The following is a 226,595-nucleotide window of genomic DNA, read 5'->3' on the forward strand; positions in this document are numbered from 1 at the left end:
GATGTCAACAAGTTAAACACAGATACTGTATCAACACATGACGCTTATGAATTCCATAAAGCTATAACCGGGGGTTGTGCGCCATTCAGAAATGAATTATAAAATGGACTCCAATCCACTTTCTCAATTTGAATTGAGGCTGCGATTAAAAATGCAATTGTGAGGAAATCGAATTGAAATGTATTGAAATGCATTTCTTTCACTTAAAGTTACAGATATTTCGACCTTTAGAAATGTGAATCTATTTGTATTATGTATTTCATCCATAATAATATGCATTTCATTTTCATAATAACAAACTTTTGTGGACTACTTCTTTTCTCAGAATACATCAATTTTTATATTTTTAAAACAGATCAGTAAATTCGTCTTCCTGTCATTCAATTTTGCAATTCAACTTTTTGTGGGGTGTTCAATTCAAATTCAGATTAAGTAATTGAAGACAATTATTAATTTCATAACAACATCCTCTAGCCTTAACTATCCAATATTTAGCACAATCTCTTGAATGTTATTGCAATTTAATGACATCTTTTAACAGTTTTGTCTATGTCTAATTTAATAGTAATTATTCAATGCACAGGTTTTAGAACAGGTGTGATATGCTCTGATATGGTCTTTATGATGTTTTGGCACCTTGTATTTTCTGTACTAATTGTAAATGAGTTTTTGAGGGTGGACGAGACAAATAAATTATGGATGTTAATTATTTAATGCTAAATGTATTTTCTGTCCAGAAAAAAATGGAGTGGGGCATTAAAATGATTACTTGAAAGCCTTGATGATACTGTATGCATATTAGAAATATAATCACAATTTACTGTGAATTTAGTTTTTTTTTTTTGACAGAGCTGTTACTGTGAAGAGCGGCGTATGGAGAGAGTTAGTTTGTTTTGTCTGCAGATTTATATCAGTCCTGTTTCTTAGTGAATGTGCTTTGACAGATTGCTACTGATAAAAATCTTTGTATGGACTCAGTAGATGACAGCAAGAATTATGTGTCCTTGTGTGAATGTGTGGTACACCTCCCAGTGGTTTTAAAAACACTTCATACTGTCAATTATCCAGTTTGGTGCTTATGAAATGACTGTTGCAGGCGCAGTGTGGGAAATCTTTCCCGTTTAACAAAAAAAATGACACCCTGTCATTGCAATGTTATTGTGACTAATTATTTTTCTTAAACTTCTTTTGTTAATACGCTATTACATGTTGCTCATCATCGCTGACATTTAAATTACTTTAGACACTAGCTATTTCATAAAAATATTTTCATTATTGACTTTTTTCAGTCAGTTGCACGTTTGAAGGTCAAAGGAAAGACTTTCACAACACTGCATAAAAAAAGATCGTTCAATAAAGTAAGATATTTTGCCATCTTTCATGCCACATAAATGATTCCAAATGACCTACTTTTCAAAGAATTGCTTGTTAAGTTTAGAATCGCAGGGGAGAATCACACTCAAAAATGACAATATTCTGTTAATATTTTTTAAAATATTTGTATTTATTACCCTCATACCATTCCAAACTTGTAGGCATTGCTTTATTCTGTAACACACACACACACGCACACACAATATACTTTGAAAAACATTTATGTTCATTGTTTAGCAAAAATCATCTTCTTTTGTGTCACATGGAATTTTGTATTACAGTGATACAAAACCAGTCCCAAGTGGATTGACCCTGTGGTCTGTTTTATTCACTTATTGAATAGGCATAAATAGAGCAGGTCTTCTTTACACACTTTATCAAAATAAATCAGATTTACACAAAACCATGAGGACATCTCCCAAGGCAGAACATATAGAGCACACAATAATGGGAGCTACTCTTGGAGGTCAAATAAACAATGGCTGTGTGTGCAGCTCCTCACCTGAGCCAACATAGAAACCATGATACTTTTGTTAGTCAGGCTGAAATAAAGACTAAAGCCTCTAGTGATGAAAGCTCAAGGCTGGTTTGATGTTGTAATGACCTTGTCACAGATTGAAAAAAAAAATACACACGAGAAAGGCTTGATTAGTGTTTATGAAATGGAGCATTGTACCTCTGGACATGTAGTGAACTACGGCCATAACTTAGTAATTATATGAACCATTTAATCTGTTTGCTGATGCGAAAAAATTACTGTGGGTTGTAGCCTATTTATGTAGTTCTGCATTAAAAGCCAGGAGATAATCAAATAAGTTATAGCATGTGCTTGCCATGTTTACTGATATAAAGTGTTCAAGTGTATCTACACTCACACTTTATTAGGCACACCTGTTCAACTGCTCTGTAATCCAAATATCTAATCAGCCAATCACATGGCAGCAGCTCAAGGCGGTCTGTTGAAGTTCAAACTGACCATCAGAACTGGGAGATGTGACTTTGAATGTGGCGTGGTTGTTTGTGCCAGACGGGTGGTCTGAGTATTTCAGAAACTGCTGATCTACTGAGATTTTCACGCACAACCATCTAGGGTTTACAGAGAATGGTCAGAAAAAGAGAAAGTGTCCAGTGAGCGGCAGTTGTGGGTGAAAATGCTTTGTTGATGCCAGAGAATAATGTCCAGACTGGTTTGAGCTGATAGAAAGGCAACAGTAACTCAAATAACCTCTCGTTACAACCGAGATCTGCAGAAGAGCATTTCTGAATGCATCGAACGGTCCAAACTGGTATCAAGGTGTACCTAATAAAGTGACCGGTAAGTGTATATCATAATTCTTTGACACACGACTGAAAACTTTGGAAATCTCTGTAGCCTGATGTATAATATTATGGTACTAAAAACCCCTGCCAGATCTTTACTGTAAACACTATAGTGAATAGTTGTAAGCATTATGGGAACTGGCGCCATCTGGCATCTCAGTTATCGATTGTAGTGAAAATAACTTAGAGTCAGTAGGCCTATTTCTGTACAGTACAGTAATATTAGGCAACTGTAATATTACCAGTAGTTCATCTGAGAGACCTCCGTCCGTCTCCAACGCTTCTATCTACATACTGTACATGTAGGGTAGCCTACAACAGGGCTAAAGGCACACCTTAAGAAAAATGTGCTTTTCACTAGCCCCATGATTGCAGAAAAAAATCTGTTTGTATTACACATTCCATTCATGAAGCAACAGATTTTGTGTGAAAATAAAACATAAAAGTGGTTTGTTTGTTTAAAAATATGATAAATGTACGTGGTGGCATTAAGGTGGGCCTTTTACTTCACACACGGGGCAAAAGGCACAAAGTATTGATACAAATACTTTAGCTAAAGTTGATACTTTTACAAAACAATTACTTTAGCAAAGTTTGCATTATTTTTTTGTTTATTTTGATAAATAAAAGAAATATTTTTTGTTTAAAAAATATACTGTCATTAAAATGTTAATATAACAAAATATTTTAAAAAGTAAAGATTCTGAAAGCTTTGAAGGAGATCCCATCATAATTTTTTTTTAATATTTTACAGTAGTAACAATAAATAATATTTTTAATTATGATTAATATGATATATATATATATATATATATTAAATATGATGCTTTGTTTCATTATAGCCTACATATGGTGATTATCTCTGAGGTGGACACCCAACTCAATAAATCATATTTAGCAACTGAATATACTATGTCAACAAATGGAAAAGTCAGCCAGCTGTTTATTATCATGTTAGTTATTGTGCCTTTAGCCCCGACAGCAGGGGGCCTTTAACCCCATACCATACTTTTAAATATTCTTCCGTTGTTGGAAAAACTGTTGCTTTAATTAGCTTTCAACTGAAAATCATTAAAGGGGTGGTATAATGACCTTTTCACAAGATGTAAAATAAGTCTCTGATGTCCCCAGAGTGTGTATGTGAAGTTTTAGCTCAAAATACCCCACAGATATTTTTATATTGCAAGTTAAAATTGTCACTTTTTCAGGGTGACCAAAAACGCACCGTCTTGTGTTTGTTCCTTTAAATGCAAATGAGCTGTTTCTCGCAGCACAGCGGGCGGAGCTTCTGAGACATGCACTGACATTTTCAAAAACTTTTAGCCTTTTATGTTCAAACCGGATTCAGACAATGACAGAGAGACTCATGAAGAAGTGACAACGTGTAGAATGCAAGAGGACATTTCTGAATGGTTAGTTGGTGAATTTATGTAGCTTATGTGCAGTGTTGGGAGTATAGGCTAGGCCTAATGTGTTACAAAAGTAGCTAATGCATTAGTAGCCTATTATTACTTTTTGCTGTAACGCAGTAGTCTGTTCTGAAGGCATTACTAATCAATTTTCAGTATTATTTTACTCGTTACATGTTCAGTATCGCTTGCGTTACAACCAGGTTACAACAGACATTTAGTTTTAATTGTAAAAAAACAAAAAAACAAAACACACAACAAGACCGCGAGAGACATTAGGCTAACGATGGCATGAAGAAGACTGTAGCCTACATTCGCGAGATTGACTTATGCGCATTAGGCTACTCTATTTGTTCTATTTTCTTTCTAAGCAGTTAGGCTATGTTTTTTGGTGGTATTTTTCATGTTTTTCATCATGTTTTCATCTCGCAATTATGTTTTTGATGCGGTGGTGGCTCGTTCATGTAACATGTAGGCTAAGGGTGGCGGCGGCGCTTTTAAATTTTTTTTATTAATAAAGATGAAGTTGACGATGCTGTCTCGATCTTCGCAGTAGGATATGCGCCAGAGAGAAATACACATTTCATACGGATTGCATAAGCGAGCAGTCTGTTTTCTTTCGTTTTGAATTGTTCTGTTTAAAAGTAGCCTAGACATTTCAATATAGATATATTTTTCAGGTCTGTGAAGTACCTTATACGCTGAGTTTCGGATAATTTATGAGACGCGCTCAAGTTCACGCGCAGGCGCCTCCGTGTCGTGATTAGGCTATATATTGTCTGCTATTTACTTCTTATTTATTAAATACAGACAATTGGTTGATGAAACATTGATTAAAATTAAGATACAATTAATACAAAACGAAATTCACTTTAAAGAAAGGCTTTGTGTCTTCTGTTTGAGGTCTCTCTGAAAGTTTTCGCGTCCATAACGGAGAACTGTCACGTCATTATTGTTTTTTCTTCATAAATGCGAACACGAAAAATAAAATAGAATGAATATGTTATGTTCTGTGGAGAGCCAACCCTTCTTCATCCGGTGGGTAGTATAAGTAGGCTACTTTTGAATTGCGCAGTGTAATTCACAGAATTACTAAAAAATATTTTGCCTCGTAAAAGTTTTTTTTTTTTGTCACGCATGTCTATTTCCCTCATATTAAATATAAAACACGTGTCTAGACTGATATTTTTTTATTATTTTTATAAAATGTTTTATTTTTTATTTTTTTCATTTAAGGGAGTAGCCTATGGATAAACAGACGTTTCAATATATTGGTATTAAATGCATTTTCTGAGAATTTATATTGCAAGTTTTGACTGCAATGTCACGTCCATAACGCTGTAATTCCCCAATTTTAAATAATTTATCCTCAACCAGTTTTGTGGTGTAGGTCTACGTATTGTATAACTTCAAATAATACTAATAGTAATTTAAAGATGTAGTAGCATTGGATCTGGACGGGAAGGATAACTCTGGGAGTTTGTTAAGTTCTACTTCTGTATAGTTATGGTGAAAGTAACTCAAAAGTAATAGGCTACATGATGAGTAATGTAACGCATTACAATTCTGAGACAGTAATATTGTAATGAATTACTTTTAAATAACAGTAACAAGTAATATATAATGTATTACAGTTTGGAAGTAGGCTAACTTGCACAACACTGCAATGTCATTGATTAGCATATTCTGTCTTGATCATCTATAAATCGTGTTCAGGGGGCGGGGTTTATGATAATTCTATGTCACTAATCCTGCAGGAATGTCTCTTAATAATTAGCACTTAATTAACTTAATGCTGCTTTATATATAGCATATATATATATATATATATATATATATATATATATATATATATATATATATATATTAATTAACTTATCAACTTCACCCAAAAGCTGTTTGCTTTTTCCACAAATCGAAATCTCCCAGGAATAAAAAGTATTGTTTTCCATCCAAATGTTTAGTTTCCAATGTGTTTTTCAAACGTTAGCCTACAAGTCATTCAAAGTGTGTATATTAGCACTTGTCGCTAAATATTACAATTTATCAATAATATCTAGGCCTAAATATATAAATATCAATAAGCTATTAAAAAAACTCGTGCCCTAGTTAGAGAATCAGACTGCGGGGAAGGTTGCAGGTTCGATTCTCAACACCGGTTGCAGGTTCAATTCTCAACACCGGCAGGAATTAACTGAGGACAGATGCCCTTGAGCAAGACACTAACCCCCGGGCGCCAAAGCTAAAAAAAACCTTTGTAAATATTTATACATTTTTCATATCATAAATATTTGTTTTAAAAGTCTTTTAGATGATTGACGTTTAGTCTTTAGTCATAATTATTAAATCGTAATTTGCGCTGATTATAACCTTTTAAAACATCAGAAATTCCATCATTATAACTTGAAAGCATTTAATCTAAAGTTTTACCATGTGGTTTTAGAAGTCTATCGAGAGTCTCTGTATATATTTGACTTAGATAACCCTCGTACATAGCCTATCATAATATTCTGTTATTGTCACAACCTTCTTCAGAACATCTGTCATTTTATTATTAATTTTTATAACAAAAGCTGGTATCGCATTATATTGTATGAAAAATATGAACTGTACCTGTGATATTTTGCTGGAAACTGTACCTGTGATATTTTGCTCCATTGTGAATTCAGCCACAGATAGCTGCAAATACAAACCCAAAAACGAATGAAATTATCTTAATATCTAAATCAACATCAACGAAAAACAAAAAACACCAGTTTCAATTCAGTCCCGTCAGAATTCGATCCCAAAAGTCATTATGCGTCGATACATCTCAAGTTTAGTTTAGTTGTAGAAAAATTAATATTTTTCTCAGTAACTTTTCCATAAACACAAATAAAATCAGAGGCTACAGTATTTTTTTCTCGGTTCCAAAAATCTAATTCTTTATGATGATGCGATAAGGAGAAGATGAAGCAACTTCGCGAGTTCCTGTACACATCTCTCGAAATCTCACGCAAAAACATAATTCCCAAGGAAACAAGCCGATTAGGAATTATTATTCCATTGGATTCGGATAAAACAGTCCGTGCCGTCGCAGAAAAGAAACCGTGTCGTTAGTTCCAGTCCGAGGGACATTCCTCTGCCTTGATTTCAAATAAGAAAAGAGTTTCTATGTTATCCAGGGGAAGGGGGGTGAGATGGTGAGAGACGCAGCTCGAGACGTCCATACGTGCCTTATCTTAGTGGCAGTGACGTGATATTGCAGCTCCAGTCCTGAGGCTCGGCGAGAAAGCGCTTTCCATCTCACTCTACAGCGAGTCAGCAGCATCCTCCATCCGTCAGGGACTGCGCTCTACCTGCTACCGACCTGGGCATCTCTTGAGGGACGGGCAGACAACGACTAATGATCAGTCGAGATTCACAGCATTTTTCGCCCTCGTTCTAGTGTCTGCTCACTTCTGTTGCGCTCTCATCACTTGGTTGCGTTGAGGTGGGAAAATAGGAACGAGATGATGATGATGATGATGATGATGATCCAGCCTGGAGTCTAATGCATTTTTGCTCATTGACCGTCTTGTTGCTCTAGACTTCATAGGCAATGGGAGATATCGATTCGCAGGGGAGCGACACGTTTCATTTCTAAAGGATGTTTCCAAGTATGTGGGAAAAATAGCCATAGCTTTCAGAGTGCAAGGTAAGACCTGTTTATTATTAGGCTGTTATTGTTATACACAAGTAGATGGATAAATAGGTGGGTTTGTGCGATGATGAGATGGTCCTCGCCCAAGTTTATCCCTCTTCAATGCATAAACGAGTTCAAGATCCCATAGTTTATTCTGGTTAATGCAACACAAACTACGTCAATATTTCAGAGGACTCGAACGTTACACCAGGGCCAGCGCGAAGTTAAACGATGATCGACGAGTTTCGCAGGGAAAAAGACATAGAATGGAGTTTGGCGCCGACTGTATAGTAAAATCCGTCTTGGTGACCACATTCACGTTTGTATTTCCAAAAAAAACGGACGATTGACAATCCCGCTAGACTTATTGGGCTTCGTAAGAGATGAATATAAATACGTCGCTGCAGTTTTTATTATTTATTTATTTTGATTTTTCTGTCGCTACATTTCCCCCCTAATTCGTTTATATTAGGCTACTGATCGTGACGCGGCGCGACAAACTGGATCGCTTCTGTCATAGTCAACGAAAAGTGCAAGCGCGCGACGCGACAGTAGATTGTCAAGTAAAGGAAAAGTAGCGCACTATGTTTGCAATATGCGCCAATACTGTCCTATATAGTCGTGCATAACCTCTCTGTATATTGCATCGTACGCGTTTTGCTATGCCGTACAAATAGTGGCGCATTTAAGGCGATTAAATAATAAAAAATAAAGGCTCGGTTTGGTAATGCTGTGACACTGCACACAGCTGCAATGCCTGCAGGATTCATGCAAACAAGACATCGAATAGCTTTTCTCTCCTACTGGATCTCCCTTCTCTCTCTCTCTCTCTCTCTCTCTCTCTCTCTCTCTCTCTCTCTCTCTCTCTCTCTTTCTCTCCACCGCCTTTCTTTCAGACTTCTAGAAAATGTAGGAATTCAACACATTATGTTGAAATGCGAATAGCAGATCGTCGCGGAGAGAGAAGCATCACATCAAAATCTAAGTTTGTTTGCCTCATGGAAAGCATAGATTGCATTCAATAAGGGAATTAGATGTTGAATGCAAGGCTGCTTTAATCCTTACATAGATCACGACATCCAGACAACCGGATATGATCTCCCTATATTATATAAATAGTACATTTATGTTTTTTTTTTTTTTTTTAGACTAAGTTGAATAGAAATCACAACTGTGTCTGAGCAGACTGATATAGGCAATGTAGATGATTATTATGCGGTCAGACATGTAGATCACTGCAGAATTGCGACACATTACTCTCAACTGAATAAAACGCGTTTTATGGTGTCAAATGTTTGTTTGGTTATTGGTGACATGTAATGCCAGCCTTTTTTATTCTTCCGAATGAACGCGTCTCGAATTAATATAACGACCATAAAGCTATTGAATGGCATTGATCACTGTGTCTGACACTGTCACTCATTCAAAGACGGTAAAGATCATTCAGCGTGTAATGATCATATTAAATGGTTATTAAATCGCAAAATATTATGTTGTTTTATCCTGCCACCGCAGATGCTCAAAGTTATTACCCCCCATTTATTAAACGCCACAAGGTGGCAATGTTTATCCGAAATGTGTTAGATTCCCATGGAAAGAATCATTTGAATCTCTATAAAATCGAGATGGCTGTTTATGATCGAAATTAGGCTGTTCAAACGAACAATGTAGGTAAGTATGTGTTTAACACAAAGCTTAATTGATAGTTAGGAGATCTTAGGCTGAAACTCGTTGACAAAGCATAGGCTGACAATAAATGTAGTGCATCTCTGTTTCTCTTGCAGGCCAAATGACATAGGATGAAGGCTGTTCGTAATCTGTTGATTTATATATTTTCCACCTATCTCCTGGTTATGTTTGGATATACTGGTGCCCAAGATTTCTGGTGTTCCACGCTAGTGAAAGGAGTTATCTATGGATCTTACTCGATAAATGAAATGTTTCCCAAGAACTTCACGAACTGCACTTGGACGTTGGAGAACCCAGATCCTACCAAATACAGCATCTACCTAAAACTTTACAAACGAGAAATTAGCTGTTCTGAATTCTCTCTGCTGGCTTACCAGTTCGATCACTTCTCCCACGAGAAGATCAACGAGCTGCTGAGGATCAACGAGTCCATTGTGCACCTCTGTGATGACGCCAAGAATATTTATGTCTTTTTGCATTACGACAAAAATTTCGTGCAGCTCCGGCGAGTGTTTCCCTACGACTACAACGGATTGACGACAAAGAAGACGGATGAGGAGGAAAGGTCTGTGGTGGAGTTTGTGGTTTTAAACAAGGCGAGCCCGAGTCAGTTTGGATGTCAGGTGTTATGCACGTGGTTGGAAAACTGCTTGAAAGGAGAGAAAGCTGAATCCTGTGGAATAGTCTATGCTAAATGCACCTGCCCGCAACATTTAGGAGATGGGGAATCTGAGAGCGTGCTGATGCTCAGTAACGTGGTGTTGCCTTTAAACCCCCAAACCGAAGGATGCCTGACTCCTCACGTGCGCTCGGCGCAGGTGTGCAATCTGAGCGCGGAGGTGCGACGACCATCCAAGGAGGGTGAGTATGAACCAGACAGCTGCAGGCCTTTAATGCTGGAGATCATTTCACAGCTTAATTATACCGTGTCTTTATGATGCCCCCTTGTATTCCTCCACCCTCCCACATAAAAGAACACTAAAAACAGCTCACTGTGCTCTGCTACTGATGTCTATGACTTTTTTTTGTTTAGTTTTACAATTTCTGGGTGTACCGAATAGGAATGTTCTTTCTTGATGTGTTATGTTCTTTCTTTCACGTTATGTCAGAAGTGTAACACAACCTGGATGGGGATTTATTAATTAACTAATTCATTTTTTTTAAATGTTTTTTTTTGGGGGGGGAACAGGGGTACTAAGTCTAATGTATGTTTACATCATGCCATCTCTTCTATCTTCTAATATTGTAAACACATTTTTCAGTCTTTTTGGAATTCAATTGTGAATCCAAACGGCAATAAAACGCATTCCCAAATACTCTCTTTGGGAAAGCTTTGGCAGTGAAGAGGGTCAATAGAACTTGCTTTAGGCACCTGACACCATACTTAGCCTTTTGGCCTAAATGTAATTGTTATGCTGCTGTCAGCCTCCATCAATGACAAACGTCTTCTTTTCTTGTCAGTCGTCCCTCTGCTGTCCACGGACGCTGGCAGCAACAGATTGCCACACATGCCTTTGAAGGAATTTGCTAGCAACTAACATTTCTGATGATGCATAATGGACTTGCATCGGGGTCACAGATATTACAGCTAATTAGCATCTGTAACATTTCACAACTGGCACAAGATAGAGATCAACTGGAGGCAGGAATGACCCAGCATACTGTGAAAGGACAACAGCTCACAGAGATTGTTGGCTGAGAATGGATGCTGACAATCTCACTTCAATTCCAGCACAGTGATTCAAAAATAATGAATAATGAGGTGGCGATAGAGAGCGAGAGAGAGAGAAAGAAAGAAAGGGAGGGAGTAACCGTCCTATGGCATTTCGGTTTCACTTGCTGAAAATAATAACCCCATAGGGAGAAGGTGGCAGCTTTCCCGATCAAGCGGAACATGGTGCTTTGGAATTATCAAGGTTCAGTAGAGTTAAGTAGGCCCCCAATTTCATTTTTCATCCCCCTTTCCAAATGAGCTTTATATTCCATTCCAAACTGTGTCATATTCCATTTATGATCTTGTAGCTGAGAGTGATTTTCATTTTATAATGTTTTAAATATGAATCAAGCTTGAAATGAAGATTAAGCCATTGATTATTTTGTTCCCCAGTTATTGTGTGAGCGTTTTTATTACGGCACAGACTCTATAATTAATATAACTCCTTCTGCGTCTATGAATTCTTAAACAGAACTCCCATCTTAAAGCATTTCTGTATCAAGTTGTCATTATAGGCACTGGAAATATAGCTTTACTATTAAAAAGTGATGTTTCACTTACTTTCAGCTATCTGCATGTTTAGAGAAGCTTATATGCACTAGTGTTTTTTTTCCCCAAAGATTAGACTGAAAGCTTCTATTTATAGAGTAGAGGCTTTAGTGGATTGCTATCACAGGTTTAAAAGAGCACACAAGCCCCGCTGTAGTGTCAGAATGAAGCTTCTGCCCTCCCGGATGAGCGTCCAATGGGCGTACGGCCTTCAAACAGCCACAACAAAAAAAAAAAAACGAAACAAAAAAAGATCTGTAAAGAGTGGGTCCAAAATAAATGGTTGTCTTTGATATCCCTCACGCCTGGTTGTGTGCATGGTAACAAAGTGTGGCCTTTGAATGGGACGATGAGAGGATCACTAAAACTGGTTTTCTGGTCCATTGCACTCTGCAGGATGATATCCAGCAGGCCAGTAAAACATGAGCTTGATTATACTTTATGATAACATCGGTGTTTGAAATGCTGCCTTGCTGAGGATGAAAGTAAAGTGTTTTGAAATGTAAAAACATATTAGACTTGCATAATGGATAATTATGATGCTGGTGCACATTAAATGCACTTGAGCAGGCATTAGCTGATTGCGGTAATATTGCAGTAACGGATTTATGGCGGTATTGCTGTATTAACACGTTAGGTTTGTTAAACATGGCCTCAAACAGGTTGATATATTTGACTATAACCAACTGTAATTTCAATACACCGATCTGAAAACAGCCAAATAGTCATTTGTTTGAGGACGCATCTTTGATGTAACCGGGAAAGATTTTATATTCTTTTGGAATGTTTGAAACTTTCAAATGTAGAGTTGGAAGCCAAATGTGGCATTTTTTGACAAAAGTTTGACAAGAACGTCACTGACATATAAACAGCAGTGAAATCCATCTCATCAGCCTTCATACATTCTAACTAGTGATTTCTGTAGAAATGTCAACCTTGGCCGTGAAGCCTCGGCTAGGAAAATGGGATGCCAAGGCTAGTTTTGCACCGCAAGGTAGACTATAAAATAGGCTGCCACAATTTATTCACAGCTCCAGCATAACTCGATATGACATGGTTGTCTGATATGACATAAAGGACTTGGGAGTGAAAAAAATAGCATTTAATGGCTTTGGACTAAGTTGCGCTGAAATGTTGACCATTGGGGTGAAGTTTTTAAGACATTCAAAGGGGTCATGACATGGACCCCTTTTTTTATTATTTTAATGTTCACTGAGGTTCTCTTATAATGTGAATAAAGCTTTTTTGCACCAAAAAAAAATAGCACAGTCCTATAGCTCGTCCTGGGTCGTCATTTCATTCAGTAAAATTAGGCAGTTTTGATTCATATGCGGTTTAATGTTGGTGATTTTACATATGCATACGATTAGATTCAATGGAAAATAATCACACCCTGCAGCTAATTTCATTGGTTAAGGTTACAGTGCCGGGGAGGTTTAGGGATCAGTGTTTGGTGTAGGAAATCAGTAAAGTGATTGACATGACCAATGACATCTTTAGAGTTGGCTGCAGGGCGGATTTTCTGCAGACCTGGTTTGGGAAAAAATTATATGCTATCGCTTGTTTCTCCTTCTTCTTAGCTTGTGTTTTGATCAGAAGATTCAGTTCTCTTTCAGAAGATGCCTTATAGCGCCCCTACCGTATAACAGTGAAAACACGGAAAGCCGGAAAATTCTATCAACGGTGGGGAAGCGTTGTCTCACAAATTATGCAAATCACTCATGTCATAACCCTTTTAATTAATTATTTTCTATTTTTTTTCCTCACTCCCAAGTCCTTTATATTGTTGATTGGCCTGTGTGACTCATATTTTTCGTGGCATGGAGTTATTTTTGTACCACAGTCTTGTTATGGATGATCTTTTTAGCAGTGGTCCCCATAGGGCTCCTTGCTTTTGTGTGGTGGCCATATATGGGACATGCGGGCTATCCCACATTCTTATTATCAGCAAGTGGTGTTTCTTCTTTTTATCTCTGCATCATCTCCTCTCCAGGCACTGTGACACTTGATGTGATGGCTCAAAGTCAGACGCTCCGAATTGTGTCGCCTAAATTAGTCACAAATGAAGCCCTGCCGAAGAAGATGAGCAACATCTCGAGGCTGTTTCTCATTACTCTCTGTCTTTCTCTCCACCGCTGGTCTGCCCTCAGACAGCAGTGGCCGTTTGCTCTTTTTGCCTGACCATTTCTGGAGAAGAAACTTGCCTGACTGCACTGCAGGGCCCGGGCCCCTTGCACTCCGATCTGTGGGGGAACTGAACTGTCACTTTGTGCAAACGACCCTTGTCAGGCTCAGGGCTCCAGAGCGTGTTGCGGAGCAGGAAAGGGGGATTCGGCTGATGCTAATGAAGTGCACGTCCACAGTGTGTCAGTTTGTGCTGAGTCATGCACAAGTGATAATATACACCCACCGGAATTTAAAATGTCAGATTTCAGAGAAACGTGAATGGTTACAAATGAGAATGAAGAGCGGGATGATTTATTTAGGATTCTCTGACCTCAGAGTGTTGGGTGGATTGCATCATTGAGCTGATTAATTATTTGCAGACTTTCTTATCGGTGCAAAATGGTCTTAAAACCTTTGGGGTTATTGTTACAATAAAATGAATAATTGAGATATTGGCGACAACACTGCTTGCTAGTTTAGAAGAGCAAGGCCCCTTTTATTGATGCCAGGGGCCATGGGAAGGCTCTGCATAGTGCAGCCTTTTATTCACTTTGGATCAGTAGTCACAGCGCATCATGTTCATCAACATTGTTCCTTCAACTTGGGGGCCATCTTGAATTCTAGTCATTTCTTGAGGGGAGAATGGGTTCATCCATCTTTAATCACATTTTTTTTCCTTAAAAAAAAAAAAGTCAAATGTAATTGTTTTTGAAGTGTCTTTTGCTTTATGAAAAAAAAGTATATACTCAGTTCACAACTTTGCAACCTTTACCTTTGCAATAGGATATTTCTAAATGAAACACGCTACTGTTTCAGTGTTCAACTTGTTGCTAGGCTAGTAGTTTTGTACATTGTGATGACTTTGTTTAGTTGAAACTCTAAATAATATACAGGTCACACTTTAGATTAGGGTCCAATCCTCACTATTAACTAACTATCAAATATGACTTTTACCTCAATATACTTGTAATTATTGCTTATTAATAGTTAGTGAGATAGTTAGGTAGTTGTTAAGTCTATGTATTGGGTAGGATTAAGGGTTGCAGAATAAGGCATTAAGATGTGCTTTAGAAGTGCTAATAAACAGCCAATATCCTAGCAATATGCATGGTAATAAGCATCGAGTAAATAGTGAGAATTGGACCCTAAAGTTACCAATATACAACATAACATTAAACTTAAAATTGGGAATGCCTGTTTAAAAAGGGAATGCTAGTTATGCATGATTTAACAATTAACATTATGCGCCATTAGACTGAACACATAATATGCACGCGCATTACGTCACTGTTTTTACAAATGTGCATTTTTGTAGTTTACACAGAGACGATAATGGTATCGGTTTAAAAAAACGTGCATTTTGAAACCTGTTTTCTAAAGTTTGCATTTTCAGTCCCCTAAAACATTGTAGTTGTGTAAATGAAAGGCCAAAACACATAAAGAGAGAGGTTTTGTTATGCTGTCAATACTTAGGGAATAATACTATCAACCGTGGGAATTATTTGGACTATGAAAAGTGGGTGTAACATACCTATGAGTAAAGGAGGAAAAAGGTTGGCAAAAAAAGTAATAGGGGATAGTGATATCAGCTGAAAAGGAATGTTGTTTCAGAGGCTGAGTAAGTTGTATTTTTATACAAGATTATGAAGGCACAAGGAATGTGCATTTAAATAGTAAACAGGAACCATTTGATTTATGTACTGACTTTAAGATTAAGACTCTGATATAGGTAGGAGGAAGTGTTTAGCATACATCCATGGAAATAGCATTTACCAATAGCCTTCAAACCCTCTGTGGTGCAGGGATTATATGTTAAGCTCATATCAATCAAACTCATATAAGTACAACTACGTCTTAAGCCTTTTATAATGATGCCTGTGTTAGTTTTTGCAAAGCCAGCAAGAAGAAAAAAGTAATAGGAACTGCTAACTCTCCAGTGTGTTCAACCTTTAAATGTGATGAATTTGTTCAATTTCTGGATATCACAGGTATGCGACATCAGACAATGGCAAGAACACAAACAAATTAAACCGCTTTATTCATAGATGGATTTGCACTTTTGTGCTTGGGAGGAAGTTGGGGAACACTACTATATCACAAAAATGCAGCATGAATGATTTCATACAGTAAGGAATCACAGTCTAATCTCATTGGTATTTGTAGGTATTAATATGTTACTATTCATTTTTGGATTTACCCATACAATACGGAAATGCTGACAGCATCAAAAAGTTAGAAGTATTGACAAACGCTCAGTTTTAGTATCGTAATATATATTCAGAGAATTTGTAAAGATTGTTTTAACATGTTTAAATATGTTACATAGTTTACTATTAAATAGGAATTTGAGGGACCGTTTACATGACACAAAGTTTTTCCGCAAAAAACTTTAGAACTTTTTGGATGTTCATTTACACGACAATGATGTTTTGGAATGAGAACTTGTGAAAACGGTGACATCTTGCGCATGCGTATTACGTGTTCAGTCTATAAGCACGTAGTGTTTATTTACAAAGTGACATCGCCAACTACTGCCCTGACATGCGTAATACAGTGTTTTTAGTCGTTTTCGTAGATGCGTGTGAATGGGGATCGTTTTGACAACGTTGTCGTGAAAAACAAAAGTTGAACTTTTCGGTTTTTAGTCCACCGTTGTCATCCAAACAAACACACACAAAAATCTGTAAAATACTGGCAGCAGAGATGGTAACAATTTACTGTAATTATACAGTATGAACACTCTTATTACTTTATATTACTTTATAATGTTTTACCGTAAAACAAAATATTTTTTTATTTATTTTACCGTAAAAGCCATGTACGGTACATGCAGTACATTTCTGTGATTATTTCAATTCACAATACACTCTAATAATGGCGGGTTAAAAACATCCCAATTTGGGTCATTTTGGCAACACTGCTCTGGGTCAAAAAGGAAACCACAAAATAGGTTGAAAATCAAAATCACACAGGACATTACTACAGTAAAATCAACAGTAAGGGAGTAATACAAAGGTGAACATTTATTTATAAGCAAGAACACCCAAAAGGACAACAATATATGAGTAAAAGCAAAAAAGGGCAGAAAAGAATACAAACTCACACTCGGTTATATAGCTTAGTTATACAGTTAAACGAATTTGCGTTTAATGATAAATAATGCTTAAAAGATTTGTTTAAAAAAATAAAAATTTGCTGAAAATTTACTCATCCCGATGTCATCAAGATATCCATGTCTTTCTTTCATCAGTTGAAAATAAATTAAGGTTTTTGAGGAAAACATTCCAGTTTTTCTTTTACACAGAATGAACTTCAATGGCAACCATCTATCCCGATGTTCAAAAGAAGGTTCAAATGAAGAAATAAGGGTCTTATCTATAGAAAATGACCGATCGTTTAATTTTTTTTAAAAATTTATATACTTCTTAACCACAATTGTTCGTCTCGTGCTGGTCTGCGACGCGCCACGCATTACGTCATCACATTGGAAAGGTCACGAAAAAAATAATAATAATAATACAAATAAATTAAAACAAAGATGTCGGACGATTTTGAAGTTGGAGGAGAAAATGAGATGAAGTTTTTCGCCCTTCCCTACTTTTTTGAACCGGAGTACACAGACAAATAACTTAGATAGTAGATGACGTGAACGTGACCTTTCCAACGTGATGACGTAATGCGTGGCGCGTCGCAGACCAGCACAAGATGAACAATGGTGGTTAAAAAGTATATAAATAATTTTTTTTTAGAAAATGACCCATCGTTTCACTAGATAAGATGTCAATTTGACCAGTTATTTCTTACATTTTTTCTCCCAGCAACGAGCACTAGATGTCCAAAACCATCAGAAATGAAACGCATAGATTGAAAGCCTGTAATAAACACTGAAATTTGAAAATAAATTATGTATTACAGTGAATCGACATAATTTTTATCCTCTCCATTTAATGTATATATAATCACTCACTTCACTCTCAAGGATTTTTCCGGCTTGTTCAGTTCCAGCTCATCAGTCACCGTTTGAGTGATTAGTATGCGAGAGAAATTACTCCGACAAAATCCGCCAATTTTAAATGAACGGGCTCCCCGCTACAGTCGGTATCAATGTTTTCTCTTAAGGGGATTCAAAGTGTCACACAATGGTCATGAGTTTCAGGTGCCTCTTTCTCAGTTTCAGTTCTTCCCGCTCTACACATTCACTAAAGAACGCGCTCCTCGCTGCAGTCAGTTACAAAGTTCCCTCTCCTCTCCGTTTCGATTAGATTTCTTCTGTTTTCCACATATATTCCTGTCATGACTGCCCCGAACATGGATAGACGAAGACTCGTACTCAACTGTGAAACACCAGTGAAACACAGCGCCATTGTGCTATTGCTTCAAAGGCACTAGTCCACAATGCATTGCATAGTTCAGTACAAAACTTTAATACATAAATACAGTAGATTGGTGTTGAAAATGGGCTGTAAATTAACAATTGCTTACCGTGCAAAAAATATATCCCAGAATGCAATGTTTTCTACAGTACATTCTGCTTTAATGGAAATGGTTTCCATTCTGAATTTGGCCGAATTTGGCCTTTTTTTTACAGTGTACCTACCTAAGTCATAGTGAAGATTTTATTTGCAGTATAGTTTTGAAAAAAAAAATTATAAATCAAATTTCATGAATTCAAGCATTCATAACCATTTGTACCTCTGAATTTATTCATATGTACAGATCTTCTGTTTTAGCTGCTGTGAAGAATGAAAATGTTAGTGAACCAGAACCAACTTTTCATATGAATACATATGATTGCTAATTAAATCATGATGGATTGTCTCTTTACACACTTTTAAGGTGTCATAATTCATAAACTTGTTGGGAATCATGATGTATGCAGTTTTACAGTACTGCAAAAGGCACTCACGCACGTATACACGCATACAATATTGAGTCATCCTTTTCTTAAAACAAAATTAAAGTTATGGTCAGGCAATTAAAGTGGAAGGTATTGGGGACATAATTTTTTAGGAATTTAAAGCAGAAATATGAATCTTATCTTATAAAGCAATAATATTCATTAATTCTGTATTTACGATGTAAAGCTGTTTAAATATTATATAAATAAGTAATTTTTAGATTTAGCTTAAATTTACACAGAAAAGGTAAGACACAATATGCATGGTATTATGATTTTTATATAAAAAATGCTTCTCTTGTGGTAATCAACATTGTCAATTTAGCTTTACCCGTCCTTAATCCAGAATATCCCTTATAGTTTTGTACAATTTAAAATATCAACTGCACATCTGACTATTTCAGAGTAGTTACTTCATTTGACTATATTTAGTACTCAAGTCCATAAACGTTTCCAGCTATGCAGCTGCCATCTCATTCAAACAATAAAACGCTCCATATATTGTCAGATTGCCTTGATCTCTCTTGCATATTTTTTCTTCTTCTGCTGGATAGAACAGCTGTAAATGGCTGCATATTGAATTCAATTTTAATCTACCGAATTGGGCTACTCTGTGTCACGTTGGAAAACAAGTTAGCCCTGAGCAAAACTGTTTTGTAATTATTGAGGTTGTACAATCCGCTGTGTTTATAAAGTCAAATCAGGTGGATAGCTATAATTGATCACGTGGACAAACAAGAAATCCCAAGGCACTTGTGATCTCAAATGTGTATATAAACAAGTGAGCACAGAAATGCACATTTGCATATTCAGAACGCTGGGAGGCCGGTTTGGCCTGTATAACACGGTTCAGATTAATTATGTGATTTGAGAATATTGAAAAATGTTCAGAATAGCTGCAGACAAATCAAATGGATTTTAATTCTAACTGCATCTTCTCCTTCATCGCCGTTTTTAGTTCATATTGATTGGCATGTTTATTCAAATAACCAGATTTGCATTTCCCAAACCATTTCTTTCTCAGTTACACCATCTTCTTTGGTAGGCTTGATTCCTTTCTCTGCCAGTCAGTTACATCCCACAAATGTTTGGCAAGTGCATAGTTGCTGAGATTTCCTGGGAGGTCCCTGACTGCTGAATGACCATATGGTCCTGTTACTAGCATCATCATCAAAAATGATGCTCTCATGCTGCATAGGAAAATCGCTGGCTTCTGATTGGAGGATTACACTTTGAAAGGGTCATCCAGTCAGCTTTCGAGCACAGTGACTGGGGCATCAAAAACGCTGAGAACTGCAAGTGTTAAGAAGAACATTTGCGCCGTTTATGATCATTTGTTCACTGTGTTTACATACGGCACTATTTTACCATTAATTTTGATCTTTCAGACATATCTTTCCAAGAGCATTTGTAATCCTATCATGGCCTCCAAAATATTTAGGCTTTCCTGATTATTCGAAAGTAGTTCAGATCGGAACGATGTCAGATTTTCTCCAGTTGTAGCCTAGGAAGATTATGCTGGTTGTCAACATTGATATAAGATTAAAGTTAGGCATGATTCCGCAGTGACTTTTATATCTCAGGATTATTTTACTCTGAATTGATTGTCTAGTGTAAATTACTATACAAATGGGCTCCAAAAGTATGATACCACATTGAAAACATTTAAAACTGAAAGTTTGTTATCTGGGATTACCGGTATTTAACTTTTCCCTTATTTTGTTGTAATAACTATAAATAACTATTATAACTATATGTAATATAATAACTAGTTGAAATAACTATATCATTTTTAAACTCTTTCCCCACCAGCGTTTTTTTTTTTTTTTTTTTAAGTTGCCAGCCACCGCCAGCAATTTTTAGCGTCTGAAAAATGTCATGGTTCAGAATTTCATTTCATGACCCCCATGCATTCTTGACACTTGAATGTGGGTAAGTTTCATTAAAAAAAAAGAAAAGCTGAGAAAATCGCATTTTCGTCAAAGATTACATCTGGATCGGATTCAGAATGATGATCAAAACATTAGATGGAGTAGATCGAGTCCATCAACATCCCCCCAAAGCTTCACAGTCCTACAGCTCGTCCTGGGTTAACATTTAATTCAGTAACATTCGGCAGTTTTGATTTATATGCTGTTTAATGTTGGTGATTTCGATATTTTACATATGCATATATCAGAATATGCATAATAGCACCCTCTACCATATAACAGTGATAACACAGAAAGATGAAAAATGGCGGAAATTTCCGTCAATGGCGGGGGAAAAAGTTAATTCAACAGCACAATAAAAAAGCAAAAAAAAAAAAAAGCAAAATAGAAGCATTTCCACTAGCGCTCTCAGACTTTTGGACCACTGTACTTGTAATAACTGTACAGTGAATGAAATTAACATTAACCGCTAATTTTCACATCAATATTCAGCCAGAATGGCTCTCTGTGGAGTCTTTGTGAGGAGACTTTCTCCTGTGACACTGACATGTTTTCAAACACTCATTGATTCATTATGCTTTGGACTGACCCTGTTCAGTGGCCATGTTGACCTCGCGTTCGTCACTGTCTGATTAGAAGGGAATGCAGATAACGACGAGCACTGAACCTGCAGAAATAAACATTGCATAAATGTTCTTAATTAAAGCATTCCCTGATTGGAACCTGTGAGGTCATATCCTTTGTATCCTGGTGAAACAATTACCACAGCACTGCATTTAATGTCTGCACTACTAGTGGCAGAAAACTGAATTGCAATTGCTGTTGCACTGTCTACCGTCATGATTGTGAGGAGAACGTGAACGTGGTGTTACGCATGTCTTCCATCACATCTCACGTTACGTCTTCTCGGCCAATCATCATGGAGAATGACTCTCACAAGGACAAGTTAACATTCCTGCCGCGGGGCTTAGATCAGTTGTTTCCAATCTAAGGCCGATTGTTTAGCAATAAAGTAATTTGCAGGTCGTGTCAAAAAATTGTTGGTCTAGAGATAAATGGCTGTATTCTGTACGTTTAACTAGTGTACGATCATGTTCTTCCAAATACGATCATTTTGAGCTTCTGGTACTATACTTGGACATTTCCAATCTGGCAACACTGCTCCTCACGGTGTGCTATTAGTCAGACAAATAGCACCCTCACCAAAACTTACACTATTGATTGAGACAGTGTTGTAATGATATGAGGTTGCAGTTTTTGCAAATGCATTGTAAGGAATTGAGATAGTGTGTGTTGGTAGCCTGGGAAAACCCTGACGAACTTCCGGCAAATTAGAGATTTGCTCTGCAAGTCCGCCTGGCCAAGAGCCCATTCAAGCCCATTTCCAATTTTTTCAAATCGAGGCACCAATCACAAACGTTGAGGCGGGCTTTACACGATGACGATCGCTCTGATTGGTTTTAGGTCTATTTTGCGCCCAGAGGCATTTGAGCGACGTCCGTTGGTGCAACCCCTTTGGAAATGGACTGTGAATGAACCTTCTCCAGACCCCGGTCTAGTGTGTTGGTGCAGTTGAAGTGAGAGAACTTATTTTAAATGGCAGGCACGTGTGAAATTACTCATTTGTTACAAATGACTATTTTGTCACAGAAATGATGATGATGGTCGATTGAGCTTTATAAACTGTCGCGGGTTGTTTTGGTTTGTGTCATGTTCTTGTCTCATGACTTTCATGTTTCCTGTTGTCATGTGATTCCCTGTTATAGTCATGTGATCCAGCAATGTGTTTCCCATGTGATTGTGTCATGTTGTCATTGGTTCATTGTTTCATTGTGCACAGGTGTCCCTTGTCTTGTCATTAGTCCTTGTATATTTAAGCCCTCATGTTCACATTATTACTTGGTCAAGTATTGTTTTCTATAACCACTGTTGGAAAGTTTGTTCATTTATGTTCAAGTCTTGAGGTTCATGCCATGCCTTTGCAGTTTATTCACACAAATGAAGATAAAACACTTGGGTTCTACAAACTTGCCTTCAGTGGACTCCCTGTTACACAAACACAATGGTCAGTGATATTTCTAGTCTTCCTATCCTCATAAAAATTATTTGTTATTTCTGTGTGGAAAAACTGCTTTGGTAGTTAGTTTATTGACATCTGATCTGAAAGTGGGTGGAGCAAAGTTACAGACAATAATTGCTCTGAGTTTTGTGTTATTTCAATTATTTAAACTTTTAAGGGCTTCTCAGCATGGCAGAAATTAAGCCCATATTTTTAAAGGCTGATGATAAATCCTCCATTAATATTCATTTACCTCTATTTATCTCAAACAGAAATAATGAGCACATCCTCCATTTCACATTACTGGGGTTTTTTGTTCTTTGGCATCTCTTGGGAAACCGCTCTGCATCTATTTGGCACAGTTACAGCAAGTCATTCTCGTAGAGAAGCTCAAATGTGTCTTTGTGGCTAACAATGGACTGCTCAAGGCACTGATTCTGTTCATGCTCTTTTAAAGTGTAATACAGTGCAAGGTTATTTAGCTGATCAAAATATATTTGGTCGCTCGAGCCAGTCCAACATGCATTTGATTCCGATTTTATGTGAATGGCTTACAATAAGTCGTTCCGAGTGTGAAATGAGCTGAACTGATTTGTACGGACAGTGGATGGGTTTGAGCCTTTAGCTGGATAATTCATGGCTGCCTCAGACACTTTGTAATGATAATAGTGACATCCGCCGGGTGCTGATATCATTCTGAAGGAAAGTTTTTGTCATGCACAGAGAAAATAACTCGAACAAGAGGATTTATGGAATGCGGCTATGCTTCCTGTTGAAAATTTAAGACATTTTCTCAGTAGAAATACGATTACTAAACAAGCATTGTTTTTCTCTCTTCAAAGCAGAAATTCATTGTCTGTGCATGTGTGTGTGTGTTTCTTTGTGGATGAATTTACTGGGCAATCAGTATGGCTCATTTAATTATCATTCAACTTAATTATGAGCTGCTCATATTATATTACATTATTTACTATACATTTACTGAAAAATGCATTTAGCAAATTCTAATGTGACATAGCAGGCCCTATATAGTCACTACTACGACTACTATGGAGGAACATATTTTTTCCCCCTCAAAATCACCCGTATAGTTCAATATATATAAAAGAAGCAAAATATAACACTAAAACCATTCATTAATCTTTTGTGTTTTTGACTAATGTTCTAGTGTTATTGAATGCAGATACTGAATCAATCAAAAGGTCTGAATCGACACACAAAAAAAATGTGTTCATGTTTAGTTGTTGCATCTGGTTGTATTATAATTTTTTTTCTTCAGGACGAGGTGATGAGTTAATACACTACATCAAAGCAAGAGCCAAATGTGGTTGTGTTCACGTTGTCCTTCATACATCAAACACGGTGTCACATGAATATGTGCTGCCAGTAATGTGTCTGTGAAGATACAGTGGCTTGTTTGTAGCAAATGCAATCCTCAAGCACTTGCATTTACTGTTATTTTAACACCTGTGCCATTTCCGAGAGAAATTAACTAAAATACTCGCAGCATGCCTTGGAAATCCACGTTTTCTGCCTTGGTTAAAACGTTTTTTATACAGTTTTCTTCAGTCTCACCCATGTACATTGTCATTCATCCAAAACACTATGCACATTCAAACATTGTAACTTTTCTTTGCAGATATTATACTTTCAGATCACTATCTTGTTCCACTGTCACAATTGCACATCATAGGATTGCAATTACAGTGAGCATAAAAGTGGCTTTTCCATTAACATCTAACCTGTATTCAAACCAAATGAGACTGTCAGTCACAAAAGTTGTTCTCCTCTGTAATATCCCGACAGGGCAGAAGTAAGCAATCCATTCTGTAATAATTTAGCATTGGCAAAGAAGTCATTGTCGGTTAGCAAAAGTGGTGAACGAAGTAAAAAAAAAAAAAAAAAAATCAAATATTTGAGTAATAGTACAGATACTATAATAAAATATTACTCCAGTAAAATAATTAAGTACTCATTTTCAATTTCACTTGAGTAAGAGTGTAAAAACAGACATCACATAAGAACACATAAGTGCTAACATTTTAATAAGAACGCTCTGAAAACACAATTATTTATATAATCAGTTTTTACCAAAATCTAAGACATGTTCACGTTCAAGCATTTCATTCAATGGGTTTAAACAGCTCAGCATTTTACAGCAATTATAGTTCACAAACAACTGACAGTCGTAACCCAATTATGATTTTCATTTGAGATGAAAATGAAGTGAAATATAGCGCTTGTTACTATACGGTTATCCGGACCACACGTGTGTCTTTTAGTCCCGTCTAGTCCGTATAGTCATCCCTGATTGGTCTTAACCCCAGTGACGGGTAGGTTTAGGGGCGGGGTTAGGGGTAGGCCATCGTATGATTAATCTTAACCCCAGTGATGGGTAGGTTTAGGGGCGGGGTTAGGGGTAGGCCATCGTATGATTGGTCTTAACCCCAGTGATGGGTAGGTTTAGGGGCGGGGTTAGGGGTAGGCCATCGTATGATTGGTCTTAACCCCAGTGATGGGTAGGTTTAGGGGCGGGGTTAGGGGTAGGCCATCGTATGATTGGTCTTAACCCCAGTGACGAGTAGGTTTAGGGGCGGGGTTAGGGGTAGGCCATCGTGTGGTCCGGATAACCGTATAGTACCTAGCGCTTTACTATGTAATACTGTTCACCCAAAGTGCTTTACAATCATATACCTCCTCAACCACCACCAGTGTGCAGCATCCACTTGGATGATATACGATAATAAATCCTAAAATTCGGCATTAGTAACTTTTCCCACGTGCACTCAAGCTCAGAGGATCTCTCGTTCTTGGCTCATTTTGAGTCAGGCTTGTGAATTCAGTGAATTGTTAACTGGAGACTCACTCTGACTGGATCATTTGAATCAGTGAGTTGTTGTCTCGAGAACAGATGCCAATTCCCAAATGAAACATTCAGAGTGATTTGAGAAGCACTTTAACAGGTTCATTGAAAAGAATCGGCTCGTTCACGAATCCGACAGCGCTGTCTCGTCTCGGAGCGGGTGGCGATTTCTTCAGTTCAAAATAACGAGGAACGACATGTTTTTTATGAAATGTAGTGGAGTAAAAAGACATTATGCTTTTGGATAAAGTGAAAAATTTACACAAGTACAGTAACAAAGTAAGACTATGTTAGTTGACGGATATTCCTCAGAGATCAGCCACATGTTTCCCAGATGAATACAAGTTTTTATATCTATGCACTATTTTTGTATCACACTTCCACCACTTCTGATAGTAAATTGATGAAATGCTAGTGAAGATGACTCAAAATCATTTTAAGGATAATAACAGATCAAAATGAAGTAAACTTGTGTTGCTTTTGTTGAAGTATACTTTGGATACAACAGGGACATGAATAATTAACTTTTGAAAATCCACAGTATGCAACCACACACTGTTATAAAACACCCCAAATAAACAAGTTAAAAAGATTCCATTAGTCTAATAAAGCATTAGAATATAAACTAGGCTTGTTTTCTTGTTTTCTCCCTCATTATAATGTAGGAAGCATGCGCAAATTAAACGCAGTCACCAAGAGACAGAACTTTCAGAAATGGGCAATGAGATTAACTGACCTATTATTAATGTTACAGCCATAAAACAGTGATGTGATAGGACAAACCGCAGAGATGAGAGTGCTTCTCAAGGACGAGTCGACGGAGGGTTGGCGCGTCCGGGGAGAGTTGACGAACACGCAGACTGACACAACCTTAGTCGAGCAAGGCTGCACTTTAAAGTCACCCTGGGCCGCCTCGTGTAAGACTCCGATTAGTCGACGGGGGTCAAGAAGCATGTTTCAAAAGTGATTGTTTTTTTCTCCGCTGGGTTATTTGAGGGCAGGGTTTGTTCAGCAGCTGTGTAATGTAATGAGAACAGAGATAATGTGCGTTTCCTTTCATGCTACGCACAATGTCGTTCTGAAATTGAAGATGCGTTTCACTTGAAAATCGAAATTGAAATCGCTGTTGCATCTGTCATATGCTGATAGTGAAATTGAAAAAGCAATTATAGGTTAGCGACAGTCGCTGCAAGTTTAGTACAACTCTCTGTAAGTTAGAATAAAAGAACGCAGCAATTAAAATGTCACTTTTAAATCTACATGTCACACAAGCTGTTATCAAACCATATACATTTTATAACAGGGTGTTGCACAGTTAGAAACCAAGTGTACTTGTATTGATGCTTTAAAAAAAATAGATTTAATTGGGGTGTGTGTGTGTCCTGGCCTAGTAAACCCTACGTTATGGGGAAAAAGATGGCAATATCCAAAATCCCTGTCCTTGTGGGTCATTTTTCTTGGTCCTCCTCATGAGGAAAACAGCTTATAAATCATACTAAGTGATGTTTTTTGAAAATGTAAAAATGCAGAAAGTGTTGTGTGATGGGTAGGTTTAGTGTAGGGGGACAGAATACAGTTTGTACAATATTAAAATCATTATGTCTATGGAATGTCCCCATAAAACATTTTTTAATACAGACTTAGCTCTGTATTGTTTGCCTCTTTTGACACATTTGTATTTATTTATTTTTCTTAAAAGAGCTAATCAAAATGTCAGATAAGCTTTTCACAACACTTTTATGTACAGACGTTTTGCAAATGTCCTTTAAGGTCAGTACTCACTGCAGTTTCCGACATCTTTTTGCCCTGAATACATTTTAATTATTTAGTTTTAATTGACTTCCTAAAAGTCTGTCTCATTTCGCTCTATCTGTTAAAACAGAACATGCAGGGCAGAAGCTCAGTCAGATGTTGTGACTTTTTTTTTTTTTGTGAAGTATGGAAGCTGGATCATTTTGTATGAGTTTCAAAATGCGGAGAGGGAATTCGCTAGGAAAGAATTGAGTCCAATGATAGCACCATTTTTCATACGCTGTCCGTTGTTTTCAGGTTCACTGAACGAGTTATGCAAATCAGGTAATGGCGCAAACGTACCCACGAAATCTGAAGGCAATTTGCACGGCATAATTTCAGTTCTTGCGGGTTGGTTCTGAGTGCTATTGTGGAAGGATGTAGCAGACTGCTGCAGTCTGACTCCATAAATATAAAGGCACACGATATAATGAGCTTAATTTGCATAGAAAGAAGGCGTGTTTGTGCTACAAAAAATGCTGATGACAATTTAAATGAAGTGCAATGCTTTGTCAATGCATTTAACTCCTTGTTAAACTGGGTTGCAGGTGGTTTGTGAATAAGATGCAGATTTCAGTGCTGAAGAAAAGCTTCTTCCCCCCCAGAATTTGAACTGGATGTTGTAACTCTTTTCCCCCACTTGGGAGATAAGAGATATACACAATTAGAGTGGAGATGATTTTACTTTCAAAAAAAAAAAAAAAGAGGGAAAAAATGCAGTACACACTGACCTTGGTCTGAGTTATTTTTGAGGTAGTTTCTCAAGGCGTTATTCTCTGACGCATCACCCTTAAAGGAAACGATGATTTCTCTTTGTTCCCATGTGATTATGCTAATGAATGCTAATTTCATTTCCACCCAATGCATAAGCAGTCTCTGCTCGCTTTTACAATTACAATTCCTTTGATTACTATCACAAATAACCTTGGCATTATCTATTAGGATCATCTTTGATGCAATGGAAAGTGGGACATGAAAGAAATGTCATCAATGTTTATGAAAAGTATCCTCATTCGGTGGTGTTCTCCTGTGAAATGCTAATGTTGCAATGACACTATTGCAGGAAGTTGTCAACTTTGTTTAATCCTTTTATTTTTCCAAATGCCTTGGATAAATGCTCAACTGTGGATGTTTCAAGGCTGATCACATTCAATTACAGGACGAGAACAGGGAATCACCTGCAGTCCTGTGTTACATTGTGGCGTAAGCAAGAGGGTTGAGATATCTCAGCAAAAGTCTAGATAATTTGATTTGCCTGGTGGGCTCAGTAAGCAGATTGAATTGAATGTGTCAAAGGGTTTCTTACGCAGCAGAAAAGGTGGCAGGTGTCATTTAAGGGAGCTGGTTTCTTTAATAAAATAAAGACTTTCTCTGTGGTTCAGGATCCTTGCTTTATTTTTTTACTATTTTATTTTATTATTAAAAAAAAGTCCTCCAAGGAACTCATATCTTAAATTCTACTGTAAAGGTGCCATAACAGTCCTGATCTATACTTTTTTTAATATTTGTTTTAATTTATATATATAATTTTTACATTTTATATAATTTTATATATATTTTTTTTTCTTCTTCTCAATGCAGTCTTAGGGCCAGATTTACTAAACAGGGCAAATTATCATGTGAGCGCAATTCCAAAGAATGTGCAGATGGAAGTGGACAGTCCTGACCAGTGTGATCTGATGATGCATTACATTACGGTACATTTACATTTAGTCCTTTAGCAGATGCCTTTAATGTTCAAGGCGACTTGCAAATGAAGACTAAAGCAAGCGAGTCAACGTGAAGAGGCAAAACAATGCAAGAAGTGCTCAAAATACAAAGTTCAGGCATTTCTCAGAGTAGCATAAATCAGACAAGGGAGGATTAAAGAAAAAAAAATTATGGGAGGAGAGTTTGATGCGCAAATTAAAGAACACAAACATAGTCGGATAATTTCCATAATGACCAACGCAATCTTCCAAGAGACGCGCAGTTTAGCTTCTGGTTTAAGACATGCTTTTTTGGAGCATTAAATAATTGAGCATAAAAAAAACGTAACATGAAAAGCACAAACCTTAGTTTGCGCCTTGCGTGATTCATCTAATACTCTCCTCACATACATTTTGGCTCTGAAAGGGAAGCTCCTACAAACGCGTATGCAATAAGGTCAGCCTAAAAAATTACCCTGCCCACGACTTTTCAGCGCTAATTTTTCACTGCGTGTGTTTGGTAAATCCTGACAGCAGTTTTTTACGCCAAAAGAGGGGTTGCTGTTAGTAAATCTGGCCCTTAGTATTTCTATACTTAAATATTTTATTAGACCAAATCGTTTAATATACAATAAACACCTATAATAATCATGTAACTAAATCTTCACAAATCTTAGCATGTGCTTCTGCTTTAGTCTCTATCTGTACCTCTGCATTCTGCTGTATCCAACCAAAAAATAAACTCATACATTCAGTGTTCCACTTTGTTTGTGTTATGAATTATAGATATCCATCTTGGCATGATCAATGTTTCTATACAGAGACATTAGGCAACATCCTTTACCTCCATAGCAGTGAGACTTATTGGATCTACACATACATTGAAGTCTTTAAAAAAGGCGATGAGAGAATTTCTATTGGATAGATACAGTATTTCATACATGACAGTTCCTTATTGTGACTGCCAGCACTTCCAGACCAAGGCACAGCGAGGTGTCCAAAGCCAGACATGCCCCCACCAACCGTGCCCACACATCGACGGAAACACTTTTACAATGGGTAACTTGATTACAGCATTTCAGTATTGCTTTCTGAAATTCGCCCTGATGGGTAAATCAAGTTCGCGGACAATAATAACCAAACTGCTGAGAATTCAATACATTCCCCCCAATACTGGTGGCACATAAAAAGCTGTGACACATCATGCAGTAACACAGAGGAAAGTGGAACTCAAAGCACACAAGTCATAATGGGATGTGACAGACAAATCAGAGGCACTCAGGAAATTGTCCCCACGTAAGGAATCAATAGCAACACCCCACCTGAGCAGCTCTACTCTTCCCCTGCCCTCTATCGCAGTACCTCATTCTTTTAGACGACAGGAAGCTGGAGACAATTTCCCAAAAATCATTTTTTTAAACAAAAATCAGGATTGAGGCGAATAGGTGACTGCACATCTCCAAGGATACTTTAAGGAAGAAGAAAAAAATCCACCCAGGCATTGTTAGACAAAGCATCCACCAAAATGGTTTCTATTAGAAATGGCTATTGTGTGGGCTTATTAATTGGCAATTATGAGCATGTTTCTCAGTGTATTTCATGCTGAGTGGTTTTTGTAGTATAGGATTTGCTGTGAATTTTGGACCACAGCCTGAGCTCATTTTCTTGAGGGGTGGTTGAGAAAATGGGTTTTACTCCTTATAGCAGTTGAGTGTGAGATCAAAAGAAAAGTCTTTAATTGGTATCATGTTCTTTGTGATGTGATGAGTGAAATGTAATTCCTCTTTTCATGCATATCTGAGGACAAAACACAGTGCAGGTCGAGGTCTTTCATGTAAGACGGTTTATAGCATTTGTAGTCTCGGATTCGTTTAGTCTGGTGTCTCTGAGACGTAAATATTTAATGTAAGGAGTTGTGTTCTGTTCATCATTTGCCGGTTTGTGTTGATTGTGTTGCAAGAGATCCCCCATTACATTCCTGTGTGATGTTCTATGCAGAGGCTTGCTCAAAGATATACTTTGAGCAAGATATACTGTATATACTGAAATACTGTACAGTTCTTAAATATTTTATATATATATATATATATATATATATATATATATATATATATATATATATATATATATATATATACACACACACACATATATACATGATATATATGTGTATATATGAAGACTTCAGATGCAAAAGCCTCTAAGATCCATCTGAAATTTTCTTCTAAAATTAGCATTTTTATCAAATGCTCGTATATCCAAGTATATTTAAGTTCAGTAATTTCACTCTAATGACAATTAATAGGTAATTTTTACTGCCATTAAAGTGAAATAACTGAACAAACATACAAGCTTGATAAAAATGATAATTCTAGAAGAAAGTTTCAGATGGCATTTAGAGGCTTTTGCATCTGAAGTGACGTCATCACATATATACAAAGTGACATCGCCAACTACTGGCCTTGCATGAATAATACATCATTTTAGTCATTTTCGTGGATTCCTGTGAACAGGAATCGTTTTGACAACGTTGTCGTCTGTATGTAAAAAACGCAAAGGAAAAACGTTTACGTTTGTAGTACATCGTTATCGTGTAAATCTACCGGATTTTACTTTTTATATAAAGTGTTTCAAAATATACTTTTTTTTACATTTCATTTCAGATGTTTCCTTAGAAGGCAGCTGCCTATGTTGACCACAGCCAGTATATAGTTTTGGAACAGAGCTAAACCTATATAGTCTATATACATCGCCAAATCGGGCATGACCATGAACGTCATCCCGGGCTGTCTGTAAGATGTCCACTAAGGTCTTCTGTGGAATAGCCTACTCATTGGGCCCGGGGGGAGGGGTTGCTCACGCTCTGTGAATTTAAGTGACGGCGCTGATATCTAGTTTAGCAATTTTCTCAAGGGGACGAGTGTGTGAGAGAAAGACTGTGATCTTGGTAATCAGCGCATTTACTTGTGATTGAATCTGCCTGTTACCCTATGAGCTGGTCTCTTGCAAAAATCACTCTGTCACACACACACACACACACACACACACACACACACACACACACACACACACACACACACACACACACACACACACACACACACACACACACACACACACACACACACACACACACACACACACACACACACACACACACTGCACTCAGTTAGGTTGAATGTTGGTATGCACTGGAGACAATTTAACTTTTAACAGGTGCGTGTCATGCCTCATTCAGACACTAATTTGTATTGTACTGTGAGTTGTCCAATGCGTCTGTGTGTGAACAAATGAACAGAAATCCCATTTTTTATTTCCACTGTCAAAATAAATATTTCTGCCTCAGAGTAAAACAAATGAAAAGGTAAACCACATTTATCTCTCACAATTGCAACTTTATATCTCTTAGTGGAGGTCTTATAAATGCAACTTTATTTCTCTAATTGTGACTATATATGTGACGAATGCAACTCTATTTTACAATGTGACTTTATACGCCACACTATAACTATTTCTTATTTGAAGCTTTATCTTACGATTTCCTGTTGCATTTTTGACTCTGCGGCAAATTGGTTTTCCACAACCATACTGTATTTCTTTATTTTAGCCGTATTAACAGTCAGACATAAGTCAGAATGTTGGAATGTCATTCATTTTGAATGTACTTCAAATAAAAGATGTCAGCCTGGAACAAATAAATGGCATGAAATGTAATAGCTTTCATTATTGCATTCGAGCTCTGGAATGTTCGGGTTGAACACAAACAGAGCAGCCAGTCTTTCGATGCTCCTATATATCTCTGATCGGTACAAACATGTTTTCATCTTGATTATTAAAGTGGTCCGTTTCTTGCTTTTACCATGCCTTCACAGCCATTTCATTTCTCCCAGCCTTGAACCAAATCAAACACGGTCTTGTTTACACAGTGGTGGCAGAGTTTGTTTCCTCTTTATGCAGAATTGGATGGAGGCATTTGTGATGAACGCTTTCTGCCGCTACTTGTTAAATAACTTGTAGTTCTGTTAGCTCATCATTGGCACTTATTTATTTTCTTTTTGGATCCATATCGCCATGGCAACCATTCTGAACCTGAACGGAACTGGGTTGGGGGGAAAAGACTGAATAGTAGAATCTGCATTTTAATTTTAACATTTATCTTATTATGGTGAAAGGGCAGTTTGATAATTAAGGTGTTTAATTGCATGGCTACAGCTCTCTGTGGCTGCACTGGGGACAGTAAGGAAATCCATAGAGTGTACGGGCATATGGTACTTCATAATTTAAATGGTTATTTTTGTCTGTGGCTGTCGGGTTGCTGGAGAAAATATGCAGAGATGTTGAAAACAGCCATGGTGCATAAATTCAACTTATTAGTTCGACACTGTTCTCCATTTTTGGGATTGATGCATTGCATTCAGTGTTTATATGATGCAAATAACCTCTATACTATGTTGTTTTGGTCATGGAAATAAGTACTATTCATTTTGTTTGCAGTGGAAAAACATTTATTATGCTGGCGTGACTTGCGATTATTGGGTGAAGTCACACAATTTCATATATGGTCAGGCATAGATAAACTATGAATTAAATAAAATAAATACAATATTAAAATAAATATAAAATACTAGTCACATTTTAAAAGATGGTAATATATTAGTTGATTGTCTTTTATAAGGGTATTACAAATTAAGTGATTGTATGTAATAATGTCAATACATTGATTTAAGAAGGTGAAAACAAAAATAAAAAAGGTCAATTTATTAAAAATAAAAATATTTCTGGTATATTTTTTTAAATCAAAATATTTCAAACAAAACCTGAGAATATTGTTTAATTGGTATTCAGTTTATAGGGTTTTCCTGTGTCCACTTTTAGTGTTTATATTTTTTTATGTGCTTTTAAGTAACATTCCTTTGATGACATCATCCTCCTGGAAGTGACATAATTTTTTTTAGTACAACAGAAACACAAATATCAGTACATTTTAGCAATGGATTTGATTAAATTAATGTTGTATGATGTTTTGTAATCAATAGTTGGTTTCTCAATATTACAGCAGAAAGAGGTTTGATGTTATTAAAAGAACAAAACAAAAGTTTTGTTTTGGCCAATAATTTACACTACAGCAGCGTTTTGTTGGTCTGAAAACGCAAACTTTTGAAAACAGGTTTCAAAGCGCAAGTTTTTGAAACCAATACCATTATCATCTCTGTGTGAACTACAAAATTGCAAATTTGTGAAAGCGGTGATGTCACGCGCAAGTGGGTTACGTGTTCAGTCCAACGCTATCTCACGACCAATTCGTGCGAATTCGTACGAGTGAGTAAAAGGTGGCTAATTCTTTTATGTTTATGGGCGGGGTCAGGTGTAGGTCAATCGTACAAATTCCTACGAATTGGGCAACTCGTAAAATATGTACGATTTAGCAAAAAACGCACAAATTCGTACGAGTGAGGTCGTACAAATTAGCCACCTCGTAAAATGTTTATAAATTGCCGTGAGATCGGGTTGGTTCAGTCTATAGGTGTGTAGTGTTTGTAGTGTGTGCTACAGCGTTGCCGTCTGTAAGTAAAAAGCCAGACAATGTGGCGTCAGACTTTTGGACCCTATCAAAAACACACTGGTTAGTAGTGCAAATACTTTTACCATTTACTACACTTCTTCCAGTTATATACGTATAGCCCTTAAAGGGATAGTTCACCATAAAATTAAAATGAAGTCATAATTGACCCTTCGAAGGGAGCTTGATTGACAGGTGATCTGACCAATCATACATAAAAAAATTACCAAATTTGAAAGGTGAGACTTTGTGTAATATGTGTATGTGTAATATCAAAAGTAACCGAAAAGTAACCTGGTCTGTCCTGTCTGTCAGCGCGTTGTCAGTGTGCTCTCTGCTCCGCGGTGCATTTTTCACTGCATGAGAACATGGTGTGGCGTGAGAGCGGCGTAGCTTGTCGGACATGGCGACAGTAACTAAGGGGGGCGGGTCTTTGCGAACGGTCAATTTACTCACCCTGTCATTGTGTTTTTATTAATCTTGATTTCTCATAACTTGTGTGCTTTTACTGGGCGAATCGGAGTGAATCAGAAGTCTCGACACATTCAAAGAAAATAGCTAACTTTTGTATTACAAAATAAGGGGGATATATTTCCCTCCAATCAAAATGAATGGGTTTTTGGGTATGGTTAAAGGTCCATCTACATAACATGCATGACTGCAATGATCATACATATCACATATCATATATATATATATATATAGTCTTTTATTAAATTCTAAATCATAGTAGTACAGCTCTAGAGCAAATTTTGTGATTATACTTGGGCATTTCTTGATGCAGCTCTTGATGTGAACAGATGCTTGTCTCAATATGGGAATACAAGTCCTCAAGTCCACAAGTGTACTTCACTGCATCTCATGCTCATCAGATCAGTGAAGAAGACTTTGGCTGTCATCAGCATGTTGCTTCAACACCGAGGTGCAATGATTGCAGCTTTCTTCTCTGATTAGCAGTGACAAATTAGAGAAAGAAAACAGATAGTGAGAAGGATCAGCATTCTGTGTTTTGTGTGTGAGAGAATATCTTATCAGTTAGCTAAACGCAAAATTAGTTGAACAAGACTCTGTTCTCAAGAAGTCTGAGACTACTACTGAAAAATGCTTCAATTTTGTTTTTGTACTCGAATGCATATTTTTTTCATTATAAATTATATTAGCAGACTGACAGTTTGAATTAAATGTTTAGTTGAAAAATGCTCTTCAGAATTTAATTTTATTAAATTTTTTTCTAAATCCCAAAACTTGTTTATTTGCAGGCTTTAATTGGATTTTGGACCCCATTGTATCCACCTTATTTTTAATGTAAGCGCACAGAAACCGTCTGTCATGCTGTTTAATTTTGCATGGTATTTGTTATCATATGAGTTTATTATCAGAATCATAGACACTGTTAGTAGCACAAATAGTTTTACCGTTCACTGCACTTTATGTTTCTAGTTATTTACCTATAGTAGCTAATGAATCGGAAGTCTTGTCACATTCAACGTAAATAGCTTCTGCATTGCAAAATAAAGTGGATATTTCCCATTTGAATCTTTTTTTTTTTTTTTGTAACAATGAGAGATTTGTTTCATTAGCATAAAAAAATGTTTTGTTAAAGCGTGTGCGTAATTGCGCTAATGTTGCGGTGAATGTCCCGTGTGGTCAAGTGTACAAGCTAATCAGTGTTTTCACTCCGGTGGAGTGTTGCTCACAGCTGTTCCTGAATCAGCCCCCTATGGCTGCGTATGGATCACACCTTTGACCCCCACTGAAAAATTCCCAAGCGCAGGAGCCCCACCAGCTGAGAGCTATTTTGTTCATGATCAGATATCTGCTGCAGTCTCTAACCCAGGGGTCAAGGCTGCGGGTGGGTGCTGGCGTGGGCTAAATCACCGATTTAATCAGTGATTGCTCACTCTCCTGTCCAGGCTTATCCCAGCAGGGCATGCGAGAGGGCTGCATGCTCGCACAGACCTTTTATCCAGAGTGGCAGTATATGTGGGATCTCTTTTGCATCCTTGAGGTGAATTTCACCCTCCATTTCCCGTCCACGCTGCAGACCCCATCCAGTGCACGTTCAACCTTCTATAATTTGCATAGCTTATGGATGCTGGACGGGGCGAACCTTCGTTGGAGCTGGATTGGTCCTGACATATGTTGCTGGCACAGCAGTAATGTGTTAGAGATAGAGGTTAATGAATTACAGCTTATTGCCGCATTTATCCCAGACTACAGCAGGGCGCTGGATGACCCACGCGGAGAGCGCTGCATAGACAGAATCGATCGTTTTTAACAAACGCTTTGCTTTGAAGTTATACGGTCATACCTGGTTTGTTTTATATACAGCTTGGGGCCAATTGTTTCAAACTAACAGAATGAAATCTTTTTACAACATGGCCAGCAAACATCAGTGAGGAGTTTGCTGTGATTCTGCCTCTTGTTTAATGGTTACTAGCACCAACAATTAATATATTGATTCATTTCTGCATGTTTTTCTTACATAAAAGAAGCATGCAACTTTATATCAACTTTATCATGCAAAAAAAAAAAAAAGATATATTATGAAAACACTCTAACCTTTAAATGTTTTTGAAAGAAGGCTATTATGCTCATCAATGCTGCAATTAATTGATAAACAAATAAATAAGTAAAACTGCAATATTATGAAACTTAATCATAATTTAAAATGACCGTTTTAAATTTTTTATATATTTTAATGCCATCCTGTGATAGCACAGCTGAATTTTCAGCATCATTACTCAAGTCTTCAGTGTCGCATGACATGGAAATCATTCTAATATTCTGATTTGCATATATGCTGATATGCTGCTCAAGTAACGTTTCTCGTTATTATCAATGTTGAAAACAGTTGTGCTGCTTAATATATTTTTGTGGAATCCTTGATACTTTGATGAACAGAAAGTTCTAAAGAACAGCATTTATTTATAATATATTATTTTTAATATTCTTATTTTAACAATGTAAAAGTTTCACTATTTTTTTTCAATGTAATGCACCCTTGAGCAAAAGTATTTAAAGACACTTACTAACCCGCAAACATTTTTCAATGGTAGTGTGCTGTCAAACCGATTGTTACATAAAAGTTAGTTTATATAATAGGCTATATGCCTGTATATATATAATATTTATATATAAATGATGTGTGTGTGTGTATATATATATATATATATATATATATATATATATATATATATATATATATATATATATATATATATATATATATATATATATATATATATATATATGTATTCAGATATATATATATAGCTAGATAGTTCTCATTCAGGAAACCTGTTTGCAAATGGTAATTATTTCTCTAGTCCTGTTGATGCCACAGAAATGTGTGTACACATACAGCAGCTGTTATATACGTGTGTGTGTGTGTGTGTGTGTGTATACACGTATACATACGGAAGCAATTTTTTGGCAAAATTAGTTTGACAGCACTTGGATTTATTCTCAGTTTAACAGCAATTCTTACATTGTTAAAATTGTTCCATCTGATCTTTTGTAATGTATTTTTAATAAGTGTTTAAACAAAATTACTATATCTAGACTATCATTCCTTAAGCTTCTCAAACACTGATAATTGCAATGGGTACATCATACGCTCAGTGTGCCAGTACTTCACATCCAGATTGCTCCAGCTCTACTCTGATTAGACATATTTTATATACATTAACAATTAGCACAAATAACAGTTGGCCATGATAGTGATGCATCGATATGGTTGTTAAAAAAATATAGGACAGCATCTCTTGTCTGCTTTTCCTAGAACAGTTTTGATTGCAGTTCCTGGCATATGCTTGTGGTCTGAATAGTTCCCTTCATTATCATTTGCCCATTAGAGCTTATGGCTTCTATATTTCCAGGGTACTCAGAATCGTTGCTAATTGTACTCTATAGCTTTGTTTTAAAGAAGTAGACAGGCATCATAGGCTTGATTATTCTGCATCCCAAGATGGCTCATATTGGCAAAATCTTAAGCAATAATCTCAAAGTGCATTGCAACGAGTACAAAAATGCATCGAAGATAGTGGATGATGTCAGACAAATGTTTACACCCACATACATTATATATACTGTGTGTGTGTGTGTGTGTGTATGTATGTATATATATATATATATATATACACACGTGTTAAATTATTATACTGTAAATGCTATGTATATTTATTGAACTATTATATTGTTTATGAAATAAATTGTGATTATACTTGTATGCTTGTGTAGGATTTCTCTTTTTCTCTTTTTCTTATAGCTACATTTTAGTAGTACAAGTTGGCTTTTAAGTCATCTCATAAGGTTTGTAGACAAGAATCAAAATGATTTTTTTTTTTTATCTTTTCACTTTCTTTGTTGTGACCATTAACTTTTACTTATGTAAGTGCTTTCTAGGGCGTTCTCAGAAAATGTTTTAGGAATATAGTTTTTATGCTGGTTTTTAATGTCAGCTTCTAACAGAACGAAGAATGGGCATCTATTAGTGCTTTTTCAAAAAGCTTTTGCTCTTTCTCCATATTTAATTTAAGGCTGTGCAATCTTTGGACCAATATTCAACAATCACCCACATAACTGTGTGACTGACTTGCATTATAGAAGAAAAGAGTAATGATGCTTAATGCTCTACAACCTGATGCTCTGCAAAACTTTGTAACTATCATTTTGTGCAATTAGAGTAATGTAGGCTTTCTGTGAGTGAATGGAGAGTGTCGACCGAGGAAAAGCCAGTCTTCGGATGTTGTCTGTCTGCTCCAAAGAGGACAAAAAGGTTTCCATTGAATTATTGAACAACTCAGGTCTTGCATTTGCTGTCAGCATTTGCAGTGGCCAAATTGAAAGTTATTTTAGTTTTGAAATTCTGCAGGGACAAGGGACATTGACATTCTATCATTCTATCATCTCATCATTATTCTATCCATGTAGATTCACTGCAAAATAACTGCTGAATTTCGCATAACAAAGACAATGTAGGACATATTCCTGGACCAGAATCCTTTGTTGTTCTCGGAGAAACAGTTCTTTTAACCAATCACTGCCTTCCGATCTGCCCGAGTTGGTTTGTTGTTTAGTCGTTTTCTGAAATGAGGGAGAGGAAGTCCAATATCTACATTTATTGTAGTCCAATATAAATGTACATTCCATTTCTGTTTGGGGTTTAAATGATTTCTTGGTCAATGACCTTTAAAAAAAAAAAAAACAGTTAATCGGTTCTGGCAATTCACCAGTATGAGAATTTGTAACATTACAGTAAATTACCGGTATCATGCTGTGTTTGAACAAAGAATGAATATTACCGGTAGCACATACAGTACGAGGTCCGATCACACTGACGTAAGAAGTTTGCTTTGGGCCAATCATAAAGACCCCGATATTCACCCGGAAAATTTATTTTTTGTTTTTCGTTTAGGGGTAAAACAAAGTTTGAAATAAGTGATATTTAAATATCGTTTAAGTAATAAGTGGCAATATGATGTTAGCGAACATCTGACAACGCCCACTCTGCTGAGAGCGAAATTTAGACGAATATGTAAATATATGCTGCGTGCTTTCCTCTCAATAACAAAATAATCACAACAAAATTGAGAAAACGGCAAGCATGTTTTAAATAAAGCATAAGAAACACCTTTTTCAAATAAAAAAATAGAAAATTTGTATGCGTTTTGGACGGTAATTTACATGATGACAGCGTTTTGGGGGCCTAAAAACGCAAACTTTTAAAAACTGGTTTCAAAGTGCAAGTTTTTGAAAACTATACCGTTATCATCTCTGTGTGAACTGCAAAAACCCGAATTTGTGAAAACAGTGACTTCATGCACATGCATATTACGTGTCCAGTCTATTAGGTGTGTAGTGTTTCTTTACAAAATGACATTGCTAACTACTGGTCTGGCAGCATAAAACAGTATTTTTAGTCGTTTTCGCAGATCCGTGTGAACGGGGAGCGGTTTGACAACGTTGCCGTCCGTACTCAAAAAAGTGCATTGTTGGCGTGTAAATGTACCCTTAATTGTTTTTCTATGTAAACGGGCGCTAGACGGACGTCTGACTGTCGCACCGCGTCTCGCGCTCGAGATCCTTTTAAGAGCAAAACCGCAGTCTGTGTGATCATCCCCTTATTCTACCTTAGTGCAAAAAAAATAAAAATAAATAAAATGAAGCTAAATCGCTTCTCATCCATGTGATTGACATACTGGTAGGCTATTTTGATAGTGATGTGTGAACAGCACATTTGTGCATTTATACCGAGAATGCTGTGTTAAAGGGGCTATTGTCAATATCAATTGCGCAAAGTCTATCTGGGAATTTAAATGAAATTGGTGAAATTTCACTTTTTAACATTTCAGCACTGAAAGTTTCCTATAAAGCAGGATATCAATGTTTGAAGGCACGTTTTCCATTATTGCTGGTGAGCAATGAAGCGCATTAAAAAATATGGCGTGATCCCCGAATGCTTTTTTTCAGGCCTTAATCGTGTATTCACAAAATTCAAGTATTTCTATGAGTTTCCGAGTTATCAATTATGTTTTCGTGTTTACTAGGCCTAAAGAAAAGCTTGCGCACAATGAGCTCTCCCTCCCCCTTTTTGCTTAATGCACAAGACCTTAATGTTTAGTTGCTTTTTATGCCTAGATGAATTGCACAGCTGAGATAACTTGTTGGGTTTTTTTTTCTCTCATTCATTCTTACAAATAATGAATTATGAATCATGGTGCATGCAGAGATGAAAGCGATGTGAGGGCACGTTTCCGCCCTGCCAGACGAGCGATATTGGCAGTGCCTTCTGCTTTTGTGTGCCCCTATTTATGATGATGCATTAACAGTAATTGATCCAGCCATGTGAAATGGTCTGGATCAGAATAGTATCTTATCCGTGGAGAAGAGCTATGAGACAATAATGTGTAAAAAAAGGATACTTGCATACTCTTGCAGTGTGATCATGTGACCTGTGGAAATCTCTGTGCTGTGGGTTGGATTGCATCAGCAAGCTATTGCATTGGTTTATGCTCTGAGATTGGAGTGAAAAATCCTGTCCTCACTGTGTGTTACACTAATGGACACGGGGAGGAAGCCCAAACCGAGCGCTTTCTTTGTTTGCACGTGTCGGTGGGTGGGTTTCCTTTGCTTTTTATTATTTATCATTTTCAAAAAAAAAAGTGGAGATTGATTTTCTTCTTGCCTTTGACCTTGCCAAGAACCGTTATAAAAAGCATTTCTCCTTCCTTTTAAAAGTTGCAACGCCTACACTGTAATAAAATATTTATAAAAAAATGGTAACTTTTGTCAAATCAACTTAGATAATTAATGTGGTTCAGAAAACACAATATTTTGAGTTTCTATCTTTTCAAACCCATCTCCTTCATTGTATTAACTAAAAATGTGTGTTGAGTTCAATGCAATTAAAAATGTAAGGCAACCAGGTAACTCACTTTTTTAAGTTAAACCAACAATACTTTTTTACAGTGTATTAATAATATTAATGTTATTCATATTAATTAATATTATTCATATTATATATACTACACAATGATTTCAATTTACTTCTTGTCTGGTCAAAAATGTGTCATTAGACTAGTTTAACATACCGGTACTTCATTTTTGTCTCATGACTCGTATAACATTTGATTCACTATTTTTTCTAGAAATGTTTGATTCATTTGCATGAGACAGTTCAATATGTCAGTGTTTCAGTGAATCGATTCAGAACTTTTCATTATATGTTTTCGCCATATCTCAAAAATGTCCATAAAACCCTTCTTGTAGCATTGTATATATATTAAATGAAACGTATATAGGTAAATATTGTTTATTGGTATGACTGTTTAGTTGAAATAGTCCTTTTTTAGGAGATCAATTTTAAGTATCTCATCTCATCACAGTATATTCTGTGGAATATAGAATATATTTTTATCAATTAATTCAATGGATAGCTTTTACACGTGAATTAATCAAATTTACCTTGTGATTCACTATACTTTTTTTCCTATCGTATATACCATTTATTTATGTACTGTCCCCCCATGTTGTCCGTAATCATAATACAAAACTGACCTGCAGCGCATTTATAGGCATCGAAAACCACTGTATTGTAACATGTACCTACAACCTAGCAATTTCATCACATTATTCAGATTGCGCCAAAGTAATACACTCAGATAGTTCAGTCTAGTGGTCTTCATCTGTTTGTTTGTGGCTAGGTTTTAACCTAGTCGTTCATAATGGATGAGTTGTCAATCATTTAGTATGTACTAGAAACTATTCTTCACTGAGATGCATCAGAACTCCTTAATAAAGCTAAACTAATATCACAGTGCAGGAGAATTAATGACCACATTTTAAAATAGGAGTACTTCCCTTAAGGCAGTTCTGAATATGAAAACAATCATGTCTACAGAGTCTGTCATCTTAGGTTTTGCTCATCATTGTCTAATATCTCACGATTGCGTTTGCCTCTGAATGTTATATCTAGACCTAACACACTTAAGTGACTTTTTATAGTATATTAGATTTTTATTAAGTGATTTTTTTTTGGTACATATTCATTACTCAGAAATGAAACTGATATATCTTGACCTAGATTTAGATGTAATAAATTCTGTTCTAAAAATGAATTTGCATCTGTGAGTGAATGTCTTGATAAATGTTCAGAACTGCATTGGACGCTGTCTCTTGTTTCTGCGCAGAGAGATACAAATAGCACGTCAATCTGCTTCATGTAAATTGTGCATGCCGTAGTTGCCAACAGTCTAAGCTGATGCATGCATACTAACTTGCACACTTGATTAGAGCGGATGCCATATGTTGCCCATTATAACATCAAACAAAGGTTGCCACTGGTTATGGCAGACCGTATGTAAACATGACCTCTGCTAACCAAAGCAAATTAAAGTGTTACATGTATTTTAACGGTTATAATTTTCATATCATATGCACTATATCCTCTCATTTTATGGTAAGAATTTTAAATCTCAGATTTAATTTTTATTGTATGCAACATTTATTGTCCATTGTTGTACATGTCCTATATATATTTTTGGGGGGTGATTTCAGTAGTTTTCTTGCATATACTTCGTGCATATACAGTCCCCTTACAAAAAATAAGTACTTATAATTAGATTTTGTATGTAGTAAGTATACCAATATCAATGTACTAGTAGTATACTTGTAATTTTACTATATACTATACTAGATTACAATACGTTTTTCATTTGTACTGCAACTATACACGTTAACTTATAGGTAGGTATAGTTTACTCCTATAATTGTAGCACATTTTTTAGTTTATGAAAGTAAACTTAGCATTCTTTAGTAATGGTATTCATTTTATACTTGAAATATGCCTTTAACTGTACTTTAACTCTTTCCCTACCAGAATGTTTTATCATTTTCACAACATTTTTATGGCCCCCAGAATATTTTGTTGTATGAATATCTGAACATGTACTTAGACTTTTCTGTCAGTATAAGTAAAGTATACTTAAGTGTGATTTTAATTATATGTCTGAGTGCATAAAGTATATCGAAAAAGGTTGACTACATAAAAAGTAGACTGAAAGTATATATTTTTTTTTTCATTTAGAAGAAGTATACTAATAGCACACTTGAATTAACTTATTTTTGTAAGGGTCACTATACGACTATCGGATATATAACCGCTTTTACAAATCATCTGTTCTGTCAATGAAATGCTGGTGGGAACTGAATTACTGAACATTCAAAGGTAACATACAGGTCACTGAGTTCAGCATTCAGAAATAGTCCCAGAGCAGGATTCTCGTTTATCATACAACTTTGAATAATACATTTTTTTAATGCCTAATTTATTTATAAGTCAAGATGGGACTTGTAAAAAAAAGTAAACTCATTTGCATTCTTTATGTGGTGAAATGTACTTATCAAAGCTTAGTATAAAATGTATGTGTGCTCACAAATGATGATTTAAGAGCTTTATAACATAGACCAGAAATTTAATCTGTTACATTACCTTTGCAAATCTTTATAATTCAGGCAATTACAGTTCCTACCAGCTCTTCGTTGACGGGACAGAGGATCTAAAACATTTGTACATTTCTAAAGTTGCACACACTCACTGTATGTAAAAGTGTTTACATTTCAGAATCTGTCAATTCATTTACATTGTTCCTCTATATCCAAACTTTAAAAAAGTCTGTTAGAAAGTTTATATAAAAAAAGAAAAAAAGAATACTAATAAGTTCATCTTGGTATTGCTGAAGCTCTGAATTTTAAGAGGTAAAATAAAAAAATAATCCTAATAGGAACACAATTGCCTGAAATTGCTTCTACCTGTGAATCATTAAAATAAGTGCTGCAATTTTTGGATAAAACCTTCATGAATCTGGATGACTGCTGTGAAAATTAAGACTAAGGAATTTTCCAAAGAACCTAAAACAAAACAAATAAATTAGGCAAAGGGTGTTTGGATGTCCTGGTGTGAAGTGTTGGTTCAGTTATCAGGAAGTTAAAGCTATATTAAAGCACAGAGACCGTGTCTAAGAAAGGTCGTCTCTCAAAACTCTCTCCTTGAACATGATGGAGAGTTGGGAGAGAAGTCTCGGCGAGCTCAACAATCACTTTGAAGGGGCTACAGAGTTCAGTAACTGAGAACAGAGTAAAAGTGTCAGCTGAATCTAGAGCTCTACATAACACTGGCTTGTATGAGAGGGTGGCACAAAAGAAGCCATTACTCAAAAAGATCCATGTGAAAGCACGTCTGGAGCTCTGCAAAAAGCATAAAAATGACCCAGTCGGAATGTGGGAAGTGATTTTGTGGTCATGATGAGAGCAGGATGAAACCTTTCTGGCAATATTTTCAAAAGTCATGTGAGTCAAACACCATTTCTACAGTCAGTAATGGTGATGATAAGATCATGCTGCTTTTTATTAGGGAATAGGCATCTTGTTAAAATCAAAAGAAGAATGGATGGTGAAAATGAACTGCTTCAGTCTGCTGAAAAACTAGAGGCCGGGAGAAAGTCTTTCGGCATGATGAACACAAGAACAAATTGTTATTGCCGTGGCTCAGATATGAAAGATAAATATCCCGCCTTTTAGGATCAAATTCAGTCTAATTAAGAGTGTGTGGTTTGAAAACTGTTACTGATCAGTAAAAAATGTCACTCACATGAAAAATCTGTATCGAGCCAAACAGGCCAAAATAACACCAAAAACATTACATAATGCTGATACATATCACATCTTAGGAAATTAGTAGGCTTCTTAAACAGTATATTTAATTTTGTATGTTCTATCTACTGTTGTGTTGATTTTTACAGTTGTATTTCATTCATATTAGTTCATACATGCATTTTTGTATGTTTCGATAGACCGTAAAACATGCAATATCCATTTATTGGCCATTTTCTTATTGAAACTCTTCTATGAATAAAGACTTGCTGAAAACTTACTGGTTTGTATGTCAAAATTATAACGACCAGTCTTTATAAATAACATAGAACATAATGAAACCGGATAATGTCAAGCATCAACTGCTTTAAATGGGATTAATTTAAATCGATGCAATGTATAAGTACACAATCTAAAATATATTTATAGAAATGCAAGAAAATCAACCAATGAGTCACATGATTCCGGAACCTTAAAGACTTCATAAAGATCTGCACATCTCTAAAGTTATTTACATTTTAAAAACTGGCCATATTTAGATATTTTACGCGTCAGTGTCTATCCAAACATTAAAAAGTTCTCTAAAACCACAGTTCACAAATAAATACGTACAGATTGGTGTGGAATATTTTCATGCAATGTATTTGATCTAATGTAATCGGATGTATGCATATCATATCTGATCAAGAGGTTGAATTGAGTCATGTAGACCCATCATAAAGCATTTGGAACAGACACATGATTGTTCTTAATTATGGAATGAGGAGGACTGAAAATACTTATGATGTGTGAAAATGGAAGTAATCAACCGTACTGGCTTATTTTTGAGCAGACGCTCATTTGTTTCTGAAGGATGAGGTTGGATGCAGTGAGGTGGGAATGAAACAGTTGGGCGCAGCTTGTATGATTTATTATTAGTTATGCAGAGCCTCGACATGGAGTTAAAGATTCTCTTGCTGACTGATTGGAAGGATGTGCAAATATCAGTAGTTGATATCCTGACATTTAAGTTGCAGCGTTTGAGAACAGCGGGACTCTGGAGGATGGGCTGGAGGAAATGTTGGTTTAAGCCAATGAGCAATTAAAATCATGGACAACGAATGACCTTCAGGAAGAGATTTTCAAGACCTTTAAAGTATAAGGGGGAAAATTACTTAAACCAATAATAATCATTAGTTACTATTAGCCCCGGGCCATATGAAAAAAAAAGTGCCTTTTACTATTTAATACAGTGATTTTAAACATTCTTTCAGACAAATACCGGTAATATGGTTATACTGTAAGTGTTACTTTTATTATGATAGTTGTAATAATTGTAATTATTTTTGGAGTTAGTTATGACTCAAACTGTTTTACGTACTTTGTCTACTACTAAGTAATATTGTATCTATATATATATATATATATATATATATATATATATATATATATATATATATATATATATATATATACTAGGGGTGTAACGATACCTTCATTTCACGATTCGATATATATCACGATACTGAACTCACGATACGATATTATTGCGATACTCCCAAGACATATGATAAAAGGTTAACAAAAAATGTACTGTTGATTAAAATGCTAACTTTGATATTACATTGTGGGTTTAAATGAACAGGTTTGGACTTGGTGCTTGTAATTCAAGGACAATGGTGACACCAGAATAAAAATATTCATGATTCTGAAGCTGACCATTGCATTATTATACATTATAATCAACATTATATAGTAGTTTAATGTAGTACTGACACTAAAACTCTGAAAACATGATTTTTTTCTTATACAGTAATTTCTATTTTGGGTGAACTATCCACGATACATATTGTCACTATCCACGATACGTATTGTTGCATTTTTGTATTGCGATATATTGTGGCATGATATATTGTTACACCCCTAATATATACACACAAGTACTTTAAGCACCTTGTACGAACCCTGTGTGTTATTATATTATACACACAGACTGATATATTTCAAATGTTTATTTCTTTTAATTTTGATGATTATAACAACTAATGAAAATCCCAAATTCAGTATCTCAGAAAATTAGAATATTACTTAAGACCAATACAAAAAAAGGATTTTTAGAAATGCTGGCCAACTGAAAAGTATGAACATGAAAAGTATGAGCATGTACAGCACTCACTACTTAGTTGCGGCTCCTTGTTCCTGAATTACTGCAGCAATGCGGCATGGCATGGAGTCGGTCAGTCTGTGGAACTGCTCAGGTGTTATGAGAACACAGGTTGCTCTGATAGTGGCCTTCAGCTCTTCTGCATTGTTGGGTTTGGCGTATCACATCTTCCTCTTCACAATACCCCATAGATTTTCTATAGGGTTAAGGTCAGGCGAGTTTGCTGGCCAATTAAGAACAGGGATACCATGGTCCTTAAACCAGGTACTGGTAGCTTTGGCACTGTGTGCAGGTGCCAAGTCCTGTTGGAAAATGAAATCTGCATCTCCATAAAGTTGGTCAGCAGCAGGAAGCATGAAGTGCTCTAAAACTTCCTGGTAGACGGCTGCGTTGAGCTTGGACCTCAGAAAACACAGTGGACCAACACCAGCCGATGACATGGCACCCCAAACCATCACTGACGGTGGTTCTGTGCCTCTCCGCTCTTCCTCCAGACTCTGGGACCGCGATTTCCAAATGAGATGCAAAATTTGCTCTCATCAGAAAAGAGGACTTTGGTCCACTGTGCTTTATTAAATCCAGAGTCAACGCAGCCGTCCACCAGGACATTTTCAGAGCACTTCATGCTTCCTTCATTTTCCAACAGGATTTGCACCTGCCCACACTGCCAACATAACCAAAACCTGGTTCAATGACCATGGTATTACTGTGTAATTACTGTGTGATTTCGGTAATATTCAAATTTTCTGGGATTTTGATTTCGTGGGTTTCATAAGCTGTAAGGCATAATCATCAAAATTATAACAAATAAAGGCTTGACATATCTTACTTTGCATGTAATGATAATAAAAGTTGATAAAAGTTGAATTCTTGAAATAAATCAACTTTTTGATGATATTCTAATTATATGACCAGCACCTGTGTGTGTGTGTGTATATATATAATATGTTGTAAGTTGTATTTTTGATACCTTATATCTGAGTTTATAATTTGAGTTTAAAAAATCCTCAAGATATTGTTTGATAAGTGCGATCTCTGATTCCTTGAAAACCAAAAAAACTAGTGCTTGAAAAGTCCTTGAAAGTCCTGGAAATTCTTTTTACAGTATCTGTACGAACCCTGTATCCATTCATCTATCCATTCATCCATCTATCCACAATGCTTTTATTTATATACTTGTGTTATATACAGTATTTCATCAATATGTGCATATTTGCTAATGCCAAAAAGACATACACTGATGAAAGATAATGAAAATATACACAACATATACAAACTTTAATTTACTCTATTTTTGTTGATGTGTTTAGAAAAATATATTTTTTAAACATTTACATGTTAGACTCAAACGGCACCCATTTTGTAAAATGCTAGTCCGGTTGCTTTAACATTGCTTCATTGTGCAACACAGAAAGCGAAACAACGGTTTTCTTTACCTTCATTGTTGGATCTTACATCCCAGTCCTTCCCTGATACTCCAGTCTGCATCTGATCTCGCATTCCCCTCCCAAATTTCCATCTTGCAGAGCCCCGGACGATAATTCATCAACATTTCCTGCTTTACTTCCATATGCTATAATTAGCATGTCCCCTGGCGTGTCGTTGAAGTCATCCTGACATCTCAGAGCCTTAATTTTGCTTCTCTGACTCGTTCATACCCACACCTGAGTCACCGACATGCTCTGACTCCCCATTGGCTGGACAGTCGCACGGCTTCCGCCTCATTACCATAGATATTTGAAGAGGATGATGCCTCCAGCTCAGCCAAGAGGTGCCACCTGGTCGCGCAGGACAGTGACCTTGTGTCACTCCACGGGGAGGCACAGTGCACCACAGACTTTTATACAAGATGGAAAAGCAATTTGTGGTCATGGGGTGTTTATTTATAGCAAGAAAGGAGAGTAGTGAATTGGAAATGAAGCATTTATGTCATACGAGGTGTGGGCCGCGCCAGCGCCGTTTATGTGCAAAGGCTCTGTTCGGCACGATGCAAGCGTATGCAAGAAGTAATTAGATAGATTAGTTTAGCTTTGAGGCCTGTTAGCACCAGTGATGTGTGAGAAACAATATTAGAACCTCTATTTAACAGAAGGAAAAACACCCTTTAAAACCACTTTTAAAACTGGTTTTAAACCTTAATGTGTCCAAACCACACATTTTGTATTGAGTAATAATGATTATTTTTGGTGAGGAGGTGAATGTTCTTCAGGATTACGGATAAATATCCATCTAATTTTATTTTATTTTTGATAGAACTTTACAATAAGGTTCATTAGTTAACATTAGTTGATGTATTAACTAATTTGAACTTACCATGAGCAATACATTTGTTACTGTGTTTGTTAATATTTGTTAATGTTAGTTAATACAAATAAAGCTGTTAATTGTTTGTTCATGTTAGTTCACAGTACATTAACTGATGTTAACACGATTTTAATAAAGTATTAGTACATGTTGAAATTAACATTAACACAGACTAATAAATGCTGTATACGTGCAGTTTATTATTAGCTAATGCTAACTAATGTACTTAACTAATGAACCGTATTGTAAAGTGTTACCGCATTTTTAATGTTTTTGTTTTGTTTCCATAGTAGAGCCTTTTCAATAGTTTATTTTCCAAAAATCTCCCAGTTTCCGTTGCATTCCGTTGCTCCCAAGTTGCATTACTCTCTATGTAGCTCCCTAAAACCAAGTCTGCAAACAAAAGAAGAAATATTGCAGCTTTTCCCTGCTGTGGAGGATTTTATAGACTGTTCACATGGTCACATTTGATACGTACACACCACATAACGATTGGACATAACTTCAATGCTTTGAATAAACAGAAAAGCATGTTCCAATTCATCATTTTTTAATGCTGTTTTAGATTTAACACCACCCATGGCTCCGGTTTTTCTTTCACACCTATCTTTAATGATATAAAGTTTGGTTGCATGCGCATATGATAGATAAATAAATAAATATAGCTTAGCTTCGTTCTTTGAAGTATGTATCATTTTGCTGAAACATCTAGGTTACCAAGAGCCAACTGAATTGATTTTACTCAGAGGACACGCATAGATAGCGGTGCAGTTAAACACAATAGGTTTATAATTGTGTTAGCCCATTTTTTGTGTGTTATTTTTGCTTGATGTTCGTAACTGCAGATGTTTTTTTGTTTTTTTCTCTCACTCTTCTTTTGGGAAATATAGTTGAAGGAGGAAGCAAATCTGCCCATACATCTCTAGATGTGTAAAATACCTTGATGGAGTTGTTTTTACTTCCCTTTTTAGGTCAGATATTCAAAGGTAAAAAATAAGGATAAACACAAGATGCCGTGTTGCTCAGCATAACATTGCAGTATTTTTCCAGGAATTGAAAGGTTTTGTGATTAATAGTTATGCTAAAAAAAAACATTTATTTATGTTATGTTTTGTATCATTTGAATGAAAGCTAAGCATACATGTATTCTGCTTTAATGTGTCCACTATGTTTTGATATTGTATTTCTTAACTCTTATTTGCTTCCTATTTTTCATATTAACCGCGTTTATTATATTGTGTGTGCATGTTTACTAAGAATGGTTGGAGTCAATTGCAACACAAGTCAAAATTATTAGTATTGCTCATTCTAATCCAATGTTTTGGAAGGGTAATGATAGTAAGGAAGGATTATTTTATCCAAAATCATCCATCCATCCATCCATCCATCCATCCATCCATCCATCCATCCATCCATCCATCCATCCATCCATCCATCCATCCATCCATCCATCCATCCATCCATAATTGGGTCAGGAGCTGTCCAGTTAAGACGTATTATAGACTACCATTATTTACCTGAAATCCTCCTCAATCACATTTTTTCTAGGTTGTGCTCATTAAAGTTCACGAGAAAAGCAGCAATGTTTCCAAATATTTGAATCCACTTCACATAACTGAATATGACTTTCTCACACAAAGCTTCAGAAGAATAGCACAAAAGGCAGGACTGTATTTATAATACTTTTATGATGTTGTCGCAGACTGCAGTCTCTGTTCATTGTGTTTGCATGTAAAAGAGCAGCGGCGGTTGTGTGCAGTTATTGAGCACAAAGATGTTAGACATATTATCAATTTCGCTGAATTTTGCTTATCAGCTCTTTGAATCAATAGCGGTTTATTGAAACCTGCCGCCTGACATTCCCACCTACTGGCTGGAACGGTAATGAGGGCTTTAAAACTGCTGTGAGCTAAATGAACAAACAGTTCACACAGAATGCCTTTGTGCTTTTAAATATGCAATCAAAATGGAAAAGAGAGCAGGGTCTCAAGACGTTTTTTTTTTACTTGACAGTGTTTTAAAAACATGTCACAAGAAGCTGAAAAGGCAGACGCACAACTTGTTTAACTCAATGTTTAGATCGAAAAGCACCTTTTCTCTTTTTCCATCACCACCAGACTAAAAATGTATATTAAAATCTATATGATTTGACGTTATACGAGTCTTCAAAAAGATCAGGGGCTTTGGATAATGCATCGAGGGCTTAAGCCTCCGAAGTAGCTACTCACCAATGGCAGATTACAAGAGGATAATATGCGTGTTGTTATCTTCTGAGCTATTCTGAGATGAATCTGAAGTCCTCTCCCTTTTGTTCGATATGAAATGGCGCTCCATAATGGAGGCTGTTAATGATGAACTGAGCATGGCCTAATTGACTCCTCCCCCATCAAGACAATAGAGTGCAACAGTTGGGTTCCAGAACTAAAAACTCAATTCATTTTCTCCATAGGGAAACAGATTTTTAGCGTTATAACTTACAAACCTTTTAAAGACAGCCGTACTGTGAGCTACGAGGTTGTTAATTCATTGTATTTGCTTCTGCTGAAGCCGTCAGCCCCCGTTGTATGCTTCAAATCAAAGTTTGTAGCATTGTGATTCACGTTGTATGTAGTTGAATGGCTTGGTTCATGGCTTATAACTCTTTAAAGACTTTTTTAAAAATCCACTTATTTGTTATTTGAATTTTGTTATTTTTAATGAAAGTGCGACAAACCAAATCTGCAGAATTACTGCTTTTGTGTCTCCCAGAAGAAAGATAGTCGTACGGGTTTGAATGACAGAATTTTAATTTTAGAGAGAACTATTCCTTTAAACTCGCTTCTTATCAGGACAGCACTAGAATTAGCTCCTTTTTGTTATCTGTGACTTTGCGAACGCACAAGTTGTAATTATTTTTTATTAATACAGTTTGAAAGTGAAGCACTCCTGTCATTCCTCATGGGGAGTGTTTGAGATCTCAAGGGCTTGATCAACAACTGTGCCGCTTCATGAAAATTGCCCCTAGTCCCATTCCAACCAATTTCTAGGATTTTTCCTGCAATCATTTTGATTATCCTTTGTACTTTTACGCATTTACACACGTCAATGTCATGAGATGGGTGAAAATGGATGGGGTCCTCTGGAGCATACATCACATTTGAGCTTCAATGTTTTGACACTTTGTCAGAGCACTAATTTAGATTAATGGTTTGAAGAGGGGCTGCAGGCGATCTGCAGGCTGACGTTGACAGGCCGTCACAGTAGAGTAGTGAGCGCCTCCAAAAGGAGACAAAGCCCTGTGAAAACTCGTGAAACAGGAGGCATGCCAAAAGTTCCTGCTTGAGCCTGTTCATCGAGAAGTTTACCCGGTGGTAGGATGGCGAGCCTTGGGGAAGAGCAGTGCTTGGCGACTGCATAATTTAGATGCGTTTCATGTCTAGGTGATCTGTCTTGCTGAGGAATATCCTTGCTTATATGTGCATGCACATATTTGTACACACACGACCGTTCAAGGGGATAGTTCACCCAAAAACTATGTCATTAATTACTCACCCTCATGTCGTTCCAAACCCGTAAGACTTCCGTTCATCTTCGAAACACGAAGTTATTTTTTTATAAAGGTTCGGTTGAGCTTCTGTTTATGATCAATGTTTATATCTGAATAAAAGACTAAATTCAATCTGCTCAACATATAAAGTGTCTCTTCAGAATTGTTTTAAAAAAAACGCTCAATTCATATGAATTAGTTTTACGATCTCTTTATGAACTTTTTGAAGCATCAAAGTGGTAGTTGCGTAGCTGTCGATGGAGGGACAGAAATCTGTCAGATTTCATCCAAAAGATCTTCATTTGTGTTCCGAAGATGAACAAAAGTCTTACGGGCTTGGAACGACATGAGGATGAGTAATTAATGACAGAATTATAATTTTTGGGTGAACTATCCCTTTAATATCGATGCATCAGTAGTTGGACGTTTCATGTAAAGGAACCAGACTGAAAAAAAGCTTTCAGAGATTTGTGTTCCTTGTTTTAGTTGAGTTTAATATACATTAATCTGTTCAAGTTGAAGACTTGTCAAGATTAATTCCTTCAAAACCCCCATTGATTTTGAGCCAGATAAATACTGATCTGATTAAATCAGATTTGTTATAATTCACTTTAACTCTTTACTGTAGATGACTTCATTTAGTTAGTAGCTTTTAGTGTACCTGAGTCATTTTTCAAAAATCTAGTTTGACAGTAGTTCAACCATTTTATCTTGTGGCTTGACAAGTTCCCTTTTAAACGGGCTTCTCCAGGACTGGCAGCGGTGGGAGTTTAAAACTCAGTCAATAACTGCTCAGTTCAGGCAACTACGCAGTGACTCAATGCTCTGTCACACCGTTGTAGTAAACTCTGCAGGTCGGCTTTGTCTCCTTTTCAGCCCTCAACCCAGTCACATCGCATTCTCTCGCCTTTCATTATTTTTCCCCTCTCTCTGTCTCTTTCTGTGGCTTCTCCTTCTCTCCCAAAAGCATTTATGGCCCGGTCCATTCAATTCAGCTACTCTCCATTCTGGTCACAACCCCTCCTCCTGTGGTAGGATGTCGCCTCTTAGACGAATAAGCTCTCTCTTCCAAAAAAAAAAAAAAAGAGAGAGAGAGAGGGGAAAAAACAGGTCTCTTTCACGCTCTGATCTGCAGCTTCGGTTCCCACTCGACTGCCCTTCATATACAGGCTTTTTTTTGGTGCAAAATTGACAAGGAATCTCCTTTCTTTTAAGAGCAGCCTTTCATGCCATTGGGTCGAAATTCTCTATTTCTGGTTGCCTAGTAACGATAAAATATGGGGAGATGGTGAAAAAAGTCCATCTTTGTTTTATGAATTTGCTTTGCATTTGAAACTCTGTGTTTCTGTATGTTCAATAAATAGTGTTTGTGTATGTGATAGTATAAATCGCTATTTTTTTTCATCTGTTAATGAGGTCTAGTCTTGTCATATTTTCCCGACACTACTGTCACAAATATTTAAACTGTTCTGTACTCTATGTACCAGCATGAAGAAAAAAAGCTCTTAATTCATGGTGTCATACCTTTTTTTCTCTTTTAAATGACAGGGTTTTCTCAATAAATAGACTCATAGACACTCAATAGACACAATAAATGAGAACATTAAATGAACAATCACGCTCAGTCAGTAGTCCGGAAGATTAATTATTCTGCATTATTCAAGCTTCAGAGTACTTTATTTTTAATGTGTTCTGAAATAATGTCAACATGTAGAATATATTAGTTGTTGATGATATGGATTTTACGACTGCAGATATAATGCCTACAGTATATTTTTATAATATAATTGAAAAAAGTGCATGAAGCAAAAGCATGTTTTACATGATATTTACTTCTGCCTGTCCATCCCGTCCCGTATTCCACTATGAGAAATCTGGTCACCCTATACCCTTAAAACTGTTTTAATGCATTGGATAACAAAATATCAAAGCAAGGGTCATATTTAATTACAGTTTGCGCACGTATTTACTTAATAACTGGTAGATTGCGTTGGTCATTATGGAAATTATCTGATCTGATCTGACTGTGTCTGTGTTCTTTAATTTGCGTCCGTATATCATTTGGTTTTGCTCCCATTTGCACTTTTTTGGAATTGCGCTCTCACGGTAAACTGCCCTGTTTAGTAAATCTGGCCCCAAGTGTCTTCTGCAAATGTAAGAGCTTTTCTCAGTGCCACTTTTGTAATGATATTTGTAGTGGATGTAAAAACCACAGGTGCACTCTTAAAAAGAAAGGTTCTTTATTGGCATTGATGGTTTCATGAAGTACTTGTAACATCCACATTGCACAAAATGTTCTTTATAGTGAAAACAAAAGATTCTTGGGATTGTTTTTAATTGTTTTTTTTTTTGCAGTTAGAAAAAAAGGTTATTTTAAAGGGCTTTGGGGAACCAGAAAATCGCTGTGAAGAAAACATTTTTGTGTGTGCATGTTCATCATCATATTGAATACATGAAGATGGCTTTCTTTTTACAGCACTTGTATTTTTGCCACTTAACAACTTACAAATTGGTTTGACATTTTTATGTCCAAATACATTTTAGATCCCCTGTTTGTGTAATTACGGCAATGCAGTCTGTTTGTACGGTATGCATGCTGTACTTTGAGTTGAAAGCACATAATATCATCCCAGCTACAAAGCTGTGGACACATTATAGAGTAAACACCTGCATATTATGATCACTAAAACCAAGCACATGGGGATTGTAAATGGAATTATGAAAATAGTATAGCCAGATTTCTGGGATGCTCATTTTTGGAAAATGCTCCAGAATGGACCGCACTTCTGCTCTTTTTCCCATTAGAACTTTAATTTCAGATTTTAAGGCATAACAGATGCGACTTGATCCTTGCTCCCAGCTGCTTATTAATCTTTCAAACCACTAAACCGGCGTGGAAATGGAAGAGAGGGAGAGGAACTGGGCAACGGGGAGTTGGTAAAGTACTGAAGAGAAGTGAGAAGGAAGTACCAAGAGCAGAAAGACAGGAGAGAGATAGAGAGAGAGTGAGACAGAAACCGTTTAAGGAGAGAACAAAATAACAGCAACTTTGATTGATACCTCTTCAGCTCCCCGAGGAAATGTTTAATGTGTCTTGTGTGTTGATGTTGATGAGATCGAAAGCTGTTCTGGGTGTTCTGTGGATGTATGAAGGATGGTTGACGTGATCGTTGAGTGAGTCTTTGAGTGTCTCGTTGCGAGCGTGGCTGTGGAAAACGAAGGGAGGGCAGTCTTTTTAAGATCTGGGAGGGTCAAAGATGTGCAAGATGAATTATTAATAAGATGTATGATGAATTTTTCCTCAGTGAGATGCCTGGAGTCTGAAGAAATGCTGACCACGCCAACTTGGAATGAATGTACGAGATTTTGCATTAACTTGAATTAAATGCCACGCGAGTGTGTCTTGGCTCTGTTAGCATTTCTAAATCTCTTTTTTAATATTTCAAAGGTTGCTGTCCTTATGCAATTCATTTTTACTCCATCTTGGAAGGTTTTTCATTCAGTGTTTGTTTTTAAATGGCTCCCTTTTCTGTTTGTAAATGATTTCCACATTCCACATCCTTTTTACGTTTATTGAGGTGAATCTATCAGGTTTATGCGGCATTACTCATATCCGTTCATCTGGCTGTATCGAGAACTGTCTAATGACTTCACCTAATTGCATTTAGCGGATCTCCTCTGTCAGGGGACCTACTTAAACCAGTTGATGTGTTTAGATGTGACTGAATTATAAAACTAGTCGACTACGGGACTCATTCCCTCTTCCTGCTTGACCTACTTACTTAAAATAGGTCTGCTGTCGACTTCGAGAACTAGCAACAGAGTGTGTAGTCGCTGTTGTTGCTGCAAGATTTCCTCTTATTTGATGATGACACTAAAGACAAGCGTCATGTTGCTTTTGGTTTGATGTGTCAGGCCTCACTAACTTGCGAAGACCCGTTTGATTTCTTAAAATCCTTTTAAATGTTGTGGGTTATTCGGTCGCTTACTTGTTGCATTTGTTTGATCTTCTAACCCGTTTTAATGAGGTAAATACTGCTGTACAGGCTTAAATGTTCATAAGAAACATGTGCATCAAAGTGTACGACATTGAATTGTAATACACTTGATATGTCAGGGGCAGATTATGTACAGTAGGTTGAGCACTTTCCAGGAAGAACTGAATGTAAGATTCATGGCATTAGTTCTTTGCAAGATGTTAAAGGGTTTGGTTTAAGTAAGTAAACAGGAAATCCTGAAGCCCGACTGAATATTTCAATGCAGAGTTACTTTTGGAGTCTACACACTATTTTTAGTTTTGGCTTTGGCTTTATGATCACTTGTGGAGACAATTTCCCAATTTTTTGAACAAATCAGTTCATTGTATATGGTGGTGAATTACATTTATGTGCCCCTAAATGTCTAAAAATGCTAACTGTGGTTGGTCATTTTACATTTCTACATGTCTACCTATCTAAGTGGGTGTTTTTTGGCCAGAAAAAGCTCCAAAGTGGACTCGGATATATGTCTGTAGTCAAGAGTCTAGCAGTGCAAGACTGAGATCTCACAATCCACATGTTGGAAACCGTTTGTATGCTACAGATGGAGTGAAAGCTGTCGGGCCTATGGTGTATTTTTTTTTTTTTTTTTGCATCTTGAAGTATGCATGTCGAAACAAAAGCCTCAGAATAGTGGTGTTAGATTTTGGCCCGTCCTCTTGGGATCTTGCAGCAATTGTCTGCTGCACAAATATACTGCTGAAAATCATTTGTCTTCCATAAATTATGCAGTTTTACTAATGTAATGCTTTTCTTTTGATTCTGAGAAAGCTGGTACTGGGAAATACTGTTGAACTATTCTGTCTTTTCAACACTTTAAATACCAGGTATAAAGACAAATTAAAGCTCATCAATAATGAAACCGTATACTTGCACTCATGAATTCTTCTGTGAAAATGGGTTGAATTTCATTGACTTAAGTGGCAGAAATGCACTAAGTGAAACTGAAACGTTCACACAGTGACTTACAGCAGTGTCTTGAATACTGTCTGTGTGAACGTGCAATGGGAGTCAATTATAGCCTCAAAAACAGAATTGACAACAGTATTCTGTTGCTGTGTGAACCTGGCCTAAGTAACATGATTATTTAAAGACAATTTATTTGAGACAGAGGCTTAAATGATATCAGTGACCTAGCAAAAGCTCTTTTATTCTATGCAATGTATCTGTATAAAGGTGACTAATATGTTAAGATCACATAAAGAGCAAAATACTACAACTATTAATTATGGGTGACACATAATGAGTGTGTTTTATGTGTGTGTGTTATATACTATATGCTAGTATTATAGAAATATAATTGTATTTATTTATTAAATACTAATCTAACCATGCTGGCAGCTACAAATAGTGTAATACTCTCAGCTTCATTTAGCATATTTGCAATATAATTCCACAGAAGTGGCTGCAGATTCTGTCTTGGAATTGTAAATGAGTCAAATTATTTGGTTCCATTGAAGCATGAATCAGAATTCATCTTGACAGCACATGATGTGATTAAAAATGACCTACTTACATCAACAAAAACAAAGAGCGTTTAATTCTATTCACAGGTGATCACATTCATTTATTTAGAAATCAATGATTGTGACAGTGTATCTTGAGAGGCTATTTGACTTCTCAGGACCCGCAGAAAGAAGACAGTATTGCCCTCGTTTTATGTCCTTCAACTTGTGAAGGGTTTAATAAATTCTAATTAGATTAAGACAGGCCGTCTTCCAAGGACACAGCCTTCTTGCATTTTACCGATTAGTACACTGCCAAAAATGATTTTCTTATTCATTGGTTTTAATGTTTTACAGTAAAGAAATATATAAAGAAAATGTCTTAAAAACAAGGAAAAATTACTTTAGATGCAAAATTATAAAATAGTCAATCTTGTTGTCAGAGAATATTAAATTAAGTTTATTTTTTTTACCCCACTGGCAAATGTTTAATGCATACATCTAATAAAAGTTTACCAGTTGGGTATGAAAAATAAATTTAATTCAAGACATATTCTCTGAATCCAGGTCTTATCTTATGCAATTTTGTCTCTCAAGTCAGTTTATCTTGTTTAAGAATGTTTAATATTTTACGAGATATTTTACTGGACAACGAGAGCCGCATACTGAAAATCTTCGCGCTCATCCCCTTCATAGTGCAACAGTGCCCGCCCACTTCTTCAGCGGTGTTGGTTCCAGAAGTATTTCTTCCGTTCATTTTTCCATAGGCGTTATACGGACAAAGCCAACTAGCCATTAGATGAATCATAACATTACAAACTTTGATTTAAAGCAAAATGTATACGAAAATCGGACAAAAAGACAAAGGTACTTCAGCTTTAGTGAGGATGTAGAAAAATAAAACTACAAAAATGTGTTTTTATATCTATAGATATACATTTTAAATGTATTGCAAAATATGCATATGCATACACATTTGTACGTTGTTTGAGAGCATAGGGAGATCGACTCGATTACGTTGTTCACATTGCTTCAAGTAGGCGGAGCTAAAGAGCTCTTTTGGCGCAGTTTGCTTGTTTCGACTCTCTGATTGGTGGATTTTCTGTGCAGCATAATGGGTAGTGTAGTTTTTCCCCATACATTTCACTAATAACTGTTATTTGAAAAATATGTTGAAATAATGGGGGATCACGGCTTCAACAGAATCATATACCATCGATTACCAACCTCGTAGCTCACAGTAGGGCTGTTTATAAAGAATTTTTTTTATCATTTTTTTTTTTTTTTACTTCCGGATCCCGTCGTTGAACTTTATAAAACTGTATCTGTTAGAGACGCACGTCTTGAGCCCATGCTGTTTAAGATGAAACAAATGGCCATATCCAGTCATGCAAAACAAATGCATTGATTGTGTAATGATCTTCTGAGGGGAAAATAGAGGGTGTGCACAAAAAGCAGATTCTCTGATTTGTAAGCCGTATGCAAACAATCAATCCTTTGGCTTAATACCACCTTGTCTTAGGTAAAGATAGCCATCAGTGATGCTAGAGATACAGGAGGCAATTATGCGTGACACATTCACACGATTAGCAGTCCTGTTGTTTTCAGACGCTTGCTTTAAGCGCCCGCGCCCCTAATACAGACCCACTGGTATTGCTGTTGGACAGTGTTATAGTTGTAGATACATGAGCCATTTTTGCGATTATTTTATTAATCCAACTTTTTTAGGAGGCTCCTTTCTGACTTGTCTGTCTTTTTGTAGCAAACATCCTCGCCACACACACATACAGGGCTGTTGTTGTCTGTGACATTCTCCAAGGAGAGAAAGCATACAGTATAGGTTTGGCTGCATCCTATTTAAAAACACTTTTCTTTAGCCTATTGAGTGGGAGACATGGGGGATTTGAGAGAATGTGTCGGACAGGGTCTTTGGGAGTAAGGCAGCCCAGCTGACAGGAGGTCAGTCAGGCTATTCAAGAACGGTTATTGAAGATCTTTGGGAGTCAACGGGTCTAAAAGGCCCTTCCACTTTTCACTCTCTGCGGTGTCTCTCTCACTCGGCGGCTCAGCAGCGCTCCGGCATCGCTCGCTGCCTGGGAGAACAGCGCACATTGTGCAGGCAGATAATGCATTTCAATCTTCCTGAATGTCACAGCGGATGGCAGCGCTTTGAAACTGAGCAAAGGGGACTTTTTCTGATGCTCCCTGACTTTAATAATTCACTTTAATAAAAAATGTGAACATTATCAATGAAAGATGTTTAAATTACTGTATGTATTTGAGTATGTTTTATAAGACTGAACAGTTAAAAAAAGAATTATTGTGGCATGATAACAAGGCAAATCAATTGCTGAATTTGAATTGAATTGAGATGAGATGGCAAACAGGATGTTTATTTTTTTTTTGTAATTAGAAGTTTCTGTTTCAAAAGATAGAAAAAAATCTCACCAATTTGAACTGGAAGGCCGCCGGAACTCCGCCCCCAAGCGTTACCCACCATTTCCAGCATTATATACAAACAGTGTTGGGCTAACACATTAAAAGTTTACTTGAGTTCCGTAATATGTAATCAGATTACTTTTTTCAAGTAACTAGTAACTTGAGTTGCGTAAAATGTAATCAGATTACTTTTTTCAAGTAACTATTAAAGTAACGCATTACTTTTAAATTTACAACAAACTATCCGAGTTACTTTTTCAAATAAGCAACACAAGTTACTTTGTTTTCCCACTTATTGACAGACACCCCTCCTGTCCCTTAAGAGAAATCAGGAGTAAGATGCAGAGGCGTTGTGTGCGCTGTGTAAACATGATGATTATTGTAGTGACCATGCATTTACTCACTCACTTACTTAGACAAATTTTGTCTAATTTGCACAAAAACATACTTGGTATTCCTCAAAATGAATGAAACCAATGAAATGCAAACTCAGAATATTATGCAAACCTGCAATAATTAAATACAGCATGTTAAATAACACAAATATACTCCATGTATTTCATTTGACTTATTAACCAATGTCTTTGCTGCTGACTTTCGATGAGACAATTCAACCATAATAGGCAAACACGACTTTAGATAAGCATCACATTTGCTTTTTGTTTTTTGTTTTTTATTGCTGACGTAAGAGTGTTAAAGGGGTGTTTGAGCATAAACAACATCTGCAAAGTTACAATGCTTAAAATTCAAAGCAAAGGGAGATCTTTGCTATTAAAGAAATCTTTTTTTTAGGACTACAACAAATGGCTGGTAGGGACTACACGACATTCCTCATGGGTTAGTGACATCACCAACCCTAAAATTTACATAAACCCCGCTCCCGGGAACACGCAGTCCGTGTTGAGAAGAGGGAGTCTTGCATGTAGTCTTTTCACATGCAGAACTGTTTCTGTCATTTTAGTGTGTGTCTGCATGAGGTATTCGGAGCTGCTAACACAGGAGCTCTTGAAACCCCGCCCTCTGTGTCGGGAGCAGCAGCTAATTTGCATTTAAAGGGCCAGACACAAAACGGTGCGTTTTTGCTAACCCTCAAACATTGTCAACTTTAACATGCTATATAAAAATGTCTGTGAGGTATTTTAAACTGAAACTTCACACACACACACTCTGAGATTTATTTTACATCTTGTGAAAAGGGCATTTTACCACCCCTTTAAACTTTCTTCTGCAATCCAGAATGGCAGCACAACTGAAAGGTTTGTTTGAGCTGCGCCCTCTACTGTACAGGCCTGATTTTGCATTTCTTTCAGCCTGCATTTCTTTCATTTCACTTTTTGGTGTTTGCCATATATATATATTTTTGTTTAGTTCTTAAAAAACAAACTAGCAAGCCCAGCCCAGGTGATAAAAAGTTATGCAAAAGTAATGTAACACAATTAGTTATTCATTTTTGGGGAGTAACGCAATACTGAAATGCATTATTTTTCAAAGTAATTTCCCCCAACGTTGAATATGATAGAATAAAGCCTTATTTCCTTGAAGACTATAGTTTAACAAACATCAATACAATAATAAAGTAATTTGTTGTGCTTTGTTAAAATAAAAAAACTCTTTTGATGGCTGTTAATTGTTTTGACACAGAACTGTTTGAATTGTCTAATCTAATCAACATATCAGGCAATAAATGAGCATAATTACTCAAAATGAATGAATGAAATTCCTGTGTGGCTGTATAATTGAACTTCCTCTCGTGCCATTTCACTTCCCTTTGGGTCATAGCCAATTCAATTCAAATTCACACATGAATTGCAAAAGATTCTCCAATTCGGAATTTCACCCAACCCTGGTACTCCATATTTGCTCTGTTTCTCATCCCGTGTCAAAACACTGCAGGATGAAGTGTGTGGAATGATAAGCAGTTCAATACATCCCAGTAACCGCCTGTGACCAGCAGAGAATGTCGGACGGTTAATTGCACACATTAACGAGGCTTAACTTTGCGACGGTGGGCGTCGGCGACGGTACGCATTAAGAAACAATTAATTTCCAATAGCGCCGTTATTCTTGGCTGCCTCCGTGGCTATTTAGAACAAGAAGTCCATCATTGATAAGCTATTTCATGCTTCATTTACGCAAGCCACGCTAAAAGCATCCCTGGACCACGTGCCATGAGGAATGCTCAGAAAAGGCTGAAAAGCATTGTTGTTTTTTTCCCCAGTTACTCTGAATGCATCACTGGACTGTCATATCCATTTTGTAATGCAGACTTTAGGAGATTATGTAGGTCCACGGATCTCGGTAAACCCTGTAACTTATCTGATGGCCATGTGTGCTTCGACATGGTCAGGAAGATTATAAGTGTCATGGAATGACCGCCTGGAGGGGGGTATGGCGGAATATTCCTCATCAAGGATGACCTATTTAAGGAAACGGACAGCATTGTGAACCGTCTGTCCTACACTGCCAGCCGTCTGTGTGCTTTCTTAGCAGGATGTTCAGCTCCCGGTGCGTCTGGGAGACGTTACGAGCATCAGATCCTTATTCGGATACATAAATACATCTGATGCTTGCAGTGATGCTAATTCACAGGTACGTTTCTGTAAGGACGCCGCAACCTGAGCAATTGTTGTTATCTTGAAATTCACGTGTCGATCTCAGTCGGGTGTTCAAAAGCAAGATGATACAAACTCATTTAACCCTGTGAATTTATTCAGGATGGAATTGCCATAGGTATTAAAACAAGTCATCTCTTGCATGGGACCTTATTTGTACATCATAGAGATATGTCCTAGAAAGCCACGTAGTGAATATTTCATGTCCTGCTGATCCGTGTAAGGTGTGTGTGTCTGACTGTGTGTGTGTTTGGGGTGGGAGTGAAAGCAGCACTGATAGAATTTTAATAACTCTAGAGTATTGCTGTTTTCAGCTGGAGCTGCATAGCTCATAGTGGCTACATGAGTCACTTTGTGTTTGTCCAGAAAGCCTATGGACACACACACACCACTGAAATATCTGCACTGTTAACATGGAAATGGCAAATCTAAATAATCCCCTCCAGGAAAACAGACCTATATGTTATGCTACTTCTGCATGTGCTCAAAAATATTAGTTTTCAGCTTCAGTTGCAATTATCTACATAAGTCTGAATTCATGTACGGATTTGGATGAGATTGAAATATATACATTTATATTAGGGGTGGGAGAAAAAAATGATGCACACACACACACACATATATACTGCTGTGCAGCAGGCAGCGTAACAGCAGATTTACCCTTAGTTATGGTATTCGGTGAAGGTCAAAATAAATTAGAGCTATTTTGAAAAAAATAATACACTGCAATCACAGACATTCCTCTCAGGTAGGATTCAATTTATCAGAGGGTGACATCGGTGAACACTTACACAGGCTGGTATTTTACAATTGAGCACTTTCTGAAAGTTCACATCACAGACAATTTACATCAACCTTGTATTTATCGGTCTTTCTTCCAGATGTTATAGATTGTGCATTGACAATAACACCATTAACACTAATAACACCATGGTTCATTTAAAAAATTTAAATGGTGGCTTCTGTATTTTCACCCATTCCTGTTCTGATTTGACGTTTGAAGTTGTTTATTTATTTTCTAATGAAAGTAATGATCTGGATAACATGCTGTGAAGCGTGCTGTTTTTACTGTTGCTTTTTTAATTGGCACAAGTATTAAATATGATTCCATTGTTTCCAGAGGTAATAATCTTAATAGCTCTAATGAAAAACTCGCCAGTAGTTTCTTTCAGACAAATAAGTATGAACCGAAACATGGCACAGACAATCAGGGGTGCGTTTCCCAAAAGCATTGTTAGCCAACTACGGTCGCAAGTTCCGTCGTTATCGGCTCCTAACGAACATTCGCAAACAGCGTCGCAAACTTGTGTGGTTGGAACGACAGCTCTCGACCTGTGGTTAGAAGCCTAGTTTCTTGTTTGCATGACACGTGGACTCAATAAATCCGTATCTTGAGCAAAATAAGCAAGCTGATATTCAGTACAATCTATATTTTTTTATTTAGAATACATACAAGTGTCATTTACGTCTTTTAGTTTGTCAAGAGATTTAAAGCGTGTTTTTTTTAGAGTGCGCATGTGCGAACGTGCTCTACTACGTAAAAACGAGCCTGAAAAAATAACTGCAAAAAATTTGTAATAGTTCTCAAGATGCCATGTTCGTAGTTTATAGCAAAACATCTAGCATTAATTCGATCTCAAACAGTTTTTACTCCACCACCTGCGTGACATTATTAACCAACGTGGTTGAATTACCAATTTGCGACAATACAGCGTTTTGTCGTTGTAAGCGAAACGCACTCCAGAATGGAATATAATCTGCAAATAATAGAGAAAATTTTTTTTTTTGTTGCCAGAATAATGAGCTCTGCATTGCGAGTTTATTAAAATTCATGATTTTTAAAAAATGCAAGATATAATTTCATCCTAACGCGCAATTAAAAAGCATTGCAACGTATATCAGTCATAAAGCAAACCATTTTAGTGACCTTTTTATATCCTTAAGTGTGATATTGTCGGCTCTAATGAATTTGCATCTGCACATTATGTCCAGGGAGGCTCTTGCGGCTGTCTTCCCAATGTTCTTTGCCCTTGTCTCTTGCGTCTCTTTGAATTATGGATTGAGTAAAGCGTATTTGCCTTAACATGAGCTTTATCAATGAGCCAAGGCGAGTCTGGCACTGGACATCTTCCTCATGGCTGCCTTGCGCACATGACAGAATGTGCTCGGTTGTCTGCTAGATCAAGAACGGTGGTCAGCGATTGTTGAATCTGCCGGTGTAATGCAGGTGACAGGAGCAGCACTGCAGTAGGAATATGAGTTATGGGTGTTCCATCAGTCAGGGTACTTTAGGAATTGTGCTCTTATAATAGTGTGTGGCCATTACAGAGGCCTTTATTCTGAGTGCACTAGCCGGGAACATTAAATGGGGGCTTTCTGTCTGTCCACTCTGTTGGCGCTCTTTTAACGGCTGCTTTTTAAGATCTGGACATCCATGCTCATAACTCAAAGCCACATGAGACGTTTCTTATTTTTAAAGTCTACATTAAAGGTGAAAAAAAAGAAGAAAAGTGGCATGTTTTTCACACGACAGACGCAGCTCTTGGCATGGACTCCTTGGTCTTGGCAGTGGCCATTAAGGAATATTAAGGGCTTGAAATGGTTCATTTGCTGGTGGCTTATGCCAAATTCCTTCAGCGTTTCCTTTGAACTCCAAGAGAAGACAGTGCACATTCCTTGATGTGTCAATCACAGTATCTGTTCTGTGCTGGAAAATCAAGAGCTCATTATTAATTCCCTTGTGGTCACCAAAGCATTTAATTGTTTAACCTCACATGAACCTCACTACAATTTGTTAGATTTATTCATTTTGCCAATGGGGTGAAAAAAAATCAATTCACTATTTGTTCTCTGGAAACAATATAATATGCTTTTGAAATGGTTTAAATATGTCTTGTTTCAAGGACATTTATATATTTTTTAATTTCTACACTAAATATATACCTTTCAAAAGTTTGGGGTGAGTAAGGCTTTTCTTTTTTTGAATACTTTACTTGAATAGGCAATGATTCATTAAATTGTTCAAAGGTGTCAGTAAAGACATTTATAATGTTACAAAAGATTTCTGTTTCAAACTAATTCCTGTACTTTTCATCAAAGAATCCTGAAAAAAAGTATATATATATATATATATTTTTTTTTTCTTTTCTTTTTAAAGCAGCAGCAGCACAACAGTGTTTCCATCCAACAGTTTTCAACAGTGATATAATAAGAAATGTTTCTTGAGCAGCAAATCAGCATATTATTATTATGATTTCTGAAGGATCGTGTCACACTGAAGACTGGAGTAATCATGCTGAAAATTCAACTTTGCTATCACATGAATAAATTACCATATTAAAATAGATAACAGGTATTTTAAATGACAATAATATTTCACAATATTACTGTTTTTTTTTACTGAATCTTAATCAAATAAATGCAACTTTTTAAATTTTATTTCAAAAACATTTTAAAAACAGACTTGAAACTTTTAAACGTTGGTGTGTATATATGTATTTCCCAATAAATATAATAAAATAAGTTAATTAATTAAATAAATAACTGGCATCAGACAGATATTATGTGTTCAATGTAAACAGTATTACTTTATTTATCATGTTATGTACAGTATATTACTGGGGGTTTTTCTATTACTAGCAAAATATTTTATTCATCAGACAAAATGGGGCGATTTAAGACCCACTTTCTCCCATTTCCAAAGATGCAAAGTATACAAAACAAATGATAGTGAAAGCATACCAGCCATGGTGTATTACACATCAATGTTATTGATAAGTTCCAAGTCTGTTTTATAGTATGACCCCGTAATTATGTCAAGGTAATTGAGTCACCAGTGCTCACACCTTAAATTTGGGTGCACAATAAACTTACTCAAGTATTAAGGGATCTAATGAGTGGAATGAGACAAAGCCAAAAATGACCTCTCGTATGAGTTATGCAGGGTGGGCAGCCGACCAGCAATTATGCATGGACTATTTGCTATAGGCTATCGATTGTAAATTAAGTAGTAATCAGCTTGTACTGTACATTAAATGTTTCATGCATGCTTAACTCTTGTTAAAGAGCTGTGCATATACAAGTTAACCTAACATATATATATATATATATATATATATACATCTTGTCCTTTTCATTCAGACAATATCTTCATCCAATGATTTCGCATGCTGTAAACATACCACTCAACTTTGATATATTATCTGTGGTATATTGTTGGAGAATTTCCTACATTTCAGTCTTTTCAGAGCATTCAGTATGCATTCAGAATCACATAAAGCCTTCATATGCTGTGCAAAATAGTCACTCGCAGCTGATCAGAGTCTGTGGGAGGTTCAGGTACAGCAGGTCGCATCTGTGGGTGCCCTCGCAAACTGTTACCCACAATGCATCATTTTGCGTCTCAGTGGCTAACCGAGAAAATATATTGTACAACATGTGAACCGATGAGGATAACAAGTGTACAAAGCAGTGAATCATGAGTTTGCATAGCGCAAACATCTGTGAAAAAGTTAAATATAGCTGTTGTCTGGATAAATATTCCAACAGGAACTGACATGATAGCGTAGCATATCTTCTGAGGTGTTCAATGCATATCTTGCAGATAATGCAAAGTTGTGGTTTGATTTTCCTGGGAGCAACATATAATGTCTTCCTTGAATGCATTGTGTAATGTCTGCTAAATTAATAAATGTTAATGCTAAAGAAAACATAACTTTGTTGACTTTACATCGAAGTGGTGTTTATGGATTTATGGATGCGAAGAATCCACTGAAAGGTACCTCTTTTAGACTTGAAGTGAAATCGTATTTGACGAATGCTAAGTGAAATGAACCTATTATGAATTTCTTGTTACATAAGATATAATTTCTGCTTCTCTCACACATAATCTTCTTAACATTCATGCTCTTTGCGATCACTACCATTAGCGAGCGGATGTTGCATGCTCAGCCATTGCTCAACATCAATACACTCCATGAGCACAATGCATGCAACCTATCACAAACAGAAAAACAGGTAAATACGACCCAGTGTCAACAGATCTGATTTTTTATCTAGAAAACTGAAGCTTGAATCGTGGAAAACTATGAATGGAAGGAGATATGTGACTGCAGTTACTGTATGAGAAGCGCACAGGTCTGTTGTTAAAGCTGATGCGTTGTAATGCTTTTTGGTCAACATCTCAAAGATGTCCCTTTATCCTTTTTATATTGAATGAAAGTGCATTTGTTAACGTGATTTGATGGCACAGATTAATATTCCGATGAAAACTAGTCTCTGAGAATTCACAGGCTGCATAATGGTATCATGACATTTAAACGTAATCCCAAGCAGTTTCCAGGGCTGCGGATATATTCCGCTGCTTTAATGCTTCCATTGCGCTTTCATGAGCTCCGTCTATAATAAATCTGGCTGATTTATTTTGTGTGAATGTTTTAGGCACCTAAGTGAAGAGAAATGAAAATACTGAAAGCCACATATTTGCGCTGCAGCTTATTGCCTCATTGACGTGCATTAGGCTGTAAGTACTGGTGGGCTGAATTCAAATGCACTTGTTTATTTTGTCGGAAAAACAGAATCGGGCCACGGCTCTCCCAGGCAGTCCATGACGGAACTGGCATTGGGCGGTCTAAACTATGTGGAGGTGTGTATATATTCCAGATCATGTGTGTGTCTCTCTCAGCAACAGGGCTCCCTTTGCAGCACAGCATAGACAACATGAGAGTGCCATCTAGGTGCCCTGTGTGGTACTACCGGATGAGATCATTGTGAATTTTTAAGCAGGAACTCTGAATGGACCCCAAACTTAACTTTTTTTTCCCATCTTTTTATTATTATTTATTGCTAGTTTTTTTCTCTGTTTTACTCATTGCTAGCCTCGTCTTATTATTATTATTATTATTATTGCTGTTTTTAATTTCTGTCCACCCCAAACTAGACATAAAAAAAAAATATATATATATTTATTTATTTATTTTCCCATGTAGCCTATTGCTGTCTGCCAGTTAACAGTCTGTGGTTTTACATACAATATGGTGTTATTTTGTGTTCAGGCAAATATTTTGATTAGCTTTTATGAATACATAATTGCTCTAATAAATATATGTATAATATATTTGATCAAATTGATGTATCTTTTATATTTACATTTCTTACATTCAAAAAGGACAAGCTCTGTTTTGGTGAGATTTAGTCCGGGGTACCTGTAAAAATAATTTTTATGATTTGTTATAAAAAAAAATTCTTAGATAATTAATGTTGTTCAGATAACATATTATTTTGAGTTTATGTTGATTAAACCAATTTCTAACTTTGTATTAAACAGGTTACTTACCTTTTTTAAGTTAAACCAACAATACTTGTTTAAAGTATTCTTACACCGATATATTCACACTGATCCAACTTGCATTGCTTTAGTAAAGTGCTGTTAACTACAGAAGCACAGATGGGTGAGTTTGGGGCATGTTTTTCTGCCTCGCTCGCTGCTGAGATTGAGTGTGTGTGTGTGTGTGACTTGTTGGTCATGAGTGATATAAAATGATTTTGCTGTAAGCTGAGCATGGGACATATACTCAGACCTGATATTGGAAATGTAAAGTCATTGAGCCATGAAACAGGGCCTATCTTTTACGTCACTCCGGCCAAAATCATTATAATGCCCAGTGTGCTGTATAAAATCGGAGTTAAGGGGGATGCGGCATTCTGTAAAAAGAGACTTTAACAATTACATGCTTGATGCACCAGATTTTGCTGATAATACACTCCTCCGAAATTGACGGTACCAGTAACACGGCTTTCATCATCCAAACAAAACAACATTTTGGTACGGCTTGCGCTCTTTGCAATCAACTCCAACCCTTTCTCTGTGAAGCCTGAAAACACATCTCACATTCCGTGCTTCAAAGCGCATCCCAGAATGCATCCAGCTTGCACAGAAAAGTCGAGATGTGGCTTTTCATTGCTTTAAAGTGGGGAACTTTTTTTTTTTGCTCTTACGAGCCGCATGCTGGACAGAGTTATGTGATGAGATGACTAGCTCAGATCAGGGTTGTCGGAGACTCGGGGTGGGCAAGAAAGAGGAGACTCATTTCATGCAAGGTTACACACATCAGTCAGTCAGACAGTCCGCTTCCTTGAGTATCAGAGCACTCAAGCAGTGTGTTTCACTCCTGGAGATAGTCAAATAAAGTTCTGCTTAAAGTGTCCACTGTGTGAGAAGTGGGTTAGAGGATTTGCTGGACACTTCACTTAAAGGGATAGTTCACCTAAAAATGAAAATTGAAATTTACTCACCCCCTGTATCATGTGAAATAAATGGGGAAATTGGTCAAGCTCTGAAATTGTATCATAAAAGTAGTCCATACAACTCATGCCCTATATTCCAAGTCTTTTGATGCCATATGATAATTTAATCATAAAAGTTATTCCCTGAAAATCTTCCCCTGTCATGCAATTTTTAGTCCACACAGTTTTGTAGAGCTTCGGCGGAGGAGAACATCTTATTGTATGAAAACAATAATGGCTAGAATATTCATCAAACTCACCTTTTGCATCTTATATTTAAACAGGTCTCAGTGACATTAGGAGGAGTAAAGTATGATGCAATTTTTTTTTAAAAATTTTGGGGGGTGAACTATCGCTTTAAAAAATAGCAGAATCATTGGTCACATTAAACCAACTATGGCGACTGGTATGTCCAGCATTCTCCAAAGTCAAGGGGAGATATTATACAGCAAATGCTAAACATGTCATCAAAATAAGAGGTATTTGCTAGTGCCTATTCTCATTTCTGTTTTAAATAAGTTACATAATCTAGCCAGAGGTCCTGAGCTTGGTGCGGTTTGGGGTCTAAATCAGTAGGGTGTAAAGACAGAAAGACTACAAAAAGTAATTATGCTGCCTTTAAAGTAAAAACGGTAATATTGTGAAATGTTATTACAATACCAAATAATTGTTTTTTATTTTAAAGTGCTCCTATTATGCTATTTTAAAGGTTTCTAATTTTGTTTAGAGATCTTCTACAACAGGTTTACATGCATCAAAGGTCAAAGAAACTCTTTCATTTTCTCATAATATACATTGCACCACCACATCCGAAGATTCAGGAGCCTATCTTGCACTCACCGCAAATTACTTTGTACGCCGGCGCATGTATCATTCCTATTTTGCACCCGACGCACAGCGGACTTTTCCCTCCACAGACGCACGTTGGTAAATTAGGGAATGGCGATAAATTGCGTTCCCGGGGCGGTTCAGCGAAAAAAGGAAGTGTGTTCCGGCGCAAATGTTCCCTGGTGCTATTTTACAGTTTCACAAAACAATTCCGCCACAGACCAGGAAAAACCTAGTCTAAAGTCAGTGGCGCATTATTCAGATTTCACTTTGCTTCTCTCATCTACACAGATGCAGCAGTTAAAATTTTTGCAAACCATACATAATTACAAGGAAAAATATTACCACACGAGGGAAGATGAAGATGTGAAAAAATAGGCATAAATCTAGCTTACACATTTACACAAATTATTCCGGCTAATTGTAGTAATGACGGATCAAACCTGTTTGATCAATAGTGGCAAGACACATAGGTATATAAGGACATCTGACAAAGTGGGTTGTCCATCAAGAACCAGGAAACAAAATTCTGAAGACTGTGAAAGACCTTTACCATCATGTAAGTTGCTTGAGCCCGGCAAATCCGCCGTTATAATAGCAATCCGCCATGGAACAAGCGCGCCTGCTCTTAAAGGGAATGTGAGAGGACGCTCTGATTGGTTTATTGCGCGTTACGCCCAAACCACACCTATGAGTAATGTAGCTACTTCAAACCAACCCATTTTAGATTTGCGTCGGGCGCAAGAGTAATTTATCCCGCCGGTAAAATAGCAACCGAGATCCGCCCACAAAGTTACTTGGGTTTCGCATTTGATACTTGCGTTTCGCATTTGATACTTGCGTTTCAGATCGTTAAAATAGGGCCCTCAGTCTTCTCTAAATCCCTCCTTCCCACAAGCTACTCTGCTCTGATTGGCCAGATGGCCCAGTCTGGCCAATTACAGCGTGTGTCGGAAACATAACGACCATTACCATAATTGAATTTCAGCTCTGGAGGCTTCCTAAAGCTCAGTGATACACTGTAAAGACAGCAACGATGGCGTTTATTTTACCATATCAATCTGAGCGCGAGTCCGATGATGAAACATTGGAATAACTAGTTATTCAACCCGAACCTCAATCACAAGGACGACTTGAGCAGGACATTTCTCAGTGATACGCTACTCAGTTTGACGTACATTATGAGATGTTGCAACTGTAATTAAAAAGTATGTCTATCATCAAACCGATGTTTTCTTATTTATTGTGCATTCCATCCCAAGCACTAACATGAACGACTGATGTAACATTAAAGTTTAAAAAATCTTGCTCCATCTTTTATCTTTACTCAAAGTAGTTAAAACAACAGACAATCTGCATTAAAAGACACAGTTTTAGGTAATGAAATTACCTAGGTAATGACACCGTATTAGCTGATTTGTAGAAGTATTTCAGTAAAACAGTAATAACGTGAGTTAGCCGGTTAGCCGGAAATCTACACAATATAAAACATAAAACTACGTGTACACACTCGGTAGAAAATATATACGATAAACAATTAATCATACTCAAGGTTGTGATTCTGAGGAGCAAGTTGGTCCAAATAAAGTGGGTACTGTCCCATCTCTAATTAATTAGTGTTTTGTAAATCCCATTTAGACCTCACAGAGATTTCAGAAGCAATCGTCAGGTTATACTGTTGTATCGCTGTGGTAATTCTAACCACTGACTTCACATCTTCATCCTTTGGAAGTGTTTACAAAGAGAATTTGCTTTTGCAGAGCAGAAAACAACATCTTCTCAGCATGTACACAACACAGCTACAGCGTTTGAGGGCGGGTCAAAGTAGACTTTTTTCGTGGGCAACTATAGGTGGGAATTATGCTAATGTGTTACCCAGTTACTGTACGTGTAGCCATTGAGATTTTGGGATTTTAATTACTGACTCGATTAGCCGGTTCAGAGTCGATTCTTTCATTTGGGAGACAATAACTTGTCGACATTAATTTATCGAGCACTTTCGGCTTCACAACTTTGTAGAGTGTTTACATCCACAGACAGCTATATTACACACTGCATAATATTTAAAGAAAGCATATTAGGGGCACTTTAGTATATTTTAAAATGTCTGTTATGTCAAAGCTGAATTTTCAGCATCATTACTCCAGTCTTCAGTGTCACATGATCCGTCAGAAATCATTATTATATGCTGATTTGGTGCTCAAGAAACATTTATTATTATTATCAATGTTTAAAACTGTTGTGCTGCTCTTGTGGAAACTGTGAAACTGTTTTGTTTTTGTTGTTTTTCAGTATTCTTTGACAAATAGACAGTTTCAAAGAACAGCATTTATATGAAGTGAATGTCTGTACTGTCACTTTTTATCAATTTAACACTTCCTTGCTGCATAAAAATATTAATAAAAAAACACACACTGTCATTTAAATGGTACTTTGCAAAGAAGACCATTCCGTTATGCTGTGACAAGCTCAAAAAATAGAGTGGATGCAAGTGAAATTCTGTCAATACAAAAAGTTATGTATTAAAGCATGTTAAATCTAATTAAACGCTGCATATTTTACACAATATTTCTGTGCGGTATGTATTTTCATGCTTTTTTGAATATCACTCAATTATCTGAGCAACATGCTCAATTGGAATCAATTCAAGTCGAGTCTCCTGAGAGCTTTGCACTACTGCATGTGTTACAGTATATTTTTATTATGACCCACATAGTTCTCTATATAGAGCATTATATTTCATTTAGGATGTTGTCTTACAAGGCAGCAGCCTATGTGTGTGTGGATGTGTCCTTTAAAAGAGTGTTTCAAAGGTCTGTGTGCTTGGAGGAAACTGCGTGTCAGTGTTATATTGAAACAATATGAGTACGGAGGGTTTGTTGACTGGCAGGCCATTTGTCATTTGAACCTCATGATTTCTCTCACCTCCCTCCTCGACAGAAGGTCTGCGATCTGTGCCCATATGCTTTATTACTGTTATTATCATTGGGTGAATGAAATATTCACATGGCAAGCTGAACGTAATGGATTATTGCGTGACACTCCTTTAGATTCCAATTAATACTGCTCGTTTTGCTGCTTTTTTTTTTTTTTTGTAATTGGCCTGTACTGAAATATACGCGATATTGACGCCTTGAGAAATCTTTCGAGCAACCATGAATCTCATCTCCTCTCCACAGCAGTTTTGTAACGATTGTATTTCAGCTTGCTTATTTGGCTTAAATCCCCGTGTCCCCAGCGTGGAGCATCAGCTCTATACAGCAAGCATTTAGGCTGAATTGAATGTGATTGCCAACAGCGAGAGCAGTGGGCGGACAGATCCAGTCGAAAAAAAAAAAAAAGTCCTCCCACCTTATGCTGTAACCCCTTCGAAAAGAATCGCTGAGTTATTTTGAAAAAGCTTTTCCACTTAAATCAAGGCCGAGCATAATTGTTCACCGCAGAAGCGGCCTGAAACACACAAAACTTTGAGACACGTGAATGTACAGTATAACACACAATGACAAGTGAAGGAAAAAGGTGCAGACCGGTTTTTAAAAGAGCCGTTCTCGCAATGATTCATTGACCGTTAAATAATTTCATGTGCTTTTCTGGGTTAACCAGTCAGAAGTGTGCCCTGAAAATGAGGTTTGTTTCTGTCTGAGGTGGTGGTTCCACGGTGCGAGATTTGTGACGGGGTGGGAGGGTAAATTGCTTGTCTTGAAAGAACGGAAAGTGATGTACGAGGCACAGCTTTGAAAGGTTCTTTAAAGCGTTGATAAATCTCTGTCTTCCCATCTGGCTGCTTTTAATCTGAGTTAGATGCCGGAGCACGAACGTTTCCCTTTTCTCTTCCTTTCATTGACAGGCCGGTTTACGTGAGAGTCGGTGAGTACTGCCTCACATATTCTCTGCGGTAGACAAAATGGTTGCTTTAGAGAAAGGTTTATTTTTGCGGTAGAAAAATCCATTAAAAATGGATAAACCTATAAGCAAGACCTACAACCCAGACAGTGGGCTATCAGTTGTACTTTGTGATGGGGAGAAGGTTTGATTATGCACAAGGCTGCTGGCACAAGCTGATTATTCATTTCAGCAAAATTAAGGCATTTATCAGCACTTTTTGAAATGCTGAAACTTGTAGGGAAATCCCTTCTAGTACAAAACAGCAAAGTTCACTTCACCAAAATTATTTTTTCTTTCAAATACCCTAGAAAGAAGCTACAACTTCTATGGCTATCTCGCACTCTTCCCTCAAACGCCAACGTCTAACGGTTGTTGGGTTTTGTTGGATCGGCATGTGGTAAACAAATCCTGTTTTCACCAACCGAACGGATTTGATCTGCATTTTTCAGGTCTCGTTTAAGCATTCTGGTTATAAACCTAGATGTAAACAGACAAATTGAATACATGTAACTAAATGAATCGCATGTATAAGCTCTCACAGTGTCTTAAAGGAACACTCCTCTAGAGTTAAACAGTTGAGTTTTACCGTTTTCTAATCCATTCAGCCGATCTCCGGGTCTGGCGTTAGCACTTTTAGCATAGCTTAGCATACAGTAGATAATTGAATCTGATTAGACCGTTAGCATCTCTCTAAAAAAATTACCAAAGAATTTCGATATTTTTCCTATTTAAAACTTGACTCTTCTGTAGTTACATCGTGTACTAAGATCGACAGAAAATGTAAAGTTGCGATTTTCTAGGCCAATATGACAAGGAACTATACTCTCATTCATGCGTAATAATCAAGCAACTCTAGGGGAGTTGGATAATGAGCCTATTTCCAAAAAAAGTGTTCCTTTAACCTTCGGCTATATCTGTAGAGGCATTTGAAATGTTGGTTTGAAAGTTTTGTCAGGCGGTGTGAGCTGACGCTTATCTTTTTAGCAGTTTATCGATGTAAAAAATGCTTTTTGAATGGAAACTTAGATGACATTGGCCATGTCTCACACCTCCCCCTCAAGCCTGACAACAGAGTGTTTCTCTTTGGGAAACGCCTACTATGAGAGCTGTGTGTTTGTGTTGTAGCTGTAGCGTTGATGTTGCCCACTGGTTTTGCTCATTTATGTTGGCATTTACTCTTGCACTATTAAATATTGTCCTAGTAGGCCTACTTAAGAAGGAAAATCTGATCATATTTTCCCTAACCACCTCTCTACATTAATTGTAATGTGTGCAATAACAACTGTGCCACTGTACATCTCCATTCAATAATAATTGTATTTAATTTGATTACATTTTTCATTTTCGAACTCCCTGAAACACCTCAATTGTAATCTTGAGTTTCCTCCTGGGAACAAACATGTCATAAAATCCTTAATTTAAATAATTCCCGCCCAAGTCGTACGCAAATAAATAGGCAAGGCCTGGTAGAGTTGGTTTAGTTGTGTGTTAAAACTCGCGGTTATGGTAAGTGGCGAGACATTTCTGAAACACTCTCAAAGTGGCTGACCAATCACAACACACTGGTACAGCTGCCCAATCAGAGCACACTGCGCTTTTTGGAAGGAAGGGTTTCATAGAGACAGGAACTAAACAGAGCGTTACTGACAGACTGAGAAGAGAGATGCTGCAACAATGTAAAATTTGTGAAAAAATAATGTGTGTTTTGAAAATTGAAGCATGAAAACAGATTCTACTGGACCAAAAAAATAATAATCAAGACTTTGTAAAAGGGCATAATATGGCCTTATGATATTTTGAACTCAATCTTCAGACTCTGTCAATTATTATTATTTTTTTATTTTTTTATATAATTTGCAACTTTTTGTGTGTGTACCTGATAGGAGTTCACTATGGTGTTGAGCTGCCTTTAATTTTATGTTCCCCAAAAAAAAAAAAAAAAAAAAATCTGTCACAGCGCTAGAGATTCCAATTGTTTTGGTTTGTAATTTATTCAGACGAATAAAATCTGGAGCAAATGAGTACAGGAGGCCATAGAGCAAAGTTTGATATCTCTCACTTTTGATATATATTTTAGCATCAAAATTGGCTCTCAGTTTAATCTCATTGTTGCCTAGAATAAACAATTAACATATTCAAGAGATTTTTTTTTTTTCATGTAAAATTTTGCACCCAATGGTGCAAATTAATTGCACTGTGTTTGTTTTGCGAATTTTGACATTTTTCTGCGGCTGAACTCTTCTCCCAGAAAATCAACATAACAGCTGTGAGGCAAAATCATAATTGTAAAAAGGACACAGAGCTGCAGAGTCCAAGATCAAATTCAGAGGTCTGTGTTGCTGTCAAGTGTATTATGCATAAATTTGTCTAGTACAAGAACAAGTCATGTAGCCACGTCTGCGCTGTCACTGTTTGTAACTGTAACCATATTGTCAGTAAATATTTTATAAAATAATGGACTTCGTTGAATTTCACAAGGCCCTGTTTATGCCTCTGGTCTGCTGTTTAGCACCTCTCGCCCCAGGAAAACCATTCACAGTGTGTATTCAGAATAGCAAGAGCCTTCGGTGTGTTTTGCAAGATTACAGAGTGCAGAAGCAACCTTTTAAAACATCCAAACGATACTCTCCTCTCCCTGGATCATTATCTTGTGTGAACATTCATCACTTCCCTCATTTTATGCACGATTTCAACATCATCATAATTTAAAAGGCTCTCTGTGCTTTGAATATGTATGTTTCTCCTTCATGTATGACACTGGGAATGGATCTCAAGGCCTTTATGCATGTATCTTTTTTAATGTTTTTTTGGGGGGGTTTGTTTTTGTGCTCTATTTTATGGAAGCTTCTGAGATGGAATAAAATGGGCAATGATGAGTTTATATCTCGCAATTCTTTTTCTCTCTAAGAATTGTAAAATATATAACACAATTGTGAGTTATAATGTCCAAATTGTGAGATATATACGTGCAAATTGTGAGTTTAAATCTCGCAATTCTGACTTTATAACTCACAATTGCTAGTTTATATCCTACAATTCTCTCTTGATTACATGCAATTCTGAGTATACTGTATAACTCAGAATTCTGACTTTAAAACTTGTGAGTTAATATCTCACAATTCTTTCTGACTTCATAACTTGAAATTCCCAGTTTATAACTCAGAATTCTGACGTTAAAACTCCCAATTCTGACTTTATAACTTGCACTTGCGAGTTGAGAACTCACAATTCTGACTTTTAAACTTGCAGTTGCCAGTTAATATCTCACAATTCTGACTTTACATCTTGCAATTCCGTTTATTACTCAGAATTCTGACTTTAAATCTCGCAATTCTGACTTTAAAATTCGCAATTCTGACTTTATAACTTGCAATTGCGAGTTAATATCTCACAATTCTGACTTTACAACTTGCAATTCTGTTTATAAATCAGAATTCTGACTTTAAATCTCGCAATTCTGACTTTATAACTTCCAATTGCGTCTCTCCCAATTCAGATTTTTTTCTCAGAATTGAGATATAAACTCACAATCATGAGTTTTAAAATCTTAAATGTGAGATATAAAATGTGCAATTTTGAGAAAAAAATATTTTTTCTTGCAATTGCTAGTTTATATGCTACAATATTGACGTTGTAACTCGAGATTCGAGACATAAACTCGCATTTGTCAAAAAGTCAGAATTTACCCCAAAAAGTCGCAATTACCTTTTTTTTTTTTTTTTTTACTTTGGAGGAAACAAGCTTTCATTCTCTTCTCTCTACTCCCCTCATCCACTTTCTCTTATTCTGGGTGGAGGAAACAAGCTTTCATTCTCTTCTCTCTACTCCCCTCATCCACTTTCTCTCATTCTGTGTGTTTGGACAGAACAGCATCTCTCTTTTTTTTGTCAGAAGAAGCCCACATGCTTTAGCTGCTCTTTAGCCACGGCACAGAAAAGCGAGCTGGAGTCTGAACCGCGCGGGGTGAATCCCTTTAGACAGCATGTCCCCTATTTTTCAAGTTATTGTCAGAGTAAAGAGCAGGGCTATCCATTCCCATCTAGTGTGGGTAGAGAGCCACCACATAGATAGCTGTCTGCTTGGACTGTAATATAGATAGCTTGGACGCAATCTATCACGGGTAGCTTCTTTGGAGGACTGCACAAAATTCTTGCTGTTCCAGCATCAGAAGCTGAACATTTGGGCTGAGCTTCGTGCCTCTGGTTCATGTTTGATCACCACAGCCGCTGTGGGCCACTGACTTTGTTCTGACGGCACCCGTACCGAACCTCCCATGGAACAGAGGATTGCGATAGTGATAGCTGAGTTTTCTTGAACCATAAATCAAGCGAGAACTGTTTCTTTTTTGTGGCCCTGCATCATCTCACAGGATGTTTTCTCTTTGTAGTTCAAGACCTCAAGAGCTTTGTACTACTGTATATCAATGACATAAGGTTGCACCAAACAAGCATAACAATAAATAAAGAGCCATGCTATATTCACAGTGCTAAGGGTGTTATAGTCTCAGTGTAGATTTATACGAAGGCCAAGTGTCTTGGACATTTTTTTATCACGCCTTTATTTAGTTCTGCTTCTTTCCAGATCGTTGTACCCCTGACTTCCAATTTTTTTGAATATAACAATATATTGATTAAAAGTTAAAGGTTGGTAAGATTCTTGAAAATGTTTTTGAAAGAATTATCTTTTGCTCACCAAGGCTGTATTTATACAGCAACAAACAGTATTATTGTGAAATAATATTACAATTTAAAATAACTGTTTTCTCAGTTAATACATTTCAAAATGTCATTTTTTTCTGTGATGTCAAAGCTGAATTTTTCAGCATCATTACTCCAGCCTTCAGGGTCACATGATCCTTCAGAAATCATATATATTGGAACAAGGATAAAACAATAATTATTTTTATAATTAAAGTATTATAATTTTTTTTTTTTTTTTAAGTAGAATAATCTGCACAAGCCACACACACACACACACACACACACACACACACACACACACACTATAATCCCTTTTTTGGGGATATTATCAATAATTGCCTGTCCCTTCTCAATCCATGGATTTTATATATAAAAAAAAGTTATGCTTGGTTACCAAGGAGACAGCAGTGTCACTGAAGAACATTTTGAGATTAAATATGATAAATGTGAGGTGTGAAGACAACAAAGGAAAAACAAGCTAAATATCAATTGTGAACATAATATTTTTTTACAATGTCATTTTTAATCAAGCTGTAATTTTGACAAAGTGTGAAAAGTTTTTTTTTTTCTTATGACACAATAGAACATTTGCTATGAAATGCATCTTGGCAAGACAAATATGTCATTTCCACCACAAAATGAATGGTGACTTTGTGGAAAGGAAAAAGACAGAACTCTTCTCTGATACGTGTTTGTCTTCTGTTAGGCAATGTTAGTGAGAATGTGAAAAGTATGTTTTTAGGAAGTCATTCTCACAGCCTGGAAATATCCCCGTTGTTGAAGAAACACCCTTACACGCTATTTTGTAGTGAACAGTTCTGGAACAGATGGACTGTCTCGGAGCAAAGGTCTCATCATGTGCGATCACGTTGACCAAAGAGCTCTGTGTTCTTCAGAGTACTCTTCACACTTCACACATCGCAGCCGCCTTGATCACAGCTTTCACCAGCGCCTCTTGTTCAGTGATGTTGTGGACGTGTTTGATGAGCTCTTCGTCAGCCGGGTGACGTTTGTGGATCGAGCTCCGTGATTTCCACCCCTGACCTCAGCTGTGCTCACGATAAACTCACAAACAGATCTGTATCACAAACCTTTTCAATCTTTAAAATGTATGCTAAGGCTCATGGATGATGCATAAAGACATGTGTCCCTGTAGACGGTCTGGAAAAGTCAATCAAAACTCAACATTTTGAATATAACTGCAACTCAGCTCTCAATCCTAATTCTTAATAATGCATGTTGGCCTTTACTTGTTTGTGCATGTGATTTAAATGTTAGGGAAAGAGTGTTAAAATAAAATAACAAGCTCTATTAAAGTAGTTCTAATCATCAGCTATATGTGAATGACTATTCACATCATTTCACTTACTTAGTCTGTTTACTGATGGAAGACAAAATACCATGAATCTCACACTGATGCATCCCTATTTGAATAGTTATTTTAGATTTTTAAAAATCTTCTCCCCCTCTCTTTCTCTGACTCACGGTTGCTGTGGAAACATGCTGTTACAGAAGTGATGCTAAAGGATTCATTAGGTCTGCAGAGAGTTTGTGATTCTTCTATTGAACAATTGAGACTCAATCAGTGTAGCCTGATATAGTTCACTGTCTCTAATGGGAACGTCTCTCTCTGACAACATAGACGTGTTCTCTCCGATGCCGACGTATATTGCTCGTTTCCCTAAAGATATTTTGTCATCTCTGCTGAAAAGGGCAGTATTAACCATTCCTTGTGGTTAGTGCTGTGTCGATACTGCTCGAGTTGGTTAACTTGTGGAAGTTGCTGACATAACGGGGGAACCAGCGATCCCACAATATATGCTAGTGACCATACGGGTCTTTTCAGCTGGGAAAATTATGATTACAGCTTTTTGTGCTCAAAGGTACAAAGGTATCTTCCTGGTGGTAAAGGGACAGTTCAATCAAAAATGTAATAATTTACCCACCCTCATGTTGTTCCAAACCTGTATGACTTTCTTTCTTCCATGAAAATAAATAATTTTGGAACCCATTGATTTTCATTGTATGGCAAAAACTGAGATATATTTAAAAGAATATATTTGAATCAAATTAAAAAATGTAAATACATCACTGCAAATGTGCTACTTGCATTGTTAAGCATTGAAATAGCCTTTATTTATTTGTGCATGTGATTTAAAATTTAGTGAAAGAGTGTTAAAGTCCCCCTGTGGTGAAAATCAAGCTTTTAATGTTGTTTATATGTCTATGTGGTGTTTTTAATATGCTTTAATTCATAAGTCAACACCATTGCTCCTTAAAACTACAGTGAACCGAAGACAGTCTCAAAAACTCGGTTTGAAATCGTTGGTGTTTCTGACGTCACAAACGAGTGGATCCCTGAGCTGGTGTGAGTGAGTGGAGGCGGGGCTAATTAGCAAATTCATAGAACCGCATATACAACATGAGGCAAATGTGTAGAGTTACATTCAAGCTACATTCTAGAGAGTATTTGATTGGACAGAAAATCAGATGAGAAGCTGAAGTGCGATGTTATCAAAATCATTAATCCATATTAGAGGAAGTGAGAGACTGTACGTTTTTGAATGCTTTTCTTCTAAATTTGAATGTTGGAGCACACTAGCTTACAGATAACCTTAAGGCTAACATATTAATACTAAAATCACGGGAACTTTAATTTGTATGCTTGCTTGTTTTTTAATGAACTAATTTCTAGATAAAATAATGATTGAGAAACTCTCATACTGTTCTCATATTAAAGTAAAGGAATACTTCACCCATAAATGAAAATGCTCTAATCTTTTACCCATGCGCTCCTCTTGTTGCTCTCACGTCATTTTTTCATGACCCTGTGTCTAAATGTATTATATTTGTTTAGAGAACTATGAGAGGTTATGATTTTCAGCGAGCAATGTTTCAAATTCCAGTCCGAGCTTCACACAAAGCTATCAAAACACTTCAGAAGACTTAGAATATATAGCGCATGACGTATGGACTACTTTTATGCTGCTTTTTCTTTTTCTTTTTAGAGATTTACAGCACCGTAGTCGTAATTATATGGCTAAAAACAAAAACGCTGGTATTCTTCAAAAACATTTTCACCTTTTCTGTTCCACAGAAGAAGAAAAGTCAAATGGGTTTGGAACTACATGATAAAAACAATGATTTATTTTACAATCGCTTGGAACTTCCATGCAAGGACTGAAGTTGAGCATTTAGATAATTCCGTATGTATTATCCCTACACACATTCCCACTTCAAATGCGGTTCCAGTGTGGCATTGTGTCAGAGAAATAAAAACGTGTTGCTCGAGGACAAGCCCTTGCCACCCACACTAACAATGTTTTTGTGACTTATGTTGTAGTGTGACATTGCTATAATTTATACAGTATGAATTGTGGGCATGGGCGAGGCAGTGCTTTGAATGTTTTGGGGGGCGTTCTTTTAAGTTGTACTGTAGAATGCAGAATGGGAGTGGGGGAAATGCTCTAGGCCCACCTGGGTCAAGGGCAGAGCCATAAACATATGTATGAACAAATATGGCTCTTGCAGCCACAGGCTTGAATTCTTCCACAACTGCATTATATTCAGTGTAGCTCTTAAACGCACAGCCAGTGACCGTTCACCCTCAAACCTTTGCTTCTCACTGTTGTAACATCCGGGTTTCTGTTCCTACAGTGAATTAGAAGTTGTGCTGTCTTTTTCCACTCACATCAATCAAGTAATTCCCAATTAGCAATGGAAGCATGGCTGTGTCTTATTGCTTGTACTATGAAACATGTATTGAAAACAAGACTGCAACTAAACGTAAAAGATTGAGACAAAGCTAAAACAGTTTTTTTTAAAAAGCAACCGGGGTAATGATTAGGCTCATGGTGAGGCTTTTCGAATCAGGACACTTTGTTTGTTTCTGACGAAGCACTTTTAATGAATTAATTGATTATGATAAGAGCAAAGACAAATTAACCATATTGTTGTGCCGAAAAGAGTGCAATTAATCCAAAACCAGCTTAGCATACAATTGCGAGATAATTCATCTTTTGATATTCTGCAAGATGTAACAGCACATAATTCCTTTACTAATTCTGGTTCTTAACTAACTAATTATTCCAAAAGCCTGGATCTGTTGCAGGCACTGTGGATCAATCTAGCATGTCCATGACACCCCCCCCTTCCCTCGCCACCCCCCTCCCCCTTCCTTCCTCTGTGGCTTTCCAATGGCTTACACATTTTCCTTTCTCTTTTGTTTATCCTTTCTTTTTTGTTCGTTTTCGGGAAGGGTTGGGAGGGGAGGGGTGGAGGTTTAATTCAACGTCTTGTTAAAAATCCAATGTAAGTTGATTTTGCATGTGTTTCTCTGTGTCATAGCTGTGCTTGTAAGCTCAATTAATACTCCCAGCTCACCACTGATAAACCGTTCTGTGCACTGTTCTCTGTTTTTCTCGAAAGGCTAAAGATAAACGAGAAGTATGACGAGTTAAATAAAGTTGTCCATGTGTGATATACTTTTATTTTGTTTTAAAGCCATGTACTTGCGAGCCACCTCTACTGTGACAAGCTCTTTTTTCCCCCCTTTTCTCTCTCTCTTTCTGAAGATTTGTATCAAAGCCTAGTTTTCATGAACCTCTATTCTGTCCCTAGAATATGGAATGATCGGAGAACATACTGTAAAAAGTCAGCGGCCAAGATCAGTACATGACACAAAGGGCCTACAGGAGCGAGATGAATCTGCTAAATTTATGGCACAAACTGGTAATACAATAGTTATGCTTCTTTCCTTTCCTATGTAAACTAAACTTAATTTTCATCTTAAGTCACTTGCATGCTATCTTCTGTACTGCACCTTTAAGTGACAATGTTTATTTATCATATTTATTTTCTGTCCCTCTTCCACATTGAGAAAAACAGAATTGGCCATTTTTGCATACTGACGAAGATGCCCAATTGGAATTTCTGGTTTCTATTTGTTTTCAGTTTTGACTTTAACCACTAAAATCAGTAAAGATAACCCAGAATTGTTTAAACAGAGATTAATTAAATGATGGTTAACATTTAACTGTAAACATATGTGGTTATACAGCTGTCTAGAGCCGAGATAACCCGTATATATTACCTTTTAAAGTGCCAAAAAAAAAAACAATACTTGTAGAAACTTGAAAATGTTTCTCTTTCTTTCCTTTGCTTTAATTTCCCTGATTTTCTTTGAATTTTTTTTCCTGCATGTTCCCTAGACGATAATGGGGAGGGACGTTAAGCAGCCATCTTATTTTGTTTTGCACCTTTTTGTATATTTGTGACATTTGTGTAGCACTTAATATCATTTAAGTTGCAAATCATTGTGCATACTAAACCTTAACAACCTTGTTTCCATTCCAATCCAGTCTTTTCATTTGTTTGTTGATTTATTTCCATTTATAAATGAAAATCTGAACAGAATGACATTCATCCTACATTTAGTTTCTCATTTCCAGACTGTCTGAGTTGTTGTACCACTTCATCCAGAGTTGATCCACCTTTCAATCTAATCTAATCTCTGAGAATGGCAGAGGAAATTGCCCATATGTGCCCAAGGGCATGCCAGGAGATTCTCTGGAAGTTAGAACAAACAAACCGATCTTGAGTGTACAAGCAACTAAAAAAAAAAGTTGCTTACATTTTGAGCATATGATCTTAAATTATGTATGGTCAATATGCTCGTTAGACTTGAACTGTTCATCGTTTCTTAAAACAATAAAATAGTTGTTTAAATAAAATGGATGATGACAGGCAAAATTAAACTTTAAATGTTTAAGTTCAAGATTTTCCTTCTCATGCTATCCCTTTATTCAGCATTACATGGCAATTTAATCATTATCTTGTGGATATTGATAACATGTGCTTTCAGAGAGACAATTTTATTGCTTATTAAATGTTTGGCAGTGTCAAAATTTCTCTGGAAATCAAATGTCTTATTGGTGTTTGGTCTGGCCATGCAATTGCTCATTGGGAATTACAGCCGATCCAGAGTGCAGTATTTAGTGAACACATATAAAGCACAAAGCTAATCTCTATGTGTTTGCCAGAAAGCAGGCTATGCTTTTAAACCAAGAATTATGTAAACTTTATTTCGCAATCATGCATTCTAATGCCAGCAAACAATGCCAATGATTGAATTGACATTACAGTTGATAAATCATAATGTTTTCCAGCTCAGGACCGTAATCAAACGGAACTTCTAACAGCCTTGATTGTTTGGATTCGACATGGAAAGTTCTTCCATCAAGTGAATCTCAAATGTGACCAACGCTACTGAAAATTGCTGTGATCTGCTGAATATGCTGAGGGGAAATGAACCCCGTGCCCTTCTTTCTCGACAATCTCCAATTCTAATTGATTTCGCTTCAAAGAGACAAGAAGCTTTAGCAAAAATCCAGAAGATCTGAGATCTAAAAAAAAAGAAAAGAAGTGAACTGCAGTCTAGACTGAGGGCCAGAGGTCTGTTCTTCTGTGCAACCGTAGTTAGTGGGAAACTAACTCTCATCAAAGATCATTCTCTAACTTTTAGAAGCCATGTTGCATGCATTCTGCATAGTTTATCATATTTTATATATTTCATCTATTAGTTTCGTTTGCCTTTTTCCTTTCAGTTTATTTCATCTAATTGGTTGCATGCATGATTTTAAAATATAAATGACGTTAGTATTTTTGAGGATGCTAATATATAAAAGCTCCTTTTATGATATTTATCTTGTGGCCACACAGTAAATTAAATATGATCCTGCTTTGAAAATGCATAGATGTATGAGTTAATCATAAATGCTTACAATTAGGATTTTAAAGGTTTTGTCATTGTCAACTGTCAATGTAATATTTGAATATATTTGTAAATTGTATTATGTTTAATGCCGTTATCATTAATGGGCCATTCTTATAACCACCAGGACAAGTTTGCTCACTTGTGTTCCTGGAAATCTTCCTTCCTGCAGAGTTTAGCTGTGTCCGAAACCAAAGGCAGATGTCTTGCTTCCCGGTCAGTCAATGATTTAACAGACTGTCTGAAGGTTTTTTTCCTAAGGAAACCGGTTTAGGACTGAGCCGTAATGTCATGCCTAATGATCTAGAACAAATTCAAGTGAGCTTAGAGATAAACTAATGAATATTTAATGCTTATTTCTGAAAGTTTTAAACTATATCATAAGTTATAAATTATATTTATAAGCTAAATTTCAATTGATCTGTCTGGTACCATGTGTATTATATTAACCAACCGCGCACAGAGGAGTGTAAGAAATAATTAAAGAGATAGTTCTCCCAAAAATTCCAAACCTGAATGACTTTCTTCTATGGAACACAAAAGAAGAAATGTTACGAAATGTCTGTTTTTTGTCCATACAGTGAAAGTCATTTTCATTTAATGGACTGAAACATTCTTAAAAACACTAGCAAATCATACAAGTTTGGAATGAACGTAAAGGTGTGTAAAAAGTGATGACAGAATTAATATTTTTGGGTGACCTATCAATCCCTTTAAGATCTGGTCAAAATAAGACCAAGTGTAGTTTTCTTAGTAGACAGAATAGGTTTTGGACGGAATAGTTGCAACTCGAATCAAACATACCCTGAGCAACGTATCAAGGTCTACAGGATCTAAATAGAGACCGGTATGTGTGTTTGAGCTAAACTCTGCAGAAAAGTAGATCTCTAGTAGCAAAACCCGGGCGTCTCTGCTGCGGATCAACTGAGCCCTGAAAGTCATTCAGGCAGGATCATATCAAATATAGAGAAATTATGCTCCTTTTGAGCTCATTCCACTTTCCCTTAGAGCCTTTTAAGATGTACTGTGGCTTCTTAGTGTGTAACTTAGTGAGGCCCCTCCTGCTCCTACTGGCTCCACCCCCTCGGGGTGTCACATGACCATTTTACTGCTTTTAACTGGTGTCACCCTTCTCCTACAGGTGACCCTGGTGCTGAGGAGTGGTCCCAGTGGAGCTCTTGCTCAGTTACATGCGGTCAAGGGTCGCAGGTGCGAACAAGATCATGTGTCTCACCTTACGGATCACACTGCAGCGGCCCTTTAAGAGAATCCAGGGTGTGCAATAACACTGCCCCCTGCCCAGGTAGTGCTAGTCACAGACACCGGACTGTCCTTCAGAATCTATATCTTTCATCTTCAGGGCAGAAAATTGTTTTTAAATTCATTTATTTCATTATTTGCTGTCATTGCTTCACGTTATGTTTTATATCCATTGTATTATTATTATTTTCATAATTAGTAGTTATTGTTCTTGTGTCTGCTATGATTTTTCCCCCCACTTCAATGATTCATCTTGTCCTTTGTTTTGTTTTATGTTGCTTTATCTCATTCATTTGTCACTCTTTTTATGTTTCTCTTCTCATTGTATGACTTAGCCAAGCTTTTTATATAATTCCAGCACCAACCTTGTTCAAACACAAAGTGAAACTTGTCAGAAGAGTGTTTGTTGGTGCACGCAGATGAAAAATGTCGAAAGAAAGGGGGAAAGGACTAATCTATCCCCCTGTGGCCAGAAAAAGCGATCTGAATTACCCTCTTGTTTTAAAATCTTTAATTACTGGAGGTATCGACCTTTAATTTATCATTTTCGGAGGTGCCATCTTAATGGAGTTAGGCTCAACGATACTACAGCACCATTGAACAGGCTGTCAGCAGCTAACTGGCTTTTTATTTCGAGGAAAAGTGCGTGAAAAGAGGCTTTTTTTTCCTCCAAGCTCCAAAAATGCAGTTCAGCTCTTTTAGGACTTTTGGTATTGGTAAATTAATGCTGTTTACACGTTACCTCAGGAGCATTGAACTTATGTCACAAGCTAACTGGATTTTTATTTTAAGTAAAATGGCATGAAAAGAGACTTGTTTTGTTTACACCATTAGCTCTAAAAATGGCAATTCAGCTCTTTTAAGGCTTTTATTTTGGCTAAATCAATATGGTTTACACCGTATTATTGTTATGCAGCTTTAACCCTATACGTTGCGGGGACCAAATGTCCCCAAAATAATTTTTTTGACCTTGGTCCTCATGGAGAAAACAACTTATAAGACACACTTGTAAGTTGGTGTCTTATAAGGGTTAGGTGATCGAATATACAGTTTGTACAGTATAAAAATCATTATGTCCCCATAAAACATGCGAACCCGACATTTGTGTGTGCGTGCGTGCGTGCGTGCGTGCGTGCGTGTGTGTGTGTGTGTGTGTGTGTGTGTGTGTGTGTGTGTGTGTGTGTGTGTGTGTGTGTGTGTGTGTGTGTGTGTGTAAATTGTTACTGATAGTGAAATCATCTTCAGCTTTGATAATTTGTTTTTTAAGATAAACAGCAATATTTGACCATAGTATATTTAACTAAAGCACTAAAACAAATGATGAAGTTTCACTTTATGCTCACGGTCAAGGGGAGGATTTATTAATGCTGCTAATTCATAATTTTAATTTAAGCATCATTAATGGAGCTGCTTCGCATCCAAGATTAAAGATGATTCTTACACTTGCTGTTGAGTGCAGAATTTCTCAAACCATCGAACATTTATTTTAAAACATCTCAGATAAGTCTGGTGTTGGAAAAGGCTCGAAGGCACATATAAATGGCATAAGGCCTTTATATTGGAAATAAGACTAACATGTCTCTTGAATGCTCAAATAAATTAATTTATTCTCCCTTTGGAATAGCTTGGACAGCAGCCAAATTGAGCACAACATTGCTTTTCTTTTGAGGTCAACCCTTTTTTCACATCGTACTGTGTTATGCGGCAAAATAAAAGCATTTATGCAATAAGTTATGCACTAGCACACTATGCTTTCATACAGCATGTGCTTCAAAGTTTGAGAAAGTTACCTAAAACCTAAAAGACATAGAACTGAACGAAATGTCCGTAAAAAATTAGTTTTATATATGAATATATAACAACTTATATAGGATATATAGAACAATTGGCTACATTTAATCTTTTGTTTTTATTTTATGATAAGAGGATGTCAGATAAGTTAATAACTTACACTATGGGTCAGTAAACAAAAAAAAATTAACGTTTTTAAAGATGTCTTTTATCCTCAGCAAGGCTGTATTTATTAATTAAAACACAGTAAAAACAGGATTGTTGTGAAATAATGTTACTTCATCAAATCTGATTTTGTTTTTTCATCAGTTACTCCATTACGTCATTGTTCAGAAAATATTATAATATGCTGATTTGGTGCTCATATAACATATTGAGTATTATCAATTTTAAAAAAGAAACTTGTTCAATGTTCAAAAGAACAAAGTTTATTTCAAATGGATTTTTTTGTTTGTTTGTAACAATGTAAAACGTTTTACTGTCACTTTCGATCGTCAAATAAAAATCCAACTGACCCCAAACTTTTGAACGGTAGTGTAGCAAGCTTCAAAATTATTTGCATAGAAATAATTTAGAATTGGACAACAAAACAAAAACTTTTTATTTGCTGTTCCAACTATGCACAATTTAAGGGATAGTTGCATTTAATAATTTCTATTATTTGCATTGATTTAACCAATTTTTTTTGGTTCACAACCCATCAGCTTAAAACAACTTGAGTCCATCTGTATACCTTTAAATACAAGTCAAAAGAACAACATAGACATTATTTTGTGACATCACCAATCTCCTTATAGATGGCAGCCCAAGCAAATAAAAAAAAAATGGTTCTGTTAATGGCAAAGTCATTGAGCTGGGTTTTTGCGAAGGCCGGCTTTCCATGAGAGCTTCAACGAGGGTTTGTTTTTAATTAATGCTCTTTGAGTGGGACTGGAGTTTTCATTATACAGTAAGAGCATTAAAGAGGGGGATTTGACGTTTGGAGGGGAAATGGTGCCCAGCGGTCTTGACACTGATGACTGGATTAAGCCCCAGTAAGTGCACGAGCAGAACGCACACCTGGGACTTTGATAAGTACGCTAACAGAACTGAGACGAATGCAGCACGGCTGCGGCAGCCCTCCCGGCGCGTCTTTCATCACGCAAAAGACAAAAGAATGTCATCAGCCACGGTGCTCGGGATGGGGGTAGAGTGGTTTGGGATTGGGAAAGGTAAATTGTAAAGAAAAGGGGAAATGATGCAGTTGTTTTGATTCATTGCGGCTGTGTAACAGCTGTTGACAAGCAGGCTCACTGAGCAGTCGTAGAGTCAGTGCTGGAGGTGTTTCACTGCTGCATTTGAATGAGGCTGTGTGTTGGGTGTGGGTGTGTGTGCGTGTGTGTCTTAACTCTTGTCCTCTGTTGGCAGTGCACGGTGTGTGGGAAGAGTGGTCTCCGTGGAGTCTGTGCTCTTTCACCTGTGGACGAGGTCATCGCACCCGCACTCGGATGTGCACTCCACCCCAGCATGGAGGAAGAGCGTGTGATGGACCCGAGACCCAAAGCAAACTCTGCAACATTGCCCTCTGCCCAGGTCTGTCTGCTTTAGATGCAGTGCCTTCTCCATTCTTAACTTGCCTCTCCTTGCATCATCTCGTCTCATTCTGGCCCTGTTTACACCTGGTATTAAGATGCATTTTTGGATTACAAGTGGACGCTAAATACAGGTGTAAACGGGGTCTAAATTTTTTTGAGTTTGTCCTTTTTCAACCACTTCCAGAGGTAGTCAAAAACGCATTTGACCGGATTCCTTTCATAGTGTAAATGCTCAAATGGTTGAATGCATTCGAACAGCCACAAAAGACCACCTTCTCTCCACCTACTGACCGAATGCAGAAACATTATGGAAAGCGATCGAGCCAGACGGGATGTCGGCTGAAGACCCAAGTTTGGTTTGAAGATGAAAAATGTACCAAGCACAATGTTCTCTCGCCATTCCTGATTTCAAACACGCGTTTGGCGTGATTTTGCCGCTGTCAGCAGAAACGAAAGCTGCTGCTTCTCTGTATGTTTCTCCGTCGTCTCCGGTGCGTTCATACTGTATGTAATGGGATTTTAATTTCATCCATTAGACAGAAAGATCTGAAAAAAAGCCCATACATTTAACCACCCATAGCCCCTTCACTCAAAGAAATCAGGACAGACTTGGTCGAAAGTGGACAAAAGAGACGGATTGAAACCTCTCCTCTCCCTTGTCTTACTGTATATCTCCTATTTTCATCTCATCTGTTCCTTTCCTTTCCTTTCCTTTCCTTTCCCTTCCCTTCCTTTCCTTTCCTTTCCTTTCCTGTCCTTTCCTTTCCTTTCCTTTCCTTTCCTTTCCTTTCCTTTCCTTTCCTTTCCTTTCCTTTCCTTTCCTTTCCTTTCCTTTCCTTTCCTTTCCTTTCCTGTCCTTTCCTTTCCTTTCCTTTCCTTTCCTTTCCTTTCCTTTCCTTTCCTTTCCCTTCCCTTCCCTTCCCTTCCCTTCCTTTCCTTTCCTTTCCTGTCCTTTCCTTTCCTTTCCTTTCCTTTCCTTTCCTTTCCCTTCCTTTCCTTTCCTTTCCTTTCCTTTCCTTTCCCTTCCCTTCCCTTCCCTTCCCTTCCTTTCCTTTCCTTCCCTTCCCTTTCCTTCCCTTCTCTTCTCTTCTCTTCTCTTCTCTTCTCTTCTCTTCTCTTCTCTTCTCTTCTCTTCTCTTCTCTTCTCTTCTCTTCCCTTCCCTTCCCTTCCCTTCTCTTCCCTTCCCTTCCCTTCCACTCTTGTCTTTTAATTTTCTTTTCACTTTTTTTCTTATCTATATTTTTTTCTCACCTTGTTCATTCTTATTTCGTCTTCTCTTCTTTTCTCATCTCGTCTCACCCCTCTTCTCATCTCTACTGAGTCATTCTCTTCTCCTCTCCTCTCCTCTCCTCTCCTCTTCTCTCCTCTCCTCTCCTCTCCTCTCCTCTCCTCTCGTCTTGTATATCCTATTATTTTCTTGTCTCATCTGTTCCCTTCCCTTCTACTCTTATCCTTCATTTTCTTTTCTCATCTCACATATTTTCTCCTTTTCATTCTCCTTTTGTCTTCTCTTCTTTTCTCATCTCGACTGAGTCACTCTCTCTATTTTCCGAATCTGATGCCTCAGTGTTCCCCTGAGCCTCTTGCTTTTCTAGCCGTTCTCTAACCATAATCAATTTTGTTGAAAATTGAAGACCACTCCACTAATTTGGATGCGGTTGCGAGCCATCGTCCTCTGAGAATGATTTGGTGGAATTAGGCCTGACATGGAAGCCCCTCAATGTTTGATCCCGTCTATAAAGAATCAAAGCTCATCTCACATGGAGGTGGCTCTGGGGAGTAAGCAGCAGCTGCCAGCGGTGGAACATTACAGGATCAATTACGGAATAGTTTATTACATGGGACAAAATGGATGCGCTCACAAGGCTTCTTGGCATGTGAAATGCAGCCATGTGAAGTGTGCAATAAAACCCACAAGGCTGAGAGAAACACCGTTTCATACACACCCTAGAATAGAGCTGAAGAAAAATCACTTAAGCACAATCGCCTGTGAATGATAGCCTCTTTAAATATGCTGAGCTTCTATACACTATAGATGGGTAAGTACTGTAACAGATTGTCCAATCTTGGTCAGCTTTGTTTGTCTCGTGCTTTAAAAGTGTCGTCCCATTCAGCAAAAAAAGAGGCAATTAGCCCCTCTTTACACCTCTGTGTTGTGTTTTGTAGCGTCAGCTCACCCGGAGCTTGTGCTGTTGCCAAATTCTGGCTTGCATATTTTGGTCCGAGGCTTTTAAAGTTGACCTCAGAGCTCACGTGTGAGGAAAAACAAATTTCTTCTAGATAGAGAGCGGAACGCATCACAAGACCAGAATATTCAGTATAAGAGTAGCTTTTACTGGGTCATGTCGGCTAGTTAGCAAGCTATCTAAGGCACTCAGGCAGTATTATTACCTCTTTCCCCGGGGCTAATGGGGTTATTCAGGCTGACAGTAGCCTCGATTCCAAATGTATACGATTTTCTTTTCTTTTTTCTCTCTCTCCCTCCCTTTCTCTAGGTTTCATATATCATTTCTGCCCTGATCCTGATTACATTCTAATTGAAGCAATCATGTTCAAAAAATTGCACATTTTTCAATACTAGCAAAAATGAAATAAAAGCAAAAGTTAACATTGAAAGGTGAAATGTGTCATTTGTGTTCCAAACATAATTTCAAATATAACTAGATTACTTATATTTTAGATATTTATCTTATAGAGAAAATATGAATAGAGCTTGCTTGTGCAAAAGCTTACCACCATTGTTGTATGTGGTTGCCAAGGCATTGCTATGCGATTGCTAAGGTGTTTATTCTGAGTTATTACTAGTCAAAAAAAGTTCCTCTATGGGGTTTTTTATGTGCCCGTTGTCCAAAATCATAAGTATCATTGCGTAGAAAAGTAATTGCACCCCTCTCTTTGATTTGTTTAAATGGAATACTAACATACTCAAGAAACCAGCACTAAGCATTTGTGCACATGGCGGCAGCTTTCATTCAAAGCCACTTGCATTGTATGGTATACATTTTATTAGTTAATGCATTCCCTGGGAATCAAACCCATGACATCGGTGTTGCAAGCATATAGTGTTATGTCATGCCCTAGAACCGGGCAAACAGATTGCAGTTCAATTTGGCACCACTAGTGGCACATAAATTACACACTTCACCTTATTTTAGGACATAAATGTGGCAGGTAATTTCCGCTTAGTCAGAAGATGCTGAACTTAAATGTTCCAAAGCTTAAATAAACTTACTTCTCTCTTCTTTCTGCCATATTTTCTCTTCTCGGTTTGGGATGCTATTTTTGCGTTCTGCATGGGCGCCCGCAGTGGACGGGCAGTGGCAGGAGTGGAGTGCATGGAGCGATTGCTCGGTGACCTGTGCCAACGGGACGCAGCAGAGGAAGAGGCAGTGTTCAGCGGCTGCTCATGGGGGATCTGAGTGCAGAGGACATTGGGCGGAGAGCAGAGAATGCTCCAATCCGGAGTGTACAGGTACGACTGAGGTTTCTTCTGAAGCTCATTCAGTCAAAGGGAAATCGATGTGTATATTTGTTCTTTCAGTATCCAAAGTAAGGTCTTTTATGAGTAGGGCTGTTTTAATGACTCCATGAAGTATCTGATGAACATCTTTATTATTGTCTATTGAAACAGGAAGTTGGATCGAGTCCAATCAAAGGACTTGTAGGTTCACGCACAACCACGAGGATTGTATTTTATTCTATTTTTTTATATCATAAATACAAATTTTGTTTGAGTCACACCATTCAAAAGTATCAAAATGCATTTTAATTTAGAAATAGAAAGACATGATCATCAAGGAAGATTCAAAGCATTGTAGTAATGATTTCCCCCCCAAAATTAAAATATATACAGTATACGTCAGTGAAAAGATTGGATTCCAAAATATTGTTTTTGAAAGAAGTCTCTTATGCTCACCAAAGCTAGTAAAACTTTGAATGTTTTGAAATATTATTAACATTTTAAGAACCATTTCCTATTTTAATATATTTTAAAATGTAATTTATTCCTGAATTTTCAGCATCATTACTCCAGTCTTCAGCGTCACATGATCCTTCAGAAATCATTCTGATATGCTGATTTGCTGCTCAAGAAACATTTATTATTATTATCAATAGCATTGCTGCTTACTATTTTGTGGAAAGCATGATACACTACTATTCAAAAGTTTTAGGTAATTAAGATAAAAATAAACTATTAATATTATTTTAAAATAATAATAATGCTTTTATTCAGCAATGACACATTATTCGATTTCTATTTCGAACAACTTTCTATTTATCAAAGAATGTATCACGGTTTACACAAAAAATATTTAGCAGCAAAAAAAAACATTAATAATAATTTCATAAGTAATAATATTTGAGTACCAACAATAGTTGATAAGAATTGAGCACCAAATCCACATATTAGAATGATTTCTGAAGGATCATGTGACACTGAAGACTGGAGTAATGATACAGAAAATTCAGCTTTGCCAACACAAGAATAAATTGTATTTTAAAATATATTATTCGGATAGAAACCAGTTATTTTAAATAGTAATAATATTTCACAACATTTCCGTTTTTACTGTATTTTTTATCAAATAAATGCAGCCTTGGTGAGCAGAAGAGTCTTCTTTCAAAAACATTGAAACATTTTTCCCAAATTATTCCGAACTTTTGACCGGTAGTGTATGGAATTGCGAAGTCATCAATATTTTTGTTTCATTTTACTGGAGAGAAAGCAACAGATGGAAAAAAGGCCATGAAACTTTGTTTTAAAAACATTGATTTTATCCCCAAGCTAAGTATGACATATTTTCAACAGTCAAGAGAATGTTGTATGCCAGGCATTATCTTAAGTCTGTGTTGAGAGACCGTAGGGGTGGGTCTCGCTTGAGAGCGCCTACACAGTGTGCCTGGCAGATAGTTCTTTAAAGCACACAGGGGCCCCTCAGCATGATGCTTGTAAGCTGGAAGACTCTTGCACAATGTGGTTCATAATAACAGAGAGACTCAGCGAGTTTAAAGCTGCTTACAGTGTGAGACGCGCTATGTTGTAGCATCAAAGCTAAAATGGAAGATGTTTGTTTATCACGTGCATAACCACAGCATGGGATTGGTAAAATATTTTTATGTGTCATTCATATTTATTTTTCAGAGTTCATATATGATATAAACTTTATAAACTGCTCAAAAGTTTGGGATCAGTAAGATTTTTTTTAATGGTTTTTAAAGAAGTCTCTTATGCTCACCATGGCTGCATTTATTTGATCAAAAAAATAATAATAAAAAAACTGTCATCTTTTTAAATATTATGACAATTATGACAAACTGTTTTCAATTTAAAAATATTTAAAAATGTAATTTATTCCTGTGAATTTTTTAGCATCATTAATCCAGTCTTCAGTGTCACATGATCCATCAGAAATCATTTTAATATCCTCAAAACATTTGATGCTTTGATGTAATTTGATGCTTAAAACATTCATTATTATGATCAGTCTTGTAACAGTTGTGTACAATGTTTTTCGGGATTCTTTGATGAATACAAAGTTTTATTTTATTTATTTGAAATAGAATATTTTGTAACATTTGAAATGTCTTTACTGTAACTTTTTTATCAATTTAATGCATCCTTGCTGAATAAAAGTATTGCTTTCTTTTTCTTACAAATCTTACTGACCAAACTTTTCAACGGTAGTGTATAATGTCAAAAAAGCTTTCTCTATCCGATAAATGCTGTCCTTTTGAACTTTCTATTCATCAAATAATGCTGAAAAATGTACATACCGGTAACTGTTTTCAATATTGATAATAATACCGTTTTTCTGAATTGCCAAAACACTAAACCCCATTCTTTAAACCTAATTCTCAATAGCCTAAACAAATTTGTCGAAATAAAACACTTTTTCTGCAAAACGTTAAACAAGTTCAGGTAGTTGTTTGCAAATCTCAAGCACTCGTTTTGCAAAACTCTAAACACATTCTCACTCACTAAAACACATTTCGCACTGTGATGCACTTATGTTTCAAAACACTAAACACAGGCAGGCAAAAGTTGCCATTGTTTAAGCACAATGACTAGAAATTGTTCACACTTATTTCTAACGATGTGACCAAACACACGGTACACAACACAAGTCAGTTCAGAGTGCCAAAATTGACTCGAAATGTTGCACTGAATGTTGATTCTAACAATTGATGAAAACAATATAAGAGGGAGAGGAGGAAGAGTATGTGCTTAAGAGGTGGTGACCAAGGAGGAAGAGGATGAGGACGAGAAAGAGCAAGGTGTGCAGAATGTTGTCAGGGCTGGATCTGGCTTTAGGGGTTTTCCCTTTGCCTGCAGAGAGGACATTGTCTGTGATGTGAATAAAGTCCTCAGGCCGGACCCGACATGAAGACATGATGCTGACCTTGTTTTGCAGTTGCACAACTCTTCTGAGTGTACTGTCACGTGCTTTCATTTAGACTTTTTTACTGTAAACTTTTTGGATTTTGCAGTTGGGTGACTGTATTTTCACAGTATGCAAGTGCTGAATATACAGACATTCGATATACATACTATGCAATATTCAGTATAATACTATACTTGCAGTACATACAGCATTCAATTCATTCACCTTACTACTGTAAGTTGTCATTACTATACTTTTTTACGTAATTGCAAAATGTGTTTTGTTACAATATTTTGTTTCTGTAACTGTGTGCTTTGTGTTCTCCATTTTTTGATGTAGTGTCTAACGAAAGATCTGTAGTGTGTATATATATAGGTGCTGGTCATATAATTAGAATATCATGAAAAAGTTGATTTAATTCAGTAATTCCATTCAAAAAGTGAAACTTGTATATTATATTCATTCATTACACACAGACTGATATATTTCAAATGTTTTTTTATTTTCATTTTGATGATTATAACTGACAACTAATGAAAATCCCAAATTCAGTAGAACAGGGATACCATGGTCCTTAAACCAGGTACTGGTAGCTTTGGCACTGTGTGCAGGTGCCAAGTCCTGTTGGAAAATGAAATCTGAATCTCCATAAAGTTGGTCAGCAGCAGGAAGCATGAAGTGTTCTAAAACTTCCTGGTAGACGGCTGCGTTGACCTTGGACCTCAGAAAATATATATTGTATATATATTGACTCGCTGTGTGTATGATCTGAAAGTATTGTTTGATTTTGAGCACAGATACAATGGGTTTGAGGCAATTGTTTGATTTTGCCAGAAGAGAGGTTCTCTGAATGTGGTTTGACATTTTGGTTTTGTGTTTAAGGTTTTGAGAAAGTGAGTGATGGTTTCAAGAAATGTGTTTTAGCAATTCAGGAAAACTGTAATAATACACGTTTCTGTATCATATCAGTTGTGATATGGTGTTGAAAATGTGAGATATAAGTCAAAACTACAAGAAAATTAAGGTCACACTTTATATTAGGTGTCTTTAACTATGTACGTACATAAAATAAGTACAATGTACTTCTTGTGTCCATGTTGTGCTGCTATTGAGGATACCTGTAAGGTTAGGGACAGGTTTGGTGGTAGTTATGTTAAGGGAAGGCTCAACAATGTAATTATATAATTACAGAAAGTAATTGTATACACTCTAAAAAAGGCTGGGTTGTTTTAACCCAATTTTGGGTCAAATATGGACAAACCCAAACGTTGGATTAAAAATGCATTATACAGTACCAATGTAACCCAACGGCTGGGTTTGTCCACATTTGACCCAAAATTGGGTTAAAACAACCCAGCATTTTTTAGAGTGTATGTAATTATATGCAGGTATTCTTTAAATATAAGTACAATGTAAAAACATGTTAGTACAAAATAAGTACCTTGTATAAATTGATTAATTTAAATGTTAGAACGTAAAAGACACCTAATGAAATTTAATCAAGCAGAATAACTGAAATGATGTGAAATATACCTTTTTATTATATTTAATATGAGACGTAAATTGCAAGCATTTGCAAATGCAAATCTATTTATTTCTAAAGATCATTTAAAAGAGAAGCCTTACTTATATGATGATTGATAGACTAACGATGAAGACTTTTTGCTTTTAAATGGTACAGTAGAATGTTTATTTGCCTAAATGCTTGTACAAGTTATAGAGCCTTTCTTTAACTGGAACTTTGTGACACTTTTATTGAGGTGCCTTGATTAAATGCTTTTATATGAAGCTGCGTAGAGGTCAAATACTCTATCTCCCAGTGCTTTTATATGATTTGACCATATTTATTGATTTCAGAGTAACATTCCAGCAGCCTCCACATAGTCTAAATGTTAATGTAAATGTGTCCTTGAACACGAGGTGCATTCAGCACAGGTGAATGTTGATCTACAGGTGAACATGCCCTCGCTTACACATGATTTATAGCACAACTGAGGGCAACATCTGTCTTTTTTCACTTTTCCCTTTCCAATGCCAAGAAACAATATTTTACTCCGTTCATTAGATGCTCGTAAAACATCCCGAAGCCTTTTAAAACTTTACCATAAAATGTGTTTCGGGACTGGCAAAGTGAGGGAAATTATTATCCCAGTTGTAGGGCACCCCCATGCTCATAAAGCAGAGACAAATATCCCATCATTGCAAGTGTCGTGGTAATGATTTTATTAATTAAATCAAGAGCGAATTCTGCCAAAAATCTGGTTTTATTGCATCTCTGGCCTCTAGAGCATGTCAACATGACAAGAAACTGGATGGATTTTAATGCGCCAAACCCTCCTTTGCAAACGAGTGTGTTTTATAATGTTCCACACAATACTTGTAAAACTTTCACAGAAGTGGCTCGGAAAACTCTCAAGAGTGCACATCCACAAAAAGGTTGAATGTAATCATCGAGCTTGAAAGATGTAATGTAAGAGATGATGAACAGAATAAGATGAAGCAGACAGTCTTGTGATGCAGTCTGGAATCATAAATCACACTAGGTTCATTCATTTAGCCAGAGGAGGACTGGCTAATTTTCTTTTTCTCAATTTCTGTGACCTGATGAAGTTTGGGTTCCTTGCCACTGTCGCCTCTTACTTGGGGTTTGAAAGAGACTTTGGGCCCTATTTTAACGATCTAAGCGCATGGTCTAAAGCGCACGGTGCAAGTGCACTTAGAGCGTGTCCGAATCCACTTTTGCTAGTTTAACGATGGGAAAAATAGTCGCTGCACCCGGCGCATGGTCTAAAAGGGTTGTCCCTATTGTCTTAATGAGTAATGGATGTGCTTTGGGTGCAACGTGCAATAAACCAATCAGAGTCTCATCTCCCATTCCTTTTAAAAGCTAGTTGCACTCGCGCCATGGGTTGCTATTTACATGGCGGAATTTGCAAGCGTAAAGACTGAACGCTTCAGAGGAAACGGATCTGCTGATTACACCATCTTTATGTAGCCACACAATAATAATCATTTACAATGTAATCCTTTTATTTTTAATATTTGGCATGTGTGTGTGCTGCTGCGTGTTTCACCATTTCACCATTGACTTTAGACCAGGTTTCAGCTGGTCAATGGCGCAGTCTATTTCAGTTGCCTCAAAATACTGTAGCAATGTGCCCACAATGCGCCTGAACACACCTCATTTTCAGACCAGCACGCCCTGTGCGCAAATGCATTTGCTATTTAAATAACGTGATGCAGGACGTGAAAATAACTGTGTCAGGCCTAAACTAGCAAAGAACACTTGCGTCACACCTGGTACCACATTGTGCTGGGTATATGAGAGGCCTGTATACTTTCAAACAGTAATATTATTGATTTGACTGCACTGACAATATCAGATATTGAACTGAACAAAACTTGAACTTAATTGAGCTGGATGATGACACCACTGTCTTCTACAGAGCTGCTTTATTGCTGAATCAAATTTGTTTCATAATTGATGCATTTTGCATTCTGCTTATTGGTGAATTCAACTTTTTCATAATTGATTAACTTTGCACACTTATTGAACTGAACTAACACTAATGACTTGAGCTGAATAATGACACTACTGTCTTTTTAGAGCTGGTTTAGAATTTGAATTTGTCTAATATTTGATGAAGTTTGCATCATTAGCCCCTTTCACACATACAGTCTTTACTGGTAAATTACCGGTAACAGATCATGTAAGAACAGGACCTTTTCAAATGTAACGGTAAATTGGTTCCGGCAATTTACCAGTAAAGGAAATTGTAACATTACTAGTTAATTACAGGTTTATGTGCTGTGTGAACGCGGAATGAAGATTGCCGGTATTTTGCACGTACGAGGTTTGAGCGTGCTGGCGTAAGAAGTGATTTGGGCCAATCAGAAGCCGTTGAAAAAACAATGATGTGTGAATGGTCTGTTACCGGTAAAAAGCCAGAACGCTGTTGCTTGTGTGAACAGTACATTTTTTAATTTACCGGTAATTTTACAGTAATTTACCATAATTGTTGTGTGAAAGAGCTATTGATTCTGCTCTTTTCTTGTTTATTACTTTGAAGCTGCTTTAAAACAATCTATATTTGCAACCCCTCCGGTTCTACTTGCACCGCTCTGAGCGGGATCCGAACCGGCATAGCACAGGGGCGCTAACAAGGATGTTCTAGATCGCATCTCTTTCGTCAGTCACTAGTCCGACTCTTGAGACCAAGGGGGTGAGGCTTACTCACACAGCTCGTACTAGCTGGCCTCTTTTACATTCCCCTAAACCTCACTCCCCATCAGGGTCACGGCACCAATGTAACCCCCAGGAGGCAGGCGTACTAACAAGGATACTAAAGACCACAGCCTCTAGCGTCAGTTGCTAGCAGGCCTCCGTTAAATATTGCATAAAGTGCTACATAAATAAATGTGACTTGACTTGACAGTCTGTCTATGTGTCTTTCAGCTAATGGGCAGTGGAACGCATGGGCACCATGGAGTGGGTGTTCTAAGTCCTGTGATGGTGGTTGGCAGCGGAGGATACGCGTATGCCAGGGGCTGGCGGTCACGGGGCAGCCATGCGATGGCAGTGGGGAGGAGGTCCGCAGATGCAGCGAGCAGCGTTGCCCAGGTAACCCCGCGAATAATTGAGCCCCAAGAGTCAATTATGTCAGAATGGACAGATAGAGGTGAATGAGAGATGAATGCAGGGATAATTATATTTTCCTTGTCCATTTTTGCGCTGGAAATAATGAACGTACACCATAATTGTATGTTCTGGCCAGGAATGATCAACACAAAATTGACCAGTAATGGGAACATTTTATATCACATAAATGATTTCATCCTAATCTCTGGACGTATTAAGCAGTCTCCATGGAAACAGTGCTTTATGCTCATGCATATACATGTATTTTCATACACTCATGTTACATATACAGTTATATAAACTCCTGATGTAGGCCTAATTGTTTGTGCATATTTGGCTGAATTTATCATTCTTATATTCATTAATGCTTGAAATTATTTCTGCATACAAATATGAATGGAACATTCTTTACATCATGATCTGACATAAATTTATGTTTGATTTAAATTTCCAGTTTGTATAATAATATATAATATAATATAATAATATAATATAATAATATAATATAATACGCAGTGATGCCATAGAATAATCAGGTTAAATGCCCTACATGGAAACATGGAATACAGTAAAGAATATTTAGTTTTAATATTAAAAATTAATAATAATAATGTAATAACATATTTATAATTTTTTGCTATAAATAAATGTTTATGTACATTAGAGATGCATTAGATTCAGTATTTTATATATTTACTTATATTATATTGTATGAAGCCCTGTCATGTCATGTAAACAAATATATATATATATATATATATATTGTGGTCATAAATTAAGAATTTGTTCGCTCAAATTAAGAATTTGTTCTCTCCTTTTAGTAAATAATGGCTACAATTTACTAATTCGTTCACTGGTTTTAGTTGAATCACAGCCACAGATTAAGAATTCTTTCCCTCGTTTTAGTAAATCGTGGCCAGAGGTGTAAAGTCCAGGTTAGGGTAAAGTAAAAGTCCTCCTCAGTATTTTGTTCCAATCACCTGGATTTGCTAATTAACACAGTTTTTCAGCCAGGAGATAGAACTAATTAGTGAAATCAGCTGGCGCACGGGTGGAATAAACATATGGCAGGGCTTTTACTTTCTGACCCCCGGACTTTACACCTTTGATCGTGGCCACGTTGAACTACATTATCCCCTCGCTTTGATTGAACTAAAACAAGGGTACTAATAATTCCAACGTGAATACGATTCAGTAAAACGAGGGAACAAATTATTATATGGTGCTCATGATTTACAAATTAGTAAAACGGTCTGAAATATTAGTAAGTCGCGGGAAGGAATTGTTAACATGCCACGATATACTTTTTTTTGTTTCGGATGTCATGTGCAGGGCTCCGTAATATTGCAGCAATTATACAACTGAACATTGTATGGCATTCATATGTGGGCAATGTGGAATTAAATTCTTGCATCATATTCTGATCCCTTTCCCCATTGTCCACAATAATGCACTTCTCTTCTCTCAAACCTCCTATAAAAAATGTGTCTTAATGTGTCTAAATGTCTGTTTATTCCTGACCCATAGCTCCTTACGAAATATGCCCGGAGGACTATGCTGTGTCCATGCTGTGGAGAAGAACCCCCTCTGGGGAACTGGCCTTCAACAGGTGTCCGCCCAACGCCACGGGTAAGAAGAGCACTCAGACAAACTCAAAGACAAAAAGCAAGAATAGTCACAGACGCTTTCGAAAAGAGAAAAGTAAAAGAACACAGCTTATGCTTTTTTTTTGCTCTGCTTTTCCTTTGCGGTGCATTTATTTCAGTGATGTTGAAATTATTCATAAATTCAGAAGGCTACGATGACAAATGTTTCTGACTAGTGTGTTCAGCACTGCTGTGACTGCCTTTAAATGGCTTATGCTGTGTGTACCTAGAGGTTTTTGTCATTTGCATACCGTTGAACCCTCCAGCATTTTGTCAACTTCTTTTGCGAGGCCGCTTTCTGCAGCGGAGACATAAAGGGGAATAACACAAAAACGAGAGAAACTGTTTCTCCATCCTGCACATTCTTCTTGGAGATATGCTGTAGACGCGTCCCCAAGTCTTTCTCTCTCTCCTTTGACCGGTCTGAGGTGTGAGCCTTACTGATTGTGGTCCCAAAATGGCAGACTGTGCTGTACTGTTCTACATTGAGCTCCTGTAACCTCCTGCTATCTCCTGTTGTGAAGATGCTCCGGTACACCACTACAATGACCTTGAAAGAGCAGGTGCTGGAGGAAAAAGAAAAAATGCAGGCACCACGAACTCAGATAACAGCAAGCAGCAATCAGACAACTCGAAGCAGAGGCTGACTGCGAATGCGTGTGTATAGATGGATTAATGTCTTTTGTGGATGTATTTCTATATGTGGGAGGACTCCCACCATAGGCCCGAATGTACTTTTGTATTTTCTCATTTTTTTTCTTCTTCATTTTTTTTTGGGTTGAGAACATTTAATTATATCATTTATAGATAAAAGAGACAGTGTGTCAAGCTGTGGGTGGAATTAGTTAGATTTACATTGTTTGATTCCTGCATAACCCACGTCGAAAATTTCAGGTTGTGCATAAGCACTGGAGTGGGATCTGACGCCAGCACCACGAAATGCTGGAAAATCTTCATTCATTATGAGGTTGGAATTAAATTAAACTCCGTCCTCATTGCGGTGAAAACGCATGAAAGCAACAGAAATCAAACAGTTGCGAGTTGAAGCGTTTGGGGAACTGATAAATTGGGAATTAAAGGAATGATTGGCGATTAAACATCATGCGGGATGAGGATGAAAACTTTTTTTTACTTTTAGCTTTGTCCTATTTTTGTGCACGAGCGCGATTGGATTAGGTTTGTGTGATCTTCGCGCAAGTGTTTGTGTGTGAGTGTGTGTGAGAGAGATTAAATCTGGTTAGGCCCCTCTGTGGTGCCATGTGTTTTAATGGCGAGATCTGAGAGCGTCCGCTTTTGATCCGGCTCTGTGGGAGTTTTCCGTGATCTGTGGATGTGAGCTGGATGTCCCTGCTTGGATGCCTCAGCTTGGGGGCAGGCGTCTGGCTCCAGCTGCGTCTCAGGTGGGCCGAGTGTGTTACGCTGTTGGCCGGGTAGCAGGAGGTGGAACCGTGTTGGAACAAGAGCTGATAAGACGTGTGTGTGTGTGTGTGTGTGTGGTAGAGGGGTGCGGGGTGGGTGTGGTGAGGTTGTTTCAAAAGGCAAGGACATGTACTTAATGCGAGACGGTAGACACGCTCTGACGGATCGGAGGCGAGAAATGTTTGCTTTTGTGCGTGTGTTTATTCGCTCCCATGTGTGGGCGGCAGCCTTGTTGATATCTCAGGTTGCAGGGCTCCGTTCGCAGTCGCCGAAGACAAAAAAAGTCAAATCGGTGCGTGACAGCTGCCGTCGGTTAACATCATAATTCTATGAGCGGGAATTATGACCAGTCTTTTAAAGCATGTAATCACAGTTCGGTTCCTTTCGCACGCATACACTGCAGTGGCACATGCGCGGCGCATGTGATCTGGCAACTGCCGCATCTAGATGATGATGAAGGCTGCTGCTTTTATCCCTCTCGCTGAAAGATGTGTGGGCTGGCAGGTGGAATGAAAAAGGAAAGGAAAAAAAAGAACAAGTATAAACCTCTTCTCTGTATCTCTCTTTTCTCCCTCCTCCTTCTTTGCAGGCACCACTAGTCGACGCTGCTCGCTGGATCACCGCGGGGTGGCCTATTGGGAGCAACCCAGCTACGCTCGATGCATTGCAAATGAATACAGATACTTGCAGCAATCAGTAGGTGCAAAGTCAGCTTCCTGCGCTCTGCTTCTGTTTGTGACGTGCCATAAATTATCCCTGCCGTCGTCACGATCACCCAAAACTATTTCCACCAGTGCCTCTCCCCCCACCCAGCACCCCAGACCACCACGCTAGGTCTGCAAGATAAACTGCTATCATCTGAGAGGCAAATTAAAACCGCTAGTATTGCAGTTTTCCGAGACCCCGCGTTAATGGAGGACTCGCTCTAATTTCCTTTAACATCCTGAAGATGGTTGTTCCAGCTTCACCGGAGCTTTTTCTGGGAATGCACCTGCTTGGACGCAAATGAATGATTTTCATTATTTTTTGATTTCAGATGCTTCCTCTTCTTATCGGAGTTTTTCCTCAAATGCAGGACATGTTGTGTTATTGCAAAGTAAAGCTTTAGATGCATCTCGCACACAAACACCCACACAGAGACTTCATTGTAGTAGGTTGTATACTGAGGTCATGATATTTTCCATTCCCTAGCTCTCACACCTTTTTGCCTTTTTAAATATTAATCAAGGCACTATTTATTATTTGTTATTAAGGCACTTCCCTTGTGGGGTCTGCTGCCTGGTCAGGTTTTACTATCCTGTTGGGGGCTTTTGGTCTTTGGTCAGTGTATGCAAAGCCTGACCCACAAGTAGTGTTTTTATCTCTTTATGTAGACTTTCCATGGACGTAATGATTTTTAGACTGTTAAAACCGAATATTAAATCCCCCTACACTAACCCTACCCCTAAACTCTGGGCTCTTCAATCATTGTGTATGACATCATGTCAGTGTGATTTATGCATGTTTGTTCATTGGCCCGTTGCTTTGAGGTGAAGTGTGTCATTTTTTTTTAGATGCTCTTATTCCAGTTCACAATTTGGGGCAGATATACACAACTGTTCAAACGTTTGGGGTCAGAAATGTTTTTGAAATGTTAATGTTTTTGAAAAAAGTATATTCTACTCAACAAGGCTTCATTTAAAAAACACAGTAAAAACCATAATAATGTGTAATATTATTATCATTTAAGATAACTGTTTTCTTTTTTTAAATATTCAAATGTTTTATTCCTGTGATGGCAAAGCTGAATGCTCAAAAAGCATTTATTATTCATATTATTATTATCATCAATTGAAAACAGTGGTGCTGCTTAATATTTTTGTGGAAACGTGATACAGTACATTGTTTTTGGATTCTTTTAGTTTAATATATTTACTGTCTTGATTTGTGTAAAGCATCCTTGCTGAAAAAAAGTTTTTGGTTTGTTTTGTTGTTGTTTTATTTATTTTTTTAAAGCCCAAACTTTTGAATGGTACCTGTGGTAGATGGGATAAGTATTGTGAAACAATGACTAGTAGTGTGTACTCATAAAGTACTTTAGCTTGGGAGTTTGAACAATTTTGATACCTCAAATTGCTCTGCTTGTTGAGGAAAGGTGTTATTTGTGGAGCGCTATTATTTTTTGACCAGATGTTTCCCCACTAGCGAATGACAAAATGGGGGAAAATGTTCCATAGACCATTTAGAACACCTTAGCAACTGCATAGCAACCAGTGTTGGGTAAGCTTACTCTAAAAATGAATTAATTACTAGCTACTAATTATCTTCAACAGTGTAATTAGATTACTGTACTAATTACTCTCTCTAAAAAGTGTTGCATTACTTATTACTAATTACTTTCTAAATCCCATATCAACCTCGAACAGTTGAACAATACAAGGATAGACGTGAAACTGCACTTTTAATTCTTTTAAATAAACAATATAAAATGGCATAAATTATTCTTGAACTAGCCCAGACATTTTAAGGGAGAATATTATATTAAAAACATACATTTTAAAATTAGGCATTATATGTAGACGTTAAATGTTATTGTTTTAAATAGAATTGTTCTAGTATTTAATTACATAAGAAGTAGCTATAATCAAATTACAGATGTAGAATAATCCCTTACTTTACTTTTTCCATGGAAAAGTAATTAAATTACAGTAATCTATTACTTAGTAATGAGTTACACACCCAACACTGATAGCAACAGACCAAAACCACCTAGAACACCTTATCAACCCCATACCAACAAGCTTAATGCCATTATGAACACCTTATCAAACTCATAGCAACAGGCTAAAACCATTTAGAACACCTTATCAACCCCATAGCAACAGGCTAAACCATTTAGAACACCTTATCAACCCCATACCAACAAGTTTAATGCCATTATGAACACCTTATCAACCCCATAGCAACAGGCTAAAACCATTTAGAACACCTTATCAACCCCATAGCAACAGGGTAAAACCATTTAGAACACATTATCAACCCCATAGCAACAGGCTAAACCATTTAGAACAAATTATCAACCCCATAGCAACAGGCTAAAACCATTTAGAACACCTTATCAACCCCATAGCAACAGGTTAAACCATTTAGAACACCTTATCAACCCCATAGCGACAGGTTAAACCATTTAGAACACATTATCAACCACATAGCAACAGGCTAAAACCGTTTAGAACACCTTAGCAACCCCATAGAAACAGGCTAAAACACTTTTAGGACACCTTTGCAACTGCAGAGTGCTTGAGAAACGTATAACCAATTCTGAAATGACACCCTTCACCTTATATTAATGGTAGTTCTGTGTACCCCGACTTCATTCATGTTTGTGACTTGAGCAGGACTCTGTTAGTGTCACAGTCTTTGAAGGACACACAAAACCCAGTCTCTTTCCCTGTGTCTGTCTGCAGGTCCAGGGGCACCTTGCTAAAGGTCAGAGGAATCTGGCAGGGGACGGCATGTCCCAGGTTACAAAGGTCCTCCTGGATCTCACCCAGAGACGCAATTTCTATGCAGGCGACCTTCTCTCCTCAGTGGAGATTCTTCGAAACGTCACTGACACCTTCAAAAGGGCCAGCTATGAACCCTCTTCTGATGACGTTCAGGTAAAAGATATTTTTTGTTGTTGTTTTTTACAACTTTGAAGCTTAAATGCATCTTGTAATAGTATTAATTTAGACATTGTGGTCATAGGTCTTGATTGTTGGTAATGCAGGTTGAAAGTACTGATACTATTCATAAAATGTCCAAATGTTCTAACATGACTTTTTACAAGCAACTTATACTACTATTCGAAATTATTGGATTTTTTTTTTTTTTTTTTTTTACAAAGAAATTAATATTTTTATTCAGCAAGAATCTGTTAAAGTCCTCCTGACCTGTAGTCAATAATTGTATCCCTTAAAATAGCTTGAATGTAACTCTACACCCTTGCTTCATTTAGTATACGCAGATCTATGAATATGCAAATGAGCCCCGCCTCCTCTCACAAGTTGATGTTTAAGAATGGTAATGCGTTTAATGTATCGCTCTACAACGTCGGAAACATAACGGTGACTACGTTATCAAACAGCTAATAATGCGTTATTAAATGTTACACAAACCATGTTCCCATTCGCCATCTCAGAGTTTATTTACTTATTACTTACATTTAAGTTCAGTAATTTCACTTAAATTACAATTAAAAGGTCATTTTCATCGCCATTTAAATATTAAATTTAAAGTTCATATTTATATTTATTTATATTATAATTAAAGTATAATTATTTAAATTTAAATTCAAAGTAAAGATATTTATAATGTTAAAACGTTTATATTTAGACCTTCTATTCATCAAATAATCCTAAAACAAAGTATCACAGTTTACAACTATTTTCAACATTGATAATTATCATTTAAAAAAAGAATCACCAGATCATATTGGAATGATTTCTGAAGGATCATGTGACACTGAAGACTGGAGGAAGGATACTGAAAACTCAGCTTTTCCATCACAAGAATAAATAAAAATTGTATAATATTAAAATAGAACTATGTTAATATTTTATAATATTAAAATAGTTATTTTAAACATTAATAATATTTCACAATATTGCTGTTTTTTACTGTATTTTTGATCAAATATGTGCCATTATATTTATATATGACATTTTCCAAATTAGTCACACAGCATTTTGTGATTGGCTCTAAAATACTTGCCTCCAGCACTCCAGTCACATGTTTCTGAAGGGTGACGTTTTAGTCAAGGCACTGCGATTGAGATGAATGGGAATGTTGACAGCTTTCTCCAGATATTAAATGCGTTTGGTTGAAGTTAGCGAAATGATGGAAGTTACAAAAAAAAAAAAAAAAAAAAAAATCTAAAATTACATACAGCACCTTCAAAATGGCAATGTCACTACTTGGGACTGTGACTGATAAATATCTCGGCGATCTTGCCCCTCACAGAGAGCTTATGGGATTGTGACAACGTGCGCCAGCTGCTGATAAGAGATAGTCACTAAGTCTATCTCCTTCTATCTCAAAGCCTTGTCATAACCTTCCCAATACCAGAATAAACGGATTTCTCATGACCTGTTTATGAGAATCTGGCTATTTTTTTTTTTACATAATACGGAGTGTAATGTGATTTTGCGTGTGTATGTTTGTGTGTTGGGTTGGTGTGGGAGGTTTTATCTAAGGCCTGATGTGAACCGGAGCAACCCCTTCTCCCCACGCATGTGTGCCGGGGTGGGTTGTGTGTTTTGGAACGTATTAATGCTGTGTTTAAGTGGACGCATTACCACCAGAGGGAGCATAAGCATTCAAGTAGAAAAACAAGCGTGCCGGAGCCAAGACGCTGCCTTTCTCCTGCATTTCGTGGCACAGAGGCAGAGCAGCAAACAGAAAAGAAGACAGGCACACGTCCAGCTGGATATCTCATTCAGCCCAGTCACCGCAGCAAACATCAGCTCTCTTTCCAGTCTTAGAGTAGACGGCTCTCCCAGGCTCCTTTAAACTCGACCGACGCTCTCCATCCTTCCCCTTTAATTCAGTGCACATACGAGTGCTTACAGAAAAAGATCAACAATCTCTGAATTGAAAGCAGCAGGAAATCCCAGGTGTGTTTTAGAGCCGAGGCTGCTGGACGTATCCCATCATCTCCTTGTAAATCAGTGCTGTGTAATTCCTCAAGACACTGTTTGGTGAGACTTTTAAAATGCAGAGGAGATTCTTTGTTATTTCCTTTTCAGGGAACAGGTGTTTTTTTTGTTTTTTTGACAAACATTCCAGATATGAACTAGTTCTTTGCTTTTTCGAGGACTATATTAAGTCAATTTAATACTTGTATAGCCTGTATATATTTACGCAATAGGTACAAAAATGCTATTTTTATGAATACAGTCACAGAGAACAAGTCCTCATCAAGTACACTATTGCTTTTCTTAATGCTTCATAAAAAAATAAGAGCACAGTTTTCATTACAATAGTGTTTTATTATGCAAATGCATTATCCTTCCGCTGTAGTACTGCATAGTCCTTTACAGAACATTATTCTGTGGGCGTTGTACAGCGATATAAACGCATCAAAGTTTCTAAAATATATTATGAAATCAATATATTTAATTCATAATCACTGTAAACAAAAATTATGATCAATAAGTTATGAAAACATGTTTTTGCATTGCTTTAACTCATTAAAATAAGTTAAACAATTTTAGACTTTAAGTTATACAAGATATTTTTTTTAAGTCAGTTTAATGTAATTTAAGTTGAAATGACTTAAACATCCAAATTGATTGTACTTAAAAATGAAAGGCAGCAACTTTTTTTTTAACAGTGATCCCTTAATACGTGAAAAATTGCAGCTAATATAATTTTTATTTGTATCTTTGAAAACCACAAAGATTTCAAATACATTATCAGCAACCATATCTGTGTTATGCCATGCATTATAATGCATTATACACCGTAAAGGCATAAATAAAAATAAATATGGATTATAATGCATTTTAAATACTGTAGGTTATTAAGTAAGTAAACTTTATGCGTAATTTACTCGTGAAATGTATTAATCATTTTAAGACAACGGGTTTCCTCACTTTTTTTAAGAAAGTCAACTGACCACTTTTTACAGTGTAACCTACAGTATTTAAAATGCATTATAATCCACATTTATTTTTTCACAGTGTAGCTTCACTCTAACACCCGGTGGGTCAAAATAAGTTAAATCTCCTGTGTTACTTGCAATACATGTTGACAAATGTCTCTACATTTGATGCTGCATACAAATTATGCATATTAAACTTTCAAAGCATAATGCCTGAAACGAAATCCTCCTTTGTTATGATCCTTCTCAAATAATGTTACCAGTCTTTTCCAGTGACAGCAGTGTTGTACTAACAGCAGTTTCTTCTCTCCCCAGAATTTTTTTCAGATCATCAGCAATCTCCTGGAAGAGGAGAACAGAGAAAAGTGGGAAGACGCGCAACAGGTGGGTCTGAACATTGTGAGCGTGTGTTTTTGAAGCATTTGTGTCGAGATTGCTTTATTACAGTCACGTCGCGGAGAGAATCCGCTGTTGTGTGTCACTCTGCGGCTGTGTATTGTGTGATGAGCCCTCAGTGAATTGATTGCCATCACCAGTGCAGATGCTTTAGGTAATTGTCAGGTCAAAGAGGAGCCCGTCTCCACAGGCTGGGCTGCGTCAAATCAAACCTTCTCTGCCAAATGCCGACCTCCCTGCTGTGCTGATTGGTGGAGAGACATCTGCAATATCCACTACATGCACTTGGTGGCAGCAGCTTTGGCAGCATATGTCCAGCCTTCATGCTTTCCCTCAGCGGTCTCCTCGCTCTCACTCTCTGAGAGACGCTGTAAAAGCAGCCAGAGGGATTTGGATTCTGCTAAGCTGAATGTTCTTCAGAAACTCAAACAAAAATCTCCAACTGCATTATTGTTGCTTTGGACCAAATTGAGTGTCTTAAATGTTTCTTTCTTTCCCTTTTAGCCTGAACTGGTAATTCCTCCTAAGCAGACAGTGGTAATGTTACTGTCTATCAAACGTAAGCTGCTTTGGAGCTCCTTCGTCGAACGTTTTCACCCGTAGTCTGAAAGTTGTGGTAAAACGAGTCCTTGAGTGAGACGGGGGGACCGTGTGTCAACCGGATCAACCCTTTAATGGGGTTTACAGTAGGTTAGTGTCACAAGGCTTTTAAAGAATATTAGTAATATGGGTTTTTTTCAGTCAGGAGTGTATCCAGGGATCAGGTCACGTCGCCTGTCGCTTGCTTTGCTGAAGGTTTTTAAACGGTCCCCAGAGCACCTGTTCTTCATTCACGTTGCTCCTTTGCTTAGTCACAGATTGAATCTTCAAGCTCCTCAAATCATTAAAGGACATCTGAGACGGTTGTCACCGGCTCTGTCAAATGACTGACCTTAGAAAGCTTGAACGTTTAAAGATCACGCAGGATTTTATCTTGTCTGTCTGTCTTGTCTTTTCTTCTTTAGAGTCAGCTTGCCTGAGCTTTGATTGCCAGTCTAGAGTTCACACTCAGATTCATGGCAGTCTGTTCTGTTCCAGCAGAGAGCGAACAGTTTTAAAGGAAGTGCTTAAGAGAAGAGGCTGTGACTGCCTCGCAAATTCACAACTTGAAATGAAGGAGAACACAAGGTTCATTAGTTTCATTAACTGATGGTTTAAAGATATACTGTCTGCTTATAGACAGTATTGGCATGCATTTGTTTATCTTCCATATCCTAAACCATATACAAGAAGAGTAATTCTAAATTATTATATTATATTATATTATATTTATTATATGAATTGTATTATATTATACGAATTGTATTATATTATAATGTATTATAACATATTATATTATTAAAATGTATTGTATTTATAAAATATATTACATTACATTATAAATTATATTATATTCAATAATATTTTATTATATTATAAATTGTTATATTATATTTATTATATTATATGAATTATATTATAAATATATGTCCTATGTTTGGTTGCAGGGAAGCTGCCTAATATATTATATCACTATAAACATATTTCATACATTCTACATCAAAACATTATAACTTATTACACGCACACACACACACACACACACACACACACACACACACACACACACACACACACACACACACACACACACACACACACACACACACACACACAGAGAGAGAGAGACATTCTGCAAAAAAAATAAGTTAGTTAAATATATAATATTACCAGCTTTTAAAAAATAATATACCATAACCAAAAAACATATAGTATTGGTACTTTTCTGAGTGAAGAAATAGCCTTTTAAAGTATCTTGGTACAAATGTCCTATTTTCATATCTGTTTACATAAAGTAGTGAGATAAAAATACTTGTATCTTCCATACCATAAGTTATATAGCAGAAGAGTAGTAGTAAATTATGTGTTATGTTATATTTTATGAATTACAAAAATAATATATATATAATAAAAAAAGAAAAAAGTACAATTTGAAGTCAGTTAAATATATAATTAACAGCTTTTATAATATAACATCCCATAACCAAAAAATATATGATAATATAATTTTGGTTCCCTTTTTTTTGTTATTTGGGCTATTTGTTTGCATATATTAGTGTGATGTTTACTCATGACATGACTTGTGGCTGAAATCTATGCAGCAGAAGAGTACACAATAGTAGAAAATTGACATGACGGTAGAATATATATGTATATATATATATATATATATATATATATATATATATATATATATATATATATATATATACATATATATATATATATATATATATATATATGACCGCACAACTGACTGTGCAACACCAGTGCTGGTTCATCTAATGGCCGTCAGCCTCGGCCATTTCCCGCACTGCTGTCTTCCCTGCACACTTGGGCAGCCCAGCGCTGTTGCCATGGCGAGGGATGCTCTCTGCTGTCCCCCAGCAGTCTGACCGACCCTCATCGACTCTCTCCCCGTCTGCAGCCTGTCTGATTGGCTTGGCCCAAGATCGGCCCCCATGCCAATGCAGAGCCCGACTCCTGCCAGAGGGATTATTAGATAGGCTATGTGACTCCATCGCCCCGTTTCTGCACCTCACTAAGGGTGCTAATTACGAAATGTCACTCAGTGCTATTTTTTTCTGCACCCGCGTTTTTATTTATTTATTTTTTGTCTTTTGCAGATTGCCTGCAATGTGTTTTTGTGCTTTGTTTGTTGTAACGAGGAGAGAGGGTCCAGATGATGCTAATGTGACGAGAGAAATAGGAAGCACAGTGTCATATGGCATATTAATCCATACAGTAAATCTGCTGGGTAAAATGGTTTAGACAACTTTACTTTTTTTTTTTTATTATTATTTTTTTTTTATCTCAACGTATACTTTCCATTTTAAATATCAAAAGTTGTATCTGTTAACATCGATTAATGCACTGTGAACTAACATGAGTGAATAATTTTATTTAATAACATTAACAAAGGTTAAATAATGCTGTTCAAATACATTATTCCTTGTAATTTTATGTTAGTTAATGCATTAAAATGGTGTTAACAAATTAGACCTTACTTGAAAGTGTACCCTACTTACATTCTAGGTTACTGTGCATCTTTGGAGCACACAATTTGATTTCTTTAACAATTTTGTTTTCTTCATATTTTGTCAAAATTGAATGACTTGTTCCACCTCTAAAACAAATGTCCTTTTCGTATGGCATTGTGAATACCTCTTTTTTTCATCCTCTCTTCTCCAACCACTAGATGAATTTCAGATTAATACAATCAAGTCCTGAGAGTTGTGAACAAGAAAATCGCATTTGACTTTAAATAAAGATTCATTGAATATTGTATTCCTAAATATCCATTGATGAGCACGAATGAAAGCCTGAAAAAAAAAAGCCAGCTCTTGATAAAAGTTCTCCAAGCCCTTGTGTTCCCTCTAAAGATCTTTGCGGACTTTCCGAGTGATGGCGGATGTAAATAGCTGAGTTCAGTCACCTGAAGGTCAGGGATTGGATCAGCAGACCGTGATGCTATTGACTGAAAGAGAACAGGTACTCTGACAGGCTGAGGCCTGAGTTTGCTCTGACACTGATGGCTGGTCCTCTGGAGAGGCTCTGAGTTCTGCTGCATGAGTTTGTCTTTGTGAAGGACTGAACAGAGGAGGCAGGGCTCGAAAGTGTGAGAGACGGAGGAAGTGCCCTTTAAAAACACTTTATAGTCTCTTTCCAAAGGAGTCGAAAGACTTTTACTAGACTGACTGTTGGTATATACAGTATCTCTGTCTGTCTCCCCCTTCTATCTATATTTATCTATCTGTCTATCTATCTGTATATCTATCTGTCTATCTATCTATCTATCCATCCATCCATCCATCCGTCCGTCCGTCCGTCCGTCCGTCTGTCTGTCTGTCTGTCTGTCTGTCCCTTCTATCTGTATGTCTGTCTGTCCCTTCTATCTGTCTGTCTGTCTGTCCCTTCTATCTGTCTGTCTGTCTGTCCCTTCTATCTGTCTGTCTGTCTGTCTCTTCTATCTGTCTGTCTGTCTCTTCTATCTGTCTGTCTGTCTCTTCTATCTGTCTGTCTGTCTGTCCCTTCTATCTGTCTGTCTGTCTGTCTCTTCTATCTGTCTGTCTGTCTGTCCCTTCTGTCTGTCTGTCTATCTATCATTCTACCATTCTATATGTCTAGGTATTGTTTGTTTTGTTTATCTATCTATCTATCTATCTATCTATCTATCTATCTATCTATCTATCTATCTATCTATCTATCTATCTATCTATCTATCTATCTATCTATCTATCTATCTATCTATCTATCTGTCTGTCTGTCTGTCTGTCTGTCCCTTCTATCTGTCTGTCCCTTCTGTCTGTCTGTCTGTCTGTCTGTCTGTCTGTCTGTCTGTCTGTCTGTCTGTCTGTCTGTCTGTCTGTCTATCTATCTATCTATCTATCTATCTGTCTGTCTGTCTGTCTGTCTATCTATCTGTCTGTCTGTCTGTCTGTCTGTCTGTCTGTCTGTCTATCTATCTATCATACTGCCTGTCATATGAAATCTGTCTTTTTCTAACGTTTTAAGCCTTCAAGTTTGACAGCAAAAGTTTGATTTAATTTCTGACCATTAAATTTAATTGGATGACAAATCCATTTAAAGTCAGATTGTACCCGTGTTTGAAATTCATTCGCAAACATTTAGTAACATGTTCCACTTCTCTCTCCTTTTGTCCCCCGTGATTCCCCTTTCCTAGATTTACCCAGGGTCTGTGGAGCTCATGCAGGTCATTGAAGAGTTCATCCACATCGTCGGGCTGGGAATGAAAGACTTCCACAACGCCTACCTGATGACAGGGAACCTGGGTAAGAGAACCCGCAGAACCCGTCCCGCAAGCCACTCGTCCTGCTGACTCTTCTCGCCAGTTCTGTGTGTCGTCAGTAATTGAGGATAAATGGTGCATGGAGGGGGGCAAACAACCACCAGTCGATAATGTTAATTAAAATCAAGCCCTCTCCACTTAATGTGCTAAATTCTAATGCAAACAGCCTTGTCTTATTTCAGCTCGGAAAAGTGGAGACTGTGTTTGGATTCAGTTACATCTATTGCAACGTGCTTTGATTTTAATTTTTCAAAAACGAAATTTTCTAAATGTATACATTTTCATGAAGCATGACTTGTGCTTTTCCCCATAAAACTCCTGTGTCACTCAACGAATTCCAATGCTAAAAATGCCGGCTCACACACACGAATACTGATTTCCCTTCCAGTCATTTAAACAGAATCAAAGTTAAAGAGCAAATCAAATAAATAAATAAATGAATTGCTTCCGGTGAAGCACATTTGCTTAGTTCTCAGAACATTGACCCATGAAATTGCAATCTCCATGAATTGCAGAGCTCAACAAATATGAAATGAATGGATTAGGGTGACCTTCCTATCCATCATAAGAGATACACAGAGGAGTCTATATTGCTTGGAAATAGTGCTTATATATTACCCATATATCATTAAAAAGTTAATTTCATTGAAGGGCACCTTTGATACCTTCTATAATGTTACCTTGTTTTATGCAGCTTGCCATAAAACATCGACAGGATTGCAAAGTGCCATGATGTTTTGTACAGTACAAAGACATACAGTAGACATTGAAAATCTGAGAACGCAATATTTGGAGATGCTTGCTCAGTATGGAAAAACATCAGTTTTTAGACATTTACTGTGAATGTAGTACACTTTGGTGTCTCTTGACTTTTTAAAAAGCACATACGCATCACACTTAATGACCTTGACCTTCTTGACTGTATCCAAAACAGCTCATACATTATTTATTTGGACCTCCTGAGATTCAGGAGGTTAAACACCTTTCACTGGCCATTTAAATACATATAATCAAGAGTTTTAGAGCCCTATTTTGTATCTAATTAATGGAAGTGTCATTTATATGTATTTACCTGCTGTCGCATTATATAACAAAAACCTTGTTTAGCAGAACAGATGTTTCGAGGTTTTTTTTTTTTTTCAGGCAGGAATGAATCTTCATCAAGCCAGTTCAGACATGACCACCACATTTCAGTGTGTAAGATAAAACGCACAGCCAGAACATCGCCATCATAATGATGCAGGAGAGCTATAAACATTTCAATGTCAGCCACTGACAAGGCAAAGTAAACCTGTGATTGAAACTTCTTCTTGTAGTCTGAAGGTGAAACTGAGTGATGTTGCGTCTCGCAGCTGCTGCTACAGTAACAGATGCATAAAGAGGCTTTAGCGAATCACTCAGGCAGCCAAGAACATTATTGAAACATTACGTCTCTGTTGATTTGTTGCCCACTTTTTTATTGTCTGATTACCAGCAATTTATATCAAATGAATTGTAAACTAACTTTGAAAAGACTTAATTCAGAATGCATTAAGGCATTCATAATTCCACAGTCATTCATAATTTCATTTTGCAGCCTCAAAATACTAAAAATAGTATTTAACAGTATTAGCCTCATCAATGCTTAATTAGTTATACTGTATATATATATATATATTTACATTTATACTGTGTATATGTGCTAACCATAAGTGAATACACCCATGCTAAAGTTGACTAAAAAGAGGAATAAAAAATCATCTTTTGGAAATTGATCTTAAAGCCTTAATTCGCCTTTGGCTAAGTCACACCCTAGAATGTAGATTGACCAATCACAGCGCAGCCAAGAACGAGCTCCCACAGAGGTCCGACACTTTTTCACAGCGCTCCATTGACTTTAACACAGGCGTCTCATATTTTTGGTCTCGGCAGGCTATTACCGTCGTAGTTTTATCAAAAATATGGTTAAACGTTGTGCCTGGGGCATTTGTAACACAGATACGCGTTTCCCAGAGAGGTTGGAGGGGGGTGTCCGTTATTTTCCCTTCCCAAAACCGAAGTAAAATCCTGACAAGTGTCGTTTTTGGATTAAACTGTGTGGACGTCCTCACAGTCAGCGAAACCCCTCAAGGATCAACAAGCACACTTTTGTGCTCTAACATAAATTTTGCTTTTAACCTTACTGTGAAGTTATACTAGTTAGACAGTTTTATGTTATGATTTTGGTTCTCTACCCTAATTCTTGATACGCTAGCACACGCTGCTAATAAATACAACTTTATACTTGCGTAGTCCGTTTGCTTTGTAATAACGATTATAGAAGTGAATATACCCAGCTTTACATGAACAGTGTTGCTCCTTGATATTGTTAGTCCCAGCCTCCGTCTCGATTAGTAGGATATGCGGTGGTTTAATTTTTTTGTGACCATTATGCTTTTGCCTCTATTTGGATGCCTTGTTGTTGCTTGCGTTTCACCGGTATGTCTTGAATATAACCTTCGAACGTATATTGCAGCCACTTTTGCCTACTTCTATCGGACACTTTATTTGCTGCTTTATAAAAGTTTGATAAAATTTCAGCAGGAAGAGCCGTCACAGCATAAGCCATGTTGATACCAAACCAGATCCCAGATGACGTTGACGGACGTTACCTAGCAACAGTAACTAAGGGGGGCGGGGCTTAGCCAAAGGTGAATTAATAAAATGAGGAAAAATCCAACCTTTAAGGACACCAATTTTCTTTGTGAATGAATAATGTATCGTAAATAAATAAATGTTCTTCCTTAAAATACAGGGTGCATAAGTCAGTACACCCCTATGTTAAATTCCCATAGAGGCAGGCAGATTTTTATTTTTAAAGGCCAGTTATTTCATGGATCCAGGATACTATGCATCCTGATGAAGTTCCCGTGGCCTTTGGAATTAAAATAGCCCCACATCATCACACACCCTTCACCATCCCTAGAGATTGGCATGGCGTACTTTCCATAAGATCATCTCTCAATGCAAATCAAACCAGCTGTTAGGCGAACTGAAATTAAACCATGCCAATCTCTAGGTATGGTGAAGGGTAAGTGATGATGTGGAGCTATTTCATTCCTCGTTTTAGTCAACTTTAGCATTAGTGTATTCACTTATGCTTAGCACTACACCAAGCACTAATGTAATACGTTTAACTTGTTTATATTCTTGATTTCCAGATTGTTATTGAATGCCATAAAACTTTTTCAGCAAATGTCATCATATGAAATGTCATTTGTTTATGTAATTTGTTTATTTGCATATTATTAACTATTTATCAATTGACATAATATATTGCAGACCTAAAATCAAAAACATAAATTGAGAAAATTCTTAATTTTGACATTAGCTTTTTCAATTTCCTTATCGTTTTCAGTGAAATCAAACCACAATCTTAGCCAAAGTCTGCTCTCTTTGATTAAAAGAACAAAGCTGTATTGCCTGTACGAGCCAAATGAAAATCATCCGTCATAGTAAGATATTGCAGCATCATTCCCAGCCAAATTTATAGCACGTTCTTGACACCGCAATAAATACCTCCTGTCGGCACGACACACTGTTGCGTCCGCTTTTAGCCAAATAACCTTGATTGCAGAGGCTCCTTTTTCCACGGCATGCCTTCTCGTAAGAATAAACAATGACTTTGTCTTAGTTGCAGCTCTTTAAAGCTGAAATTAGATTTTTTTAATGTGTTTAATGGACATTGATTTGTGAGCATTGATTGCTCGGTTGAGTTGAGAGACCCTGTCGTCTAGTCCAATAAGTAACCTAACCTTCGCATTTAGCCGAGATTGCACCAAAATATTTGGCGTGACAGAAACGGCCTGATATTGCTCGGTATAGGTTCCAGTCATTAGGCTCATTAGTTACAGGTGGGCGCAGGTGCCGATGCCTCCTGGCTGGGTTCCCTGAGGACTGTTACCCACAGCGCCGTCCCACCACAGACTTCAGCAGGGAAACCGCTCGGAGCACATCCCAACTAAAGGGAACTCACACGCAGCCGGAAATGCACTGAATAAATCATAGTTTGAAGGAGATGATTATAAGAGGAGCCCTTCACTTCACAACATTTTTTTTTTAATGTGCAGTCTCTTCGTTTGTTTATTTTGCTATTGGTTATGCGTTTGGAATGCAGTAATAGTGTATACACTGTATAATGCCTACTGTTTTATTTGAACCTGCATACTAGTACAACAATATACAATTCAAACATAAATGTTAAGTGTTGTTACAAAAACACTGCAGAAATCATGTTAATATTATGGTAATTTGGTGCTTTTCCAAATATAGACTTTAACTTTTCAAAACCTGTTTGGATACTTGAGCTTAATCTTATTATTTTATTTAGTAATCGTATCTTATTTAATTAATTTAGAATTTATAAACAATTTAAACTCCTATTAGGGATGCATGCATATTATTAAATCTGTAGCTGATATGATAAGCCAATAATTAATTTCATTTTATGGCCAAAAAAAGAAAGAAAAGTAAACTTATTTTAACTTAAAAACTTTAGTTCAGTTGCTGCCTTAAATGTTTAAGTACAGGTGAAACTCGAAAAATTTGAATATCGTGCCAAAGTTCATTTATTTCAGTAATTCAACTTTAAAGGTGAAATTAATATATTATATAGACTTATTACATGCAAAGTGAGATATTTCAAGCCTTTATTTCTTATAATTTTGATGATTATGACTCGCAGCTTATGAAAACCCCAAATTCAAAATTAGAATATTGTGAAAAGGTTTTCATAGCTGTAAGCCATAATCATCAAAATTATAACAAATAAAGGCTTGAAATATCTCACTTTGCATATAATGAGTCTATATAATATATTAGTTTCACCTTTTAAGTTGAATTACTGAAATAAATGAACTTTTGCATGATATTCAAATTTTTCGAGTTTCACCTGTATAATCAAATTAGCTGTACAAGTTATCTCAAACTAAATTATATTAAACTGATTCTGATTCTGTATAACTTATATAAAAAAGTAGAAATTGCTTAAATTGTTTTGATGAGCTCAAGACAAGTAATGAAAAAACATATATTGTCATCATAACTCATTGATTTTGGCACTTTTACAGTGCAATAAATATTTAAAATATTTTTAAGTGATCCGAATGAATTTAAGCATCACAACATTATAACGTACATTATTTAATAGTGTTATTAAATTCGTTTTTTTTTATTTTTTTTATTAACTTTGAAATGATGGCATGTTAAGATTTAAATGTAAAAATAGGGGAAATGGTCATGCACATTTAAATATCCAATATCGACTGATGCAATAAATGGAAAAAAGGTCATATTTATGTAATTGCGGTATATTTTGCCACCCTAACTTCCATATTTCCGTGGCACATAAATGAAGCAGGATTGGTTCTGTGAGTAGAGGAGCCTGTATGGAAGTAAAGATCACTAAAGGGCCTGTGATCTCATGCTGCTTTAAAGCTTAAGGTGTGAGCTGCTTCACCCACCATTCTTCAGTTCTACCCCATGTGCTCCTGTGACTAATGCCCTCCCCCACACACAGCAGCTGGCAGCACTGCCAGTCTCCTCCTCCTCCTCGTACACACACAGGAGGCTCACCTACACCTCAACGAATCAGCAATTACCTGATAATTCTCTCTTCTGCTGTGCAGTCCAGTTATGCATGCCAGGCCAGTAGTTGGCGATGTCACTTTGTAAAGAAACACTATGCACCTACACAGGGTGTGATTTGTGAAAAAAATAGAGGGAGGGATGTTTTGAAACATTTTTATGCATAAAAATAAATCATGAGAACATGAACTTCATCACTGCATTTGCAGGAATTGTCAAATATTGTTTCTTATTAACTCATGAAGTAGCCTAATGCAATATTTTTACTCTAATAGCTTATCTTTCCCCACACATATGAACTGTGATCATGCAATAACGTTAACTTTACATCGCGATGCTGAGCGACAGTGAAATGATAGAAAAGACATCATCTGTGTTAGCAATTCGCCTCATTCGCGTGAACTGGACGCGCGAATGAGGCTCGCTTCTGTATTATAAAAACACTGTATTCATGCAAGGCCATTATTTGGCACTTTGTAAAGAAACTACGCACCTATAGACTGAACACGTAATAAGCATTACAGTACCATTTTTTTAGGTTCCCAAAATCCAAAATGCATGAAAAGTTTCCGTTTTTAGTTATGTCGTGACGTGACAATAAAAACATCGGCAGCCAATCAAACAAGCTCGAGCATTAAAATTAGATAAGAAAAATAATCTTAATTCAAACAGAAACAAGATTATTTTTCTTACCCCATTGGCAGATAATTTAGCTTGTTTTAAGCAAAAACTCACTTAATTTTGATTTATTTCCCCAGAAAACAAGACTTAATATCTTATGTAATTTTACTCATCTAGTAAATGCATCTTGATTTAAGAATTTTTAGATATTTGGACTGGAAACAAGACAAAAATACTAAGTAAGAAAAGCATTTTTTGCAGTGTTGAGTCTTTCTGTCTTTGTTTGAACCATTTTTAGTGCATGTCTGTGTGAGGTCAAAGGACACAAGCTCTTGTAGCTCTGCCCTCTGTATTGGGAGCAGCAGCTCATTTGCATTTAAAGGGACAGACACAGTTTTTGCTCACCCTCAAAAAGTGACAACTTTAACATGCTATATAATAAAAACTTCACATAGAGAGGATGGATAACCGAACCGAGCCCGGCGGGACCCGACGTTCCTGTTTCGGACAGATATTTAGAAATTATGTTCGGGTCGGGCTCGGTCACAGGCATTGAACATTTAAAATTTAAAACAGCTTATTATGTAGGTAGCCAATGTGCCTGATGCTTTCACTTAATGCAAACGTTCATTTTTGTGATTAAAATACATGTAAAATATTACCATAACATCTGTCTTCCTGTGTGCGGAAATGTGTTTATGTAGCCGTGATCCGCGCCTGTGTTAAGTGTGCTTGTTGCTCCGTGTGCGCTGATGCGCTCATCCTGTTGACATTTCCGAATGTCTTCCTACAGTTGTTTAATAAAAGCGGGCTTTCCACACAAACAAACGTACATGTGTCATTAGTATGAGGAAAAAATGGGATTTTAACTGTCGGTCTCGGGTCGGGCTCGGACATAAATATCTTTATGCCTGTCGGGCTCGGGTCGGGTTCGGTTACTGCTCTGTCGGGCTCGGACAGAAAAATTCGTCCCAATCCGCAGTCTACACCCTGGGGACATCAAAGACTTATTTTACATCTTGTGAAAAGGGCATTATACCACCCCATTAACGAAATTTTAATACATATTATTATTATTATTAATGCAAACTATAATATATTAGCATTTCCTTTCTATATGTTTCATATTCAAATATTATCTTTTGATTCATGGTAAAAAAAACAAAAAAACATTTAACTTTAGTTTATCTTCAAATGATGCCAAACAATATGAAGTTCTGAAGAGAAAAATAAATAAACACGTGCTGCAGTTTATTACAGTTAACAGAACTAACCTATTTTTTTATTGTTTTTTTTTTTAGTTGCAAGTATTCAGAGGCTGCCTGCAGTATCTGTGATGACAGACATCAACTTTCCAATGAAGGGACGGAAAGGGATGGTGGACTGGGCCAGAAACTCCGAAGACAAAGTTGTCATTCCCAAAGGAATATTTGTACCCCAGACAGCAGGTACTGTACATGATGCCACGCTGTGGAAGTTGATGATACTGTACATCTTATGTCTAATGAGGCTACATTAACTCGATCTGAAAAGTCAGGTTTCATTCAACCCATGTTAACATAATGTTTTGTTTTGACAAGTAATGAATCTGTTCAAGGAATGAACAGAGTATTGCATATAAGTTAACAACTTTTAGCAATTTTAAACCATATATATGGGTGATTCTTCTATTAGAGTCGCTATATGTGAAATGTTGAAAAATGAATCAAACAATCAGGTAAAGCTTTGCACTTATAAAACAAAATAAAAGGACAGTATTGTTTTTCTTTGGTAGGCCTATAAAAAATACTGTTCATATTAAAAAGTGCAAAGTATAATTTCACTGATTCTGACAAAAGTCTATGTAGGGAACAAACAGTAAAGTTGAAAAATAATCACCCATATATATTGTTGTTTATCTTATTGCACAGCTTTCTGTAATACTTCATTCTGATTGGTTAACTGTTGCATATTTCTGTAGAATGACTAGTTCGTTATACAAAAATGCATAATTATGCTAGTATTATTTATTATACAGTATCACTCCATGCTCGTTCTTCTCACGTAAAAAAAAAATACCCCCAAATCTACATGAATGATATTTGATTTGTTTAATGTGTAGCCATTTAATATGCAAGTGGGATACGCTTCACATTGGTATTTTGATCACCCCGTTAGAGTTTATTTTATGATAATGACTGCATGTACATTCCCTACTTATTAATTCCCCAGGCCATCCTTCGTCCCAATATACTTTTTACATTTCAAATCACCATTATAAGACACTATAAAATAATGGCGTTTTGAGTTATTTTGGATTATCAGTGCGATATTAAAATGAACGTTTCGTAATCGCCACCATACGATTGTGCTAAAAACTTCAAAGCGTTGACATGGTGTGACCGTTTAATGGGATAGCTTTAAGATTACAAGATTATATCTCAACCACTTGCCATTTGCCTGTTTTAGAGGAGACTGCACTTGGCCGACCACATCCATTCAGATGACACAGCACTCGCTGTATCCTCTCAAACAATGATAGTAAAGAGAGCTAAGCACCAGCGCACCAGACTATTTACTTAATTAGGGTGATCAGTCTTATCTGAAGTGTATCAGAGGAAAGTAATGAAGGATTGATTTAATACATAACTCACTCCAGCTCGCCTTGAGCTAGACTAGAGGGCCGTACAGAGCTGTTTGAACCAGGATTAGCCTTTCTGTCAGCAGAGAAGACATTTGATCTTAGTTATCAATAACCTTGCTAGTATAGCCTAATCTACCACTTTATTCATTATTGGCAGGAAATGTATGATGGATTAGCTGTCAGGAATATTGTTTGGCAAGAGATCTGATATTTAATGAGTATTTTTGCAGATTTAGAGGTTAATTCATTCCTGTATAGCTTAATTAAAAAAAAAAAAAATACTAATCTTGTTCAATTACTTTGGATTAAAAGATTCTTGCTAAAAAGCGGAAGGTGTTAGAATACCTACTGTCTGCCTCTGAAACAAACATTAAATCTGAATTATCGGGAACAAAAACTCCTTGTTGCTGAGTTGGAAGTTGAAAAGGGAGCTGAGAAAAACACACCTTTGTCTGGAGATGCTGTTTAATGTGATTACATAATGTGATGAACGTATCATCTAACCTAGACTGTTTCCTGGCAGATATGGATGGATCTCCTGTGTTCATTCTCGGAATGGTTCTCTACAAGACTCTTGGCCTTATGCTGCCCGCTCCACGGTAAGACTCAGTTCATCTCCGGTCATTTAGATGAAATATTACAACGATATGATATGGATATTATAGAGGACAGATTCCCAACCTGGGGTACGTGTTGCCCTAGGGACTACTTTGAAAGATTTTTGATTGATTAAACCTGCAAATCAGAAGAATGTCTTGATTCAAATAACTAATTAGGATTCATTCTGATTGAGGAAAGGAAATAAAATAATGTGTGTAATGTGTGCAAGTTGAATGAGACCATTAGCAAAATATGATACTTTGTGAGTCTTAGATTTTCTCCCAAAGTATAAATTATTTATTTTTTCTTTAAATGGGCTATATGTAAAGATTTCCATGTATTAAAGGCAGGGTGGATGATTTGTTCCAGAGACATTTTTTGTTTTACTGGTTGATATTCTCTTCACATCTTGATAGCAATCACTAAGTTAAGTTATCTAAATTGATCTATTGATATCGTCTGCTGAAGTCGTGGGACCATAAAAAGTTCGCCCAATAGTTGCATTCGGAACAATACGATGCAATGATACGATGTCCACATGCGTATCAAATGATGTATTTCCATACCACCGCACACCTGCTCGTACAGAAACCCCCATATTGAATTGGATGTATATCCATATTGAATTGAATTGGAACTCGAAAAATTAGAATATCATGCAAAAGTATATTTATTTCAGTAATACAACTTAAAAGATGAAACTAATATATTATAGACTCATTACATGCAAAGTGAGATATGTCAAGGATTTATTTGTTATAATTTTGATGATTATGGCTTACAGCTATGAAAACTTTTTCACAATATTCTAATTTTGAATTTGGGAATTTGAAGCTGTAAGCCATAATCATCACAATGTTAAGAAAATAAAGCCTTGAAATATCTCACTTTGCATGTGTCTATATAATATATATTTTTAACCTTTTAAGTTGAATTACTGACATAAATTAACTTTTGCACGATATTCTAATATTTCGAGTTTCTCCTGCACACTGTGTAATCAGTCACATTTAATTATGGGTGAAATGCTGAAGGTGTCTTCTGTTTTTTTTCTTCTTCTTTTTTTCTTTCTTTTTTTAGCAAATGAATTATGTTGCATTCATGTCAGCTTTGGAATTACAATAAGTCTAATGGTGCGTTCACACCGGACGCGAATAGCGCGTCAGGCGCGAGTCATTTCAATGTTAAGTCAATGCAAAGACGCGTTACGCGCGTAAAACGCGTGTAACGCGTCTTTGCATTGACTTAACATTGAAATCACTCGCGCCTGACGCGCTATTCGCGTCCGGTGTGTGGGTGCAGTAAGTATCAAACCATTCATGTTTTGGTAAATCTCATAATTACAAGTCTTTTTTTAAAAAGCTAAGACTTTTTGGCCATATGATGACATTTAAATGACAGCGTCCTCAACATTTAACACTCTTTCAGTATTACTAATGTTGTGATGTATTGTGCAGGATGAATTCATTTGGCATCATGAGTGTTGCCATAGAAACTGAGTCTGAGGACGTAAACTGCTTAAAGTAGAATCTCTGATTTGTCATCTCGTAATTACGGCAATTCTAACATGACGTGATTGCAGCGTTATTCCACTCCTTTGGTTCACAAGTTGTAGTCATTGTTTATTATGGTATTAATAAGGTATTTATCCTTGTATGAATCTGAGTTATGTGGCTAATGTGTTAAAGCCTAGTGGTAAATACTGTACACACACACGCACGCACACAAAAATAAATATTTGGCTTTTAAGAGAGCTGTTCCTTCAAATTCCTTCTGATTTTCCTCTAGTCCAAAAACAGAAGCCGGTATAAACAGACTATAGTGTTTTCTCTCCCAGACTGTATGTCAGAATGAAAATTCTTGGTTATCCGCGGAGTCCGCATTGATGCTCTGGATCAAAACCTCCTTTTCCATTTGAGGACTTCTGCTGAAACCTCCGGAGACACATACAGGACAGAACAGACCTTTCCTGGTGTGGCTCTGAGCTGTCAATCAAATCTCAGTAAACCTGAGTATGATTCCTCCATGGAATTCCCCCTGACAGGGAGAGAGTTCGTGGAAGAACAGAGAAAAAGGGCGTTCCTCTGTTCTTGAGCTCTGTTGGATTCACTGAAGCCAGTGGGGAGATGGAGATCAGTACAAACAGTGGAAGATAACAGAAGAGAAGTGTTAAAATAAACAAACAAAAACAATGCAACATGGCTAAGGGATTTGTAAAGACAGGATCACGTTGTTGAACATTTAATCACTAGACAAAATACTGTGATGATCATACTATGAGTCAACAGTGCATAAACCCTTAAATGGATGCTTGTTTTTAGTGATTTAGATGCAAACAGTTACAGAACATGTCATTTGAAAGTCATCGTTCACCAAAAAAGTAACAATCTGGTATACATTTCAAATTTTTTAATGCAAGTAGACAAAGCATTAAAGCTGTTCCTTTCCATATAATGAAAGTAAATGGTGGCTATGGCTTTTAGTTAAGATTTAAACTTCAGTCAGTCGTATACACTGTAAAAAATGCTGGGTTGTTTTAAGCCAAATCTGGGTCAAATATGGACGAACCCAACCGTTGGGTTAACATTTTTAATTAAAACATTTAACCCAACGGCTGGGTTTGTCCATATTTGACCCAAATTTGGGTTGAAACAACCCAGCATTTTAAGAGTTTCAAAAGACTTGAAATGCAGTGTGGTATGCAAATATAGTTATATAGACCAATTTAATAGTTGTTTTAATCCTCTTGGAGCGTGGTCACCATTTACTTTCATTATGGTTAAATAATTTGAACAAAAATGTAAAAAATTCTGTTAAAAATCGACTTTTTGTGATCCATGAAAGAAAGAAATTTAGTCATATGGGTTTGGAAAGTCATGACTGAGTATACATTACATAAGACAGAATTAGAATTTTGGATGAACTATCTCTTTAAGAGTTTTGTGTTATTTCATGCCTTTCAGGCTGTGTGGACATTCATGACACCATACAAGTCCACTTCTGCTTGATTAAATCAAACCAAGAGGCTGGTTAACCATGCGCAGATAATGCCTTTGATCTAATTTCAAAAGGATTATTTTTTTTGCCTTTAGGATGATCTACTAACACAGAGACATTTTTTATTTTCCATGGCCAAGGCCATTGTTTTCAGGTCAATACATATGCGTTCTGACTACAATAATCGAAAACAAAGAGTGTGACAGACTGTAAAATAACGTCAGAAGCATAGAACTGAAAGATCTGTCTCAGATGTGGCATCTTTGTCGATTACTTTCATAAAATTCATTTCTCACTGCAGACTCTTGAGTAGCTACATGTTGGGCATCCATTTTCTGTCTTTTCTTCTTTTTAAATGGACCATGAAATCATGCCCGGCCTAAACAGTTCACATTTGACAAATGATACTCAAGGAAAATGTGTTTAGTTAGAGAAGGAGGGAAGCATGAAAGGAAAGAGAGATATTTTGAGTTCTAAGTCTACTTGAAGCTTAATATCAAAATGTTTCTGTACTCTTGTGCTTATAATAAAAGCACTTGGATATGTTTGAAATATATACATAGCCAACAAATATTGGTTTTGATCATGAAATCAAAAAGAAATAAAGTACACAAAAGTGCTTGGGAGGAAAACTTCCTGAGCCTAATGATGACAAATGACTGCTTTTCATCTGAAAGGGATCATTTTATCCAGAGGCAATCATTAATCGAGTTAATCAAAAAACTTCTAAATAATTCAATTTGTGTTTAATATACTGTAACTTTGCCTATCTTTAAAGTTGGATATTGAGTAACATTTCTTTCTTTATTTACCCCCCAAAACAAAAGTTGTCAAACATATCAACATTTCTGGTCTCTGTTAGCAGAAAATATCTAATTTGAAGTGAAACACCAATTTTTATACACACCACTTTTCTAAACTGAGTCCAACCTGGAGAGATACGTCTGTGCTAAATGTGCAGATTGAAGAGTTTAAACAAAAATCCACGCTGATGATAATGGAAGTATTGAAATGAATGTTCAAATGTTGAATGTTCTCGTTCAAGCTTGAACTGACTGTTGTGTGGGATTGTGATCTGACCCACAGGAATAACACTGCTGTGAACTCAAAAGTGATTGCTGTGACCGTCCGACCAGAACCCAGAGTTACAGAAGCCCAGCTGGAGATTGAGTTAGCTCATCTAGCTAATGTAAGCACCGGTCAGATCTCAACACGCTTCACAAACACAATCCAGAGAGGCCAACTGATATTATCACATATATTCTAAAACCTCCTAGTTTTTTACTCTTTTGCTGTTTTATTGGTCTGTTGGTTTAAAGGTGCATGCTAATATGCCATTAATGCAACACATGCAGTCAATAAGCATTTTCAAACAAGAGATTGATCTACAGCCTTTATATCCCAAAGACCCTCCTTTCATGGATGGCATCAAAAGCCTTTATAAATAGGCCGGGTGAAAGCAACAATTTCAGTGCATTTTCAGATAAGTGCAAAAACACACGTCTTTTAAGATTTTTTTCTTTCTAAAAGTTCCCAAATCTATTGGAAATGCCTTCAATTTCTCTTATAGAAATAAACTAAATGTGATTTGTTTAACATGAATTTATGTCGCAATAACGGCTGTATCTATATTCATTTGCATCAGACGCCTTTTCAGATGCCTATTAAATAGAAAGCAGCATTCGTAAAAAGCATGTTTATTTACAAAAAAAGAAAACATAAATATAAACATAAGTAGCCAATTGTTCAATTTGTTATGGTACACGACAACGTTGTACTAAAAACGGAAAAAAACTACAACGTTGTCAAAATGATTCCCGTTCACACGGATCCGCAAAAACAACTAAAAACACTGAATTATTTATGCCAGGCCAGTAGTTGGCGATATCACATTGTAAAGAAACACTATGCACCTCGTAAGACACATGCGCATGACGTCCCCGTTTTTTACAAATTCGCGCTTTTGCAGTTTTCACTGAGATGATAACAGTACCGTTTTCAAAAACCTGCATTTTGAATCCCGTTGAATAATTTTGAATAATTTACATGAAAGTTCAGATATTTAATGTGTTCTAGCTCAAGCACACCTGGTGCAACTATGAAGCCCTTGATTATGTAGTTGTGTAGTTTGAGTCCTTTCGTGATTAAAAGTTTTTAAACGCGGAACAATGATGCTGATGCATAACAACAGAGCATGTGCAAAAGCTGCTTTGGATCCGCTTACCCGAACAAAACCCTCCGTAACTGGTAGATTTTAAGAAAACTACAGTCGTTTGGCAAATAACTTAATGACGGAGAGTTACATACCAACATTTTATTATGTAAGCTTTGTTACAAGGAATTACCTCGAATTACAAGGAATTTATTGTCATGTGTAGTGTTAATGTTATTTAGAAAGTCCACAAACTCGTTCTCTCAAATGATTTGGGTATGCAGAGCATTTACAGCTTATATGGACTGTGAACGTATGATCCCGCAACACTAATCAAATTGATCCAAATCCTCCCTTGTAATTGATGTAAAAAGCTAACACAATGCACTGAAACATATGGTATTTTAAAGAGCAACTAGAAGACAAATCTGGATGCATTTGGGTTGAAATTGGAAGGAAATATGGTCTTCTGTTCCTCTTTAAATCACTCCAGCCAATCAAAGGGGAGCTCTACAATACCTCTGACATATGTTTCAGGCTCATTAATCAACAGACAAATAGCAGTAATTAGTCCGATAATTAATTTGCCATCACCAGTTATTTCTCTCCTCATTGTGTCATCAAGATATGGCCCAGATGATTACAATGGGAGCTTTTTTTCTCCTTTTCTCCTTTCCTTCTTAATTTGTCTATTAGGCTAAATAATGTGACTTATGTTTTGAGATACTGGCTATCGTAGTGACAATGTCTCTTTATCGGTATGTACTGTGGTATGTCTAATAGTTATGTCGCTTGTCCAATCACAGTGTGTGTGTGTTTTCTTGCAGGGAACAATGAATCCATTCTGTGCACTGTGGGACAGCTCTATTATGTAAGTGAAAGTCAGTTTTGAAGTGTGTGTGTGTGTGTGTGTGTGTGTGTGTGTGTGTGTGTGTGTGTGTGTGTGTGTGTGTGTGTTCTGATTTGTGAAAATGAGCCTTTAATACAATAACTTCATGGGCAATAATAAATAGCTTGTTGAAATATTGAGCATTGTATCCATGGAAACATGTTTCTGCTGCTATCGAGGTGAAACAGTGGTTGACATTAGCAGTAATAGAATTTTGATCGTGTTATTGTCAGAGAATTTGATAGAAAAATATTTTGAACGGTGCCGTCAGGCTCCTCTTATCTTTTCACTCTGAAGTCAACATGAAATAAGAACTGACACAATTTTATTTTTATTAATTCCGGTTATCTGTCTTATTGGGCATGATTCAAGTAAAAAAAAAATATGTGGAATCTTGAATCAAAATGTAATAACTTGCTTCTAAGGCAAAGCAATAAAGCTTAAAATGTTGAAATTCCTCAATATTTTTCAGCATTATTGCAATTTCAGCCAAACAACTACTGGGCCAAGTAAATTAAAATAAAAAATGTTTACAATTTTTCAAAATTATTATTTAATTTTTTTTTTTAATGTTTACATTTTTTATTCATTTAAATGTTTACAATTTAGAAAATTAAATTATTCAGTTTATTATTGAGTCAAATCGTCCTCATAATTCATTATATAATATTCATATTTTATTATTTTTCCTCACTGAATGTCCTGTTTTACAAAGAAATATGGCTAGTTATGGAAGTAAATTGTATTGCAAACAGCATTTAGTGATTTTGAAAAAAAAAACTGACCTTGTATTACTCTGAGAAATACACTAAATTAGCCAGAAAGAATCCATATCTAGATGTTATTCTGCATGAGAATGCTGTCTCTCAGAATAGATCAAGGTCCAGCATATACCTCAACCCAAGACACAACCTTTAGCTTCTACAGGAAACGGAAGTGCAGTGTGAGATGGTCATTTCCACCAGTGCCCTTTTAGAGGCTGTTACTCAGTGTCACTAAACAACGGGCAAATCCCCAAACACCGTGAGGCATTACATGTGGCCCAGCCGCAATCATTTTATAGTTGGAGAAAATTATATGAGGGGATACATTGAGAAGTATTGAAGTATGTATATACACTACCATTCAAAAGTTTAGGGTCAGAATTTAGGTAACACTTTACTTAAAGCTGTCACGATTCTGTTGTGTTTCTGTTTAATTTTCAGGGACTTGTTATCGTCATTTCCTGTGTTTCCTTTCTGTTTTTGTTCTATTGTCATAAGCCCTATTCGGACTGTAATTGTTTCTCATGGGGTCGTGAGGTATTTTTTCACTATTTACATGGGCTAGTCAGTGATTTTATTGCCGTCCGAATCCAAAATGTCAGTGTTTTTCACCGACCACCTGCATAAAAAAATCCCCGGCCGAAGTACTTACTTTTTTTTGACAAACACCAAGGTCGTACCGTACGGTAATTAAATTGCCCTCTGAATCCACATCACTGAGTTTACAAGAAGAGATCAATTAAAAATTCTCTGTTTAAATCCTTTTTGACCACTGCCGAGCACCGTACGTGAGCTGTTGCGCTTCGCTGTAATCAGGATGCATTTCAAAGACCAAGCCTACGCTTTTATTACTGAAATGTTGGAAAGTATTTACAAGAACAACATTTCATCACCGCTCAAAAGAGAAAGAGAAGAAAAGTAAACATTTAAAAATGGGCCGTTACGGCAGCAATTGTATACAAAATATCTGAAAATATAAACCAATGAGCTTTATGTTTACCTCATATAAATAAGAGGCTGTATTAACTTATTTCCATTCGTTTCCACATTTCTAAAATTACATATATCATTTTGAGATAAAAAGGCAGAAAACCATATTAACTATAGCTATCTTCCTATTTTTAAATAGGAGACTTAAACAATCAAATACTAATTAGCTGATTATGTTCCTATTATGAAATTACATGGTTATACATTATAATTACATTGGACTTATTGTTATTATTTCAAGCATATGACATTTGAAAAAAATCGCCATCCGAATGCATGAGTTTTATCACTGAGGTGCCATTCAAATGTATTTTTAACGGACGTCCACATGAGAAACAGTTCCCGTCCGGACAGGGCTATAGTTACTCATTGTTTCATTGATTACTCGCACCTGTTCCTCATTTGTTTATGTATATAATGCCCTCAGTTCTGTTAACTCATAGTCTGGTGTTATTTGTGTATTGTGCACACTGTCGCGTTGCCTACTCATTGTTTTGGATTACTCTTTGTTGGATTCTACTCTTTTGTTTTGTTAAATAAACTTAACCTGCTTTAGATCCGCTTCTCCTCGCCTCATCTTCATCCTCAGCCAGTCGTGATAAAAGCTTTTATGTATAATGCATTCATAATGTACATTATAATGCATTATATCATATTTTCATAAATAATTAACCAAAGTTCAGATGCAATATATTTGGAGATTACTTGTTACATCTGAAAATGGTTGTTTGTCATGTGTTCTAATTCATTATACTTTCTAAAGGTGTAACAATGAATATCAGTATTATAACTGTGGTTACAATTATTAATGTGATCATACAATGCGTTATAAGGAATACTTAATGCATTAAAATATGTTTAATGCATTATATAAAGCCTTTAAGTAAAGTGTTAACCAGAAAGAGATTCTTTTATTTAGCAAGGATGCATTATAAACTCATCAAAAGTTAAAATATAATTTATAATGTTATAATTTCTGTTTCATATAAATGCTGTTCTTTTGAAATTTCTATTTATCAAAAAATCCTGTAGAAGAAAAGAGTAATAATGCTGAAAATTCAGCTTTTTCATCATGGGAATAAATATATTTTACAATATATAAATGAAGAAAGCTGTTATTTTACATTTAATCATTTAGACTTTGTAGACTAAAGACTTTGTAAAAAAATACAATAAAATAAACATTACTGGTTTTACTGCATTTTGACTAAATAAAAACCTTCTTTCAAAAACCTCCAAACTTATGAATGGTAGTGAACCTGATAAATTATATATAAGTTAAAAACAGTGAATTTTATTTATTTATTCTTCTTTCTAGAGGACTGTAGTTAGAGCATAACTGTATTGGTGGCTCGTTTCTTTTTTGTTTTTGAGATTTGGCATTGAGAAGTTGTTTTCTCCAGTGAATATTTAGTTATTTTATCAAAGGCATATAGTTTTGATGCTTCATTGATCGATCCTTATTTAGGATTTAACCGAAAATGTAACCGAAAATTCAGGTCTTTAACCCACTAATCTAACGCCACCAAAGCAGCTTCTCTGTCAGCACCATGAGACATCTCTTTGTCTAGAATAACTGTTGTGTGGTGGATTTTGAGAATCTAATATTCTCTATTGTCACTTGTGCTTGTGACTACAGCTCTGAGACCCTCTTCAGAGACCTTGAGTCTCGTCTTTGCTTTTCATCCGAGTCCATTTGGATTTGGCAGCCTTTCCCCCTTTTGTTCCTCAGCGTGCAATTAATAAAGCACGTATTTCTTTCGGCCAGGCTGTGTTGGTGACAGGTTCTAAGGAATGGATGTTTTCTAGAAATGAGAGTCAGGTTTGGTCACACTGAAATATATGTAGCACTAACAAGTTCAACTTACATTAGTAATTAGTACTGTATGTACCATGCCATGTGCTCTTATTTTTCCTCCATGGTCTTTTTTTGGCTCAGAAAAGCACTAAAGAAAAACGGTAACACTTTATTTTGATGGTCCCAACTGTTGATTATAAGTAACTTTGCAACTACATGTCAACTAACTCTCATTAGTAGACTGTTTGCTTAATATCTGCTAACTCTATTGTGATGGTCCTCCAACAGACATTCTACTGACTATAAGTAACTTTACAAATACATGTCAACTTATTCTAACACCAACTAATACTCTGATGAGAGTAGGTTCAACGTTACTTATAGGCAACAGAATGTGTTAAAGAGACCATCATAATAAAGTGAAACCAATACGATAAAAGTAGTTATGATCTGAGTATTTAAAGGGATACTTCACCCAAAAATTACAAATCTGTTATGATATACTCTCATTTCATTCCAAACCTGTATGACTTTTGTTTTTCTGTGGAACACAAAAGACCCATACAATGAAAGTAAATGGGGTCCAAAGAAAATTGACAAAAATTCTAAATATTTTTTTTGTTCTCTGCAGAAGTAAATCACACAGGGTTGGAACAACATGCGAGTGACTAAATGATGATAGACTTTTCATTTTTTTAGGCGAACTATTCCTTTAACACGCATTATCGTGTTAATTCGGGTTGTTTTGTTATATGATCTTTCTCAATAATTACATGATATCTGTATAGTTCCAGTTATTTAATTATTTTAGTCCTGTCTGGTCCATGCTGCAAATTGAAAATGGCTCCTATTTAATCTTAATCATCTTCAAATATGAAAATTACACGGTGCTTCAGAAGCGAAATGAGCAAGTATGAGCCAGGCCTCTCTGTGCGGTGACCGATAGGAACACAGAGAAATCGTATTTACCAAATTCAATTTTCATTGAATGAAGAGGCCACCCGAGTCTGCCCCCTTGAGTGTAATTTGAGCCACTGGAATGGATTTTAGCCCCGTGGTATTATTATAGACGGCTTATAAAGAGGGAGGGGTCTCTGCCCTGAAACGCTCAGGCGTATAAACAAGCTTCATATTTGCTATATATATAAAAAAAAAAAAAGAGCCGCTCTTATTGGGCTCAAATAATGCGGATTTCATGCCTATTCATGATATATTTAAATACATTTGCTGTTGAGTTTAGTCTCTAATCTGTTTGCATGATTATTTATGTGGACGCATGTTCATTAATAAATGTGTTCGTTAACGTGTTTACTCTTCGCACCAAATCAAAATTGGCCTGTGCAGGCAAACAATTACGGAACACAAATGCACAACTCTATCAGCTCCCTCTGCCATGATTGTGCATATTTTGAGGTGCAATTTTAATTAGCCCCGAGAGATTTTCTCAAACAACGTGGGGAAACAGCTGCTGATTTTGATGACATTCATATCATAACTTCTGCGCCTTTCTTCTTGGAAGTCATTATGCACATTCGCTAGCGTATACGAGCTCAGCGAGAGTGAGAAAGCTCATCTTTTTTCGCCCTCTGATATCACGAGGTTCACGCAGAGTGGAACCTTTAGAGGAATAATTCAGACAAAAATGACAATAATGTCATCATTTGCTCACTCTAGTGTTGTTCTAAACCTTTCTTCCTTGTGTGGACAGAAAAAAATAGGATTTTTGTGCGGGTGACTGAACCTGTGAAGCTTCAAAAAGGACACAAAAGCATCAAAAGATGCTATTATAAAAATAGTCAGTACCAGTATATTCCATGTTCTGAAAAAATTGCTTTTGTGTGGAATTCAAACTGAAATGTTAGTCGTTATTCATAAAACGTCTTATCTGCCCAAAGTCCTAGAAGTGTTCATGAGAGAAATAGTGATCTGTGAATGAGTTGTTCATTTGAATTGAATCTTTTCAGTGAATCATTTCACTTCAATCCAGTTCACAAAGCCGGTCTAAATGATTTGGATATGAACCAGACTGATCTGATTCTTGATTTTGACTCACTGACTCCGGGTTGAGGTGGTTAACAGCTCACTGGAGAGGAAGATTATAAGTGAATAACAACTTAAATTCTGGTCTGTTCTTCACACAAAAGTGTATGACTCCAAAAAAAATGTAAATATAGTGTAACATTTTTATGGTTGACTTTTATGGTGCTTCTACATCCTTTAAAAAAGCTTTCATTGTAATTAAAATAAACAGGAACAGCACCATTTAATGTTTTTGTTTGTGTGTGTGTGTGTGTGTTCCATGAAAGAAAGTCATATACAGATTTGGAAAAACATGAGATTGGAGGACAAACTGAAGTTAAACTGTGTATGGACTCGATTGCTCATTCATGTAGACTTGAATGCATGTTGTTGATGCCATTAACACTGTATTTGTGCAGAAAAACAATGATGTTCATTTTGCAAGAGAATACTCTTGTAGGCACACAAAGATCTATCTATCTATCTATCTATCTATCTATCTATCTATCTATCTATCTATCTATCTATCTATCTATCTATCTATCTATCTATCTATCTATCTATCTATCTATCTGGCATTGCATTTTTTCCACGTTATTTTATAAATATTATGACCTTACCTTGATTGGGAAAGTACATTGAATAATTGTAGTTTATACTTTAAACAATTAATTTGTGACATTACAAGATTAAACTAAGAAATGATAAGAAAAAAAAAAAGGTTTTATTTTCATGCATCCTAGAATTTTATATAAAAAAAATATTCATGGTAAATTTAAAGGCATCTAAATGCATAACATGCTTGGAAATGATCATGGCATAATATATGTTTCATGCATAATTCAATGAAGTATTACCTTTAAAAAGTAGTGCCATTTTTGATGTTCTGCCTGCTGAAGATATAGTCTCAAGCAGTCGTCACATCTTGAAGAAAATTGACAGGCATCCGGATGAGTTATTAAAAACGAACTGCATGTTTAGTGCTATGCAACATAGATGCTTGCATGATTTAAGTTCATAAAAATGGTCAATAAGTTTGTTATATATGTGATATCTACATCATTTCCTTGATTTTGGAATCATAAAAGACATCAGTTAGTGATCATTTTATGTTGTATTTTTGTCAGGTGTCCAATGCTACTTTTTTTCCATACAAAATTGAATTAAGTGTAATGCTGAGTTGCTTTGTGAAGTGCCTTTAAAGGATTATTGTTAGACTCGAGGCTTATGTATAAAATGAACAGTCCAAAAATAACCACAAAACAGACATGAATAGACCCGTGATTTCAACATTCCGGCAGTTTAAAGCACACATCCTATATTAAGTGAATTACTGCCAGTAACCTGGCATCCTAACAGTACAATTGTTATAAAATATAAAGGATTATTATTAAATAATCATAAGAATAAGACAAGATCGTTTTTTTGTTTTTTTATAACTATTCTAAATAAAGCCTCAAATAACAAACTTGTGGTCAAATCTGTTTAGTGTTATTCTGCTACCCTAAATGTAGTGGTTCAGTACCATGGACAGCGCCACGGTTCGGCTATTTAAAGTCATTAGTTCCTCCTCGTACAATTGCCTAGAAACTGAGTCTATCTTGAGCCTAGCGTAATTCATACACCCACAGACTCCTCCACAGACTGTGTGTCTTTCAAATTCCACCCAGACCGGAAGAGCCAAGTGAGTAACTAGAGAACAGATGCAACTAAACGGACAATAAATTGGCTTCTCTCTGGTAGAAAATATATTCAACTTCCAATTCCAATGATGATAACGTAACGTTGCTTCTATAATGTCATATAGTCAATGATTGGATGAATTGACCACATATTGAGTGGATCAAATCATAGAGGTTTGCTGACATGGTAACCCACAGTGATCCATTCCACAATGTCCTGATAAATGCCTGGAGTCAGTGGCTATTGGCTTGCTGTCTATGCAGTTAGACAGGACAGGGCCACACTTCGTCTTCCATGAGCGAATCAATCCAGCCTGATTTATGTTGTACACAGCTAAATATGATTCAAAACTGAGGGTCATTTGGTATGCATGCGATGCTTCTGGATCATTAGTTAATGTGCATTTCAGGTACTTGGAAATGTCATGAAATTTTTTAACGAATCATACATTTTCATATATGAATATATATGAACTACAGATATGCTATCATATAATGCCCTTTACTCACTTTTAATGAAAGTTATTATGCATGCTATCCATGCATATGAAAAAGGGTGAGTTTTAAAGCTTAATTAAACCTTGAAAAGAGCCCTATTGCTGCGGTTTAATTATGTAGATGTGCAGAGACAAAATCCTCCATAGTCTTTCTCAGGGAAGAGTTATAAGGGTGTCATGTTATACAGCCTCTGGAAAAGGGCTGTATTTGTTATGCATCGTTTGGAGGCACTCCAATTCAATGTTGCTTTTATATTACACTAGTTACTTATCAACTGGTTAATCATAGTATAGTGTTTAGAACTACAGTGTTGACTAACTGATTTTGTTATATCAGAAGTTCAGATATGAATATTTTACTGCACATAAACAATGTAATCAAACATTGATCAGTTAAGTAAATACAAAACCTAATGCTGTTTATCAGCTTATTTTCCCCTTTTAAATTATTTATTATCAAGCTAAATTGTAAGATATATCAGCCTGCGATCTTTAGATGTAACCACAGCAATATCAACCGAGATGTGTAAGCATTAATAAATAGGTGAGATGTCTATTCTATCATTTTGCTAGCCAGAGAAGGAGAAATTGGCTTCTACCATCCAGTCAGTTTTCACGGGGTGGTTAACAGTTCCGCTCGTTTTTTCCCTGACGTTTACGTCTCGGAGAAAGAATATTGCGAAAACAAAAGCTATAAAATTGGATGAACTTAAGATATTTACGGATACATGCCGTAACCAGGATGAACGAACAAGAAAAGGGGACTATTTCTGAGGCATCTCCCCCCTCCGCTGTAGCGCGAGGCAGGAGGCAAGAGAGTATCAATCTGATGCCGTCCGCCGTTTCTAGGCTGATTTTTTCCCTCAGGAAAGCGTCCAAAAGGCGCTAATTACTAAAGCGAGTGGAAATACACACCGATAGAGAGAGATAAGAGAAAGCTGTATCAGAACGTGAGGACCAGCGTCAAAGGGAACCACAGGTTCGGGTTTATTTTGCTCTGTGTGGTGTGAGTGTATCTGTGAGCAGTGAGTCGTTCAGCGCCACAGAAAGAGCCTTCAGCCAGCGCTTCAGTCGCACTCAATACGATCTGCACTAAAATTGTGTTTACTTTCTGTCGCTTAAGTAAGAGTCGAGTGGGTGAGATGAGAGAGCACTGTTGAGAATTCCGAGCGACGGATTCACAGAGGGAAAAAAAGCTTGTTAAAGCGATCTAATCTTCTGTGTGTTGTGTAGGAACGATTCTTGGGGCAGCTGGAGCTCTAAAGGATGCAGAACTGTGCTCACCGATGCATCCCACACCAAATGCTTATGTGATCGGGTATCTACCTTCGCCATTTTGGCTCAACAACCCAGAGAAATAGTAAGTATTGGAATTGACTTCTACGGGGGATCACCAGAGATGCTGTATTGATTGAAGTGCGTGTGTGGTTTTCAAAGTGATATTTAATAACTGACTTCAATTATGTCATATTTGATTAAGATAGAAATCTACCTGTGCAAAGCTTGTGTGTGTGTGTGTGTGTGTGTGTGTGTGTGTGTGAGAGAGAGAGAGCTCAGAATCTCCTGTGATTCATTTCTATTAAATTATTTATTAATAGACTAATATATATATATATATATATATATATATATATATATATATATATATATATATATTATATATATATATATATGTGTGTGTGTGTGTGTGTGTGTGTGTGTGTGTGTGTGTGTGTATGCATGTATGTATATTATATATAGTTAATATTTTAACTATGGTTTCACAATCTATTTAAGCTTCCCTCTTCACATATTGATGTAACCTGAGGGTAAACAACTATCATGACTATCATAATCTCCATTTTGCCTTTCCTAAATGTTGCTCAAAGCATTTTGATATGTTCATGTTTTAGATGGCATCTGCTGTAGCCTCTTCATCAGTGAGATTAAATTAGCTATTTATATGAATACAATAATTCTTAGCGTTGAGATGGTATGCAGATATTCCTGGATTGTGCAAATAAATTATGGCTTTCGTATTATGTAATCATGGCTTCATCCTCTTATTTAAGTTCCCCGTCTCATTGATGCAGATTAATGTAACCGTATAATATTAATCTACCTTTTACAGTACCTTTGCTAAATATTGCTCATAGCATTTGGATAAGCTTCACATTTGAGATACAATGCCATCAGCTGTGGTCTCTTTACTAGTAGATTCAGCAGACAGCAAAACATGGCTGTTTTATTCTACAGAGCAAGAGGCAGCCATTTTTTCTCTGCCCATGTGACCAGTCAGTGAATAAATGGCTCCCGTGTGAAAATGATGGTGTTGTCTGCGTCTCCGTGATGCAGCAGGGGCAAAGTTTGATAACTCCTATCATTGCAATGCACGGCTGATATGTCACAATGACTTGTGACTCCTGGGAGCTGGATTGAGGGGGTTGTCAGATGGAATTCTGGGGGAAAAGACATAAATAAATGAACTAGCTGGGATATGCACTACCATGGCTTAGTTAAGGCCCGTGAACCTAATACAAGCAACTATTTAAGATGATAGGTAGTCATATATAGGCATATATATGTATGTGTACACAATATATGTGCACACAATATGTTCTATGATTCTAAATTGTGCTCAAAATGATGGTCAGCTTCCAGTGATGCATGTTTTAACATCATTTAAACACCAAAACGAGAGACATTATAGGGGCCGAGACAGTCCAGCCGTAAACAAATAAATAGGAGAAATTGTAACGCATCAATATGTCAGCAAAACTCCCTCCTTAGTTTAAAGAGCCAATTGCATTTTTGATAGACAAATGAAAGTCCTCCACCCTACTTTTAAAGCCCCTATCACCCTTTTCATTGAAGCATTTTATTTGTTTGTTTGTTCACTCTTGAATGCAAATACCACTAAAAACACCACTATTGTCCATTATTTGAACTACAGAATTTATGGGACCATTGTTGTAATATTTTATTGTGAAACATAATGTGTCATAGTTCTAATGTGATAATAATATGTTATTTGAATGTAACTCTGACATTCCATTTCGGAGGTTTTCCAATTCAAGGTGTTGTACTTGCATTACTGGAAATACCCACCAAATGACCTCAAAGTGGACTGGTTTGGCTTAAAAGAGATTGTTACGTATTTGAGTTAATTATGGATTGTGACATTAAGCACTCACCTGTTGATAATGGACACTATTAATTTGAATGGGGGCAAAACACCTTTTATTTATGTGAAGGGGAGATTGAATGGGGACAAATGAATTAGAGACCAAAAAAAGCTTGTGCTTCAATCCTCTGAATTTGTGCAGTATAAATGGCTGTGCTGCAACAAGCCAGTGCGCTGTAATGTGCTTTATTACAAGGCACTGAAATGGGCCTTTATTAGTGGTACATGGGTTTGAAAATCGCTCACTGAAGCTCTTGTGTGCCATTCTCAGGCTATGGAGTACTCAGGGGTTCCATCTGTGACACTAATAGTGGGCTGTGGTCTGTCCTGTCTGGCCTTGATCACACTGACCGTGGTGTATGGTATTCTATGGAGGTAAGTGCATTGATGTACAAGGCGTATTACAAAATAACGCCAGTGCACTTTTGGAGGAATGCAACTTTGATATGCCCTTTCTTTTCAGGTACATCAGGTCCGAGAGATCAATCATTCTGATCAATTTCTGCCTTTCAATCATCTGCTCCAACATCCTGATACTAGTTGGACAGACGCAGACACATAATGCGGTAAATATTTCAATTGTATCCACCTCTAATGTGTTTTACTCTGATATTGCCAGATTAGGTTGAAAATGCGATGAAGGCCACCAAGCATTTACTGTGAATTTGAGCGTCGATTTGTACTTGAACAAAATGTCCACTCTGGATTCTCATGTTTATTTTCTCGGCTTGCGTGTGCGTGTGGGCTGATTTTGTAAGCTTGTCTTGCCAGACAGCTTCTCTGCACTGATGTTATGTCGATCTAGACGTTTACGGGTTTATAATGTAAACGAAACATTGGTTTTACTTAATACTGATGAAGAACTTTCTCTCTGCTGTTTGTATATCATACCACCCCGCCAGATTGTTTTAATTCCTCTATTTTGAGGCATTGTGACTCACTTAAATTCAAGCTGGCTGGCCTAATTTTTTCTGAAGTGACCTACCTACCTATCCAGATGTTCGAGTTTTTGTGTGGTGAGCTGCATATTCTGTTATACGCTGTTGTGTTTGTATAAACAAATTGCATTCTTTTCTTGTTGTACGCATTTATGTACAGTACATATATTTTCAGTTTAGGTTAATTGAGCAAATTTCTGGTAAATGAATCACTTTTTGTTATAGGGTCATTTAAACTGAACCCAAAAGAGCCAGGTGCTTTTTTTTAAAGGCATCTATTTAGCAGTATTTTAAGCCCAAGTCATGATACCACTGATGTTGGATTTTATCTCTGTATTGCAGATTTGAAATATGTAAGACATTAGCCTATACGGTTGAAATGGTTTCCTCTGTGCATTCATAAAAGCATGAGCTTCTTTTCAGCATTGTTTATCAGTACACTAGATTATATTTGAGTCTTAAATGAGTACTCGGCAAGCCATGGCAGTTATTTTTAGCAAGTGAGTACATCGCTCTGTGTCCAATGCCAAGGAGAAATGATGATGATGATGCCTCTATGTTAAGAGCCACTAAATACATTAGCCAGAATCCAGCTGGCTTTAGTCTGAATTATACAACGCAAATGCAAAATGGACGGACGCAGGTACGAGACCAGAGAGATTGTGTCCATGTAAACCACAAATAGAATAGACATGTGACTGTGAACTTTTTTGCTCTTGCGTTTGTAATTCCACGTACAAGACAAAAAGTTTTGCGCTTTGAATTATTGACGTTGTTACATGCTGCGGTTTCATAGTTCTCGCTGAGATGAGTGAGTTTTGACGTCACGATCTAAACTATCCTTACCTCTTTCCAAGTGATCGGCTTCCCTAAAGACTAAACGGTCTTTCATCATCAGTTTTATTTAGTTGAGTGAATTTTTTTGGTGGGGTTCAGTTAACACTAGAAGTGCCAGAATTCCGTAACTACTGGAACTGCCACAAGCGGTCATTTTGACCGCTAGATTCCAAACTCTATATCTTTAATGATAAATACCCAATTGAGAGATTAATGCATTTTTTGTATTAGGATATCTTTTAAAAACAAAACAACACCAAACTGTACATTTAAACAAGTTTAATTATACATTTATAAATAATAATATCATTAGTAGCCTACCGGAATTATCGCATATTCACAACAGTTAGGCTATATTTCCATATCCATTCAACATAACTCAGAACAAGATAATAACAACTAAAAGTTATCTTATTTAATTATAAAACATTTTATTTTAATATAATAACAGAGAAATAGTCTAATAACTCATATATAGGCCTAATAGAGAATATCTACGTAAATAGATAACGTAGTCGGGTATTATTAGCCTATTTCTGATCAACAAATTTAATCTAATATACTTTTTGTTTGTAGAAATGAGCATATATGCAAACACTCAGGACCGCTACTGACCTTTTCTGTTGACAGTGAGAGAGACAAAGGTCAACCGCGGGAAATTTAACAAAAGAATACCGCAAAATTCAGTGCGGTCTATGGCTGAAATAGGTAAATATGTTTATTTGGGTTTTTTTTGCCTTATGTGTAATTTATATGAAAAACATTTTAAATGAAAATACAGGCATTTTTAGGAAAAGTCAGGTACCAGGAGGATTTTATAAATTTTTATTAAAATTAAAGTTATTGCAGATATAAAATTCAAAACGGTCAAAATGACTGTCATGGCCGTTCTAGTGTTAAGGAAGCTGGGATACTTTATACTCACTGATACGAGTATCAAAAAGATTCAATTATTTGCCAGACTTAAACTGAAGTTCATCCTGTTTGTGATGATGATTAGTAGATATGCATCACAGTAAAGTTGAAGAAAAAGTCCCTCAGTGTTCACAGTCCAAATGGCTCAGTTATATAACAGCCTCTCTGCAATATCCAGAGCCCACGTGAATCTGAACATTTGTTGTGAATGGAACGTCTAAATTTCTGGATCCAGGTAGGGTGAAAGCATTTTAAAGCTCTTTACGTGTCTGCAATTCATTTTAAATAGGACTAAATAGGCTCCCAGCTAGATGGCAACGCTAAATGATTTCTTTTTTTCCAGCTCATTGTGAGGAGATTGTGTATATAAGTCATTCAAGATGTAATTATAAGATGCAGATCCTGATCAGTAGATCCTAGAGTCAAATTTTCTCACATTCACCATTTCAAATTCAACATCAGGGATGATTGGATATGGGAAATTGCAGAACTTGGGAAGAACAAAGATTAATTATTCACTCTCACGCTTACAAATGACGCTCATTTGCCCTCGTTTGAGTAAACAAGATAAAAGAGGTTGATTTCTCACTGCTTACAAGCTTGTCAGGTCTAGCACAGCTGGTGGTTTTTGGTTATCATCAGAGGAGGGTTTACACAGAGTGGAACGTTATTCCTACGCTGCCCACACAGATAGGGCTTCTGAGTGAGTCAACGCTGCTGCGGGAATAACACATTACTCAGTCACACAGTCAGACATTTCAGCGCAGTCTCAGGCAGCACCATGAGCTTTTTCCAATTCTAATTCTAACGAGCGTTCTGGGATGGAAGTCAATTCCCAAGGTTAAAACAAATGAATTTCCTGTTACATTAAACTGATCAAAAGAAGCCGTTGACTGTAGCTCTGTTCCATCACCTGGTGAGATGCTTCACTGGCTTTCTTCTGACTGCACCATGTATATGGGTTATAAAAGCGTTCCTTTAGCGTTCCAACTTAAAATACTTGAATTAAACTGGCTTTATTTGTTCTATAAAACATTTTAAAAGACCATTGATTTTTTTTAATAGTAATGCTGCTTGAAATTATTTGAATTATTTACTATTTAATAAGATAAATCAAATCAAATGTGATATAAAAAAAAAGAAAAAAAAGAAACGCATTCTAAATTAAGCAGTAGTATTTAGACCAAAAAATAAAACTTTTAACAATATTTTTAAATAGACCAAATAAATCCGGTAACACTTTACAATAAGGTTTTATTAGTTAGCATTAGGTAACAACATTAGTTAACATGCACTAATAATATACTGCACTTCTACAGCATTTATTAATGTTTGTTAATGTTCATTTCAAGATTTACTAATACATTATTAAAATCAAATGTTGTATTTTGTTAACATTAGTTAATGCACTGTGAATTAACATTAACAAAGATTAACACATACAGTAAAAATGTATTGCTCATTGTTAATGTAGGCTAAGTTAATACATTAATGTTAACAAATTAAACCTTATTGAAAGTGTCATCATAAATCCGAATCAGACATGTGCTTAGGACACCGACATCTGTACAAAAAACAGTCTAATACAAGTCATAGTTTTCAAAATCTTCATATTTATTTAAACCGCAATACTTCTTTAGGTATAGATCCGTTGCAAGACAGACATCTGTGTTCAAATAATAAATATATGGATTTTTAAGGAAGACTGCAGGAATGTATTATCTCCATTTTTATTTTATTTTAGAGACTCGATAATTCTAAAATAATTTTTGAAACAATGAAAACAAAGTTTAATTTCTCTTCACTTTTATGAATGTAAAACTGTGCAAAGAAAAAATAAATTAGTCAATTACTCAATAATTAATTATTGAATATTTTTTCTTTGCATAGAATTACACTCACAATGACTGTTTACGTGTGCACCAATAATGCGGGGTTTTTTTTGTACAATAATCAAAGTAAGGACTTACTTGCATGACGCAAGCAAAACTATTTACTTTTCATTATTCTGATTATTGACTAAGAAGTGTGTTAATTTTAACGCCATTCTGTACATACCCCCTGCATAGCACAAATGATGAATTTGTTCCTGTTTATTGCGATTTAAAATCAGCGTACGCCATATAGTTTCATGCGATTGTGGTTACTACAATTTAGCTTAATCGCTTTAGTTTGATTTAAGTATTGTGTTTACATTAGGTTTTATCGCAATATTGCCAAAATCCCATTATAATCGCATTATGAGGGTGCATGTAAACGTGGTCAACTTATGACATTTTGTATCAATGCTTTTCAGTTTTCTCTCCATCCATCCACCATCTTGGATGAATAATTTCACAAGCTTATTGCAGTTTATTCTGTTAGTTCCTTATTCATGAACACTACATGTGATACTGCCTTTAGAATGTAGCCAAAACGAGATATCTTTGAAGGCAGAATAGTTTTGCTGCCTACGTTTTGTAACAGCTTTTTGTGTTTGGGAGTATGCCTATAATGCCTTAAGGTTTTGGAACAGAGCTTTGATGCCTTCATGGGATATTTGCCATTAAACATGCCATTTATATATATATAAAAAAAATTAGACGTGCATCTGCTTTAGTTTGTTGAGGTATGATTTATCGTCATTGATGTCGTTATTCTAAGAACGCTCAGTGTAGGCCTAAGTCTTGATGACAGCAGTGCAGCAGGTCCGGTCCTCCATTAATGGACCATAATTACATCTGGACCTCTGCTCTATCCACTTCTAAGGCATCAGTACAGCATTTTAAATGGTCAGTGCGTCTGTTACCATGACAATAAAATGCCATTCTCTAGTGTATCACTGTCTTGCCAGTTCTTTTTGCAGCCATTTGCCACGCTCTCAAGTAGCAATTTAGTGTAATTCCTGCTTCATCACACTGGTGAAGACGATGGATACGTGTCACAGAGGGTGCAGGTTTGTGCCTCCAGATGAAGGTCGCACATATGACGTGATGGCCATGCGAGAGAGAGCACTCAGCCTGCGGCTTCTCTGAACGTTGAGCTGATCTGAAGGCCTGTCAGTGCTGATCATAAAAACTGCCATCTTCCTTTTTAATTCCACACCACGTCATTTTACATTTAGCATGAGGGAGGATTCAACATTTTCCACAAATGAATGCAAATCTGCTTTTCTGGGTACTCAAAGCGCTTTACATATGGAAGGGGGGAGTCTCCTCAAAACACCTCCAATGTGCTGCGTCCACCTGGATGATGCGACGGCAGCCATAGTGCGCCAGAACGCCAACCACACACCAGCTTACTGGTGGAGAGGAGACAGAGTGATAGAGCCAATGAGTATATATGGAGATAAGTAGGAGGCCATGATGATGGACAGAGGCCACTTGGCAAATTTGGCCAGGATACTCCACTACTCTTTTTTTTCGGAAGACATCAAAAAATTTGAATGACCACAGAGAGTCAGGACCTCAGTATAACGTCTCATCCTAAGGACGGTGCTTTTTGACAATATAGTGTCCCCATCACTTTCCTGGGGAGTTAGGACCCACACAGACCACAGGTGACCTCACTAACACCTCTTCCAGCAGCAACCTAGTTTTCCCAGGAGGTTTCCCACCCAGGTACTGACCAGGCTCAACCCTGCTTGGCTTCAGTGGGCAACCAGTCATGGGCAACAGGGTGATATGGTTGCTGGCAATGAATGGGAAATGAAATTTTTTTTACCCATCAACAACTATTCTAAGCAAAAGCAGTATTATAGAATGATTCTTTTTTTTTTGTGGAACAAAGGGTTGAGGTTCTTATTGCATCAAAGATGTAAAGCGGTTCAACTACCCTCCCACAAAATTATTAAGGCTGCTGACAATGGTTTAGCCCTCCTGTGAGTTATTTAAAATGTGCTTTTCTTTTTTCTGTTGTCTGGAACCTTCAAAAATGATTTGACTTAATGGCAGCTTTGAAAGTAGGAGACGGTGCACAGACGTGTCGCTTACCTGGTTATATTGGTTAATTAATAAAACATGCAACTGAGGACATGCAAATAATGGGAATCTTAGATGTTCATTACAAACCTGCTCTTAATAAAGGAGGTTTGTCAGTTGAAATGTGGCACAAATATAGACCTTTTGTCAATGTTTTTGTTTGTTTGTTTGTGTGTTTATGTGTGTGTGTGTGCAGTAGACCCTTTATGAGACCTATGAGAAATGACTGTGTATTCTTCTAGTGTGTGTTGTTAGAGGGCCATATCATACACCCGATGCAATGCAGCGTTTTTTTGCTAATTGTAGCCCGACGCAGTTATCATTTTCACGTCCTGCGCCACGTTGTTTAAATCGCAAATGCATTTGCGCCCTTTTGTGCGCCCATTGGCGTGCTGGTCTGAAAACGAGGTGTGTTCAGGCGTAGTTGCTGTTTTGAGGCAACAGAAATAGACTGCAATATTTTATTTTTGTTATTTAAAGAGTGTGTTGTAATATGCGCCTATAGGCGGGTCCACAATGCACGCACACTTTGTCCCATAGATCTGTTTCCTCTCTGGAGAAACGTTTTTACGCAAATCTGCAAATTCTGCCATGTAAATAGCGAATCCGCCATGGCGCGAGCGCAACTAGCTTTTAAAGGAAATGGGAGATGAGACTCTGATTGGTTTATTCCACGTTGCGCCCAAAACACACCTATTACTCATTAAGAGAATAGGGACAACCCCTTTAGACCATGAGCCGGGCACACAGACTATTTTTCCTGTCGTTAAACTAGCAAAAGTGGATTTAGACCGTAGGTGCTTGGAATAAGCGCTTTCTTTGGGTCTGACCAACTTACTCTTTATAAGAACTACAGCACAGAACATACGTCTTTACCTCCTAAAATGTTAGTTCACCCAAAAAAATTTTTTTGTGTTATTAATTACTCACCCTTATGTCGTTCCAAACCTGTAAGCCCTTCGCTCATCTTCAGAACACAAATCATATTATTTTTTGATGAAATCTGAGAGCTTTCTGACTCCTCCATAGACTGTAACATCTGCACGGTGACACAGGATCCAGCCGGACCCGGGAACGCTGCTCTGCGTTTACAGCGTGAACCGCGTCAGAGACTGACACGGAAGAGAAGAAATTGTTGAATGAAGTCTTTATTTATTATTTTTTGCACAAAAATATTCTTAGCACTACCTTTCTGGGCCTTGAAATTGGTAATAACATTGCAGTCAGAAACCTCTTGGATTTCATCAAAAAAATCTTAATTTGTGTTCTGAAGATGAGCGAAGGGCTTACGGGTTTGGAACGACATGAGGGTGAGTAATTAATGAGAGAATTTTTCATTTTTGGGTGAACTAACTCTTTAAGAGGTAAAGACGTAAGTTCTGTGCTGTAGTTCTTCTAAAGAGTGAGCCGGACAGACACAAAGTCTGCTCTTATTCCATTAGCAGCACCTAAGGTGTCTCATGGGGCTCTAGGATTATTAAATGGTGCTTAGAGACTTCCTCTTATCTCTCGCTGCAAGAAAAGGTGCCATTTAATCCAGTGGCTCGTTGTGAAGTATCCGAGTGCCAGTATGTACTAGCTGTCAGAGGAAATGAAATTGCAGATTTATATGAACCAGACTTTATTCACTTTGCGGCACTGAACTTTTACTTTCAATTTAAAGTATAAGTTGGTCTAACTTAAAAAAAAAATGTTGAAGGAGACTTTTCAATTAAGTCAGTCTTCACTTATCTCAGTGGAGTGTCTGTCTATCTATCTATCTATCTATCTATCTATCTATATATCTATCTATCTATCTATCTATCTATCTATCTACAGTATCTGTCTATCTGTCTGTCGTTCTAACGACTGCTGTATATATCAGTATTTATCAGTTTTATCAGTACATAAAGGATATACAACCTTAAAACCTTTTTAAAAGGCCAACATGGCAGTCTTGACAAACTTTCTTTTCTAGTTAAATGATACAATTTCTTAAAATTTCAATTAATTATAGTTCTACATCCCCACATTCAAATTCGAGATGCTATTTTGCATCACATTTGCTACCTCATTTCAAATCCAGGAATTAAATTGGAATTTAAAAGTCCGCTCTGTATAATGCACAATGCTTTTGTCGTCAGGCAAAAAAGGAAACTTGTTGCTAAGACAGAGCTTATTTTATAGTTTAATAGAAGATTGCAAAGACATTTTTGAATATTGTGCACTGATGCAGATGCACCATGCGCTATAAGACCCGAAATGTGCATTACAAAGTAAAAATGGTTATTTTTTTGTTTCATATTGATTTTAAATGATTGGGGAAAAGCATCATGTTGTAGCTGCTCTCTTAAGGAGCGACGGTCAGCTCTCCTGAACCTTTCTCAGTATCGTTTTTCACCAGACCTCAAAAACCTCATGTTTACAGAGGTAAATAATTCTAATCTTCACCTTCAAGACGAGTCTATAATTTAGTGTCTGTATTTATGTGCAACTTCCTTTTGATCAGTTGCTGACTTGTTTATCTTCTCAAGTACTAAGATGTTAGGATAGCCCGCGGCACCTTTCCAAACGCAAACATCATGGATTTTGATTGGAAAGAACCGATGTGAATAACGTTTGAACATGATGAAAAGCATTCATAATTTACTTTTCCTGTGGAATTTTCTTTTTGTAAGCGGTGACACAAGTAATAGTCAATCCAGGCAGCGGTGAAGAAAAAATTGCTGTATGATTATTTGTGGTAAAATGCTCCTATTAAGCAGAGATCGGTGCAGTCAAACTTTATGAATTGTTTAGATGCTACTAGTGTAGCGTCTGTGCTTTTATTTTACCTCACCTGTTTAATAATAGAAAGCTACATTTTCATATCTTGGTGTAGCAGCAGCATTTGGCATAAATATTAATGCAGGAAAGACATTTATGTCAAAACAGAAACAATCCTGCTCAAACAGCTGAAGAGTGCTGTGTGTTTCAGGGTAGATGTGGGGAGTATGTAACATTAATTGGTGAGGAGAAAAGCATTTCGAACAATAATCTTGACAGAGTGTGAATAAATAGTTGTTAAACTGAGATATTGTGCTATACAGCTCAAGAGTGTAATGAAGGCAGGATTCCTGAAATATCCAGACTGGGGGAATAGGACCATTTTCTTTTCTGTTGCGTAATGAGTCTGGCTTAATTGGCCTGGATATCAGCATCGTGTCAGTTGGACTCTTAACCACGGCTTACAATATCAACACTTCCTTTACATTGTGCTGATCTGTGAGAGCATTGCACTATTACAAACACCCGCTGCTACTACTAGAGCTCTGGCTTAGATTTGAGCTGCTCTTCACAGAAAGCTGCCATATAAGCTTCTGAAGATAATGAATGGAATAGAGTGAGTATTGAATACTTTTTTAATTGAATACTTTTTATGTTTTTTGTCCATGTCACCTGGTCACTGCCAAAGAGCTGTTGAATAATTCTGTAAAATTCTCATGCAGGAGTAAATATGTATAGTTTTTTTTATACTTATGAGTTAAACAGGCTTCATTTAGATAGTTATTAGAAAATCAGAGATACAATAATAAATTAAGTGAGGTTTAATGGAGAAAAGAAAATGGCTGATTGAACAAAATATCCAAGTTATGATGTCCTGGAGAAAAAAAAAGTCTTAATTTCTTAGATAATTTCTCTCAGTTAAAAATTGAATGTCAGTACTGAATGAATAGCTTTGGTAATTCCGTAAATGTTTAGTTATTTTAAGTCGCTCCCTCCAATTATCAGAAGTTTATTCCACTTGGTAGAGTCTCACTGGCAGAGGACAATGCAGTGACCTCATATTCCCATCACGTATTTACTTTTAAATGACTTCGATTATGCTACATTATTGTATTTTTTTTGTATTATTATTCATGGCATCATTTAATCGCCTCTTCAAAGAGAATATTGAAGCTCCCTCGAAGAATCATCTGAAATGAAAGGATTCTCAGTTGATAAGAAACCGTGACGGATGACTCACAGATCAAATTATTAAGCTTAAAGTCAAAGATTTCAATGCTTCTGACACATCAGCCACTTTGATGATCTGTCGAGATAGCTTTCAATAAAAACATGCTCTAATTTGTTTTATCTATAACTTTGCCTTGGGGTAAAATGAGTCAGTCTTTTTCATGTTTGAACAGCTGAATGATAAATAGTTAATGACAGCTTAATGGGCTAACTGACCTACTGCACTGGCAAACTTGTGACATTGGCATCTGTAGATGTTATCTGGGGTGGTATTATTTCCCCCCAGCCTTTTAGTTGAGCTTTGTGAGGAAGACAGTAATCTATAGATATCTTCTGACAGCTTGGTCCCCGCGCGACGTGTGAGTGCTGTGATAGAATGACGTAAACGCATTCCTGTAAAAACCAAGAGAGCACTGCTGTTTAAAGTCACCATTTGTAAAGAACGTGATGACAAATGCATACAGAGAACTGTGGGAGAAAAACATTAGGTGCAGGAATATTTTGGCACCTCAATATTCAGGGAGTCACGATTCGCCTCAAAGACGATTCGCAGTGCATCTCAAGTTTTCATTTTGTTTTATTTTGATTAAAACGCATATAACTATAACAGAGAATTACTGAATTTCTCAATGACAATTATTATTTTATTGTGATTAAAATGCATATTGTAAATTATAACAGAGAACTATTGCATTTCTCTGGCTCTGTACTCTGAAGAATGACAATACATTTAATATGCTCTAATCTAAAAATATATATATATATGAAGACTTGAGATGCAAAAGCCGTTAAACGCCACCTCCGATGAACGAATGCTCTCTGCACATATAAGTTCATCAAATACTTTCGCTTCAAACACGCTAAATCCCTGCATCAGCCCATTCAGAGACAGAGGTGTATGATGAAATGGATGAACCTGTGGTAGTTTTAGTCAATGGAAAAAGAAGACGTCATCAGCCTCATAATTCTGCCTGTTCTAAGGCTAAAGAAAATCGCTACAGTGGCAATGACAGGATTTCGCGAGTAGCAGTAGTCAGGGGCGTAGCCATCATTTCAAAAGTGAGGGGGACAGAATGTCAAGCATTATACCAGTTTTTTTTCTTCTTTTTTTCTCAGACCTTACAGGTTATTGGTTAATTGGCTTAATATGCTATTCATGTTTAAAGCAACAAAACAAAGAAAAAAAGGAATACAGATGTTCTGTAATCTATATTGCACATGGTATTGTTTATTTTACTATATTTTTTACATATTTTAAATAGTTTTTTTTAATGTTTTCACATAATGAATGTTTATTGAAAAAAAAAAAAAAATTCTTAACTTATTCCAGTCATTTGTTTTCCCTCACCTCTGAGGCCTTCTTGAAACTTTCTGCTTCATTCCCTCTCAACTCTAAAGTAACTTCTGGCTCTGTCTATTGACAATAAAGAAGTGTTTGAAATATGCAGATACAGGGAATTGTGACATACATAAGAAATTATGTACACTGCTGAACAATAACCAATAATATGAATCCTAAATTATGTTTCCTATATTTTCCTAATGGTAATTTTATGATTGGTCTATATATGGTACTTCAAACACCTGTTGTAGATTTTATACAATAAAAAAATGCAATAGCAGGTGTTTTTAAAAGTCAGTCTATCACTTTTCACCTGTGAAGTTTCTTTTTGTTGTGTGTCATCCTCTTTCTGACCTGACAACCCTAGGCTCCCTGTTTCTTGATCAATCTTGACAACACAGAAGAAAGAAAATAAAAACATTAAATTAGTGCAATAATATTAATGAACCCTATAAATTAAGACCTAAATCAGAACATTAATGCATACAATTGCATACTGCATTTATATTGAATGGTAACACTTTACAATAAGGTTTCATTAGTTAACAATATATCTGTCTGTCTGTCTGTCTGTCTGTCTGTCTGTCTATCTATCTATCTATCTATCTATCTATCTATCTATCTATCTATCTATCTATCTATCTATCTATCTATCTATCTATCTATCTATCTATCTAACTATCTATCTATCTATTTGTCTATCTGTTTCACTTAACCAAAACTGTCTTTCATATTGGAAACATTCAAACTTAATGCTTTTAAAACTTCTTCAAACTTTCTGGTTAGGCTTTTTAATGAAAACTTAAAGTTTGTCTACAAACTTTTTTAATCTAATTGTAAAGTGTTACCTTATTATATTGTAAACATCATGTAGCCTACACATGTTACAACGCTGCATGATTCAAGCAAATAAGTTAGATAATGGCTGTTAGCCTAATGCATGAAAATCCAAATTCAGCATTAACAATCACAATCTTTATTATAGTTTGAAGGGCTTTGATAACATATCTGTGAAAATAAAAGACATTACGAATAAAAAAGATCAAAATAAGCTGCACGTTTGTGCAGTAACGTTAGTGAAAATCTTAAATTTCTTGAAGATTCTTCAATCTTCAATTCATCAAGAAAATTAGGCGAAGTTATTCATCAATGACAATGATCAACCCAATTCGGATACCACATGGTAACTTACGGTGCTGGACTTTTTCGCGAAAAAAGAGTGTATAGTTTTTTGCCGTTTCATTTCGACCTCGACGAAACTGTCTATGATAGAATCAGTGCGGGTGCGAGCATGGGCGTGTGGTGATGCACGAGAGCGAGTGACTGATTACCATGGCAACGTGAAAGTCACGTGTAGATAGACGATCTTTTCTCTTTGAATTTTAAATCTGTATGTTTAACTACACATTGTCTTGCGAAAACCTCAACATGTCGTGAACACTTCCCCTATGAAAAAGTGCGGGGGACAAATTTACACTTTATAAAAAGTGGGGGGGACACGTCCCCCGCGTCCCCCGCGTAATCTACGCCTATGGCAGTAGTAGTAGTGTGTGCTGCTGTACCTCTGACAGAAACTGATAACTTGCGTTAAAGAACAGCTCTATTCTTTCCACAACAAGACATTTTGCAACAACGCAAAGTACGCATGGACTTATTTTGCTGCAAAAGACAATCAAACTTGGTAAAAATAGCCTACCAATGAATTGACTAAAGTGACGTTTTTAAAATAATGCATTTCAATAACTAACTAATAGCCTTTTCATTGCCATTAAAGTGAAATTACTCAACCTAAACATAGTAGCCTGATAAAAAAATATGCTAATTTAAAAGAAAAAATGTCAAACGGACTGAAGTCTTCATATATTCCAACATGATTATTTTATTGTATTGTTTTATTTTGATTAACTGATATTTGTGAAATTTAAGGGGTGGTATAATGCCCTTTTCACAAGATGTAAAATAAGTATTTGATGTCCCCAGAGTGTGTATGTGAAGTTTTAGCTCAAACTACCCCACACATATTTTTATATAGCATGTTAAAATTGTCACTTTTTGAAGATGAGCAAAAAAAGCACAGTTTTTGTGTCTGTCCCTTTAAATGCAAATGAGCTGCTGCTCCCAACACAGGGGCGGAGCTCCAAGAGCTTGTGTCCTTAGCAGCTTCGATTACCTCACACAGACATGCACTGAAAATGTTGCCTTTTATGTTCAAACTGGAGTCAGAAAGACTCAAGAAGAAGTGACAACTAACCATTCAGAAATGTTGTCTACATGTTGATGACTTTATGTAGCTTAAGTGTAGTTATCTTCTGGTCATTGATTAGCATATTCTGGTATGATAATATAAATCGTGTTCCCGGGGGCGGGGTTTATGCTATTTTTAGGGTTTGTGATGTCACTAACCCGTGAGGAATGTCGTGTAGTCCCTAACAGCCGTTTGTTGTAGTCCTTAAAAAACAATTTCTTTAAAAGAAAATATCTCCCTTTGCTTTGAACTTTGAGCGTTGTAACTTTGCAGATGTTGTTTATGAACAAGCAACATTACACACTAACTAAAGTTAGAAAAGTAAAATCATAATCAACAACCTCTTTAACAGAGAACACTCTTAGAAAACATGGTGTAAAACAAACTATTCCACAATTAAAGCTTTAGGATATCTGATATTAATGTTCTATTTTTAATTTGTGAATCACTTTCAATTCATTACATTCATGTATTAGTTAATTGCATTGTATTGAAGTGTACAGGCATTGCATGTGCACCAGAGTTCAAACATGCAGTTTCATAAGTGAAAACCCAGCTGGATACATAAATTAATCTCATTATGCGTTGTTTGCCATGATTTAATATTTCTCATAATTTGAAGCATATTAAATAGGCTTATTTCATATTTGCTTCAACCTCAAACCGTGTGTCCGGAAGCTTATTGAAGTGAGTTAGCATTACACCAGAGAGTCATCGTCCAAGTATGAAAATGAACTCTCTAACCTTAAAGTTAATGTCTCGAACCCTCCTTGGCCTCACGCTCACGTACACTGATCCCAGCAGAGCGCATCAGCCCATCAACATACACACACACACACACACACACACACGCCTTCCTTTACGTCAGCTATGTTGTTCTTTACTGTTCTCTTGAACTTCCTCTGTTGCCATGGATACAGACACAGTGGGCTCAATATCTCCCGGCAATTTGCCTTTGTAAAGGGCAGTGTGTACTCAGGATTTCAGCTGAGGCTGTGTGCCACCCCCTCCACTTCCTCTGCTGCCCAGCTCTTCAGGCAAACCCACACGCATACAGATATAGTACATTTGGTACTTAAAGCTACAAGTCAAATTCCCACTCAGGTTAGGGGCTTCATGTGCCCTCAAATGTGATCAAACACACCTTTTTTCCTCCGTGTGATGTTATCTACTGTACATAGGAGACCTGAGGAGCAATGCTTTGTTTCTGTTCTGTTTGTAGTTCTTTGCTATGTGTATTTGCCTAAAAAGCCACGCAAGCTACTTGTTAACAGCGTCAATCGATACTGTATTTATAGCAGTTAATTTATGCTCTGTGGCATAAGTGTTTCTTCATCAGTCATTAGCACTGGCCCATATGGCTGTGAGGTCCTGGGGTGACACGCATGTGCCATGAGCCACATCACCTCCCATCTTGTTTGCTAAGCAGCTAGCATTAGGCAGAAATGGAACGAAACACATCTGACACCTAGAAATGCTTCTGAAAATGTGGTGCTAAGATCCAGTTGAAGTATTTACCTCTAGTTTAAAGTATCTTCCAGCAGTGGAGTATGAGGCAACGCTAAGTGTTTATGTAACATTAAGTGTGAAAATTGAAGTGAAAAGTCCTTAGATAATGCAGTCCTTAGCTGTGGCCTAGTTAGGCCTACTTCTGCTTTTTAAAATACATTTCATACTAAGTACAGTACAAATCTATTAACATATTTACTGATGTAATGAGATTTACTGATATAAATATTATATTTAAACTTTGTTTTGCACAATGCACATTTCTTAATATTAAGCCTAACATGTGTTGTATTATCACTATTAGGAAGGATAGTATGATCACTGTAGGGATGTGATCGATCATGAAAACGGTAATATCCGTGACTTAAAAAAAAAAAACGAATTAGAATGTTTGGGGATTTGGTTCAATTTGTAATATAACGCTTACGTTGCGTATCTAGATTTTCTGTAATATTACAAATTAATCTCATATAGGATGCGTCCAGGGTGGGAAATTAACTTTTTTTGCTAATTTTTACCAGCCACTTTTTCCGGAATTCAAATTTATAAAAGAAAGTGCACTAGCATATCACTAGCATATTTTGAATTGCTTCAATACACTATTTTTGTATTATTATTAATACATATTTGATTAATATAGGCAAATAAAAAGTGATGTGAAAAAAAGCCTGCGAGACCATGGTAAAATTGTGTTTGGTCATATTCTACAAATATATTTGAATGGATTGTTATTGCTTCCATAGACACCATTGTGTATTTTACAAACTATATATGTATTGCTATAAATTAATTTTTTAATTTGTTTTAAATTTAGCTATAAATTTGCTATATATGTATTTCAATGTCTGAAACCTAAAATAAACATCATGTGGTATATGACAAGCACTGAGCGCGTCGGTCTTTGGCTCAGCGCCAGCCATAGCGCGAAAGCACAGCTTGAATCTGGCAATTATGTCATGTCACTGTGCATTCGATCCTTAGTGGTCAGCTGCTGCAGAGCGTGCCACAATCGAAATTGCTGATGAGATGTAGAGGAAAATGAGAATGTTACGTTTAGGGATGCATAATAATTAATCGCAATTAATTGTTTCCAAAATAAAAGTTTTTGTTTACATCATATATGTGTGTGTACTGTGTAAAATAATTATGTATTTATAAATACACACACATGTATGTATATATTTAAAAAATATTCACATGTTTATATACATTTTTATATTTAAATATAATTTATATTATATATAATTATAAATACTTAATATATAAATAGATTTTTTCTTAAAATTTATACATGCATGTTTGTATATTTATATATACATAATTATTATACACAGTACACACACATATATGATGTAAACATTTTTATTTATCACAGTATTTGCGATTAATCGTTATGCATCCCTAGTTGCGTTACTCGCACGCTATTGGCTGGTCAGTGGGAACTGCACGAACCAATGGCAGAGCGGAGTAACTGCGCGAACCAATCAGTGCGAAGCCTGCCGAACTGAGCGCATGGGAATCCCCGGGGAATCGCTTGAATTGCCATGAATTCAGGTTTTTATCGACTGAAGTGACGATTGCTAGTCGTTCGCACCCGCCACTGTGGCTGGTATAGAAGGCAAAGTCACCTTGAAAAGTACCCGCCATTGGCTGGTGGTGGGTGCTAATTTCCCACCCTGGATGCGTCATATAGAATGGGCTTCAGTTTACTGGTGTTCATCCACTCTTCAGCTTCACCTCATGCAGCTGCATGCAGCTGTTTCTTTTTCGAAAACATGCATTATTGATAATCTAGCTGTTATTTTCATATTTTGATAGACATATATGCATGTCATATTTGTATTTGTCAACATTAATTTTCGTTACGGTGTTTTAATTCAAATATGTTTATTATCGCCATGACGGACTTGCCCTGCCCCCGAGTACTCTCAGTGTGACATGATCTTCAGAAATCATCTGATGTGCAGTCCAAGAGACATTTCTTTTTTATTATCATCAATGTTTAAAACAGTTGTGCTGCTTTAAATTTCTGAGATGCATTTTTTCAGGATTATTTTATGAATATGAAGTTCAAAAGAACAGCATTTTAATTTGAAATGGACATCTTTAGTAACATTGTAAATGTATTTACTGTCACTTTTGATCAATTTAATGCATCTTTTCTAAATAAAAGTAAATCCTTTATTTACGACAAATAAAACTGACTGACCTTAAACTTTAGAATGTAGTTTATTAATAAAAAGTGATAAAAAGATCCAAAAAGTTGTATACTAATTGTAGAGATTATACTAATTAAACAACCTTCTTATCCTTCTAATTCTGGAAGTCAAGGAAAAGTGTATATGCGCAAGGGAACATTGGTCCAGAAGTCATCTGGCTTAGATGCTGTGAACTTCAAGCTAAATCTCCCGGACGTTGTGTGCATGTGATCATGAAAGCTGGTTTACTGAGGAGTTGTGGTTTTATGGCAGCGTGAGAGAGCTCAACAGCATCAGGTGTCCCATTGCATGCTGCCAGTTGATCCATTTTCACAGCATTCGTCTTGGCCACATCAGGTGGACCGGGAGCAGGTGGAAGCCGGGTCTTCATTACGTTCCGTCCAGCTTGTCTCTGGCTCATGTCAGCTGTGCTCACAGCTCTCTTCTATGCCATGAGCATCCAGGTTCTCCCTCTACAAGATTCACTTGTAGGCGGCTAGCCTTAGTGTGCTTTGCTTAAGTAAGACATGTTCCTGTATCAGCATCCTTGATGGTCTTTCCTACCAACCAATACGATTTTAGGGATTTTACAACATTATTATCAACCATTCAGCACCCACTGACTGATTTGCTTTAAAAAACCAAGCAAATTTATTTCACAAAACTGGTTGATACGCACACACTTACTTTATTTATAGGGATAGTTCACTTTAAAATTAAAATTCTGTCATCATATACACACCCTCAAGTTGTTTCAAACCTGTATGTTTTTTTCTTCTGCTGCTGAACACAAAGGAAGATATTTTGAAAAATGTCATTAACCAAACAGTTAACTGGTCCCATTGACTTCCGTACTATTTTTTTTCCTACTATGGAAGTCAATGGGACCAGTTAACTGTTAGGTTACTGACATTCTTCAAAATATCTTCCTTTGTGTTCAGCAGAAGAAAGAAATTCATACAGGTTTGAAACAACTTGAGGGTGAGCATATTATGACAGAATTTTCATTTTAAAGTGAACTATCCCTTCAACATACACTTAAATTGTAAGAATATCACTAACACTGATGAATAAACAGTATAAGGTAAGGCTATTAAATAGCAGTCAAAGTTAGTAAGTTATGAGCCGCCACAGTCATTTAAAATTATACAAAATAACACGAAATTGAAAATAAATAGGTATTTTGGTGTTATGGAAACTAGTTACCATGGTAAATCCACAATTTTAACATGAACTGTTAATGAAACGCATGGAAACTGAATAGAATGAACATCACACCTGTTTGCAAATCCTTCCCAGCTAAAACACGGTGTACCAGTTATGTAATTTATTTGTACTTGGTACTACATCGCTGCATGCTTGTAATTTCATCTGCTCTTTATATATAGTGAAGTGATATACAGGAAAGTTTGTTTTTCCGAGGTGAGAAAAACATTTCCTAACAAGTTACGAAAAAAACGTTAGAATAATGACACAGACGTATAGCCTGACAACATCTCATCTGACAGCAGACACTGAATCAGGTGTTTTTCTCAGGCAACTCCTTAAACTATATCTGACAGAAGAGTCAACAGCTTTCATGCACGTCTTTCTAAAGAAGTCATTTACAATTATGTTTTTGTTGTTCATGTTGTCTTTTTAACCGTACACTCCACGACCCACTCAAAGCGGACTTGTGACTCACGACCCACCGGTTGAGAAGCTCTAAAGTAAAGTCTTGATGCAGTCTAAGCAATTTAGAGCGAATGGAAATGTAATGGAAGTTCATTGGTCAAATGTAGTGGGAACCACGGTTTTAGGAAAGAGGTGTTTTTGTCTCATGCTGATCATCCCAGTCTAAAAAGGTTTGCACGAGACACACTGACTGCCAAATTCAGCGAGGAAAGATACTCATGTGGTGAGAAAGATGTGCTTTTGGTGCTGAGGGCATCTCATACCCTCTGTCTGCTCGCTATTGGTGACGAAGTGTTGAGAATGTCCAGAGCACATGTTTTAATTGCAGTGAGATTTTCTAGATTTGGAATCAGAAGCATGGGATGATATCAGTATCACAGTATGTTTAAGTTTATATTAAACTTGCTCATACTGACTCATTTATATTAACTGACGGTAGGTTGAAACATGTTTTTGTTCACTATTAAAATAGGGTTTGATAGCATTGTGGCAGTGTGTTGTCCTTTTCGTTTGTTTCCTTTTTTTATCACAGAAAATGGATATGATGGATGGATGGCTATATATTTGATCAAAAATACAGTAAAAACAGTAGTATTGTGAAATATTATTACAAATTATATATAACCATTTTCTGTTTATATTAGGAATTTTCTGTATCATTACTCCAGTCTTCAGTGTCACATGATCCTTCAGAAATATGCTAATTTGAGGCTCAAGAAGAATTTATTATTATCCATATTGAAAGCCGTTGTGCTGCTAAATATTTAGGAGGAAATACAGTTCAAAAGACTAGAATTGAATTGAGTTTACTTTTTTTTGTAATAATACAAAAGTCTCTACTGTCATTTTTGATCAGCTTAATGCATCCTTGCTGAATTCAAGTATTAATTTATTTCCAAAAAATATCTTAACGACCGCATTATTTTCTCTAAATGAATATATATATTTTTTAATCCAACCCATATCCACAAGAGCACTTTGTGAACACTGTACATACCATCAAAGTGCCAGGTCCTAAATGATGATCTAGTCGAGTCTGTCTCTTTTTCTAAGCCCTATTCGCACGGGATTAGTATTATCTGTGGACCTTGTGTGTTTTAGAAATTACCCCCTAAAATTATGACCTAGCATCCAAAACACTATGAAAACACACCATCCTTCGCGGAAACACACAGGAAACAAAAACCTTGAAAAAATGATATCCGACCTCGCCAGATCACTGAGATGCCGATTCGCGCGGGATTAATATTCTCACAAGACCTCTGTGTTCGGTAGGTAGGTGGTAGGTCATTTGCAGGGGAATTTTACTTTACGAATTACAGACATGGCCGATTCGCACGGGATTAAGATCGCAGACCACCTCCGCAATTATTACAAATGACTAGAGGTCACCAGGTAATACTAATCCCGTGCAAATAGGGCTTTAGTCACAGGCTTTTCACAACATCTTGCATTTAAAAAAATCAAAGGGAGTAGGTGCATTGAGGGAGCCATTTTTTATTTGGTTTCTGTGAGTTTATTTTTTCTGTAATTTTACTAATGGAATTTTAGTACTTTTCACCCAAAGTCTGGCTGTGTGATATTCAATTGACAGTCCAAAAACCCTTATGTGCACTTGACTTGATTCAAAATATTTTATCCCTTCCTCCCCCCCCTCTTTCTCTCTCTCTCTCTGTTGAATGGACAGGGCATATGCACGATGACAACTGCATTTCTGCACTTCTTTTTCCTGGCGTCCTTCTGCTGGGTTTTGACAGAAGCTTGGCAGTCCTATATGGCTGTGACAGGGAAAGTTCGGACCAGGCTCATTCGGAAACGCTTCCTCTGCCTGGGATGGGGTGAGTGCTTGGATCTCCATAACACTTACAGTATCTCTACATCTCTCCCTCTTTCTTCACTAATGTGCCATTTTACTGCTCCATCATCATAATGCAGCTGGTGTTTACTTCTCAAATACAGACAATGTGAGTTGGTCATTTTTAAAAGCGTCATGAATTGAGAAATACAAATTTCAAAATTGACATGTAAGAGGTCATTGTACTGTAAAAGCATCCCGTTTCAGAGCTCAAAACTTCCTTGTTAGTCCAAAAACAGTGTTTATTTAATCCAAGCTCATAAAACGACTCATTTTGGAAGGTTGTCACATTATTACATAATAGTGCAACGAAAGACCGCCTCTGCAGAATCAAACCAACATAATTTCTACACTTCTACATCATCGCGTCTCTGGCCTCGTCCACTGGCATGTCAGTGAGATGAAGAGAGATACAGGATCACTGGACTAAAAAAAACATCTTCCAAAGATTCCTAATGCTAGGAAAGTAGTTATTTTCAACTATGTGAATGTCTCAGGTATTTTTTGGTAAATCAGTCGCATTTCTGCGCAGGCTTTGCAAACAGTCTTTTACAGTAAGATATGGACCCGACAGTAATGCCTCAATATGTAAGAAACCGTGTTAATTCTAATGCCTGATCTCTTACCAATGATTTCTGATATGATTAATGTACAGTCAGATGTTCTTTGTCTCAAAATCGTTTATTGCTGTTTATGCGTCAGTAAATCAAGCTAGTGACTAAATTATCACCTTCACATTGTTTTTCTAAGTAGCCTAAAAATTATTATTTTTTTTATTGTGATTGTTATATACAGAAAGCGAACAAAGAACACTCCGTTAATAATCTGCTGGAGCTGTCAATCAAACAACAAGAGTTTATCAGTGACAGTTCTCTCCAAAACTCCCATTATAAATATGGATGTACTGTATATATATCAATGAAACTGCCTATGCTCTTACTTGCATAATCTTTGAACTGTTAGATATGATGGAAGCATTCGTAAGAGTGCATAAATCGAGTTGCAATGATGAGATCACTGCATTCATGCGCTCAACATGTCTGTGAATCCTCATCTACAATCCTCATCACTGCAAGCTTTCATGCGACAGGAGTAGATCTAAATATAATGTTATAATCAACACTTTTCACGATTAGTTAATCTTGACAGCTGTAATAGTAAAAACATAGTAAAAGTTTTCGAGAGAATTCCACACGTAATACTTATTTCATAAGCAAAGATGTCAGCCAATCACAGCAGTGGGCGTTTACACTGAAGTCTCACATCAGACACGGCTCTTCCAAGCGTTTAAATCAGAGGCTAAAATCAGGGTAGAAAATGGCCTTTTATTTCTAAATTATGTCAGTTTTCCTTATTTAATGTGCAACCTAAAACATTACAAAATAAAAAAATTCAGTTCATGACCCCTTTAAATATCATCTCGCATGTTCCATACCTCCCCGGGGTTTCTTATACAGGACCACTTTACACACACATCAAATTGATTACAGAAGAGCAAACGCTCATCCCTCCAGTTACCTAGCAACAAACAAGGCTCTGTCTTTCCATCATTGCAGTGTTTTGCTGTGTGCAGAGGAAAAAGACATGACAGAAGAAGATAGACAAAGACAGATATGTGAACCGTTTATTAGTCGGGCTACTTCGATAAACATTGATGGTGGATTAATTAAATGATTGGTATCCATGAATTGTTTCTTGAATTAAAGCATTTATAAAACAAGACTCACATTTGAAATCTGTAGTGTTACACTCCATTCATAAGTGGTTTGTTTTCAGTATCTGAGAGCTTAATGGCGGAAGACTTGATAAGTGACGTCTGCTATTAAATTAACTTGTTGCTCCTGCTTTTCCATCCGTCCATGACTCCATTCGCTTAACAACTAATGTTAAGAAGAGAGTACGACCAGACAAAAATAAATGGAGACTAGCAGCCACCTTCCGGATCATTACACCTCTGTTAATGTCTACCTCTAGCATGACACGGCACAAAAATGTGGGACCACTTTATTAGGTACACATTGCGAATACAGACCAGCCCCATCTGGCACCAACAACCATGTCACTTAAATCTCATTCTGATGCTCAGTTTGATCTTCAGTTCATTTCGACCTGTGGTTAAATTGGCTTTTATAGGGAGGGGGAGCCCTTATTTACGGTGAATGGTCATCATTCAAGATCGCGCCGTAAAATGACTTAATGTGTTTTTACACCAAAGGGGCTCTTTTTCCAGTTTTTCATTATTTTTTACCTTTAAAGTTAACAGGTAGGCAACGGATTTGAACATGTTTGAAAATATTGGTTGGCAAATAAGAAAATGACGTGGATTTAAAAGAATCAGTGCCAATTTCTTTGGCAGTTTATATTGTTTGATTTAATCACACCAACACGCAGGGCCGTACGCAGGTTTTTATAATTAAAAAGTTCCCAAAAATTATCCTACTAGGGGGGGTTCGGGGGCAAATTTAGATTTTCCTGATCTCGACATGTGCATTTTAAGGTGTTTTGAAGGCCAAAAAAATTGACAGCAGTAGCTTTAAAAGCATGTCAGTGGGCAGAAGCATGTAGTAATTTATCAGATAACAGATTATTAAACATGGGAATCAGTTTAAATGTCGCAATGAATGATCCACACTATAAAATGGAAATGCAGAATGCTTATGCTTATTGTTGACAATACACAATCACATATTCGAAACGGGAATGGCCTAAAAATAAGAAATGATTCAAGGATTATTTTGCATGGATGTTACATTTCAAACAAACGCCAATGCAATCATTCTGTGTCCAGAGGCATATGAGCAATTAGTATGAGCATCAAAGATCAGTTTCAGCTACTTTTTCTTTTCTAAATTAATCAATATTTTTAGACTACTCTGTTCATTTAATCAATGGTTCAATTGCTCACTCATAAAGACAGTTGTCGCCACTTTCTGGCTTAATGATGCAAGTTGCGCAAACACGAACAAGCGGAGTGATACAAACGGGGAAAAGTCGAACACATTCGAGGTAATGTTATACAAATATATTTATAGAATAATAATGCCAATATATTTAATAGGGTGCTTGTGTTGTTAAAGCTTATAGTATTCACTGTCTTTGATCAAACTGATTATTTCTGTCGTCATTTAAAACCTCTATCGAAAACCAGATGTTTAGATTAGCTAACGTTACCTGCATCTTATCTCGCACTGTATGACCGTTAACTGAAGCATGGAGTGTCGCGTTGGGATTCACGCTAGGCTCGCGCTCCTGTGAACATAAATCCCGCTTGCTTTTATTGGACTCAAATAGATGAGAAGGTCAGTTATCGTCGCGATGGGCGAATCAGCACCAAATTAGAGTTAATATTAGCTTATTAATATTTCTCAACTTTCATTATATACACTCAACAAAATTTCTATATTTGGTGCTGAAGGAGACGAAGCTGAGCTCTGGCAGGGTGTGTTGTGGACCCGAGGAGGCGGAGCTGTGCTCCGGCCCAATTGAACCTCTGATTTCGACCATGTCCACATGCTAAAGTTTTTTTTTTTTTTTTTTTCCTGAATGAATTCTATAGTAAATAGCCATGCAGTAATATATTTTTTGGTTAATTCAGTGGTCTGGTAAATCTCATTTGATTTTTTTTTTTTTCTCGCTTCGTTTGGAACCAAATGGTGTCTCAGTGGAAAAGTACTAATAATCTAAAACATCTGTTAAAGATCAGAAAACCAACAGCTGGTCTGTTTAATTGCATGACCCCTACTTGGGTCATAGGAACACAAGAGGCACTTCGTTCTCACTATCTGGCAGACTATGCTGTGTTTGTTCGGCTGAACTATAAATCCACAGGTATAGTTTATATCTGTGATGGAACAACCATATCATCATGGACAGTTTCCAGGTCAAACTCATTAATCCTCCTCAGATATTCCCTCTTTTTTCATCCATCCAGAGTTTAAATGTTACCTTTGAGGGAGGAACAGTGGCGTTGTGTGCACTGCAGTGCTTTTTCCGATTGGTTGAGGATGAAGCTGCATGGTGGCTAGGGGTGGAGCTTTAGTTGGGGGAGGAGGCTCACAAGACCCCTCGCTGGTTCTTCAGACAAGCTGATTGCATCAATAAATTCAGCCACCAGTGCGAGAGGGATGGTGTTAATATTCAGATCACGGGACAGTGGCAGGAGCAGAAAGAGCCCTTTCATAATGGCAGTCCTGCTCGAGACCAGCAAACACGAGAGCCCGAGAAATGGAGAGAGAGGATTAGAAAGATAGCAGATATGATATAATACTTCAGCTCAAGACCCGTTTGATTGTTCCAGCCTCTCTGTTCAAAAGCAGTTGTGGTAATTGCATTTCACACGCTGGTTTTTAGTGTAAAACTCCAGGGATTCATATTAAACTGTTTACCTGCTTTAATGTCACAAACGGTTTAGAAGTTATGTCGTTCCTGACTTGAAAACCTGAGTGTTTCTGAAGATCTGCAGTGGCGTTTGCTTAGGAAACTGGTGCTCCTGTTTAGGGTTAATTAATCAAACAAATATGTAACGCTAAACACGTTTTTGCTGAAGACATGAAAAATATTGGTACCATATTCGCTGGTATCAGTGAGTGTTTTAACTAAATGTAAAATAATCATAATATAAATATATTTCATATACAATTAATAAGACAATGTCTATGTAAAAATGTGTGTGTATATATATATATATAAAATAAATGTTTTTTAAATATATTAAATTTTTATAAAAATATGTAGAATAAAAAGTAATTTTCAAAGTGATAAAACAGCAAAAAAATCCATATGTCATATGGGAAACTGTAGCATCTACACACTTTAGCAGCTGGTTTGGCACGGACAAGCCCCACTCGCATTAGTTTCTTCTTATACTTGACCTCTGACTGAAGCTACCGTACATGTGCTGTGAATGTCTCCTGCTCTGAAGGATTACCCAGTATGTGGCTTTTCATCACTCCTGTGTCTCTTTTGAAGGATTACCTGCCTTGGTGGTCGCTATCTCAATGGGATTCACAAAAGCGAAAGGATATGGGACACCTCAATAGTAAGACACCTCACTTTTTTTTATACTTTTGTTCCTCATGTTCACCCAGAAACGTAAAAGACCCCACACATAGCACATGGAAAATCTTACCAATTAAAACAGTAGCATGAAGTAGTGAGTCAGAGCCAAGAGACTGCAACAGTCCCACCCAGTTCTCCAGAGGATACCTGGATATAAACAGTGTTTTAAGATCTCTTTAGAGTTCTTGTTCCACACTAAAAGTCTCTCATGTAGAACCGTGGCATATGGCTCCAGATCCCCAGATATTCAAGGACGATAGGACTGTGTACTGCCATGCCCCATTAAGTTGATGCCGGATGTTACATTTTATGCAAGATTTGCTGATAATCTTTTTGTGTGTGTTTGCAGCTGTTGGCTATCTCTGGAAGGTGGTCTCCTCTATGCATTTGTGGGACCCGCCGCTGCAGTGGTGCTGGTAAATTAACACTTTGTTTATTTACAGTCATTTACCAGTCTTAACTACACGCACCAGTGGCTTTTGTAATGTTTTATGTCATTTACTGGACTAGTCTAGCATGCCAATGTTGAAATGGAAAATTGCCTCGCTCCTTTGCAGAACGGTATGAAGATTGTGTGACCCGCGTCATTTATGTGCATCATTAAGCAGTTTGTTTCTAGACTGAATTAAGATTCACACAACAATGCTTCTGCACAACACTAAACAGTAGATTTATATTTGTATTGCTGTACTTTTAAAGTACAGCTTGAAGCTAAGTTGTAAAATACTCAAATGCATTGAAAAGCACTATGAATGTATTATTTGTTTATTCAAGCAAAGCTTTTACATTTAGTCAGTGCTATAAACAGTGTATGGTTAATTTACTGCACTTTTACACTTGCAGTTTGATAAGATCAGGCCCTGACAGTGTTACTGTTGTGTGTGTGTGTGTGTGTGTGTGTGTGTGTGTGTGTGTGTGTGTGTGTGTGTGTGTGTGTGTGTGTGTGTGTGTGTGTGTGTGTGTGTGTGTGTGTGCAGGTTAACATGGTGATTGGCATTCTGGTGTTTAATAAACTGGTTTCGAGAGATGGGATCCTGGATAAGAAACTTAAACATAGAGCAGGGTAAGTGCCAATTTAGCAATATTGCACAAACACATACATAACAAAAAATGTCAAACTCATGTAAGCTCTGTTCCAAAACCTATTTCCTGGGTTCCTGTCAGTTTAATACAAAATGTATTTTCAATAAGGACACCAGTTGAAATTAGAAGTTGGTTGGCTGTTAAATGTCTTTTATCAATGTCTTGTCAGTTAACTAGGCCTAGGTGTGGAAATGAGCTAATGAAAAGAAGCACATCTACACTTTCTTAGCAACATGCTAACATCAAACTGTTTCAGAATAGACTGTGTCACGCTAAGCTGCCTTACAAGGTAGTTGCCTATGTTGACCAGATCACTGTGTAAATATGTTCCCTCTGTGTTGTCTGGTTATTTGGCGGTCCTGCAGGCAGATGAGCGAGCCCCATACAGGACTAACTTTAAAATGTGCCAAATGTGGCGTTGTCTCAACTACTGCTTTATCAGCAACAACGGCCAGCAATGCCATGTAAGTACCCACCAATGCCTTAGCAAATCGATTATGCTGAATAAGCTTGTGTGCGTGTGTGTGTGCGTGTCTTTCCACTTGCCTTGGGGATCGCCTTGCCTTGCTCTTGTTCTCTGTAATATGTTGACACTCTTTTGGAACAATGAATTGCTTGCTGTGTTCTCTTGATGATGATGGGAATGGTATGAAACTGGCAAACAAAATATATCTTCTCTACACGGTATATGTTCTATAGAGCGCAACAGTAGACTTCTGGAAAAGTTTTTGTCTATAGAGAAATGTATATTTTACAATAGCAAATAACTCTGCAAGACAAACCAACCATGAGATCTGAGGTTGCCAAGCGTCAGGAGCCAGTCAGTTTGATTTCAACATCATTTTTATAAAAGCGATGTAGCATCTCAAACTAGTATATAACTATTATTTTTATTTTATTTAAAAAAAAATAATCGTATATAATGTGTTGCATTTTATACTGAGTCAATTACTTTTATATTTTATTTATTATTGCCACAAAATAAAATAATAAACAATGTATTGTATGCCTGTAGTTAATTACTAGTATATTTGTTTATTTTATTATTGCAATAAAATGTAATAATAATTAATAAACATTGTATTTTATACTTGTCAAGGACTAGTCAAGTCATTCATAATGCTTATTCAACATTCATAATTTCCTCACAAACTAATTTAATTGCCCTCTTTTTTTAATTGCCGTCTTTTTAAGATCATTTACTTGATTCAAAGACTGTAATGTTCTGATGTATCTGAAAGCTGGTTGGTTTGTTCAAGAGCTTGTGTGTGTGTGTGTGTGTGTGTGTGTGTGTGTGTGTGTGTGTGTGTGTGTGTGTGTGTGTGCACCTGTGTGTGTTTTTAATGCCTTTTCAGGAAATGAATGTCTAAAACTATTTTTGAGACCAAGGCCACAATGCTGTGTTTTTTGTTGTTCATTGCTCCATGTCTCTCTGTGTGTGTCAGGGCCTCCCTGTGGAGTTCCTGTGTTGTGCTCCCTCTGTTAGCGCTCACCTGGATGTCTGCGGTGCTGGCCATGACGGACAAACGCTCCATTTTATTCCAGATCCTCTTCGCAGTCTTTGACTCTCTGCAAGGCTTTGTCATAGTCATGGTCCACTGTATCCTCAGAAGAGAGGTAGGGCTGGAAACATTCAAATCCCTTTACTATTCTTCAGCATTTCAGCAGACTATATCGACCATTTCTACAAAGGTCCAGTTATTTTTACTCCTTGTCCAGTTTTCAGTAAAGGAATAGCTCACCCAAAATATGAATATTCTATCATCATTTAATGACCAACATGTCCAAAACCTGCATGATGTCCTTTCTTCTGTGGAACACACAATATATTTAGTTTTACAGTACAATTAAAGTCGTTCTGCAGAAGAAAGTCAGTCAGTTGTACATTTTGGTCAGAAGCGTGTAGTCATTAATGCGAGTACCACCATGAGTACTAGTAGGTGTGATTTAACTCACCCTTAACATCTGCCAGTGTCCTGACTGATCCCCAGATGAATCCCCGATGATCCCTCCGCCTCTTTTATTGGATCTGTCGTTTAGAAATCACGTCTGCTACACCTTCTGGTACACTTTTCAAGTCCAATTAAATCCAGATAATCGCATCAAATACCTAAAGAAAAATGTCCCTCGATTAACATCGTGTTTTCTCAGAACTCATTACTAAGTAATCAGTTATGCTAATTTAATTACTTTTCCCTTGAAAAAGTAAGGTATTAATCTTAATATTTCTGTTATTTAATTACAGTTACTATTGATGTAATTCCATTAAATGCTGTGTAGACTTTAGAACAATTCCATATAAAACAGTGGTTAACATAATATTTTAATGTTAATGTTTTTAATGTAACCATCTCCCTTTAAATACTTTGGTCAGTTCAAGAATAATTTATGCAATTTATTTGAAAGAATTAAGAGCAGTTTCATGTATATCCTTGTGAATAAACTGACGATTCACAGGTCCAAGATGCCTTCAGATGTCGTTTAAGAAACTGTCAAGACCCCATGAATGCTGACGCGACTGGGACCTTCCCCAACGGCCATGCACAGATCATGGTAAGAAACAAGACTCATTCTTACACTGTACAGCCACAAACTCAGCTGGAATATTTGCATCTGGCATGATGCTATGAGATGTGCTTGTGACCTCTCAATGTAATAAGAGTCTTTGTTATAGTGTTATTGCTTATACAGTTATGACAGGATATCGAGAATTGTCTTTGCTTAATTAAGAACAGCAAATCTTTTATCCATGTCTTTTGGCTTTCCTCTGGCCTTTCCCTTTCTCCGATGGGACCCATTTGTCATATTTCACACCGGTCCTTCTCATCCTTCACTTGCTTGAGGGAGTAATTGCTGTTAAAATGGTTCCGGAGATGTGTGACCCGCGCCGAACCACTGGCACATAATGATCACAGTTCTCATTTATGTTTTGATTTAAAGTTTCTTTACTAGAAGCATTCCACTATAATGAGGCCTCCAATGTGCAGACTGTCTTTGATTCGGCACTGTCGATGGCTCCTCTATTGTGATACCTGAATAATCGGACTCTATTTATAAATGGTTTCGGCAGACGACGGTTTTCTCCGTGAGGCTGTGGGACGTGGTGTGACTGCAGACACAAGCCAGTAAAATCGTACCATTATAGAATAATCCCATGATAGCATAGATATGTTGGACTTATTCTAATTTGAATAAGTTGACATAGTTGATTCAACAGGAAAATGCTTTTATGTGTGCAACTGTCCAAGTTACAATAAAGCTCTAAACTCCTCTTGCATGTCTAATTTTACAATGGCTTTTTTCTGCTTCTCTTTTTTTCCACAGACGGATTTTGAGAAAGACGTGGACATCGCATGTCGATCAGGTAAGAAACAGATGGTGCACTATTAATGCGTTTGTTAATTACTTCTACTCTCCTGGGCCAAAAAAAAAGGCCCACGAGAATAAACACGCGGATTGGTTTGCACATCAGAATCACAGGGATGTCCCAGTGGGCACTTTATCTTTTCATAGATAAAGTGTACAGTTTTTTGGTCAGACTCTGAAACAATTTTTTTAATCCCTCTTTTTAGTTTCACAGAATATTAAATTCATATTGCATTAACCCTTAAACGCATACCTTGGGTCTTTAGTGACCCGGGACGTCATTCATTACCCACATTAATTTTTAGACATCAACATTCTCAGTATTCCTCAATCAATTCCTTATAAATGATATAACAAGAAAAATATATATACAAATTTAGAAAAATGCCTGTTTTGCTATTAATTTTTTGTAAAATTAATGATAACGACCCGAGGTGTGTAACAGTGCAAGTATATATTTTTCTGCACAACTATAATTGAATCTTTGATTACTGAATAAGTGCAATTCACCTTTATTTCACACGGTGGCAATGTCTGATAAACAATGATGAAGTGACGATTCACTCACAGTCACCGCAGGCAGAAAACAAAAGAATAGGAAATATCTCAGCGATTTACTGCAGAGCAAGAACTGAACACAATCAAATATTAGTGTCACTGTCACTTATGGTGGATCTGGTAAAGAAGCTGTCAGCGATTCAGCGCTATTTTGAAGATGTTGAAAATTATAGTTTTGAGAATATGCTTGAGATGGCGAATATGAGCCAGATGCTGAATGTACTGGGAAATGAGCTCAGATGAGGACAGCAGTGTTGGGCAAGTTACTTTTAAAAAGTAACTAGTTACTTAAGAAAGTAACTATTGCGTTACTTTCAAGTAAAATTCCATTTTAAATGCTCAAGTGTTGTTCCTTGTGTGTCCTGTCCGACTATGCGTTATGATGGGTCGTTCGCAATTCATGAGCGTTAGTGATGATGGATCGACTCGTTCGCGAATGAGCTTTTGATGGGTCGTTCACGATTCGCAAATGAGCAGACTCTAAGAGCCGGCTCTTTTAGGTGAACGTCGGGAGCTGGCTCGCATATCTGAAGAGCCGACTCTATTTTTACAAATTTAGTCTATAGAAATTAAATAATTATGTAATAAAAAATGTAAATATTATAGTCAAAGTCATTTAAAGAGCCGTTTGTGAGCCAAAAGAGCCGGCTCTTTTCAGTGAGCGGAGTCAAAAGAGCCGAATGCCCATCACTACTATGCATGCTTTCGAACACCCGCCCAACTCTACCTCTTGATTGTCTTACAATGAAATTTTACTCTACTTTAGCCAATCGTCAGCATTTATGCGCTTGTCTCGTGCTCTGCCCACTAACCAAGGAAGAACGGTAAAAAAAAGTATTTGCCTCTCGCTCAGAGGTCTAGTTGGTCTGATGAAAAAAAAACAGCTTCATCAGTTATAATTATTTGGCAGTAACGGTAACAGCGTTATTAAGATGAGAAGAGTAATCAATTAGATTACTCGTTACTGGAAAAAGTAATGCCGTTAGTAACGGAGGACAGTGATGATGGTATAAACATCTGCTCAAACTGAACCCTTCTAAGCTTTATTTTATCCTTCTGTAATTGTTACTCTAATATCAGGAGAGTTTTATATTATCACGACAGGTAGAGATCCATCCGTGTTAGATATAGATCCGGGTCTCTAAAGACCTGAATATGTAATAATGATTGGCGAAACATTCATGCATGTAAGGATTAATAATGTATAAACCTAATTCAAATGTATTTAATGGTGTTTCAATGATTAAGCTCACAAATGTGCTGGCAATTTCAGTCTTTAAAGTTTCGTAAAACACTTGTATGTCTCTAAAGTACTTCAGTAAAAAATATATATTTTTAAAGACGTCCATATATTGAGGTTGTACACATCAAAATCACAATGAATCACAGTTATTTTATTCCACATATGTTATTCTCTTTTATCTTTAGTTCCTCTTTATCTAGCTGTATGGAATAAACATGAATCCACGAGTGTACCATTTAATTGTCTCCCCAAAGTAAACTTGGTGAAGAACAATGAAGCTTTTTAGTCCCTTGAAATTCATTCAAAACAAAGATTTTTGTTTCACGGTCTAGACAGAAGTGTTTTAGTGTAATACTGAAAAAATGTTGTTTGAAAAAAAAAAAAAAAGCTATTCTTCTTACATCCAGCCTACAAAGTTTAAACCGGCGTGACGTCTTCATTAGACATTTTTCAGCAACGTTATGCCCCTAGACAACATTGTGGCTCTCATCACATTTCCACATTTGTCCGTCGGCACCGAAGGCTAAAATGTTGCGTGATACAACACATGCACAGTCAATTAGACAGTTATGTGTGGGATTAAGACCAATTAGATTCCACTATGGGCGGAGCTACACAGTGTGGCGCCACAGAAATAGAAACCAAGCAACTGATAAAAGTTCCTCTCACTTATCACAGCCAGAGCTCGTTTTGACATCGATATGAGCCACTAAATTACTTGAACTGCATGTCATGACAGTTGTTTGAATGTTTTTGTGTGTGTGTGAATCTTCACTTATGGCAAATGCTATTTAAAAACACTAATTAAAAAATTTAAAAAATATAACGCAGTTGAGTAACAAGGGCACAGTAAATCAGATAATTAGCCTACGCTGTAGCCCTGAAATGTAGCAAGTAACACAATTTGCTAAGCCTTTTGTTTTGGCATTGAAATTAAATGTAATATAGCAGCGCTCTGGCTCTTGTGTTCTTTATTAAAACTGGATTAAGATCAGCTCAGAGGTGATATTGTGTGTCCTTCATTAGGACAGCATAATACAACTTTAATCCAAGGTTTTACTTTGACTACCAAAAACAAGAAGGGCGAGTCACATAAAAATTAAGTAAATTAATCAAATAGAATGAATTATTTTAGGACTATTAATATTTTATGTTAACATAATTCCTAAAAAAAACCTATTAGTAGTAAATATTCTTATATATATATTTTTTAAACTATATATTTTAAACCTATATTGCAAGTTTTATACAGTAAAAAATAAAGAGAAAAAAAAAAGCTTTTTTTCTTTTTCATTTTTTTTTTCTTTATTGCCATGCAAATGCTAAATGTAATGGTCATAAAATAAGACTAAGTTTCTTTCTTTTTGCATTTGGGGTGTTATATGACCAGGACATGTTGAGTGATTTGATGAGATTCACCCTGAGAGTCCTTGTCCTGAGCCTGAAGCCCTTCCTGTGTTCTTCTATCAGTATTCTGCTACGCTCCTCGGACGCCATGTTGTGTGATGCATTAGTGTGGACTCCCATCAGAGCTGGAGGATTTTTAAGCAGGCGTTGTTGTCCTCTGGTCTCCTTGTTGTTCTGTTATGAACAGTGGCAGTAATTCCCTTATGGATTTGTGGAGATAGAGCTGTGCTGCAGAGGACAGGCTGTTCTCAGAGTGCTGATGCTTCTTCTGACATTGCATCTGGAGATGTGTGTGGCTCTTTCAGGTGAACAGAATCAATCCCGTCTAAAAATGGACACATTTCTTTAACAGCAGGTGTTGTAAAGGAGGTGAATGGATAGTCCTTGCTGAAAAGATTAGCTTAGATGGTTGGTGCTGATGGACTGGCACAACTAGGGGTGGGCGATATGGGAAAAATATATCACGATTCTTTTTCATGTTGGTTTCACTATTTTGCAAGTGACTGAGCATTACAGCCAAACTAATGTCTCCATTTTAAAAACAAAGCCTTACAAGGTCAAACAAAACAAAAAGGCCAGTGACGGAGATGCATATTTTTGTTTCTTATTTATTAATAACAAATAAAATAATGACAAAGCTACACATAACATATACACAACATAGTATACAAATGAAATTAACTGCTTTGTTTTCAGCTACAGTAGCTGTATTCTGTAGCATTCAAGAAAGAAATAAAAAAATATAAAAATAAAATACTATAGACTTCACTGTATAAATTATACATTGATTCTTATTAATGCTACTATTAAAGATCTCAGTCAAGAACAGTGAGTGATTTATTAACATTAAAGGAATAGCCTAGTTCTCCCAAAAATGAAAATTGGCCATTTACTTTCTCAAAATGTTTTAAACCCGAATAAATGTCTTTCTTCTGTTGAAAATAAAAGTTATTTTGAAGAATGTGGCTAACCAAACAGTTGCTGGTCCCCAGTGACTTCCATAGTATATTTTTTCCTACTATGCAAGTCAATGGGGACCAGCAACTTTTTGGATAGCCACATTATAATATATTCTTTTGGTGTTCAGCGCAGGAGAGAAATGAATACCGGTTTGGAACAACATTAGAGAGTAAATAATGAAATTTTTGGGTGAACTATTCCTTGGAAGGACAAGCGGCAGCATGTTTACTATTAGGCTACTGTCCCTTTAAGACCGGCACGCATCTAATAAACAACACGCATATGACATGCACTCGACTTTCTCTCAAATGTTTGCTTTCACTTTAGACATGTAAACCTTGTGTGTATTTGACAGTATTAGCGCAGTAAGACTCTAAAGATAACTAAGTCCAGTAACCAGGCGCTTTGGGTGTATGCGCTCAGAAAAGCACATGTTAGAACAGCGCATCAGCACGCGAATTAAATGTTTAACTGACAATGCTTGAAAGCACATGCAAATAGTGTACTTTTGTGAATTGCAGTCAAGTCACCTCACGCTTTTACAATACAGATTGTATCAAAGCAGCTTCACAGTGATAACAGGAAAATAATACAACAAAGTTTGTTTCTAGAAGAAAATTGCGTCATCGTCCACCTTAAGGCAGATCAATAATGTTGAATATTAAATGTCTCCAACTAAGCAAGCCAAAAGCCAAGGCAACAGTAGACTCATGCAGTAACCCGTGAGTATAACTACATCTGCGTTAACATGTGATGTGAATGTACGTCGCGTTGTTAAGTATGTCGAGACCGAGGCACCAGAACTGCAAATACAATGCATTGTAGCATTATACTTCGATATTTCTTCAAAAGAAGATCATGGAGACATTTTATTCATCCACAATCAAAAATCGTGATATCACACACCCCTAGGCACAAGCATGCTGTTCACCAGCGAAACTTGGTGGTGAAGTTGTTCAAATAGCACCTGGTTAAACCCCAAAAGTCTTGATAGTCAATCCTGCTTTTTAAAATAAAACCTAAGAAGTGAAATACCCAAGCTACAATTGTTGTAGATCAAAACTCATTTGTATTACAGGCATAATTTTGGTCTCTTTTAAAAGAACACACTTTCTGTATTAATTAAATTGGTTCATGCTGATTAAACTTTTTGGCCCACAGCATGACATATGCTTCAACCAGAAGGAACAATTATTCTGGTTACACTTTATTTCGATGGCCCACTTTAGACATTCTACTAAGTAACTTTGCAACAACGTGTCAACTAGCAGTTATTAGAGTATTAGTAGGATGTTTGCTTAATATCTGCTAACGTTTTATTTTGATGCTCCCCAACAGACATTCTACTGACTAGAAGTAACTTTGCAAGTACGTCAACTTATTCTACTAACCCTAACCTAACAGTCTTCTAATACTAATAGCATCAGTTGACATGTAGTTGTAAAGTTACTTTAATGTCTAAAGTGGACAATAAAAATAGTGTAACTCTTTTAAATCAGCTTGAGTCTTTTTTTTTTTTTCACAGCTAGAATTGTAGCTTTTACAAGTCACTTGTGTGTCACTAAACTCTCACTAGGGCCGTGATGTGCCGGATCTATAATGAAATGTTCTGATTGGTTAAGTTGCTTGGTTAACTGTGCTTATCAACTTTTAAATAATTTCTTTATAAACAGCTTTTTTTTTTTTTTATCACATGTTTACTAATGATATTCCTTCTACCCGCAGCCCTCCACAAAGACATGGGCTCCTGTCGAGCGGCCACCATCACCGGCACCCTCTCCCGCATCTCTCTCAATGATGAGGAGGACGAGAAAGGTCCGGAGGGGCTCAATTACTCCACATTGCCTGGCAACATCATGTCTAAAGTCCTCATCCAGCAGCCCTCTGGACTTCACATGTCCATGGGCATGGGCGATCTGGGAGAGCAGTGTATGGACAGCACAGCAGACATGAGACGGGCCGTATACCTGTGTACGGACGACGCCACCAGGCAGAGCGAGCAGGAACTGAGTGTCCACGACCTGACTGGCCATCCCCAGCCGGGACAGATGGAGACGGACTACATCGTCATGCCTCGCAGTTCGGCGGTCGGGTCCAGCAGCGTTCCCACCCTGCTGAAGGAGGACAGCAAGATGAGCATGACTATGGACTCACTGTCGCACGACAGGCTGATGCATTACAAGATGGGCGCGGAGTTTAACCTCGGCCACTCGGGGATGGAGCACATGGGAATGGAACAGCAGTACCCCGTCCAGGCCGAACACATGCAGAATCTTCCCTTCGAGCCACGCACGGCTGTGAAGAACTTCCTGGCAGAAATGGAGGAGAGCGGAGGGCTGTCACGGAGCGAAACCGGTTCAACTATATCAATGAGCTCTTTAGAGGTGCGACTTCGAATCCGGCCAGTTAGGCAGACGCGTACTTTACACAAGCACATCAATGCAGAGGCTTCTGGCTGTACAAGTGTACCGTACAGTGCAATTCATAATGCAGTGCTAATGCTGCTCATTTTTACTGTTGCCACAAGTGTGTTATAGCCGCCAGGGTTTAGCATGTCCTAAACAGAGTATCTTGCCGTCAAATCATGATTATTGCACTTTTCACAATCCATGTTTTTAAAGCAACTTCACAGAAAATTGTCTTAATCCCCCAAATTAAGGCAAATGGCAAGTAAAAAAAACTAGAAGTATTGAAGTTAGTTAAATTTGTGAAGAATAGGAAGTAGCGACATCTTTTCTTCCATATTTTGATTGGTTCTGTCCAGTGGTTGTTGATTGGATGGAGGCGGATCGTTTGTAAGGAAGGGTTCGGTTTATGCAGACTCAATGATTGGAGAAGTCCAGCATTCATCACGTTGTTCTTACATTTTTATAAAAAAAATAGAACAAATTTTAATCTCATGCAATTTGAAAGGGAGATTTTTATACTTTACAATAAGGTTCATTAGTTAACATTGTTTATCATTGTTAGTTCATGTTACTTAATACATTAACTAAATACAGTAGTAAATGTATTGTTCATCGTTAATGTTAGTTAATAAAAAAATAAAGCTGTTCATTGTTTGTTCATGTTCACAGTGCGTTAACAAGATTTTAGTATTAGTAAATGTTGAAATTGACATTAACAAAGATTAATGAATGCTGTATAAGTGCAGTTTATTATTAGTTAATGTTAACTAATGAAGCTTATTGTTTTGTTTTTCATTGTCCATATAATGAAAGTCAAAGCGGTTCACTGTTGTTCAGATCTCGACTTTCTTCACAATATCTTCTTTTGTGTTATGTACAATGGGTTGAGCGTTTTCATACTTATGTAGAGTTTGTCTGGCCTTAAAGGTCAATGCAGAGGCACAGTAAGACATTTCAACCTCTCATCATTACTAAAACACTGAAAAGCTGGTATCGACCGGCTGCCTTGAAGGGAAAACACATTTGAGCCAGATCAACAGCTGAAAACATTTCCTACCAAAAGCTTCAAGGCATACAAGTCTAGCTCTGATGTGCAAGAAACATACTTGCTCATATGTGTCTGAGAGATGGGACCAAGTTTCAGATCTCCTCAGAATTATTTCTCTAGGTTTCATAACAACATTGTTTTTTGTCTTTCTGTCTTGTTTTTACAGAGAAGAAAGTCGAGGTACCAGGATCTAGACTTCGAGGTGAGTGAAACCTCTGCTTGGCGAAGTGCATGCGTCAGGCCTTTGTTGCACCAAGCGAAGGGCCATTTGTTGCGTTTGTGTTTCACCCCTTTAATTTACAACTACTTTGTGTAGCACTTAAGCTTATTGGAGTAGCATGTCCTGACACAACTGCGATTTATGAAGCGTTGTGTGGTTTAGCGTAAAAGCAATGCTGTCAGCCACCACATATTCCCATTTTATCCTTTTACATCCCTTGACTTCAAGCTGAAAATCAAAAAATAGCCTGTATATTTTCACATTTTTAAGGTCACTAGCAGTATCCCCTAGAGCGTTTCAGCCCTTTACCGAAAACGGAAATTGAATGTCAAGTGCTACCACTGACCCTTCATATATGCCAGTGCCGTTTGTCATAACCTTGTCATAGCATTCAGCCAAATTTGCAGGGTGAGCACGGCGTTTTCATACGGTGATAACAATTTTTGAAAGTAGCCAGGTTTTTTCCTGTTACAAAGTTCTGGTTCTCAGCTTGACTGAACTCCAAATCCCACTCCCTACCCCTTCCCCTCCCCCCTCCTACCCTTGCCATTGCAGAAAGTCATGCACACCAGGAAAAGGCATATGGAGCTGTTCCAGGAACTCAATCAGAAATTTCAAACCCTGGACCGATTTCGAGACATACCAAATATGGGCGGCATGGTGAGTAACAGGAAACGGGGTTCAGAGTGTCTCATTACCGAGTACTGGGGGGTGCCGCGTTGTCTATGTTTAGTTGTGTCTTCTCGTGGCGCCCCAGTCTTGTGCACAGGAAGTGAGTGACTGAAGGAATTAATAGTTATCCACCCAATGCATTCATGTGGGGAAAAATAGCACGCCGCCTGCCCCGGGGGGGGTGGAAGAGGAGGTATTAAAGGATGAGAGAGAGGAAGAGCGACTGAGCCGTCATTGTGATCCATGCTCATGCACTCATTCAAACACAAGGCCATAAGCTGCTAACATGCTTATTATTTCTTTTTCTATTTGCTAATCATTGCTTGGCGAATGCACGGGACAAAAAACCCTTGATTTGCTTCTGATATTGGAGAGGTTCTCTGTGCTTTCCGCAGTATGCTGCACAAATTATCTGTAATTGTAAGGCCGGTGGGATTATTAGTTTCGAGCAGGCCAATTGCAACACAACTGGATTCCACCATCCAGCACCATGTAGTAGACTAGCATTCAGTGCCATTTTGGGTTACAATCCCCAGCTTTCTGGCACTGAAAGGTTCACTTTGATTATAAATGGAGATTTTTAGACATTTTTATTTTAATTAGCTCTGCTATTAGCATGCGTTTTCTGTGATCAGATCACAATCCAAACACTCTTGGCCTCTATAAAAGCCAAGTGCACTCAAGACACATTGTGATCGAATCACTGAAACCACATTCTGAAATTATTCAATGCAGGTGTAAATGTTAAAGGGATAGCTCACCCAAAAATTTAAATTACCCCATGATTTACTCACCCTCAAGCCATCCTAGGTGTTTTATGACTTTCTTCTTTTAGACGAATACAATCAGAGTTATATTAAAAAAAGTCCTGGCTCTTCCAAGCATTATTATGAATGGAGGATGAAATTTTGAAGCCCATAAACGTGCATCCATCCATCATAAATGTACTCCACACGGCTCAGGGGGTAATAAAGGCCTTCTAAAGAGAAGCAAGCGAAGCAATGCGTTTGTGTAAGAAAAAAAATATCCATACTTATAACTTAAACTAAAATAACTAGCTCCCGGCAGACGGCCTAAGCAAGCCGAAAGAGTAACCCCCAACGTGATGTAGGAGTAGCGGAAGCTTTGACTCCTCTCGCCGGTTCAAACAAACCCAAGCTCCTCCCACATTTCTCTTTAAAAATTCTCGTTTTAGACTTTAATTCGTTACTGGCGTTTTGTTTTTCTCTATCCTCTGCGCTTCCACATTCATCAATGCGTCAGGTCAAGTGTTACTCTTTCGCCGTAAATCGATGCGTACGGCCATCTGCCGAAAGCTAGTTATTTTAGTTTAACGTTTTAAATATGGATATTTTTCTTACACAAACGCATCGATTCGCTTCAGAAGGCCTTTAATAACCCCCCCGGAGCCGTGTGGAGTGCATTAATGATGATGGAGGCACTTATTTTGTGCTTCAAAATTTCATCCTCCATTCACTGCTATTTTTTTTATATAATAATAATTATATTAGTTTGAAAGAAGAATGTCATATACACCTAGAATGGCTCGAGGGTGAGTAAATCATGGGCTAATTTTCATTTTTGGGGGAGCTAACCGTATAAAGAGGTCTTGCAATATGGTCACCTGCTTTAAAGAACAAATATCCCATGATTTTTCATTTTAGACTGTTAATCCAATGTAGACTCACAAAGGCGCTTTAAAACTTTTTCTCCTCTTTATTCACTTGTAAAGCATTAGCGTTCTTTACCGTGAGAATATTTCTAAAGCAGGGAACAGACCAAATGCTTTTTAAGCAGTTAATATGATGGAAAGCATTTTGAATTATCCATCAATGATGTGAAATTTCTGTTTAATGCAATCTCTAGTGTAGTTTGTAAGTGGCATTTCCATATTGTGCAGCTAAGTGCGATTAGATGCAAGCCTCCAGACACGATCGGGATTCAAAATGCACGAGTAACACTTTACAATGAGGCTCCATACTTTAACATTAACTAAGGCATTAGGCTTCATGAACTAACTGTGAAATTCTCCTCAACTGCATTTATTAATCTAGGCTAATGCTAATTTATACATACATTTCAAGTTTAAAATAAATTAGCATTAATGTATTTTGAAAGAACATGAATTGCCAATGAACAATTAGATTTATAAGTTAACCTAGATTAATAAATGCTGCAAAAATGTTCCATTCTTAATTTAAGAGCCCTGATGCATTAGCTAATGTTAACAAAGTGGACCTTATTGCACAGTGTTAGCAGTGCATGTTTATAACAGGTGTAGTCGTAGATGTCCATTTGGTCACGTTACTCTTTTACCCACGTTCAATCAGCTCTGCGGAACTTTGCCACTCACTGCCTGTTGCTTAGTAACCAACCACTGAAAGAAAAAAATAATCCTGTGTTTTTGTTCACTTGAAAAATCTGAGATGTTCCTGAATCTGGAAACACTCCAAACATGCTGTCAGGTCAAACACTTTGATTACTGAGCTCTGGATGTGTATGTGCAGCGGCCCCAAAAAAATGTTTTTGGGACACAAATGTATGAATGTCATTGCATGAATTAGCAAAATATCAAACCAAGTGACATGACATTTCTTTTCAAGAAAGTCCGCACCAGCACAGTTGGCCACTTGTGTTGATAAGTTGTATCTAATGCAATGACTTGCATATATTTTTAGGGCCGATGTAAGAAAACATGAATTAAAGCTTGATGATTCATGTCCATGAGCAACTTTCTATGTTTGACAGCATCTCCACGAGTAACCATATTGAGACCATTTCTAACACGGCGCCTTCTCGTCCTTTTCCGTAGGACAAGGCAATGCAAAACAAGAACCCCTGGGAGAGCTTCAACCCGGCAAGTGAATATCAGAACTACGCCACAATGAATGTACTAGAATCAGACACAAAGAACTCTCTGGAGATGACTAACGCTGAGTGGGAAAAGTGTGTCAGCCTCCCTTTGGACGTCCAGGAGGGAGACTTTCAGACAGAAGTCTGAGGAATAATGAAGCGTTAAGCAGGGACGCACGCGGATGAAGGTGGACATATTTTGCACTGATCAAAAAACGCAGAAGACTTTTCATGCAGCCTTGGAAAGACATATCTGGATTCTAGGAGTATAGCAGGGACAATATGTGCCAATAAGATTTCAAAAAATAAAAAATAAACAAGGAAGAAGGACGGATAAAAAGATGTTAGAAAAAGACAAAAAACATCTGTGTTATCTTTTTTTTTTTGTATTCTCACTCGTGTATTTAGTGGGGGGCAGACATGTACAATATCAAAACATCATGTGTTTCAAAAGTACCACTTGGAAAACATTCGGTTCCGAAAGCGCTATCTTTCCAGACGAGACCTCAAAGAGAAAAACGACACGACGTGACGTCCACCCACGAGCGGCGGCTGGGTTCGGTTTTTTGTTCGGCGGGAGACGAGCCCAGGAACACAATGTATATACTTGAGCAGGTTTTTAAAAAGTTTATAACAAGTCCGTTTGGCCATGACTACACTTTTTACTTTATAATATGAAAAGACAAAAACTATTCAGAGGCGAAGAGGATTTTTTTCTGTCATTTAAAAATGAATGTTTGTCAAGCTACATTCTTCATTGCTTTAAATGCAATAAAGGTAATACTCACTTTTTTATGAATAATATATTTCAAATCTTTAATACTGCAGAATCTGCCTGGAAGCTCAGTAAAGCTCTCTCATCTGCAGCCCTGTATAAAATATTTAAAAATCAAAAATGTTGTATGGTGTAAATAAAACTTTTGTCTACATATGTTTTACTTGTGCCAAGTTTATTTTAATGAGAAAAGAGAAAATGACAACTTGATGAGAGAGTAATGTTACCATTTGAAAAAGGAATGTAAATAAAAGAGGAAATATGTTCGTACTGCTTCAGAGAGCTTGTCGACTTACTCCTGTGTCGTGCCACGTGTCTCTGCTGACGCCTTTTTCTGGACACACCAATCCCAGTGGACAATTTCTCATTCTGAAAGTCCTTCCTTCAACAGCGGCAGAAAAATGCTGTATAATGACTTGTCAGACCTAAAGGCAAATAACAACAGGGTATTTTTAACGGCCATTAGTGGAAAGAGCGAGTTGTGTTCGGCAATGGCTATATAAATAGCACAGCGGAGCTAAAAATAACAGGAAGTGTAGTCACTTCTGGGTAACGGCGCACCGCATATGGCGTACGCTATCAGCTGATAATCTAACAGCATGGAGAGAGAATCGAACCAGAAAATCTACAAAACATATCACATTTTATACTATGAAGTTGTCTCAAATAACCCATTATGTCAGTGTATGAATTTTATAAGGACATTTTGCCATTCAACATCAGAGTCGGATCGCCCTTTCTCAGTTAAATCAGTTAAAGTGAATCATCTAGGTATTTAAAATGGACTTTTTCTTTTTGGATTTTTTTCTACAAAACAGCATAGAATAGCACATAAATTGGGTGTCAACTACTAGTCATTTGAGTGTTAGACTGTCTGCTTAATATCTGCTAACACTTTTGATGATCGCCCAATAGACATTCAACTGACTATAAGTAACTTCGCAACTACGTCAACTTATTCTACTGACCTGAACCCTAACCTAACAATCTACTAATACTCTGAGAGGTAGATGACATATAGTTGCTTAGTTACTTAGCCTATAGTATAGTTAGAAGAATATCTAAAGTGGACTATCGAAATAAAGTGTAACCTGAACTTTTAGTATATTTGAGTGAAATAAACTCATTTATTTGGTTAATTTTACTGTTTGGGTCCACAGTGGCACCAAATGCTGTGTCTGCTGGGAAAAATCACTTTAATAGAGTGGAGGATGAATCTGGGATTTACATGCGCTCTGTATGTGATTTTAATGGATATCAGCCTTTGAGATTGGGGCGCTCGAGGCCCATATCGGAAGGTAAGCTGAAGTTGAGGAGTATAATCCCTTTTTAAAACCGCTTTTACAGTCCCATCTGTCTTCAGCGAGAGTCTAGTCGTATCTGGCAAAAGTATTAAATCTAATCCCAATGAGCTCCACAATTATCTCCCGGAATATTGTTGAGGTCCAGCTGGACGAGACTGAATCACAGTGGTGTGCGAGTCATGACATGAGTTTGCTGACACAATCTCATTGTGTGCATTGCATAATGCCACACCAGATTTCTAAAACAGTAAATGTTGCCGGGTGAGTTATAGCACTAAAGAAATGCTCCTGACGTCATGCAGAGCTGCAGGTCTATAAGTAGCAGCAGTACGTGACAGCATGGCCTTTTTCTGTATTTGGGTTTTTCAGGTGAGCTCCATTTGGGAAAAACAGCCTTTTCGCTTTCTAAAATGGGTTATAGTTTATTTTGATAGTCAACTATAGCCATTCTACTAACTATTAGTAACTAACCGTCATTAATTTGCAACTACAAGTCAACTACTGTAACTCTCATTACAGTATTAGTAGACTAGAATAAGTCGACATGCACTTGCAAAGTTACTTATAGTCAGTAGAATGTCTGTTGGGGAGCATCAAAATAAAGTGTTAGCAGATATTAAGCAGACAGTCAACAAATACTCTATTGACTGCTAGTTGCAGTTACTTATGTTTAGTACAATGTCTAAAGTGGACCATTGAAATTAAGTGTTAGCCTACCAAAGTTCATTGTTCTTGCTAGATAAAAGTTAAGTGAACTGAATAACTGATTATATTTACTAGCTAGTCAAATGAATGAGTGCGGCTTCCGGTTTGAGCATGTAGCGAACAGACGTGTGAGAAGTGGCTCCCGAATTACTTTTTTATTTTCTACCTCATTTTTTCGACATAAAGTTAGGTGCACCTTAAGTTGATTACGCGTACGTTAAGCATAACTTTACACAACTAAATGAGACCAAAGAGACGTGACCGAGGCCAAAAAACGACCGAGATGGACGAAGATGCCACAAGTGAAGACAACATGGCTACACAAACTAGCCCAAGCTCGGAGTTACCTGCTGATCTTGCTAAGCTTCACTCGGTGCTTATATCCGACCTTGCACAGCAAACGGACTCCCTCCTGAAAAAAGCACTCGGCGATGCATTGGCACCAATTTCGGCATCCCTGGAACTGGTAAAATCGTCGCTTGATTCCCACGAAGAACGTATCCATGACATGGAGGAAGGGTTAAACGACCACAGCGACAGGATTGAGGCGATCGAAACAACATGCACCGCACTTCTAGCTGAAAACGAGAGGCTCAAAAACAAAGTGGACGATTTGGAAAATCGCTCCCGTAGGTCCAATCTGCGAGTGGTCGGTATCCCGGAGCATATGGAGGGGCCGGACACAGTTAAGTTCATGACTGAATTTTTCGAAGAAGTCCTGGGTAAGGAATTCTTCCCACATCCCCTCATTATTTCCCGCGCGCACCGAGTGGGACCCAAGCCGACCGCTGAACCCGGCGCTAGCTCCAAACGGCCGAGGATATTCCTCGTTCTCTTCCACGACTTCCAAAACAAGCACCGCATAATAACGAGGAAACGAGTGCAGCTGTTCTTCAGGGGACATAAGGTATTTTTCCACGAGGATGTCAGCGCGGAACTCGGCAAGAAACAAGCTGCTTTTAAAGAAGTGAAATCCCTCCTGTATAAAAAGAACGTCAGGTTCGCTCTTATCTATCCCGCCCGGCTCCGCGTCCTTCATGACGGACAGACGTTGATTTTCGAGACTCCGGAGAAGGCCAGAGAGTTTTACGAGCTTCATTGGGGAAAGTAGCCTAAATGATGCTGGAGCACAGAATATTTATGAGAAGATGAAAGTAAGCCTAACTTTCAGCTTAAATACTTTGATTCCTTGGGACTATTTGTTTTCGTACATGTTTAAGTTTAAGGTACAATAATAATGCAGTGGCCTCTGTGATTTAAATATACAACAGTGTGTTTTTTTTATTTTTATTTTTAAGCATAGCAGGGTTGTTTTAGTTAGTGTGGCTTTCACACATAATTGGCATATGACCATTTCACAGACTGGTCAATTTAATAAGGTAAATTAAATGAGCTGGATACATAACTAGGTCAGTCACTTCGAATTATTTTACATACTTTTATCAGTCCAATTGTGCTCTGTGTATTTGCACAGATGCAAATCAGGGATATATCATATTACTTTCAAATTTATTTATTTAGTTTGGTCCCTTTTTTCTTTACTATCAAAGTGAGCTGAACAGATAATTATGGTAGAACACAAATCACTTACTAAGAAAGGAGCCATCCTCAGGTTAGGATAGGAGTTATAGACAACGTTAGATGTCTTGGAAGTTTTTCCGTTTGGGAATTCCTGCGGTTTTCTTCGTTTGGGGAAGAAGATCTAGGTTTGGGGTGTTCAATGTTTTTATTTTTATTTTATTTTTGTTTTTTTCTATTTCCACTTAAGTTTCATGAGAACTGGGGAACATTTTATTTACATGGCAAAACCTTATCTTTTGAGTTTATTTTACCTCTACACAACTGCACGCAGTGTGTGTTGACATCACTTATGACCACAAATGTACTTCCATAATGTGGTTCAGGCTAATCATACACATTTTGGATGTCTCCTATGATATGTAATGCAGGCGGTACAAGCCCAGGAGGGGGAGCTGCAGTTAGGTTTTTATCCTGGAATGTTAAGGGGATGAACGGTCCTGTGAAACGTTCTAGGATTTTTTCCCATCTTAAACAATTGAAAACTGATGTTTTGTTTTTGCAGGAGACACATTTACGGTTAGAAGATCACACCAGACTCCGTAAATTATGGGTTAATCATATCTTCCATTCCAAATTTAATAACAGATCGCGAGGGGTGGCAATTTTGATTAATAAACGAATTCAATTCTCACTAAATGCAATTATTGCAGACCCCAATGGTCGATATGTCATTGTATCGGGCCTCCTATTTCAAACACCCGTTCTTTTGGTAAATGTGTATGCCCCTAACTGGGACGATACTGAATTTGCCAATAAGCTTCTGTCATCTCTCCCTAATTTAGATACACATAGACTGATCCTCGCAGGAGATCTTAATTGTACAATTAACCCATTGCTCGATAAATCTAGCCCTAAAACTACCTCACCTTCTGCAATGTCGAGGGTCTTTTCAGACTTCATGAGACAAAATGGCTGTGTAGATCCATGGAGGTTTCAAAATCCAACCTCCAAACAATTCTCTTTCTTTTCTCATGTCCATCATTCTTTCTCAAGGATAGATTACTTTTTTATAGATAGCTCGCTCATCCCTGCAGTGAAATCAGTTGAATACTTGGCCATCATCATTTCAGATCATGCACCACTTATCTTAGACCTTTTTTTCACTTTGAATGTTAGAGAGCAACCCTTCTGGAGACTTAATTCCCTGCTGCTTTCAAACGAGAAATTTTGCGAACATGTGGCTACTAATATAGATACTTTTTTGGAAATAAACAAGAAGGAAGGTATATCATACTCCCTACTTTGGGAAACCTTAAAAGCGTACTTAAGAGGACAAATTATCTCCTATGTAGCACATGTCAATAAAGAACGCCGCAAACAAATACAAGACCTGACGGATTCAGTTTTTAATTTAGACCGCAAATATTCTGAAAGCCCTTCCCCAGAATTATATAAAGAACGGATAGCTCTACAGTCTAAGCTCAATCTTCTATCCACCAACCAGGCTGAATACTTATTACTGCGGACCCGGAGCACTTACTATGAGTATGGAGAAAAAGCTAGTCGATTGCTGGCTCACCAGCTGAAACGTCAGGCTGCTTCACGGCTCATACCCCAAGTAAGAGATCAGGATCAAAACATAGTCACCAACCCAAAGGAAATCAATAATACTTTTGCAACATTCTACTCTACACTTTACACGTCTGAATTCCCATTAGATGTTACGAATATGAACAGTTTTTTAGATAACTTAGAATTACCTACTATTGAGCCTGGAGACAGAGAAATGTTAGATCGACCTCTTGCACTGACAGAGATCGCTGCAGCCATCGGAGACATGCGAACTGGTAAATCTCCAGGACCCGACGGTTACCCCCCTGAATTTTTTAAGAAATTTAAAGATAAACTTGCACCTATTATGCTAGAAGTATTTAACGAATCATTGGGAAACGGTTCCTTGCCCCCAACCCTCACACAAGCTAAGATTATACTACTCCTCAAAAAGGACAAGGACCCCACCAACTGTGGCTCTTACCGTCCTATCTCCCTCCTAAATGTTGATATAAAAATTTTGGCCAAGGTAATGGCACATCGTTTAGAATCCGTTCTCCCCAAAGTGATCTCTGAGGATCAGACTGGTTTCATAAAGGGTCGCCACTCTTTTTCAAATATTCGCCGACTTGCTAACGTCATCTACTCCCCCGGTCCTTCCTCGACTGCAGAAGCTGTAATCTCTCTGGATGCGGAGAAGGCGTTTGACCGGGTGGAGTGGAAATACTTGTTTGCCGTATTGGAGAGGTTTGGGTTCGGTGACACGTTTCTGGCATGGATTCGTCTGCTCTATTCGTCCCCACAAGCATGTATTCAAACTAATCAATCTCATTCCAAATTTTTCCCCCTGACACGTGGGACACGTCAAGGATGTCCTCTATCCCCGCTCCTGTTTGCAGTGGCAATCGAGCCTCTTTCGCTTTCTTTAAAGTCGTCATTATTATTTCGGGGGGTTGGGCGTGGGACTGAGGAACATCGCGTCTCTCTGTATGCAGACGATCTCTTGATATATGTAAGCAATCCAGAAACCAGCACCCCTGTAATTGTATCACTATTGAATAATTTTGGGTCTTTTTCGGGCTACAAACTCAATTATCAGAAAAGCGAATGCTTCCCCATTAATGATTTGGCAATGCAAATTAAACAGGAAGCAGTCCCCTTTCACTTAACACATTCCGGTTTCAAATATCTTGGAATAAACATTACGCGTTCCTTCACCTCTCTTCTTGGGGCTAATTTTACACCTTTAGTTAACCAAATGAAAGCTGACTTTCAAAGGTGGAACTGCCTACCTCTGACTATTGCAGGGAGGGTACAATCGGTGAAGATGAACGTACTTCCAAAATATTTGTATCTGTTTCAATGTCTACCGTTATTCCTGACTAAATCATTTTTTAAATCAGTTAACACATCCGTTACCTCCTTCATCTGGAAGAATAAAGTTCCAAGAGTTAATAAAGGCTTACTTCAGAGGGGTCGCGATGTGGGGGGACTAGCTCTCCCCAGTTTTATCCACTACTATTGGGCAACTAACTTGCAAAAAATTTTATTCTGGCTCCATGTGCCAGACACCGACTGGTGTACACTTGAGGCACACTCTTGCCACTCGTCCTCTCTCCCTGCTTTGGTGTACTCCTCCCTGCCCACAAAGTGGTCCAAGTTTACCTCCAATCCCATAGTATTGTCCACCCTTAGAATCTGGGCCCAGTTCCGAAACCATTACAAATTCACCTCTCCCTCCCCCCTTAGCCCTATTTGTAAGAATCATTTATTTCCAGCCTCCTCTCTCGACTTAACATTTACTCAGTGGAGCAGGAAGCAGCTTTCCTGTTTTAAAAGCTTGTACTGTAAAGAAGGGTTCGATAGTTTTGATAATATATGCCAGAAATATGATCTCTCACGCAGTAATTTTTTTAGATATCTCCAAATACGCCACTGTGTCAAAGCACTGTTCCCTTCCTTCCCGGACCTCCCTACTGAGGCAGCATGGGAAGAGATGACCCTCCTCCGTCCAAAAAAAGGACTGATATCACAACTATATTCTCAATTTATGTCTCTGGAAAACCATGACCTTTCAAAAATTAAGAACGGGTGGGAAGGCGAGTTGATGGTTGAGTTGTCGGACAGACACTGGGAGGATGCACTACGAAGGATTAACTCGTCCTCATCCTGTACACGCTTGGGGCTCATTCAGTTTAAAGTAGTGCATAGGGCTCATTTCAGTAAGGCTAGGTTAGCAGATATATATCCAGGAATAGACAGGAGTTGTAATAGATGCTCCCTCGCTCCAGCTGATTTAACTCACTCGTTTTGGTTGTGCCCCCGTCTAAATCAGTATTGGTCATCTGTTTTTCAAACTTTATCCGAAGTCATAAAAATTCAAATTAAGCCCTGTCCGCTGATTGCGATTTTTGGTATTACAAAGGAGACCTTAACTTTAACCCGGGACCAATCGGACATTATCGCTTTTACATCACTTCTTGCCCGTCGTAGAATCCTATTGGTTTGGACATCCGCTACTCCACCAGCGGTAGCCGCATGGTTAAGTGATGTTTTATTTTTTCTTAAACTAGAAAAAGTTAAATTCACGTTGAAAGGGTCCGTCCAGAAATTTTACTTAAAATGGCAACCATTTGTGACATATTTTGAGAATCTCAAAGTATTGCCTGAAGTATGAGACTCCTTTATATTTTACAATTTATTATTTCTTCTCTCTGTTTCCTTTTTTATTTTTATTTTATTTTTTTCTATATATGTTTATTCAAATCAATGGTCAATCACCTTAATGTGGTGGGAACTGAGTAGCCTGACTGACAATTGTGAAAATGTGAGTTTAAAGCCCTGTTAATCAACTGGGGTCGAAATGTGGGCGTGCAGCTGTGTGCTTGTTTTCAATGTGTAGATCCTTAAACTTTTTTTGAAGTACTGTGTAACAAACAAAATAGAAAAAGATTGTTTTCCCAGAATGTTGTCAAAATATGGGGGGTGGGAAGGGTTGCCATTAAGTGTTTTTTGTTTTTGTTTTTGTTTTTTTTGGGGGGGGGGTGTATAAGGTTTTAGTGGTTTAAGATAAAATGAATCTGGAGAACTGTTTTATTTCCTGTAAAATGTAACATCCTTGATTCTCCAATAAAAAGATTTAAAAAAAAAAAAAAAAAATGAATGAGTGCAGCAGTGCTTTAGTTCCCAGCATATTTTGCGTCAAACTGAAGATTAAATATAGAAAATAAGTATTTTGTGTTTTTGCACCTTGCATACATAGTGATTGTTGCTAGAATATTAGCACATGCAAGTCTGCTATTGCTAGCTACAGCAGCAGCTAATTGTAAAAGATTTGTTAATATGATGATTATGCAATCAAGTTGTACGAGATAGCTTAAACATTCCAATTGACCCTTCGCAGGGAGTTTGATTGACAGGCAATCTGACCAATCATAATCCGCCATTCGGCGAATCCGCCATTTTTGTCCGACAAAGCAGTCAGGAGAGATAGTAGATTTACATTGGTTCACGAGCAGCTTTAACTGAGGCTCTACAGCGATCCTGTCAGACACACATAAAGTGCCACAAAACGGTATTCAGGCTATTGTATACATTTCTTTAAAAAAAATTACCAAATATGAAAGTAACCTTGTCTGTCCTGTCTGTCAGCACGTTGTCAGTGTCCTCTCTTGCTCCGCGATGTATTTTTCACTGCGTGAGTACATGGTGTAGCCATAGACAGTATATAAACTGGACACAGCGACCCCATAGGTTTCAACCGAGAAAAGCGAAGTCAATTAGAAGCACTCACTTCCTGATGGCTGACCGTACTGCACACTGTGCGCAGGCTCAAACTGAGCTTGACGACGTAGATGTGATGTGAGCAGTTGTAAGTCTTCTAGTAGCTGTGCCAAGAGAAATCTGAATCATTCCCTACCGAATCTCGCAGAGACGGAGAGCGTGAGTATAGCTGTCCATGGCTAGCAGCAGGAGCAACTTCCAGTCTCTATGGGCTTCTCCCTTGACTTTACGCCTCCACGTCCCCCCGATTGCTTGCGAGCTTCTCCGCCGGTCTATACAGTAATTTCTCGACTGTGCAACAGAGAGTCGTGTGGTTATGACGCAATCGTTAGCCTATTTTTACTAAAACTGCTTCTACGGGGCCATAACGTATACAAAGTAATAGAGACTTTTATACATTGTCGTGTTTCTTTAGAAATAAATAATGGACAAATGGAGTCTTTAAACGCCTCAGATGTAAAGTTATTCGCTGTCAAAATGACGCCAAAATCAATGGGAGTCGATAGAATGCTAACAGCAGGTGATGGCTTGATAGCCAATGGCGGCCCCCGGGGAAGCTTCAGTTTCCGGCGGATGGATTACCCCCTTGGGTGTAGCTTGTCGGACATAGCAACAGTAACTAAAGGGGGCGGGTCTTTGCGAACGGTCAATTGCAATTAACATGTTTGTGATAGAACAACATTTTAAGTTGTATTACCTTAATCTTGGAGTTTATTAACTAATTAGTAATGCCAACTTATTAGGGTTATTATAGTAAAGTACACTAAACTAGAGTGAACTTTGCAAAGTTTAGATGACTCACTCAGGAACTCAAGAAGTAATGTAATTAAGAATTCATTTGTCAGCTGTCCCAAACAGTGGACAGCGTGAAAAACAACTCGACGTGCTTATGTAAAGCGATTTGTTAGTTTCACATTGGAGAAGATTGCAATCTAATGATGCATATTATCAGACAAAGCATTCATTAGTGCACAAATGTTGACCTCCGAGGTCAGCAAACGCAGTAATGAGTTGTGGAGGAAGGGACGGGTAGCGCTGTCAGTGACTGGAGATGTCACTGTATTAAAAATAATAAAGAGCATGAGACAAGCCCATTATGACATTGACAAAACACGCCGACATGCGCAACAGATCCGGGCCCGTTCTCCATTCTCCACGGCCCGAAATGAAAACACGTTTGTCCTCCTCTGTTCTTCAATGTGCAAATCAAAATGTCAAATCCATCACATTACAGGCCAGCGGGAAATCACAGCAAATGAAATTCTGCACACACACAGTGAGTGGGCCCTGGTGGGTGCTTGTAAGTCCAGCAGGGGACACATGGAGAGGTGAAACAGACTCATCTCTGACAGACATGCCGGAGAGGGAATTGAAGCGTATGTCAACACAGACACTGTATTTTCACTTGTGCTCAGATTACAACTTCCATTCATGATCAGAAGGGACCACTGTTGATATGAACTGGCAAAACGTGTTTCTAACAGTGTTTGATATTATTTTTTATGTAAGGGAGAATGCATCGCAGCTTTCATTGATCAAGGACCAATCACAGTTTGTTTTGTGCCACATTGTTTGAGTTTTTTTTAACCTGTGCATTAAACATCGTGAATCTCGAATCGTGATCTCGGTTTGAAACAAAAAATCGTGATTATGAATTTATCCAGAATCATGCTGTTTTACTACTGTATATAGTTAATGAGAAAGTACTATACAATATGTGGTTCCCTTTCTATCAGTCACGTTCGACGTGGTATCGAACCGACACCATACACACATTTACACAAACATTCATCAACTCATACATCAGTTATGGTAAACGGAAGCTCAAGCAAGTTTGCTTGACTTGTGAGAACCAATGAGGTTCATTCTCGTGTTATGCTGCTCGTCTGAGCTTCCACAAGAGGTTTATTCTCGAGGTTCAGTTAAGCTTCTGTTTATGTTCCCTGATCAATGTTTATACGTGAATAAAAGCCTAAATTAAATCTGCTCATCATATAAAGAGATTGTGTTTCTTCAGAAAAGTGGTAGTTGCGTAGCTGTCTATGGAAGGACAGAAAGCTCTCAGATTTCATCAAAAAGATCTTAATTTGTGTTCTGAAGATGAGCTAAAGTCTTGCTGTGAGTAATTAATGACAGCATTTAAATTTTTAGGTGAACTGTCCCTTTAACCACAGCAATAAGTGAGTGAATGTGGCTTGAACACATTTGATTTCAGCACCATGGACAGCTGCCCAATTTTGTATTTATACATTTTTTTGTAGATACATACAGTGACTCCAGACGCATTTAGCCATTTGTAATCATAAAAAAATGTAATGTCATGGCATAGATACATTTTCAAAACAAGCAGCATTTATTTTGAAGAAATATAGCATAAACACACTCAAGTGTCCAAAATACATTTTGCAGTCACTGTATGAGAACATTGAGAAACGAGTGAACCAGTTTCACACCACGACTTTACATACACTCTTAAAAAAGGTTCTTTATTTGCAATGCATTGATGTTTCATGAAGAACCTTGAACATCAATAGAATCTTTCCTTTCTAAAGCGAATGTTGAACAAACTTTAGCCTGATCAGGAATGAAGAATTACTGGAGTGAATAGTTCCATGGAGAAAAAACAAACAAAGTGACGTCTAGTCTGCTTTCCACAGGCAGTGATATATTCCGCTGACACGGTTTGAATTGATTCACGCAAATGAATCTAACTTGAACTATTTTTGCTTGTGAAGTTTAAATCTGAGCCACTATTAAAACATCTTTCTTTCATAAAACACTGAATCAAGCGTCCAATCAAACAGTATGCCACGAGGGCATAAACATTCATTACTCTACTGAAGTACATACTGTAGTTAGGGGACATTCAATTATTTCAATAAACACTGCAAGTCCCAAGACGTTCTCTAATTGCTTTGAAGTAGAGGCTTCTGCTAATGGCTCCCTATAGGATCCGCTTGTGTTTTATTCAGCTGTACGACTCCCCTGCTGCCAGAAGCTCCTTATGGACACAGTTTAACAGCGCTCATAATGGCACAGGACATCACACAACAGCAAGTATCAGTTTCTATTCTTTGACCTCTGACTAAGTAATTATCATCCCCACAAGGATGGCCTTTTCTGGTCCAGATGGGCTGCTGCTATGTCAGGAACTGGTCAGTAAAGTGAAAGGCTCAGGAATTGGTTGGGTCTTCATGACACTCATGACAATGGGGAAAATTATAACCTATTAGTCTATCCTAGATGACCTTATGTTAATTATTCATACTTGTTAGGGCTGCACGATGGGAGGGAAAACAACTGACATTGCTATAGTCAGAATAATCCCAATTTGGGAATAATCAGGAAATTCTCTTCACAACAACTATTTGAATTTATTTTTCAGTAACCACAAAAGCGTTTAATAATAATAATAATAAATTTTAATTTTCATAGGCCATGAATGTGATTTGTGGATTAGTTGCCAAGTTCAATCATATTCGAGTGTTTCTGGGTCTTGTCATTTTAAACATGCAAGCAATTTTATGGTAAATGGACTGCCTTTATATAGCGCTTTCACAGACCCAATGGCCACCAAAGCGCTTTACATATTGCCTCACATTCACCCATTCATACACCGACGATTTTAAACATTCAAGCACAAGAAGAGGCTAAAGAGAGCTCAATTCACCTTTGGCTAAGCCCCGCCCCCCTTAGTTACTGTTGCTACGTCCGTCAACGTCATCTGGGCTCTGGTTTGGTATCAACATGGCTTATGCTGTGACGGCTCTTCCTGCTGAACTTTTATCAAACTTTTATAAAGCAGCAAATAAAGTGTCCGATAGAAGTAGGCAAAAGTGGCTGCAATATACGTTCGAAGGTTATATTCAAGGCATACCGGTGAAACGCAAGCAACAACAAGGCATCCAAATAGAGGCAAAAGCATAACGGTCACAAAAAAATTAAACCACTACATATCCTACTAATCGAGACGGAGGCTGGGACTAACAATATCAAGGAGCAACAATGTTCATGCAAAGCTGGGTATATTCACTTCTATAATCGTTATTACAAAGCAAACGGACTACGCGAGTATAAAGTTGCATTTAATAGCAGCGTGCGCTAGCGTATCAAGAATTAGGGTAGAGAATCGAAATCATAACATAAAACTGTCTAACTAGTATAACTTCACAGTAAGGTGAAAAGCAAAATGTATCTTGAGCGCACAAAAGTGTGCTTGTTGATCCTTGAGGGGTTTCGCTGACTGTGAGGAACGTCCACACAGTTTAATCCAAAAACGACACTTGTCAGTATTTGACTTCGGTTTTGGTAAGGGAAAAAAACGGACACCCCCCTCCAACCTCTCTGGGAAACGCGTATCTGTGTTACAAATGCCCCAGGCACAACGTTTAACCATATTTTTGATAAAACTACGACGGTAATAGCCTGCCGAGACCAAAAATATGAGACGCCTGTGTTGAAGTCAATGGAACGCTGTGAAAAAGTGTCGGACCACTGTGGGAGCTCGTTCTTGGCTGCGCTGAGATTGGTCAATCTACATTCTAGGGTGTGGCTTAGCCAAAGGCGAATTCTGTACGAGCACTGTTTTCTGTGCGCACACACTCAATACGAGCACAGAAATAAGCGTTTCAGACACAGAACGGACACATACAGACATAACAGTCGTTTATGTCTTAAAGGAATATTCACCCAAAAATGAATATTCTGTCATTAATTACTCACCCTCATGTCGTTCCAAACCAGTAAGACTTTCGTTCATCTTCAGAACACAAATAAAGATCTTTTGTAGATAATTTCTGTCCCTCCATTGACAGCCAACGCAACTATCACTTTCAAGCCCCTGAAAGGTACCGTAGTAAAGACATCAAAGGTAATCCATGTGACTCCAGTGGTTTAACCTCAATTTTATAAAGTGCTTTGTGCAAAAAAACATAATTTACCACTTAATAAAAATATTAATCACGTATTTACGAGAGCAACACGACGTTGGCATGTTGTATTGACGCCAGAGCAGACGTTGTTGCGTGAACGCACATCGGAGAGTTATTTTTTTGTAAGTAAAGTGTTTAGGTTTTTTTCGCAAACAAAGCTTTAGCATCACTTCATAAAATGAGTTTAAACCACTGGAGTCACATGGATTACTATTATACACTTGATTACATTTCTGTACCTGAATACTAGACCTTACTTTATTCGTTACTTTGTTCTAATGTATTTATCTATGATTGTAATTTGTGTATTTGTTCTAATTTTATTACTGACCGTTCACTTGTCTTTAATAATCTTTTAACTTTATTAGTTAGGCTTATTCAAAACATTGAGTTTTGTGACCCGTTGCACCCCTTAAAATGATAATACTCATTTCATTTTGTATCATGAGATGCATATAAAAGATCACAGTTCCAAGCTTTATTCAGAAACCCAGCACATATTTCATTAAATTACAGCATTTATCATTTCTTAATCGCACTAAGCCAAAATCACAATATTGATTTTACTTCGATATATCATACAGCCCAATCTCCAGTCACGTCAGAGACATGTCCGAGAGCAGTGGTCCCTGATACGAACCAGAAGAAAGCGGAGTGATGTGAGGTTAAGTGTGATTTTACCCTCTCCTAAATAAACGTTTTCAACCTCATACTGACTGAAATTGTGTCTGTGCTTGAGCCTATACCGCACACAATGGCCTTTCTGCTTTCTATGTCCCAAATTATATTTATTTCCTTATCTATCAATTGTATTATTTAAATAGCTGATGAGTGCTTCTCTCCGCCTCTTTCTCACTCACACTACAGCACACACTTCCTGCTCAGTCCAGATTTACGCCAGCAAAAGACCATAACTGGAGTCCAGGCTCTGAGTATTATATGCGAAAAATTCCAGAGAGAATAAATGGATGGAATTTTTTTTTTTAAATTAATGAATTCTGTCATTATCAACTTACTCATGCGGTTCCAAACCTATACCACTTTCTTGCTTTTGTTAAAAACAAAGGGTTAATTTTAATTCTAATGAGTGAGTTTATGAACTAGATCAACCGATTCATTGAAAAGATCTGACTTAAAATGATTTATCCCCACATCGGACATTGCGAAAAAGATCTAGCGCAGATATCAAGGTTTTCAAACTTTTTTTTTTTTTTACATTATTTATGTAACCCAGGTTACTAAAGATGTTTTTATTTTTTGAAATAGAAAATAAAGAGACCGACACTTATGTGAATGAACAGTTATTTTATTAAATATCTGTAAAGAAAAGAGAAAATAAGAATACATAAATTAGAGAAGAGTGATTTGATTTAATGAGACAGTGATTGGTCCTAATGAACGAATCAGAGTTGGCCGCCTTAGTGGGTGGAGTCATCGGAGTCGAGAGATGATGCAATGATCATTTTCCGGGAGAAGCACGTTAAGCACCGAAAGAGAAGCAGTGAGCGCGATCTGAGAAGAGAAAGAGACTTGAGCGAGCTAGTAGTTTGTTTCGAGAGATTTAGAGATATAGAACATAAAGATTTTGAGAAATAGAAACAGAACTTGATACTGTGATTGATTTTGAGTAAAAGTGAAACTAGCTTTTTGTACGTGCATTCAAGTACGGGCCTAAAGCTGAAAGAGCTGCCGCGAACTTTTTCTAATTGATAATTGGAGTACTCTTGGTAAGTGAAGTTTTCGTTTTATTGTTATTACTAAGGTTCTTATGTATAAATATTCGATAAAATGTGTTCAAATGCCAGATATGCGTGTTATATTTAACTAAATGCATGTAAGAGTCAACCTTCTGAGAAAAAAGGGAAAAGATTTCTTCATAAATTTGTTAAATAAGTGATAAAAAAAAAGGGAGAAGTTATTTTTGATGATTTGTGAAATGTGAATTTATAGATTTTGTCGAATAACTGAGTTTGAGTAAACGGATGAGTGTGACGCACGTGTAAATTGAGCAGATGAGACCTAGCGCGTCATTTGAAATACTGTTTTTATATATATGAGAAGTTAATGTGTTAATATTATATTAAAAGTGAAGTTGGAAACGTTAATAGTTGAATATATTGATATTAAGTGTGGTAATATGTGTATTTTTGAGAAAAGGTCCTAATTGTACTTTTGGCCTTGTTTTTCAAGGTTGGGTTTTTTCTTTCTTTTCTTTTTCCTTTCCCCCCCCCTTTGGGCTTTCCATTTCTTTTTTATATCCATTCGGGATTTTGTTTTGTTTTTTTTCTGCCATTTTCTATTTGCTGAGTTTGGATGCTGCTTTCTGGAACGAGGATCGAGGATCGGGGAAGCTACACGTGAGATGTCCCTGCTTCACTGCGAAAGTTCGAGAGTTGGTGCAAGCAGGAACTGGCGAGCCATGCCCAAATAAGGATCAGAACTGAGAATCGCACTGTGAACTGTGTGGTAGAGTCGAGTACATGGTTTCTTTTCCCATCCGACTGAACCGTGAGTTAATTTGAGTGTGCGGAAGAAGGATCTCGTGAAGGAACGTTGCACTGGAGCTGAGAACTAGTACAATCTCATATCACATTGAGATTTCTGTGAACACTGAGATAATTTGACACTGATTTATTTTCCTTATTTTTGTTATTTTGTTTCAATTTATATTGTGATTTTATTTCTTTTGAATTATTGATTGAGAGTTCATAATTTCTATTTTTGGGTAATAAGAGGGAACTGAAAGGTAACTTGAAAGGTTGAAATTGAAAAGAGTTACATTTTAAATCAGACCAAAAGAGAAAAGTATTCTTAATATAAATAAGACAAATTAGGAATAACTCAAATAACTAAAGAAACCAGATATCTTAATTATACCTAAATAAGTTAGTTAGGTAAAATTAGATTTAAAACTAAATAGACCGTATAAATTATAGTAGATAAAAATAGAGACTAATTAGGAAAGATAATAAGGATATAAATAAGAGTTTATTCATTTCTGGTTTATTTTCTTTTGTTGATGTGTTGAGTTTAATTTTATTGCTTTTTTGAACATTTTCTTTCGTTTTAATTGCTTGTTATTCCTTTTAAATACAAATTGCCAATTTTTCCAACTTAAACAGTGTGTCCCTGTGCTTCTTTGCTGCTAACACAGTCTCTTGAGCGAATTCTGGTCTTCTGATCGCTGGTCCATAGATTGAAGCAGTGTCTTCTTTCACGCCCCTCTGTGTCTTATACTGAGGAGGGTGAGGGTAACACACTTGCCACGACACGGGTTACAGAAAGTTGGCGAGCCAGCCAGGAGACTGTTGCTTAGCAACAAGGATAGTATTAGGAAACAAGCTAATTAGTAACCAATTTTTTCTCAGAAGCGTTGATCTTGCGTTGTGACAATGGAAATCATTGAGAGAGAGTGTGTGGACGTAGCAAATGCGCTTATTGTCAAAGGTCTCACGTTGACCGAAACAGATGATGAGCTGAGTACTTTCTTGCAAAGGTATGGCTCAGTTAAACGTAATTTGATAATTGACGATCAAACGTCTGAGTTCCATCAGCATGCCATTGTAGAATATGCTCACAGCTCTGCAATGCTGGACTTAGCGCCAATGTTACCCATAACTTTGGGAAGTCTTTCGAATCCAAGTGTCATGTTTCAAGTTCGAGCTTTGGCTAGCGTCTGTAACCAGACGGCCAGTGAGAAACCTCTTTCAAATGTGTTTCAGGAGGAGTTAAATGAACTCCAGGAAGTTCACTCTACCAACTGTACTCCAGAGAGAGCGCGAAATGTGAGCTGTGATGATTCCAGTAAGACAGAAACAGTAGGAATGCGAGATTTAGAATTCAAAAACCCAATCAAGAGACAGACGGGCCCTATGGCCTTTCCAGAAACCACCGTTGATGGTGTTACAGTGACCACTCGTTCTGGTTTCCCCATAAATGTTGTAGACCCACCAGGTATTCAAAAGATGGTTGTAGAGCACATAGTGAAGTCAGCTGATGCTGCGATATTACAGCAAACTTCAGTCCGTCTTAGGAATTTCTCAGGGAGGTGCCCGCGTCCTCCAAATGAACCTGACTTTGACACTTGGCGAGTAAGTGTAGAACTCCTGCTAAGTGATCCGGCTATTTCCGATTTGCAAAGAGTACGTAGGATCCTAGATAGCTTGTTGTCTCCTGCCGCAGACGTAGTGAAGCACGTGCGACCTCCAGCTCTGCCTGCGGTGTACCTTGAGTTGCTAGAATCAGTGTATGGTTCCGTAGAGGATGGTGACGAACTGTTGGCCAAGTTTATGGGCACTTTACAGAACCAAGGTGAAAAGTCATCCGATTTCTTGCACCGGTTGCAAGTTCTTCTGAGTTCAACGATTAGGAGGGGAGGTATCGCGGAGAAAGATCATGATCGTTGTCTTTTGAAGCAGTTTATGAGGGGATGTTGGGATAATGGTCTCATTGACAGCCTTCAGTTAGGGAAGAGCGGAACCCAGCCACTCACTTTCGCCGAGTTGGTTGTGTTAATTCGAACAGAAGAGAATAAACGTACTTCCAAAGAAGAGAGAATGAAAAAACACCTTGGGTTGCCAAAACCTCCTGTTGGTTACCCGAAACCTCGAGCTGCCACCCAGCAAGTGTCAGTGTATTCTCATGAAACACCAAATGCTAGTAGTTCTGAAACAGATTCTCTAAGAAAGCAACTTGCAGAAGCTCAGGCTCAACTTGCTACTTTAGGTAGAAGTTCAGATCAGAAACGCCAGAACGGATGTTCTGAGAAAACAGAATTTGATGCTTTGAGAAAAGTAGTGGAAGAGTTGCGTGCTCAGATAGCCGCTATGCGAGTTTCCATGACTCAAGAAGCAAAACGTGAAGATTCAGATAGCTTAGAAGTCGCTAACCTACGACGACAGGTAGCTGAACTGCAAGCTCAGAATGTTGCTCAGAGAAATTTTAGAGATCACTCCCGTGTGACTGCTGGTTTGATAGAGACAGATACTGGTCGAGATGTTAGAAGGGCCCAACAAATGGCCAATCGGCCTCGTCCCGGATATTGTTTCCGATGCGGAGAGAACGGTCATTTGGCTGTTGCCTGTGATAATCCAGCAAACCCCTTGAGAGTTGAAGAAAAGCGTCGTAAGCTGAGAGAGCAGCAGGCCCAGTGGGACTCTCTGCACGGGAATTCTTCCTTGTCTTTAAACTAGGGGATGTCTCTGTAGCGGGGCATACAGAGACAAGGTGTAACTTTAACCGCCCTAAGTGTTATAGGCAAGCGGCCGTTGCGAGTAATCAGAATAGATCACCCTTAAAGAACCTGCCAGAGGGGTTAGTAGGAGTAAAGTGCACAGCGCGTATTATCATTGGGGGTAAAGAAATTAGTTGTCTCCTAGACACAGGATCTCAGGTTACTACCATTCCCCAGTCGTTTTACGAGTCGCACCTGTCTGATCATCCGTTGAAGTCATTGGGAAACCTACTAGAGGTAGAAGGAGCCAATGGACAAGCAGTTCCGTATCTAGGGTACATAGAGTTGGTCTTGAAGTTTCCGAAAGAGTTTGTGGGTGCAGAAATTGAAATTCCTACCTTAGCTTTGGTAGTTCCGGACCTCAATAGTCTGTCGCAAGTTCTAGTAGGTACCAACTCCTTGGATGTGCTTTATGGTCACTGTATCAACGAGAAACAGAATAATCCTTGTTCGAATCTTCATGGGTATCAGGCAGTGCTTAAAGTCCTTGAAGCGAGATGGAGGCAAGCTAGCAGTGAACCATTAGGACATGTGAAATTGATGGGAGCTATCCCCGAGGTTGTGCCTGCCGGGAACACAGTAGTCTTGAATGGCTATGTTCAGCTTCGGGAACCTTGCTTAGAGAAATTGATAGCTCTTGAACCGCCTTCAACCCCTGCGTTCAGCGGTCTTTCGGTGGCGAGTTGTGTACACACTTTACCATCCAGACGATCCTCTCAGCTGTCAGTTCTGCTTAAGAATGACACTCGGACTGATATAACAATTCCACCTAAAGCTATACTTGCAGAGATTTACGCTGTAGAGGAAGTGATAGAGAGCACCAAGAGTTCTTGCGGAGTAGAGTCATCAGCACCTACCTCTGCCAACCTTACCTTTGACTTTGGAGATTCTCCTTTGCCTTCACATTGGAAAGAGCGAATTTCGAACCGGCTAAATTCCATGCCTGAAGTTTTCTCTTTGCATGATCTTGACTTTGGTTGTACTAGTCAAGTGAAGCACCAGATTAGATTGTCAGATGAGACACCCTTTAAGCATAGGGCACGTCCAATTCACCCTCAAGACATCGATGCCGTTCGAAAGCATCTTCAGGAATTGATTTCTGCCGGAGTCATTCGCGAGTCCGAGTCTTCCTTTTCTTCGCCCATAGTGGTGGTCCGGAAGAAAGACGGTTCGGTTCGGCTCTGCATCGACTTTCGGAAGTTGAACTCCCAAACGATTAAGGATGCTTACGCGCTACCAAATCTAGAGGAGGTCTTTTCTGTGCTTACTGGTTCCAAATGGTTCTCGGTACTTGATCTGAAGTCTGGATTCTACCAGATCGAAATGGATGAAGCTGATAAGTGCAAGACTGCTTTCGTATGTCCCCTAGGCTTCTGGGAATTCAATAGGATGCCTCAGGGAATCACAAATGCGCCAAGTACATTCCAGAGGTTAATGGAGCGGTGTATGGGTGATCTTCACAGGAAGCAGGTCTTAGTTTTCATTGATGACTTGATTGTCTTTTCAAAGACTTTAGAAGAACATGAGTCGCGGTTAGTCCAGGTCCTAAACCGGCTTAAGGAGTACGGGTTGAAGCTAGCGCCTGAAAAATGCCGTTTCTTTCAGACATCAGTCAAGTATTTGGGGCATGTTGTTTCAAAGGACGGAGTAAAGACTGACCCGGCTAAGATTGAAGCTCTAAAAACTTGGCCGAGACCCACAAATTTAAAAGAGTTGAGAGCTTTCTTAGGCTTTGCGGGGTACTATAGAAGGTTTGTGCGTGACTACTCGAAAATGGTCAAGCCTCTCACGGGACTCACTGAAGGGTACCCTCCACTGCGCAGGGGCCGCAGTGGAAAACGAGAGGGGAGCGAGTATTTTAACACAAAAGAGCAGTTTGGTGATCGATGGACTGATGCATGTCAGAATGCGTTTGATGATGTTATTTTAAAGTTGACCTCTGCTCCTGTCCTGGGCTTTGCTGACCCCAGACTTCCGTATACGCTCCACACTGATGCTAGTACTACGGGGCTGGGTGCGGCATTGTACCAGGAGCAGGACGGGCAGATGCGAGTGGTAGCGTTCGCCAGTAGGGGATTGACAAAAAGTGAGGCGAAATATCCGGCACATAAGTTGGAATTTCTTGCATTGAAGTGGGCTGTCACAGCTAAGTTTAGTGATTATTTGTATGGTACAGACTTCACTGTTGTAACAGACAGTAATCCCTTGACGTACGTTTTAACATCTGCGAAACTTGATGCTACCAGCTACCGTTGGCTGTCTAGTTTGTCAACCTACACTTTCAAACTCCAATATAGGGCTGGGAGTCAGAATCAGGATGCGGACGGTCTTTCCCGGCGTCCACATGGTGAGCCTCTTGATGATTTGGTCTCTCAGAAAGAACGAGAAAGAATTGAGAAGTTTACACTTCATCACCTTGCAGATCCTGAAAACAAGTCTGATGTTCTCATGGCAGATGTAGTGAAAGCCATATGTGAAAGGCATCAGGTGATTAGTTTACCTGAAAGTCTCAGTTTGACACACCCTTCTATTACATTAGTGGAGTCTCTCGCTTATTGTGTTAATGCTCTGCCGAAGGAGTTGCAACATGAGACTGAGCATGGGTTGCCTGATCTTCCCAATCTCTCTGAGGCAGCATTGGCAGAATGGCAAGAGAAAGACCCAGAGCTCAAGGTGATAGTTGAGTGGATGAGAAATGGAACTAAGCCAGGTACCCTGAGGGGTCAGCCATCTGATTTAGCATTGTGGTTGAGAGAATGGAGTCGATTTGAGTTGAAGAACGGAGTGTTGTATAGGAAGAAGCAAGAGAACGGAGTCTCTCACTATCAGTTAGTGTTGCCAGTTGGACTAAGAGACATGGTGTTGCGTAGTCTTCACGATGATATGGGGCACTTGGGTATTGAGAGGACTTTAGACTTGGTGAGGTCCAGATTCTTTTGGCCAAGAATGTCCCAAGCCGTGGAGAAGAAGATCAAGACGTGTGAACGTTGCGTGCGTAGAAAAAGACCTCCAGACAGAGCCGCTCCCCTGGTTAACATTCAAACCAGTAGACCCTTGGAGTTGGTCTGTATGGACTTCTTGTCATTAGAGCCAGACCGCAGTAATACCAGTAACATATTGGTTATTACGGATCATTTCACGAAATACGCCGTAGCAGTACCGACCCAGAATCAAACGGCTCGTACAGTTGCGAAGAGTTTGTGGGAAAACTTCCTGGTACATTATGGGTTTCCCGAAAAGCTACATAGTGACCAAGGACCTGATTTTGAATCCCGTACAATAAAAGAGTTGTGTCATGTAGCGGGTATTCACAAGATTCGTACTACGCCTTATCACCCCAGGGGTAACCCGGTAGAGCGTTTTAACCGGACACTTCTCCAAATGTTGGGAACGCTAGAGAATGAGAAGAAGTCTAGGTGGAAGGAGTTTGTAAAGCCCTTGGTACATGCATACAATTGTACGCGTAATGATACAACAGGGTATGCTCCTTATGAGCTTATGTTTGGACGTCTTCCTCGGCTGCCTGTAGATTTAGCTTTTGGATTGCCAGCGGAATCTCCAGCTAAATCTCACTCTCAGTACGTTAAAGATTTGAAAGAACGGTTGCAAGAGAGCTATGAAATAGCTAAGAAGAATTCTGCTAAGATAGCAACGCGCAACAAGGGAAGGTTTGATAAACGTGTGGTTGATTCAACTTTGGAAGAGGGTGACCGAGTTCTTGTGCGCAATGTTAGGTTGCGAGGAAAGCACAAACTCGCAGACAAGTGGGAGCAAGGAGTGCAAGAAGTGGTTAGGAGAGCGGGCGATTTACCGGTGTACACTGTCCGACCAGTTGGGCAGAGTGGTCCCCTCAGGACATTACATCGTGACTTGTTGTTACCTTGTGGATTTTTGCAGCCGAGTCAACATGAGAAACAGCCTAAGCAAAGGGTTCGCAGGCCCAGAACTAGAGCCTGTGCAGATGATAATGATTCACAAGAGCCAGAATCTGAGTGTGAATATGAGTCTGACACTGATCGATTCATTAATCCTGCATTTAGGGATACATTGGATTTTGAAACCCGAGTTTTGGTGAGCCCCGAGCACTTACCTTGTCGAAATCCTTGGAATGTCCCTGTTGACTTACCTGAATCTGGAGAAGCGGAAGCTCTTCCTGTTGGGATGGAACCTGTTCGTGTTGATTTAGAGATTCCAGTGAGAGTAGAACCAGAAATTGATCCCCGCTCTGAGTTTCCTTCTCAGGAAGCTGAAACAGAAATTGGTTGTGAAGGTGAAAACAGAAATGAAGAGAATCCAGTTCTGAGTGAAGCTAAAGATACTGAAATTGATCAAAGTGAACGAGAGAATGACACAGAGTCTGAAGAGGGAGTTATTCCCAGACGTTCGCAAAGAGAGCGAAGACCTGCAAAAAGGCTTGAATATCCCCAGTTAGGGAATCCACTTACCGTAGTGATTCAATCTCTGTTGCAAGGTCTAAGTGAGGCATTCAGTACTGCCTTAGAGGAAGTAAATGCTTCTGTTAATGCTGTACCTGTGGTTTCGATTCAATCCCAAAACGTGTAGATGCAGCGGGACGTGCATGTATTCAAGAGGGGAGGGTGTAACCCAGGTTACTAAAGATGTTTTTATTTTTTGAAATAGAAAATAAAGAGACCGACACTTATGTGAATGAACAGTTATTTTATTAAATATCTGTAAAGAAAAGAGAAAATAAGAATACATAAATTAGAGAAGAGTGATTTGATTTAATGAGACAGTGATTGGTCCTAATGAACGAATCAGAGTTGGCCGCCTTAGTGGGTGGAGTCATCGGAGTCGAGAGATGATGCAATGATCATTTTCCGGGAGAAGCACGTTAAGCACCGAAAGAGAAGCAGTGAGCGCGATCTGAGAAGAGAAAGAGACTTGAGCGAGCTAGTAGTTTGTTTCGAGAGATTTAGAGATATAGAACATAAAGATTTTGAGAAATAGAAACAGAACTTGATACTGTGATTGATTTTGAGTAAAAGTGAAACTAGCTTTTTGTACGTGCATTCAAGTACGGGCCTAAAGCTGAAAGAGCTGCCGCGAACTTTTTCTAATTGATAATTGGAGTACTCTTGGTAAGTGAAGTTTTCGTTTTATTGTTATTACTAAGGTTCTTATGTATAAATATTCGATAAAATGTGTTCAAATGCCAGATATGCGTGTTATATTTAACTAAATGCATGTAAGAGTCAACCTTCTGAGAAAAAAGGGAAAAGATTTCTTCATAAATTTGTTAAATAAGTGATAAAAAAAAAGGGAGAAGTTATTTTTGATGATTTGTGAAATGTGAATTTATAGATTTTGTCGAATAACTGAGTTTGAGTAAACGGATGAGTGTGACGCACGTGTAAATTGAGCAGATGAGACCTAGCGCGTCATTTGAAATACTGTTTTTATATATATGAGAAGTTAATGTGTTAATATTATATTAAAAGTGAAGTTGGAAACGTTAATAGTTGAATATATTGATATTAAGTGTGGTAATATGTGTATTTTTGAGAAAAGGTCCTAATTGTACTTTTGGCCTTGTTTTTCAAGGTTGGGTTTTTTCTTTCTTTTCTTTTTCCTTTCCCCCCCCCTTTGGGCTTTCCATTTCTTTTTTATATCCATTCGGGATTTTGTTTTGTTTTTTTCTGCCATTTTCTATTTGCTGAGTTTGGATGCTGCTTTCTGGAACGAGGATCGAGGATCGGGGAAGCTACACGTGAGATGTCCCTGCTTCACTGCGAAAGTTCGAGAGTTGGTGCAAGCAGGAACTGGCGAGCCATGCCCAAATAAGGATCAGAACTGAGAATCGCACTGTGAACTGTGTGGTAGAGTCGAGTACATGGTTTCTTTTCCCATCCGACTGAACCGTGAGTTAATTTGAGTGTGCGGAAGAAGGATCTCGTGAAGGAACGTTGCACTGGAGCTGAGAACTAGTACAATCTCATATCACATTGAGATTTCTGTGAACACTGAGATAATTTGACACTGATTTATTTTCCTTATTTTTGTTATTTTGTTTCAATTTATATTGTGATTTTATTTCTTTTGAATTATTGATTGAGAGTTCATAATTTCTATTTTTGGGTAATAAGAGGGAACTGAAAGGTAACTTGAAAGGTTGAAATTGAAAAGAGTTACATTTTAAATCAGACCAAAAGAGAAAAGTATTCTTAATATAAATAAGACAAATTAGGAATAACTCAAATAACTAAAGAAACCAGATATCTTAATTATACCTAAATAAGTTAGTTAGGTAAAATTAGATTTAAAACTAAATAGACCGTATAAATTATAGTAGATAAAAATAGAGACTAATTAGGAAAGATAATAAGGATATAAATAAGAGTTTATTCATTTCTGGTTTATTTTCTTTTGTTGATGTGTTGAGTTTAATTTTATTGCTTTTTTGAACATTTTCTTTCGTTTTAATTGCTTGTTATTCCTTTTAAATACAAATTGCCAATTTTTCCAACTTAAACAGTGTGTCCCTGTGCTTCTTTGCTGCTAACACAGTCTCTTGAGCGAATTCTGGTCTTCTGATCGCTGGTCCATAGATTGAAGCAGTGTCTTCTTTCACGCCCCTCTGTGTCTTATACTGAGGAGGGTGAGGGTAACACACTTGCCACGACACGGGTTACATTTACACCATTTTATTTATATTTATTTAATATTCATGCACACAAACCAAAGGGACTAATACTTAAATTGTCATAATGCTTTTTTTTTTTTTTTCTTAAGAGCTTGAATGTTTATTATTGCCTTAATTATTTAATTTAAGAAGCTTTGAATGTAATTAAGTGCATCCAGACAGAGCTCCTATTTCAATGTTTTAACATCACGGCAGGTTTATCATTCTGAGAGCTGTTGAGTTGGAAGTTTACCAGCACCAGAGTGCAGAATACGACAACAGAGTGTATTACAGCAGATCACACACTTGATACAGACAAATGTTTAACCGTAAAGTCTGAGCCTTCCTATGAGACGTGTAGCAGCCATAAAACAGAAACAGCAGAGCAGAGATGTTCGAGGGAAGTCCCTTTGTAACTATCAGTTTGTGCTGAACAGATCATGTTAACAGCTCGACTAGACAGACCCAAATGTTTTTTTCAATGGGAGCGTTTGTAGTGACTCCCATTGGAAAAAGGGCAGAGAGGTTAACATGCTGAGAGAGCCGAGAGCAGAGCACAAGAACAAACAAGCACACACACACACACACACAAGCATATTACTACAGCGCTGGGGCTGACTGCCTACTTCCTTGAGGACTGGCCTCCATTAAACAACATGTCTAACCACTCACGCAAGCTGTGGTTATGATACACTCAATTTCCTCTGCGCAGTGACACCTGAACACGCTCTATAAAACAACAGAATTGAATGACTACTGATAATGGTGCATTTGTATATTTCATCACCGGATTTACAGAAATCATTTCACTTTTAAGAAGTGTTTTCTCAAAATTGCAACATTGCATATCTAATCAGCTCCTGATGAACACTTATTATTTGAATTATCACTCATTGAGAATTTTAACCTGTCTTCGGAAGGCTTTTGTCTTTCAAATAGATTCAAATTTACAAATTCCCGGCATTTCAGATTTACATGCAATGCAGAGATTCACAAACTTTTTTGTCAGCTGAACCTCTTTGACCTACTATATTTACTTCAAGTACTCACAGATTAAGTTAAGAAGTTAGGTCAATGATAAAATTAGGCCTATATAATAATAAATAATAAAATTAAGTTCACGGTTCTCTGATGTCAGTTAATGGTTACATGACATATTTATTATGTTTTTTAGTGTTTTATTTAGATTTTTTTTTTTAAGGGGAGCTATTATGCCCCTTTTTACATAAGTCTCAGGTGTCCCCAGAATGTGTCTGTGGAGTTTCAGCTCAAAATACCCCATAGATAATTTTAGGTCTGCAGCTATAGATTATTTTGGTAATCGAGTAGGCTATTCTACCAATTATTCCTTTGATTAATTTGAAATAAACATCGAGAATTGTGGTAATAAAAATTAGCCCTAGATAACCTACTATTTTGTTTTCTTTCGTTGGGGATCATTTGCAATTGTGTGGATATATTCATACAAGCATTATAATCGTTCAAATTATTAATTTTACCATGGTGAATAAACAGTCGGTTGCTTTACAACCAATGTGAAAGTTCCATGCAATAAAATGCGACAATAGGGATGTTCGCCGTGACGTCACGACGCGCTCTGGTTGGCAGAAGAAAAGTAATGACCGCTTAAAGCGCAGCGCAAACACAGAAGAAAAATGGTTGTATCGTGCTTTGTGATCGGCTGTGTTAACAGGTTCGATAAGAGTAATAACCCCAAGAGCTTCTACCGCGTACCTAAACAGCCTGAATCAAGAAAGAAAGCTTTAAATTTCTGCAATTAGGCGTCTATACCCAGCGGAAAACAATGGGAGCCAGCGGACCACGATCGCGTCTGCTACCTACATTTTGCGTTAAAAATTAAAACTAATTTTGTAAATAAATGTTACTAGTAGGTTCTATCGCATTGATGGGTTAATTAATGAATGAATAACTGTACAAAATACCGCGGAAGACGTGTCAAAGTGTTTGTTTACATAACTTTTTGTGCATGCTGTGACTGAGCAATGGAAGTATAATAACACTGACATACCCTTATAAATTAAGGGCAAATTATTGTATTTTCATTCATACATTTTACTTATATGTTAACCAATGTTATATATCAGAGGTAAGATCATTTTGATTCAAAATATAGCCCATGGATAAATTACATCTGTATTTTTACTCTAGTTGTAACATATTTACCAGTTATCCTTAGTTACAACAAGTAATATTCGTAATTATTACTTAATTTATAGGCATCTAAAGATTTGTACGCCTTCATCGACTCTCTGGTAAACATAGATGGCGTGTCGATGAGATACAGATAGATGTCGCCGAATGTCAAATCTGGCCATGTGTCCGGGCTTTTGCTCCAATTCTCACTCAGGTGATATTGATCAGGCAGAGAACATGAACCCTGGTTATATAAAAGTTTAACCATATATCTCTTTTTTGGTTCTTCGGACAAATAATTAGCATATGCTGACAAAACACAGGTAGACTGCTGCGAGTCTGCGACATGTTTTGGTTCTTTCTGCCAACCAGTTCGCGACCACGCCCATATCGTGACGTCACATTTGACTCCGGCGAACATCCCTATATGCGAATGTCGGAGATACAGTGGAAAGGTGGCTTTATATTCTCGAACAGGAGTCGGACACTGATGGAGAGACTCAAAAGGTAACTTTTAGAATGCAACAGGATGTTTCTGAATGGTTAGTTATTTGATTAACTTAAATGTAATTGTTTTAGTTAACTTTATTCAACTCGTCGATTAGGATGTTGTGTCATGATCATCTATAAATTGTTGTACAGATGTTGACAACCAATCCCAATCCCTATGTTACTGATATTTGTTTGTTGATGTGCTGGACTTTGCAAGTAAACATTCAACTCTAAGTCTCTTATCTTTACAGAAAACATACACAGTTTAAAAGCCAATTTTACTTTATGAATTAAAGGCTACAGACGGAGAGCCATTAACGTTTTCGGGTTAAAAATAACGACATAGCTCTGGTCTCTGTGTGCTGAGACAGTCTGAGGCTATGGTAATTTTAGCTAACTTAGGCCTACATTAGCCGTAACTTAGCAGCTACGTCGTGCTAACAAGCACATTCAAAAAGGCGATTTTTCAAACATTCACAAAATATCTTTGCAATACTTACGTTTTCTGGATATGAAAAAGAGGATGGTAACCCCTACTACTCAGCTTTCTCCACAGAATAAGAACCTGTTAGCTTAGCTTCCAAATAAAAGATGGCTGACACTATTTGTACATTCTGTGAGTGAGATCCCTCCCTCTATGGGCAGGTTGAAAACATGCAGAACTAGCGCCTTCTACTGGCTGTAGTTTTTAGCCTCTGGCCAGAAAAGCGTAATTTTTTGCGTCATCTGAGGATTTTTTTACAGACAAAAAATACATAAATCTCTCGTCTCAGGGGGACATGAGAGAGGGAAGCATGGTAATTCGAAAATACTACAGGTTTTCTACTGATACAAAGCTCAATGCTAAATCCTGAAGTATCCCTTTAACTAACAATGAGCATTATTGTTACAGTATTTATCTATCTTTGTTAAATGGGTAGTTCACCCTAAAATGAAAATGAAGTCATAATATATTCCCCCAGGTGTTGTTTTAATGCCGTATGCCCTTCTTTCTTTTATGGACCAGAAAGCAGAAAAAAAGAAATAAAAATTGTCCCACTCACGCTCATCCAGGATAGCGACCAGAATCAAGCTGTTGAAAAAAGACGCAAAAGTATCACATAATGATCCCATGCGACAATGTCGTATATTCTAAATGTGTTGTGGGGGATTACGATAGGGTTTGAGAAAGAAGGGCATATTTGAACAACACGATGATTTTAATTTTGTTATAATGTTAGTTAATAAAAATACAGTTGTTCATGTTAGTTCACATTGTATTAACTAATGTTAACAAATACAACTTTTGATTTTAATAATCTATAAGAAAATGTTGAAGTGAACATTAAGATTAATAAATGCTGTAAGAAGTGTTGTTCGTTAATGTTAACTAGAATGAAACTAATGAATAAATAATGTTAACTAATGAAACCTTAATGTAAAGTGTTACCTAAATAAGATATTCAGTTTTAATATAAGTAACAGAATACTAAATTAACCTAAACATCCCTACAAATATCATTTCAAAATAAGAGCAGCACTCATCCATCAGCCTAGAAAACTGTATAAATAACTAAAACACACAAAACCAAATATTTCAGAACAGATTGCACAATATCTCATGCCACTGTCGACCTATAAAATATTAAGTTTAAAATGAAAAATAAATAAATAAATAAAAACAGAGGGAAACTGCAAAACTCTGATTCGGTGCAATGTACATTTCAATCTCTCATATCTGACAGAAGTGTTTTTATTGCATCAGCGATGTTCTGCAGGACGACTCTCCTCAGAGCCGCTGACAGTGATGCCGTCTGATGTCTGTCAAAGGAACATCACCTAAATGCTCTTTCAGTGGCAAAAAAATCCTCTGCACTGCCCCGTCTGTTTTTCAGACAAGAAGATTGCTGATTTTGACAGACAATTAGATATGTAAATATCTAAACAGTAACATTTACAGTACAGAATTGTTTTTAAAGTGATGTTGACTGTATATAGTGGCCAAACGTGATGCCCGGCCTAGGGAAATTGACATCTTCACCCTTTTATTCAAATGTTATTAAAATATGTACAATAGTAGTGCTTTGAGTCAGATGTTTTATTTGTGAAAACACAATAAAACAATTGTGCGGACATCATTTTTGGCAAAGCTGCATACAAAGAAAGCGCATGCAAATGAAAGAGAGAACCAAAAAATGTGTATATATATAGGGCTGTAAACGATTAATCGCGATTATTCGCATCCAAAATAAAAGTTTGTGTTTACATAATAAATCTGTGTACTGTGTATAATTATTTTGTATATATAAATACACACACACACACACGTATATATTTAATATATACTATAATATATATTTATATACAATATAAATTATATATAAATACAGTATATACATGCAAATATTTCTGAACAGGAAATCCAGTGGGAGTGTGTGATTGTGAACTTTACTTTCAACAGTCTGAGACTCGCTTTCAACAGTAAATCAGTCAGAGCAGAACTGCTTTTAAAGTATTGTTTGGAAAATCCCCTTGACCCAGAAGACTGCCTTATCCTTGGGTCTGGAACACCCCCGGTGCATGAGAAAGATCTTTTTTTTTTCCCGCCTTTGGGAAAAAGAGTATACATTCCATTTAAAGATGAATGAAGAGAACGGATAAAAAAAAGATGTCCGTCTCATCGCTTCCTGCATTTTTAAAGTTCACTGTGAGGTTCAAAGTGAATGCGGCTTTTACATCCTTCTTTTATGACAAAAAAGATACATTTCAAGATGAAAAAAATATGTTTCTCATTATCTCAGTTTATACTTAGTCAATTAAATTAGCGTTGGCAACTGATCAATATTGTGCCACAATATTATTTGTAATGTGCATTAAACTGTTAATTAAGCACAATAATGATCACGGTATGTTAATGAGCCTAAAATCATGTAAATAGCCTATATAACTGGTCATGAAGTAAAACAGTATAATAATAACTTAGTAGTTACACGTTACATGTAGTCACTATAGTTCTTACTATAAATTCTTCATAATTTTGTAGCTAACCCAACCAAACCCTCATCCTAACCCATCCTACTGTAAGTACAGTATATTTAATTATTATTACTCAGTATCACTAAAATAAAACAATGTAATACATTCTCATTATTCTCAAATTACAAATAATTGCTTCATCACACAATCATTTCAGCGGGATATGGTGATATGGTGAAATAACTGTTTTCATAACTAAAACGTAACATTATAAAACAGTTGCAGCGGCGGCCAGAATAACCCATTGTCACATTTACATTTACATTTACATTTATTCATTTAGCAGACGCTTTTATCCAAAGCGACTTACAAATGAGAAACAATAGAAGCAATTAAACTAGCAGTAGACCAACAGTATGTAAGTGCTATGACCCTTCACAGTACAATCCAACGTACAGTTTTTTTTTTTTTTTTTTTTTTTTTTTTTGTTAGAATAGAGAGGAGTGTGTTAGTATTACTGGATTAAATGCTGCCGAAAAAGATATGTCTTCAGCAATTTCTTAAAAATGGGTACGGACTCAGCGGCTCTGGCTGAGTTAGGCAGATCATTCCACCAGTAGGGAACAGTCATGGTAAAGGTCCGAGAAAGAGATTTTCTGCCTCTTTGAGATGGCACCACAAGACGGCGCTCACTTGCAGAGCGCAAGTTTCTGGATGGCACATAAGTCAGAAGTAATGAGTTCAGGTATGAGGGAGCAGTGCCAGTGGTTGTTCTGTAGGCAAACGTCAGTGACTTGAATTTGATGCGAGCGGCAATCGGCAACCAGTGCAATTTTGTTAGGAGAGGAGTGACGTGTGCTCTCTTCGGCTCGTTGAAGACCACTCTAGCTGCAGCATTCTGGATCAGTTGCAGAGGTTTGACAGTGCAAGCTGGGAGACCAGCCAGGAGAGCATTACAATAGTCCAGTCTGGATAGAACAAGCGCCTGAACAAGCAGTTGTGTAGCATGCTCTGATAGGAAGGGCCTGATCCTTCTGATGTTGTACAAGGCAAATCTGCATGACCGGGCAGTGCTAGCAATGTGATCTGTGAAATTCAATTGGTCGTCAATTACAACTCCAAGGTTCCTGGCTGATCTTGATGGAGTTATGGATGACGAGCCTAGCTGAATGGTGAAGTTGTGATGAAGTGCTGGGTTAGCCGGGATTACGAGTAGCTCTGTCTTCGCAAGGTTTAGTTGAAGGTGGTGGTCCTTCATCCAGCCAGAAATGTCTGTCAGGCAGGCTGAGATGCGAGCGGCTACCGTCGGATCATCAGGCTGGAATGAGAGGTAGAGTTGTGTGTCATCAGCGTAGCAGTGGTAGGAAAAGCCATGTTTCTGAATCACAGATCCTAGTGATGTCATGTAGATGGAGAAGAGAAGTGGTCCAAGCACTGAGCCCTGAGGCACACCAGTAGCTAGATGTTGGGTCTTAGACACCTCACCTCTCCACGACACCCTAAAGGACCTACCCGAGAGATAAGACTTGAACCACTGGAGTGCAGTTCCCGAGATTCCCTTCATCTTTAGGATTGTCAGGAGGATCTGGTGGTTAACTGTGTCAAAGGCAGCAGACAGATCCAGCAGGATGAGAACTGAGGACTTGGAAGCAGCTCTTGCCAATCTCAGAGCTTCAATTACTGAGAGCAGAGCAGTCTCAGTCGAGTGTCCGCTTTTGAAGCCAGACTGATTGCTGTCCAAGAGGTTGTTCTGCGTAAGAAAGGAGGAGATCTGGTTGAAAACAACTCGTTCAAGTGTTTTTGCGACGAAAGGAAGAAGAGATACCGGTCTGTAATTCTCTAGATGTGCTGGATTTAGAGTGGGTTTCTTAAGCAGTGGGGTTACCCGAGCCTGCTTGAATGCTGTGGGAAATGTACCAGTGTGAAGAGATGTGTTTATGATGTGTGTGAGTGTGGGTATAACCGAGGAAGAAATAGCTTGAAGTAGGTTAGTGGGAATGGGATCAAGCGGACAGGTAGTAGGGCGATTGGAAAGAAGGAGTTTGGAGACTTCTGTCTCTGAAAGCAAGGAGAAGGAAGGTAGAATGTGTGTGTTAGCTGGTAAAATGTGTGTGTTAGTTTGTGGATTGGTAAATTGGCCGCTGATGGTGGTAGTTTTGTTTATGAAGAATGAGGCAAAATCATCAGCTGTTTGGGTAGATGAAGGAGGAGGAGGAGGAGGGTTAAGAAGGGAGGAGAAGGTTTTGAAAAGCATGCGAGAGTCAGAAGAATTGTTAATTTTGTTGTGATAGTAAGTCATTTTAGCAGTAGATATGTTAGCTGAGAAGGAAGAGAGGAGGGATTGATAAAGATCAAGGTCAGAATGATCTTTGGATTTGCGCCACTTCCTCTCTGCACCCCTGAGTTTAGCACGATGTTCACGGAGAACATCAGATAACCAGGGGGCAGAGGGAGTGGCGCGGGCTGGCCTGGAGGAAAGGGGGCAGAAGTTGTCCAAGCAGGATGTTAGAGTGGAGAAAAGAGTATCAGTTGCACTGTTAGTATCTAGTGCTGAGAGCTGGTCTGGTGGAGGAAGTGTGGATGAGACCAAAGAGGATAGGCGAGAGGGTGAGAGTGAGCGTAGGTTCCGCCGAAAGGTGACCTGTGGAGGGGTGCATGTTGTATTCTGGGGCAGGTTGAGGTTGAGAGTGAGGAGGAAGTGATCTGAGGTGTGCAGTGGAGTGACAAGAGTATGGTCAGTGGAGCAGTAGCGTGTGTAAATAAGGTCCAATTTGTTACCTGATTTGTGAGTAGCTGCAGTCGATACTCGTTTGAGGTCGAATGAGGCAAGCAGAGTGTGGAAATCAGTAGCTTGAGGTTTTTCCAGGTGGATGTTGAAGTCTCCAAGAACTATGAGAGGAGTGCCATCCTCAGGGAAGGAAGAGAGTAGCACATCTAGCTCCTCTAAGAAACTGCCAAGCTGACCTGGGGGACGATAGACAACTACACAATGGATTTTAATAGGACTAGTGATGGTAATAGAATGTGATTCAAATGAGTTGTTGTTACACGGAGGTGGTAAATTAGTAAATTTCCAATCGTTTGAGATGAGCAGACCGGTACCTCCACCCCTTCCAGTCAGACGAGGGGTGTGTGAGAAAGTGAAGTTAGTGGAGAGCGCAGCTGGTGTGGCTGTGTCCTCTGGTCTGATCCAGGTCTCAGTCAGGGCCAGAAGGCTGAGACCTGAATGACTAGAAATAGATGTAATGAAATCAGCTTTGTTAACTGCAGACTGACAATTCCAGAGACCAATAGGAAAAGAGAAGATAGTACTAGAAGACAAGGGAAGGGTACGCAGGTTGTTAGGATTGCGCCGCCTCCGACGTGTGACATAGGATTTACGAATGTTAGTAATAGTAGGGATTGTAAAACACATGGTGTAAGAGCTCACAAACAGAAAGATCAGTTGAATAGCTTATATAGCAATATAGCTTCTTCTGATAAGTGCTCTAGGTTGGTAGCTTAAATACTTTCCCTAGCTTTGGCCACGCCCTCGCCACGCGAAACTCAAGTCACGCCACAAACAAACAAAGGCCACGCGTGCGTTTTACCAGAGTAAAACACAGTAAACAAAACAAAGTATCCTAGCAACAAATAACTGCGCTGAAATCTACTGACAAAAGTAAACACTCACAGACTGACGCTCTCTTCTGCTGTCCAATATAGCTTCTTCTGATAAGTGCTCTAGGTTGGTAGCTTAAATACTTTCCCTAGCTTTGGCCACGCCCTCGCCACGCGAAACTCAAGTCACGCCACAAACAAACAAAGGCCACGCGTGCGTTTTACCAGAGTAAAACACAGTAAACAAAACAAAGTATCCTAGCAACAAATAACTGCGCTGAAATCTACTGACAAAAGTAAACACTCACAGACTGACGCTCTCTTCTGCTGTCCAATATAGCTTCTTCTGATAAGTGCTCTAGGTTGGTAGCTTAAATACTTTCCCTAGCTTTGGCCACGCCCTCGCCACGCGAAACTCAAGTCACGCCACAAACAAACAAAGGCCACGCGTGCGTTTTACCAGAGTAAAACACAGTAAACAAAACAAAGTATCCTAGCAACAAATAACTGCGCTGAAATCTACTGACAAAAGTAAACACTCACAGACTGACGCTCTCTTCTGCTGTCCAATATAGCTTCTTCACCTAACCTATTCGATTTTAAATAACTTACCAAAACGGCAAAGAATTCCAGCAGTAAAGCTTTAGCTTCTAGCAGATGCTGTCATCTAGATTTATGGCTTATAATTGCTGGGGTTGAAACGCTTTCAAAAGCTTTGGCTTTCTGCACCAAATTAAGCTCATGGTGTAGGTCTTCCTTTGCAGATTTACTGCAGATTTTTTTTTAAAGTTAATCTTGAAAATGGTGTGGATAACTCTTTCCCTGCCAGGAAAAGGTTTTTTTTTTTTTCCTTTTTAAAGAGTTACCATCCAGCATTTTCACTGAATATTTTGTTGTATGAATATCTGAAAAGCGGGCGTAACTTCTCATAAACTTAGTGAAAACAACTTCTTATTAACTTTTAGAGGGACGATCTGATTGGTTAATTTTCGTGTCATTTGAAATTTGCATCTCTTGGCCCACAGAGAGGGTTTCACAGCTGGACCACCGTCTCCTGCGGTGGATATCCAACCCGGCCCACATCCAAGTGTGACGTAAGAAGCCACGCCCATGTCCAAATACGGCACATTCTCATTAGCCCCTTTAACACATATAGTCTTTACTGTTAAATTACCGGTAAGAGATCATGTGTGAACAGGACCTTTTCAAAAACACCGGTAAATTAGTTCCGGCAATTTACCAGCTTGTAAGGGAAGTTGTAACATTACCAGTAAATGACCGGTAATGTGCTCTTTGTGAATGCGGAATGAAGATTACCGGTATGATCGCGTACAAGGTCAGAACCTGCTGATGTAAGAAGTCTGCTTTGGGCCAATCATAAAGTTCTTATGGAGATGACGCGATTACTCAGCACTGTTTAAGCTTTTTAATAGGTTTTCCATGTAAATATGCGCAAGATATAGCGGATATGACCACTATATGACCGACCGCGATATGATCTTTGACCGTTGAGCCACGTCGCTCAGCTTTTTCAACGTGCCGTGCTCGAGACCCAGTCTTCTTTTCCATTCATCAGCGTTACGGCTCTGCAGTTGGATACTATTATGCGCGTCTTGTGTTTTTAAGAGCAAAAACGCATTCTGCTTGATCATCCCCTTATGCCTTTCACTCAGACACCAATTTTTTTGTCAAATTGAATATACAGTGAAACTAGAGCGCTTCTCATGCCGGCAGATGAAGACATCGGCGCAGCGTTTAAATATCACTTAAATATCACTGTGACTAACATCACAGAATTTTTGAGCTGATGTGTGAATGGTCTCTTGCTTTAACAACGTTGCTTTAATGAACAGTGTATTTACCGGTAAAATCATTCTGTGGCAATTTTACGGTAATTTACCGGGATTGCTGTGTGAAAGGGGCTATTGCCGTGACTTTTCCTAAACCAGTTCAGAACACCGTCTTGCAGCTTATTTGTAACATTTTATTTGTCATGTCAATCACAGTACTGATAGCCTACACCAAACACTCCCTAAACCTTACCCGTGACTATAACTGAAGGGCGGGATTTCTGGTAAAAATGGTTTGGGCAAACTTCATGCTTCCTTCCTCATTAACTTTGAAACAGGAAGTAATGACTTAATCCTCACACCTAATTCTTTTTAATTTACTACTTATATTTCTCTTTTTATGACAGACAGCACTGAAACCCGCTCAAAACCTCCTCTTACGCCTGAAAACCCATTTCAATCGGAAAACCTACATACAACAAATCAAGTTTCCGGGGCAGAACGGGGATGGGGAGGCGCAAGGTGACCTATTGGTCATGGGCATGCGTGCGTGGCTTCTGACATCACGCTTGGATGTGGGCGGGATTGGATGTCCACCGCAGGATGCAGCGAGCCCTACTTGGGACCACCAATCACAGAACAGGAATTGTTAGACGGAAAAATTAGAACATGGAGAAAATGGGCATCAACACAACACAAATGGAATAGGCAGATTTTAAGGGGTTATTTCCTCAAAAAGATTTAGATGTGTATTGTCAATTTATGAATTCCAAAAATAATGTTTAGATTTAGAAAGTTTAGACAACCGTCTCTTTCTGAGGGCCTAGAGAGCCCTGACGGTTCCCCCATATATATTTAACATTGCGCTGCCAGTTGCTGCTAACTACACTGTCAATAACCCCTCTTTTTTGGACGATTATATAAGCAACTTCGAGAAAATTAGTTGTTTTCTTCCCAAAGACTGCGCCATCTGTTAGGAGAGTCTGGTGTGTCTTCATGGGTCATGAATCATATGAACATCTGGTCCAGGTGAGAACATGATAAGCACACAAACACAGTCACGCGCACAAACTCAAGCAGCTCTCAGTGTGTGAGCACTGTCGACTATGAGCAGCACAGTCTGCTTCGCTCTTCAGTTTCCACAGTAAAGTCTTATTCCTAACTGTGAGAATGTCAGTGAGGGTAAACACAGCTGATCTACAAACACTTTCACACAGATGTTTGCAGTTGCATTGATTCCAGCTCTGAATAAAGACAAAGCAATCTCATCACAGAACAGATTAACGGAATCCAATTCCATGAGTAAACAAAGTGATATTCAACACAAAACTGCGCATCTATGTCTCTTCTCTTTATCAGCTCATTGAAAGATCAGATTTTGAGAAGACAAGGCTAGGCGGCTTGAATTTGTGCAGACTGAATACTAAAATAAGTAATGAAGTATTTCTGACCTGAAATGAGGGTCTTCAGTGGATGTGAATAAGTCAAGTTGTTAGGCAGAATTGTACTGGGCGCTTTTCAACTCTTTTTAAATCCGGGTGTGAGATTATTTAAAGGGATAGTTCACCCCAAAAATACAATTCTGTCATCATTTACTCACCCTCATGGCGTTCCATACCGGTAAGACTTTCATTCATCTTCGAAACACAAATGGAGATATTTTAATGAAATCCATATGACTCAAGGGGTTTAGTCCAATTTTTCTGAAGACTCGATCGCTTTATATGATGAACAGATTGAATTTAGGCTTTTATTCACATCTAAACATTCATCAACTCACACATCAGTTGTGGTAAATGGAAGCTCAAGCATGTTTGCTTGACGTGCGAGAACCAATGAGGTTATTATCGTGTTACGCAGCACGTTTGAGCTTCTGCAAGAACCAATGAGGTTCATTCTCGTGTTACGCAGCACGTTTGTGCTTCCGCAAGAACCAATGAGGTTATTATCGTGTTACACAGCACGTTTGAGCTTCTGCAAGAACCAATGAGGTTCATTCTCGTGTTACACA

At 37.4% G+C, this 226,595-nt stretch overlaps 1 protein-coding gene and 1 long non-coding RNA gene across 8 annotated transcripts; one reads left to right on the forward strand and one right to left on the reverse strand.

The window, feature by feature from the left end:
• The first annotated feature begins 1,517 nt into the window (after positions 1-1,517).
• Positions 1,518-188,199, forward strand: adgrb3 (adhesion G protein-coupled receptor B3). Of its 7 annotated transcripts, none has more exons than XM_079634606.1 (31): positions 1,518-2,689; positions 9,552-10,317; positions 85,652-85,762; positions 88,945-89,106; positions 92,262-92,426; positions 95,737-95,901; positions 103,269-103,433; positions 104,979-105,080; positions 107,106-107,212; positions 109,963-110,157; positions 113,457-113,525; positions 118,300-118,408; positions 125,952-126,098; positions 127,797-127,872; positions 131,957-132,059; positions 133,850-133,893; positions 142,895-143,021; positions 145,096-145,199; positions 145,288-145,390; positions 166,104-166,254; positions 171,240-171,309; positions 171,679-171,745; positions 172,307-172,392; positions 172,778-172,876; positions 173,858-174,029; positions 174,870-174,965; positions 175,737-175,776; positions 181,672-182,330; positions 183,569-183,604; positions 184,178-184,282; positions 187,107-188,199. In XM_079634606.1, exons 2-31 carry the CDS (start codon positions 9,567-9,569, stop codon positions 187,293-187,295), a joined length of 4,575 nt encoding a protein of 1,524 aa, XP_079490732.1. In that variant the 5' UTR covers positions 1,518-2,689; positions 9,552-9,566; the 3' UTR covers positions 187,296-188,199. The 7 variants fall into 7 exon arrangements, with proteins under 7 accessions (XP_079490732.1, XP_079490731.1, XP_079490734.1 ...); XM_079634605.1 differs by lacking the exon at positions 1,518-2,689 and adding an exon at positions 7,311-7,779; XM_079634608.1 differs by lacking the exons at positions 1,518-2,689; positions 85,652-85,762 and adding an exon at positions 7,311-7,779.
• On the reverse strand, positions 172,947-174,516 carry LOC307010169. The gene is made up of 4 exons (XR_013800163.1): positions 174,369-174,516; positions 174,155-174,222; positions 173,906-174,035; positions 172,947-173,066 (listed from the first exon to the last, which is right to left on the reverse strand). It is a non-coding gene; the product is annotated as an uncharacterized lncRNA (long non-coding RNA).
• Positions 188,200-226,595: the final 38,396 nt, after the last annotated feature.

This window comes from Phoxinus phoxinus (assembly GCF_949152265.1).
Source record: "Phoxinus phoxinus genome assembly, chromosome: 14".
NCBI classification, from domain to species: Eukaryota; Metazoa; Chordata; class Actinopteri; order Cypriniformes; family Leuciscidae; genus Phoxinus; species Phoxinus phoxinus.

Bases quoted from the DNA above. Each gene is read 5' to 3' on its own strand.
- adgrb3 (XM_079634606.1), top strand. From the start codon at position 9,567: ATGAAGGCTGTTCGTAATCTGTTGATTTATATATTTTCCACCTATCTC. The intron at 85,763-88,944 runs GTAATACAATAG...CTTCTCCTACAG, and splicing joins TAAATTTATGGCACAAACTG to GTGACCCTGGTGCTGAGGAG. The intron at 113,526-118,299 runs GTGGGTCTGAAC...CCCCTTTCCTAG, and splicing joins AGTGGGAAGACGCGCAACAG to ATTTACCCAGGGTCTGTGGA.